The sequence below is a fragment of the Cynocephalus volans genome, chromosome 7, assembly GCF_027409185.1.
Source record: "Cynocephalus volans isolate mCynVol1 chromosome 7, mCynVol1.pri, whole genome shotgun sequence".
NCBI lineage: Eukaryota > Metazoa > Chordata > Mammalia > Dermoptera > Cynocephalidae > Cynocephalus > Cynocephalus volans.
In genome coordinates, this window is record NC_084466.1 from 62,233,966 (window position 1) to 62,522,323 (window position 288,358).

General features: G+C 39.0%; 2 protein-coding genes, 1 long non-coding RNA gene and 1 pseudogene across 6 annotated transcripts; 1 reads left to right on the forward strand and 3 right to left on the reverse strand.

Annotated features, from left to right (window-relative positions):
- The first annotated feature begins 33,983 nt into the window (after nt 1-33,983).
- SERP2 (stress associated endoplasmic reticulum protein family member 2) lies at nt 33,984-56,455 on the forward strand. 2 transcript variants are annotated; one of them, XM_063103477.1, is made up of 4 exons: nt 33,984-34,044; nt 34,281-34,398; nt 39,474-39,546; nt 50,167-50,391. In XM_063103477.1, exons 2-4 carry the CDS (start codon nt 34,315-34,317, stop codon nt 50,271-50,273), a joined length of 264 nt encoding a protein of 87 aa, XP_062959547.1. In that variant the 5' UTR covers nt 33,984-34,044; nt 34,281-34,314; the 3' UTR covers nt 50,274-50,391. The 2 variants fall into 2 exon arrangements, with proteins under 2 accessions (XP_062959547.1, XP_062959548.1); XM_063103478.1 differs by lacking the exons at nt 33,984-34,044; nt 50,167-50,391 and adding an exon at nt 56,123-56,455 and having other exon boundaries at nt 34,256-34,398.
- A 33,515-nt stretch (nt 56,456-89,970) lies between these two features.
- TSC22D1 (TSC22 domain family member 1) lies at nt 89,971-212,474 on the reverse strand. Of its 3 annotated transcripts, none has more exons than XM_063101783.1 (4): nt 211,761-212,474; nt 208,298-211,341; nt 92,520-92,571; nt 89,971-91,329 (listed from the first exon to the last, which is right to left on the reverse strand). In XM_063101783.1, exons 2-4 carry the CDS (start codon nt 211,171-211,173, stop codon nt 91,072-91,074), a joined length of 3,186 nt encoding a protein of 1,061 aa, XP_062957853.1. In that variant the 5' UTR covers nt 211,174-211,341; nt 211,761-212,474; the 3' UTR covers nt 89,971-91,071. The 3 variants fall into 3 exon arrangements, with proteins under 3 accessions (XP_062957853.1, XP_062957854.1, XP_062957855.1); XM_063101784.1 differs by lacking the exon at nt 211,761-212,474 and adding an exon at nt 211,548-211,749; XM_063101785.1 differs by lacking the exons at nt 208,298-211,341; nt 211,761-212,474 and adding an exon at nt 92,980-93,317.
- On the reverse strand, nt 178,258-181,035 carry LOC134382808 (uncharacterized). The gene is made up of 3 exons (XR_010024094.1): nt 180,907-181,035; nt 179,582-179,750; nt 178,258-178,747 (listed from the first exon to the last, which is right to left on the reverse strand). It is a non-coding gene; the product is annotated as an uncharacterized LOC134382808 (long non-coding RNA).
- A 30,823-nt stretch (nt 212,475-243,297) lies between the features above and the next one.
- LOC134381644 (phosphoglycerate mutase 1-like) lies at nt 243,298-244,919 on the reverse strand (annotated as a pseudogene).
- Between the last annotated feature and the right edge of the window lie 43,439 nt (nt 244,920-288,358).

The following is a 288,358-nucleotide window of genomic DNA, read 5'->3' on the forward strand; positions in this document are numbered from 1 at the left end:
ACCTTCTCAACATTGTCACAGTGGGGACCAAGTTTCCAATACCTGGAACTCTGGGGGACACAATTTAACTTTCAATGAGTTTGGTGGGGACATACAAACCACAGATATATAATAATTAGTGTTACGCTTAGAATGATGGTTCTCAACCCTTGATATGCATCAGAATCTCCTGGTGAGCTTTATAAAAGTACAAAGGCCCAGGCTCTGTCCTATTTCAGAGGACCTGAGGTACTATATTCTTTATGACACACCAGTTTTGGAAAAAACTGTTAGAGCCTGCAACCATTTGCTACAGAATAACCAGAGTCCAGTAGTTCTCAGATGTTCACCTGCTATCACCAAGCAAAACTAGAGTTATGCCTGGCCTTTCATGAGTAGTGCAAATTCAATGCTTAATTGCAACCATGGACACAGCCACAAATAGGCTCCCAGAGAGGCCCTGTCAGCTCATTTATCTGTGTGCTGTGTACACAGACGGGCTCTACTGATAATGTTTGGGTTGTTGCTCCTGGGAGACACATTCTAGAAAAGATGAACGTTAAAGAGAGCAATCCAAGCCATACCAAAGAGAAAACAGGTTCTGAAGACTCACTTCTCTGAAGCAGAGATTTCACTTAGCTAACCAACTAACTGCAATCACAGGGCTGCAAGACGCTGAAGTCCATTTCCAAAAACGTTGTTGTGGCATTTCATTCTGCTTTTAGAGTTCAGAAAGCCCCATCTCTGGAGTAAAGAGTGCATCTGGCTATACACATGTGACTTGAAATTCTGTGACCATCAGAGATGATTGCACTGTTTTCTGGAATGGTTTAGAACATTCCTCCTTTCTATTGCACTGGGTCAAATAGGGTCAATATAGTTGAGATTCAACTTCTCTAGACTCACACAAAAAAGAAGCAGAAAATGTGGAGAAAGACAACAGAGGCAGAAAATACCCTGGACCTTGATAGAATTTCTTCTCCCAAGTTAACCTCCCCCCAACAAAAAAAGCAATAGGTTTATTAGACTAGAGTTTTTAATGAAGTATGTAGAAAGCACAACTCACTCTTCCCACAGTTGGAAAGATCCACAGAGCAGACACTTACCACAAAGTTCCCTCTCCCAAGTAGAAGCATCTCTTGGCTCATTCACATCACAAACCACAGGAAGCAGAGTTCTGTAGACTAGACAAGAAATAATGCTGGGGTTCCCAGCAGTTTGGTTCAGAAAAGACCTACTCGAGACTTCATTTCCACACAATCTCAAGTCCCTTGGCCACAAACCCATCCTGAAGTCACAGCAAGAACCTGGACTCTGAAGGTTTCAATTTTGCAAAACAGAAATAAAGCTTTACAACAAAGTCTAAAAGTGGTCATCTGTGTAAGTAACACTTTTCTTAGCATTATTGTTGGCTGTTTCCCTCTAGAAAAGAGAGACACTGACAAATGGAAAGCTGTCCATCAAAATGCAGAAGCAATGGATTTTGCTTCATGCAGAGCTGAGTCTGAGATCTGGTCCCACCATTTGCCAGCCATGTGGCATCAGGAAAAGTTGCTTCACCACCCAAACCTTAGTTTTCTCGTCTGTAAAATGAGGAGAGTGAAAGTATCTCCCTCATCAGGTTGCTGGGGGGATGAAATTCAATGAGATGATTCTTGTAGGACAGCACCGCATGAACAAAGTGTTAGTAAGTGTCTGCTGTCATTTTGGATCTGAAAGGAAACAAGACCACTCCACACCTCAAGCAAATCTCTCAAGTCATTGGAAAGTTGGTATTTGCAAGAAAGAAAATGGAGGCATGGGAGGTGGCAGAGGTATCCTAACAGTTATCTTTTCTTAAAAAAAAAAAAAAAAAATGCATGGGGAACTTGATCAATTACTTATTGAGCATCTGAACTACATGCCCAGGACTGTCCTTGGGAGTACTGAGGTATCAATACGGCCCTAGAAGAAGCTACAATCTAATTGTAGAGACAACTATACAATTGTCTACCTGTATAGAAAAAGAAACATTGAGTATAAAACCAAATGATACCTTCAGTGAAGAAAAGAGTAAGAGGAATGAGCTTAGTGAGAATTTGGGGAAAGCTTTTTGAGGGTGATATGGTGAGGAAGGGCCTTGACTAGTAATTAAGACGCCTTTCATCTCTGCTTACATCAGTCGCCCTGAAAAGCCCAAGCCCTGCGGGCCAATCCTCATTCCCTTTCCAACTCTACACTGGAAAATCCCTATGCTATCTATCCTACAAGACCTTTCCCGGTGCCCTCTGATCTCATGATCTGAAACTGAAATCCCCTAAACCTCTTCTCTGAGAGTCCTTGTCACCTTGTTGCACTAACTATGCCTCACTCTCCTCTAAGGAATCTGATTCTCCTCAGCCCTCTCAGGATTTTTCCCACATCCCCTCGTCACCCACTGGGCCAGGGTCCTGTTGCCTCCTCCAGCCCCTCTCCAAACCTCTAACACCATCAGACAGTGCTAACACCATCAGACCAGATGCCCTGTTGTGGTCACCTGCACAGTTCCTGTACCCATCCCAACTCCTTCAAGATTTTAGCCCTGAGGTGGTTGTTAGTTTCTTTAATAAACACTACTCCTGTGATAGACAGAAAAATGGGCCCCAAAGACATCCACGTCCTAATCCCTGACATCTGACTATATGTTACATGGTGTTATGGGCCGAACAGAAAATCAGATGTTGAGGTCCTAACCCCCAGTTCCTCAGAATGTGACTGTATTTGGAAAGAGGCCTTTAAAGAGGTGATTAAATTAAAATGAAGCTGTTAATCTAATCTGGCTGGAGTCCTTATAAGAAGAAGAAACTCAGACACAGAAAGAGACACCAGGGATGCACACACACACACAGGGAAAAGGTCGAGGACCCAGTGAGAAGGCGGCCTTCTGCAAGCCAAAGAGAGAGGCCTCTGAAGACGCCAAACCAGCCAACACCTTGGTCTTGAACCTCTAGCCTCCAGAACTGTAAGAAAACTGATTTCTCGTGTTTGAGCCACCTGGTCAGTGGTATTTGGCGATGGCAGTCCTAGCAAACTAATACACATGGGGAAGGAGAATTAAGGTTGCTAAAGAACTAACTTTAAAATAGAGAGATTCCAATGGGCCCAATAGAAGAGAGAGGCATAGACATCAGAGTGACATGTGAGAGAAGGACTCGACCAACTGTCACTGGCTTTGAAGAGGGAGGAAGGGACCACCAGCCAAGGAATGCAAGTAGCCTCTAAAAGCTAGAAAGGGCAAGAAAACAGACTCACCCCTGACCTCTTCCCTGAACCCCAAGGCTGGATTCTGTGCATAGTTTGCACTCACCACATTGGATTGTAATTATCCGTATACCCACAGGATGATAAGTTCTCAGAGACAGAAACCAGATGCTTTTCCATGCCCTGTAGTCAGCACGGTGTCCAGCACAGAGTAGGGACTCAGTAAATGCTTATAAATGGATGAAGAAATGAAGAAGGAACCAACAGAGGAAATGAAAGGAAAAAGGCATCTACTAAGCCCAATGACTTGCAAATTTACATGGTGGTTTTAATTTTTAACCTCTGAACCACTTTCCATCAAAAGAATAGAAACCAAGTGGCCAGCTGAACACCCAAATTCATTTAGTACCCTGACTAAATATCCTGAGATGGCCATTGGAAAGCAGATTGGGGATATCTGCTTAATCCAGAATAGATTTCATTTGGAAATGCTCTCAAGCCTGAAATCATGAAATCTTAGGATTGGACGGGGCCTGCAAAGTCATTTAATTTCATGCTCTGAGCTTATCCAGCCCAACCTGAGGACTAACCTTGGATTCAGAGCAATATTGTTCACTATTCTGGTGGATTTGCTATTATATTAATTATTTTAAACCCAAATTCTTTAGAACATCAAAAAGACATTGGAAAAGAAAAAGATTTACCTTAAAAGAAGCCAATAAAAATGTTCACTTTCATACATTTTTTGGATTTGAAAAATTTGGACAGAATTTTTGGATTTGAAAATTTTGGACCGAACTGGAGGGCATGAAGAGATAGATGAAGTGAAGTCAGGAAATCAAATCCTGTTTGGCTCCTGTGTGGACGTGTGCAGCCCACAGACCCTAACTGAGTTTTCACCCAGACACTGGAGGTTATTCTACCTCCATTCCCCACTCCCAGCCCTGACTGCATCAGGAAATGCCTGTAACTACACTGAGCTCCCTGGAGAGTGGGAATGAGCAAAATTATACTGCTATAAATATTCCAACCACAGTGAGGAACTAACAGTCTCCTTTTGCAATTTTTAAAAAATCATAAACCACATGATTTGACCCAGCCAACCTGAGAGAAATATAGCTGATCGTCCTAGCAGTGATGGAAAAACAAATAGAAACTTCAAGATGCTTGGCTGCTTTTTACTAGCAAGAAAGTAAAATGCAGAAATACAGAACACACAGCTTCTCTGAGCCACATCTTTGTGCTTCTGATGGTGAATGTTTATTCATTCAATGAACATTTATTCAGCACCTACCAAGTGCCAGGCTCAGTGCTGTGCTGGGCCAAGATAGATCACAATGATAAGCTGTAGGAGCTGTAGAGACACTCACAGTGTGATACGGATGGGGAGACAGACGTACAAACAAATCACTACAGAAAGTACAGCAAGCACTCCTAAAGAGGTATACTACAGTACCTAAATGCCATCTACCAATATGCCCAGTTCTCCTTCCAGGCAGGGGCAAGTTGCTTTGGTCAATAAAGGTTAGAGAAAAGTATATGGGCAGAAGCATTTAATGGCCAGTATAAGACCTACAGAGTTTTTATCTCACATCTTGATGATTTTGAAAGTATGCGTTACAATTAAGTTACAATGCTGAAGCAAGACATGAGGGTCAACTACTCAGGAGAGTCTCCCAAACCCATAGCAAACTTTGCATGAACAAGAAATACATCTTTGTTATTCTAGAATTGTAAGTTTTAGAGAGTGTTTGTTACCTTCCTGTTCTAATACAGGTATATACTAAGTGCTTTGAGAGTAAAGAGGAAGGAACTTGATGAAATCCAAGAAACGTTCACAGTGGAGCAGCATTTGAGCTGAATGAAAGACTGTGGGGAATAATGAGCAGTGTGGCTGGAGTATACGTGTGTACAACATGAGGAGTTTTAATATTTAAAAACATTGAGGCTGAAGAGCAATGAAGGTCATGCTAAGAAGCTTAGACTGATCCCTATGAACCAGTGTTTCCCAGAGGAACTGTGGGCCAGCATGCATATGCCAGGCAACTTTGGGTAGTTCTCCAACAGAGATAAATAATGTCTGTGGAAAAGTATCATTCTCTTAAAATTTTTCTTTTATAACTTCTAATTCCTTCAAGAATGAAGTTTCCACATGATGCTCTGTGATGGTTAATTTTTATGTCACCTTGACTGGGCTAAGGAATGCCCAGATAGCCAGTAAAACATTATTTCTAGATGTGTCTGTGAGGGTGTTTGGAAGAGATTAGCACTTGAATTGGTGGACTGAGTCAAGAAGATCCCCCTTGCCAGTGTGCGTGGGCATCATCCCATCTGTTAAAAGCCTGATAGAACAGAAAGGAGGAGGAAGGGCAAATTCACTCTCTCTTCATGAGCTGGGACATCCAGCTTCTCCTACCCGCGCACATTGGTGCCTCTGGTTCTTAGTCCTTTAGACTCCAGGATTTATACCAGCAGCACCCCCCATTCCGCCATTCTCAGGCCTTCCAACTGGACTGTTACACCATCATCTCCCCCGGTTCCAAGGCCTTCAGACTAACACTGGCTTTCCTGGTTCTCTGGCTTGCTCCTCTTCTCGCTTGGAATAACAACACGATTCCTTTCAGTGGCCTACAAGGTCCTATAACACCTTGACTTCTGATTACATCTCTGCACTTATTTTATCTCCTTCCCTCATATACTCTACTGAAGCCATATTTGCCTTCTTGCTGGTCCTTGAACCCAACGGGCACACTCCTACCCCAGGACCTTTGAACTTTCCACTTTCTCAGCCTGGAATGTTCTTCCCAGCATACTTGTGGCTCATGCCCCCACTTCCTTCAAGTTTTCATTTATGTGCTATCTTCCCAGGGATGCCCACCTTGACACCAGCTACATAAAATTACAACCCCCTATAAACCTTTCCCCTGACTTATTTTTCTCAATAGCATTTATCACCAACTAATATTGTATACTTTCAAAATATATTTTGTTTAGTACCTGTCTACCCCCATTAGAATGTAAACTCATCAAGGGTAGGTTATTTTACATTTACTGCTGAATAATTGCCAGCTCTTACAATGAACAATGTTTGACACACAGCAGGTGTTCAAAAACTATTTGCTGAATGAATGAACACCTGTCTAAACTGTACTCGTCTTCATTTTTATCAAACAAAGACCTGGCCTCAGGGTTTGAATTGATGGAAAGCATCAATATCTCTCTAGAATCGGAAATTATGATTTTCAAAGGATAATTTTTAAGAGATAAAATTATGCCTTTCAAACAAACATAAAATGCACATGCATCAGAGATTTTATTTGCCTTATTAATTAATGAGTAAACCAGTAAGATGTTACGACCAGTTCAAAAGAGAATTCAAATGACATACACATGAAGAGGCAGATAAGGAACGCTGAGATAAATTTGCAAATAGATGCAAAACTGATCAATATCAAGAGGGTAATAAGCAATTCCATTCCATCAGATAAAATTTATTTGCCCTCCTTTTGACAAGAATTATGAGTATTGCATAACTGTTTTCTACAACTTCTAGTGTTGTAAATAGGTCAAAGGCAACGAGAAGCACAAATAACCCGAGAGGGTGCAGTAGTCAAGACACCCAGTCATCTGTTTTTCCCATTTCAATGTCTTTCATAATTTCTCCTGACATATTGTTTTACTTTTAACTTATTTAATTTTACAGGGAATATTCTATTTATAGAAAATGGCACTGGTTTTCCACTTATATGAGTAATACTGTTGTCTTTAAACATAAATTTATTTGCATTTTTAGAACACCAATTTAAAGAAAAACATTAAGAAAGTGTAGACCAGTGCTCCTCAAATTTTACTATGCATAGAAATCACCTGGGAATCTTGTTTAAATGCAGATTCTGATTCACAAGATCTGGGGTGGAGACTGAGATTCTGCATTTCTGGGAAGCTCCCAGGTGATGTCCATGCTGATGGTCCACAGACCACAACCGTGCTGTAAGTGGCCAGGGTATAGCTGGCACTGGGATAAGGCAAAAAATCATATTTTGACTGAAGTTTGGGGAGGCTTCAATATGCTATTGAGTATGGTTGTCCTGAAAGGTTTAAACAGAGGAGAGACAGTATCAAATTTGCCCATTGGTATTATTATTTTGCCTACAGAAGGAGGGCTGCAAAGGAAGACAATCAAAGGACACTGCTTTCATCCTCTACAGCAGGAACAGAGGGGCCAGAACCTTGACAGAGATACCACCTCAGCAGGTGGGGACATTTTTGTGATTGTGATTTTTGTTGTTGTTATTCAAGAACTTAATAGTTTCTTCGTAATCTACCTGTAGCACGGTCACTCTGCACTCCTGATGACTGAGCTTCCTCCGTAACATTTGGTAGGAAATGTCTTCACGCCCTGAATCACAGGTGCAAAGAGCAGCCTTCTCCACTTGGATCAATAGACCCTATAAGTGAGAAGGCAGTGACTCAACCTTTGGCATATTTGAAATAAATAGCACTCTTTTTGGTTATAAAATGTGAGAATTTAAGAGTTTAGGGCTTCTTTAAGTGATTTTTTTCTCCAGTTATCCAAACGTGATCTCTTAAGAAACCATGTCTTGTAGCACTCTGGAATACCTATATACCTCCCTTTCGTTCAGTCCTGTAGTTCAGAACATCGCTAAGGGCGGGGAGCAGAAACCACTCAGCAAGCAGGCCAACCCACTTGCAAATGCGATTCTACTGGACTATTAATCCAAAATGTTGGAAGCCCCTGGCACGTTAGGTATTGGGGGAAAGCTGTATCAAACAGAATAAGATAATGGGCTAAATACAAAACACTTTATAAAAGCTTTACTGAGGTATAATTTGGATACCATAAAAATTACCCACTTTAAATGTACAGTTTGAATAAGTCTAGTAAACTCAAAAAGCTATATAAATTTATCACCTCAATCTTTAGCACATTTTCAACACCCTAGAAAAATTTCTAACACTGCTTGCAGTTTTTTGTTTGTTTGTTTTTTGCAGCTGGTCAATAAGGGGATCCAAATCATTGACCTTGATGTTACAAGGTGGTGCTGTAATCAACCGAGCCAACTGGCCAGCCCATAACCTCTGTCCGCAGTTAATCCCCACTCTGTCTCAACCTTAGGCTGCAGTTTGCCTCTTCTAGAAATTTCACATAAATTGAATCATACGACACATAATTTTGGTGTCTGGCTTCTTTCTGTTTAATGTTTGTGAGTTTCATCCTGTTGCTGCATGTTTCAGTAATTCATTTCTTTTTATTGCTGAGTAGTATTTCATGGTATGAATATATCACATTTTTTGTCCAGTTGTCAGCTGGTGTAAGTTTGGATTATTTACACTTTTGAGCTATTATAAATAATGCTGGTATGAGCATTCATGTACAAGATTTTGTGTGAATATGTTTTTTCATTTCTCTTGAATACAATAAATACCTAGGAGTAGAATTGCTGGGTTATACAGTTAATTTATGTTTAAGTTTTTTAAAACTGCCAAACTGCTTTCCAAGGAGACTGTACATTTTTACATTTTTACCAGCAAAATATGAGGCTTCTAGTGTCTGAGAGAACTTCATTCTCTCTTAACACTTGGTATTGTGACTCTTTTTGATTATAGACATTCTAGTAGGTATGTATGGTACGTCATTGCAGTTTTATTTGCATTTCCCTAATGATTAATGATGATAAACATCTTTCATGTGTTTTGGGGTTTTTTTTGCCATTCATGTATCTTCTTTGATGAATATGTTAAAATTGTTTAAGTATTTTGCCCATGTATTTATTGGATTGTCTTATTAAGCTATAGGAGTTATTTATATATTCCAGATACAAGTCCTTTATCAAACATAAATGATTTTCAAATCTTTTCTCCTAGTCTGTAGCTTCTCTTCATTATCCTAACAATGTCATTCAAAGAGCAGATATTCTTAATTTTGATAAAGGCTAGCCACAATGTTTTCTTTTATGCATCATGCTTTTCATATTAAATCTAAGAAACTTTTGCCTAACCCAAGTTTACAAAGATTTTTCTCATATGATTTCTTCCAGCAGTTTCATAGTTTTAGTTCTTACCTTTAGATCCTTAACATATATTGAGTTAATTTCTGCGTACAGTGTGAGGGAAGGGTCTAAGCATTTTTGGTTGTTGCTGTTATTTGTTTGTGCATATGGATATCCGATTGTTCCAGCACCATTTCTAGAAAGACTATTCTTTCCCCATTGTTGAAAAGATTGTCCTTTCCTCCTTTGTGCCCTTTTCAAAAATCAATTGACCACAAATGTGGAAGTTTATTTCCAGATTCTAGTCTCTACTGTTGACCTATATGTCTATCCTTTTGCAAATACCACATTTATTTGATTACTGTAGCTTTATGAGTTTTGAAATCAGATAGGGTAAGTCCTCCAACTTTGTTCTTTTTTTCAAAATTATTTTGGTAATTTTAGGTCCTTTGTATTTCCATATAAGTTTTAGGAAGAGCTGGCTTTTTTTTTTTTTTTTTTTTTTTTTGAGCTCAATAGTTTTGTTTTATAGAAACAATTTTGTATTTCTTCCATTTCTTTTTTTTTTTCTGAGAGGTCAGAATCAATCTGACTGGAACAAGAAAGGTTGTCAATAGTTTGAAGTATATAAGGTTGTGCCTGGGATATAATAGGCACTAAAGAAATGTTAGCTTTCCTCTCCCTCCCACACCCCAGCTTTCATTTCCATTAGAAGGTGGAAGTCAGGACAACATAGGGTTATTCTAAATAGCCAGAAAAGAGAATCATAACAAAGAAAAGATAAATGTTCAGGGGGATGGATATGCTATCTGCGCTAAGTAAATCATTGGACAATACGTGCATCTATTGAAGCTATATGCTATACTCCACAAATATGTACAATTAAATTTTAAAATAAAATTTAAAAAAGAACAAATTAAGTTTAAGGAAACCTACATCTGCTTCTTACCAAGTGGAGGATCTTAGGCAAATTACTTAACCTCAGTGAGCTCCATTTCTGTATCTGTAAAATAGAGATAATAATATCTCCCCTGCAGGGTTGCTGTGACTATAAATGTAAAGTGCCAGGTACATGAAAAGGCTTAATAAATACTTTATGGATGAATGGATAAATAAATGAAGAGTTGGTGATCATTCAATGTCTTAGTCTCTTTTGTCTTGCTATAACAGAATGCTTGAGACTGGGTAGTTCATAAAGAAAAGATTTTTATTTGGCTCATGATTCTGGAATCTGGGAAGTCCAAGATCAGGCAGCCCATCTGGTGAGGGTCTCGTGCTGCTTCAACTCATGGGGGAAAGTGGAAGGGAATGGGCATGTGCAACGAGACCAAACACAAGAAGGAACAGCCAGCTCTCAAGTCCCATGATAGAGAGAACTCCCTCCCCTTAGATGGCATTAATCTATCCATCAGAGATCCACCCACATGACCCAAACACCTCCCGCTACGCCCACCTCCCAACACGGCTAGATTGGGAATCAAATTTCTACATGAGTTTTGGCAGGGACAAACTACACCTAAACCATAGCACTCAAGCTGTGTAACAGAATGAACCAATGACTCCATGGCTTCATAATTTAAAAACATGTAAAAGAAAAGAGCTAGTTTCCTGGTTTCCTACAGACATTCCGGGTCAGAAACTAAGTTCCCAGACTCTGCCTACCTCTGGTAAAAGGTAGGAAGGGTATTCAACACCCCTCTCACAGGAGTCCTGGTTAAGATTTTCAGAATTCAAGGGTCTGCTTTTCTATTTTTCATGTTCTATATGATGCCCTAGCGGCTTAGCACTTTCTTTAGTCCTAGGCAAAAGAAAGCCTGCTCTTTACTCCAAAAATTGCCAGACTGAGCAAATAAAAATAGAGGAAGTCCAATTAATTTTGAATTTTAAACCGTGAACAATTTTTAAGTATTAAGTATGTGCCATGCAATATTTGGGATGTATATACTTATACTTAAAAATTTAGCCGTCAATTATCTGAATTCAAATGTAACTGTATGTCCTTTATTTTATTTGTGCCATGCTTTAGAGGGCCTTATGCAATATAAACACACCTAAAACAAACAAATAATATAGTAAAGAAATACATGGGCACTCTGACATTTGTCATGCAGATCTCATGTTCATCAGAGGCACAGCATAACCTGTAACCCTAAACATCCTCTTTCATAACTAAAACATTCTCATAGCTAACACTGATCAGGCCCCAGGGAATAACTTGTCCATCCCTCTTGCTTTTTTGTCCTTGAAATAAAAGAAAACTGCATCCAAATGCTGTGAAGGTTTGTGGGTTGAGCCATTGCCAGGGTCCAAGGCAGATACTGCTTCAAAGTGCCAGGAATTTTTGAGTGACAGAAGCACAAAGGGAAAAGACAAATTGATTAACTTGCCAAGATCTTCCTTTCAGAGAGCATGGATGACATAGACTCTTGCAAATTAAATATTGGTTCACAGTAATGCCAGATGACTTATGTGTGCTCAAGTGCATGGTTCTGGAGGGACTAGTAAATCGGTGGAGCATTCACAACATGGTGACAGAAAAACATTTTGCAATATTAAACAATTCATATGACTCTTAAATTTGTATATTTATAGATATGCACATTCATAAAACTTAATAGTGATTCTTTATGTTGGCAACTAGATAGATGCTCAATGCTAGAAATGCAAATAGATTTATTTCTATAGAATATTTAATAGAATTCAAATATTTGAAAAGTTAAATTAAAAACTCAGCTCTATTTAAATTATTTGGATTTAAAAGTTTGGTATTTTTTAATTATAATCTGTAATTTACCTTTTAATTTTAGAAGATCATTTTGACTATTTTAGGATAAAAATAACTTTGAAAATGGATATATAAATAATTATAAATTTTCATATTTAATTTAATTTAATTTTTAAATTAAAATATATTTATACTTTGTTACCTTCAAATAATTATAACGTATTTTTAATATTTTATATAATTATTATCAAGTGAGCAGAATAATGTGAAAATCTTGATCATAACATAATTCGTGATTGAGCTGAAATAAAGAGAAATAAAATGTATGTAATAATTATATAATAATTAATAATTATTAAGGCCTCTGTTATTTATCCAAACATTGCCAGCTCATCAAAAAATCACTTAGACATGTACAATGACAATTAAATTCAGTCATCTGTGATATTTTTCCAACTATTATTCAAGTAGACACTACAGCTTAACATGTCATTTTAAATTTTGTTTCTGTTTTGCACAGTGGGCAGACATAATGTACTGTATTCACCAGTTCATTCGCTCTCTTGATAAGTTTTCAGAGTTTGGACGTGTGCACTGTGGTTCTCTGTCGGGACTTTTGCTCTGGGCTGACAGCTGTCAGGACTGGCCAGCCTGAGCTGTCCCAATAACTGGGGGAGGAAGGACAGCCACATGAGGCTGTGTCTTCCCTGGAGGGAGAGAATGAAAGAGAGGACCAGCGGTTGCTGCCCTTTGTTGTCGGAGAAGTCTGCTCTTGTCGCCTGATGAGACTAGAGACTTCTCAAGACCCTGCTGAAGAGGCAAAGTCAAGGTGGTGAAGACCCTGCAGGTGGGAGCAGACACTGAACTGCAGGGACAGAGCCGGCTGAGCCCTGGGATGCCCAGGGAGGGACATATGTGCACGACACGTTGCAAATGGGGATGGTGAAGTTCTGTACACCCAGAAATCCTGGCCGGGGTTGAGCCTAAGGCCAGGCGAGGGGATGTGAGTGGAGGAACAGGTGGAAGGCTGGGAGAAGTCACTTAAAGAGAGCAGACTTTGGAATGATGACAGTCCGCAGGAGGTTTGCCTTACGTAACTGACTAAGTAGCTGTTGACTGGCTCCATATTACGTCATGATGGCAAAACTGTCTGTGAGACCTTCAATTACCTGCTTCCACTGCTAACATTTGGCAATATCCCTTCCTTCAGGGGTGGCCCTTCACCTCTGGCAGGAAACCCAAGCACTCACCCCGCCACTGGGGCTCTCCCTGCCCTGCCCTGCACACCAACCTCCCCAGCCTCAGCTGCCTGCCCCCCCCCACCCCCCACCCAGTGCCTACTTAACTCTGCAGTTACTCGGGGGCTCACAGGTGCTCCCCGTGCTAAAAACACCTACTTGCTGCTCCCCTGCATCCCCTTCTTGTCATTCCCTTTCTATTTCTGGTGGGTCCCCATGCACCTTCAAGACCCTGAACAGTGCTACCTCCCACCCACTGCCATCGCAGAGCAGGACGATTGCCTTCCCTGGGCTCTTCTCACACAGAACGCGGACCTCTGCCCCAACAGTCATCCTTTAGTATGGAACAGGTCACACATTAAAGGGTCTGTCCCCAGGAAACTGAGAGTGTTTAGGCTCAAAGACACTTTCATCTTTTGTTGCCAGCATCTGTCATTGTGCCTGGCACATAATCGACACTCAAATGTTTGTTGCCTGAATTGAACATAATCTCACTTGATCCTCACAACATCAAGTAGAAATCGACATATAATTATCTCATTTGTGTAGATGAAAACAAAGCCTCAAAAGAAGTGAGGTTCCCGGACCAAGGATCTCAGTGCTGTCTCCTGGCTTCTAAGGCCACACACAGGACTTTCTACTAAATTGTGAGTGTTAATTTAAGGAGGTCTCCACAGCTGTGAATTCTGTTTAAGAACAAAGGGAACGAGTGGTTCCCACCTTTGGAGCTACGGAGCAATAACTATACACACTGCAATATTCCTTGAGAATTGTTTTTAACATTTCCTTTGCACAAAGTTGAGATGGTATCATTAGTTGGGAAATAATTACATAGTACTGAGCACTCAGCCCACAAGAGTCTTAGTTATTTTATTTTATTTTTTTAATCAACCCTTTACGGGAAGTTGATTTTCATCCAGGTAACTGCTGCAAAATATTTATCCAGGTAAGGGAAACATTCCTCAGCCAATCAGAGGCATTTCTGTGTGTGACTTCACCTACCTCATTACCATTTACTACACGGGGCATGTAATTACCTTCAGGATAAAACACATCCTGTTTCCGCTTGCTCAAACTTTCTGACATTTTCTCTGACTTTCCAGAACTGTGCCAGGAAGTCTCAGTCAGACAAGCAATGAGGAGACCTTGCTCTTTGGGCTCAAAACCTCACCTCACATCACGTTGGGCCACAGCCAAATGCCAAGCCATCCTAGAAGAGTTAGGCACACATGAGGTGGGGATGACCCTCAGTCCTTCAGGGAATAAACACGGGGATGGGCAGGGAGCTGGCCACCAAGGAGGAGGCATGGCAAATTATGCCCTGAGGCACACACAGGGCACCCTTCTCTTCCTGGAGCAGACTTGAAACCAGTAACAACTGCCAAAACGCGAAGGTGGCGCCTTAGCAGTGACACCACCAGAATCCCTGATAAGCTAATTTTCTATCCATTGGCACTACATAATGAGTAGAAAACATGGTAGGAGTTCTAAAGGGCCAGCCTCAAATTCCAGCTCTACCTCTTTGTAGCAGCGTGACCGTGGGCAAGTTACTCAGCTCACCAAGCTTCTTTCGCCATTGGTAGCATGGAGATAATGGTATTTACCTCACAACTCTTGTGAAGATTAAATAATACAGGGCATGCAAAGTATAGAGCACAACTGTCTAGCACAGAGCTGGCCATCATCAAACATTAGTTTTCTTCCCATTCTTCCCCACTGCCCCTGGATGCTAGACAGGGATTATGAGGACCTGCTCAGAGAATGATCACTTAATTGTCATGAAGGAACCACAAGGATGGGTAGTCACAGAAGCAGGAGCGGCACATTCAGATTCCTATGAGGGCTAGGCAGGGGATGTCACTAAACACACCCAGTGTGTGTGCACGAGGCTGTGACAAAAGGAGAGAACATGTCCCATTGAGAGGGGCCTCTTGGGATTATCCTAAATACAAAGGCATCTGGCCTAATGTTACTGGGGCTTCAATTTTTTAAAAGAAGCAATAAATCAAAGTATTTATTTGAGAGTTCCCAATTTTTAAAAGTTGAATCAAATTAAAACTAAAAAAAATAGTAGTTTACAAGTCAAATAAAACACTTTTCCACAAGCTACCAGTTTGCAATCTCTATAGAAGGTAAAAATGCAGATGGAACAACACACCACACAGTGGACTGCACTTGGAAACCAATGCAGATCCTGTGGTACTTGTGCCATTTACTGTGATCTTCCCATACACACATCAATAGTTATTACCACAGATAGATAGCTGACCGCTAATGAGCTCTTACTGAGTGTCCACATAACCTCAACTAATCCTAACAATCCTAAGGATAGGTGTTATGATCGCCATTTTACAGGTGAGAAGAACGTAGGTTAGAGATAACCCAAGATCATCTGCTTGTGAACAGGTGGAGCTGAGACCAGCTATCTGTGTACTCCATACACCAGGTTCCTCAACACTTCACAACGCCCAGTGCTTAGGAGAGCTTGAAGAGTTACAGGAAAGAGGCCCAGGGAGAATCCCCGTCGACAAGCTGCTGCCGCCATGTCTACTTGGCATAGATTCCTAAGAGTGAGATGTGGCTCCTATCCGGAGGCACAACGTTTTCAGCCAAGGGTCTTTTTTGGCCAGAGGCATTTTCTACTCTACACATTCATCCAGAAAAATGGCTTTAAGTGTGCTCAACCAATAAACAGACAAGCGTACACTTAAGAAAATTGGGGTCAATATTTGTTATGGCCTTGCAGTCCTGCAATCTAACAGGACGTGGGCATGGAGGCGGTCATCAGCCACGGAGCACGACGCACACACTGCTGGTCACACCCTGGCCTGCCCACCACCCCTGTCTGCTTCTAACACTCAAGTGAGGGTAGCAGTGAATGGCGGATGCCACTCCTGGGGGCCTGAGACCTGTGTGCTATGGGCACGGCCCACATTCCGATGAGCATCAACAGGTGTCAGAAATAAAGTGTCACTGGCACATTCAAGCAACAGAGCTACCATTTCCCATCCATCCAAAATTTTAAAAGATTGACAATACTAAGTGGTATGAAAGATGTGGGAGAAATTAGAATTCTCATACACAGCTGGTAGGAATATGAGTTGATTCAAACATTGGGAAACATTTGGTATATTGAAAATGCACATAGCTTACAACCCAGCTATACCATTTCTAGGTATATGCCCCTGGAAGAAATGTCCTGTAGGTGCACAAGGAGATGTGTACAAGAGGATTTACTATAACATTAATAGGGATTTTACTATAACATTAATAACAAAAATAAGGGAAGTCATAGATTTTGTGGTATAGTCACACTAGGGAACACTATGCAGGAGCTGAATGAACTAGATGCCTGTAAATCAATATGATTACTTCTTAAGAAATAATGTTAACCAAAAAAAGAAAGTAGCAGGATGATAAGTATAGCATGTCACCATCTCTGTGAATGTTTTAAAAATACACTGTGATGACATATGGGGAAAGCAAATAGACACAGATCGGAGGATGCACACTAAACTCATGACGGCAGGGACCTCTGGGGAAGGGAGGTGCAGAATAGGACTGAGAAAGAAACAAAAGGGACTTGGACTTTCTCTGAAGCAAGTATGGTGAATTGTGCACATCTGTTTCTTCTGGCTAGTGGGCATAGGGTGTTGTTACATGCTCTGCTGTTTCTGTACTGACAAACTTTTTGTCCGAAATAAAAAGAATGGTGTCACACAAAAGTACCCTCCTGGAAAGCAGTCTGCCCCGACCTTGGCTGTGCCACCTCGTCACTCTCCACTCTCCAATGGGAGTAGTACACATCACCTGTCTTCAGGCAGGGACCTCAGCAAGCTGTTCTCCTGGGTCTGCTCCAGTTTGGGGGTCAGTTATCCTGTGAAAGTCAAATGTAACTCACAATTTTAAAAGGACGAAAATCTACCTAGGACACAGAACATTGCCAGCCAAAAGTCTTATAACTTTAAATACAATCAGAGAAAGAGTTAAACTTCTGATGAGTCAGTACACAATAAAACCCAACATGGCTAATAGGCTTTGAAATCAGACAGACCTGGATTTAAATTCCAGGATCATTATTTACTAGTTTTGAATCATTAAGTAGAATAACTTATCTGTATCTCAGGCCTCTTAACCATAAAATGTGGAAAGGAATATCTTCCTCATGGGTCTGTTGTGGAAACAAAATGACACATGCAATAGACACTCGTGAAAATGACCATATTTCATCAATTCTGTCACACTTCCCTCCATTGAAAAAATCTCTGAAATCAGGGCCTACTTTGCAATTAATATCTTAATAATAATAATAATATTATAATTGCTGGTATTTGTTTTTATTTCTTACAGTGAACCACATGAAGATATGTCTTATAATTAATGAAGTTTAGGTTCTATTAAATATGGTAATTCCTGACCTTCCTGTTTCAAATAATAGCTATGGGTGAATAAAGATAAGTTAGTACCGTTATTAGGCTATTACCTAATCTATACTGCCAACCCTAAGAAAAGTGCTTATAAAAACTTTCCTCATTCTAATCAGTCATACCTGCCTCCCTAGGGAGAAATATAAATGGGATTTCCTCCACAGTGGAAGCTTTGGCCCTAGACAGGCTGTATCTCTAAATCAACCATGGACCGTTCACCATGCTTTATGGTTCTCCTGAAGGACTGCTGGGAAGAGAGAGAGGCAGTATTAATCCATTTGTGTTACTTATAACAGAATACACAGAACTAGGTGATTTGTAAAGAAAATGAAATGTATTGCTTATAGTTTCTGAGGCTGGGAAGTCCAAAGTCCATCTGGTGGTGGCAACAGTGACCCAGGGGTCTCACATTGCAAGATGTTGGAAGCAGAGAGAGAGAGAGCAAGACAGACTCTCTTCTTTTAAAGCCCTCAGAACCACGCCCCTGACCACCATTTTTAATCCACTCACTACTGCACGGTCCTACAATCCAATCACCTCTCCAAGGTCCCACCTTACAATTACCATAATAGGATTTCCCACCCTCTTAACAGTCACAGTGGGGGCTAAGTTTCTAATACATAAAACTTGGAGGACACAACTCAAGCTTCAGGGAGTTTGGGGGTGGCATAATTCAATCCACTACAGAAGCATATCCAAAGAAAGTATTAAGTGCATAGTAACAATTATAAATGAGCCCCACACTCATCTTCAGATCTAGTCTCTTAATAAACAATAGAAGTATTTGCTGTGCATTTCTGGGAAAGGAGGAAAAATTTGAACAACTTTTGGAACATAAAAAGTGTAATAGGGAAATAAGGTGTAAATCCTAGAAAATTAATATAATAAGAACACATACTATGCTTTATATTTTCAAAGATTTTTCATCTATTTTATTTAATATGATCATCACGTCTTCATGAATTGAGAATAAATATTATTTTCATTTTGCAAACTATGCAAATGAGGCCTGGAGATAAGCAATTTGTTAAGATCACATGACTAGTAGAAATAAGAGTAGATCTCAGACGGTCAAATTCTCAGTCTAACTTTCTTTTCAGTCTACTCTAAGGGCAACCAGGAAGAAACCACTTACAAAGATTTTATTCTCTGGTCTGTTATGATGGGCTTGTAGGCCAAATATTTTATTAGGCTTCTTGCTTTTCTGATCACCCTTTCAACCTATTTCATAAGCAACAAGCCTAAATTACCTGTCTTTTTCTTTCTTTCCAATTTATGAATCCATAAAATCATTTCTTTAAGAAATTTGACAATCTGTCATGGCAGCAAAAGCCAATGTATTTGCTTTTGTCATATCCCAGCCTGGCAATTTGCCTGTGTCTTCTAGCATGCTCTGATGACATTACTGCTCAACTTACGGTTTATTTCCTTTCAGTCCTGAGTGAATTCCCCTGCCACATTAATCTCTATTTTCATCTATCCAAGATGTCAACTTGATATCTTATTTTCCATTCTGCCTAACTCACTAGTAACACAGTATGTGAAACAACACATCAAAATGGAAATTGCTCCTAGAATGTGTGGTCGTAAACAAATGTCAAGTTTATCATGCAGAAGTTTTTTAATACAGTTTAGATGGGATTAGGAGATACATAATCACAGCTACATCTGTGTTTTTATTTTCAAACCAAGAAATTGAGATTCTCAGAATTGCTTAAAGTAGTGATTTTGATCTTCAACTAGATTGTTGTTCTGGCTCATTGCTGGTCATTTATCCATTATTTTCATGTGCAGGAATGACACTAGAAGATTAATTAGTGCTCTGTGGAACCTCCAGCCAAAACAGTTGGTTAATAGTAATTACTACCTTTCATTGAATGTATACTATCCACCAAGTGTTATACACTACCCAAGAAGATTAAATATTATTAAACTGGCTTGACAAGTGATGAAGTTGAGATTTAGAGAATAACTTGCCTTAAGACACTCAGCTAATAAGTGGAAAATCAGGACTTTAACTCAAAGCCTATGCCCTTAACTACTCTAATATGAGTTTAATTTGACTTGAATTTTTATCTTTAAAAAGGGGGCTGAAGATTTAGAAATCTGAAATTTCTACTGAATGTTGGGTAGATCTTAAAACAGACCTATTAGTATCAGTATATTTTGGTTTTCATGTATCCAGTCAACTGCTACCATCTTCCTTTATTCTGCTTGGTCCTGGAAATAACACAGTGAGTAACAGCAGATGCAGTTTCTGCCCTCATGGAGTTTACAGTCCGGAGTGGACACTCTCACTAATAGGATAATCATGCAAATGCAAACTACTTTAATGTCCTGTAGCACATTTAGTCCTGTGAAGGAGAGAGACGGTACATGCTCAGGAAGATCTGAGTCCTGGAGGCTACGACTATGGTTTCAGAGTAGGAACAGTCCATAAAACACACCTGTGGCTGTTGCTTCCAAAGCTGAGAAAAGGACAATAATTAGTATCTGCAACTGGCCCTGGGGGTCAGTGCTTTTGAATTGAATCCAGTGTGTCCCCTGCTGACTTGGTCCCATAGTAGTTCTCTTAGAGCAAAGGACATTATCTGAACCTAAGTATGTTTGAAACAGCACATCCTGTTGGTGACTTGGACGTGGAGGATGGTGGAGGGAGTGGAGTCCAGGACGACCAGAAGACCCCAAACACGGGCAACTAAGAGTGGGGGACTGTCATTCGCCAGCAGTGGGGAAGCTGAGAGCGGTGACGGTTTGGGGGAAACTTGGACTGCAATAATACATTCCATTTTAGACACAGAGATTTAAGTGATGGCAAAATATCTAAGTGGAAACCCCTTGCAGACTAGGGGGGAAAGATAGATGAGAACAAAATTTAAAATTAGGGATAAGATTGGAATTTATCTGCATTCAGTAATAATAACACTTTTACCTAATCGCCATCATCATTATTTCATGTGGTGTATACTTCGCGTCTACACTCTGTTACCTGTTGAGGTCTTAGAACAAGCCTGTGAGATGGGTGTTGTTAACATCCCCATTGAACAGATCAGGAATCTGACACAGGCAGTGTTTAAGTGACATGACCAAAATAAAACACGGAGCCAGAACTCAGACCCAGGCAAGCTGGTGGTGCCCAAGGTCACATCCCCAGCCACACTAGTGCCTCCCTAAATGTCATTACAGATTACAACCCACTTGGACATCCTATTCCACTCTTAGTCCTCACAGCAGCCCTACGCAGGAAGCACTGTCATGCTCGTTTCTACAGATGGGAACACACAGCCCTTCCCAGTCACAGAGTTCCAGAACCCAAACCCATGCCTCTGGTTCCAAATTCAGTGCTCTTTCAACCCTACCACAGCTGCCCCTAAAAGCACAAGAGCCCCTGCTTTGGGTAGCAGAGAGGGAAAAGATGGAATTCCAACAGGTGTGAGGAGAAAAGAGAGGGAGTTGACGGGAAAGAATGAAAAGTCGGGCGGGGGGGAGCCAAGACCAGACATCTTCCCTTCTAGTAACAATGGCGTCAAATTGTGACTGCCCACCGCTGGGGCAGAACTAAATTTGGTGTCTGGTAAACGTGGGCTGAGGGCCACTGTAAAGTAAACTCCAAGCAGAAGACCTGCTTCTGGTCCTCGGTGAGCTTATAATCCTGTAGGGGAGGAAGTCAGAGCCTAAACACAGATGAGAATTTTCCAAGGCAGTGTGTGGTCTCTGTGGGAGGAGTGACTCAGAAAAGGGTGGCAGGATCTCAGAGGAGACAAAAGCTACAGGCTGAGCTGCCAGAAAAGGCTTCAGGAGGGAAGATGGGGCCTGAGTACTCTACCATGAGGAGCATTCTGTGCTATTGCTTTTCTGCTTTTTTTTTTTTTTTTTTTTTTGTCTTTTTCGTGACCGGCACTCAGCCAGTGAGTGCACCGGCCATTCCTATATAGGATCCGAACCTGCGACGGGAGCGTCGCCGCGCTGCTAGCGCAGCACGCTACCGAGTGCGCTCGCTTATTTTTAAGTATGTCCATACTTTTCTCTTGATCCTTTCTGGTCCAAGATGGGAAAAAACAAATTCAAATCCTTTTCTCCCTTCTACCTCTCACTCTCCAGAAAATGAAAGATAAGGACAAATTCTCTAACCACAGCATCGAGATGGTTCCTCAATGGCTTGCTGCAGCATTTGAAAGTGCTTGGAGTGAGCCCAAAAGCCCACATTCCCACTGTAAACTCAGTCGAACACTCTCAAAGAAGTAATCTCCCGGTAGAAATCAGCACATCTTGGCTATAGTTAAAGAATCATTAGCACAACATTAGCCCATGTGATTCCCGTGTCCTAAGAAAACACTAAGCCATTATAATGGGCAACATTTGTGAAAGCGGTTTCCACACCACTGTGAAGAAATCATCCCTATCTGCAAGGTCAGCCACATCAAAATAGATGCCCGAAATAAAGGCCAGAAGCTTTACAAGTTCCCTTCCTCTCGATGTGGAATCCCGTTTCTGCTGGTGAATGGGGTTTGTATGCTTTGATTCCATTTAAGGGAATTACATGAGGTCCCTAGAACAGGCAAATTTATAGAGACAGAAAATAGAATAGAGGCTACTAGGGACGGGGCAAGGAGATACTGGGAATCACTGCTTAATGGGCACGGAGGTTCAGTTTGAGGCAGTGGAAGAGTTCTGGAGGTGGATGCACGACAGTGTGAATGTGCTTAGTGCCACAGAACAGTACACTTAAAATGGTAAATTTTATGTTGTATGTATTTTACCACAGTTTTTTTAAAAGCAAAGTAAAGGGAATTTGTTTCAAAACCGTTTACTGGAACCATCTCTTAAGGACCATGACCAGGGCAATTAACACCATTTTATGACAGACTAGTTTTTAGTAAGCTTTTTGAAAAATACCATAAATGAATAGAGGGAGAAAAAAGCCTTCTGAAGTGCATAATAAGAAGAAAAGTCAAAATGTTTGCTGGGAGTCGTGGTATAAGTAATTCAGGTGAAACATGTCTGTTTCCCAGATTATTTAAGAAACAACCTGTTCTCCCAAACCATTATTCAGCAATCTGATAGAAGCACACTGAGGCTTCCAGGAATTATTATCAGTTTAAGAAAACCATGCCTTCAAAACTATAGTTCAATACCTAGAGTAGGCAAGTTCACAGAGAGAGAAATAGAATAGAGGTGACCAGGGACTGGGCAGATATGGTTTAATGGGAACAGAGTTTCTGTTTAGGATGATGAGAAAGTTCTAATGCCACTGAATTGTACACTTTAAAATGGTTAATTCTCATGTTATGTATATTTTACCACAACAGAACAAAATAAAACATAGACCATCTCAGCCACTTGCAGTAACAATAAAATGAAGATTCTTTCTGGGGAATTAAAAAAAAAAAAAAGGAATCCTAAAGGAAAAGAGTAATGAAGAATTGACAGACATTGGCGAGGGGAGGACTGTTCAGCCAGGAATTTCCCAAATGGCCCAGTCCCTCTCACTGGCGTCCTGTCCCCTTCCTCTCCTCCTCCTAAGATATTCAGAGCCCTAACCGGTCATTTTCTCCCTTTCATATTAGCAACCACCCACGTTGAATAAACAAAACACACAGGATGAGGGGATGGTGAAGAGGAGGCACATTTCAGAGTTAAGAAAACAAATAGCCAATGAGACAAACACAAGATACCATGATTTGACTCAGACAAGTTCAGCTACAGAAATAAGTGTAAGACAAGTCGATTGTTTCCAGGTCTCAGTGTTCCAGAGATGGAGAGAGCAAACCATGCCATTTGTCAGAGTGAGTCCACACAGCGTGGAGTCGAAATTTCAGGACAGAAACAAGAAGGGGAGTTAAGGTCCCTTTTCATTAAGCTGTCACTGAGAAAGCCCAGTGTGTGATAAAGCTCTGTTGGATACTGATTAGACTCTGTGGCTTTGGGCAGGGGAGGTAAAAGGATAACCCAAGGGACAGGAGAAGAACTGAGAAAGGACAACTTAATACCCATCATGACAGGATGGAGCTAAGCAGAAAGGGTTGGACCAAACCAAACACAGAGGCCCAAAGCCACCCAGCCACTCAATAAGAGGCTCCCAGAGGCTGCCCAGCTATGAGCATCGCAGGAGGGGTGGAGAAGCAGGGGGCATAGGGATCATGGGGAGGGAGAACGGGCTCTGCCTCTTCAGCACTCTTGGCCATCGGGGGATTAAGAAAGACCCAGATGGACCTTGTCTTTGCATGAGCTCTTCACAGAGGCATAAGCACAAAGACAAGCAGGGCCTAACAAAACCTGTCATGGTTTGGCTGTAGATGGACTCAAAGACCTCGTTGTCTCAATCAGATTAACAGAGCTGCAAAATGAGCTAAATCACATATGTAAGTCGAGTCTTCCCCTTTGGACGCTATCAGAATAAACACTAAGCTCTTTCCTCTTGCATGGAGTTGCAATCTTGGATGTGCATTCCAGCAACACCACTCTTAATATAGGACAGCTTTGCCAATCAGAAATCCATGTGCCTTAATGTCTGTGCCTTTGAAATATCTATTGAACACTGTGAAAAGCAGGGACCATGACCAGAGAAAGAAAAGACATATCATTCAACTATGAACCAAGTGAATACACTTACGGAATACCAATTATGAGAAAGGAAAAAAGCCAAAAAGGAGCCCCAAAGTGCTAAAGGAGTCAATCACAGTATCAATCATGGGAGCTTCCCAGAGAACCAGGCTTGAAGTATAATTGTGAGTGTTTGTAATTAAACCAGTAATGCTAACATTAGCCACAATTAATTTGAAAGAAACATATTTTTGCTTCTTCAGAGCAAAGGAACAAAAAGTCCTCAGTCGAACCAGTCATATTTTCTTCCTTCTAGATTTTGTTCCTGTAACTGCCAAACTTGGTTTATAATTTTTACTAGAGGATTATAGTTAGCTGTGCTATAACGAAGACATTTATATTAACTACGTGTCCTTCATATTATCAAAATGATATAGAAAGCAGCAGAGAAAATGAGCCCCACTCTCTCCTCTCTCTCTCTCTCTCTCAAATTCACTGAGTACAGTTTTTGCATATAAAAATCATCACTCTGTTACCAAGCAACCACCATGCTTAGCTTTTCTATCTCCTGACGGTTCCTTTGCATTACCTTTAATTGGAAGTCAGACTGGACAATCTCCAAAGTCCTTTTCAACCCTGAAGCCCCACAAGTCTGTAGAGGGGGAGGGAACACAGATGGTCAAATAGGGAATTCTGACAAAGAGCAAAGGGACCAGATAACCCTCACCCTCACCCAACACCATGTGAGAAGCCCTGACAAGTCAAATCCCAAGGGCAATGGTGGTGCCAAGAATTGATGGGGGAGGGTCCGGGTGTATTTGCAAACACGACTTCAAGACACATTTCTGCTGCTGTCCACCCTGCCCCCTTCTAACCAGATTGTTTTCCCTGAGGTCTTCCACTACAGAAATTCCATAGCAGTCACCATCTGTGAGCTGGTTTCTTGGCTGTAAACCTGGAATAATAATAACACTGACCTATCTCCCATAGTCGTGGTCTGGGGATTGACTAGTTAAGCCCTGTAAAATGCCTTGAAAAATGGACAATAGAAGTTCTGCCTATCTGTCAGACAGAATTCACACTACTTCCTGAGGCCTGACCCAAGGGTGGAGGCTGCAGCCCATGTCACCCTTTGCTGGTATTTTGTCACACTTGGACAAAGGGCTCTGCAGTCAAAGGGCAGCTTAAACCTCACACCCAATATCATGCTTAGAGAAATTCCTGAGAATCAGTCTAGTGCTGATGATTGCCTGCTGCTCTGAATCACTTCTTTCTTCCCACAGATTGGCTCTTTCCTGATTTCTGCTCCCAGATGAACTGAGTTGCACATCTGTTGGGGAAGAGAGAGCATGGTTTAGCCCGGCTTATATTTCCTGGTAACATGGGTGTTCTGATCTTCTTTTTACAGTGAGGAATTCCCCTCGAAGCTTCCTCTTCCTAATTCCTCATGTATATCCTAATCTTGGCTCAAATTTCATTTTGATGTTTAACCTTAGGACAACCCCTGCTGAGCAAGCAGCTCCACCCAGATGAATCTGGGGACAGCAGAGTGGCCCATCACTCCCCGTGTATACAACTGCCCAGGAGTGTTGGGTGATTGAAAAGCTGCTGTGGTCTTGGTGAAAACAGTTCCCTGCAAATGTCTGGGCTTTCTGCAGATGGTTACTAATCCATACATATCAATGCCAGGAAGCTCCTTACAAAATCATTTTAAAATATATTGGATGTGACAGGTTTCCAGAATTTTTAGAAGCTGGGATCCTGGGTTTAATGTGCTGACATTTGGAAAGACCAATAGCACAGCTCCTTTTGAGTAACTTTGTGATGAATTTATTGAAAAGGATTAGACTTTTCTTTAAAGTTTATGTGACAGAGATAAAAGTAACAACTATAATGAGGAATAAGTTAGTTGGGTTTGTAAAACATGTATGTTAATGTATTAAAAATGGTAATTTAACTTTTCACTTAAATCAAAGGAAAACAACTTAGTCTATTAAATGAAGGCTTACATTATCTGTTTTAGATGCCTGGGTCACAACTTGGAGTGTGAACCTGCTTTGTGTATCTAACACAAATTGATATGTCCTCTGAATGAATGAAATACCAACTATATAAACCACTGAATAAATATTTAGTGTAATTAATATCTGAATCCCCCAAATCAGTCTTTACATCATCATGCTAGCCTCTGGGGATACCATTAACATACATGGTCTATATCTTGCAGGAGCTATACCTTGCAGATAGTCCATTGCCTATCTGTTCATTTCCTCCTCAGGTGGCTCACAGACAGTAGAAAGAACTAACTTTCATTAAGGATACAGCAAAGCAAATTGACTACTTAGTGGACAAATTCATGACTTTGGCCTCATGTGCATAGCACACAATTTAGCTAACAAACTTTATTTAAAAAAACAAACAAACAAAAAAGTAATGTTATTCACCCAGGATTGCTTGTCCAATGTCATACAACTAAAAAAGAAAATAGCCTGAACACAGTCAGATACAATATGGAGGGTGTATGAATCAACACAACCTCTCTAGAGGATAATTTGGCAATATCCATTATACTTTTATGTGCATAACTTTTGACCTAGTGAATTACACTTCAAGGAAGTTCTTCAGTAGATATATGCATGCATATTTGCAAAAGCACATATACAAGGCTATTCATTGATTTATAGTAGTAAAAAACTGAAACAACCTAAATATCCCTCTATAGGAGATTGGTTGAATCAATTAGGGTATCTCCATACAGTGCAGTACCATACAGCCATTTTAAAAGAATAAAATAGATCTAGATGTAATGATATGGACCATTCTTCATGATATATTACTAAGTGCAAAGAAAAAAAAAAGGTATAGATTTTATTGAATGAGATGATACTATCTGAGATTTTTAAAGGGGGATTAAAACAAGTTTGTAAAGAGCTTATTTAAATATATTATACATAGGGCCGAGCCCGTGGCACACTCGGGAGAGTGCAGCACTGGGAGTGCGGCGACGCTCCCGCCGCAGGTTCAGATCCTATATAGGAATGGCCGGTGCACTCACTGGCTGAGTACCGGTCACAAAAAAGACAAAAAAAAAAGAAAAGAATAAATAAATAAATAAAGATATTATACATAAATAAGCATGTAATATATGTACAAATATAAAAAATGTATTATGGAGACATACTTGAATGTACATAGACACATGCAGAAGTAGTAACAGCATTTGCTTTAAATTCAAGGTCAGGATGAGGAAGACCTACTTTCTCTATAATATGGTATGGTAATGCTTGAATTTTTTTTTTTTTAATTTTTAAATAATTAACAAGAAAAAAGTGACTTGGAAAGATTGTCCCCATGTCCTGTCTCCTACTTTAATGGCCCCTTGTGCTCATCTGTGCTTATAGCATCCAGTAATGTATGTTTGAATACCTCAAGTGGACGCCAAACCACCTGAGGTCAGGGATTATGGCTCATTTCTTTTGACTTTCCTTGGGCAAGTTACTTAAGCTTTGTAAATCTGTTTCCTCAATGGTAAAATGGAGATAATAATAGTGGTAGCTGATATTTATTAAGTGATTACCACAGGGCTAGGCTCTGTGCTTAGTGCTTTTGACAAGAATTATTTCATCTAATCTAAAAACAGCCCCATCTAATATGCACTATTGCTATCATTCCTATTTTATAAATGCAGAAAGAGACTTATATCACAAAACTAATAAATGGAGAAGCCAGGCTTCATCTGTTTCCAGAATCCATGTACTTATAGGGTTGTGGTAAGAGGTGAGAAAGTGCACGTGAAGAAGGTTTGGCACTGTCCGGTCCTCACTAAGTGCTTAGAAAATGCTAGAAATGATCATTGGTGCTGTTATTTCTTCCCTACCAGGAAACTCGTCCTGCCATTGAAAACAGGCACTTAAAAGAACAGAACAAAGTGGGTTTGTCCTGAAATAACTGATGAGATTTTAGTAGGGGCAGGGCCACATCTTGAGCTCAAATGTGTGGAAGCATCTCTCATCTTTTCACCAAGAGTGAACTGCCATGGGAGGTCATTAGGGAAAGTACAGTAGCAGGGTGTGCTTTTCTCCTTTGGGATACAATGATTTTACTACTATTAATAACAGATGTGGCCAGGCAATTACAGACTAGAGATGGGTAATCACATCTTGCATTTTTAAAGTTTAATCTGATCACCTCTAGGGTCAAGGAATTACACAGCTGTCATGATGACTAAAGTCTGTCTTGTGACACACCATTTGTGAACCAGAGTTCAAGCCTTAGAGGTCTGAAACGTGGTGTATCTTTGTTCTGCAGTGTGTGTGTGTGTGATTTATTTTTTGTGCATGTATAAGCTGCTCCGAAGCTCAGCTTGGGTGAGTGCGGGGACAGGGGGACAGCGTGCCCTGTTATCTGGCTCCCTCTCAAATGTATTTGGTAAATGTTTCCTTTGAGGAAAAGGGGAAGTCAGGAGGTCTGTATTCTGCTTTGAGCTCTGCTACAATTCCCTTTGCAATTCTGAGGCTTTTGCTCATTTGTGAAATTAGGGCAATCTCACAATATTTACTTATTTGTTCCCTCCAAAAAACTGAGCTCTCCCTAAAGGCAGAAACTCTTCTGTCAATAATTGAATTCTCAGTGTCTAAAATAATGTCTGGCATATAGCAAACCCTCAATAAACACTAAGCAAATGAATGAATGACAGTTTCGTTCCAGTTACAGCATAGCATGCTTCCATAAAATCATAATCTAGCGCGTTGAATTGATTCTGGTGCTGTCAGCTTTCTTATTTTTCTCTGCCCACTACTGGAACACCTTCATGAACATTTCCACCAGAATGTAAGTACTGTGTACAAAAGGAGATAATATGCCATTTTCTATATTTTCTTCCTCTCTAGCAGTATTGGAAATGGTCTGGATGAGAAAGAAACTGAAAGCATTAATGTGAGTGGGTGTCAGTCATCTGCTGGTTTTATTTATGCAGGGTGTGCCTGTCAACCACTCCCATCATAACTGAGAACTGGCCACACATAGCATCTGTCACCAAGGTCTCAATACTCTGTCCCCTTGGTGAGATAAGTTGAAGAGAGGTCACTAGCTAACAATGTCTGAAAGCTTCAGGTGAGATGACAATCATTCCAGATCTAGAAGGGGAAATGACTGGGGGAGGACATTCTGAGTTTTTGTTTGTTTTCATGTGCATCCGTCGGGGTTCTTGGTTGTAAACAACACAAACACTGACCAATGGAAGCAGAAGAGGAATTTATTGTAAAGATTGATACCACAAAACAGGAGAATACCACCACTGGTTCTACCACCACGCCTGCTAGATACTGCCTGCCTCTGGAGACTCGACTACCAGGATGAAGTTTAACTTGTCTCTTTGTCTTTGTTCCACCTGATCAAGATTCAAAGTTCCAAACAGGAGAATCTGATTGGCCAAGCCAGGTCACACATCCCAGCCCTAGCTGTCAGGGCTTAAGAGACGGAGGATCTGGCTCGCTTATGCTCCAAGGTGGGAGAGTCCACCAAATAGAAAGGAGGTTTGCATGCTGGTCAGCTGCAGAAAAAATGACGAGTGTCCGCTACATCACAGCTCAATAATGTAGCATCTTTATGCTTTGATAATACATCATTTATAAAGATGGGTAAAACCCAGTCTCTATATTCACAAACCCAGGGCCCTAAGTGGGGCAGACTTATGATTAACACACAAAAGATTGTTAGGAATTCTCGCTCTAAAAGCTGAAAAAATTTAGCCATAATTTAATCAGTTAGCAGCTTCCTGACACTTTACCCATAGCAATTCTAGAAGTTGTGGTTGAACACCATGTGCTACTGTCATGTCACAGGTTTCCTGCTGTCAGCATGAATTAACCCAAGGGGACTTTTGCTTCTTGCGCAGGTTTCCATTCCCTTCCTAAGTCTTCCCACCTCAAAAGAGCAAGATGACTCCAGGCTTTGCTCCTTCTCAGTCCAGTGGTTAGTCCGGAACTTCAGAGACATGGCTTCAGATCTTGGCCCCAGCTCCCCTGCGGAAGCGCCTCTGGGATGAGCCAGCTCAGCCTCCAGCTTAAGGAAGCTGAGTAGAGAAGGGACAGGATCCGTGCTGGAAGGGAAAACTTTTCTTGGTCAATAATAGTGAACCTCAAGGCAGTAAACAGGCCTGAGGCCTGCAGAGGAGCTGGCCTGACTGCAGAGGACAAAAGCAGAGATATGAGTGGGAAAGGAGGATGTCACAGCATGAGGTCTCCTCATCCAAAAAACAGCAGCCATTAACTCCACAGAAGGACATAAAAAGTTTCAGTAACTTCACTTCCAGGAATCTAATTCCATGGTGTTGTGATATAGGAAAAATCAAAGTGTTTTTTCTACTCTCACACAGCCAACGCAACACTCTGACACCAGATGTTGGGGGTGAGGGTTTGCTTCCCTACACACCAAGCAATTCTGCAGTGGACACCAGCTGGGTGTCCTCAATTCACTTCAATTCTTATACTACCTACCTAGAGATAGCATCAAATCTCACTGTTCAGGGCACAGTCCCATAAGACTGTCCCCCAACTTCAGATGCCAATCAAAAGTAGAAGGCTGTCACCTATATCTCTGACCGATCAGCTACAAATTGGGGTTCCCATGATCTCCTCCTCAGCTTCGGTTAACTTGCTAGAGCAGCTCACAGAACTCAGGGAAACACTTATGTTAACAGGTTTATTATAAAGGATATTACAAAGGATACAGATGAAGAGATCCACAGGGCAAGGTATGTGGAAAGGGATGCAGAGTTTTCATGCCTTCTCTGGGGACGCCACCCTCCAGGAACCTCCACATGTTCAGCTATCTGGAAGCTCTATGAACCCAGTCCTTTTGAGTTTTTATGGAAGCTTCATTACGTTGGCATGATTGGCTATACCACTTGCCACTGGTGATCAACTTAACAAGTCCCTCTCCCCTCCCCTGAGTTTGGGGGTAGGGCTGAAAGTCTAATCCTGCCTTGGTCTTACCAGTGACCAGCACCCATCCTGAAGCTATCTAGGGGTCCCCAGCCACCAATCTTCTCATTAGCATACTGCTGTGGATTGGATGTCAACCCAAACTCATTGAAGCTTGATCCCCACTGTGAGACAGTGTAAAGAGGGTGGGAAATCCTATTATGGTAATTAAAAGGCGGGGCCTTGAAGAGGTGATTAGATTGTAGGACTATGCCCTCATGAGCAGATTAATCTATTGATGGTTTAATGGTGGTCACAGGTGTGGCTTTGACGGCTTTAAAAGGAGAGCACATGAGAAGCTCGCTCCCTCCCACTCTGCCATCTTGCAATGTGATACACTGCATTGCTGTAGTCATCACCAAAGAAGCCCCTCACCAGATGTGCTCTCTGAATTTTGGACTTCCCAGCCTCTGAAACTGTAAGCAATAAACAATGTTTCTTTAAAAATTACCCAGTTTCAGATATTTATGTTATAAGCAACAGAAACAGACTAAAACACATAGAAAAGACACATCTCTCTGGAGATTGCAAAGATTGTTGGAGTTTTAATGTCTGGAAACTGGATAAAAACCAAATATAAATTTAACAATATCACACAGATATACTTGCACAAGTACATAAAGATATATGTACAGGGATATTCACTAAAGAATTGTTGGCAACCATAAAAAAACCTGCAAGTAGGGCCGAGCCCGTAGCGCGCGACGCTCCCGCCGCGGGTTCGCATCCTATATAGGAATGGTCGGTGCACTCACTGGCTGAGTGCCGGTCACGAAAAAGACAAAAAAAAAAAAAAAAAACCCTGCAAGTAGCTAGTCACCAATAGTTTGGTATATTACAGTATAGTCATACTATGGGGCATAATGCAACTACAAAAAAGAAAGATGTAGTATTTAAGTGATATGATAATATTGTGGATAAATAAAGTGAGAAAAGTATGTGGCAGAACAGTTCATATAGCATGATTCCATTCATTTTTAAGAAGACAATATACAAATAGGCTTGTATATGTATAGAAAATATTGGAAGGGCTACCTAGAAACCTTGGGAGTTTGGGGGGACAAGGAAAGGGAGATCTTTACTTTTACTTTATGTGCTGTTTCCATTTGACTGAGCATGCAGTCTAAAATTAAACAAACCAATTAAAAATGCCATGAAAATGAAGCATAGGAGGAAAAAAGAGCAAGATTAGTCAAGCAGGAGTCAAGGGTCAAGAAATAATTTTTCCCTAAATAAGGCAGCTCATCCAAGGCTGTGGGAAGGCAAGCTTCTCTCAGTTAAGCACACTTTTCTGCCTGAATGCACAAAGGGAAATCTTTTCCTTAATGTCCCTCAGAGCCAGGCCTCTCCTCAGCTCTGGCGAGGACCTGCCTCTCCCTCTCGCCCAGGTACTTGGAGGTGATCCGAGAGTGGGAGTCAGGGAGAGGTGCCTTCTGGGCCTCATACCACAGCCAGGTTCAGAGGGTGTCATTGAGGTAGAGACATCACCCCCCCACACACACAAGAGCCAGTGGTTATTAAAAGCCTGGGACTAGAATTGGGCAGACTTAGTTTACTGTCCTGTTATAATGGTGGTGATGGTTAAGAAGCCAATGGAAGCTCAGTTCAAACTGAACCAACCTCTAGAGTAGAAAAAAGAATGACCCAATGACACTAATGACCCTGGACAATTCTTCAGTCGGTTACAGAAGGCAGCCCCCAGCTTGTACTGAAGCTTGAATGGCAATAAGTTGGGGGGTGGGGGCAGAGGAGAGGCAGCTTAGAGAAGGGCCCCAAAGGAGAGGAGCTCTCCCTAACTTCCCACTGACACGGGAATTTTACCCCCGCAAAACCCCGTGGAAGCCCTGCCACCGAGGCCTGCAAGAGGACGGGAGGTGCACCAGCCGAGCAGTCCGAGGCCACGGCTCCTCCTCCCACACGGGGCTACTAGTGGTCACCTCGGCTCAGAACCTTGGATCACCACTTCCCACTGCCCCAAATCTTGCAGTCTGTTTCCTCTCTTCTCTGAGCCTCTAAAAGCTAACTCCAACGTGTTCCGCAAGTGGAAAAGTGAGGGACAGAACTCCTTTTCCTCCCCACCCCACCCCCATTAGACAACCTAATTCGAGTTTCTGAGAGGAACGTAAACTCTTCTGTCTTTATCCATCCAGATCAGGGGAAAGCTCAGTTCAGTCCGGGCGTGCACACTCAGACCCCTGCGACATGCTGGCTGGAGGGAGGTCCAAGCTCCCCTGGCGGCTGCACAGCCAAGGCTGGTCAAAGCTTCGGATGCGGGCGGTAACCACCAAATCCGCCCGGGGCTGCCGCCCGGGGCCTCTTCATCCTTCACCCACCTCCCGCTCAGATGTGTCGCTGGCCCATTTTCCCACTTAACGCGCACAACTACCAAGGCGAAAAGGCCTGTCCCAACTCCATCCTCACACCCGCCCCCCATCCCCATCGCTGGGGGATCCCCTTTCCCGTCTCCCCTCCACATGTTACAAAGCAGTCCTCGACAAAGGTCCCGCAGTGGTCCCCTCGGTGGGAGGGGAGGGCCTTCCCCAGACCCCGAAGTGGAGGTTCCTTTGGACTGTCCCCCACCAGCACGGGCCCAGCCCGGGCCTGGTTCTCCTTGTCTTTTGAAGCCCCCGGGCCAGGCCTCGGCTGGGGCGGCGGTGCAGGGGAGCCCGCGCGGCCTGGCCTGAGGTGCAGCCGCCCCATCCCTTCCCGGCCTGAGGTGGGTCCCCGGGCCGACGAGCCCCGGAGCGGCCGCGCCCCCGCCCCCGACGCGCTCACGGACGCCGGGGCCGCCCGCACCCTCGGGCCCGGCGCGTTTGGCCGCAGGACCGCGACACGGCAGGGCCCTACGACTCGGCGCGCTGCGCTCCGCCGCTCGGTGCGGGAGGACGCGCAGCCGCGCCTGGCTCGGTGGCCGCCTGGGTAGGTAGCTGGGACCGGAAGGATAGCGAGGAAGTCAGAGAGGGTTTCCTGAGAGGAGAGATTACTTCCGTCCGGGCTCTGGCCTCTCCTGCAGCCGGCGCGCCGGGGCGCGGGGAGCGGGCTGCGCGGGGCTCGGGGCCGCGCCTTGCCACCTGCAGCGCCCGGGGCGGGCCGCGGGGGCCTCGGCGGGACGCGCTCGGCCCTGTCGCGGGGGCTAACGCGGGGCATCCTTGCAGGTGGCAGTCGAGAGCATTTCAAAGCGCCCACGCCATGGTGGCCAAACAGCGGATCCGGATGGCTAACGAGAAGCACAGCAAAAACATCACCCAGAGGGGGAACGTCGCCAAAACCCTGGTAAGGCGGGGGCGGCGCCGGCCGGGCGAGCAGGACGAGCCGGGCAGCGCCGGGAGGGGCGGGCCGCGGGCGCAGGGCCCGGCCTCCCGCCTCCCAGAGCCCCGGCCCGCCCCTCCTGCCGGCTCCCGCCGAGCGGGGCTCAGAGCCGGCGCAGGGCGGCGCGGACTGCTCGGCGCCCCAGTGGGCGGAGAGGGCCCTGGTTGGTCGTGGCCCGTCTGGGAGTGGCCGCCTGGGCTTCCGTGGAGGCGCGGAGGGGCCTCCCCAGGAGAGAAGGAGGCCTTCCTCCCTGGGAAAGACGGAAAGCCACATCCTTAGGGTCCAGTTACGCCAACTGCATGACAGGGGGCCCGGGTCCTAGTGGACGCTAGAACGTTTGTCGAATGAATGAATGAATGAATGAATGATCGAAAGGGTAGATGGAGGCCACTTATCATCTCCGTCTCCCAGACCGCCCCCCCCTTTGCCCTCCCTCAGCAGACACACACCATGATGAGGTTTTCTTTCCAGCTTCTTTGTAATGGCCTGTAGATGTTGAAAGGGCTCAAACTGGGGAGCAAGATCGGACCCCACTTCCCGGCATCCTCCTTTCTCTTTTACCTCTTTTCTAATGAGGCCTCCCGCCGCAGCTGGGCTAAAGTTTAAGTGCAGCATTACTCTAGTTCACCCTGTGAATTCAGGCTCATCATTACGATTTTAAAGACCAGTTTATTTCCAGGCCTCCAAAACTGTAGGTTAAAGCTTTACAACTGAACTTTTAAGTAAAATCTGCCCCTTATGCACAAGGATTTTTTTTTTAGGAAAGCAGATTATCTTCAACAGAAAATGCCAGGAATTCAGAGGCATGAGTCGGAGGCGTTGCTGGGTAGAGTTGGTCTATGAGCGCGGGTGCCTGAAATCTATAATCCCATACGGTTAAATGGAAGTCCAGCTGAAATTTGGGGTTTGGCTGGAAAAGCTTGCAGACTTGATGAGGCAATTCCTTTTAGCCAAAGAAATTATGCTAGTTTAATTAACTGAGGAAAAAGCTGGATCTGCAGTCATCACACCAGAATTCTTGCAAAACCAAGCAATATTGTGGCAGACAAACTTTAAGATCAAACTCACCTTTGCTCAGAGCTTTCTACACAGCTCCAGGCTTAAGTAATTCTTAAAACTCTCTCATTTGGGAATTAGATCAGTTAGTGTGATTAGGGCAGCAAGATGCCAGTGTGCCATCGAATTGGAACCATTTTTTCATGTAGATCCATATGTTTCCTATTTGTTTTTACTCAGGTGAAAAATGCTTTCCAAACTGACATTGAGAAACAAGTTTTAATTGATGTTATAGCACACAGGATTTTATATCCCTAGGAGATCAATTCTTCATTCTCAAAATATCAGACCCAGTAGCTGATGTAGTGAAAATATCTAGTTGCATGGTTCTTTTTAAAGAACCATGGAACTAGAGTTCAATTGTTAACTGATCACAGTTGACACAAAAGTAACAACAAAAAAGGAACTAATTTTCAGACTGTTTTATCCATTAGGCTCTGTAGACTCAGTGCCACATCTAGCTTTTCAAGACCACTAGAAAATGTTTGGGACCTAAAACAAAAATTATTGGCTCCAAAATAAGAAAAGAAAATAGAAAAATTGGGAAAACACTTTAAATATATAGAAAATGTAACTCTTCACCTGTAATTCAACTCAACTCAACTTTCAGAGCTACATTTAAATTGCATTTAATATGTGGTATGAGTACATTTTAATAGGTTTTGATATACCATTGGGTGGGCCCTCCAAAGTGCCTGGCGCCAGTGAGGGTTTTTAAATGGCCCAACTGGATTTGTAATGAAAGCTTTCCAAACCAAGCCACAATAAATGTTTGCTTTCAATTGGTTGGAGAGGCTTTTAGTTTAACTTTATTGTAAATGGATCAGCATCCAAAAAGAAAAATGAAATTCTTTCAAAAAGAAACTCTCTAAATCCTAAATCTCATTTTCCCAGTTACAAGTCAAACATGATTATACTTTGGTATAAGTAACTTACAAAACACCACTTATTCAGGAAGAATTCAGTAAATGGGAACATATGTAAAGATTCCAGCTGAAAATTCAGGCTAATCATTCAGAAATAAACTCCTCTAATTGTATGTAGATGCTTTGGTGTTTCATTATTAGCTAACAGCTATGGGGTAAATCAATATTATTCTCACAGATAGCAGGTTAATCCAAGAAACAGAGAAAGGGAATGATGATTTTGTGATTATACAGTAGTAAATTCAGAATTAAGGGAGAATTTCAGTTTCAGAGTTCTGAGTTACCTTGCTGGTATGTTATCACAGGGAAAGTCATCCCCTGACAGTTTGGAGCCTCGGGAAGAGGCAAACTCATGTTTGAAATGAACCATGTTATTTGCAGAATTGCTGCTCTTTACTTTTTCCAGCAATAGAATCAGATTTATGTGATTTGTCCCAATGGGATTGTGCTGGGCACCCCTCCCAAAAAAATAGTAACCCAAAGCTCTCAAAAAAGGATATATTGGTATTATGATCAACTAGGTGTTCTTGAGCTCTGAAAGTCCCCAAATACTATTGATTTACTGGAAAATGTCATCAAAAATGTTTTTGTGTTATATGCTTCAAGCTCTGCATGTTGATAATTTGTTTTTCTGCAGATAAAAAATAAAAGACTCCATTTGGTATCTGTACTAGACCAATAATTCATTTACAGGCTCATGAATTCACTTGTTGACTTTGCTGGAAATAGAGGTAAAATGAATTTTTTGTATAGCATTAGTGGGACCACAGCAACAGAATTGGTATCTGGGCAGCTATGACAAATTGTTAGGTAGGTGGTGGAAGAAGGTGGAGAAGGGTAAATGTCACACTCTGTTCAGGTAAATTTATCTCTGTTATTTACTTGATCTGAGCTTGACCTGTTCTTAAGTGCCAAAGAGTGGCACGGTAAAGTTATCTTATGCAATCCTTTAAGACTGATTTGTGTCCTTGTTTGGTCATGAACAATCACCTATTCCCTTGCAGTGTTATTTGCCAGCATGTAAGTGGTGGTAGATGCAAGCTTGTGAAGGACAGAGAAGTGAACGGTTTTAATCCTTAGTCAAAGTCCACCTGCCGTTGACACTTTAATCCATACTTTTCTAGTAAGAGAAATGTAGGATCACCCTACCACCAATTAGGAAGTATTAATAAAAAACCAATATTCTTCCTAGACCCTGTGTTTACTCTCCCTGACCTAAGAAATCATATTTAATGAAACTTGCATGCTTATTCTTCGATGAACATTTGAGTAAGCATTGAGTATGTTTAAGTTCTGCGCCATGCATTTCTGTGCATTGCTACATGAAAGAGACATAGTCCTTGCCATTGTGGGGCCTATAGTCTAGTGGAGAGACAGATATTAAACACATTCTCACAAGAATAAATAGAGGTAAAAAAAACTGGTAAATGCTATCAAGAAAAAGCACATGGCTGTACAAATGACAAGTGAACTCAACTGAGGTCACAGAGGGAAGGCTTTCTAAGAATGTGATAAGTAAGCTGGGAACTAAAGAATTGTTGCCTTATCTATAATGGAATGATTATCTTTTGGGGGAGTGAAAAGTCAGTTTGTATTTACATGAGCCTAGAAGTTAACTCCATTTTATATATAAATACAACACATAATATGTTTTGTACTTTTAAATATACAATGAGTTTTACAGAAAAGCAACTACAGTGAAAATCAAAGGGAGATTGTACTTTTTTATGTGAGAAACTTGTTCAACATTTCACAAATTTACATCCTTGATTACAAAACACCACTTATTTTTTACATACCATCAGTCTAAATGTGTAGCTGTCATGTTCGTATGGATATGAACACACTTTTTTGCCCATATTTTAATGTCAAATATAATTTTAAAATGTCAAGAACCTAATTGAAATCTGAAGTTGGGTTTTGTGATTTCAACCACAAATAAGCATATGTCAATATGTCTACTCTGCCAACATGTTTTTCTCTCTGTGTGTGTGGGTTCTTCAACTTATGTTGAATACAACCTACATTTTGATCAAGCTAATGAGAAAATAATTATTGAGTTTTTTGCTTTCTTTCACTCTCTTTTTTCCTCCCTTTTCATTTGGGAAATTTACTTCTTTTTCTGATGGCTCTCTCAGAAAATATTTGTTGTTCTATTGATTGATTTGGTTTTAAGGACCAAGCCCTACCTGCAAATAGACCTAGAGGTATTGTGCAGGGATGTTCTAATTCTTTCTGTGCTTTTGGTTTGAGAAGAGCAGGGGGTATGGAGGGCCACGTTCATGCAGGAACAACATTTCCCTTCTATTTCCCAGAGAATGCAGAGGTTCTCCAAAGCACAAGCTTCCCTGAGGCTCAGGAGGCTTAGGAAGAATGCTGCTTCCCTCATATCGGTTCATAGTTGCTGTGATGATTCTGTTGTTCCTGGGATTTTCACTGTAATGACTTCCCAATTTTTTTTGGTAAATAGAAGGTTTCGAAAATATGTCCGTGCCCTCTGATCCTGCTTGGAATTCACAGATGCAGGAATTAAAGATGATTCTGTTAGTGGAAAACACCTAGGCTCTATAATGGGCCTAAATTTGAATCCCAGCTCTTACTCAAGTTAACAAACTTTAAGCCTCAGTTTCTCGACTGCAAAATGGAATAACAATACCTGTCTTTCCTGGAGTTGTGCAAATGATGGAAGAAATGGAGCTAGACTGCCTAGTCCTGGAAGTAATGAAGCTAGACTGCCTAGTATAGTGCCCGGCATAGAGCATGCTTTCAACAGATAAAAATAATTGTTAATATCATTTTGGCTCCAAGATCACTGTATTGGCTTAAGTATTCTTGCCCCATTTGCCCCCAAAATATTTCAGACCACCAGTTCATTGAGTTAGTGTTAATAAGGTTATTGATGAATTTGTACAAACCTGTCTTGATCCTTTACAATTGACTTTATTTATCTACATCTGCCCACCAAGGTTCTTTCTACCTAGCACAATGCCTAGTAGTACTCAATAAATGTTTACTGAATCAATGAACCTGATCTTACTTTTTCCTATTCCCTTTTAGAGGCCGCAAGAAGAGAAATATCCTGTAGGACCATGGCTGTTGGCACTGTTTGTTTTTGTTGTCTGTGGCTCAGGTATGGGTTCACTGAACTTATATCCCATGTTCTCCACTGTCCTTCAAAAATCACATGTTTTATTCACAAAGTAAATAGATGGAAAACATATTGGTTTGGGATTCAAGTTAATCACCACCTTAAGCCTTAATTTTAATGGTTTTTGATTTAGTTACTATTCCAGAATTGATACACTATCAAATCATAATCATAAAATGATTACACAGAGCAATTACACTGGCTGTATACACTCTAGAATTCAATTAAGCCTTTCTGTGAAGATATAGCCTAAAAAGGGCATTTAGAACAGAAAGTAAAGCACTTGTCTGCCTGAGATAAATCCACATACCAGAGAAAGGGAGAGGCCTCATGCCTTATGAGAAAGTTCTACAGAGCTCCTAGATAGAACTGAGCCTTTGCCCTGAGCCTTAAGGTATGAGTCACCTTCTAATGGAAGGTGTCAAGTTCAGAGAGCTTTACTTACACACACACAAATGCACACATACACACATTTACCAGGAAGACGAGCAAAAGCATCATGCAGTTATTTCTAGTTAAATGCTGCTGTTGGTAGCCCTGACATGCTTCCTGGTCCCCTGTGTTGGCTCTGAAATACTGGTGAGTAGAGGTCACTTCTGCCTATGGGGCATGCCTTCAGGATTTCCATCCTCCATCATCTCACTTTTGCTGAGGGCAGGGAAGGCTAGAGAAGTCCACGTCTTCTGATCAGGCTTAGGAAGACATCCTTCTGCCCCAATAACAAGGGAAGCCCATGACTAAAGATGGCTCAGTTCCTTTGATCTCCAAAAGATCACTGATCCAAGGAAACAAAAGCTCTTAGGAGGAAGGAGGGACCCAAAGAACTTAGCATTATTGTTGCTTATAGCTCAAATATTTTAAAGATGATTTGGTGTTCCAAGATAGGAATTTTCCACTCAAAGAAATGAGGCTCTACCCCATTCCCAAAGATGTGTCCTTGAAGGAACACTTTTGTCCAATATAGGAATCCCCTCATCACTATTTTTAACAGATGTTATCCAAATCTCTGTTTGAAGACTTCTGAAGATAGGAGACTCACTTCTTCAAAAAGTCTATTCAATTTCTGTATAGCTTTAATTCTATTAGAAACATCTTTTTATTTTGAACTACATTATGCTATCTTCTCAATGGTTCAGATTTGGACTCTAGAATAACACAGAATGGAGCCATTCTCTTCTGAACATCCTGAATCCTTGAATATTTTAAAGATGACTGCCTGGTGGTTCTTTCTGCAAACTAAACTTCCCTAGTTCTCTCAACCTTGCCTCATAAGATGTGGTTACTAGACCTTTCTTCTGGATACACTCAGTGACTCTCTTAAAGAATAGCACTTACAACTGCACAGGTGGTCTGGAAGTGGTGTGACTGCCACACGCAGTAGGGTTGTCACTGCCGTGGATCTCACCACTCTGCCTCATTCACGTGGCCTGGGCTTGCAGATAGTTTTTAACAGTCACAGCACATCCTTGACTCTCATGGAGCTCATGGCCAGCCAGGCCCCACCCTGCTCTTCTTCACATAAACTCCCTGCAAGCCTCAGAGATGCATCTGCACAGCCCCATACCCCAGGATCTCCCCATCCCCATCTCACATTGTCTGTACTGTTGGCCCTCATCAGCATTTGAAATTATTTAGTTTACTTACTTACTTATCCATTTCCCCCCACTAGGATATAACCTCAGGGAGGTAGGGTTTATTTTCCACTAGATTTTTAGACCTGAGCACAGTATTTAGCATGTAGTAAGTGCTTGGTATGGGTGGATGGATGGATGGATGGAAACAGATATTCCCATACTATAGATATCTAGTTGACTTTTTTCAAGACCTAATATAAATTTTTATTTCTATCAGAATTTTATTGTTAGTTATCAGTTGCCTTTCTACAGAGTGTCCATAAAGTTTGGAAACACAGATGAACATACCTAATGAATGGCTTACTGATATTACATATAAAATACAATAAGGCCCCTGACATGACATGATATACTCTGTGTATTGTCCTTCATTAGCGATGTATAGTTCAAAGCTCTGTACAAAATTGGAATGAATACGGTTTAAGTGCATTAAGCACCACTTCCATCTGCATCTACATACTCAACTGTGACACATTGCTTCAGATGATCTGTCACTGGTTTTCACCTCAAAATAAAATAAACAAAAGTATGCCTTTAGCATGCCACAGGAAAACCAAGTAAATAAACCTACATTTAAAAGTTATCTATGTTTTCAGGCTTTATGACCAGTCTGTAGATTGTTAGATTTTGAACCTTGAGCCTTTTATCTGGTTATCTTTCTTGCCCAGCTTCATAGTCTCTGAAAGTATGTTATTCCTCCAAGTGACTTAAAGAAGCCCATGGAACACAGTTAGAAATAACCTCCTTTACATTGACTTTGAACCTCTAAGCAAAACTCATTCAAACAGGCATGGCTGGAGGGTCCGTACTAAACAGTGCTGTGCTGGGCTTTGGAAACACAAACCCCTTTGAGAGCTTGTGGGTGTTGGGGGGCAGCAGGTAGGGAAGTTGTCAGTTGCAGTGCAGGGAAGGGACACTGATAGTGGCAGCAGAGTTCACAGAGTATTTAGTGAGCATGGATAAGGGACTTTGGAGTCATACTGGGCAAAAGAGAAAGTTTCCAAGAGGAGGTGCTGTTTGAGCTGAATTTTGAGAACAAACAGCCAGACAAAGGACGTGAGGAAGGTGACCCCACATGAAGGAACACTACATGGCCAAGGCACAGAGGCTTCAGATGGCACACTCAGCATAAGCATGGAAGGCATTCAGGATGGTGGAGTCCCAATCGCTGGGATCTCAGAGCCCAGTGATCATGTGCTATATTGTCAAGGGTCTAAATAGATAGAGCCGATATTTGTTTCTTCTTTGGCTTTTAGATACATGCTAACAGTAGCCACTCTACCCCCTTAGGTCGCCTATAAGGGAAAAAGCCAATAGAGTCATTTGATCTGGCTTCTCTTTCTCAAATCCATGCTAGTTCTCAAAATCCATCTCTTCTTTTTCAAAAGAAACCCTCTAAATTATATGGCCTAAAATGTTGCCAGGCTGTCGGTCAATACAGCAAGAGCTATATCTTTCAGTGTTGGGTAAATTGGAACATTTGCTGACAGTAGTCATTTGGAATTCTTTCAGTCTCCAGTAGTTTCTCAGTCACTGGCTCTCTTACCCTCTCCGTAGGTTTGTCCAGGCCCTGGTGTGTGAGCCTGCAGGGTGTGGGTATGTGGACTAAAGTGGCTGAGGACACACCACTTACTGTCATACCACATCCTCCTCCTTCAGCATCCAGAGTTCTTTTAACAATGCTGCCTCAAATCTATCTAAGAAGACCATCTTGCTTTTATGGAGAGGCTAGACATAAAACAGGAGTCAAGTCATCTTACTTTCCTATCCTCCGTTAACAAGCTACCATAATCCCTAAGCAATGGAACTCATCCCTTTTTTAATCAGAACTAAAAATAATCCACCACTTCCCTTTTTTTTTTTTTTGCCAACTTTAGCATTTTTTTTTTGCAAGCCTCAGCTGAAGTCAGATACTGTTCTCACAGAAATGTGTCACTCTTCTCGTTTGTCCTTGATACCGTGCCCTGCCTTCTATCTTTGTACACGTCCTTTTCTAAACAGAACGTGTCATGAAAAACACAGTAGCTCCTTTAGATCTGTCCCTGTTGCCACTTCTCTGGGATTAGTCACGATTCGCTTCATCTTGCAGAGCCTACCGTCCCTCTTGAGCTTCTCCCTTTTTAGGCCGTCAGTTCCTACCCATCTTCTCTCTACACTTAAAAGAATGTGATTTCCTCACATCTAGCCCATTTGTCAGATCGTCTGTTTAGGTAACGAGCCTTCTTATAGGTGCTAAGATAATCGAAGCCCTCTCCACTGGTCTGTCTCACCTCTGTTCCAGTTCTGTCATCCTGTCCATCTGCGGGATGCCCAGCAGCACCCTCCTCTGCTCTTCTCTCTTACACACACACCAGATGCACTGGAGTTCCGTGCAGGACGTCCATACCTCCACAGACTCTCCTTCCTGTCACTTTCCGTTAGATCTGTCCCTTGAGCAAGGTCCACCCCTGTGCCAGGCTCAAGTTCCATTTCACCAAGTCCCAGTGGTACCTTGGAGGTCATATTGCCTTCTTGGAGTTCACGTGGTTGTTTACTCTTGTTTTGCATATTTTTACATGGACACTAAGAAAAAAGCTGAAATCTTCTGATATTAAAGAAGATGTTGATCATTGATCCGAATCTCTGGAAAGTCTCACTTGCTTTCATTACCGTACTCTATTAACCCACTTTTCTAACTGATGATTGGTTGGATGAAGTGCTCTTTTTAGAAATAGTGCCAGTGTACCTAGGGTAAATAAATATTCAGGTCAGGCAAGTAGTAAGGAATGCACATTTTATATCTTTTTCTAGCTACATTCTAAGAAAGAACCAGGACTGGTAAAAAGTTGGCATTTCAGTATATGCTCACTTATAGGTCACCCTTACTCCATTTTATGTGGAAAAACAGTTTAACAAATCTGTAAAAAGTCTATAGGATCCCTTGGTTGTGGGAGCCATGTATCGGTGCCATCTCCGGACCCCTGCTTCTCAGCTTCTGGCCTGTGGCTTCCTCATTCTCCTCACATGCCTTTCATGCCCAAGGTGCTGATAAGAGCAAGATAAAGAAAAGGAGGGAAGAGGAACCCAGAGAGCAGTGAGGGGACAGAGTCCAGGCACCCAGAGACCCACAGCACGAACACGCACACAGGGAATGCCACCCCTCACTGAGAAGTCACATGGGAGTGACAGACCTCCCAGGCTCCCCCAAGGTCCCCAAAATCTGAGGCCAGCCCTGCTCTCACTTAGGTACTTGGCTGTAACTTCTAATACATTACCCTGGTGACAAGGAGTTTAGAAAGGTTGTCTAAATACACCCCTCTTCAGCTAAGTCAATTTTCACTTTCTGTGATTGCAAAAGGTCTCTTAGGCAAGGGACTTCTTTGAAAACTAACCAGTTGGCAGTAAGGGGGTCAGAGGCCTCAAAGGGGATGATAGTTTTAGAATCTGCCAGGTGTGGGTTCAAAGCCTGGATTCACTATTTGTCAGCTAAATAACTTTGGGCAAGTTATTTACTCTCTCCTTATGGATTTCCTTATCAAGCAAATGGAGATAAGAAGAAGCCCTTTGTATTAGTCTGTCTCTGTTGCTTATAACAAAAACCCGGAACTGGGTAATTTATAAGTAAATGGTATTTATTGCTTACAGTTTCAGAAGCTGGGAAATCCAAAGTCCAGGGAACACATCTGGTGAGGTCCTTGTCCTGGTGGTTACTACAGTGACTCAGGGTATCTCGTGGTAAATACAGCAGAGTGGAGAGAAAGCTAACTCCTCACCCCTCCTTGTAAAGCCCTCAGAACTGTGCCATTAAACCGCTCACTATGGCAGGGTCCTCACAGTCTAATCACCTCTTCAAGGCCCCACCTTTCAATCACCATAATAGGATTTCCCACCTCTTTACACTGTCACAGTGGGGACAAAGCCTCCAACACGTTAAACTTTAGGTGGACACAGTTCAATCCATTGGATTCCTTCAGAGATTGTCCTGGCACTGAATGGTTCTGGGGATCTAAGTGCTGGCCCATAGCAAGCTCACACATGCAGCTGTGGTCACCACCACCTCACAGACCTCATGGAAAACAGTGGCACTGTGCATCCGCCTTTCATCCTCCCAGGCTACACATCTAATCAGCAGACTCAGCTTTTCATGATGGTCTTGATCTGCCAGAAAGCCGTAGACCCTGCCTCTTCACCCCAAGGAGGAGTGTGAGCAATTTTAAGTGATAACACTTTGAGGGCATGAGACTGTTTTCCCATGTGATAATGTATCAGTATCTTCCCCACACAGGAAGAAGGAAACACCAACATGCAGACCAAAATCAGTGAATAGCGGTTTGTACTTTAGGTTGAGTATCAGAAATAAAATGTGAGTTTCATTTCCTTTAAAGCAACACTAATGCATTGCTCTTTTGCTATAGAGGTTTTCTTTGTGAGACAGAAAAGCTTTGGGAACAGTGTACTCTTTTGCAACATGGTAATATCCAATTAGAACATATCAGGGTCATATCTTGTTTCATTTTTTAAAATTTGGTAGCCAGCTTTATTGTTATTAATATTATATAGATTATGTGAGAAATGTGAAACCTGTTTCTCAAATACCTGTTATGGTTCCCCTCAGATTATTATCCCAAATAGGCCAGAAACTATTCTTGTTCAAGTCTTAGCCTGGGGTTTTGTTTTGCGTGAGCCTCTTTAACTGGCTGGATTTTCCTCTAGTTGATTTCCTAGAACCCAGATCCACACTGAGGTCCGAAGGGTTTAAGTGCCCCCTAACAGACCTTGCCCTTCCTCTCCCCTCTTTGTGAAGGTATTATCTTCCATTTCTGCAGGCAATGGAGCCTCCTCCAGATAAGCAGCTCGTCCTGGCTGTCGCGGTCCTGGGTTTCAAAACCTGCCTCTGTGGAGAACTCTTTGATAGCCTCTGAAGAGTGCTTGTTTTTATCTCGAGACTCAGAGACTAGAGTGACCCAGAATGTCTGTCTGAGACTGTTCCCTGCAAAGATGCTGTCACACACAAGTCAACTGCTATCTTTACAGGATACTTGCAGGCTTGATGTGCTTCCCAGATCATTAATGAACCTAGTCACTGCTGTTTGGGCCCAGAGCCCTCACCCCTGGTTTTTGTTTGTTTGTTTGTTTCCTCTCCCTTCTCTCCTCAGCTCTTTTAAGAGCCTTATTAAGAAGGATTCTCAGGCTTCACCAAGGCTCTGTGGGAAAGTGAACTACAATTGACTAGTGATGTCCGTCATGAACATGGTAGGGGCAGCATGGCCAACGTCCTCATCTTTGCTATCCCTGGCCTAAACTTGTTATCATGTTAGTGTTGTCATGTTCACAGGCCAACTGTCTTCAGCATTTTCAACTGTCCTCTTTGATCAGAATGCCTCCTGGAAGGAGGTCTTTTCTTTCATATGCTAATATGCTTAATATGCTGTTCAGACAATTTTGTTGTTGAGATCAGCATATACATGTTTCTTGTGAGCATTCTTATTTATAGTATTATTTACCTCTTCTGAGCCCTGATTGTGATACTGGGTGTTGATCAAAAGCAGCAATCTCAGACAGCACTCTGCACCACGGCTGTATCTTTTTTGGGCCTTATGTCTCAATTACAGTGTCAGCTGGGTCAATGGAGTGACCATTCAATTCCTTTGATTCTTTTGATTGAATTCATCCTTTGGTTCTCAGAGGAAAATGCTTAAATACCAGCTGTGCCCTAGTTGCCTCCCTCAGCCTGTTTCCCCCCATGGATTCCTAATTTCAATTTTATTTCTCCCTCTCTGGCCACCCCTGATATTCATTTCCTAATTAGAGATTATGAGAATTTCAATGGTTCCTGAAGCCTGGGTATTCTTGAAACTGACACATTTATATCCCCCATCAAAAGGAAACCTCTAGGGTAACAGGATTAACTACTGATTGTTATTTTCTTCATAATTTTCTATGTTTTACAACTTTGTCAATGAGTATATATTACTTTTATAATCAGAAAAAATTGTGTTTTTCAAGAACAAAAAAAAATCTAGATTAGTGGTTTTCAGCCTTTTTTTTTTATTTTTTAAAAATACAAAACTCTGGGCCGAGCCCGTGGCGCACTTGGTAGAGTGCTGCGCTGGGAGCGCGGCAACGCTCCCGCCGCGGGTTCGGATCCTATATAGGACTGACCAGTGCACTCACTGGCTGAGTGCCGGTCACGAAAAAACGACAAAAAAAAAAAAAAAAAAAAAAAAAAAAATACAAAACTCTTCCTTCAAATCTTAGAGGGAAACAATTGTGAAAGAGCAGCTGTTCTGGTTGAAGTGGCGGGTGTGTGTGTTTATGTGTATGTGTGTACGTGTATGTGTTTGTGTATGTGTGTCTTCATATCTGTGTGTCTTCATATCTGTGTGTGTTTGCATATCTGTGTGTATGTGTGTGTTAGTGTATGTGAGTATGTATGCGTTCACATATTTGGGGGGTAGTGTATGTGTGTATGTATGTATGATCGCATGTGTGTGTTTGCATATCTATGTGTATGTGAGTTTGCATATCTGTGTATATGTGTGTGTTAGTGTACATGAGTATGTATACGTTCACATATCTGTGTGTGTTTGCATAGCTGTGTGTGTTAGTGTATGTGTGTGTGTTCGCATATCTGTGTGTGTTAATGTATGTGTGTATGTATGTGAGTTTGCATATCTGGATATGTTTGTGGTAGTGTATGTATGTATGTGTTCGCATATCTGTGTGTGTTTGCATATCTGTGTGTGTTAGTGTGTGTGTGTGTGTGTGTGTGTGTTTGCATATCTGTGTATGTGTGTGTTAGGATATGTGTGTATATGTGTGTTTGCATATCTGTGTGTGCGTGTTTGCATATCTGTGTGTGTATGTTTGCATATCTGTGTGTATTAGCATATGTGTGTTCACATACCTGTGTGTGTGTTTGCATATCTGTGTGTGTTAGCATGTGTGTGTACATGTGTTTGCATATCTGTATGTGTGTGTTAGCGTGTGTGTATGTATGTGTGTTTGCATACCTATGTGTGTGTGTATTTGCTTATCTGTGTGTTTGCATATCTGTGTGCACATAGGGTGTACCCTCTGTGTTGCTGGATATTCTGACTTTCTCATCCCCAGAAGTTAGCACACATCTGGACCCTCTCTGCCCATCAAATAGGAAATTGTGTCTGGCCCAGAGCTGCCCCATGTTATTACAGAGTTAATGCCTTTCAGCAAAGAGTCTGCTGGGTTTATTTGGCACCATCCATGGTGAATGGCTCCACCATTTCTAGGCAGGGACATTTCTTTTGTCTGTCAATGAACAGATTGTACTCTTCTCTTGAATTCTCTAGGGACTCTGCCTGGGATGGGGGTGGGGGGTGGGGGAGAGAGATCATGTCATAGACAGGTCCTTTTTCAGGACAACCTTTTCAGAACAGATGTGAACAAGTGATTGTCTGAGATGTTCCTGACAGGGCCTAAACTCCTCCTGTTCTCCCAGCCTTATGTTTCAGGTGGTCCAACTGGCTCCCTTCATGGATGTGCTGGAGGCCTCTCCACTTCTTGAAGGGCCATACCCACACTGTCCCTAGGACTGGCTGTTTTTCTTAAGGATGGTGTAGAACAGGGAAAGTACTAAGTCACACGTGTGCCAGGGACACATGAGAGGCCAAAGAGCCGCCCCCCTTGTGCCCTCTGTCCCCCGCTCGCTTTGTGGCCCTTGTGTGGTCACCAGTTTTGTGGTGGACTATCTTTGAGCCCAAAGGTTGAGGAGCCAGAATGGCAGCCTTTTGCAACAGCTAAGAAACTTGCCTTTGAGAGATGCTAGCTGCTCTCTGAAATCTTCCAGGGATGCAAGAGTTGAGGAAGATTGGATGTGTAGTTTGAAAGCCACCAAATTAGCATGTCCACATGTGGAAGGGGGAAGTTAGCATGGTCACTAAGAGCTACAACTCCAGGGCCAGATCGCTTGGGTTTGAAACATGGCCCTGCTACCTATTAGCTGTGTGGCCTTGCTGAAGTTACTTATGACCACGCTAAGCCTCAGTTCTCCCATTCTTAAAAGGGAAGAGTACTGGTTCCTCACTCCTGGGATCCTCATGATCCTCATTCCTGAAGATTAACCGAGACAGAACATGTGAAATGTTTAGTAGAGTAATGCGAATGGTTTTAGAAATGTCTGCTGTTATCGTACTCATGTTTGTGGCCCTTACTCATGCTGTCTCCCCACCTGTTGACCTCCCTGGCAAGGTGCTGACCAGGATTCTGAGTGCTTATAAGGAAAGAGAGGTAACATTTTGACCTCTTTGATGGCTTTGCTTTGTGATGGAGAGAAAACATGTACTGGGGGAGCATAGCTCTTAGATATTGAGGACCCTGCATGTGCCAAGACCAGCTGCCCCCAGGACAGGTAGAGGGTAGGGACAAGGGTGTCATCTCTGCAGGGACAGATGGAACCTCTTCTCTACTTCTAGAAAGAACTCTTTATCAACTAGCCCCCGGGGGTGAGTAAGATCTGTTCAAGCAAACATTTGGCTACCATTTCTTGAGGGCTTACTATTGCAGTGCCAGGCCCCACACATCCCTACAGAGAGGCTATTATGCTCATTTTTCCGGAACTCAAAACTGAGGCTCACAGAGGAAATCAGCCAATGTCCCATAACTAAAAAGTGAGACAGCTAGTACCCAAACCTAGTTCTTTGAGACTCCAAAACCCATCTGCTTTATATTATCCTGCATTCCCTCCCTTGTACTATTTCCCTAAAATACCATGGAGCAAAAATTTTCCACCGATGTAAGGCCTTTAGCATATGACTGTGTATTGAAAAGAGCTCCTGTTAAAACATCCTCTATTTTCCCTGCCAGAAAAGGTGTGTTTTCAAGAGGTTCCAGATGTATAGCCATCTTTGGTCAGCTCCCAGATGGATAAAGCCTTGACCCAGCCACAGGTTGCTTCTTGGTTGGGTCACCGGTGTCCCTGCTCACATTACTCTTTTCTGGACACTTGCTCCAGGACAGGCTGAACTCGCCATGTTTGCAGGTCAACCGCATAAACACGGCCTTTCCTGGAGACTGCCAGAACTTTCTCGAAACTGTGACACCAAAGGGAGTCACACCTGAGACCAGCAAGTGGGATGTTTGAGGAACTGGATAGCCCTGGAGGAAAGACTGAGGCTGCTCTTCTGCTCTGGAGTTTCTTCCTCAGGATCTGAGATGGACAGGCTGGAGAAGACGTCTCAGCAGCCCTCGGCTCCCGCAAGGTGACATGCCACCTCCCTTGTAGGCCACCCTCTGCCCTGTGCCCTGGTAGAGCATTTGGGGTTGTGTATGGGATCTTTCTCAAAAGAGTGTTTCTGCTATTTTAATGTGGATAGAAGCCATCACAGTCTTTGCTAGTAATATCTGTTTTTTAATGGCACCTTCCTGCCCTGGCCTGTCTCTGGCATCTCTTTTTTTCCCCTTCTCCATCTCTGGAGAAGCCACCAGGAAACGCTACCAGAACATGATGTCTTGCCTTGGACTTGCTTTGTGCTGATGCTTTTCAAGAGCTTAATGACCCCTCTTTGCAATGTCTGTTCTCCTAACCTTCCTACTTATCTCAGGGGACCGAGACTTTTTTACTAGCTCTTTCATCTTTTTTCATTTTTTCTTTAAATGAAAAATCAAAGTTGTGTGATTTCTCGGGTTGTCTTATCCTCCTAAAGGATATTCCTCTGGCCTGTCTTAATCTCTCTTCTCAGCATCTCCCTTGAGCTCTCTTATCATCAACTATTTATTTTCAGTAAAATTGGCTTTATGCACCTTCTTTTGTCTGGCAGTCTTCCAGCTTTCTGGCAGTTTCCTGTGGGATCCACTTGTCATGCCATTATGGGTCCTTCTGGCACACCCTCTTGGCTGGGGTGGGTCAGTCCCCAGGATAAGAGTGGGTTGGATGACACAGTCTCAGGCCTTTAGAAATTTATGCTGTGTTATGACTTTGCCTCTCCTCTGAGGACTGAGCTTTTGGGATGTTTGATGCTGACTCTTTTGGTTTGTAAAGTAGTCATTTGAGGCTTTTAAAATGTATTTTCCTCTGTGCTCTTTGCAATTATTCACCTTTCATTTATTCAATAAGTATTTACAGAGGATCTACTTAGTGCCATACTTCGCCCCTGCTTTCCTGGAGAGTCCAGTCTAGTGGGAAAGAAACAGGAGTTAATCAAGTAATTGGACTAAAACATTTAAAATTTCAGCTATGAAGGTGTTTGTAGGGGAGGCACAGAAGGCTATGAGGCAAATGACATGAAGGGCTGCTATACTCTTAGGTAAGTGGTTCTCAAAGTATGGGCCCTGGACCAGCAGCCTCAGCATCACCTGTGAGCTTGTTAGAATCACAAATTCTCAGTCCCTATCCTGGACCCACTGGGTTAGAAACTCTGGGGGTGGAGTCTGGCATCTGTGTCCTAACACGTCCCCAGGAGATTGAGATGCATGCTCAGGTTCGAGAACCTGTGCTCCAGGTGGTCAAAGAAGGCTTCTCTGAGGAAGTGCCTTTTGAGTTGTGAAGGAAACTAGGCAATAGGATGGGGTGGAGGAGGTACTTCAGATGGAAAGAATGGCATGTGTAAAAGCCCTGTGGTAAGAGCAGAGAGATTTACAAACATGAGGGTGTACCCCAAGCCAGGGGAAAAGTGATACAAGCCGAGACAGGTGGACAGGGCCAGAGTATGCAGGTCAGGGAGGCCTCATCCAGGATTGGGCAAGAGGAAGCTTTTGATGTGCTTTAAACACGGGAGTGGCACCATATTATTGGCATTTATTTAAGGGTTAATTCTAGCTATGGAATGGAGAAAGGATTGAAAAAGAGCAAGAGCACACCAGGTGGAGGACATCGCAGGGTTTTGGGAGAAGATGATGGTAACTTGGACTAGGATGGTTTCTGGGGGGTGGAAAACAGGATGTATAATCCCAATATTCTTAGGTAGAATCCATAGGTCTTGGTCATCGATTGGAGGTGTCAGGGATGACTCTGGTGTTTGGGTTTACATGCAAGATGGAGGATGGATGATGCCAATTTTGGCAGTGGAAAGAGATCATGAGATGGTCTTGAGTTTGAGGTGCTTTTGAGCCACCCAAGTATAAATATGAATTAGATGGTAGAAGGTATGCATCTAGAGCTTGGAGAAGAAGTTGGGTCTGGAGATACACATTGTGAGTCATCAACAACCAAGTGGGGAACTATGGGCTGGGATGAGTCACCTAAGACTGTAATGATGAGAAGAAAGCCAGTAATGCTCTTTCAGGAACTTCAATGCTTATGTGTAATGGTCGGGTGGAAGAAGATATACCCATAGAACAAGCTTAGAGGAAAGAGGCAAAGAGAAGAAGGAAACTGGAAACACAGAGACTGTGGTGCCATAGAGGCCAAGGAAAGGGGGTGCTGAGTGGTGGTGAGCAGAGGAGCAAGGTAAGAGGAGGCTGCAGAACGCCTTATGCACCAAGCAACACAGAGGTCATTCATGACTTTAGCAAAAGAAGTTTCAATGGAATGAAGGGAGTAGAAGGTGGAATGAGGTGTGTTGAGGAGGGAATCAAAGGTGAGGAACTAGAGAAGGTGAAGACAGTCAACTCTTTAGAAATGCTGTGAAGAGGAAGAGAGGGCACCAGGTGATGGGAGGTGTGGGGTCAGGCAGATTGCTCTGGTTTGATTTTGGAAGTGGAGTGATTCCAGCATGTTAAAGCCTAAGGATTTTGTTGAAAGGGAAGATTGAAGAAAAGAGATGTCATCATCACAGGTTACCGAGGGCCAGGATCCTAAACACAGGTGGTGGGATGTGGAGCTTGTTGATTCTGGTAGTTCCTGCTCTTGCCTGGACCTTCCTGAGTCTCTGTGACCTGCCCACAGTCAGCTCCCCTGGCCTGAAATTGCCTGTCATCCTTCCCTGCTCGGCTGTTTTCTCAGCTTTGTTCACCCACTGTTAAGTTATTAACTTGTCAGGGGCTAGGTTCCCGCTTCCTCTCCCTCTCTGAACTCACTGTTGGCTCCTTTTTGTTGGCCACCTTAGAAAGTCAGCCTCTGGAAGGCCGGGGTTACTTGGCAGGTCAATGCAGGCAGTGACACAGAATTACAATTAATATAATTGTTATAAAATGTGAAGGCTTCTTAAAGACATTGATACAACTGAAAAAGAAATAGCAAACACAACCACTTCTCCATTATCTTAGATGTGGAAGCAAATGGCAGACTTAAAATAGACTTTATTCAAAGTAATTTCTCCAAGAGGGTTCAGTTTTAAAGGGTCACCTGTAAACATGTTAAGGACCATCAGATTTTTACATGTTAATTCATGGATTCAATTAGGATTAGGAATGATCTTTGATTTGTTTTTAAAGCAGACTCAAATAAATCGATAAGTTATTTTAATGTAAGTGTTGTTACTCTGAGACATGCAATTTTGTCTAAGATTCTCTAGAGAGATTTGGAGCAGTTCCTTAAAAAGAATTGAGTGGTTTTATCACTACGTTGAACTTTTGATATCATCACTTAACTTAATGTGGGGCTTGATGGACTAAGACAGACTGTTTCCTATTTGTTGACCTATATCCCACTGATAATCCTTATCTAAGGGCAAGATCAAGGGAGAAGTAACATTTTTGAGCCTCTGTTGTGGGCAGATCTCTTACTTATGTCATCATATTTATTCCTGGCGATCCTTTGAGGTACTTATTAGCTATAGTTTTATAGAGCTCAGAACTGTATAGTAATTTCCCAAAGTTCACACTTTATAGGGTGGCAGATAGTACTGAGTGCTGGACTTCATGCTCATGCATGGAGAGGCAGCCATTGTGCTGGAGTAATAGTAGCAATAGCAACAACTCCCGGACGTCGGATCCTCCACCTGCGAAGAGCCTTCACGTATGTCCTATCACTTAACCCCTATGACAACCCTGCACGTAACTTGGTCTTATTGTAGTCCTCATTTTACAGAAGAGGAAGCCGCCTCACAGAGGTAAAATTATTCACCAAGTCACACAGCTATTTAGTGAGGAGCTGGGAGTCAACCCAGATCCATCTGACTCAAACGTTCTACTCTAAAGTCAACTTGTTTCTTAAGACTAGGGATGGTTTCCCTGATCCCAGAAAAAAGTCTGAGGCATGATAGACGTAAATATTCTTTTCCTAATGTTATTCAGTGTACAGCTGCCTCCTGGCATTTATATTGAGCGAGAATACAGGATGTTTATTTAACTTTTACTCTTTGTGAGCCTTGGTAGGGGAGGATAGAAATGTCAGCTATTTCTTCAAGCTTATAAATTTTGGTAGGGTACTTTTGCATCCATCTAGCAACTTCTCCTGTCAGGACCCACCCAAGAACCCAGAATTAGATACTAAGACCTCTGAGCACAGCCAGAATTAAATATCACAAGTTGTTGAACTAACTCCTTCACCGTGTCTACAGACAAGGCCCTCAGACGCTCACACGGAACTGATTTACTCTAATTTCACACTTAATTCTAACAGTCTTTGTTTTCGGTTTAGTCTGCAGCAGTGACGTAGCAGAAGAGGGGCCACTGCAGATTGGCATAGCAACACCAAAGATGTGACCAGAGATAAGAATGAGACAAAAAAAAAAATGATAAGAAGCAGAAATGAGAGCCCAGAAGTACAGCCAACCAGAGCTATTTTGGTGTCAAACACGGCATGTCCTCTATAATAGTATCACAGCAGAGTCTCATCATTTGTTGTTTTTCATTACGGTGACATTCATGAAAAGTTACCATTAAATCATGTTTGCTGTCTCCAGTTTAGGAAGGTAGTGATGATGTTTTTTTAGAAAAGGAAAAAAACCAAAGAAACGCATTAGCGCTTTGTCTAGCCTTAAAATCTCGCTGTCTGAGAAAGACTCCCCAGGGCCCATTGTGTGGTTTCTCTTTGTTTCCCTGTAGCACAGTACCTGGCACATAGTGTGTGCTCACTAAAGTTAGATGATGAAATGTCAAATGACTCGTTTCCTGAGGTGCTGGACAGCCCTGTTTTACTACGGTCACTTGGAAGCTGCATTCCTGGATGTGTTCCAGGACGACTTTAGGAAGGAGAGAAGGGATAAGGCTCCAGAGAGCTCGGTGTTTATTTTTACCAATGATTAAATGAGATGATACACAGCCTCCCTTCAAACGAGAACTCTTCAATGCATGGAAAGGGCACTTATCACTCTCCTTGCCTTCATTAACACTGACCAACCAACACTGCTGTCTGGGGGAGACGTAAACAAGAAGTTGGTACCTTCCTCTCCTGAGCTACATTCAAAACCCGATAGCTAGAACCAGGCTGACTTGAGCTATCTAACCAGCTCTCACCAGAATAAGCAAGGCGGGTGGGGTGGGAGGGTCCCAGGAGTTCTCTGTGGGTGACAGGCTACCCACCCCCTTGACCAACCCAGAGTAAAGACTCAGTGTTGCTTTCAAGGAGAGACAGTGCCTTTCAGAGAGCTCCAGGAAGACACACGTGCAGCCAGGGTCCCGGGCAGCCAGAGGCCCGGCTTTTTGTGCGCATCTGCCCTGAGCACCCTGCCTGCCTTCCCAGCACAGGGCAGGTCGTTTCACAGGTCACAGCCATTTTGAAAAGACAGACTCGCTGACCGGGTTAATGAGTGCAGTTTCTGCATGAAAGCCCATCTCCCTCTCCCCAGCAGCCTCAGAACATTGCTGGGGAAAGGGGCCAAATCTCCTCTCAGCCCTGAGGGATTTCTGGCCTTAACTCCTGGTGGAATTAGCAGAAGTTATCTATAAATCCCTGAGGCATCCATCAGCAGAGGGAGAGAGGCTGCCTTTCTAAAGAAGTTCGCTGACCTCTTGTTAACTCCTTGTTAGGAAATTTCTAATCAGCTGAGAGCCAACGCACCAAGGGCCATCGGCAGAAGCAGCTCACTGTGGCTTGGCTTTCCAGCTGTGTGCTGTCTGGTCTCTGAGCTGTTTTGTTTTCCTCTCAGCCATCTTTCAGATCATTCAGAGCATCAGGATGGGCATGTGACAGTCCCGGGGATCTGACACGGCCTCCTGGAGGCCGGAGGACCGCGAAGTGTTCAGCCAGTATCTGTGGGAAGCAAAGCCACACAGAACAGGAAAAAGTCTCCCTCAGTTGTTCCCTAATCACTTCATCGTGGATGTCAGACCAAATTGCTTCTCCCAGGACATCTTGGCGCGTCTGTGTTCTGAAGCAGAAAGGACATTTTGCTTTTCTGATGGCCGGATTGTTAGCCATGCGGGTCGTCCAGGGCAGCGTGTCTGTGTGCTTTTTCCCTTGGTTTCATTAATGTATGCATGTGGCCCTCTGAATGGTCGCTGGTTTACTTTCTATGGATATGATCTTCCTCCATTGGGAATCAGTTTTACAAATAAATGTCTTCATTCAACTTCATTTGTGAATTATTATTAGAAAAACTGAAGTGAAGAAGATAGCAGAATAGCTGAGGGGATGGGTGGAGGGACTTGATTATGCAACTGACAAAGGGGCAGGGAATCTGTGGCCAGGCAACCAGAGCTAGATTTACCCAGCAGGTCCCTGGCCAGACCCTCAAGGTCCTTGCCTGATACCTTGGGTGTTCCACACATTTGACTCTTCTTTATATATAGTCTCGTTTTGGTTTTTTTTGTTGTTTTTTTTTTTAAGTCCAGAAAAGCCACCTACAATGTGTGTTAAGGTCCGATTAGCCATTATCTCTTTTGTGGTCTGCCTCAGAGTTTAGCAGAGAACAGATGTCCCAGGCCTGTTGGTGAAAACCATCCACCCCAGAGCCCCGTCGTGGCCCCTCTCCAGAGCCCTGGGCAGAGCAGGGACCTTCAACACTCCAAGGTGGTCAGCTGGCAGGATGGGGTGAGGCCCCAGGCTGGTGGGTGACACCCTCTTCCCCCTGGTCCCCCACAGCCTCTCAAAGCGTAATATCACCAAAGCAATGTATATGGACAGCCACAGAGGTCACCAACAGGATTAAATATGGTCCCCAGGCAACTTTAAGCATGCCTTCATCTTTTTAATTCCATCTTTGCATTGGCCACTTTTTTTTTTTCATTCCTTAACATTGTGAGAGCTTTAAAAAGGGAAGTGGCAGCAGTGGCCAGGGCCTCTCTCAACCACTTATGGGGTTTTGCTGTAAGTGCCTCGCTTAGAATTAGGGAGCTTTTTGTTCACTAGTCTTTTACCCCAGATCCTTTAGTGATGTTCTTTAAGTCTTTCTTTTCTCCCACCCTTTGAGTTCCCCTCCAAAAGCTCCCTGCTCCCCTCCCTCTTTCTCCCTTTCCCACTGAAAAGAGCGTAGCAGGGCTGCTTCAAAATGAGCAGCCACCATCCTTGTGCTCCCCACAACCCCCACCCTCTGGTCCCCAGCCCCTCCCGAGGTGGCAGAAGACATTTGAGGTCTGCACACAAATAGTGCTCTGCAAGCCAGTGACCTCATCCCTTTGGCTCTGACTATCCTTTTCTAGGCCACCAAGTCAGACCAGAGTGCTGTGAAAGGTCAGCCCCCTGCGAGGCCCCAGGAGCCCACACTACCTGCAAACAGCAAGGAAGAAAGGCCCCTTGCCGTAAGGTTAACTGGGCTGTGCTCCCAACACTCACCCTTTGTGATGCCCCCGTTTCCTAGACCTGATCTGAGCATAGGCCTGTCTCTTTCTCCCCTAATGCCAATAAAAGTACACTTACCGACCCACCATGAAAGGCCACTACTGGGCCAGAGCTTTGTGGTTCAGCCTTTATTGGACAAAACTTTTCTTAACCTAATTTGGACTCTTCCACAAGAGCAGTAGTCAAGAGGGTGATTATCCCCAATTCAAGGAAAGGGCAAGAGTCAGCTCCAGATAAACCCGGCTCATTCCACAGATGTGGTGGGCCAAGCCAGCTGCTATCCATAAAACTGTTCATCATCGATTTCTCTCCTCAGGTTATGCAATCACCCACAAACTAGATTTCTATTAGTCTTTAGCTAGGCTCCCTATAGGACTGTGTATAATGGTCTGTCCCCCAGTGACTTCTTCTGCCAGTCCTCTGCAACAGAGATGAGAGCTTCTGGAAGTGAGTGAGGTCACCGCCGATTTACACTGTACAGCAGAGACTACAAACGTGTTCACAGCAACCCAAGGCACAACGTACCCACTAAAACAAGGTTTACAGATCAACATTTGTCCTTACCACTAATGCATACACTCTGATTTTTTTCTTCCTAGTCTATTTAACTTTTTTAATGCTGGTTGCCTCCTCTACAACTGATTTTAAACCCATTAATAGGTTTCAACCCACAGTTTGAAAAACACGGCTCTTCAGGGGGGGAAATCAAGCCCTTAGCGGGGAACAGATAAGCAGAACTCGAGGGAGGAAAGTTGGAATCCCACTCTGCATCCTGGTGGGACCCTGAAGCCACATCTCAGTCACAACCAATCAAGACCTCCACGGGCGTATAATAAGCGACTTATTTTGGGATTTAAGGTACATTGACAGATCCTGCAGAGAAACTGGGGACCAGGTGAGCTTGTGGATCTAGCACCACCATGAATCCTTTGAAACACTGTGAAATAAACATCAGGTTCCACTTCAAGTGAATGTCAGCATTCACTTGCTGGGAATCAAAATCACCTAGGGTGGAGATGAGGAGTTCTCACAACTAGAAATCCACCCCAGGCCCGCTGAAAACCAAACTCTCCAGGAAGAGGTGCATGCATATATATTTTGCATACGTATTATTTAAAAAAATGTTCAAATGATTCTGATACCACCCATCCACCAATGAGCATCTGGAACCAATTCACTAACAGACATTTTATTAAACCAAAGCAGGGACCCAGAGGGCATGGCCCACACCTAACTCTGCATTAACCCTCATCCCCAAGAGCTCCTCCTGTCTTTGACAATCAGAGGCATTTTGGGATGCTTCACAGAGCTCAAAGATGCTGATACACTATGCCTGGTTTTGCTCCAGGTCTTGTGAGTCTTTATTGCCCCAAGTGGGCTCCAGACTGGGACACAAAGTGCTTAATACTTAATACCTAGAGGCTACACTTGATTATAAGACAAGTCTCACCCTGTCCAGACATAAGAACATTCTGACAGCATATCCCTGCCATTCTTTCATCCTTGTCCCCCAGAGCTTTGGAGGCAAAATGTCATCTGGGTTATGTCCTTTATCCTACATGAGTCATCATCAGGCTTCAACTGCAAACTGTGAAAGTATATTAATATACTTTCTCCACAGAAAGTCCCTTTCTTTGAGAAATCATCAAGGCCTGAGGCTTCCATCTGTCAGCCATAGGACATGACTTCCTCTCCGGGGGTTGACAAGCTTTTTCTGTAAAGGGCCAGATAGTAAATATTTTAGGTTTTGCAAGCCATATGGTCTTGAGGCTATTCAACTCTGCAATTGCAGCTTGAAAGTAGCCATCAACAATACATAAATGAATGACCATGGCTGTGTTCCAATAAAACTTTATTTAGAAAACAGGTGAGCCTCACAGAGCCATGCCAACCCCTGCTCTAGAGCAGCAGTTCGCAAATTGTGGTCCTCTCCAGCCCCCAGCCTCATGAGCACCACCTGGGAACTTGTCCCAGTGAGAAATATAAACCTACAGGCCTAACCCAGACCTACTGAATCAGAAACTCTGTGGGTGGAGCCAGTAGTCTGGGTGATAAAAGTCCTCCAGGGGATTCTGGTGCAAGCTCAAGTTTGAGAACCCCTGCTCAAGGTCTGATGCAAACCTGTCTGCTCCAGGGAGTTGTCCTTGGTGAGCCATACCCAATACAGGCCTCTTCCCTTTCATTCCTCCCAAATCTAAGTGTACCCTAAGTACTTCACTGACCATTATGCACCGAGGGTTTTGCGCTCCGCTTGTTTCCTGCCTCTGTGATTAAACTGAAATCCCTTAAAGGTAGAGTCTGTATCTTTGGCTTCTTCTCTACCCCCATCACTGCTCCATGTTAAGTATTTAATAAAGGCAGGGCAGGCCTTCACCTCTGTCAGCCTCTTGGATCTTAGAGAAGATAGTGAAGCACAGAGTTTTTAGCCCATGTTGGGAAAATATAGGAAAATGGCCAGGGCCCCTCAGCTGTTCAGAATCTTGCCAAGCATTTGATGTAAATAGGCACGTGCGCTCAGGTGTTCCTTGGTTATTGTCTAATGTAATTGCACATGTGCACCCAGGTGTCCTGGGTTATGACTTAAGTATAAAGGATGAGTGGCTCTGATCCACGGGGACCCCCCCCAGTCCTGGGGTGCCCCCAGGGGGCCATGGGGAGGCCACTACTGCTTCTGGAGGCTCTTGCTGCTGCCAGTGGCCCCAGGACCCTCCGCGAGGCCACCACCACCACTAGACCTGTAAGCTACTGGACCTGTAAGCTGCTGCTGCTGCTGAGGATGGAGCTTGTGTCATCTGTCAACAGCTCCCGGGATCTTTCCTGATTACCTAGCATGGACCTGTGTGTGAGGGGTCTGGGGACCCAGTCTGTACAATGGGTTTGAAGGGTCTGAGCCTTAGCTCAGACAATATAAATGGAAACTTAGTATAACTAAAATAATGAAACATTTTGGCTTTAGTTATGATTTGCCTTACTCGATGACTGGCGTAGTTGTGTAGCTTTACAATTGGGCTACGTCGGCAGGATTCCGACATTACCCCTAGTTTTACAGCCCACAATTCACTTTTCAAAAATATCAGTTAAGTGCCTGCTATGTGCCAGGCCTGTTTTAGGGCATGAAGACCTTGGCTTCACTGAACTTACATTCTAGTTAATTATAGATACATATGAACTAGATAAATTTTCTTCAGTAAATCCTATGAAAAATAAGGCAAGATAATGCAGTGACAAGACTCTAAACAGCATGGTCAGAGGAAAGCCAAGCAGGAGTCACTGTTTTTACGAGCTAAAAGTGGACACGTGGCCTTTTATGCAGTGCTCTTTCCAGGCCGAGCGTTAACAGCAGGCACTTCAGCACTGGTCAGGACAGAGGCAGCTGTGCGGCAGGAGCCCCAGAGCTCAGTGGCTCACTTCTCTCCCATGCAAGTCTGACTTGGGCTGGTGAGGTTTTCCCTCCAAGCCGTGGCTCAGTGATCCAGGTTCTGCTGCCATCACAAGGTCACAGCAGCTCCTCACCATCTTGCCCAGAAGTGATGCTTTCCTTCCACTTACTGCATCTGCCAAAACTAGTCTCATGACCCAGCCTATCTGCAAGGAAGGCCGGGAAGCATCAGGATGCACATGGCTGTTGGGTGCACTCTGCGTCTGCCACGACCCTCTACATACTGTACTTCCTGCAGGTCGTAGGATTGTGAGATCAAAGCTTAGTTGAAGTCAGTTTTCTAGCCATGAGCTTTTCACAGGGACCTAATCTCACTGGGCTCCTGTGGCATCTAGAGCTGTACCCCTGTGTAAAGCTCCCAGATGGTGGGTGAGAGGTTTGCTGTGGGCCACTGGTAGGTGACCATGTGATTTATCTCCCAAGCTGGGATACTTTGAAGCATGAAAGGGAGTACTATTAATAACCGTACCAGAACACCAAACAAACTGGGACTGTCCTGGGCATATCCAGACATATGGTCAACCTAGCCACAGATAGATTATGCAAACCCTCATCTCGAGAGACACTGGATTAAGTCAGCATTTTGCACTTCCACAAATCCATTGTTCATTGCATAGGGCAGTCTTTCTTAAGAAGAGACTTAGCATTCAGTCTTGCCATAGGTAGGTTAGAGTCACAACCAGCACTGTGGAAGGCTCACTGGGTGCCAGCCACCATTTGGGAGCTTGTGAGTACTGACTTGTTTAATCCTCAGAAGGCGCCCCTTGGGTAGGTACTATAGTGATCTCTGTCTTACAAATGAGGAAATGAACACAGAAAAAAACAACCAAGGTTATGCTGCTGGAGACAAGCAAGCTGGGATTCAAACCCAGGCCCAGCATCTGCCCCTCACATGCCCTGCCCTTGCAGAGGGCACGCTTCCACTGACAGCAAGAGTGCTTTCCTTTTTTGATTCACTGCTCTACTTCCAAGACATAGAACAGTGCCTGGAATTCCAGAAATATTCATGGAATGAATGAATGAGTCAATAGCCCCTCAGTGAGTACGTGGCGTCACCAAGGCTCGAGTTGTAGAAAGCAGAATAGAATCACAGAAACAGCCCAGGACCAGACAGGACACTGGGTTCCTGCCCTGGCTTCTACCATCATCTTGTTCTCTGGCCCTTGATGTGCTCATGAGCACGTCTGAAGATAACCTGCCCTTCCCCACCACAGAGCTGTTGTGGGAAGCAAATGATATGACATATGTGACATTGCTTTGAAAAAACTGTAAAATGCTATACGAATTATCTGTATAATTACTTATATGTATAATTATATATGTAATCTTTGTTGGCAATCAGAATAATGATTGCTACTCAGGACGGTCTCTGTGGGGACTGTGCAGAGAAAAACATTGCTTCACATTCAGGTCCCTACCCCTACCAGGGCCCTGGCTTAGAACAGTTCTCAGCAGCAAGAATGTCCGGAAGGGAGAGTGTGGATGGGTCAACACAGTCCATCCCAGCTAACGGAGAAGGAATCCGAGTGCACATGCTACTGTCAGGGCTCTGTTTATTATTGTTATTTATAGTAATTTCTGAAGGTGGAGTTTAGGCAAGATTCAAAATTAACCTGGGCTGTGGAAGACCACTGGCATCTGTTAAGAGGCTGACCAGCTGCTAGTTTTATTCTAATTACATTTATCTTCAACCCCCCTAATATGTTACTTCTGAAGAGAGTGGGGATGGAATATGCAGCCCATTCACACCGCACTGGAGATTCAAAACGGGTGGGGGAAAGACAGGGCGGAACAGGGGAAAGAGAAAGAGGGAAAAAGAGGGATGGGATCCTAATGCACAGCAAGGTGACCACAGTTAATAACACTGTATTATAAACTTGAAATTTGCTAAGAAAATAGATCACCAGTGTTCTCGCCACACATAAAAAAATGATAACTAAGGGGATGGATGTGTTAACTCACTTGATTTTCTGACATTTTAGTGATTCGCTTTCCAATGATTTCACAAGAAATTGCCAGATCTGCTTTGCCGCAGCGGGTTACAGGGTCCCGCATGTTACCCTCCTGCCTTTCAGGCTCCGCTCTCAGAAGCACAGGTATGTCTTCAGTGCTCAGGAAGGGCAGAAAGCACGTGGGCTGGGGGGCTGCCCACCCTTCCTGGGCTCCAGGCCACAGTGGCACCTCGAGGGGCCAGCAGCACCGTACATTCTCAGCCCCCTCCCTTCCCACTGGTTCTGAGGGCACAAAACTAATTTTCCTCCTGAGAATTCAAGGTGGCTGCCAGAACACGGTGACTTTCAATATGATGACACAAGAGGCATCATATATTAGACTTATGGGCACAAAACTGGTGTTTGCTCTCCTTCTGGAGGGTTAATTGGAAAACTAAAAGGAAGAGAGGAGGTGGGACGCTGTTTGGAGCTCTGCACGTGGGCCTCGGGCTGGTCACACAGCAGGAGAACACTTACTTGTTTCCTGCTATGCAGCGGGAGCTGCTGTCGGCGGGTGCTTTCCATTTTCCAGCAAGTGCTGCAAATAGGTAAAGGATGACAAAGAAACGGGACATTCCCCATGAATCAGGGCCATTCATGGTCAGAGTCACCAAACCTGTATTTCAGGGGACATCTCTCCAGCTCTCAATCTCCCAGATGAGCCTACATCTCTGAAAAGGGACTGGGGCTTGGCTCTTGGAAAGACACAGATCTTCTTTCAGTATGAGTGAAACCTGTAAGATCTCTCCCCATTTTCTGATATCACGGCTGCTACCTGAGATCATCTTTTATTTGTGTTGGAAAAGATTCCTGCTGCTTTCCAACCTGGCCCATCTCCCCTGGCTGAGAAGGGGAAAAGTCACTGATGTCATAACCCAGCTTGGGTCTTGCTGCCAGCTGCAGTGGCCCAGCACTCAGCCTTCCTGAGGCAGCGTGGGTGGCAGGAGGCTGAGGACGGCCAGCCATGCAGAACAGCCTCAAGTCTTTGCAGTGAGGAAGACACCCTGACAACACTTCCGAGGGGTGCCTCGGTCTATCTGCCTATGTGTGTGTGTGTCTCTCTCTCTGTCTCTGTCTGTTTCTCTCTCTCTTACTCAGCCATTGCTAATCTATATCTAACAAGACTACTTATTCTCTGCTTTGAATTCCAAAATATGCCCAGGCTCAGGGTATTTAACACCATCACCTCTTCGGTCTTCATCAACTGGTTCCCTTGGTTTGGCCGCCCACAGTGCCCCTGCTCAGCCTGCTCTGGCCCAGCAGCAGCTCCCGCCTTCTCTCACACAGAAGCCTGTCTCCCTTGTCCTCTCCCTGAATGCTCCTTGCTAACCTCTTCCTGCAGTCAGGGAGGGTCTGGGGCAGATGCACATGGTTATTTGGTTTGGTTATTTGCTGCTGTTGGTGCAAAGTTGGAGGGGAAGCGTGGTTAGTTCAGCTGCCATTGGCATGAGGGACAAAGACAGTTGTGTGGACAGCAGACTCCCTGAGCTTGCAGCCCTGCAGCACAGCAGCCAGCCCCACTGGGGACAAGCCCTCCAGCAGGCCTCTGGTCAGTCTTCATCCAGAAATCATACAGAAAATATTTGCTTAAATGCTAATCAAAAAAGTCCCACAGTGATGCCTGGATTGTAAATCAACATAGACAATGTGGGGCCCCCAAGAGCTTGACCCTTTGGAGCCAGCACAAATAGGAGCCTCCTGCAAGTCGCAGGTGGGGGGATGGAACTCCCCACTAGTGTCAGGAGGAGCCGTGCTCAGGAAGCCCTTTTAGGGCCTGGACTGAGCCAGAACCCATCCCTCTCCAGGGGGCCATAGGCTGTGCGGGATTCACGTTTAATCCTGCACATCTGGGAAGCAGTTCTCCTGCCAAGACGGGACGAAGCCAAGTGATTGCTGGGGCAGGAGAGAGCAGGGCTGGGAGGGCTGTGCACACAGCAGTGTCCTAACTAGCAGGGGGACGCAGCCACACAGACTCCCCGGCCCTGGCCCTGTCGCCAGGCACGTTCTCTAAGCACGGTGCACTGAGGTACGTCACGGGATCCGGAAAACAATTTTCCTTTACACGATGGAGACTATTATTTAAGTTTAAAATGCAGCAGGAAGGAAGGTGAACACAGTCAGCTTTATGAGAAAAGGGTCAGCCAAGGGCTCTTCCCAGATGCCACCTTCTCGTTCAGTGTCTGGCGTTTTGAGAACATGCTTCTTCCTCCCTGCCTCCCACCTCCCACCTTCCCTTCCTCTCCTGTCTCCTCCCACCCATCTCTCTGTCTCGCTGCCTCTATAATGATAAAAATCACCAAGGTAAAATTACTGTGTGCAAGGTGCTGTTCCAAGTGCTTCTCAGATCATTTAACCCCCAAAACTCTATGAAAAAGTTCTGTTTCTCTGCACGTTCTCTTTCTCTCTTGCTGTCTTTGTCTCTCTCACACACACACTCATACACACCCACTCATGCGCACACACACAGGGTCTAGATCACTGCCTCAAAGCCTGAAGAACTCTATGTCCATTAGGCTCCTGCTGAGCTGCCTGGGCTGGCGTTGCCCTGTGGGGCTGGCTACTGAGACAGCCCTGCCCGTGGTTCAAGTTCACGGCAAGAAAGCAAGCCCTACCCCCACTGACTGGGCACGCAGTGCCCCACCCGACTGGCCCCACCCGGCTGGCCCCACCCTCTCTTCTGTCCTTGGTGCTGTTCTGACCTTTGAGGGAAGGGGCAGAGACAGGCAGAGTCAGGGAGGAACAAAAGAAGACCTCTTTCTTTCCTGGTGACAGGGCTCAGTGGCAGCAGCACTGGCCAGAGAACGGGCAGCCTGGATTCTGGTCCTGGCCATGCCCCTCGCTACACCCAGACATCGGGCAGGTCATTTACTCTCTGTGGGTTTCTGTTTCTCCCACAGATGGATGACATTTGTTTTTATTTTAGGAGAAAGTCCTCTTTCAAGTAAGATCGGAGGAGCCCAATGTGTAAAAATACATGAAATTGGGGACAGGTGGGCCCTGTCCAGCTCCCCTTCACCTTCCTCTCAGAGCAGCCCTTTCCAGATTCATTCACCTAACAAACCCTTCTGGGGTGCCAACCGTGCACTTTACATGGCATCAGGTATGCAATGGGTGTGCGAAGCAACCAGGAACTTACAGTCAAGAGGAGAGAGGAACCTGCAAGCAGATCAATGCCACACCTTTAACGGGTGGCATAATCAACAGGGCCACGTGCAAAGCACAGTGGATCAACTTAAGGAAAAGTGATCTAGAACCATTGATCCACTTCTGAGTATACACCCAAAATAATTGAAAGCAGGGACTCACAAGACACTTCCACACCCATGTTCGTAGCAGCATTATACACAATAGCCAAGGGGCAGATGCAGCCCACGTGCCCATCACCCATCCAAGGAACAGTGGAGAGACAAAATGCTGTATGTGCACACAATGGGATATTATTCAGTCTTAAAAAGGAAGGAATTCTGACACATGCAACATCATGGATGACCTGGAGGACACTATGCTGAGTGAAATAAGCCAGTCACAAAAAGACAAATACTGTGTGATTCCACTAACATGAGGTGCCTAGAGTATCAAATTTCTCAAAACCGAAAGTAGAATGGTGGTTGCCAGGGGCTGGGGTAGCGGGAAATGAGGAGTTGTTTAACAGGTGCAGAGTTGCACTTGAGGATGATGAAAACCTTCTGGAAATGGCTGGTGCTGATGGCTACACAGCAGTGCGAAGGTACTAGATATCACTGAACTGCACACTTAACCACGGTTAAGATGACAAATCTGTTATGTGTATTTTACCACAATTACAAATAATAATTTTTTTTAAATCATTGAGTCTATGTGTCAGAAAGGTGGCCAAGGGTAGGCATATGCAGGGGACAGGAGGGACGAAGGAGGCCACCCAGACCACCAAGGCTAAGGCCCCAGGCCAGCCTGTACCTCTGGGCACCAGGAGTCCTCTGCACAGTGTCAGGGCCTTCGCATGTGCTCTTCCTCTCACTAGATGCTTTCCCCCCAGTATTTCCATGGCTCAGAATCTCCCAGCTCTCTCCTCTAGTCTGTCCTCCTCACAAAGCCCTCGCTGACACCACTAACTTCAGTGCTCGCATGTGCACACACACGTGCATGCACACACACTGCACACCACGTGACCTTAGCGGATTTATTTTCTGCACAGCACTTATAACCATTGTCCATGTTGATATATGTGTCTTTGTTTATCTGTTTCTTTTCTGTTTCCCCCACTAGACAATAAGCTTCATGAGGACAGGAACTCTGTTCTGTTCACTTTCCTCTCCCCCATGCTTGAAATTTGTAGGTGCTGATACAAATGTAAAGAATGATCAAGAAACAAGTGAGTGGGGCATGCAGCTGGCCAAGGCTCCCCTTCAGAGTTTGGGGCCAGCACCCCATCTGGTCACGTGCCCACCTCCCTAGGCTTGTCGGTTTTGCATTCATCTTTCTCGAGAACCAGGCAGGGAGACAATGTCTGGTTGAAGACAGGGTTTGTGGATTTGATCCGGAATCATAGCTAAATAATGTCTATGACCATTTATAACCTTCTAACTTGGCCTTACAGTTTAGATACTAGAAGACTGATAGATGGTGAATTAAGAGGGAAGGTTCTATTTTAGAGAACATGCAACTCAGCTTTTAAAATAGAATCATACAATTTTTGAGGTGGATGAGACTTAGGCTGAGTGGGAACAATGAGAGAACATCCAACTGTAGATGGACGTGTGGCCCTGGGGACAAGGACGGGCCTGCGCTGTGATCTTGGTCAAAACCTACACACAACCAAGGCACTAAGAAATGCTTTTGCTGAGGAGAAGCAGCTGCTGGTGGCAGCAAGGACACAGTGGAAGGGACAGGAGCCTTCAGCAGGCATGCAAGACTAGCTGTCCTCTCAGGCTTGCTCTGGAGGCATAGGTGCATAGGACCTATGGTTCCCAGACACTAACTTGTATGAACCTAATGCTTAAAATTACTCACCAGCATGTTTTAAGAGCTCTAATCTCCCCCTTCCCAAATTAGTCTAAACCCAAAAAAAAAAAAAAAAAATCCAACTTTCAGTAAGAATTCTATGAAAAACTAAAAACAGAATGGCAATTTCATTTGATTTTTCAAGGCAGTGAAGCCAACTCCCATTAAACACATCACTGCTGTGACATCATGACATCCTCATTCATCCTGTCTTAGAATCCTGGGAATCACACTCTCAGGAGAGAAGAAATGCTGAAGGCCACTAGGCCAGTGCTTTCTAAGCTGTGGGTTCTGTGGGCCATGAAATCAGTTTAGTGGACCATAACGAGAATTTAATTTGAAAACTGAAATAGAGAAGAATTAAATAGAAAATGTCACAGTGCATTATACACAGTAAAGGTAAGCATGAAACTTCTCGCTCAGCTTTATATAAATATGTGTGGGTATACTGCACTGCAGTATGAAATCTGTTTCTTACAGTGGGTCCTGATCAAAAAATAATAATAATAATCGAGAGCTATTCTCCCGATCCATTTTCCATATAGGGCTGGATACTTCCATATCTAGCTGATGCTTAAACATTTCTTAATTCCTGAATTTATTAAGTGTCTGCAGTATGAAAGGCACTGAGCTGGATTGTGGGGCAACAGAGATAAATAGACACCGTGTTAGGCAGGGTCCTGGCAGGAACCAGGGGGCACACCCTAACTGGGTAATATGAGGAGTTTCATAAAGGAGCTGTTTAGATGGTGTGGGCAGGGTACAGGGAAATCTTAGGAGATAGCGCAGCCCCTGGGGCTGTGAAAAGCAGAACAAAGTTGGAAGGCAAGGGAAGAGAGCTGCTTCCAGAACCCAAAGCTATTTGGCAAGGACTTTCTGACAGAGGAGCTGTGGTCTTCAGTCCAGGGAGGCAGCAGCTCACAGAGGCCCTGCAAGGAGAGGGCCAGGTGGGTGAACAGCTCAGCTGTGCTGGCCAAACCCCGTCAGGCACCAGATCCTTGTGGCATGGTCTTTATGGGGGAGGAGGCAGAAGATGAGAGGTGAATATGAAGGGCAGACAGAAGATGACCACTACACACCAACTCTGACCCCCGGGGAACTTATCATAGACGGATGAGATAATCAAAAGACCACAGCCACGAAACTCATGCTGGCAGACAGGTGCTAATGAGGACTGGAAGCACCCAGGAAGAAGCGCTTGACTCAGGTTAGGGAAGGCTCGCAGGAAAGAAGTCACAGAGGTCTGTCTCCCTGCACCCTTTCCTTCGGGAGCCACATCTCTGCTCCCCTCCCTCCACATGGTCCTGGTAAGAACTGAGAACAGTGCCCTGTCCTTCTTTGTTGCAAAGTAGCAAATGAGATTGTGCCCCTATTTCCTGGCCACAGCCCTTCAGAGTCCTTCCTGGGAATCTTGCACTGGTGACAAAAACCTTTTCTTGTCTGTGAATTCAGGATGCTGAGAGTATGCGACGTTACAGGTATTGGCTAACATCTCCTACCTCCCTGCAATAAGTATAAATATTTAGCTTAGGGAAAAATTGGGGCCTACTGGGGTATGTTTTACACTCAGAATTACCTTATATTTGGACATATCCAGTATTTATGCCAATACTTTCTCTTTTTGTCTAAGTGAGTTTCAGCTGAGTTTCTCTCCTAGCATAGTCTTGAGTTTCTATCCTAGCTCACCATGCAGAGGAAACTGCAGGTGCAGAAGCGTGGAGATGAGAAAGTGCTTGGTGTGGTGAGGGACCTGCTGGGTGTGTGGCCTGGCCGGGGCCAAGGATGCTTGAGACGGCAGGAAATGGGATGGTATAATGGTGGGCTAGGGTCAGATCATGAGGGCTTGAATCAGATGGTGAATGTATGAGTTTTCCTTAAGGATTTCAACAGGGAGGACAGAGAGGGTGTGCATCTCAGAAAGCTCCCCCTGAGAGCTGTATGGAAGATGGTGGGGGGCAAACAGTCCCGGGGGAGGCTCAGTGGCAGACACAGGGGATCCAAGAGGGACTGAGTGAGGCAGAAGAGTCTGGAACTAGTAGTGAGGTCCTGGTTTGAGAAGGCAACGGTGCATCAGTGGACTCTTGCTTCAGTGATTTCTCACATCTCACAACTTTGAGAGTCTTCTCCTTCCTGGCCACCTTTCCTGAAAGCATTCTTAGTTTATCCACCTCCTCACTAATACATGGCGCCCAGAATAGCACTTCATCCAGACGTGGTTACAGTGTTGATTCACATGGAATACAAGATTGTCTAAAACTCCTAATTCTTTTTTCACATAGGCTCCAGATCATTTTTTAATGGGATAGTAAATATTTCTACAAGTGAATAATTCTTTTTAAACTACCTGAAATGCTGACCTCTATCCTCAAGCGTATATAGCACGTCTTCCCTACATCTGAAACATGTGCACCTCCAATCCTTTGTCCTTTTTTTTTTTTTTTTTTTTTTTGTGACCGGTAAGGGGATCGCAACCCTTGGCGTGGTGTCGCCCGCACCGCGCTCAGCCGGTGAGTGCACCGGCCATCCCTATATAGGACCCGAACCCGCAGCAGGAGCGCCGCTGCACTCCCAGCCCCTCACTCTCCTGAGTGCGCCATGGGGTCGGCCCTCCCTCCAATCCTTTGAATCCAATCTAATTCAGCAAGTGCATACGATGTAAAGATTCTGGAACAGATACTGTGGATGGTGCATGAAAAGGACTTGCTGTCACTGTTTTCAAGTAGCTTAGAATCCAATGTGGCAGATGGATGGATATAGAGATATAGAGACAAAGGAAGACAGAGATACATAATGATCTTCGGAGCAGTCTCCAGTTATGAAATACAGTGTGGCATAGTTGCTGTAATTTCTCAAGGTACTGGAAATGTTTACCACAAGGTTCAACATAACATCTTCACAGCTCAGCATGTCAGCAAGCTTTCACCAGGTGAACATCTGATTGCCTGTTACCTGTCTAAACTGTCGATAATTCAGCACTAGTCACTGGCCCTTTGCCTTTGTGACTTCTGCCCTAGAACGTGTCCCCTGGATCTATGGGTTTGTACTGTCCTCTGCTTTCTCTTTTCTGTGGTTGGCCTTTTGTTTATTTCCAAAAATCTCACTCACTTTTACAGACGTGCTTTACAAGGGGTGGTAATAGAAGGCAGGCTTCCTAACACACCCTTTGCAAGTTTTATGAAAGTGTCTTAAACTCACTGTTTCTTCTCTCTCTCCCGCTGCTTTCAGTAAACTCCCGCCTCAGTTATCATCTCAAATTGTTCCCTTCGATGAGTCCTGCCATCACCGTCCTCACCCCCACCCTATCAGCCTCTTTCCTTTCTCTTAGGTCGCTGTTTGTTTTCAATCTGACCATCCAGACCAAGGCCCATGCAGTGTGTCCACCGCACCACATGGCTTCCCCTTGCTGAAGACCCGTGGGGGAGGCTGACACAGACATCTCGGGACAGGGAAAGCCGCGCAACCACAGCAGACCCGTCCATGCTACCAGCGCTTACTGAGCACCTGCTCTGAGTCAAGCGCCCTGGCAGGATGCGGTGGAGGCGGAGGCTGGAGGCCAGCGACTTCAGGAAGGTGTGGGGGCACAGAAGGCAGGGAGTGCAGGGTGCTTGGGGAGCACAGAGCTGTGCTAGGACCGAGTCTCAGGGCCAGGGACGCTCCCAGAGGAAGAGGGAGGTGAGACAAGCACGTGAATGGCCGGCCCAAGAGAGGGAGAAGTTTGGCTTCTCCGTGCTACAAAGCGCGAGGGGCTGGGGAAAGGAGAGCAAAGTGCCAAACAGACGGACGAAGGAGCTTGGGTTTTATCTCAGAGCAACAGGAAGCCATGAAAACTTTAAGCCAGACGTGACATATCAGACTGATCACCTTTCCTTCTTTCTCTGATAGCTTGGAAGCTCAGCACTGAATTTGCAGCCCGCTGCTAGCAACTCCTGGGGGCCATCAGTGCCACCTGGAAAGTCACTTACCTTCTTTCATCACCTTACCCTATGCCCTGTGTCCTCGTTTATTAACTCTTGCTGTGCTCTAAGCACCTCTGCGAGCCCCATCAAAGACAAATAAATAAACCATGTTAGCACATTTACTGTCATAACAGCCCTGGAGTTCAACATTTGTGTCCCCATTTTACAGAGAAAGAAAGCAAAGCTTGGAGAAATTGAGCAACTTGCCCATGGCCTTATAACCATTTCATTCATTGTTGGGACCTGTTCGACATCTCGCTTCCCCACCTGATTGTGAACACTGTGGTCACCTCCACACCATGGCCCATTTGCAGGAGGGCGTGCTGCTGACTGATGCCCGTCCCTCCCCGCTGCCAACTCTCAGAGCCAGCTGGGGTCAGAGGAGACCTGATGCCGCCCACTCCTCTGCACTGTCCCGTTCCCGCCTGCTTTGGTATCTGCCCTGTGGTGGACTGAACCTCTCCCCCTGTCCTCTACGTATCCGAGGGTGATTCAGACAGTTCGTGGAAATATATAATTAAAAGAAAATACAAATCTTTTCATGAACTTTCCAAAGACTCCTTAATACAGGCCTTTAAAGAAGACTGGCAATTAACTTTCAAGTACATCAAGTAACTAAAACCCAGCTAACATTTTGTGGCCTTTAGAACTAGACTTTTAGGACTGGAAGAAACCTGAGCAATGATTCTGATCTAACCAACTCATTTTATGGTGAATTTACTCAGGCTCAGAGAGGGTAGGTGGCTCCCCGAGGTCACACAGCTAGTTACCAGCTAGGTTTGGACTCAACAATGGTTCCCATGTGCCTTAGAAATGTCCTGTATGTCGGTTACAGTGTCGCTCTGTTCACTCAGAAATATAAAGAGTTAACGTTTAATTTGGCTTGCTCATAAAACTAAGTTGTTTGACATACGTAGATTTAGGTCTGGTGAGAATTTATTTTAAAAGAATTTAAACCACATCTTCTAGCCACCATTATAGCCTGGATACTCAGAAGCAGAGAGAGGAAACATTCTTACACGCTCAGGGTCACAGGGCCATCTTATCCATCATAAGGCTTCAACCACCACTTAAAACCCAAAGAGTCCCAAATAGTCGTAACAGTAAGAAACACACATTGATCACCTCTATGTGCACAACACATAGGTTATCTCATTTAATCCTCACCATGACCCTAGTGCAATCCACACTATACAGAGGAGGAAACTGAGGCACAGAGAGGTTAAAACAAATTGCTCAAGGTCATGGCTAGAAGCATGTCCACTCTACCAGGACAGCATAGTCTGTAAAGCTCAGCTCTAGTTCAGGGTTCTGCCTCCTGAGTTCCAAAGTCCCAACAACCAACTGCCTATGAGGATCCCCACCAGGCTGTCCCTTAACCAGCTAAAGTCTGCACCCAGCTTCCTGTCCCCAGACGTGCAGATGGCCTGGCATAGCTCCAGTCATTGCAGGCCCTCCCATCACATTCCACCCATCCATTTTATTCCTAAATATTTCTCAGGTCCACCCCATGCAGGGTCACTGCCACTGCATGTGGCTAGTTTCCCAAGTGGTCTCTGTGCTGCAGCGACAGCCACGCCCCCTGTCCAGCCCCATGCCCCCAACTCACCCTGCCCACAAAAGTCAACACAGGATTTCTAAAGGTGAGTCTGAATACAAGCCCATCTGCCTGCTGCAGCTCCCCCAATGCCCGCCCTGAGGCCTGCTGCCTGCAGTGTTGCCAGCCTCTTCTGCAGTGAGCAGACCTGGCCGTGGCTGCAAGACCCCATTCCCAGACCCCAACATCCTGTCTCACAAGGCTCTGCTTCGACACCTCTCTTCCTTCTGCTTGGAATCCCCTCTCTCCCCTCAACTCCAGCAGAGCTGGCCATTTCCTCCTGGCTCCAACACCGTTCCCTAAACTTAATTACAAATGTTTTCTTTCCTATCTCTCCTCCCAGGCATCAGGAACTATTCAAGGGTACTTCAAAAAGTTCATGGAAGATTATAATTGAAAGAGAATATGAATCTTTCCATGAACTTTTTGAAGTACCCTCCTATTGTGGCATTCAGAGCTATACAGTATACAGAGGAGTTACATAGAGAAGATCTCATTACATATAGGTTGATGGGTGGAGTAAAGGAAGGAAGAAATGGCACGATGATGGTTAATTTTAATGTGTCGACTGGGCTAAGGGATGCCCAGATAGCCGGTAAAACATTATTTCTGGGTGTGTCTATGAGTGTTTCCAGAAGACGGTTGCATTTGAATTGATGAACTGAGTAAAGCAGATGGCTCTCCCCAATGTGGTGGGCCTCATCCAGTCCATCAAAGGCCTGAACAGAACAAAAAGGCAGAGGAAGGAAGAATTTGCTCTTTCTTCTTGAACCAAGACATTCATCTTCTCCTGCCCTTGGACGTTGGAGTTCCTGGTTTTCAGGCCTTCAGACTTGTACTGAATGATGCCCCCAGCTTTTGCAGTCCTCCAGCTTGCAGACAGCAGATCATGGGACTTCTCAGCCTCCACGATCCTGTGAGCCAATTCTCATAATAAATCCTTTCTTACCTATCTATACATATCCTATTGGTTCTGTTTCTCTGGAGAGCCCTGACTAAACAGGCACCAAATCCTGATGATCAGCTCTGCACATAGCAGACAGGCTCACTCTGCAAGGCGCTCTGCCCTGTCCAGCCACCTGCAGGCCCCTGTGTAGCTGTGCCCAGGACAGTCATCCCCAACCAACTCCAGCTTCATCATCACAGCCCCAGCCCCCTCCCACCCCACAGCATCACCCTGGCATGGCCTCCACTGAACTCAGGACATCGGTCCCTTCCCTCATCCTCACCTGAAGGCCCTCCCTGAACCCAATGGGGAAGAACGATTTGAAGCTGCCTGTTGGTGATGAGGCAGGGGGGCCCCAACGGTCCTAGAGGGAGCCACAGATGGTTTGCTCTATCTGATGGAGGCACTCAATGAATACTTGTGAAAGCACATAATGCTATAAATATTTACAATTGAGATGTCAGCAGTCTCCAAGAAAAAGTTTGTAAAGACAAAGCCAAGTGTCAGGAGTTTCAGACACTTGAAGTTATCAGATTCCAGAAGGCTAAGGTTATAGTGAGATGGGTTTGTGTTCCTTGTTGGGAATCACCTGGCCCTTCTGCTGCCACCCCTGCCTCTTCCAGGTGATAAGCAGGAAGAGAGTACTCTGGAGTGTGGAAGGGTCCAATGAGCTCTGTGGTCCCTAAGCCCCAGGACATACTCACCATTCCCATGCCCATGTCCCAGCCTGAATGGCAGCCTGGAACACTGGTTTGTGACATGCGCTAAGTGGTAGAGTAGGGTGTGGACCCTGTTTCACTACCAGGCTTGCTGCTGTGACATAGTGGGAGCAAGTTCCTCGAGGAAGGGTCCCAAGGCCAGCTCCCATCCAGAACTTTCCTTGGAGCACTACTATTTTCCTTTAAAAAAAAAAAAGTTGTCCTCATTGAATTCATACTGAGCGGATAGACAATAGATTTGAATTGAGCTCTAATTTCATGGAGAAATGATTTTTTGAAATAAATGCAGTGCCCCTTCTTTCAGACACAAATTTACCATCCATGTCTCAAAAATAAATGTCTAGCTAAACTACAAAATAAAAGAACTTTAGAAAACCTAGAAGAGCGCAGGGAGAAAATGATACTCCTCAGCAATCCCACAGTGCAAAGACGACCACTATTAATATTTATGTAAGGGCTTCCAGCATTTTCCTGAATATACATTTAGCTTTCCATATTGCTATTGTAATATTCTTTTCAATCCTGGCAACACTTGGTTTTACACTGTTTGCAATATATTGTGAGTGATTTCTTTTGTTTTTGTTTTTTAGGGGGGAAAGCGTTCTATTTTTTTATTTTGTTATTGTTAAAAACACCAATAAACATTTGTATAAATATCTTTATGAAAAATATAATTATTTTCATAAGAAAAGATGTTAGCAGCAGGGTTTCTAGACCAAAGCATATGCACATTTAAGGCTTTGGGTACGTATTGCCAAACTGCCCTGCAGAAAAGTTGAGCCAAATGCAGAAATGCCCTGTTTGCACGCACTCGCACCAACCCCAGGTTTTACTGTTCTTTTTCCTCATTTCCAACATGATACACAGCCTAGAAGACCAATGAACAAACAAACAAAACCCGTCAGCTGACTGCTGGTAACCCAAGGTGTTTACACGGGTCTCGAGTTCTCATCCAGCGAGGTGAAAAGGAGGAAATTCAGAGCTGACTCAACCTGAAGAGCTTCTGAGTCCAGGGATTTTTCTAGAGACTGATCCATATGGCCTCAGGCAAAGCAGTGCATCTTGTCTCCACAACTTCCTTCTGCCTCCAAAGGACCAAATTATTCTAAAGCACCAGCAACGTGGCCTCACCCCCGACCTCCTGCAGTGGGTTCTGTCCCAGGCTCAGGAGGGCCAGGTCTCAGATCTGCCTCTTCCCCAGTGACTGTGGCCTTTGTGATAACAGCAGGTGACAATGCTGAGGGATAGCTGAGCAGAAGTTCATGACCAGGGACAGAGTTCAATGACTGCATAAACTGGGATGGGGAAAAAAAACACATCTTTATTTCAGTAACCTCTAAATGTCACTTAGTGTTTCCTTTGGTAATAAATGCAGGCAACAAGCCACAGAAGTGCTAGAAGTTTCTCTGACTTTGTTACCAGTAGAAATCATGGATATTTTCAGATCTATTATAGTTGTGGCAGATATTTTAAAATGTCATTAATTTCATCACTGCTTTGAAATTGCAGTAATTAATGAGACCTGCTATTAAATCTTGTTATTCGATGTGTTAGTAAATGAGCATATCTATTACTATAACAATAATTTATTTCTTAAAATATTCTTATAACTGCATTTTAATATGAATGTTTTCTTTGTGATCCTGTATATTTTATTTTAACATTTGAAACTATTCTGAGAGGGGTTTTTTAGCCTTCACCAGACACCAAAGGGATCCAAGGCACAAGAAAAAGACTAAGAACCTTGGAGAAGGAAGCTAAGTAGTTTTGGACCCCATGGCTGAGCCAAACGTTCTGTTTCATAATCCCTAAGTTACCAAAGATTTCCCCAACAGTAGGAGGATAGAGACCCTTAGGAATCTTTTTTCATATCCCTTTTCCATTCATTCATTCATTCGTTCATCTAACAAACGTTTATGCAGCATCTACACAGTGCTAAAGAGGAAAATGACGTGTCAAGACAGCCTCGGGAGAGTCGCCGACTCCGGCAGGTTGCAGGAGGAGGCTGGGCCGACCGGGGGGCGTGGCTCAGGGAAAACGCACATTTCAGCGGCTCATTGCTCTGAAATCCACGGACGCTTCCTCCCTAGGGAAGAAATTCCATCAGAATAATTAATGGTTCCCTCCTAGAGCTCTTGTCACTCTGTGACTCCCAATCACTGTCAAATCCCCCGCATCCCTCAAGCGCCACCGCGGACGCCCCTGCGCAGCCACAGTGAACCTCGCCCTGCCCGGACGCTCCGCCCGCCGCTTGCGTCCGCGCTATTGGGAGCCTGACTCGTGCGCGCGGGCCTGGTGGCTGGGCTGGAGTGCGACGCGGGGACCCCGGAGCCCGCGGGCCTGTTCTGTGCTCCTCCTGCACTTCCCAGCTGAGTGACAGGGCGACTGAAACTGCAACCCGCGCTGCAGCAGGGCCTCCCTTGAGTTTCCCCCCGCAGTCTCGCACGTTTCCGAGGAGCAGCGGCCACCCGCGCTCCGCCCGCCCGGGGGCTGCTTCTGCGCACCGTCCCTCTCAAACTGCAGACTGCTGCAGCGCAGGCCCCCAGCCCGCGCAGGGCCGCTGTCCCCAGGCCTCTGCTGAGACGCCCTCTCCCACGCAGCCCCCCTCTTTCCACACTCACTTCCAGCAGCTTCCTTTTGGAGCTTTTCCTGATCCTCCTCGTCCACCTGCAGCTCCCCAGGCAGCAAGGACTGTGTTCCCGTTCATGTCCACTGTACGGTGCACGCTTTATTCCAACAGCTGCCTGTCTCCCCCCACCGCCCCGCCACACCAGGTCATGTTCGTGTTCGTGGCCTCAGCACCTAAAGGCTGCACTGGCTTGTCGAGTGGAGAAACGAGCGGAGGAATGGATGTGTGGGCACAGGAACAGGTGCCCTCTTCCCTTCTTCCCTGGTCCTCTAGCTGACTCTCTTTCTCTTCCAATCGTTTTTGCTTCCAGGGCTGGCTTGGCCACTGACTCTGTGATCATGGATAGCTGACTTCACGCCTCTGCGATTCTGTCCCCTCTCAGTAAGAGGAGGGTGGGGGTAGACCTGGAGGCTGTCTAGGGGCCCCTTTCCTGCTCTAATGTAACATGATTCTGCTGTGTAACTTTGTAGGTGTCAGTATCTGCTGGGATAGTAAAGTCTCCCAAGGCCATACTCTCTGCCCCAGGCACCCTCTAGGACCAATGTCACTTAATCCACTCAATTTTATAGCTTTCATATCTTCAAATTCCTCCACCCCCACCCCACCCCTTCCCTTAAACTGCTGCTGGAACTCAGGCCTCCATTTTCTCCCGTGTGAACTGCCTCAGGACCGACTCAGTGATCTCCTGCCTCCTCCAAGTCCATCCTGTCTGCACAGCTCAGACTGCCAGTCCTGGAGCCTGGTCTCCAGGACACCTGATCTGGGGGCAGAGGCGTCTGCAGAGATCGCAAGGAGACTTTGTGGTCTGGATTTGCTATTGGAATCAAAAGTCCTCGACTTGAAGTCACTTCCTTCCACAAATCTCATGTGTGATTCCATTTTTATTGCTTTTCTCAAACTCCCTTGTAGTCTTTGCCATATGAACTTTCTGGGCAGATCCCCACTTCCTTATTCACAGAGGACAAGTTTGGGTCTGGAGAGAGACGTTCAGCTTCCCAGTGCCTGCAAATCAATCGTGTTTGCGCCCATCTCTGCCTTCTCATCCTTTCTCTGAGAAGACACTGGCTCCTCCTGTGTTGTGCCTCGGATTTGTTCTTGCTTCCTCAGGGACTGTCAGCTTTTATCTCTGACTGCTAGACATGCGCAGATCTCTCTGATTTTTAAATTTCCCCCTAGTTCTTTATTTCCCTTCTCTCTCTTGGTCAAGTTCCTTAGAACGCTGATTTCCACTCACCAACTCCCTTTCACCTCCGATCCATCATTCAGGCCCCTAACATTGGGTTTTCTGCTTACTCCATTTCAGCTGCTCATCGCAGCAGCTGAGTCCATGGACACTCCCTCCCTAAGGAAAAAATTCCATCAGAATAACTAATGGTTCCCCCCTAGAGCTCTCATCACTCTGTGACTCCCAATCCCCTGTCTGTCAAAATCCTCCACATCCCTCAAGATCCCACCGCAGCCGTTCCTTCCCAGCTGTAGTGAATACCCCCTCCCTTGATGCTCTCCCCTATAGATTTTGGCTCTCCTCCAAAGATCCAAGCTCATGGCCATCTCTCCCAGGGTCCCTCTCCTCCTGGGTGACACATTCCCTGAGCGGCACATCCACCCAAGGCTTCACTGCCTCTCAGGTAGAAGTGACCCCCAGTCACTTTTGCCAGCTGTTGGTCAAACCAGGCTGATGCTGCAGCCATCAAGCCCCGACCTCCTGTGGCTTACCCAGTTCAGCTGTGCTCTCACCCGCTTCATGGTTCAGGTGACTCGGGAGGGATCAGGGGAGGAGGTGGCTGCGATCCACACCGTCACTGGAGAGCTGGCCCCTTCAGGCCACAGCCTTGTCCTCTTGCCCAGCCCGTGGTTGCAGAGGTAGCATGTGGGCAGGTTCTCCAGGGCCACACCTGCAAGCCGTGCATACCTGCTGGGAGGCTGGGGATGGAGTCTAGCGCTCTCTGGAAGAAGAAAAAACAAAGACACTAGTGAACTGATCCAGCCCAGACCTCTCTTTGTCCCAGAGCTGCAGGGCCAGCGGGCCAGAAGAAAGCCCCACTGGGACAGCTGACAGCCTCCTTACTCTGCACATTCAAAACTGAACTTGCTTCAACCCCAGACTTACTGTACCTTTATATTCCTGTCCTGGTAGTGGCACTGTCACCCACCCAATTCCTGAGCCGGAAGCCTGGGAGGGACCCCACCCTCCATGACAAGCCTCCCCCTCCTGGTGTGCCTCCTAGACCGCTCCTATCCCTGCCTTCCCGCTGCTTCTAGTTACCCCGCCTCTGACCTATCTCAGTAGCTCGATGACAGATTCCTCTGCATCCAGTCTCATCCTCTTTAATTCTTCCTGAGATAGAATTTGCATTGTGGCCCTTCCCTACAACTCCATCGCATGACGACAGGGCCCTCCAGCCCTGCGCCCTTGCTCTCCACCTCCTACCCGCCAGCCTGCTCTTTCCAGCCCGGTGCCCCTGTTAGAGGAAAGCAGCCGCATTTCCACACTCCTCTCTGTGTGTTCACAGGAAAATGCCCGGACGCTCCTGCTACCCTCCACTTGCAATCTCCCTTTTGTCCTAGAAGGCACAGCTCAGGTATCCCTTTCTCAGGGACCCTTCCAGACTGCACCCCCCCCAGATGGAGTGGCCCACCACCTCCATGGACATTACTGTTGGTCATTTCACAGAATGGTCTCTCTCTTGGGATTTGCAGCTTGAAATAAAACACTTGAAAGTACCACAGCCATGAGCAGAAAGCTTGGTGATCCTGCAGGAACTGTTATGTGGATCCAGAAGACAGAGGCAGCTGAAAGAAAGCCGAGCCAGGACACGTGTCTGTGGGACATCATATGAACCCTACAGCATCTGGGTCTGCACCAGATCTATGCCCTGGACATTGCTTTTTTCTCTAAACTGGTTTAAGTGAGGACAAGGACCAGTTAAATATGTCAGGAAACGTACCTTCCTCTGTGGTATTAGTGCAATTTGTACACAATAATCGATTCAGTTTGAAACTCTAGAAGGTGGCTCTAGTTCTTTCTTCATCTCATAACCAGATGATTAACTTATCCCTCCTATAGAACTTTGGAAATTCAAAGTACGCAACAATAATCACTCCTGTGGAAAAAGTTAACAGAATCTCAATTTAATGACAAGTAAACAGAAAAAGGACCTGTATTGGTTAAGAATTCTCTAGTTTGCAAGTCACAGCAAACCTCACTTAAACCATCAAGCCCTTCATTTTCAAACTACCAATAATCCTGAGAAAGAGAGAGAGAGAGAGACTGGATCGAGATTCTGATTAACATGCCTAAAGTTCATACGACTGGACCAGGTTGGTCACTGTGGCCAGGCGAGTGGCATATGTCAATCAGGGTCATTTCTGTAGCCACATGGGGTTTCCCAAGGGAAGGAGGGAGAAATGAGCACTGGGCAGACAACAGCAGATGGTGTTACAACACCTCTTCCCTAAACAAGTACGTGAGGAGACCAGAACTTTCTCTCTGAAGCTGTGTCTCTTCCCTCCCTCAGTCACCCACCTCCCGGAGAGAATTAATCCGTCTCTCCTCTGTGTTCCCACTCCACTTCAGTCAGTATATAATGACATGGACATAAATAGCCCCTTATATAGCTTTATAATAATTCTTAATATATCTGTCTTGGCCACTGGACTGAGGCTCCTCAAAAGCAGAAGTAAAGTGTTTTCACTTTTGTACCCGCAGCACCTAGGAAGACTCTCTAAGCTTGGCACATTGTGGGTGCTTAATACCTGTGGTGGAGTTTATGAATGAATAAATAAATAGCAGCATGGTCTACAGAAACATTTAACGCCTCCGCACTGGCTCTTCTGGGCCAAGTGGCCATCACATGGAATGGGGACTGTGGCCATCCCCTATGCTGTCGATCCGTCCCGCGTGGCACCATTGCCTTTGTCCTACAGATTCACCTGTGGATATTCTGACACAATCCGCACCAACTCTTCCTTTGTGGCTTCTTGAACAACACAAAATTCCACTGGATCCTGCTAGCCAAGCAACTTGACAGACTGGGAAGAGCTTGGGGCGGGATCCTGTCCCCTGCTGTTTTCCAGAAGGATGGGATTCATGTGCCAGCCCTGAGCTGTGCCTCCACAGGCACCCATGCTCTAAGGGGTTGGTCAAAATGCTAGTGTTCAGACAGCCACAGAGCCCAGACGTGCTCCAGGGGAAGGAAGGAGGTGCCTGTCTTTGGGAAGAAGCCAAAATACTGGCCAAGAGCACAGACCTTGGTGTCAGACAAACTTGGTCGGCATCACACTTATCAGCTCTTTGGACTTGACTTAGCAAGTTACTTATTCTCTCTTCTGTAATATGCGTTAATAATACCTTCTTCACAGAGCTGGTCTGAAGAATAAATAAGACGCTGTCTTTAAAGTGCTCAGCACACAGTTAAGTCCTCAATGCCACGTAATCATAGTAAGTGGATTCCCTTTCCTTCCCCCAGGAGTTTGTGGGTCTTCATGCTGTGGCCAGTTCGACCACTTAACTGCGTAGGAGAGAGCATAACTCCACTCATTTCCCACTGCTTGGATCTATGAAGCAAAATAAAACCCAACAGATACTAGAACAAGACCCAGTTTTCTTCTCTAAGGGTCCAAATGATGTAAATTTTAAAATCTGGGTTAAAATGAATTAAGCCACAAAATTTTAAGAATCAGGTGTTGTAGTCTGGCTTTGGAACACAACCTCGAACACCTTCCTGAGCCAAGCATATAAACAGTTGAGTGGGGATGCCGGCCATTGACGGTGTGAGGCCATTGCAGGTGTGGGGGGCTGCAGCAGCTGAGGGCCAAGCCCCATCTAAAGTGAACCACAGCTATGACGCAGCAGCAGCAGCAGCAGCAGGTTATTGTCACACAGAAATGTAGACTCAGGGTTGCTAGAACTTGGAACAATACCCCAGTTTCAGAAAAGGTGTTACTCGTTCACATTTTTTTCCCGAATATCATGTAAAAACATGTCTGAGAGGCAGCTCTGGTCAGTGGGCCTGCTGTGGCCTAGGACCACCAGATGTGACTTCCGATTGCAGCTGATGCCTTGCCAGTGGTGTTTCTCAAAGTGAATTAACATTCCCAGTTGAGCAGGCCAATTCTTACCACGTGGAAAAATTTTTCTAAACTCTTAGGAAGGTAATTTATTCCTACCACATGGGAAGGCAATTGTTTTCAATGACTATGCCAAAACTTATTCTTCCCATGTGTTATTTTACATCTCCTTCAAAGTCAACCTCACAATTCATCTTTTTGATGTATTCTGCTCATCTGACTCCATTTATTTGCTCCACAGCTCTGATATGCTCGATTTGCTCTATGCTAATCTGCGGTCATATTGCTTTGTGATAGTGTTTCAGGTATTCCACGTTTGTGTACCAGATAAGGTAACATACTCATAAATGTACGTCTAAAGCATGACAGAAATTTGTTTCTTGCTCTCTTATAACAGCCCTGAGTAGTTCCAGATTGGGGACAGGGTGGAGGGTCCAGGCTGATAAGGCTGTGCCACCTTCCAACACATAGTTTTCTAAGTGGTTGTAGTTGTCTCCAACCAGAGGGCTGAAGGGGAAAGAGCACGGAGGATCATCCAATGGAAGTTTTTATGAATCCGGGCTCGAAATAAGAAAACAGTGTATCTGCCCACCTTCCTTTGGCTTGAATTCAATCACATGGGCTCAGTCAGCTGCAAGGGAATCTAGGAAATGTACTCTGTGTGCCCAGGAAGAGGAGATATTTTGGTAAGCACCTACCAGTCTCTGCCAATGGATCCAAATACACATTTCATCTTCTTGCCCTCACAGAGTTCACCCTCCCAGGGGCAATAACCCGAAGTCCCATCCAGCTATTACCTCCGGCTCAAACTCTAGGTGAGGCACATGTCTGGATGTGGCTCTTTAAGGTCTAGTGACCTTCGTACTAAGACAAATTATCTTCCCCTCCACTGACAATGCACAATGGTGGAGCTGGGCACAATAACTGCAATAAAACTCCCACCGGAAGGAAGCACGGGAGACATCAGTAGGCCGCAGTCCTCAGCACCTATGAATCCTGCTGGGCAGCCATTGAGAAGACCCTTTGTGCTGGCAGTGGGGGAAGTTCTCTGATTAGACCCTGATTCTGCTCTCTGGGAAGAAATCCCTGGTTCGTTGTTCTCCTGCCTCTGGGAGGCTTCTCTTGTCCATTCTCTCCCGCGGCCACATATGAAACGCGTGTCGGGGAGAATGCCCTTCTTGGGAGCTGGACGGCCTTTGATGCCGACGTCACCCACTTCCAGCCCCTGCAAGTTCCAGGGCCTGAGGGTTGTTTGAAGGTTTCAACAATGTTTTGTTATTGTTATTTAAGTTGGGGTTGGCTTGCGTTTTCCTTGGCAGTCAGATTTCCTTTCCTCAAAAACTTAGTAGGCTTCTCCCGTTTCTGGTCAATTTAATGTGTCAGTAGCAAGACTGGAAATACTGTCCTGTTCAAGCCTGTTTTATGTTTTATTACTTCCTGTCCCCTACTTAGAAGTCATCTGAAACAAAAGGTGTGTGGGGGGAGTTCATACCCTCGGTCCCATCTCTGCCGAAGGGATGAAGCACCTTGTTTAACTGAAAAGCCTTAATGAGTCTTTATTGATTTTTCAGTTTTATTTCCAGTACTTTGGGGTCGAGAAGCAATAGGCCTCAAATTTCTGCACCTTTTATTCCCTTTCCTTTCTACTCACAAACTGACTACAGACGGTCAGACTGTGGTCAGACTGTGGTCAGACTGTAGTCAGACTGACTACAGACGGTCCCTGACTTACGATGGTTTGACTTAAGATTTTTCAAGTTTCCCACGGTGGACAAGCAATACGCCTTCACTAGAAACTGTCCTTCGAGTACCCATCCAACCATTCTGCTTTTCACTTTCAGTATTCAGTAAATTACAGGAGACATTCAACATTTTAATAAAACAGGCTTTGCATTAAACGATTTTGCCTGACTTTGGGCTACATGTTTAAGGTAGGCCAGGCAAAGCTATGGTGTTTTGTAGGTGAGGTGTGCTAAGTGCACTTTTGACTTCTGATATTTTCAACTTATGATGGGTGTATCAGGATGAAAGCTCATCATAAGTCGAGGAGCATTTATAATTTTTTCTTGAGCTCACCTTTTTCTTGAAAAACATAGGAGGAGTAACACGGAGGAATTTCTTGCCAAACGGTGAGGAGTAACAGATCTCTGACATTCTGGTCCCTCAGACCAACACGCTAACTAGGCACATGGTCACTCTTCTATCATAGGCAAGAGTTTTATGGAGTATTTTGCCACTTCACTGGGCAATGCTGGGTCTCAGTGTCTCTAGCCTCCAATAGTTTCCTCATCACCCAACCACATAGTCAATGGCACATAGTTAAGTTTTCTTACAGCAGCACCCCACTTCAGGGTACTCATTTCCCTGTTAGCTAAGGTTAGCCACTGAAGCAGTAGATTCTAAAAAGTTTAATTGCAGAAATACTCTTGCTCCTGGAACTATGTTGCCTGGTTCCGGGTTAGTGGGGGAGGGGGCTGTATGTACTTCAAGTCATTCAGAGACTCAGGCTGACAAAGGCTCTGTTGCCTCCAAAGTTACCAGGTCTTCCCCATCCCATCAGTGGAAGGAGACAGAGCATGGCAGATCACTGAGAACAGTTTTCTCACGGGCCAAGTCTGGAAGTGTTCAGTGCTCATCTTTTGACTAAGCCTGAGTCCAGTGGTCACACCTAACTTCGAGGGTGGTGGGAGATGTAATTTAGCTGTGTGTCCGAGTAGAAAAGACAATGGAATCTAGGGCAACCAACTTGTCCTGGTTTGCCTAAGACTTTCCTGGTTTTAGCACTTAAAGTCTCACTTCCCAGGACACTCTCAGTCCCAGGCAAACCAGTACAGTTACCCTAAAAGCCTCCGTCACATTCTTGCTCCTTAAGGAGAGACACTAAGTCTTCTGTTTTCTTGGGTCTTCTAGTCTACACTGACTACAAACCACATATCAGGTCATAAACTGAATGTACTTATGAGACAGTAGTGCAGAATATTTTAATTGAAATATATGTCGTCCCTGGAAATTTGGGGCATGTGTGATATAACTTTGCAACATACACATCTGCAAACATGGTCTTTGTCCCTAAATGAGTCAGCTATAAAATGTAGTGGCAGGGGTTGTACTACCATGAGGAAATGCTACCCATTTAAGAAGAGGTCTTAAATTTAAAAACTCCCAGAAACATTTTGCCAAAGGATTCATCTGACAGGGAACAGTGAAGGAATGATTCAGATATCATATCTCATAGGTCAAATTTTGCCAGAAAACCAACACTTCATTTATCTTAAAGGCAGCTACATGAGCTGTCCTCGAGGACAGGAACTGTGGCTCTTTTACTATTTCTGGCATGTAGAAGGTACTCAATAAATGTTCTCTAAATAAATTAACACATGGCTTACCAGATAGCCTGTGCCCATTTTAATTAAAAAAAAAAAAAAAGCTTTTTCTAATTTGTTTTGTTTGGGCAAGAGTCCAGTTGTTGAGATAATCAGAAGATAGAAAGCAGAGTTCTGAAAACCTGTGGCCTGGGGTCAAATCAGCTTAGTATATATGCTTTTGTTTCGTCTGCACAGGGTCCAAAAGTCAGGAGTTTTGTCAAGAGAACCCTGATTTCTGGATCTTGAAAAATTGGAAGATCTGGTAACAAGGTGCTTGAATTCCCGTACGGCAACAACTGGATGTAGCCGAGCAGTAGCTGTCCCTGATACTTGGAGCCCACACAACTGCTATGTTCACTACCACCTCCTATTCTCTTACTCTCACTCAAGGAACTTCTCTGTCACATCTGATAGACACTGGTGTCCCAAACACCTGGTTTAAAGCACAGATCTACCTAGTAATATTGTAGTAATTTTTCACATTTTACAATGTCCCCTGAACCTTCTACTAGCTATTGACAGAGCCTGATTACTAATCCATGACTTGATCAGGCCTGCCTGTCCCACAGCACTGTTTTACATAGAGCTTTTTTCCATAATAAAATTAATTTCAAGATATACTCCACCTATAATTGCTTATTTACTTCCACCAATATTACTTTCATACATGAACAATTCCCAACTAATCCCTTCTCTGACTCACATAAATGAAACAGCTGCCTTTTCAAGAAATGGTGCATTTCTGTCCATTCTTTTCTGTGTTTTCATAGTACAGTTTTAAACAACCACTTCTATTATCAAATGCTAAATCAAAAGCTATTAGAAAATAAAGCTGTCACGGCTTTATTCCTATGAAAAATACATAAACAAAAATAAACAAGAGGATAAATAACTTAAAAATAATAGTAATGGCTAACATGTCCTCATTTTAAGCATGAGGAAACAGAGATCAACAAGTAACCTGCCCGAGGTCACTTAGCTCGTAAATGGTAGAGGAGCTAGGATTAAAACTAAATTAATTTTGGGCCAAGCCCGTGGCGCACTCGGGAGAGTGAGGCGCTGGGAGCGCAGCGACGCTCCCGCCGCGGGTTCGGATCCTATATAGGAATGGCCGGTGCACTCACTGGCTGAGTGCCGGTCACGAAAAAGACAAAAAAAAAAAAACAAAACTAAATTAATCTTAGTCAAAGAAGTCAGACGAAAAAATAAAAACAGTGCACACCCCCTTACCCAAAGTTAGAATAAAGTAATCGTGAAAACCAGAGGACTGTAACATGTATGGCGGGATAGAATCTTCATGATTTGACCCAATCCTTATTTTACATATGAGAAAGCAGGTCTGAGGGGTTCCATCCCTCGAGCAAAGGTCAAACAGCTAGTTACTGCAGGGCCAGGCCTGACAGCAAAAGCCTGACTCACAGATTGGGTCCTTCTCCCACACTCCGGCTCAGGAACCTTACTGCACAATCTCCCTGAAGTTCTACTGTGGGCACACATCTCCGTTTTCAGGCAATTTTATCTAAGAGGGAGAGGAAACTTTATTTTCCTTGCCTCTGTTTTTAATCTTAATGCCATTATTGTTGTCTGAATGGATTTGAAGCTGACGTCTAAAAGCAATCATGTTATCAGGCCCTAGAAACTTCAACTACTTATTTTACACGAAGCAAGGGCCAAGCAGTGTCTGTACTGAAATTAATTTTCCTTTCTAATTTCCGTTATAATTAACTTTTATACATTTCTTGTGTAAATTTAAAACTGAGTCTGGCATTGCATATTCATCACATAACAAAAATAAATTTTTGCTTTTAAAGTATGCAAAAAAAAGCACAGAATTACTGAATTATGAACATTGTTAATTTGAAACAGAAAGCATTCACTGAAATCATGTAAAATTCCTTCTGTTCTTACTTCACCAAACAGCAGTCTCTCCTGCTGCAGCTGATGATGTCATGAACACCCAGTGCTGGTATAACATTCCATTCCCCTTAGATATAATCAATTATATAGTACCCCACAGGCCAACAAGGCCTAATCAGGTCTGTAAGCAAGTAGCAAAATGCCTTTTTAAATCACCTTAAATATGCTAAAATACAGTAATTACTAAAATGAGAAACATGTATGGAAAAATGTCTTTTGATTTTAATTCATTCTTATTTCATATACAATATTCAGCTACCAAAATTTCATGGGAATTTCACATTTTTAATAAAAGGACCTAAAGTTCCATTAAATGATGGAGAAGAAAGTCTCCATTTTCTTAAAAATACAGTTACATGAGATTTTTCAAATTTTCCACAATTACCACCTAAGGTATTAAAGATCTTCATTAAAAACCATATGAGATAAAATGGCTAGGAATTTCCACTCACTATAGTGTTCTTTTTAATGGAAATGTAATTACTACAGAAGTTCTCTTTTATTTAAGTCTAAGTTATATAACCCTCAAACTAATATGACAAAGATTGCAAGTCTTCTCCAAGTTCCCCAAAACATCTTTATGGCAACTGCAATCAATCAGCTTATGGCCGTCAGTTGTTCATTGCTTCAACAGAAGGCCCATGTCCCCCCTTCATAACACATGCGTACCACCCAATAATTCTTTTCCAAGAGCTCTGATGTCCCATTCACCTATCAATCTCTCACTCTGTACTAGAGAAAAGGATTCAGAAAGTTAAGTCCTTGTCCTGCAAGGATTTAGATAAGCCTTACAGTCTGGGAATGCCCCAATTCCCAACAGGCCGAGGGCCGTTGCTGAGGTCCTGGTGCAGACGATAGAGCTGTTAAGTCCACCCTGTCCACTTGCTGGTTGACACTGCTCCCAGAGTGGGACACCTCAGGATCAATCTACAGGTACCACTTTGCTTTAGAATTTCATCATATTTTTAATTTTGACCTATTTCACAGTCTTACGGACTCAACTGGGAGGTACTCTCTTGCTCATCCAATCCCACCTCAAATCAAATACAGAAAACTCCTGGAATCATCTTTTGCTTGGACAAAACAGATGATTGTCCCAGGAGCTAAATACTCACTTCACACTAGGAGAGACATCCCAACCAAGGGTGACAAGAATTCTTAAAATGGAAATCAGTTTCTCTCACTTCCATCTTGGATCCTAGAGTTGCTTATTGGGATTATACATAGAATAAGGCTCATTGCCACCCCCAACCCCCCAGTTCAGTAATCATTGGAAGATTAAGATTTTCATGGACCCTTAGAATTTTAAATCCACAGGAGAATTTAAGAGATTATATTTCAATCCTCCACATCAGCCCAGAAGGATGAAGTGACTTATCCCAGTCACACAATAGTTAGAATTGAGCTGTCACCTTCACTGTCTTCCCTTACCAGCTGAACAATGCTACATAAATTTCCTTTTACTTTTTGACATCAAACCACTGGTGCCCCTACTTTGTCCAACCCTCCCACTCCCCTTCAGGACTTTACTAGTCAAACTGTTTTAACTTTACCTGGAGATAGTTGTGGAAATGACTGCAATTATGTTAACGCTGTAATAGGAAACACTTGTATATCAACATTTTATATGCTTTATTGAAAGTTGACAAGTGCAACAGTTAAATACAGTGACACCTTACAATTGTGTAGAGAACATGCACAGAAACATATGCATATAACTACTATACAGGTAATATGCAGAAACCCCTACTGGGAAATCCATTTCATTAGCTAAAACTGATCATTTTTCAAAATATTCAACCAGCTCAATTGAAAGACTTCAGTGAACAGAGATTTACTTCAAGATATTCAGCAGCTAGAAGATTTCAGATTACACAAAGTGACTAACTGTGCCAAATTCTTAAAATTTCTTTTGGTGTGGGTTTTGTCATGTAGCAGTTTACATGTAGATCTATTTATAAAAGACAACCCACACCTCTTCAGACAGCCAATGAAACATCTAAATTTCAATCTGTACAACCTAAATAGTAGTTACAGTCCTCTATTGTACAAAATAGTTACACTACATACACAAATATACAATAAGCAAAACAACCTTCATGGTAAGATAGCCTAGGTCCCAGCTACCTGTCACCATTCTGTCACTCTAATAGTTTTGTGTCATCCACTGTTTCAGAAAGAGGCACAGTACTATTGTTTTTTGTGGATTTTGGTGACAGTCGTCAATTGTACAAGGAAATATTTCCCTCTCATTTTAGTCTTTACTTTTACCTCCCTTTCAAGTTTCTCACGATGAGAGGAGAGAGGAAAAGTCCAGTGAGGAGCTCCACCACTTGGTAACTCCACGTAGCACACTAAGTGCAAGCAGGAGAACTCTCGGAAGTGGGGGATGTGGAGCTGGAAAGGGATGGAAAGGCACAAAGCCCCTCAGCATGAATTAAACTTTTTCTCAGATATCTGTCAGGCTGCATGAGGTCCCAGTATATCCATGCTAATTCTCTGATTAATCTTTAATTCACCCAACTAAGAACTTTCTTCAAGCCAAAAGCATATGGGTGTTTAATACTGGAAAAAAGATAATGGCATATGTCACTCTCACGTCTCTTTTGCAGCAAGTAATGAAATGGGTGACTGTGGAGGCGGATTCTCCCTAGTACATCTTCTGTTCAGTTCAGACAGCAGCAGCCAGTTCTGCGTGGGCATGGGAAGCTATGCGGTCGGTCCTGAGCCTTGGGACGCTGGCTGGGCGGGGGGCTGTGTGGAGCCCTGTGGCTGCGTGGTGGCAGGTGGGGAGCCAGTCTGCAGCTGGGCCTGAAACTGGGCAAGCTGCTCAGGACTGGCCAGTGTCTTCAGCAGATTGTTTTCCTGCTCCAGCTGGGAATTCTTCTCTATTAGTTCTTTGATTTGCTCTTTGAGGACCTCTACTTCCTCTCTAACAGCATACATCAAATGGCTTTTAACCAGATCCTGAAAAGAAGAAAAAAAAAGGTTTATTATTTACTATTTGCTGGACTCAGAATTTCTAAAGCATTATTCTGCATTATTCTTCCTAACCATTACATATCCTGCTTTTAAAGTTCATTAAAGACACTTGGGGAAATCTGAATACAACCACAACTGTACAATAATTTATAAGTGATCAAGCTCTCGACAAGTCTTTGCTTTCTCTGCATATATTAGCCAGGAATCCATACAATCGGGTTTCCTATTCGAAATGGCGAAATGCACTGGGGCTTCTCCGCCTGAGCCCTGGGTTCCCAGACCCAAGCCTGGCCGCCAGGATGTCCAGGCCTGCAGCTCCAGTGGCCGCTTCTCCGCCCCCAAGTCCCTCCCTCCGCCCACCGGAGCCGCCTCCCTCAGCACCGGCTGCAGCCAGTTCCTACAGAGCATGTTGCCGCATTTTCTTCCCTCCACCCCAACCCCCAACCCCCCTTCCCCCCCCCCCCGCCCCCCGGCTTTTCGTGATTAAGCTGACATCACAGAAACCTGGGCAGACGTTGCAGCCAATGGGAGCCCGAGTTATTTATAGCTCCGAATTAAAGGTTCGGAGTTTGCCTAGCAACAGTGGGCAGAGAATCCCGTGAGAAGAGCCACAGGCGCTGCTCCAATAACAAAGAACAGCCAAGGCGGAAATAAAAAATAGGAGAAATCCAGGCGCAGGCTGAGAAAACAAAACTTTTTTCCGATTCTTCTCCATTGTGCAGTAGCCTGCATCACTGGGGACCCGTTTGTGTAACATCTAGAAGGCCCTTCCCCCGAAATCCCCATTTATGGTTCCCCCCGCTCCCGGCTCCCTAGTAAAATCTTAGGGTTCCTAGTAAAGCCACATCGCTAAAGATGTGCCCAAAGGAAACGCTGGGCCAGTGCTATCTTAGCAAAACCTTAGCAAAACAGGACACCCTGAAAAAATAGAGACGTTACGTGAAATCGGCCCAGGAAAAGAGAACACTTAATACCCCCAGGGCCCCTTTCTCCCTCCACGGTAGCCGTGGTATGTGGCTTCTTGCTAGCAGAATGGAGACAGCGCCGGCATTTCTAAATGTATGAAGAGCCACCAACATCATCTGAACTTAGCAATGCACTGGTTCCACCCTGAGACACGTCGTTTTTTGTGCTGTGCCCACATTTAGTACAAATGGTTTTTAATCAGTACATACCATAGCTTGCTCGATTTTGTTGTCAATAGCTACCACACTTGCACCAGAGGAGCTGAAAAAGAGAAAGAAAAAAAAGTCAATTGATAAATGGAATTTATATTAATCATCTAAAGTAAAAAAGGATCTCCCAATTCTGTGATGTTACCAGCATCATATTTTGAATATTAACACTGTAATGTATCACCTTCCAGAAAACACCAGCCACTCTCTTACTAACGAATATCCAGGCATTTCCCTATTTTTGTGAGCCACAAAAAGTTAAATTACATAATGTGGGAATAGCCTGTTCTCCAGCCAGATCTACGAAAACAAGCTATTCCGAACATTTCAAAAAGCAACACCCATGTCACAGTAATCTCTCAGCATGGACAAAGGAATTTGCCTGGCTATCTTTCACCTGAATTATTATTATAAGCATCTCACGAGCAAATTTAAAGGAACTATCTCAGCCGACATTTACCTATTGTCAAGTCTCACAGAAGCGTTTTCAGTCCCCAGCAAGGATGATAAGAAAGAAATTGAAAAATGTCTCAGTTGGTAAACTCCTAGATCCATCGCCACTGGTCTACACCATTGGGATTTCATGCAATTGCAGCTAAAAACACCCTCGCAGAAAAAAAGAGGGAACACCAGCAGTCTTGTTTGAGCTAGATAAAATCTTTCGGCTTTCTGAAGCTCAGAGAGAAATAGAAGACAGCAGCACTAAAAGAAACCCGGCTGTGAGGCTTGGCAATTCCGGGAAGATGCGGATCCCAGTGCCGTGCAGAGAAGCCTCCCAAAACTGCAGCCCGGCTCCACTCAGCTCTAGACCAGATCTCCCGGTCTCAGTGCACAATATATGCAGGGAACAGCAGCGCCGATTGGCCAGCACGCCACTGGAACCGCCCCTTCCCCGCCTCCCCCCCCCCATCTCCAGATCCCGCTCTTGGGGTGGGCTGGCCCAGGCCACACTCAGAGGGACTGGGGTGCAGGTCCGCAGGCTTCCACGGCCTCTGAATGCCAGACACTGCTACAGCAGAATACGTCAAGGCTCCTTAAAAAATACGATCGGGATCTCGCACGTGCTTACGTTTCAGGGAGTCAGACCCCGTCTCCGGAGCTGCCTGTCCCCGCGGCAGCTCAATGGCGAAAGCGTCCTATTTGCAACCAGAACCGTCTGCGCTACTGGGCATGCCCAGTCCCATCGCTAACAACTTGCAGGAGCTCGAGTGTCTCGATTTTAATTACCTAGTTCTTACAGGCAGTAATAATGGCAAGATTTTATAGTCTGTTTTATTCATAAGGATAATAACCGTACTGCAATAACACTTTTTTAAAATGCCAGTGAATTTTAGAAAATCACATTTGGTTTTTGAGAGATCCTACCTTTCCATGAATTTATCCATTACTTGTAGATGCAAAACAAAAAAATATCGCATATTATTTACCAGGCATGTAAAAATTGAGTCAAAAAGGAGTCCACTGGATGAAATCCAGCCACTTCACTACAGCCATAAACCTTAGAATTGCATCTCCTTACCAGTACCTTCTCACCAGTAGTTAAATATGCCTTTTTCCATATTTAGCTAGAAAAGTCAATCCACAGGATAAATCCTACATAGATGTATTTTCAGGAAATTCCTAAGGGAGGTTTTTGGCAGTTAAGTGGCAATTCCTCTAAGATGCAATCCTATGAGCATTCTTACTTCAGAGGGACTGAAATATTGTAAAATATGTATTCAAAGCACACAATTCCTTGAAGTTAGTCTCTTTGCTCATTCACACTGTCCAGAATCACTAAAAATGGGGATTTGATGGTGATTCAAAATAGTTAAGTAATCAGTAGATGCTGCAGGCTCACCTCTACTTCATTCTTAAGGCCACGCTGACTAAATAATTCCCTTCCTCAAACCAAAATCAAGAGACCTGGATGTAAAATAGTTTTAACCCCTTACAAAATTTCCTCTATTAATTTAAAATATTTGTAAAGATGCATCAATTAAGATTACAATTTAATATATTATAAATCTAAGGCCTTAAGTCTTCATGATTATACAACACAATTTGCAATACATTTGAGAGAATTTAACCTTTACAATACTGCCCTCTAATGGCATTATACTATAAAAACAGAAACAAAAGATCTGCCAAGTATCATCACAAATAATTCTAGTATAAAATTTGACCAGAGAACATATATATCTATATATTCTACTTATACATTCTTCTCTCCAAAACATGCATTTTCCCTTCAGCAGCATGTTTTCCTAAAACTGCCATCAGAGCCTTTTAGACAGTCTTTTAAGTTCACCTAATGCTGATGGGGGGATTTTGGTTCTAAAAACAGTCCAAAGAGTGGCTGGCCAGTTAGTTCAGTTGGTTAGAGCACCGTGTTATAACATCAAGGTCCAAGTGTTCAGATCCTCATACAGGCCAGCCACCAAAAAACAAAAAAAAAGACTGTACAAAGTGATAAGGAACCAAATCTGGTGAACGCAGTAAGTAGATGACAATGAAGAGGGTAATTCTCTTTTGGGTTAAAAACCAAAGTGTGACTAACTATAAAGCAGTAAAATTGCTTTTTTATTGTAAGGTTCATATTATTCTCCAAATTTTAAGGCTTTTTAGTTCTAAAAATTATATTATCTCATATGATACACATTTTTTTGAAGGCAGCACCCACTTTCAGTAAAAAAACAGTAAGTAGAAGCTTAAAACTCATAGTAAGTAGGAAAGCAGGCATGTGGTCGCTATGTCTATGAATGCTAAACAGAATTATTATTTACAACATGATAGTTTCTATATCTTGAAAGTTAAAGTTATGACTAAAACTACCTGTGTGATTAAGTCCATTTACATATTTTAACTGAATACCAACTTCACATGAAAAGGTATTAAAGAAAGCACCATCTTAAGCTATAAAAAGGCTTAATAAAACAAAACTCTAAGGTCATATAAAGAAATTTAAAATTCCCAGCTGGAGTTTTAAAAAATTACTAAGTTAACTGAATTTTATTTATTCATGCCATTCTTGAACATAAATAGAAAAGAAGTTGCTTATGTTTTTATTTCAATCATTTCAAACTGATCATCCATTGTATTAAGCGACAAAAGCAAATATAAGCAACCATATTCTATTGAACCCATTTTCCTACTGAGGGACATTATGGTTATCTCTAATACTTTGCTATTTTCAATAAAATTGCAAGAAACATCTTTGTACATACATCCTTGAACATGTGTGTGTGTGTCTGGAGAATTTGGTGGGCTAAAGGATATACAACCAGAAAAATAATTAGGATCTAGTATTTTCATATCTTTCACAAAATGTTAGATTTCCTTATAACTAGATTTTTGTATGAAAACTAAAAAGACAATTTGAAAAAGAAGGCAAAGAAAATGGAGAAAAGCTCCACGGAGGAAAAACTGTTGGATCAGAAATGTCTGCGTCACTAGTTTGAATTACATTCAAAGATTCTTCTATTTGCAAGACAAAATATCTGTGAGTCTTGTGCCTAATCAGCACAAGACTTGCTGATAGGACAGTGAAAACGCTACAATGCCTCCAGAAGAAACCCCTTAAAGGCATGTACCATACAAGTCTGCTTCAGGCACTAGACAGAGATCAGGAGGTGTCACTCCCAAGGGGAATCTGGGGCATGGGAAAGTGCGGACATTTGAAATTGGGGTATTTTGTTGTTGTTATCCACCTGAGAAACTTTTTTCATGGATTCCAATTCAACCACCTCTGCGTACTGGTAGTAAGCATGATAGGATAGAAGAGCAGAGGCAGGGCCTGTGCATTGCTAATTCAGTAACAGCTGCTTTTCTTCTAAAGTTGATCTGACTTGGCCAATATAGGTACAGCTGGGGATCCACAACTCAAATGGGATAACCCCCTGTCCAAGCTCCTTGCAAATCTAAAGTGACTATCAGGGAACAAGTTAAGGCACATCACCCTGAACCTGACCAAAGCACTAATGTCTAGGAACTCCTAGTTCACCTCTACATTTCTAGTTTACACTCGCTAGGCTCTGGGAGTAGGGCTACCAGGCTTAGCAAATAATACTAGAATACTCCCAGTTAAATCTGAATTGCAGATAAACAAGAAATAATGTTTTAGTGTTGGGACCAACACAATGCCAGAGCAAGAAGCAATGCCAAAGAAATCAAAAGAAGGAAAAGTTGTTAAATTCATGTTAAATTTCCTTGATTTCCACAGAAAGATTGGAAGATAAAGTTAAGAAAATCTTCCAAAAAGTAAAACAAAAGAAAAAGAGATGGATAAATCTAGGAGATCTGGTATCAAAATAGGATGAATTCTAAAAACAGAGAACAGAGAGAAGGGAATTATCAAAGAAATAATTAAAGAATTTTTCCAGAACTGAAGGGCATTAGTCTCCAGATAAAATGAGATGACCAAATGCCCACAATAAATGAGTAAAGCCCTACACCAAAGCACATCATCTTGAAACTTCGGAACACTAGGGATGGAGAGAAAATGCTAAAAGCTTCCAAATGGAAAAAACAAGTTACAAACAGGAACTAGCATCAGAATGGTTTTGTTGGCTGCTAGAGAACAATGAAGAAAATGTCTTTAAATTCTGAGAGAAAAAGATTCGTTATCTAGAATTCTTCACTTGGCCAAATCATCATTTGAGTGTAAAGGTAGAATAAAAACATGTTCAGATATTTCAGATACCAAAATGGAGGAACAAATCAAGAAAAAGGCAGGCATGGGAAATAGGAACCAGGGACTCGGACAATGGCCAGAAGGAAGGGAATCAAAAGGGTGGATGGTAAAGGGATATCTCAGGGTGATGACTGCAGAGCAAGCCTAAGCAGCAGCTGGTCTATAACTGACATGCAGTGGTGGAGGAAGACAAAGACTCCAGAAGAGAGAGCTTTACTGCATATCAAAATTTATTTCAATAAATTTAACAACTTAAAGAAAATGGGCAAATTCTGGAAAGATACAAACTACCAAAACTCACACAAGAAGAAATAATGTGAACAGTCCCTTATCTATTTACAAAATTGAATTTGTAGTTTACAATCTTCCTATAAAGAAAACCACAGGCTCAGATGGTTTCACTGGTGAATTCTACTAAATATCTAAAGAAGAAATAACACCAATTCTACACAAACTCTTCCACTGACTAGGTGACAACACTTCACAACTCATTCTATGAGGCCCCTAATACTAAAACCAATTAAAGATAATAGAAAAGAAAAAGAAAACTACAAACCAATAGCCCTGATGAACATAGATGCAAAATTCTTAACAAAATTTTAGCAAATCAAAACGAACTATATATATGAAGGGTAATACATCATGACCAAGTGGCATTTATCTTGGGAATGCAAGGTAAACACATATGAAAATCAATGTAATTCATCCTATCGAAAGATGAAAGAAGAGAAATTATAGGATCATCTCAATCGATGCAGAAAAAACATTTGAAAAAACTCACCATCCATTCATGCATGATAAACAACTTTCAGCAAAATATGAATCAAAGGGAACTTCCTCAACCTGATAAATGGATCTACAAAAAACAGTCAGCAGATATACTTAATGGCAAAAGAATAAACGCTTTGCTCCAAGATTGGAAACAAGGTAAGAATGTCTGCTCTCAGCATTCCTATTCAACATTACACTGAAGGTAATAGCTAGGCAATAAGGCAAGAAAAAGAAATGAAAGGCATCCATATTAGAAAGAAAAAAATAAAATGATCTCTATTCACAGACATGATTTTCTATATAGAAAATCCCCAAAACTCCACAAATAAACTACTTAAACTAACAAGAAGCAACTTTCTTAAGGTCACAAGATGTAAGTTCAATGTACAAAATTCAACTGTATTTCTACACATATAGCAATCAGCAATTAAAAATTGAAATTTTAAAAAGATCAATTTACAACAGCATAAAAATACATGAGACAGGTATAAATCTAACGAAATATGTACAAGATCTGTATGCTGAAAACTATAAAACACTGATGAAATAAATCAGAGAAACTAATATATGATGAGGTATACTGCTTTGTGGATTGAAAGACTCAATATTGTTAAACTGTCAATTCCCTACCCCACCCCCAACTACTGTATAGATTCCTGTAATCCCAACCAAAATTCCAACAAGATTTTTTGTAGAAAATGGACAAAGTGATGTGAAAAAGAACAAAGCTGAAGGACTCCCACTACCTCATCTCAAGACTTTCTGTAAAGCTACTCTCATCAAGATAGTATGGTATTGGTAAAAGGACAGAATACAGTGTAAGGGAACAGAATAAAGAGGTCAGAAATAAACTCACACATATGTGGCAATTTGATTTGCAATAAAGACGTAAAGGCAATTCAATACAGAAAAGACAGTCTTTACAACAAATGGTGCTGGAACAGCTGGATAACCATATGCAAAAAATAAATAAAACCCAACTTAAACCTTTCCTCACATCATATGAAATATTTACTTAAAATAGATCATATTTCAACCCAAAGTTATACAACTTTTAAAAGAAAACATAGCAGAAATCTCTTGGACCTTGGCTCTGTAATTATTTCTTAGATATAACACCAAAAGCACAACCCATGAAAGAAAAAAAATCGATAAACTGAACTTTTACCAAAATGAAGAAATTCTATTCTTTGAAAGAGGATGTTACAAGAATGAGAAAACAAACTACAGACTGGATTTAAATATTGCAAGTCACATACCTGATAAAGGACTTCTAACTAGAATATATAAAGAACTCAAAACCCAATAGCAAGAAAACAATCCAATAAAAGAAATGGGCAAAAGACTTGAACAGACATTTTATCAAAGAGATATGGATGGTAAATAAGCACTGGTAAAAATGATAAATATCATTAATCATTACAGAAATACAAACCAAAGCTATGAAGAGATACCACTACATACCTATTAGAATTGCTTGGATAACATTTTAAGAAGATTTTAAACCTAAAAATACCTATTGACAAAAAGGCAGAGCATCTAGAACACTCATATACTGAGATTGTTGGTATTAACCTGCAAAAGAACTAACTCAGATATATTGATTATACAGGTTCCCTAAATCCCATATTAATGTTAAAAGACTTGTAAAAAATAACTGCTTTATGTGTGAGAATTCATGCAAACAAAACACTAATAAATTTAAATATAATCTTTTATTTATTTATATACTTATATGCAGTACATAAGGCTCTCATAAGGCTTTTCATTTTTGTTTAAACATTTGTGATAACTTTTATTGTTACAATTCTAGAAACAATTTACAGAATTGTAACAATATTCTCCCACAGCTGTCTGCACATGCATCTATTTTCTTTGCCTTATTTAACATAACTACTAATTCCAAAAGAATACCCACAGGAAAAGACTCAATCCTTTTTTTTTTTTTTTTTTTTTTTTTTAAGGTGATGAGAAAGAGGAACTACTGTGATGAGTTTTGCAGTAGGGGAGAGAGATGGGGCTCAACTCTCCTCGACGCCCTTAAGCAATAGGATTCAAATGGTTAACAATCTTTTTTTTACTTTTTATCTTCATGATAATAAGCTTGAATTTCAAAGCTAAATTTCTTCACAAATTACCACTTCTGCTTAATAATGGTAGATTATGAAAAATCAGGAGCCACAGACAAAAAAAAGCATCACAGATTTAGAAGCCAAATGATATTCTAAATAAAACATATGAAGAAGTGAAAAGTTGTCCTGATTATGATTTTCTATTTCAAGAACCTCATGCAAGTCTCCTATTAAAAAATAAATGCTATTTCTATTTTACTTTTTCATAGTTATAGAAAATAGATGCTTTGAGCTCCTTTTACTTTTCTAAAACAACTAGCTACCTTAAGCTAATTTTTCATATTAAATTTCAGAAGATAACAATGATAAGCAGTACAGAGAGAAAAGCCAGTACAAACTAGACTATCCATTTTTCTATGCATACGGAACCACTTAGAGCCATTAGAGTCAGTCCCTTGGTGACCCTAAAACAATCATATGAAGCTTAATTAAACCGTTTCACAATCATAGACACCATAAAGTCGTTTCAGTCAATGACATACTTGCACATATGAGGGTGATCCTATAAGATTGTAATGGCTATACCATATAGCCTAGGTGTGTAGCAGGCTATACCATCTAGGTTTGTGTAAGTACCCTCTATGATGTTTGCAAGATAAAATCCCCTAAGGATGCATTTCTCAGAATGTATCTCTGTCATTAAGTAACACATGACTGACTGTATTTACAGAGGTGGAGATAAATTCCAGAGTACAGTAGTCGCCCCTTATCTGTGGTTTCACTTTCTGCAGTTCCAGTTACCCATGGCCAATCATGATCCGAAAATATTAAATGGAAAATTCCAGAAATAAACAATTCATAAGTTTTAAATTATGCTCCTTTCTGAATAGCATGATGAAATCTCTCGCCATCCTGCTCAATCCCGCCCAGGTCATGAATCATCCCTTTGTCCAGCGTGTCCATGCTGCAGACACTCCCTGCCTGTCAGTCACTTAATAGCAGACTCAGCTACCAGATCAACTGTCATGGTATCGCAGTGCTTGTGTTCAAGTAACCCTTATTTTACTTCATAATGGCCCCAAGGTGCAAAAGTAGCGATGCTGGCAATTCAGATATGCCAAAGAGAAGACATAAAGTACGTCCTTTAAGTGAAAAGGTGAGAGTTCTAGACTTAATAAAGAAAGAAAAAATATCATACGCTGAGTTTGATAAGACCTATGGTAAGACTGAATCTTCTATCCATGAAATTGTGAAGAAGGAAAAAGAAATTTGTGCTAGTTTTGCTATCAAACCTCAAACTGCAAAAGTTATGCCCACAGTTTACAAGTGCCTGGTTAAGATGGAAAAGGCATTCAATTTGTAGGTGGAAGACATGAACAGAAATGTGTTCTGACTGACAGTAACGTGTTGTGCCAGAAAGCACTGAGCCTATATATAAAAACTTCAGCAAGTGATCCCCTTGAAATGAGTGACACCAAGCCATTTACTGAAAGTAAGGGATAGTTACACAGACTTAGGACTAGTTTTGGACTGAAAAATATAAAACTTACTGGAGGGACTGTGTTTACCAATGAAGAAGATGTCTAATTTATAAATTAAACTTTATCATAGGTATGTACACATAGAACAAAACATAGTATATATAGAGTTTGGAACTACCTGTGGTTTCAGGCATCCATCAGGGTTCTTGGAACGTATCTCCCGTGGATAAGGGGGGACTACTGTATCACACAGCTACTGAATTGCTAACGTAGTACAGCCTTAGGAAAGCATTAACACATTGGAAAAAATGACTCATTGTGTGCTGGAGACACAATGAATGTTTAATAAATACCTCTGCTTTGATCAAGGAACACATTTCTGTATTACATCCTCTCTGGACACCAAATCTGTGACTTAAAAGAGGTCTGAGGTTTCCTTAACCTTCTGATCTACTCAGAATTTTAGAGCTGAAATGGGCCTTAGAGATCAGTTACTTCTAATTTCCTTATTCTGTAGGTTTAGAATAAGGAAGGTCAAGGACATTAGGTGTTTTGTCCAGGGTTTACCTAATTAATTGTAGGATGGGACACACAACCAATTTCTGATTCAATATACTGTGCTCTAGAAGTTCAGCCAGGAATTCCAGATGAAGATCTAAGCCAAAGAATATGAGAGCTGGAAGAGTAAAGAGATGGGAAAAAAATAGAGTTCCATCCCACCAATCTCAATGCAACCACAGCAATCATCTAAAGTCATCCACTTCACAGATGAAGAAACCAGCTGGGGGACTGTGGAGACTAAAACCAGACACTGATGTGGCTTATAAGCCAGGCAGCCAAGCTGGAGGGTTTCTAGTCTAGAGTGGAAAAATGCCCTCCATAGCTTCCTATTCTTGTGCTGGACAGGCTGACAGGGGCACTCAGATCAGTCCCAGCATCAGTGAGTTCTACAGGCTGAGAAGGTGCTCTCCAAGCACTGGGAGAAGGTCCTGGCAGTGAGGGAGACTCACCACAGATGCAGAGACAGCCTGCTGACTTATGTGAATGTGCCTAGGAAGGATTTTCAAAGCATGCTTGCATAAACCCTGCCCTGGTAGTTCCTTGGAAAACTCACAAGAGCTGTGAGAAGAGTCAGAGGGGGAAGGATGCTCACTTACAATAAAGACAGACAACAGGCTGTGTTCTTAAGGCTTGTGGCCAGGAATAAAAGGAGAAAACGGCTTTAGCAGCACATCACTTTGAGAATCTCTGTGGTATCCCAATAGTCCCTGTGGACCTTTACTCTTAGTGGTTATCATCTTGGATTTCCTTCCACATCATCATCTTAATGTGCTGCTGACATTGCTACGTTCTCCTTTATTCACAAAGACAATATAATGAAAATAATAAAGTATTGAGTGGGGCTACTAAGGCCAATGGAGTGGGAAATATAAATTTACAATGATCATTATGGTTACTTTTTAGCATTTAAACTTGCTGCCAACTACTGTAAAAGAAATGGTTGATATAATACATCTTAGCTAAAATAAAACATTTTTCCACATTAGCTCTTCAGCATTCCTTCATTCATTTATTCATATTTATTTAACAATAAGCACGCATGAAAGGCCAGGAACTTTCACCCATGAAAGTCTTGACACTAAAATGATGGAGATGAGTAAGACACAGTCCCTGCTTTCAGGCACTCCAGAAAAGTTGGGGGTCGGGGGGACATGTAATATCTGGTATAATTTGGGTGTATATATAAAGAATGATGTTTAGCAGAAAGAAGCCAGGGGATGTTTCTGACAGCAAAAGACTTTCCCTCTGGGCCTTGAAAAACAAGTACGAGTTATCCAGTTGGACTACAAGATACAAAGAGAATGAGAACAGTCCATGAAAATGGGATGGCCAGGCAGAAGCCTGGGTCATGAAGCAGTACACTGAGTTTAAACACCTTTCAGTAGCTGAGCATGGCTAGAGAGTAGAAAGTTGGGGGTTAGTGGTGGCAGGTACAAAGAGAAGCAGTAAATGGAAAAAAAAGGTTAAGACAGGCTGGGGCCTCACAGGCCATGTGATGGAGACTGGACTTTATAGTCTGAGGGCAATGGGGGGGTCTATACAAAGGGGTTTTTGGCAGGCAATGGCATTTGTGCTTTTAGCAAGGTCACTTTGACCACAGTGTATGCGACAACAGAAGGTGAAAGGAAGGAAATAATGAGGGCGAAAACCGAGGGAGGGAAGACAGAGAGAAAAGGGGGACAGATTCAAAAGATATTTAGCAGATAGAACTGACAGGACTGGCTTCTGGGACAGGATGACTCCCAGGTTTCTGGATTGTGTGGACAGTGATGCTATTAACTGGAAAGATGCTGCAGCTAGGCAGAGGAGCTGGTTCTGGGGAATGACATCATTAGGATACACTAGACAGTGGGAATTATGGTTTTGGAACTTGAGAGAGATCAGGCAAAGAAACATATTTGGAAGTTGTTAGGTAGCAGTAAATACCCTTGGGAGTGAATAAGATTATGTCAGGAACTTACACGGGAAAGAGATGGTGGAGTTGAGAGGTCACATGCCACTGGGGCAGCCATTTGGCCCAGCAAAGACAAAAACAAAAAAAACAAAAACAAGCAAAAAGTCTTCTGTGGGTCCAGTAAACACCACAGAAGACGCTTAGGGTGTGCCATTCTGCGAAAGCCTTGTCCTAGAGTAGCCTACTGGATGAGGAGAACAAGACGATGAAGGCAATTTCCCTATGGAGGGAGTGGGGAATAAAAAGATCAGGTCAGATCCCCAATGCCAAGTGCCCTAAAAGGTTCTCCAAAGAACCACCAAATGTGTCCTATGAGAGAGCTCACATGGGGTGGCTGCCTCACAGAAAGAACCAACGGTCAGTCAGTCAGACAGAGGTAGACAGAAAAGCAGCTGCAACCAACGTGGAGAAGCAGGACACAGCAACAGCTGACACAGAGACTTGCCTCTCTGTTATTCCTACCCACCCCAATGCCAGTGCATGACTCACTGAGAAGAGGGGTGAAGCAAGTGAGAGTCAAACAAGGCCTGTACTCCAAACTGCCAGGATATAGACTGGTTTCTGTTTGGTTTTTTTCCCTCCTTTTTAGGGGAAAAGTGAGCAGAGAAGAGAGCTTTGATTCTGACATGAGAGTCAAGTTTGAAAATGAAAAAAACTGAGTTTTTTAAAAACTCTAAGAGACTATTTAAATGACCAAAATTTACTGGAAAGTTACGGAAATGAGTTGACTTGCTGGTATGCCTACTGGGGTGAAAGGGAGATTCAACAGAGCACAATTAGCGGCAATTATTAGAAGAAGTAACATTAAACCAGGATATGTTAAATCTCCCCAATGAATTGAGACACTAAGTAAGTAGTTCCAGAGGGAAATCCAGAAGAATGCAGCATAAAGCCACCAATTGAGGGTCAACTGGAAGATGAGGCCATGTCTTAGAGGAGGCTGACAAGACTTCACAAGCTACACAGAGCCCAGCCCCTTATCTGTGGGGCCTGTTGGGGCCACCACATGTCCACATTGAGCCCACAGATCACAAATCTAACTGACCAAGGAGAGGAATGCCTGGAAAGAACATCTCTGTCTTTTCCCTCTTCTGAGATCCGAGCCCCACACCAAGGGAGCTCATTCAGGAAAGGGGGCAGGCGGCAGATAGATAAAAGTTCTCCCATCTCTATTCCAAACTACTAGAGACACAAGCTTAGCCTGAGTTGGCAGGAGAGCTTTGAAGCAAATATGATGTGAAGTTATATGAACTTATTAAATACTAGAACTAAGTATTAAGAACCAAAATGAGGCTATTTAAAGCAACTCAAAATAACTGAGAAGTTGTGGAGCTAAAGTGAGATATTATAAAGCAGCCCCACTGCAAAGCAAAAAGGAGGGTTTTTCAAAGGTCAAAGTTGGAAGCAATTACTAAAAAAATAAAACTGCTGCATATTCATGCCCACAAAAAGGTGAGACTTCTCAATAAATTGGTTATACATAAATTATCTCATTTAATCCCTACAATGACTCTTGTGTAGTAAGTAGGTGACATTATTTTGTTCATTTTAAAGTTAAAGAAAACTGAGGCTTAGAGTGGTCAAATAACTTACCCCAGGAGACATAATGCTTAACAAATGGCAGAGCCAAGATCCAAACTTAAGTCAGTTGGCTTTGGTATAGATCATGACTCAACTACCAAGCAGAAACCAAAGACAGGCTGTTCCTAGACACCACAGAAATGCATAATTCAGTTAATTTAGCAAAAAATCAATACCTGTCCTTAAAATGGTAAATGTAACTTCATAGTCATCATGGTTAGACATGTTCAGACAATTTATATATTAAATATACAGATTTATCAGACAATTAGACTTGTGTTTCTAATAAAAAGAAATACTCCTAAATGAATATTCTTTATTTTACTTGATAATTTTATAACTGGTTTGAAGGCGAAGTTAAAACACAATGATGTCATTGACATCATCTGTTCCTGACATCTAACCATCCACCTCAGGACATCACGGCTCGATGATCCAGGATCACCCAAAGCACATGATCCCCTCCTGACATGTCATCAGAAGGTCAATAACAGCCTAATCTTTCTCACATTGCCTACGTCATTCACCTCATATTATAGCATCAGGCGGGCACTGTATCATCACAAGGTAAAGAAGAGTAAGTACAGTACAATAAGGTATTTTGAGAGAGAGAAACCACATTTACGTAACTTTTATTACAGTATATTGTTATAATTGTTCTATTTTGTTATTATTGTTAATCGCTTACTGTGCCTAATTTATAAATTAAACTTTATCATAGATATGTATGTAGGAAAAAACATAGAATATATTGGATTTGGTACTATCCCTGGTTTTAGGCATCCACTGGGGGTCTTGGAACGCACCCCCCAAGGACAAGGGAGGACTACTGTAGTATTTTCAGACTGCAGTTGACGGCGGGTCACTGAAACTGCAAAAAGCGAAACTGCGGATAAGGGGAGACTACTGTACTTCAGTTACTTATTATGAGTAAAAACACAAAGTTAATTATAAAAATTTTTGACTGCTTTTAATAAATTAGATTGGGGTAGGGGAGAAGACCAGTTAGGTTATATTAAGAGATTTTTAAAAACCAAGTTTCTTACCTAATCTGGATAACTAGATTAAATGAGTGATTAACCTGTTTTAAAACTGAAGTATGCTTAGAAAATACTTTTTTTAATGAAGTATTTAAAGCATACAAAATATATGTAATAGATATGTAAGTTAGGAAGCATAATGGCAGAACAAATACCTACAAACACCACCAAACTAAGATTGTGATCAATACCACTGAAACCCTGTATGCTCCTCCCTACCCACCACCCTCACACCAGGGCAATTCTCTAAGCCTGAAATCATTGAAAGTCATTCCTTTTTACTTAGTTTCTATGTCTGCCTCCCTCCGCCAGAATGTGATAGACAAGGGCAGAAGTTTTACTGTTTTATTTACCAATATGTCTCAAACAGTAAGTGCTCAACAGTAAATGATAATATAATGATAACAGAAAACACTTAATTACACATATTACTTGCCAGTCCCTATTCGAACCCTGTTACATATATTAACTCATTTAATCCTCTCAACAACCCTCTCATCTAGATACCATTACGCCCATTTATACAGATGAGGAAACCAAGGCACAAAGGACTTATATGACTTTATCAAGGACATACTCATTACCATTATAAAAAGCAAAAAATATTTCTGCAGTGTTAACATAACAGATGCTGTCACATTTTAGTAATCCTTAGTCCCTTGAAAGACTGGTTATCACTTGTATACTTGAAATAGTTGAAAAAGTGGTGAAAATCCAACAAATATATATTGAGCACCCATTTTGTGCCAGGCACTGTTCTAGACACTGGGGATTTAATAGTGAACAAAATGTGCAAAAATCTCTCCCCTCATGGAACTTATATTCAAATGAGATTGAAAAAGTAAACAAGATAAATAAATACATACAGGGTATATGAGACAGTGACAAGTACTAAGGAGGCAAATTAAAGAATGAAAGCAGGAATATGCAACATCAGAGGAGACGAAATTTTAAAGTCTTCAAAAAAGGCCTTCCAGAGAAAGTAAGTTTTGTGTAAAGACCTGAAAGAAATGATGGGATTAGTCATGGAAGAGCTGTTCAGAGAGAACAGCAAGAGGGAATGCTCCTCTGATACTCGAGAGTCCCAAAGAAAGTCAAGCCAGCATGAAGCATCACGGGAATGTGCAGTAGCCAAGATATGATGCAAGAGATCTAGCTTTGCTGTCTTGGTTTTCTGAAAGACTACTCTTTTCTCTGGGTAGAGAAGCGTATTTACTGAGACCATCATTGTGGTACACAGCACATTTAAGAAATGCAGTTTACTTAATAGCAATAGGTATTTTATACCACCTTATATTCTAAACTAGTTTCCTCAAGGGTTATTTTGAGGTACTTTTCAACTTCCAATAAAAACTCAAAATCTTTTCCTGTCTAGAAGTACAAATAAATAATGTCCTTCTGTAGAATCATTTGCCTACAAAGTTTAAACACTAGATATGCAATGATAGCTCTTTTCTGAGTCTTGGTTTGGATAATTTCATGAAGCCATGAGAATTAATCTCATAAGGAATTTACTTTATTACAGAGCTGTTTAAAGCTACTTCTGACTAAATATGGTGGATTAAACACACTGATTTATCTCTGTTTCTACCCACACACCAGTAAAGAAATAAGAGAATCCAGTTTTAAACACACAAGGATAGAGTAAATATAAGAGCGATGTCAATTTCAACAGTTTTCAAAGCTGGAATAAAGATGGTAATTCATCAAGTTAAAACCTAAGCAAGCAGTAAAGAAAGACCAGAAGATAGTTTATATGCATTGAAGAACCTAATACTTATAATCCACATACATCTAAAAGTGTGAGGTGCAGACAAGATGAGAGTCTATAAAACAATAGACCCTGACCTTACACAACTGAATAACTGAGCAATGACTAACGATCCTTTAGTATAACCAATGTGGTTAAAAGAAACCTGGTGGAAACAGACACAATATAGGGAATTGGAGAAATATTAAATATACTAAAACATGTCATGGATAAAATAGGAGGAGAGGGTAGAGAAGGATAACATTCACAACAACAAAAAATTCTTAGAAATAGAAAAATTTCAAAAATTGGTATTGTGAGTGCACAATATTCTCTAGAATGAATAGTAAGTAAGGTTGAAGAAACATCTCAGAAAGTAGAATACCAAAAAGTAAAAATAGGAAAGAAAAGAAAAAATAGCTGTTTCGAAGGGCTAACATTTTAACAATAGAAGTTTCAAAAACAAACAGAGAATAAATCATAAAATAATTCAAGAAAATTTCCTAGAACTACAGATCAGGCTTTTCAAAATTAACAGAGCCTATCAAGTACAATTTTTCTGTTATAAAGTTTGTTTGGAAAACACAAATTTGTTCCAATTCAATTTGTATGTTAGAGAACAATGTGAGCATAAAGGACATTTCAAATTTACTCACATGTGATTTCATCTGCACGAAATCAGGAGGTGAACGCAGGAAACTGCACTGAGCTGAACCACAGAAAAGCCTCATAAAAAATGCAAACAGGCACACATCTCAAACATAAACCAGCTTCCTCAGTTGACCATGTTTGTTATCCTACAGGATTATGTTTGTTATTCTTTTGCAAATGTTAATTTTTCTATATAAAAAAAGCACTTATTCAATATCCCAAACATGTCTAATTGCCCTGTTCAAAAACATCAAACAGTACATGCAAAAGAAAAGCTTTTAAATACTGAGAAGTAGGAAATAAGACATTTTGAAAGAAACAAGAGAACACAGGATGACAACATGTGACATCTCCCAAGCAACGTGCATAAAGAATCCATGTTGCAGACCACCAAAACACCAAAAACAATATATGAAAATAAAAGAAATGTCTATTGCTTAAGCAATCTCAAGTGCTGCAAAGGCAATAAGAACAATTCCTAAAGAGAAGAAAGAGAAACATTGCTGAATATATGTATTGAAGAGCAAACAACAGGAAAAAAAAAAGTCTGGGAAACTTTCTCACAATCAAAGAGAAAGCACTATCTGTATAAAAAGAACTAAAATGGAAATCACCATATCCTGCAGAAGTTGCTTCTTTTAATGCTAGTAGTGCCTGGTTTACTAGTTTCAAACATCTCTATAATTTCCAAAGCCTTGAGTTGTAGAGCAAAGCACAAAGCAGAGATAAAACTGCAAAAGAATTTCCAGCAGTGATGTAGAGAAGACAGCAATATATTGGGTCACCTTTCAATTTTGATGAAATAGACATCTACTATAAATGCATGCATCTGATCCAAGATCTAAGTCTACTGACACTGTTTTATATTACTGAATGGACTTAGAACATTGAGTTTCAAAGATTTCAAGGTCTACTTATATCAAAATAGAAAAAATTCTAAAGTCTACTTTCACTTTTTAAACAGATCAGTGAAGCCTTTGATTACTTCTGAGTTACTATATTATATCAAATTTGATCTTCCTAATTTCTTACTATGATTCTGACATCAGCAAAGTTCTCCATATTCTCTTAAAGCATGATTCTATATGGTCTGAGAGAGGTAAGCTAAAAATTATACTATTTCTTTTTAATTCCAATTAAAGTGTCCCTTCCAAACAACCTTTAAAAGCATCTATGATGTTATTTTAGTCATTTATGTCCAGATATGCAATTGTAAAACTTCCTGGTCAGTATTTACTTTTTTAATTCAGCTTTAAGAGTTAGATTTTGAGTCTGGAGTTAGACTCTAATTCAAATTTCCAAAAAATCATTTCTTCATATGTAAAATGGGGATGATAACACCTAATTCATAATATTATTACAACAATTAAAAAAGAAAACACAAGGAAAGAACCTGGCATTTCCCACAGCAATTAAGGTGAGCAATTAAGATTATGCCCTCTAGTTCTGAACTACTTGGTTTCCGTCATAACGGGGGTTAATTTTGGGAGAGGCTAAAATGACCATTTTCCTCACCATTTCTCCACTTACTTTTCAAAGCAGAAAGTTTCTTGAAAATAGCCTAATATAAAAAGTATCATTATAGATTACTTCTAAAAGACATTTTTTTCAACTATGAATATCATCTTTATGCAACTTGTTGCCCTTTTGCCTAACAATAGCCATCTGGAAAACCAATTCATAAGTGACTTCACTATTTCGTGAATGGGCAACTCAAGTTTTGCTTTAATCTCTGTGAGAGAGCAATTCCTAATATTTTTGTTTTATGTTTATGTTTTTAAAGAGAACTTCCTCTTTTTTTCCTCCCCATTTATTTGGTGCCCTAAACTGTGTTACAGTCCTTGCAGCCTCCATCATACAGGCCACTGTCTCTGTCATTTTAGCCTCTCCTCAAGGAAAAGCTACAGAGGGAGATTCCCTGTCAGCTTCTAGTCTTCTCTTCCTGTGATTTTGGTATGTTTGTTGCTCTGGCAGGGAATCAAGTGACCTCCCCAGAACAAGGACGGGGAGACAGGCTTTCTCTTCCACCATAGCTCCCTTCCACAAAGACAAGAGTACTTCAAAAAGTTTGTGGAAAAAGAGAATTGAAAGATAATATGAATCCTTCCATGAATGTTTTGAAGACCCCACATATTTACTGAACAAACATTTATTATAAATATTTATTTCACAAACATTTTACGTCTTGCAGTGAGCTAGTCACTGGGCTTCTTTTGAAAAGTGAAGCAGCCCTTCCTTTAAAAAGCTTTCAAACCAGAAAGTGCTTGTATAAATTTGTAAATAATTGCTTTTCTTAGCAGCAGGAGCGCTATCACTTATCTAGTTTTATCACAGAGCACTAGAAGAGAGACGATTTCAGGTAGAAACTGTTTTCTTGTTACAAACTTAAGCTCAAAGGAGAAAAAGTAGCAAAACAAAACTTTTAAACCAAATTTAGGGCAACAGAACATTTATTGAATAGCTATATACTAGGCAACGTAATAAGCATGCTAGATAATTACCTTGTTTAATACTCAACTCACCCCCATTATCACTGTATACACAGATTTAGTAAACTGAGACTACACAAAACTAGTTTGTTCACTCTCATAAACTCAGGTTTGTCTGACTCAGATTTTTAACTTCTTTCCATAATACTTAAATATTTCTTTAGTGCCTACCTGTGGTAAGCACAATGACAGGTCTACACTCCAGAGGGGACAGTAGATTTGTAAGTAATAATTATAGGGCAAAGTAATTAAGTGTGACATTTCAGTATGGCAGATACCAAGACAGCACAGAAGGAGGTAAGCAAGTAGAGGGGAGGACCAGGGGGTTGGGAATAGGTGGGGGGGATCAGGAATGGTTCCAAAAGGAATTTTCTGCTAAATTAATTATTGAAGAATAATCTTAAAAATATTATTTAGACCAGAGAATGAACATAACAAGGAAAATAAAGAGCATGTCCAAAACCAAGGCAGTAAATCAAAGCATCTTTGAGGAATGTGCTTAAAAAGTAGGGCCATTTGAAATAATTATAGAACAGTGGGTAATAAAGGCAGAGAAGTATTCATTCAGAGATCTTCCAATCCTTAAAAATCCTGAAAACACTGCTAAGGAATCTGACATTCACCCTACAGCACATGAGACCCAGACAATCAGAACAGATACTGGTTATAAATAGCCAGTTCAACCTAACTGGAGAGAAAAAGCTAAATATCAACCCTGCCTCTAGGAAACAGAGCAGCTAGTGATGGGTTTACTGCAGAGGAGTAAGCTGACCAGTTCTATATTTTAGAAAGGCAATTCTGGACAAACTATGGAGGCTGAATGAAAGGAGGACAAAAGCAGAGACCAGGAATAAATTCTGCTAAAGGGTCTCTACTGGAAAGGGGGGTGGGGGGAAGACAGGGAGAGAAGTGATTTTAAAAGAAGCCAAGTAATCAAAATATAATCATCATTTAAAATGAGTCTATCACTATAACAAATAAGAATATATATACTATACAGAAACCATCATACAATAAGAATAATTCAGACTGGTGACTCCTGGGTTACCACCACACATATACAAGGGTACCTCAAAAAGTTCATGGAAAACAATTAAAAGATAATATGAATCTTTCTGTGAATAGCAAAATAACAAGAACAAATACTAAGACAATTAACTACTAAGAACAATTAATTACTAAGACAATTAATTAAAACTAAGAACAATTAACTAAAGACCTTGCTTTGTTCAAGTTACCTAACATCAAACATGTATTTTTACATACAAACATTTTTAGAAAGGTACGGGGCAATACAAAATACGGCTCTGTAAACTCTACATCACAATGACCTCATTTAATCTCTTTTATGGAAAAAGAAGAGCAGACTGTCCAACAAAAGAAAGTAGTAGTGATGTATTTCCAACAAGCCTTCTAAGGCTTTGTGATCAATTTATGGCAAATTTTCAACATGTATTCTGGCCCACATTACTCATCTACTCCAATAAATCATTTATAAGCCTGCAAATGGCAATGAGCATAAGCACAGCACAAAAGGATAAATACAAATCTTATACAATATCAAGATACATAAATAGAATTTAAAAGTCCATTATTATGAGATATAAGATTATTGAAGGTTACTCTACTTATGGTATTTATCTGGGTGCTTAAAGTACATGATATAGAGGCTCTAGGTTCCACATCAAAAAGAGCACATAAAAATTTAGAGAGAACCCCAAAAGGACAAAAAATAACTTAAAAAGTTATAAAACTAGAGTAGAAGAGAATCAGGAATAGGAAGAGAAATGAACACAATATGCCAGATCCATTAAGATGATGTGTCTGAAAATTTTTTAAAACTCCATTTACTTATTTGTGAAAAATAGAGTTGCAAACTAATATATTATTATAAACAACATCTTAGATACATGTTATACTTATTAAGAGGTTGAGAAAATTGAAAAACAATTTAAATTATACCACTCTTTTCAATGAAAGAGATCACTTAATTTTTTAGCACTTCCCTCCCATTAATCCTAATTCTGAAATAAAACTAAGTTGATCATATAAGAAAATATTGCCTAATTAGTTTCTCATGTGTTCAAAGGGGTTAATTTGACTTGACAAAGTAACAAAAACGGATATCATCTGTGTATAAGCATAAGCAAGAACAGTAATAAATGGATATGAAAACTACACAGGATTTCCTAAAACTATTAATTTTCAGTAAAAAGTCAATAGAAATTTCTTTGTGTGGTAATGACCTAACACCTATAATTAAATTTGACTTGACATATTCACAAACTTTTCACACACCTATATTACTCCTCAACCTATTCAGAATTATAGAAGCAGGAGCGCTAGCTAAACTGCAGTTCAGTGACTGGCTGCACTCTTGACTCTAAATTAGAAGTTAAGGTGGCTAAACAACCCATGTGTAAAACAGTATGCACTTGGACTCAGAGATGGGTCAATGCAAATAAGATCAGATTAACTGCTGAATGTCACTAGGAAGTTTGTATAAAGAGAATAGTTCTCTCTTTCAAGATGGGCTTTTAAACAAATGTCTAAATCCTGAAATGTGTGGCATCTGATTAGAGAATTTCATGAAAAAAATTATATTTGCAAATTAATATTTGCTCTTAAGACATAATAAAGGAGAGAAAGTTTTAAAAAATCTTTACCTGAAATCCAATCATAGTAGTTGTCAAAGAACACCAGAATACATCAAAGTATGAAAGACAAAGGAGAAGAAAAATCAGTCATTTCCTATACTGTTTACTCTACCCATTGTTACTTTACATGTACATACCTAGATAACATTTTAATATTCAGGAATATATTGGTAAATTTAAAATGCTTAGCTATGAACATAGAGGGTACTCAAAACTTGCTGAATTGAATTTTAGAGAAAACTAAGTGTAACTGTTATATTTTATAATCTCATGTTTAGAAACAAGTTAGGGAGTATAGTCACCAAAAGACAAGAGAAACTAAGCAACATGGAAAATACTTATATTGTGAAGTGAACAAAAAGATATAGAACTGTATATATATATATATATATATCCTATGACAATCATAATGGTGAAAGCATAGATGTGGTAGCCAGCCTTCAAGATGGCCCCAACAATCCTCCCCTCTTACTGTTCACACCTTTGTATAGTCCTGTTGCCCAGTGAATTGTGCTGACCTGAGAAAAACACTGCAAATGATGGTGTATGACTTCTGAAGCTAAGTTATAAGGCTTCTCTCTAGCCTTCTCTTTGAACACTCTCTCTGAGAGAAGTCAGCTGTCATGTCATGAAGCCCTGTGGAGAGTTCCACACGACAAGAAACTGAGGGGCTTCTTGCCAAAAGCCAGCATCAACTTGCCAGTCATGTGAGTGAGCCACTTGGAAGTGGATCCACCCGCCCCAGGGTCAAGCCTTCGATAACAGTACTCCTAGCTGACATTTTGACTGTAACCCCGTGAGATACCCTAGGCCAGAACCATCTAGCTAAGCCACTCCCAAATTCCTAACTCTTAGAAACTGAGGTAATAAATGTTTATTTCTGTGTTAGGCCACTAAATTTTAGGGTAATTTGTTATACAGCCACAGAGAACTAATATAACATACTATTTCAAAACGACATACAATAATAATAATATTATCAGAGTGTGACTGTAATAGAAGATCGGGAATGATTTCTTCCACTACTGTATAAACGTTCTGTAAGGTTATATTCCTTTCATTGTTCCATTTTTTAAAAGCATACTGAATGCTCATATCCCTCCCACCATTTTCTTTAGAGAATTACCTAAGTCATGATGGTAAGTCAAACAGTCACCATCTCTGACCTTATAGAGCTTATAGTCTAGTAGGAAAGAGAGACCTTAATCAAGTAACATCAGAAATTCGTCTAGGATTACAAATTGTGACATATGTAGTCTTTTCTGTTATAACACATATTTCTGGAAGGCAAATTAATTCCTTCCAGAAGACAAATTAAGTAATTAGTAAATAGTAAAATAATGTCAGAATAACACAAAAGTTGTACTGATTCATAGGAGGTTTTCCTTCACAAACGTAGCCAGTAAAGCCAGCGAACTACAGGCTTTAGCAAGAAAGAAAAAAGCTCTCAGCTCTGCTGCTATAGCAGCAGCAGTCTTTTTATTTCTACTGAACAAAACTTAAAAGCAAGCACTTCCACCAGGAGTCCCAGTTTTGTGCTGCTTACAGCTTATGACAGGTTACACTATCTCTTGTACCCACCTTCACTGTAGCCCCACTGGCTTACAGCTCCACTTCCTTCTGAGTTATCTCAGTACCTGCCACCTCTGCTCTAATTAAAATGTTGCTGGCATTTCACTCTACTCTTCTGTGCATTTTTAATATCTACCATTAAAGCTTGCAGCAATACTGAGCTGGTACCAATTTTTTGTTTTCTCAGTGCTCTGGTTATGAAGCTGCATGAGTTTTTAGTGATTAGCCCCCATCCTGTTTTCTCCACAAGCTGTCTTATTGTTAGCATGCAATATTGCAGAATGAAAAGATTTCTAGAAATATATACATCATGGTACAGAAAAAATGCTTGCACTGTTAAGGAAATGTTCACAGGCTTTTATATAACAGAGGACCTTAACCTAATAGTACGTGTGAAGGTTTAAAGCACAGAGACAGGAGTACAAGGAGAGTCTCCGAAGAAAAAAATGCAGGCCTAAGTAAGCTTTCTTTTTATTCACCCCAAAGACTCTGCCAGACTAGGTAAGCTATATTCACTTCATATGGCTGAAGCATTCTCTTGTCTAATAGGACTTTGGCAACAAGGCAACAATGGTTTCAAACTTGGTGATCAGAGTCACAGGAGGGAATATTTTTAAAATACAGATTCCTGAGCCCTATGTCAAACCTATGAATTAGAACCTCCAGAGGTAGAAAATAATAAATTAATAACAACAGTAGCTGCTACTACTTATTCAGCATTTTCCATGTGCCAGGTAATCTTCCAAGTACTTTGTTACATATCATCTTATTTCATTCCTGTAACAACCCTAATAGTTAACTGGGACATGGAGAAGTTGAGTTACTCGCCCATGGTAAATGGATCCAAGTTTCAAACATGTTGACCTACACAGTTTATGCTCTTAACCATGACATTCTGCATTATTTAAGACACCCCCAGTCCCAACAAACCAAGTGATTCTGAGGCAGCTAGTATTCATTATTTGGGAATCACTATACTATGTGGTCCTTCAAAGTCACTTTAGCCATATCATTCTATGAAATCAGGCTCAAAATTAACAGTGCCTTCCATTATTGGGCTTTAAATCAAGCAGCATTATCTCCTTTATTATGAAGAATTTACAATATGCTAAATGTACAGAAATGGTTTTCCTACAGAAAATGGGCTTCTAAGATTTCTGCTTCTGACAAAAATAAAAATTTTACATAACACACTTCTTTCTTAACCTCACTTAGCAAGCTCCTATATCTTGTCAATTCTGCCCTAATAATATCTCTGCCTTTTACTTCTTTTTCTATTTCTACTGCCACCACTCTAATCCAGACTCGTATCATGAAATTTCCAGATTACTGACTGCCATAACATCCCAACTGGTCAGTCTGGCTCCAATCTCTATCCAAGCAAATCCATCCTGTATACTGTTTCCAGGCTAATTTTCTTAAAGCATTTCTTGCCTGTCACCCATTAAATTACAAGTCCTTTAAGGACTAAGGCTACCTACAGAATAAAACCCCAGTCTTTAGCCTAGCATCCAAAATCTATAACTAACTGCCTCCAGACCATCACCAACTTTTTTTAAAAACTGAACTACAATACATTTTTTAATCCAAAACTCCTTCACAAAACAAGAATTAAATATATCTTAAAGTTACATTTAAAATTAGAATATACTTAAATTGTGAGCTAATTCTTTAAATCCTTTTAATAAGATTCTAGCTATGTTGGAGTTAAATGTTCAAATTTTGTACTACTTCAAATGAGCTGCTTCTGTTATAGTTCTTAAACTTCTGGCAGAACACATAGGAAGATGTTCTTAATACAAACTAAGCTCTTGCAGTTAAGAGTTAGTTTAGTTTCAGAGTATATAATTACACAAAAATTCTGCCAAAGGCAACAGGGAGAGTTTAGGCTGTGTCTTAAAGCATGAATCTTTTATATAATCCACTAAGCCAGTCCGTCAATCTTCAATAGGATTATTTCTACTTAAAAACATATAGTACTTTGCCAGAAAGAAAATGTATTCATCCTAGAAGTATAAACTAGGAAAATTTATCTGCATATTTTAGTCATGAAAGTTCCACTTATCTACTATGAAATTAATAAAATTCTACTACCAAGGAGAACTGAGAAGAAAGGATCAAGTGTCTATGCACTAACATCCATTTCAGGTAGAGCTAATTTATCAGTTAATTCCTGTCGCTTCTCTGGAGCTCTTACAGAAGTTCTCCATTACCCGGAGAGAGCTGAATGAAAGATAACGAGAAAAAAAAAACCTCTGTAAGTGGAAGATTTATGTATCAATCATGCAAAATCCACACGAGCAAGAAAGTGGCAGACAGGTAGATAAATATTTTAGTCATGGTTCTATTTATTTATTTAGGATGCTGGCGGGAACAGGGATTGAACCCTAGTCCTTGGTGTTACCAGCACCATGCCCTAATCAACTGAGCTAACCAACCAGCCCAGATGGATGAACATTTTAAAGAGCCAAAGAAACAAAGTTTTGCTGTTGGAAACCATGTCTTCCTCCTCTCCTTAGTCAGTAGAGCTCAACTATTGTTCTTAGTGCTTATATAAGGTTAAATTGATTCATTTTAAAATCTGGTCCAATGAGTTCTATATATCATATCTTTTAAAAGATTAGAAAAATATACAAATAATAAATGAAGGCAACAAATGCAGAAGAAAACTATAGTCCAATCTTTCATTACAGAGTCACAGAACAACTCTAGACCTGAAGCATATGACAGGGGAAAGAAAGACTCTGGCAAAAAGCAGCATCCACAGAACAAACCAAGAAGTCAAAGAGACTAAAGATTTTACCCAACACATGTAACACCAATAAAGGGGCAAACTGCCTTGGAACAGCTCTCTAATTACCGGAACAAGTAAACAGATTCGATATGGAAACAAATTCATGTCTGGCCACACCCTTTAAAATCAATATTATCTAATTCACACAAACTACATACAACTCAGAGTCTAAAATATTATTACAGAAAAAATTTCTTAAAGTTGCTCCTCAAGCAATTAGATTAGTTTCTAATATTCCTCGTAACTACAGAATCCTATTCCTCATGGTCTGGTGCCACCTTTAAGACTAGCCTTTGATGAAGAAATTTTAAGGTCTCATAGTTTATTTTCTTTCCCCAAATACCATGTGTCACAAAACCCCTTGGAGAAGGCAACAGAAAGCAGCCATGTTCTACCATACAAGAGCATGGCACATTACATGACTCATTTACCTTTACTAGGAAAGAATGCAGACAGGGAAAAAGCAAGCTGACATCAGACACAGCTTTTAAGAGCAAAGGTCCAGAGTTTCTGCTGAGAACAGTCCTCGTTCCCTCCACTCCACCATTATCTACCACTTCATCATAATCACATCCAATAACTGGTATTCAAATTGCTCAATGATAACAGCTAAGTTATATTCTACTGCTTAAGAAATCAGGAAAACATGAATGTATTTTAGAAAGTTTTCCATCAGAAAAGTTAAAATTTAAAAGTTCTGGCAGATAAAATGCTTAGTTAACCAAATGGAAAACTTAGATTTTAAATAACCAAAGGTTTGTGGTGCATCAGAGCAAAAAAAATCTACAAAAATACAATCCTGCCACCTTGTGGTACTTATTCAAAATTACTTCACATCATACTTAGTGATATTTTCTGATTATAGGAAATGTACTTATTTGGAAGAATATTAATCAAGATAAAATAATTATTCTAAAATACTAAATATTGATATTTACTAAAATTCACTGAAATTTATTAAAATATCAATGTTTACGTTAATGAAATTATTTCTGAGGTCAAAATTAAATGCTCTCTTATATGATGTACAAATGCAATTGTGTAGTACTTAGAACTTTCAATGAACTCTTGACATCATGCTTTCCTTTCTGATACTCAAATATCCATGATGTTAAATAAATAGGATGGCAAAAATTTTACTGCCCTCTGGACAGTATTGCTTGATTAATTTTAAACGATGAAGTAGAAATAAACTAAGTATAGTAAATATCCACAGTATCTTTACTAAATATATTATTTATAATTCTTAGATTGTTCAGACTCTTCAATGAACCTAAAGAATTAAGTTTCTTAACATCATATTGACATAAAAGAAATTTGTTCTAAAATAGTTGATAAAAACATAAAACCACTGACATTTTCAGAGCACCATCTACAATTAATCCCTTTTAGAAAACTATTAAATGATGACTAAGTCTCCTTTGACATATAAAGCATTGGAAGTTTATCTTGTGAAAATATGACCTACCTATACAGAAAAATATAATGAGGATAACATTAGGTTGAACCACATAAAACTGCTATTTATGAAGGTCAAAAATGGTTGAATATAGCTCAACAAAATAACAAACATTTATCGGGAGCTTCATATAAATCTGTGCTATGTACTTTACCTGTTCTATCTCATTTAATAATCCTCATGTCAACTTTGTGGAGGAGGTGCCATAATTATCCCCATCTTACCAACAAGGTCATTCAGGCTTAGAGGCCAAATAATCTGCTCTAAGTGACCGAGCCTGTCTACTCTCAGTTTCTATGATCTTAACTACCAGATCCAATAAGATAAATATCTATATAAATAAAAATGGAATATCTGCTTAAAATGTTTCTGAAAAGATAATTAATTTGATCTTCTGGCTAAAATTTTTTGTTTCTGTTAATGATGGCTCTCAAGAGTTTCCTTCCTTATGTTTCCTTCTTTACTACAAAACTTTTCAGGGAGAGGGAGAAGAGAGACTGTTGCATTTTTCTGTTCTTCAGCATCATTTGAATTAATTTCCTCGATTTATCAAATACTCGTCATTTCTTTTATCTCACAACCCCAAAACTGTTCTTTCTCTTTTTTCATATCAGGCAGCATTTTTTACCTTGCACACTGGTATCAATCCCTAAGATACTCATGTCTGATTTCTTTCTCCCCTCTCACCCATTCATGCACTCAATAAACATTTGAGCACCAGCTACATGTACGAGGTCCTGAGAAAAGAAACATGAAAAGGCATAGTCCTTAACCAAAAAACTTTTAATTTAGTAGGGGAAACACAAAAACACAGTATAATGCTAAGTAGGTCAAGACAAGTATGCACAGAGTATAATGGGATCTTAAAGGAAAGGCAGCTAATTTTGTTTTGAGGTGTCTATTTTTGTCCATTCCTTCTATCCCCAAAACGTTCTCCAAATAAGCTCCACAACTAATTGTTTAACTTTGCTAAGTGTTTATTTTTAAGGCATAAAGTCTTGTACTACAAAGAAGCAAGATTAGCATTAATAGAAAAAAAGTATATAACAAAAAAGTCTTATAGATGTAATGACCATGCAAATAATCTTTTCAATCTTTCATCTTTTCTGTCCATAAATTAAAATGTCAAATCCCCTACATGGCTACAGTAGAAATAAGGATATCATTATTACCTATAAATTCCATAAGTAAACTCAGAAAAATATAAGATTAAAGAAAATTCAAGAAACAAAGATTTGCAAGTTGATTTGCTTTAAACTCCATTGTTTTAACTAACATGTTTTAAAGCTCCATCACAGTACTTTCTAAAGTTACTCCATTCCCCCTTTCAACTTTCTTGATAAAATAAACAGCTTTTCTTAGGTTTCTCCCTATGAGACTGACGCGCTACCTACTGCGCTAACGAGGCACCTAGGTTTCTCCCTAAATGTCTCTGCAATTAGACATAAATTCCTCTAGAAAAGCTTTTTTCTTGGACAGGGGTCTACTGTCAGATTTAAAATATCAAATAAAGTATGATTTCAGTTAAATATGCACACATATATATACATATCTATATACACACATTATATACTATAATTTTTTTTTTTTTTTTAATTTTTATTGAATCAAAATTGATTATACATATTTTGGGGGTTCAACATTGAGATATGTTGATCAAATCAGTATTACTAGCATATATATTGTTACAAATCATAATTATTCCTTATGACCCTTGTCCAATCTCTCCCCAATATAATGATATATTTTAAATGTGCATGTAGATATAAAACTACATTTATATACACGAGGGGTCTTCAAAACATTCCTGGAAAGATTCTTTTAATTCCATTTTTCCATGAATTTTTTGAAGTACTCTCATATTAAAATTACATACATCTGATATATATAATTTTTTTATCCTTCATCCAAAGCCTTTTGGTAGACATATCTGTGGTAGACTTTCCCCTTCTAATTTCTTGTATTTTCCAAATTTCTCATTAAAGAAATTTCTAATTAAATCTTTAATAAGCACATGTTGCTTTTATGATGAAAAAATTATTTATGCTAATTTACTCAAATATTAATTGAACATACTTTATATGTATTATATACATATACAAAGTACAAAAGCAGGAGTTAAGATTGGGACCTAGTCTGACCAACCAGCTGTGTTTCCATAAGTAACAATCTCTTGACTTCAATTTCTACACTTGTAAGAGGATAAAAATATTTGCCTTACCTCTCTCACAAATTATTCCAAGGATCTAAATGAGACAATATATGCAAAAGCACTTACAAAGTATTAAATTATTTCCAAAACCAATAATCAGAGGCAAGTCATATTACAAAATAGGTGGGCAAATACCTTGATTTAATGCTATAACTGAGATAAAATTTTTCCTATATATCTAAAATATTTTCAATTAACCATTAACTTAAGTGAGATATTTATTTGTGAATTATAGTTCTACTAGGTTTAACAAAAATATGTCTTTGTAAAAATCATCACAGCTGGTTCTAAAAAAATTACTCTTAACTCCCAATTGTCTATTAAGATCGACAACTAAAATCTAAGTTATTTCAATGGTCTTTAAAAAACCCAATCTTTCCATCTGCATCTATATTGTTATTAAAACAAACATTATTTGACCATTAGTAATCAAATATTAAATTATCTTAGCTCCCTGCCTGCTCTAAAATTATGTAATTATTTTATTCAAAAGTTTACAAACACTTCAGAAACCCATAAATCAAAAAGACATTAGATTTTAAAATAACAGACTCATTAGTTTTTCAGTAAAAATAATTTGAAAATTGTGCCATCATGTGCAAGAGTTAAGTTAGGCAAAAAGCTTCTCTCTCCTTTAAGATGCAAGAATTTTCATCTATACTAAGCAGAAATTTCTCATATTTAATCAGACATAATTATGGTATATCTTTTATTCAAACTGACTCTTAATTTGAATAATTAATACCAACTACTCTGAAATATTTCAAATTTATTTAGAACTATACAACTGGATTAGTACTTTTGCTGGCATTCAAATAGGTTTAAGTCACAGAAGCAGTACATAGAAACAGCATACATAGAGTATATATATGTATGTTTACATCATTAAGCTAGAATCAGCCAGCCCTAAGAAGTATTCACAAAAATTTTGAACATTTCAAAAGAACCATGAAACTGATGCTTTAGATATAAATTTAAAAACCTCTATTTCTAAGATATACTAAAGTACAGCTAACATTGTTTTGTAAGTATGGATAATTTAAGCTAATATTTTCTCACTAACAATTCTAAGTCAATTCATAATGGCTTCAACTGGGGGACCAAACAAATTAAAAAGCTAACAGTGTTGTACAATAAATTTTTAAAGATCTTAAACTAAAAAAGGATTTTATACAATTCATCTCAGTTAACAACTGAAGGAAAAAATTCCTCCCATCATGATCTCCAAATAATCCTCCAGGCGATTTTAAAAGCAGCTTTTAAAATTTTCCAGCTAGGAAAAAAAAAACAAAGTGGAAAAACAAAAATGGCAGACCTGAACCTAGTTTCACCCTCCAAGATGGGTATTTAGAAGCTAACTGCCTTTCAAGGAAATAAACAGTGCTTAGGACAACCAGTCCTTCTACAGTTATTTAAATTACATTTAAGTACTCACAGCAGGTTTACCACTAGATTACACAAAAGATTTCATGTTACAGATAGGCTGGTGGCCTTCCTGGGCCTTTCTTCCCACCCAAGCCCAACTGACACTCCTGGTGGCCCAACAAGTACTTCCGGAAGTAGTCCCAAAGTTCCATCAGTCACTCAAGGCAGTTTCTATTTAAAGGGGCAGTGATCCAATTTATTTATGATTGCTTCAAAGACAATATAAATCCTATGAATACAATGATTTGTTATGTTTCAGGGATTTAAAAGAGCTAGCAGATTTTCATCACGTTTTCTTAAGAGTTTAATAAATGAATAACATATGGCCTCTGTTGATCATTTCTCCTTGATTCAAAAATCAGGAAGACCCAGTGGGGTTTTTCCCAACTTTTGAAACATGTTTGTAAGTGGTGGGAGAAAAAAAACAAGGAATGGAAAGAAGATTTGAGGAAAAGAAAGGATGAAGAAAGGGATGGAGATAGGAAGGGGGGAGGAGAAAATGAGGGAGAGGGAAAGAAGAGAGGAAGGTGGGGAGGAGGGAGAGAGAAGGGAAGAAAAATTAAGCAGACCAGAAAAGCAGAGAAAAACTGAAGCAAGCAGAAATCATGAAGTCTCGGAGAAAAATGGAGAAACTAGATGTTTGACAGCTTTTCTGCTCCCACGAGGTCTCACAGTACTTCCTGCAATTTGTGTACAAGATATTCTGCTCTGGCCCTATAAATATACCATTTTACTGGAACAGAGATGGGAATGGGGGTGGGAAAAAAAAGAGAACATACAATTTTTCATTTGTTTTTCTCTCAAGCAGTCTGCAGTGCTACTCCAGAAGGAAGAAAGAGACTGATAAAATCAACCAAAGGAAAATGAGAGAAATTAACATAAATAAAAGCAGGATGGTATAAATTGAAATGAAAATGTATATAATTTGTAAGTAAACATACAAGTTAGATATTTAAAAAAATAGATTAAACTTTAGAAAATTAAGGAAGGAAAGTGAGAGAAATTAACATAAATAAAAGCAGGTTGGTATAAATTGAAATGAAAATATATATAATTTGTAAGTAAACATACAAGTTAGATATTTTAAAAAATAGATTAAACTTTAGAAAATTAAGGAAAATTCGTAATAGCAAAATACAATGCAAAGGGGCCTACATCACAGAAACATGAGATTTTTAAAAAATTACAAGAATAAAATAAACAATAATAAATACAGTGTACCAAAACTTGTACAATGCAATTGGAGTAGTACTTAGGGTAAATGTATGGCCTTGAACATCAGAATAAAGGCTAAAGATTAGTGGGATAGATAAGACTTATCAAGAAACTGGGAGGAAAAACAAGCAAAATAAAGTTTTGGTTAATCAAGAAAAAAGAAAAGGCTGAGATAAGCAATGTTAGGAATGAAAAAGGAATATAACCATAATTAAGAAGATATAGATTAAATGGACAAATTACAACAAAAATATAATTTACTGTAACAGACTGACAAAGAGATATAAAATCCGAATAGTCTTACATTCCCATGATATAAAATTAAATGAACAGTGAAAAATCATTCTACAAATAAAACTCCCAGACTAGACAGCTCCACCACCAAGTCCTACAAAACACTCAGTGACGAGCCAAGCCAGACAAGAGAAGGACCAGCAACAAAATCCAACAGAAGTGGCAGTACCCAGTGAACATGACAAAACCTTAGTGGGTAACCAGAAAAGAAGAGAACTACAACTTACATCATGTGTTGACACCCAGACATCCACATAAACCCAGGTGAGATACTCCTTCAGGAACTCTTAAAATACTTGGAAGAGGACTGTATCCTACATCAGCTGATAGGGGCTACTACCACTGAAACATGGATTATAAAATCATTAAAAACTAATATTCTAACTATAAATATTTACGTCATAAGGGATATAGAGTTTTCAAAAATTAGCCAAAATGTGACTGTTGACATAATATGTAAATTAGGTATTAGTCAAAGTCTATTCAACTTTTTACACTATCAGTTATATAAGCTATATAAAACTGAAGAAAAACTTGTGTAATTTATTTCCAGTAATATAAATACAAAAATAAATTTATTAAAAAGCAGAATCATTCATTCTATGTCAACAACAATATAAATTATTTATAATTTGAAATAAACAGACTGAGTGATTTTCTTCCTTTGTCGATTATCGTCTAGTAAAAGGTATCAATATACAAAAACAGGGATAGTGTACTCTATTTTGAAAAAGAAAGTGATCAAGAGTATTCATAAACCGCATGACCTGACTGCTGAATTATCAAGAATAAATGTCTTACACTTGAAGTCAACCTTTAATTTTAAAATCATAGTTAACTATGAATCAACAAAAAATTTTATAATTCTTTTCTGTACTTAGTAATTATTGTACAATTTTTATTAAAAATTAAGTTTCTTTTCTTTTTTTTTTTTAGTAGCTGGACAGTATGGGGATCTGAACCCTCGACTTTGGTTATCAACACCACGCCCTAATCAACTGAGCTAACCAGCCAGCCCTATATTTTCTTAAACACAAAGATTTTAAGAAAATATCAGACTGTCTCAGTCAATGATTAATTAAAAAATTTTAAAACTGTTATATGGATCTTCCCAGATAGAATATATTTAATAGGAAAATACCATTACTGCAAAAAATGACTCCATTATTTTTTCTTGAAATAATACACATTCTTCATTTATAATTATGGCTCACTTCCATCTCCCAGCTTTTAAACATCTAACTGCCTGAAATGCATACCCTGACATGTCCACTCCTTTTCAAGTTAGTAACTCTAATTTTTCTTTGGATCTCAACTGAAGTTCCTTCTTGAAGTGAGCTTTTCATGAACACTTATATCAGGTGAGGTCTTCCTGTCTAATGTTCTCGTAGATCTAAATATCACTCCTTAGTAAACTTAATCGCCTGCATGATTAAAGTTATGACAGTCTGACTTCCCCACTATGTATAGTAGACAAAGGGGATGTGTATTTTGTTCACTATTGTATCCCCAGGGCCTAATAGTGCCTGGAAGTCAGATGTGTTTGAAGGAGAGAAAAGAGGAGACCATGGAAAATACAGAAGTACTATTCCTATTTTAAAATAAGGACCTTATGTGAAAAGTAAAATAATTTAACCAGATTCTTTGGTAGCACTAGGACAGAACTTAAAATTTGAACTACTTTTTAAAAATGCTTAAACAGTTAAATCACAACATTCTCTTGAAGATGCAAGAAGATTCTGGAAGTCATAAGTTTGAAAAAATATTAAAATTTACTTACACTTCAATCTTTTCCACACAAAAAGTAATAAATACATGTGGAATAAAAAATATTACCACTATTGGACTCCACACACTATTCTAAGTACTTTATGCCCATATTATCTTACAATAACTCTATTTTGTCATTTTAAAGGCAGGAAAACTGAGGTACAGAAAGACTAAGTAACAAACTTGAATAATTTTTGAGTCAGACTTGGCACCTGGTAGCATGATGCCAAAGTGCACGTGCTTTGTTGCCTCTACAAAGAACAAAATAAATATGAAGCTCAACATTTGAAAAAAAGTAAAACAGGGCATTAAAATTACTCACATTTTTCATGCATAGCAACCCCTTATACAATTAAACTAAGCCAGTGATAGTAAATTTGCAACACCTTCCAAAACATAGGCCAACATCAAACTATTTATGGAAAACCCATGCTTTGTTTCCCACCTTCTATGACAGTATCTGGTCTTCCCTACTATGCACACCACTCAGCAAGTAAGCCCAGCATGCACACACGGACATCAGTACTCCTTACAGCGCTAGGCGGGGGTTCCGGTGGTGAACTACCAGGAACAAGATTAATGACTACACGCTATGTGTGCAATAAACAAACGCGCGCGCGTGCGTGCGTGCGTGCGTGCGTGCGTGCGTGTGTGTGTGTGTAAAACTAGACGAACCACAAATGAATGTTATCTAAAATCAGCAACCCCAACCTTCGATACAGTCTAAAATTCAAAAGATCGAAAACTAACCTCCTCACGAATTCTTAAAACTCGATTATCTGGCCTTCTGAGCCTCGGGAGAAGACTGAGGGCTCCCACTCGCTACAGCCCCGACTTCGAGCCCGACTTCCGAGGGCCCCGCCTTACGGCCTCTCCACTTTACGATGGTGCGAAAGCCACACGCATCCCGTGCGCTCCCACTTACGGTGGGTTACATCCGGATAACACGTACTTAAGGTACTGTCAGCGCTCTATGGGGTTATCCGCATGTTAACCCCGTAGTACACGGAGGAGCGCCTGTCACAGCAAGCAAATTAAAGCCGTGAGCAAGGTGTTTCCCGCCACACACAGTAACAGTCTCAAGAAGAGATAGCTTTCAACCAAGACAAAAAGCAAGTAGCAGCCACCACATGAGACAACTCAGCACCCCATGCTGCGCCTGAGTCGTCATCAACTCAGCAATCTCAGGAGGTTAAAACAAGATTAGATATTTGAAAGTTTAAACTTCGATTCTGAATATTTCTCTTAAGTCAAATATTAAAACCACTGGAAAATCAGATAGCTAAATAATAGGTTGTTACCATTCAGAATCTAGAATACACCGTTCTGTTGTTCAGGACTGAAATGGAAAAAGTCTATCACTCTTGGCTGGCCCTGTTAAGGACAACTGTATGAAATGAAAAATTCATTTCAAAAATGACAACAAGTGGGAGACAGTTTTGTATTTAGCAAACATGAAACTATCAAATCACTATTTGAGAGCATCCATTGAACAAATATAATACTGAGAAATATTAAATAAAAATGGATAAAAACAAACCGATAAGATAGTTTGGACTTTTTTTTTTTTTTTAATTTAAGGGATTAGAAGTGTACAAGTTCCAAAAATGTATAAATAAGTAGAACATTAAAAAACCTTTCCTTTAAACTAAGTAACTGTAAAAGAAAAAGATCATAAAATATTTCATCTATGGATGAACTTGGGTTCCATAAATAAATCTCAAATGGAGGCACCCAATCATCAGCATATGGGTAGGGTCCCCAAAGTGCAAAGACAAAAGATAGAACCTAGGGAACCACCAACATTTAAGAGGGCTGGGGAGAAAAACAAAGAAATATTAAATGAGACTGAAGAGGAGAAGGCCAAAGGATACAAGAACCAGAGATTAGTGCACTGGAGCCAAGGGAGAACTTCAGAAAGTAACAGGCAGCAATGTCAGAGACACAGAGAGATCAAATAAGATTAAAGATGGAAAAGTGCTCCTTGGACTTGAGACTTAGCAGTTAGGAGGTCACCTGTGATAGCTGCAGAACACTTTCAAAAGTTTGAGTGGTGAGGAAGGAACAGCCACGTCACACTAGTATAGATAAATGAGGAAGACAGGACTGAGGAGAGGTTGGGGAACTGCTGTATCACATGTTACCAATAAAGTGGAAAAGATTAGAGATGATGCATCCTGATGAAGCAAAGTCCCAGAGGACACAGGAGAGAATTAGCTATTTATAATTCTACACAGAAATTTAAATTAGTGTGTGATAAGAACACTAGTTTCAGTCAATATAATAACTGCGATGCAGACACTTTCATTCATTCAAGTGTTTATGAGCATCTATTATGCTCAGGAACAATATACTCAGTGCTGATCACTTACCACCCCACCCCCACCCCACTCCACCCACCTTAAAGGCCAGATGCATCCACAGCCTTGATCTATGATGCTGATAGGTAACATAAAATCAATAAATATTTCTAATACTTCATGAGTGGATTTTATCTTCTTTATATCCTCCTAGAATGCTCAAGGGGCCACACTACCAAAAAAATTATAACACTAATAAAGTCAGTGGGGGGCATGGAGGCTGGATCCAGTGTAAGAAGCATTCCTCCTCTGAACTCCCAAAAAAGGTTTATGTGTAATTTATTTAGCAATCACATACATACAAAGATTACTGCCTGAACCATTATTCAAATTAAAAGAAACCTTTCCCATGTTTATATCCCATCTCCTCAATTATACTCCTTGTGGATGTCACAATTTCTTTTCACCTTTCTCAAACCCCAGCAGTCTTTCAAATAAAAGGGTGCCTAAAATATTTTTATTTTAGTATAATATAAAGCAAAATTATAGAAATATGTACGTTAGCAAATTTGTAGTATGTTGTTATTTAAAGAGAGAACATTTATGCTGTTAGTCTACTAAGTGCCAAGAATAATGGCTTTATACATACATTACATAATTTAATCCTCAAAACAACTCATTTTCAGGTGAAGAAACAGCTTTAGAGAGGTTAAATAATTGACTGCAAATTACACTGCTAGTAACTAACAGAGCTCAGACTGGAGACCCAACAATGCTCTTTCTACTCTACCATATAACCCTCTACTCTAAATTATAGGCAGTAACAACAGTAAACTTTTTTAACACTTATATTTGTAAATTTCATATTTTATGTCATACAATGTAGGTCTCAACTGCCAAAAGACAGGTATTACTAAGATTCTTATAGATTTATTGAAACATTATATTCACTTTCAGTATATAAACATTGATAAAATGTTAATACTGAAATGACAATAAGGATAGCAACTAACATTTATTGAGTGCTTATTAATGTGCCAGATGCTATAAATCCTTTAGGAGAATTATATATGCTTCATAATAATCCCAAGAGGTGGTACTACTATTATTCTCATTTGCAGATGAGAAAGCTGAGTTAAGGTCAATGGTCTCAAGGTGACAAACAGAATAAGTGGTAAAGACAGTGTTTAAACTCAGGGAGTCTAAAGTTCATGCTCTGGACCAGTGCATTACATTAAACTATTTTTACAACATCCTTTCCATTAAAAATTAAACTCCAAGAAAGTGACTATATTATTCAGACATGGGTTTTCGCCTACATTTGCACCAATACTGTGCTATACAGATTTAGATATTCAATTAATTAAACAACAAGCAATATATTGAGACATAGTTTTCTAAGGATAGTCTTTCTGCTACAAATGGGATGTTCAATTTAAATCCAATTTCAGTTCTCCAGTCTTTAGAACAATGGTCAATCAATGACCAAGTTTTAAAACAAGGATGCTATGTTGAAAGCTTACATAGTCAACTCGCTTTAGTTTAAAAATATTGTAGGGAATTTACCATTGCTACAAGAATTATGTAGCAAGAAAATCTACAAAATCTAGCCAACCCTGAACATATATTGGATATCATTTAAATACTGCAAAACACCCGGATTCTACAGATTGGTCAACTAAGTAAGAATACCTGCGGTAATACTCATACAGGATTTAGAATATGGCATCTGGGAAAATCCAAATGTGCTCCTAGAAGTGCTTATTCTGACATAACAGTAGATGGCGCTAACACATCATATCCCATTAAAAAATGGTCCATATCCTTCTAGGAGAACATTTTTACATATGTAACCCAGGCTATCATAATAAAATTTTACTTATATACTATTCCATATAATTTCATTTCTAACCTGATTTGTTAAGCTAAACATATAGGAACTTTATATACAAATCTGGGCCATGTGAAAAAAGGTACTACTTAAATACATTTGTTGTATTTAAATACAACAAAAATTTACAAAATGTGTTAACAAAGACCACAGACACACTGTCACAAAGCTGCAAAAATCGAAAAAAGGATAGGAACGTGTAAAAGAGACTCAAAACAAATACTATCTGAATGTTTTGAGGTGTGAATAGCTTGAGAACTGGAAATTATTTCTATAGTCAACTATGGTGATGTTCAAAAATTCCTTTTAAACCTCTAATATCTACAATAATAGGGTTTCTACTTCTCACTGTGAAGCTCTTTAAGGCTCTGCAGAATATACTAATTTCCTATTGACAAGGAAGGGACCACAGTCCTACTCTCCCCCTTCTCATAGTATAGCCCATCTTCTATACATCATGAGACAAATAATGTCTCTGAATGTGAGGCACAGAAGTATGTGATGTTATTTGAATTAGTCTGGAAGATGAAAATGCATAGCTATTTATCATCATTTATGTTAGTTTAGGATGGGAGTTGGGGTAGGGAAAGGCTAGAAATGCTAAAAATTGTGAAAAGTACAATTAATACTCATGATGAACATATTTAATAATTTGAGGTATAAGATAACTATCCCAAATCCTAGAAATAAATCTAATTATAGGCCTTTGCAACACCAAAGAATAATAGTACAGCGATATTATTAGTTGAGAAGCTCTTTCTCATATCTAACATCAAGCCACACAGTTGGTTATCCCATCTGCCTGTTGGTCTCCATAAAGAAGTCTGATTACCATATGATATCTTAACATAAATGACACTAGAATTGTGGAAAATACATAAGCATCTATGTTTTGACCCCTAGTCCCAACACTTATATACTGTACTATGATACCTAGGGAAGTCACGTAACTTTCAAATTCAATTGCCTTATTTATAAAATGGAAGTAAAGTGGGACTGTAGTGAGAGCCAAAAAAGAAAAGATATGTAGATTATATAGCATAAATAATATATAAAGATTTAGTGAATGCTGGATTCCATCTTCTTCCTTTTACCATACTATAGAAGCAATAAGAAGCGAGCAGAAATAGTAGTATAAATCCACTTAAGCTGACTTCAATCAAGGCAATAGTTAGAAAATAAGATTTTAAAAGAATGGAATGCAGATTGCCCTTTATAACCAAGAACTAATAAAGTACAAGTTTTCTGAAAAATGAGTGCTTAGTATAAGCAAATAAAAACTCAAAGCCATAAACAATAGTAGGCATTACAATGACTCTAGCTACAACCTAAGGGCAGTCACCACAATGTGTATGGAGTTCTATTAGTCATATTTCAGTCTTTAAATGTATAGCAATTCTGCCAGTAACCTAATAAAAACTTTGTATAAGGTTATTAAAAACCTTCTTAGTAAGAGGTTTTTATTAAGCCTATACATAATAAACATTAGACTTCCGATTTTTCATTAGAAAGACATTTCAAAAATGTCCTGTTATTATTTCATAAAGAACAGATGACTAGAATAACCTAGAACTGATACCCAGACCTTTCAAGAATTAGAGTAAAATAAAGACGTTTTCAGATAAACATAAAATAAAAGTTTACTACCATTTGACATGCACTAAAGGAATTCCCAATAAATATTCTTTAGGAAAAGAAAAATATGCCACTAGAAAGGTCTGAGTTAGAAAGAGTAAGCAAAGAAACAGGTAAACCTGTCAACAGTATACAAAATAATAATGAAAATAATAATTCAAATTTGTAGAATTATTAAAAAGTGAATTTAAAAATGTGGACAAGAATATCATGTAAATTTTGGAGCGTGGGGAAGGTGGTAATTAGTTTTAAAATGTTGTAAGGTTTTTGTATTTTTAAGAAGGATGGATTTTAAGATATCAATTTTAGATTATGTTGATTATACAAAGGTTATAAATTAAAAGAACATTAATAGAATATACAGCTCCAAAACCAGATAAAGGGGGGGGAAACAGAAAAGGTAAACAAGCCAAAGAACTTAATCCAAAAAAGTAAGGCAAGAATAGTAGCGGGGCAAAGCATGGAAAAAGCAGGACAAACAGGAAGCACAAAGACAGAAGAAAAAAATTCAGATCTGTAACCTCAATGAATACAAATGGACCAAAGCACAATGAATACAAATGGATCAAAAATTAAAAATGCCACCCTACCCAAAAACAATCCACTATATAGAATTTGCAAGAGACACACTAAAATACAAGGGCATGTAGATGCTAAAAGATGGGAAATGGAAAAAATATATCATTGGCAATACCAACCAAAAAAAGCTGGGATAGCCTTGTTAAGATAAGACAAAATAGGCCTAGGCAAAAGCCATAATTAAGGTTAAAGAGAGTCATGACATAATAGCTTCAATGCACCAGGAAGATATAAAAATTCTAAACTTGCATGCACTGAATATATGTAAATATATAGGGCAAAATTTATTAAACTATAAGGAAGAAAGGATCAAATCACCTCTATTATTGTCAGGTCTAGCAGACAAAATTAGTTAAGATATTTATGATCTAGTCAAAGCAATTAAAAAGCTTGACTTAATAGACACATTGAGAACCTTAACCTAAAAATAAAAGTATACACATCCTTTACAAGCAAACATGGAACATCTATATAAACTGCTCATGTGCTAAACCATGAAGCAAGACTACACAAATTTCAAAGAATCAGTTCATACAACCATGTTTGCAGACCACTATACAATTAATGTATAATTCACTAACAAAGTGATAAATACATAAAAACGCCTACATTTGATAATACCAAAACACTGCTAATAAATTTGTGGGTCAAAAAATAAATAGTGGAAATTTAAAATACATAAAAAAGGAAATGCAGGTTTGTAAGATACACTGTGAAAGTAATAACTAAGAGGGAATTTTATAGCCTTAAATACTTACATCATTGTAAATGCCTACAATATAATAGAGTATTATGGACTTTACGGCAAGTAAAATAACTTAAAAACAAGACCTAAAACGTTTTACATACAAAGTTCTACCAAACTGCCAAGTAACAGAAATGACATTCTTTTATAAAAACTTTTCCAGAGATTTTACATATATATATGAAATTCTTTAATCTCCAGTTTATTTTAATAGGCTAATAAAACCTTGAAACCAAAATCATAAAAGCATAGTTTGAAAAAAAAATTACAGGCCATTCTCTTTTATGAGCAGTGCAAAAGTCCTTAAAAACAAACAAAAATTGAACAAATCTAGTAGTGAATAAAAAGATGTCATGACCAAATTGGGTTTGTCCTAGCAATACAAGAGTAGCTTACCATTAGAAATATCTATAAATTTTTTGCCGCCTTAACAAATTGAAGAAAAAAAAGATCACCTCAAGAGATTAAAAAAAAAAAATGATAAAACTCAGCATGAATGTCTTAAGAATAAAACTTTGAAACTAAAAATATAAGGAAATTTCTTTAACCACATAAAAGGTATCTACCAAAACCTACAGAACACATCCTTCTTAATAATCAAATGTCAGAAGTATTTGTTTAAAAATTAGGAAAAAGACAAGTGTGAACCATATCAGCACTCGACTGGAAATTCTAGTCCTGCACTGTCTCATCTAGTAGCCACATGTGGCTATGAGCAGTTAAAATATAGCTAGTCCAAACTGAGATGTGCTATAGGTACAAAGTACATACCAGATTTTGAAGATTCAGAACTCCCCAAAATATTTCATTAATAATTTTTATATTGATTACATGTTGAAATGACAATATTAGAGTAAGTAAAATAAAGCAAATTATTAAAATTAATTCCACCTGTTTCTCTTTATTTTTTAACGTGACTAATAGAAAATTTTAAATTACACATATAGCTCGCTTTCTACTTCCATTCGACAGTACTATTCTAGTCAGTTCAGTAAAATAAGAAAAAACTGAAGGAACAAGTATTGGAAAAGAAAGTTGTCATTCTTAGATGCTATAATTGTCTATACAGAAAAGCATAATATACAGAGAATTTACTAGAATCAATAAGAAAGTTTAACAAGATGGCTAATTGCATTCTGTACATAATTAGAAAATGTAATTTTCAAAAAGATACCATTTATGAAAGCAATAAATACATAAAACACCTAGAACTTAACAAAAGATACATAGAACTTTATTAAGATATATTGAAGAAAGTGAAATAATTGAAAGACTCAATATTATAAGTCCCCAAATTCATCCATAGGTTCAGTAGTATTCCTAAATTCAGTGGTATTCATCAAAATGCCAAAATTTTAGGAGGAAACTATAAAATTTATACAAAAAGGCAAAGGCTGCATAATAGCCAAGACATATTAAAAGAAGAAGGTGGAAAGAGTTTACCCTCCCAGATATCAAAACTTTTAACAAAGCAATATTATATTGAAAAGAATAGAATGAAGAAATGAACCATATTTATTTATTTATGACAAAGGCAGCACTGCAAAAAGAAAGAAAGGATAGTCTTTTCAAATACTGATGCTGAGCCAATTAGCTGTCCATATGGGGGGAAAAATTCCTTCTGATCCCTATCACACACAATACAGAAAATCAAATCAGATGAATTATAGCTCTGAATGCGAAAGGTAAAACTGTTTCTAGAAGATAAATAGGAGAATATCTTAGGAATAGGCAAAAGATTTCTTAAACAGGATACAAAAGCATTAACTATAAAGGAAAAGCTGAACAAAGTGAACTACACCCAAAATTGGGAACTTGTGTTTGGTAAAAGATATTAACGAGAGAATAAAAATGTAAGTCACACTGAGAGAGGAAATATTTGTAACACATCAAAGAGCTGTTTCATGAATACTTAAAGAACTCCTAAAACCAGTAAGAAAAAAACTACCCAACAGAAAAAATAGGCAAGAGACTTTAACAGGGATTTTACAAAATAATATATCCAAACAGACTGTTTATCTATGCTCAATCTCATTAGCAGTACGGGAAATGCAATTTAAAACCACAATGGGGTACCACTACACACCCATCAGTATGGCTAAAATTTGAAAGACTGGCTGACTAGTGGGTTTAAACCTAAGAGATGAATAGGATAAAGAGCAAAGGGAGCACTCATATACACAGCTGGCAGGTATGAAAATAGGTGCAACTACTTTGGAAACCCAGCAATATCTACTAAAGATGAACATACACCAACCAGTAGTTCTATTCCTCGGGATATACCCAACAGAAATGCAAATTCCTCCAAAAGATAGAGTGTATAAGAGTGTTCACAGCTGCATAATTCATAATAGCCTCCAAATGGAAATAACCCAAATGTCTATCAACAGAATGGAAAAATAAAATACGGTGTACTCATACAATAAAATATTATACAGCTACGAAAATAAACAAACTTCTATTAAACTCAGCAACATAGATGAATCTCACAAATATGATACTGAGCAAATCAGAAACAAATGAATATATAGTATATAATTTCATTTACATAAAGTTCAAAATGGACAAAACTAACTGATAGTGTTAGAGGTCTGTAAAGTTGGTATCTTTGAGGAGAAGATTGAGGACAGTACTTAGGAGGTGGTTTGAGAGGAGATCCTAGAATGCTAATGCTATATATATTTTTTCTGGTTGGAGATTACAAACCCATTATTTTGTGATAACTTATCAAGTGATATAATTTGTGCATTTTTCTCTTTGCATGCTATACTTTAATTTTTAAAAATAATGGTTAAAGAGGTAAAAGTGCAGTACAAAACTTTAAAATTTTAGAAGAAATTACAGAAACTGTCTTGATGACCTTGAGGTAATAAAAGATTTCTTAAACCTAAACTTCATTAACTGTAAAGAACACATTCATACATTTGACTACATTAAAATGAAGAACTTTGCTATCTACCCTAAGTGAATCATTGTATGATATATGTATTTATTGAAAGAACACACTATACTCCACAAATATGTACAAGTAAATGTTAAAATTAAAAAAAAAAAAAACTGCAGAGAGCAGAATTGTGGTTAGTAGAGGCTGGGAATGGGAGGGGAAGAGGTAGACTAATGGGCACAAAGCTACAGGTAAATAGGAAGAATAAGTTCCAGTGTTACAGGCTGACTAGAACTAATACTATTATATTGCGTATTTCTAAATAGCTAGGAAAAAGGATTTTTACTGTAATCTCCACAAAGATAAATGTTCAACAGAGGGATATGTTATCTACCCTAAGTGAATATAGGCATGTGTTGAAACACACTGTACCCCATAAATATGAATGATTAAATTTTAAAATGAAAATAAGTCTAAAGAAAAAACACTGTTTAAAGGACATCATAAAGTGAAAAAGCACACCACAAACTATAATAATATTGACAACACATGTAACCAAAGCATTAGTATTGACAACACATGTAACCAAGATTAGTATCCCGAATACATAAGAAGCTTCTACAAATAAGTACAATCCAAAAGAAAAATGAGAAAAGGAATTTTACATGGAAAAGAGGAAACATGAATGGTTAATAAACAGATAAATGTGCTTAACTTCAAATTAAAACCACAATGAATTAATATTTACATGCAAAATTGAAGTCTGACGATACTAAATGTTGACAACATAGCAATCAGTGGAATTTTCTATGTGTCACTGGTGGGAGGGCAAACTTAACAATCATTGTGGAAAACAATGTGACATCATCTTGTGAAGCTGAACATGTGCATTTTCCATAATTCAATCATTCCACTTCAATGGAAACACTATACGCATCTTATGCACATGCACAAAAATGTTCACAGTAGCACTGTTCTTCCTAGTAAAACAGAAACAAAACAACTGGAAACAACCCTAAATGCCCATCAAGAGGGGAATGTATAAATTATGGTACATTTACACATCTAAGTTTTATACATTCATGAAAACATACAACATACAGCTATACACAACACAGATACTCTTAAATCAATATTGAATGAAAATTTAAAACATACAAGACTCCCTACAGGATTTCATTTTTATAAAGCACAAAATTAAACAAAACTAAGCAACATGTTGTTTAGGGATATGTACATATCAAGTAAAGCTGTTTAGGGATGTGTTTTGTTTTAAAACACAGGAATATAAGCCTGCCTACCATAAAAATCACTACCTCTGAGGGGAAGGCAGAGAAGGAGGCTGGGAGGAATACAATATAGTTTCAAAGATACTATAATGTTTCAGTTTTCTCAAGTTGGGTAGCAGATTCACAGGTTGTTTTTTATAACTTACTTAAAAGTTACATATTTTTTATACTTAAATTTCATAACAAGTGATTTTTAAAATTCCTAAAATATATAAATAAGGTTTCTAATATTTCCCTTGAAAACTGCTCAAGAGATATACTCTCTTACAGCTATATCTGATAACTCAACTCTTTCTCTAGCTTAGCACTCTTCACCTCTCCCATAGAATTTATTCTTCAGAAAAACACCTGTGGGAGTGACATCAACAAAAATGGCAAAGTAGGTAGTGCTACGGCCCTTCCACCCAGAGAAACACCCCCAAAATTAGCAAAAGCTCTCAGAATCAACTTTGTCAGAAGTCTGGAAAATAGTGAAAGGTTTACATCAACCAAGCAAATGCTGAATCAAAAAAAGGCAACTTGAAAACTTTGCAGCATTTTTACTTGCCCTTGAATCCCCCTCCCCTAGCAGTAATCATAACAGTGGTGATCTTAATAATGGCAGCCAACATTCCCAGTGTAGAACCTTGGTCCCCAGTTCTGTAGGGAGCAGAGCAGACCTTGTTTTAAAAGGATTGTGTTTGTCTGTTTTGACCTGTCTGGGGCCAACCTTAAGGACTGACAAAAGATACTTGCCTTTGTTGCACCTAACTCAGGCTCTCTCAAGGCAAAAAAGTGGCTATGCAGAGGGCATTATTTGAAAACAATGAAAGACGAACGATCCACTGTAACCTATGGCAAAAGATTACAGTTAAGGCACACAAAGGTATGCTGAAAGGCTGGAGGGAGAGATTCTTTGGAGATTTAATGTCTTAAGTATGCTCAAAGAGCTAAAGGAAACCAGGAAAATGATGTCTCAACAAATACAGAATATTGTTAAAGAGACAGCAATTATAAAAAGGAACCAAAGAGAAATTCTGGAATTGAAATAACTGAAATGAAAATTTTACTACAGAGGTTTAAAAGCAGATTTGAGCAGGCAGAAGAAATAAACAGTGAGGTTAGAAATAGGTAAATTGAAATTATCAAGTCTGACGAGCAGAAAGAAAAGAATAAAGACAAATGAACAGAGCCTAAGAGACCTATGAGACACCATCAAGCATACCAACATACACATAATAGGAGCTTGAGAAGAAGAAAAACAGAAAGGGACAGAAAGAAACATTTAAAGAACTAATGGCTAAAAGCTTCCCAAATCTGATAAGGCATGAACTTAAACATCCAAAAAGCGTAATGAACTCCAAGAAGGATAAACACAAAGAGATCTTTACCAAGACATATTATATCATCAAAGCCAAAGACAAAGAGAGAATATCGAAAGCAAGAGAAGCAGCTTGTCATGTACAAGGGATCTTCAATGAGATTAAGAGTCAATTCTTAGCAGAAACCATGTAAGCCAGAAGGCAGTGAGGTGACATATTTAAAGTGCTAAAAGAAAAAAAAAAAAACTCAAATAAAAATTTTATATCCAGCAAAACCATCCTTCAAAAAAGACATTTTCAGGTAAACAAAAGCTGAAGGAGTTTATTGCTAGCAGACCTGCCCTACTCATAATGTTACAGAAATCCTTCAGGCAGAAATGAAAGGACACTGGATGATAACACAATGCCATACAAAGAAATAAAGAATACTGGTAAAAGTAACTGCACGGATAAATACAAAATACTGACAAAAGTCAGTATTATTGTACCTTTTGTTTGCAACTCCTTTTTGTTTTCTATATGAACTAAAAAACATCTGCATAAAAAAAATCATAAATCAGTAAATGGGCACACAATGTAAAAGATATAGTTTGCGCCAACAACATAAAAAATAGGACAGCAGAATAAAATTGAGAATCCAGAAATAAACCCATACATCTATGACAAATTGATTTTAGAAAAGGGTGCCAAGACCATCCAATATGGAAAGAATAGTCTCTCAACAAATGGTGCTGGCACAACTGGAAATCCACATACAAAAGAATAAAGTTAGACCCTCATTTCACATCATATACAAACTCAAAAAAGATAATGATCCAGACATAAGAGCTAAAACTATAAAATTCTTAGAGCAAAACATAGGGTACATTTTCAGATACTTGGATTTGACAGTGGAGTCTTATATATAATACCAAAAGCACATGCAATAAAAGAATAAATTGAACTTCATCAAAATTAAAACTTCTGGGTATCAAAGGACATTATCAAGAAAATAAAATAACCTACAGAACGAGAGAAAGTATTTGTGAATTATATATCTAATAAAGGAATTGTATGTAGAATATATAAAGAACTCTTAAAACACAACAACAAAAATACAACCCAATTTAAAAAGAGATGAAGGATTTGAATGGACCTTTCGGGAATATACCTAGGAATGGAATTAAATAGAGATATAAATGGCTAACAAGCACATGAAAGATGCTTATCACTAGCCATTAGGGAAATGCAGATCAAAACCACAAGATACCACTTCAGACCCACTAGGATGGCTATAATTAAAAATATAGAAAATAAGTGTTGGTGAGGATGTGGAGAAACTGGAACCCTCAAACAACGGTGGGAACATAAAGTGGAAAAGTTTGGCAGTTCCTCGCAAAGTTAAACATGGAATTATCATATGATCCAGCATTCGAATCTTAAGTATATTATCAAAAGATCTGAAAACAGATAGTCAAACAAATACTCATACACAAATGTTCACAGCAGCACTCACTATTCACAATAGCCAAAAAGTGGAAATAATACAAATGTCCATCAACGGATGAATAAACAAAATGTGATATATACACACATGGGATATTATTTAGCCATATAAATAAATGAAGCACTGATTCATGCCATAACGTGGATGACCCTCAAAATCATGCTAAGTGAAAGAAGTCAGACACAGGAGGTCACATATTGTATGATTTCATTCACATAAAATATTCTGAATAGGTAAAACCATAGAGACAGAAAGCAGATTGGTGGGTGCCAAGGGCTAGGGGCAGGGGCAAATGGCTGTGAGCCTTTCCTTTGGGGTGTTGAAAATGTTTTGGAACTTGATAAAGGTGATGATTATACAACACTGTGAATGTGCTAAATGCCACTGAATTATACAGTTTTAAATGGTTAATTTTATGTTGTTTATATTAAATTGAATTTCACCTCAATTTTAAAAGAAAACAAAAAAACATGTGGCCCTCTGAAAAAAGCCACAAATTATCTTCAATTTCTTTTTTCTATCATCCCTCTCATTCCATCTGGCCCTGAGCCAAGGCGATTCTACTTGTTTCAGGTGATTCTCTCCCCCTTCATTTCCTTGCAACTTTCCCTGCCTTAATTCAGTACCATCACTTCTCACCTACTAATTACAAGTTTCCCAGATATTCTAGTTGTTGACAGTATTGCTCCCCACTTTTAATCCCTTCAAGGTGCCGCCAGATCCACCTTTCTAAAATGCAAATCTAATCATGTTTTCTACTCAAAATCCTTCCATGTTTCCCTATAGCTTTCAGGATAATGTGAAGCTCCTTACCCTAGCACAAAAAGGCTTTCCTATTCTAGCCCCTTCCTAGTCCTCTTGCCTCATTTCCTGTCATTGCTTTTTTCTTCCCTAAAAATTCAACTCTCATTCCCTAAAAGGAGGGCTGGCCCGTGGCTCACTTGGGAGAGTGTGGTGCTCATTCCCTAAAAGGGGTTCCTCCCCAGCTCCTAATTTTCTATTTTCACAGCACACCAACCATTTATCAGAGTACTTATCACACTGTAGTGTGATAACTGGCTTATTTTCCAATAGACTAGATAATCTAGTAGACTCTCAGAGCAGGGGCCATGACTTTATCATAGCCGTATCACAAGTTCCTAGCTCAGCAAATGTTCAGCCATTCACTCAGTCAGTAAGGCATAAAATAATTCAGAGATCTGCTCATCCTTTGCTACTTGATCATCAGGTCTTCATGGCTAACCAATATCTGAGAGAATAATTAGAAACTTATTTGTGCAAAGTTTCTGCATAGTAGTCCATCCTCAAACTAAGTAAACAAGAGCATTTGACTTGATTAACACATTTAATACATCAAAGAATATTTTCTAATCCTTATTTAAAAACTGAAAACTAGTCTAAGTTAATCTGAGGAAATGCAAAAAATTTTTACTAAGTAAGGGTATGGTCAGGGTAAAATCATTTAATTTTGAGATGAAAAACCTAAATGTAAACACTTAACTGTTCTTTCCTTCACTGGAAATGCAATTCAATTTCAGTCTTTAGAGTTAAACATAGTTACACTCACTCCTGTACCCATTATCTACCATTCCTCTGAGGCACACTGCCCTGTGTTCTTGGGCTATAACAGACAAGAAACTGGATTATTTCAGAATATTTTTTCAAAGAAAGTATTCTCTACTCTTTTTGTTTGTGTTCCACACACTTGATGTCTGAACATGTTTTTTTTTTTTTTTTTTTTGTCTTTTTGTGACCGGGGTAAGGGGATAGCAACGCTTGGTGTGGTGTCGCCCGCACCGCGCTCAGCCAGTGGGCACACCGGCCATTCCTATATAGGATCCGAACCCGTGGCAGGAGCGCCGCTGCGCTCCCAAGCGCTGCACTCTCCCGAGTGCGCCACGGGGCCGGCCCCTGAACATGTTTTGACAATCTGAATTTGAATGTACCCAGGCAAGCCCAAGTTGAGCCAGAATGTATCTCTAGACTTCCATCATGACTAGAGAAAAACTGATATTTTGAAATATCCAAACTTCATAAATACTTCCTATAAAATTATACTTCTATGACAATCTACAGTTATGTGTTTTCATTGTTAATGGGGCTAGTCTTACTCTAACTGTTCAATTACAATCTAATTCTGCTTACTTTATAACATCTATAGATTTCAAACACCTGAAATAATGAACCACAGATATAGCTTACTTTCTTATAGTCCTGGAACTATTTCTGCTGGATTTAAAAAATTTTCCCCATTTTCTTTATTTTATAAATTCTTAGAAAAGACCTCAGCCAAATATTTTCCCAATGCCAACAATTCCTGTGCTTTGCCTAAGTAACTCATTCTTTATCTTACAGACTTGGAATCAGTTAATTTTTATTTCCATCTTTGCATGGGCTACTAGAAAGCTCACAGCTAATTTATGGCCCATTTCTACACTTCCTCATCTTGAGTCTGGGTATTACTCTCATTCTAAGCTCCAACTTATTCTTTTTAAAATTTTTTCCTCCTTTGCCACAATGTGTACTTAATCTTGTGATGCTAGATATATTTTTGTAAGCTACCTCTAATCCCTTCTGGAAAATAATCTTTTTAAAAATCTCACATACCCACTTGGCTAATTACTAGCCAGTCTGTTTCTGGGCTTCCAAATGTTACAGAAGTCAGACATAATCAAACCTATTCCACAGATACTCAAAAATCCCTATGCTCACTTTTGGTTGACTATATACCCATTCCCCATATAAACCATTATAGACTTTTGCCATTCTCTTTGAGCCATCACATTTTATCTCACTGTCAACAAGTAATGTCTCTACCTAAATTTCAGAGATGACAGAGCCGATTAAACTCCCCCTCACTCTCCTCTCCACACATCCCATGTTAAAATTCCTAAATTATAATCTCAACCAAAAGAAAGAAAAGGTCTCCACCTGCTAAAACTTTCTCAGTTTTTTTCTATGGCCTCACTGTATTTCCTATATTTAATGGCAATCATTCTGCTGGCTCCTTCCTTTGCAAGAGAAGTTTTATACAGACTGTACTCTCTGCCACTGTCATTTTCCAGGCGGTGCCAGAGGTTCCTGCAGTGGGACAGGAAGGGATAAGAATCTGCAACCAGAAATTTCTAGGTGGTGAAACAACAGTAGGCAGTAAGGGAAAATGAAGTAGCTAGAAGGCAGGCAAAACCCCAATAGAAAACAGTTAATAATCAGGCAAGCGGTTGGTTATAAGGGAGTTCCAGTATGAATTAACAGATGTTCCAACAGATGGTACAATGCAAATGTCACATATCAGAATGAGTCCATTCCAAAGGCTTAGAGTTATCAAACCAAGGACTCTGCTAAGAGAATTGAAAGTAGCCGAGGTACCTGATTTGAAGTGCAAGGTGGGGAACTGATCGCTGGAATAAAGCAGCAAAGTTTCAAGCTAGCAACAACTATCCTTACTGCTGAATCGCCTGGGTTGGAACTCGAACTCAAAATCCTCCCTAAGGTTAGACTTGGACACAGAGGTTGGGATGGGGAGGGGTGAGCATACCAGTGGGGGTCAGGTGGAACAGATGAAAGAAAATGACCACAACAGTGACATACAAGATGACATCAGGGAAGAGGGACCATGAATATAGGATGACAAACTAAGAGACTGCTATAGCAAAAAAAAAAAAAAAAAATTAAAAAATAAGCTTCTTAATAAGCATATTATTTATATCAAAACCACATAAATTTACAAATATCATATTAAAACTGTGTGTGTGACACTTACTGCCATCTGATCTTTGACAAAGGCACCAAGCCTCTTCACTGGCGAAGGGACTGCCTCTTCAGCAAATGGTGCTGGGATAACTGGATATCCATATGCAGGAGAATGAAACTAGATCCATACCTCTCACCGTATACTAAAATCAACTCAAAATGGATTAAGGATTTAAATATACACCCTGAAACAATAAAACTTCTTAAAGAAAACATAGGAGAAACACTTCAGGAAATAGGACTGGACACAGACTTCATGAACATGACCCCAAAAGCACAGGCAACAAAAGGAAAAATAAACAAATGGGATTATATCAAACTAAAAAGCTTCTGCACAGCAAAAGAAACAATTAACAGAGTTAAAAGACAACCAACAGAGTGGGAGAAAATATTTGCAAAATATACATCTGACAAAGAATTAATATCCAGAATATACAAGGAACTCAAACAACTTTACAAGAAGAAAACAAGCAACCCAATTAAAAAATGGGCAAAAGAGCTAAGCAGGCATTTCTCTAAGGAAGATATACAAATGGCCAACAGACATATGAAAAAATGCTCAACATCACTCAGCATCCGGGAAATGCAAATCAAAACCACACTGAGATACCATCTCACCCCAGTTAGGATGGCTAAAATCCAAAAGACTCTTAACGATAAATGCTGGCGAGGTTGCGGAGAAAAAGGAACTCTCATACATTGTTGGTGGGACTGCAAAATGGTGCAGCCTCTATGGAAAATGGTATGGAGGTTCCTCAAACAACTGCAGATAGATCTACCATACGACCCAGCTATCCCACTGTTGGGAATATACCCAGAGGAATGGAAATCATCAAGTCAAAGGTATACCTGTCCCCCAATGTTCATCGCAGCACTCTTTACAATAGCCAAGAGTTGGAACCAGCCCAAATGTCCATCATCAGATGAGTGGACACGGAAAATGTGGTACATCTACACAATGGAATACTACTCAGCTATAAAAACGAATGAAATACTGCCATTTGCAACAACATGGATGGACCTTGAGAGAATTATATTAAGTGAAACAAGTCAGGCACAGAAAGAGAAATACCACATGTTCTTAATTATTGGTGGGAGCTAAAAATTAATATATAAATTCACACACACACACACACACACACACAAAACCGGGGGGGTGGGGAAGAAGATATAACAACCACAATTACTTGAAGTTGATACAACAAGCAAACAGAAAGGACATTGTTGGGGGGGGGAGGGAGAAGGGAGGGAGGTTTTGATGATGGGGAGCAATAATCAGCCACAATGTATATCGACAAAATAAAATTTTTAAAAAAAATAAAAAATAAAAAATAAAATCTTAATAGCTTGTTAAAAAAAAAAGAAAAAAAAAAACTGTGTGTGTGAGAGAGGAAAAGAAAACATGAGTGCTAATACACATGCTGTGGGCTGCCACTTCACTGAAATGGCTCTCTCCCAACGTCGCCAATGATCATTATGCTCAAAAGCCAATTTTTAGTACTTAATCTAACTAAACTTTTACTCACATGGCACTGTATTTCAAATGAAATAACTGTGTCTCCCCAACTTGCCTTTATATGCAACAAGAAAAGGTGTATCAATTTACACACCTTATGCTACGTGGTTAATTTCCATTTGCCATCTCTTGCTCACTAGAAATTTTTATGGCACGAGCTCTCTCTTTTATAGTTTCAATATGATATTTGTAAATTTAGATGACTCTGATACAGGTAATATGCTTATTAAGAAGTTTTTTCTATGTGGAATACTTCTTTCAAATGTTGGATGCCTCTCTGATGGATGAGTAAGTTGTTGATTTTCCTCGGTTCATTTGGTCCCAGAGACACATAGTAACTGAATACTTGCTTAAGATGGAAAGCAATTTCAGATAACCTTTGACTTCTCTTGGCCTGAAAACTCCTTTACCTCTGATTAAGTCTTTTTCATTGTTTAGAATTCAACAACAATACTAGTTTATACTTTCAGGCCTTGTTCTATGTTATTCATTTTACATTAACCCATTTAATCCTCAACTAGGGTTCCTCATCAGAACCACTGTACATGGAAAATGATGATCTGATTGGCTGTTTTCTCACATCTCCCAAGGGTGGTCCATGACTAATGTCATTCCAGAACCATAGTAGAAAAGTCAATTCATTCATACAATAAATGCCTTAGGTCATTAGGGCTTAATTTTCTCAAGAAATCCCCATTTGACAGATGAGGAAACTGAGGCAGAGGTTAGGTTACTTGACCAAGCTCACATAGCTAGTAAGTAGTGGAACCTGGACTCAAATCCAGCCCAGCTCCAAAGTCCTTACTTTTCAGTAAGTCCAACCCTGTTACTCTGAATCCATTTAGCTTTTCCTCCAGGTACTGGCTACACCTTATGAACTAATTTGTCAGGATCTATACTTTTAAAATTTTTATAATTATTTCACATGCATAAATTTGTTTTCACAAAAAAACTGCAAACTATTGAAAATAAGGACCACTATAAACTTCCCTTGTATTTCCACAGTGCTAGGCTCACAAAAGGTATTCAAAGTTTGTTTAACTGATCATTGCAACTAATAATGGCCATAAGAAATCAAGAAACAAAAAGTCAATTCAAAGAGGCACGACTAGCTTACTTGATATAAGTCTCACATGAGCCAAACTATAGTTAATCATTAGAGACATGCTAATATGTGCATATTAAACATTTTGAAATTTCAAGATAAAAATATGGACATAAATTTACATAACGAATACATCTACAATCAATAGTTTTCAAGTTATTATAAAATACTAATATGAAGGTTGCTATTTCAGTAGTTTTACTTCCTAGTTCCTTCTGATAGTTTCTAAATGTTCCCACACAGATATCCTAAAGTACACAGAAGAAAACAGAGGACAGAGAGGTGACATAGTTAAAGATGAAAGTTTCTAGAAATCTTCTGGGTCTCTACTTTGGAATCTACAAATCTAGACTAAAGTTACATGGCAGAAGAGAAAGGAAAACAAATTATTTCCTCCAAACTACAGGATGCCATATATAAATACCTTGAATTTTCATACTGTGGCCATGGCTAATATGTTTGTAAATCATCCAGTTGCCCCAAGAATTTTCTTCAATTTTGGCGGGGCACGGGGTTGGGGAGAAGATATAATCTAGAATATAAAAGTCCTTCAGTATTTCCAACTCTAAAGCAGATAAAACAGAGAAGTTTAAAATATACACTTCTCAGTATTTCAACGTGAAGTTTGTAAAGACGAATGAAACAGAAACAGAAGAAACACTTGGCAAGTTGATCAGTAAGTCATTCTAGAGTTGATGAATATTTCATCACAACTACTTGATACTTTTCCTCCTTTTACTGAAATACCGATCCATTACAAAACCTTGTTTTATAGATGCTTGAATATATCTACATTCTTATTTCAACTAGAAAAACTTAGAGTATTTTAACATTAAAAAAAATATTTGAAATTAACTCATGACAAAATTAGGAGACATTAAATAAATCTTGAAGCACATTAACATAAAAAGATAGAAATTTCGTTTTTAACTCTACATGAAATATACAAGATAATATACCTGGACTTTACTATAAACTTTACCATGAGTAATGATTACTTAATGGGATTTTGAGCTATGGGTTAACTGGCATAACAGAAACCTCAGAACACTGCAGATAACCCCTGTTAAAACCTACAGGGGGAAAAAAACTTCTTTACTTGATGTATTTACAAATGGAATAAAATATCTTAGGGCATTTACTCAGGTTTTTGTTTACTGATGAAAATTTAATTTTTCTCCTTTTGGAGCCAGAAAAATTAAGCCTGTAGTCAATGGATATTTCTTCTCTTTCTTCCATGGAAACCAAACATCGTACGTCACCTGTAGTACGTAGTTTTAGAGACTTTTTAAGTCTCTATTAAAACTCTCAAACAAATTAATACAAGTAGTTTAAATGAAATGTCTACCCAATTTACCACTTCCTTAAAATTATATAAAATAAAATTAATAACCAAAATGATATCAAATATTTAAAATTGAAATATTATCATAATGTGCTATGTATTAAAGCTTAACATAACAAGACCAACAGCAAATTTTAATCCTGGACAACTCTTATTCAATTCTAAGAGTTAGTCAAAAACTCTACTAAATATGTTAGAAAAGCAAATGCTCACGAAAGTTAAAAATCCCAGAATGGATCTTAAAACTAGAACTCCTGAGAGAAAATTACAGGTCATAATTCGACAGTTCTTCTCTGAAATGCTTTTACTTAGAAGGTTATCTCCACTGCATGCAAATTGTTGCCCAATGTGATTCTTGGTGTTTCAGTTTTTTTTTAAAACACCAAAGCTTGCGTCTTATGTGTTCAGAGGTTTGCTATTTCATCATCTTTGTATGATTTTGTTTAAAATATATTTTCCTTAAAGCTACACACTCGTTTTTTACCCAAACCATATAACTGAACAAGGAAACAGTATACTCTGCTATTAAATAATCCCATAAAAACTCTGTGACCTCACTTTATGAATGCTGAAACTACTTTGTACAATCTTAAACAACCTTTTTCAAAACCAAAGGTAGCTGTTACTGGACAATCGGACTTTTCAATAAATTTCAGTTTCATTAAGTCAATATTTATTGAGTGCCTACTATATGATATAAAGCAACCATGCTAGCTTCTATAAGGGAATCCAAAGAATAAGATATTCCTAAGGAGCTTATGGAACAGGAGAAAAAAAAAAAATTTTTTTTTTTACATGTAATAGCAAACACCACTATAGTACTGGGCAGTATTTTCAGTATTTTCAAAATACATTAACTCACATATTCCTCAACAGCCCTGCAAGATAGGTAGGTATCACGACTCCCAATTTATAGATGAGGAAAATGAAGCTCAGAGAGGTTAAGTAACCAGCTCAAAGTCCAGAATAGCAAGAAGTGGAACTGCAGTATGAATGCAAGCAGTGTGGTTCCACACTTCTAACCACTCTGCCCTGCAGACTCATAAGTAATCATAAAGAAAGGTACGATGAGTGGCAGTTTTTTAAAACTACAAAAAAATTACATGTTGAGTTCCCAAAAGAAGATTACATTCCATCAGGTAGAACCTGAAATATAGTCCCAGAAGGGTAGGTGAGTTTCCGGGGAAAGTGCAGTGGGAATTCTGGGTAAAGGGGATGCATACGAAAACCAAGGAACTGTGCTGTCAGTATATAAAAGCATATGTAAGAAGTCAGCTGTAAGAGATCAACAGGGAACCACTAAAGATGTCTGAGCTGGGTATTGAGAGGGCATGTTTTAATAAGATTAACTGTATAGCTGGGAAGGAGGGAGATGGGCTTGGACACTGGGTGATCAGTAAGGTCTCTCCACAACTAATCTAAAGAAGTCATAATGGCCTAGACTGCGGTGGTGATAATGCAGATAGAGGGGAGAAGAACAAAAAGGCAAGACGCATTATAGACTTTGAGGGTATGGAACTAGATGACTGTGTACACAGTGCCTGCCTGTATCAGGGTCTGGGAACTCAGGAACAAGCATGTCGGAGGGATGAGAAATTGGAGTTGAAGGTGACTAGGCTTTTGAGCCTGGATGACTGGAAAATCATCAGTAGAAGCTACAGCTCAGGAGAATGAGCTCATACAAAATACGAAGGAATTACTCAGCAACTTAGCACAGGGCAATGGGAAAGAAACCCAGGTTGAAGATAACACTTTGGAATCATCTGCAGAGTTTAGAGTTTAAGGATTGAGGCAAATGCTTCAGGAGTAAATTGACAGAAAAGAATAAAATTAAGGAGATAACCTTTCATACCTACATGAAGCTCATGGGAGGGAGAGTAAATAGTCAAGAAAGGAGACAAAAATAGTAGAAGTTAAAAAGGAAACTACAGTAGTACAGTGTCAAAATAAGGGAGGCTCAAAAAGGAGCAAAAGACCAAGCTTAGCAAGGCCTACAGCAGCAAGGAGTCAGAGTAACGTTATAATGAAGAACTAAGAAGCTGAATTCTTCTTGAAATTTTACCCTCAAACTAAATATATTAAATTATTTTTTTAAACTTACAAAGTCTAATCAGGTAGGTACTATGCTACCCCCTAAAGTCAACACAGGAAACTAATTTAAAGTACACAAAATACTATAGAACTGTAACTCCTCACACCGGAGAATAGTATGCTGAAAACAGATGAGGCCATAATATAAACAAAACCTATAGCTCTCTATAATGTCAATTTTACTCAATACGAGGTTAAGTGTTTCATATTAAAACAAAACTGCATTATGAGGTAAAATAGATCTGCAAGGCTTCAAAGAAATTTCACTCTTGTCTCAAGTCCACAAATTTGCTTCCCCAATTCCCCTTGTGTTTACATTCATTCTCCTCAACCTTTATCTCTGTCCTTGAAGTGCCATATGCTTAGTGTAGGGGAAGAGATAAGGTGCTACGGCAGCCAAAAGAGGGACCCTTCCTCTTTTAAGTCCTGAGGAATAAGAGGCAGCTTTTCAGAGAAATTATACAACCTTTAACTTGGGACACCAGGACACCAGTTAAATATATGAATACTTTAACTGGTGTCCCAAATAATGTATGCCAAAAATCACATCTATACACTGAAGTAATAACAAATTTGGAAGGAATTAAACTAAAAGCATGATGTTGATAAAATGGTGCTTGCAGTTAGGAGAAACTGACAAATGTTTTGTTTTTTATTTTTCTACTGTACTATCAATGACCAGACTTCCTATGCTTCATATATGAAATAGGAATATGACTATTTTTTTGAAATTACTAAATCATTTATAATTAAAGTTCAGTTAACCTCACAGGGATGTTCAAAGATAGTTGACAGCTAACTTTCAACATTCACATGCAAATTGCATTTAACCTGGGGTTAGCTAGCGTGGTTAGTTAAATATGTACGATATTAATAAGCCCGTGGTTCTGATGTTTATATGTTCTGGTAAGCTTCACATTTCTGTGGAGTAAAGCTAGCCAATTATCTTCAGTTGTGCTGCAGATCGTCACTATATGGATTTAGTAAAACAAACAAACAAAAAAAAAAAATAGAGGAAATGAAACTATATAGCACTGACACCTGGATAACAGAAATGCCTTCTAACACATCTCCCAGCTTCTCTATTTCTCCATCCAGCAGCCAGAATGAACTTTTACAAAACACATTAGATTATGTTGTCCCCCTCCAAGCTCCAATTAAAATCCTTGGACAGAATTCTATTCACAGTGCAATAGGATCCTAACTCTTATAGAGCCCCACAGCATCTGCTCTGGCTTACCTCTGCAATTCTGGCTCAAACCACTGTCCCTTTGCTCCCCATGCCACACAACCACCCAGGCCTCCCTACCATTCCTTGAGCAAGTCAAGCTTCTTCCCAAAGCAGAGCCTTTTTATTTCCTCTGCCAGTACAGAGACAGACATACAGCCCCCATCCTCATGGATAAGAACTTCTGAGAAGTGAAGTATGTAGTCAAAAACAACAACAAACCATATAAAAAGCTTATGAGGCTACATGTGATAAGCATGAAGTGGCAAATGGGCATCAATATTGTCAGGACAAAATAATAAGTTTAGGGAAAATTAAAATTAATGCTAATAAGCCATATTCATTGAATGATGGACTCTAAATCATTAGTAACAACCCAGGATGCAATATAAAATGGAAATCTTAGCTTTCGCACCCAGACAAGCCAAAAAAATTATTAGAAACAAAACAGTAATCAAAAGGATGGTTCACTAACAATGCTACACACAATACCAATAAATTCTGGAGTCAACATTATTATGTTGTAATGGAGGAGTTGTATTATTATATTAAGTACTGGAGGAGTACTTAAAATAATCAAGAGGGTAGGATGCTGGTAATAGTTGTGCAACAACGTGAATTTACTTAACACCACTCCACTGTACCCTTAAAAATGGTTAAGATAGTAAATCTTCTATTATATGTATTTTACAATTTGTTTGTTTGTTTAAAGAGGATAGGAAAGTTTTAAGTCATCTTTAAGACCAAATACCTGGACTTCCTCACCGTGAAAAACAAAAGCTTAGAAGAATATGATCTAAATCTATTAAACTACAAAAGATGCAGAAAAATATGCAATTGCTCACTATAGTAGTTACTAGAATTAAAGGACAAGAAAAAGGAGACAAACAAAAGAAGAAATACACTTTTAACATGTTTATCTTCATTAATAAAGAAACACATTATTAAAACAAGGTACTATTTCCATCTGTCAAACTAGAGGACTGGCAAAAAAAAAAAAAAAAAGATAACCTGGGCAAGGAAAATGAGTACTCTCATACATTGCTAATGAAAATATAGTCAAGGCCCTTTTGAAAAGGAATTTGTCAGTATATATTAGAAAGTCTTAAACATGTTCATGTTCTTTTGCCCAGTAAAAGAATCACTTCTGTGAATTGACTCTAAGGAAGCAATCCTGAGTGCATAAAAAGATTAATGCACAAATACGAATGTTCATTAAAGCACTATTTATAATGAAATAGTGGGAAAATGTGTGGCAATAAGAAAATAAAACTCTGGAACATCCATGTTTTTATTACAGCAAGTAAAAATGTTTCTTAAGAACTTGTGATGACAGGGGAAAAAAATTAAAAATTATGAAAAGTTGTATATACCACATAAAATTTCAAATATTTCAAAACAACGTGAACAAAAATCTTTGCCTAGAATTTTTCTGCTTTTCTACAACTGAACTCATGTCACTGTAATAGTGGGGATGGGGCGAATAAGGTTAATTCAACAATAAATTAATTCTAATTTATATTTAGGAAGAGAGAATAACAGAAGCTATAAACTTCAGAAAACATCTACCCAAGCTGTCTATTTTCTCCATTAAGCTATTGGTTCTCTAAGATCAGGAGCTATATCTTATTTCTTTATATCTTACATCTAGCATATAACTGGCTGACATATAGTAGTTGTTCAATATAACAATCTAAAAACACCTGCCCATCTAAATATCAGCATTTTAAGCAAAAAAAGTTTACACACATTTTTGGGTTTTTTTTTTTTTTTTTTTTTTTTTTTAAATAAACAATCAGAAACCAGCCAACTGAGCCGAAAATCTGGGAATCTATGATGTAGCATTTGATTTGTTTAAAAATAAATGCTGCCACCAATAAAAGCCTTTTTAAAAAGGCTTTTGAAAAAGTAGTAGAAATGGTTTCATGATAAAATTAGGTTTTAATTTAAACACTGAAGAATTGATTAAATTTAGTTAGGTAAAGAGCTTGGATAGCAATTCAGGGAGAGGAACTGCCCAAGCAAAGACCATAATTTGAATCCTCTATCCGTTAAATGCTGATGTTCCCAAAAGTTCTACTTCTAGCCTTCTGCTCTTTTCATTCTACACACTTTCTGGGCAATCACATCTACTCTCATAGCTTAAATCAAATCAGTATCTTCATTTCAGAATCTTATCCCAATCTTCAGACACAAATTTGAATATCTGATGGCCATTTCTACTTGGATATTTGTTTCAAACTCAACGTGCTTAAAATTGATTTAGTGTTCTCCCTGTAAACCTGTTCTTCCAATACTATTTCTGTGAAACATAACCACATCCCACCTAAAAAACCAGATCATCCGTAATTTATCCCTTTCCCTACACCTATACCCATCAATTAACAAGACACAGGAATTCCTAAGTATTTCTTAAACCAATCTCTTCATTCCTAGCCTCCATCCTAATTCAGGTCCATGTTAGCTCTTTCCTAAATCCTGAAACTGCCTCCTCGTTGATTTTCTTGCCTTCAGTCCTAATTCTCATCAATCCTCTTCAGAGATCGACTTAAATCATTATCTACTCAGGCAGATCTTTCCTGTTCTCCAAACCAGGTTTAGATTTAACTGTGATTGATCACACAGCACTGTTCTAGCCCGTTCCCTCGTCCTAACACTTATGAAATGTTCTTATGATGGTTGTCTACCCTTTTCAGTCAGCTCTTCCACGAGGAAAGGGACCATCTCTCTCATATCATTTTGCTTTACTTCATCTAGGGCTCAGTTAAAATGACTAACATGATTGATAGTAATGATAGCCTCGACCCTGTATATCTCAAACATGAACCTACTTACTTTTTCAAATGTATATAGATACTTTTTGTGATCAATACTATAAAAATTAATTTAAATCTTACTGCTAGAAATGATATCATGTATTTTCTTAGTCACCGTATACAAAACACACAAAGATCTGTGACTTTAATACTAGAAATATGTCAGTCAACACACCTGAAAATCTGGAGATAACTAGATTTGGAAAAAACTGGCCTAACAAAATAAGAGTAAAATATTTAATAACAGAAAGCACTCCAGAAATAATGTGAATTGACTAGAACAGACATCAGCTTATAAACCTTAGCTATGTTTTTTCATTTTGATTCAGAATTTGTGTAAACCACTGGAAACCTTAACACCTAATAGGAGATATATCCAACTACAGTCACATGGGCAGTATTAGCTAGTGCTATGCTGAACCACAGTAGAGAATCTTATCTCTTCTACTCTCTCCGTCTAACTTTGCTCTTGAGTTAGTTAATTAAGGCCTTTGGGAGAAGAGAATTCAGATGACAAGTTACCCTCAGTAGGCATAAGCAACTGCAGACACCAATTAAAATTAGTTTTTCTATTACTTTTAATAGAAAAAACTTGAAGATAACCTACGCTAAACTCTATTAACACAGCAGAAAAGTTTGGGAAAAGTTCCTTTCAACTTGTTGGTAGCTATAGATAACTAAAGTTTTGTTAACTCAACAAGGGAGGAAACTAAGAATAGAAAATGTTACCTTTTCAATTGCTCATTTATTTTTTATCACCCTTATATTGAAAATATTTGAAGGACATTCTAATTAAAACTCATTCTAAATATGAGCTGATCATCTGGAGAAAATATAAATTATTCACTAAATGTGGTTTCAGCAACTAGGAACCAACTGCAAAAAAATAAATCCACTTAGTGCCCCAAAATAAACTTCAAAGGAGTCAAAGACTTATGTAGAAATAAGTAAAAACAACGGTTTTAAATGTAAAATGATTTCTTCATAGCCTTGGAGTGAAGAAGGTCTTCCTGACTCAAAATTCTAGTCAGGAAAGGAAACTTTGTTGAATTTGACTACATAAAAGTCAAAAACCTCTGCGTGGCCAAAAGATTTAAAAAAAAAAAAAGGTCATTATGAACAAACTTGAAAGATAAATATCAAACTGGGAAAAATACTTACTACTCTTCATATCATTGACAAAGGGCTAATCAAAAAAACAAACAATGATATGAACTGGCAGTACACACACAAAATATATGACAATGTCGCTTACAGAAAACATGCAAATTAAAACTACTCTGAGATACAATTTTCGCCTAACAGATGAACGAAAATCCAGACATTCAATATCATACTCTAAAGGGAAGGCAAGCAGGAAAAGAGGCACTCTCAACTATTGCTAGTGGGAGGTGAACTGGTAAAACCACCATGGAGAGCAACTTGACAGTATTCATCAAAATTACAAAACCATACCATCTGACCCAAAAATTCTCCTCCTGAGAATTTAACTTACAAATATATGTATACTGATAAGAAATGACACATGCAAAGTTACTCATTACAGTATTGTTTATAGTAGCAAAAGATTTAAGAAGCGACCGAAAATATGGATTAATTAGAGACTGGTTAATTAAAATATGTTATACCTATATAATGCAGTACTATACAACTGTAAAGAGAAAAAAAGAATGAGGAAGGTATATATTTACTATACGGAACGACTGCCAAGAAATATTAAGTGAAAAAAAGCAAGGGGTAGAACAGTGTGTATAGTGTGCTTTTTGTGTAAAATTTTGAAAAGTGAAAAAATAATATAAATTCTCAACTGTGTAAATATGTATATAGAATATCTAAAGAACACATAAAAAAAACTTAATTGTAGCTGCCTAGGGCCAGGATTAGGGAGGGGAGTAGTATTTGGGGAATTTGGAAGAGAAGAGCATAACTTTGCAATATATGCCATTTAAAACCTATTGAAATTTTTTAAAAACAAAACCACCTCACTTCAAATAAGCAGTAACTTCACAGAGGAAAAAGTAGGAATATTAATATGAACAAAACCTACGCTTCTAAGATATTATCTGAAAGTAAAGACTTTTCATGGTGCCCCTCTGTAATACTTTTTGAGATGAATGGTTGAAATCGAAAATTCTAATAAAAGACATATCCCATTTCCAAAAACCAGTTTCTAAATGCTTTACCTAGTATGTAGTATCTCTGTAGCAATGTGTTACTTGATCTGCAGAACATGAGCATCTGTGCTACTTAAAGAAAAAGCTTCCTTGTTGAGCATCATTAGTGTACTTGGGAATCTTTAGGGGCACTAGAAATTGACACTGAATTTGAATGATGAGAAGGCACCCCTGCTTCCCATCTCCACTCTATCACAGATAACCATCCTCTTAATTCTGATGACCCTACTTTAAAAAAAAAAAAAAGTCTCTTAATAATCTTAAATAGTCCCTTAATATATAAAAGTTCCTGAAGACTTGTATTCAGGCTTCCAAAGGGTATCTGGGTAATGGAAACTAGCCACATGGTAGCCAGCTGAGAAAAGAAACCCAGCACATCCCAACACATCAAACACATCCCAACCATCTCCAAAGTACACACACTGAGCACATTATATCAGTAAAGAAATATTCTTATCATGGGGGAAAAAAGCAAACTAATATTACAAGTGAAATACTATTTGATTTACATTTGTTAAAAGTAGCAAAATGTACAAACAGACACTTTAGAAAACACTTCATCAAAAATCCATTAAGCAGAAAAGATGAGGCCAAGGCACTTAAAGTTTCTCCCTTCGAAGACAGGATTTTTAAAAGTCAAGTTTTCCCCTCATAATTCCCTTTATTTCCCTTATTTTTGGAAACAGAAACACTACTAACTAGTAGTAACTTTTCAAATTACTAGTAGTAACACTAGTAACTTTTCAAAGTAGAAAATAAAACATTTTAGCAAAAGCAGATCAATTGACTAGCTGTAAGATGAAGGAAGAAATGTATAGCAGTCTCTTCCCCAGCCCTACCCAGCTGTTAGTCACCCCCTCTTCTTGCCTCTTCTTGATCTCTTAGCTCTATACCATGCTAATAATTCTAAAAAAAGGCAAACTAGAATTACAGCTGTCTGATCCACCATGCTCCCCTTCTGGTCTGGGACCTACGAAGGGTTTGTATACAGATATACACATGTGTGTGTGTGTTTGTGTGCATACACATATACATGTACACATATAACCTATAAAAATATTTAATCCAGATTGTATGTGTGTATATGCATAAAATATATACACATATGCCTTTTAGTCACAGATAACTGAAATGAACCTATTTTTCAAAACTTTATTCATCTTATGTCATAGCCTATTTCACAAACCAAGATTTATTTTTGTACACAGTGTGCATTTATCTATGACCATGACATCTACAATATAAGAGCAATAGTAACCATTGTTAGTGTTATAAAACGCCCCCTCAAAAAATATCACTGCCTCCTCACTAAAGTATTAGTAAAAATTAAAGAAAATGAACATGAGCATAAATTAGAAAATTTCCCAAAAGAAATCATTATCACCTACCATTTGGAACACATATTAATAACAACAGAAGATAATTCATTAATATTCATACTAAAAACGTGCAGGAATACTAATCCTTGATCTATCAAAACCTGAGCATGTTAAAGTATTTTTCAGCTTAGTCCTTTTTTCTTTAAATGTCTACAAATTAAACAAATCTCAAGTATATGTCACCATGTTCAAATAGTTTTGATGAAAAACAAAGTTAAAAACCCAGTAGAAAGTAAGATGCTGCTTCAAAGTGGAGGTAAACAATTTTTATGTTAATTCACAATGGGGTATTTCTAATTAGACAAATTGTGTCATCCCCCAGAAAGAGCTAAGTTAAAAACAATTTGCTTATTCTCAGACAGTCCTACTTATAGTATCTAGCCACCAAAGTATCATGAATATAGAATTATTACTTTCACCAAACTTTGCTTTTTTATTTATGTAAGACTGTATGATTTTTGAATTCAGAAAGAGTGCAACGAACTGGGCTATGAAAAAATTTGTGGAAATTAAAGTGTTCAAAAAATTTTTGAACTGTTAAGTAAGATGGAATTTATCTTAGTTGACATGAAAATTATTTTAATTTTGAGGGACTATGAAAGAGAATATCACAATTTTAAAGAACCATACCCTAAACTATAATCTCTAACATAGGATGTGAAAGACAATCTATTTTGTACAAGAAGAAAATACTAGAATTTCCTTTTTTTTTAATCTTAAAAAGTTAAGAAATCCCCATACCAGCCAGCTACCCCCCCCCCCAAAAAAAAGACATTTAACTCTGCTATTTAATATGCAAATTGACACTGGCATACTTTGGTCCATTCTTTTGTCAGATGGTCTCCCAATAACTATAGTGTTATGTTCAAGTTGAGGTTTCCTCAGTAGTAGTACTCAAAGGTGTAAGAACTTTCAGTAGCACCCATACTTAGTTACTTTCAATGTGTTAAATTTTACTGCAATTTATGGGCATCTGATTGAGTTATATTGTTTTAACTAAAATGACATATGCCAAATGGAAAAATGGCCTTGAAACATTCCTGCAAAGGAAATAGGATTAGGAAAATATAATAATGCGAACGTAAGCAAATAAAAGGAAAATGGCAGAACTGAACATTTCCTAGCACGAACACCCCATCAATGACATTAGTTGATAAAAGCAACATGATAATTAGATCTACCAAAAAAAGAACCTACAAAACCATCAAGAATTCTATCTGAAATGTAGATTTATGTCTGCTAACAAAACTGATACTCATAGTACTAAATATATATTGTGCTATGACAAAAATACGAAGCCATCACTATTAGCAAGGCATGTAAAAACTAAATATCCAGAAATAAAATCATTATCCCCTACCATTTGGAACACATATTAATAACAACAGAAGATAATTCATTAACATTCATACTAAAAACGTGCAGGAATACTAATCCTTGATCTATCAAAACCTGAGCATGTTAAAGTATTTTTCAGCTTAGTCCTGTTTTCTTTAAATGTCTACAAATTAAACAAATCTCAAGTATGTCAGCATGTTCAAAATAAACGTATATTTTAAAAATAAACCTATATTTTCTTATAATGAAAAAATGAAAGCTATGCTACACTCAATCCAGTTCATTCAACATATTACAACACTCAAATATTACTAACAAATAAAAAATAGTGATATTACATTGGGAAAAAACTGGCTCTTCCTTCTTTGGTAAAAATAGGTTAAACTATAAAAATGGTATAGTGAAACTAAAAAGCAATCTTTTATCAGTAAATATTGTTGGAATTATTATAGAAAATATTGCTTAATGTTTTAAGGAGAAATATGAGAGCAAATAACATAAAAGACTGGATATAACATAGAGAGAGACACATTTCTTATGTGTCTCAGCCTGTGGCATTTGCTAAATTCAGCTTCCAAAATAAAACGTGTGTGTGTCTGTGTGTGTCTGTGTGTATGTATGTGTGTGTGTGTGTAAAAGGAAAGTTTTACTGCAGAAGATGGAATCCCAACAGCAAATTTCTTCTTTAATAAATTGTTTATGTGTAACTTCTAATGGAGCAGCTGGTTTAACTAAAAAAGGGATTCTCAGATAAATTTACAGAGATGGCAACTCATGAAAATTACTTAATGAATCATTCATTCAGTCACAGGCAAGTCATTGTAGCAAAGATGTTGAAATAAAAAGTGAGCACTAAATGTTCCAGGATATCAATGTGGTTAATTTTACACACAGACACACACACACAACCTTTAAAATACTCATAAAAGAATCATTAGGATATTTTTAATGACAGAGTGTGATTAAAAATGTTTCCCCTATACAGTTCACAAGTATCTATTATAAATAACTTGAAAGAGTTGTTGAATTTAAAAGATGAACTATGGATTTTTTTTTTTTTACATAAACAATACCAATCAAAATTTGCTTCTCTGTGATGACAAGAGGTTAAGCTTAAAAGCAGAATCTTCTAAAAAATAAACACATTAGACCTCTACCTTCGATATAAAAGGGATATTTTAACAGATCATGAGAGGGTAACTGCTTCTCTATAGTAACTTCTTAAGGGAAAGAAATTTCAAAGATGGAGTTTTAAAAACATCCCCGTCAATTTGTGATTTGTACTAAAAATCTAGAGGGAGTGATTTTTAAAAAGCCCTCATTTGCACACTCAAAAACTTGAAAACAGAATTTTAAACCTGTTTCAAAATCTCCCAAAAGAAATGTACCAGTAGGTTTTTAATATATTTCTTAAAATGAAAGAAATTAAAAATTTTCCAGTTAGGCACAAGGACAGACCAACATTGAGAGAAATTCACTCAACATATGAAAGTACTTCAAAAACTTCACGGAAAAATATAATTGAAAGATAATACAAATTTTTCCACGAACTTTTTGAAGTACCCCTGTATATCACCAAAAACCTCTGCATAACTGCTACATGGTATTAAAATCTCAGTATCATGATTTAGGAAGCATTGCTGTTTGAGTCTATGCAGCTTTGTGAACTATCTCTGACAGTTTTGACAGCCATAAAAAACGTCCAATTTAACTGACCTTGGAATCAAGATTCATACTGCCATCATAAAGTATTTAACCAAGATTTTAAAAAATAATAAAGCATATTACAGATGGAAAGAGAAACATCCCATCATTTTGTGTTTGGTACTTAAACGTTTGAGAGTGATCTAAAAACCCTTTTACATCATCACTCAAAATATGTACCTACATTAGGGGTAAGCTAAAACAACTTCTGACTTACAGAGATGAGCAATATAAAACAAATTTATAAAATGAATTTGGTTCTAGTTTTTTCATCAAGAAGCCAAACTTAATAAGATGATGCCCAAAGTATAGCCAAAAAATCTAATACTTCCAATTTTTCAAAAGTATCCTGTTTTTCACTGAAAAAATTAGTTATAATTTGTATACAAATCTCTTCTTTCCTAGTGGAGCTCTTGTGTCACAATAACTGAATATATAAGAGGAGATAAATCTTTTAGGATAACTATTCATTATGGGTAACTTGACATTTTTAACAGACTGAGTGAAAAAGGCAATCTAAACTTGCCAATACTGATTTGCTGTACACCTATAGGTCTGTACTATATAGACTGTACTATAGGAAGATGAAGGTAATATATTTAAAGATTTTGGAATTTAGATGACTTAATTTTAAAATGTGCATAAAATGTGTCTTCATTTAGATAGTTCTATATCCCCCACCAACCTAAAGAGTTCAAATAAAAAGAAGATAATTGCTAGGAGGTAATTATCAGTTTTTGTTTTTAATGCACAGAATCCTGCAGCTAAGATACCAAGGCTCCGGTTTAATGGTTCATGTGAAAAGTGGAAGCAGAGCTGCTGATTATTTTTAAAAATCTGATAACCATCACAAGATTGTTTTTAATGCCTTTTTAAAGACAATATTAAAAACACAAGAGTTAATTACTAAGTCACATACTAAGTCACATTTTCCATGAAGAGTTGGGATATGTACACGTTTATAGTAGAATGCAACCAACCTAAAATTTGGGAGACTACCTACTTAAAATGTTTGCATAAAATTACATATGAAAAAATTGCTAAGTCCTTATAATTAAATCTTTAAGAAATTTTACGAAACTAATGTTATTTTATAGAGAAATATTCATCAGTGTGATAATAGTTAACAATAAAGAAATGCAGTTTCAACTTTAACAAAGAAACATGTTTAAAAGTTTTCAAAAATGATTGACGTTATTAGTTCACTATTAATTCAAGCATACACATTTTCTCAAAATTAACTATCAGTATCTTGGCAAGAAAAGAAAAAGTTCTATACTTCAACGTACCTTTAGCTCTACAAAATGGCATCTTACTACCAATTTGATCACTTAGAATACTTTCTTGTGCAGCAATGTATTTTGGCACTACTACCGTAAGCTCACAATTGCCACAAAACTGTTCTGAAGAATGTTCAGGAATTCAGCTAGGAAAACAAAAAAAGCTATAATGTACATTATTTCAAAACAATGACTCACAGTTAATGAGTATTTTAAGTGATTGCAAAAGGCTGAAGTGATTAGTTTATTCCAAGTATCAAATGCCAGACTACCAAGAGTGTTTATTGTTCAGACCCTTGCAAAACAGGCCCTAAAATTACAAAAGGTTTTTTTAAAATACATTCTTGAAGTTTCCTTTCAGAAACTGTACAATGATAAATAACAAGCTGACTTTTCAATTCTAAATTTCTTTTCTACAAGACATAAATTGAGTCAAGACAAAAACGAATCAGTTATGAAAACAGCCACTCCATCCCCTGTGGGAGTGGTGCAGAGAACCTCCCAGGAATGAAAACAGAAATGTTGACAATGGGTAATCTTCCTATAAGCAACAAAAGTATGAGGGAAAAAAAAGTAAATTAACAAAATGAAGAGTGAGACAAGGAAACCAGTAACGATTCACTACACATCACCTTAAATTTTAAAAACCTTGTAATATTCTTAAATTCAAGCTATCACTAAATCCCTTCCCAGAGATGACCTCAAGTCAAAATCACTTGAGAGTCTAGAAACTGTTCAAACTAACTACACTTAAAACCAAATGAATTAAAACTAGCTTGAATATTTTCAAAGTTAGAAACAAATCTTAATTTTTCAGCTTTGGTATCATTAAGTTCCAATTACTTACTTAAGGTATCAGAGTCTAGAAACAGAAAATGGCTCCCAATTTTTTTTTTTTTTAAATAACATTTTCTTTATGATCATAGATATGCAGGGGGCCAGGAGAGAATGTTACAGTTCAAGTTAATTCAGCTTTTATAGGTAATTCTTCAAACAATATTATTGTGATCCTATTTTTCATTGATTCTAAGCAGCACATTTTATCTCTCTCACATTATATATCTTCTTTCACTATTTTTGTTGCCTTTTTTTCTTAGTAAAAGAAAAATAAGGGTGACACCTTAAAATTCTATGAAATGAAGGGTATAAGCTAATATACCCTTCAGTTATAGTGCTAATTAGCACTGGCAAATGGTAAGCAAAAGCAAACAAGATCCTTGGTCTCTTAGGGGTTTTTGGCTGGAGGGAGAAATGGCACACAAAACTATAAAACCAAGATGAAAAAATGATACAGTATGTACACAGCAAAATGAGAGCAACAGAATGATAACCTTACCTATTCAAGAATATCATGGGAAGTGTCCCTGAGGTAAAAAATGAGAAAGAGAGCAAGACTGGAGAGCTAAATAGGGACTGTGTCTCTCACAGTTTCACAAACTTATATGCTAAGAATTTTTGTCTCTATCCTACCCATGAATCTTAAAAGCAATGGGAAACCAACTGAATGTTTTAATTAAATGGATAACATCATTAAACTTGTATCTTGAGAAACATCACTCTGGCCACCCTGTGAGAATGAATTTGATTAGCACAAGGGTATATACAAGAAGATCAATTAAAACTGTTACAGTTCAAGTTAAGGAACAATGGCTTGAGCCAGGGTAACAACAATGGAGAAATGGACAGATCGATGAGATATTTCAGAAAGGAAGAGAAAAAAACAAAAACAAGACTGGATGATGGATTGGAATTTAAGGAATGGATATATTTGGAATAGCACCCAGGTTTTCAGCATGCATAACTGGGTACATGAGGGTGACATTCATTAAGATGAAGGCTAAAGAAAACCCAGATTTGAGGAGGGAGATCATAAATTCATAAAACATGTTCTAAGGGCTCTTGGGACTCCCGGAAAGAGCAGTCAAACAGGCAGTTAGATCTATAAAGTTGGACCAGTGTAGTAAACTTGTCACCTGTATTAAAGTATATAATCTGCAATTTTGGTAGGAACACCCAAAGAACTGATAGTGTCCAAGGACCCAGCCTGATAAACTCCTCTACATAAAGCTTGGGTAGAGAATGATTCTGTAAATCAGACTAAAAACTAGCCAAAACAATAGAAGGAAATCAGAGGAATAAAGAACCCAAAGTGTCAAAAGAGGAGAATGTAATCAACTGTGTTGAAGGCTGCTGAGAGTATACACGATTAGATACGAAAACTATCCATTTGATTTGGTGATAGTCACTAATAACCTCAATAGTATTAATGCAGTGAAATAGAGGTGGTAGCAAGATTGAAGTGGGTTGAGTGAGTGGGGGAGGGAAAAATGGAGATCACAGTTTTTAAGTTTGCTTACATAGAGAAAGGGTGGGGCAGTAGCTCCAGTTAGATATAAATCAACTAAATTTTTTTTTCTTTTAAATTGGAGAGACTTTACCATGTAACTATGCTTATGAGGATATAATGCATATGATAAAGGAAAATGTTAAATATGAGAAAGAAAGGAATAAAAAATCTTAAGACATCTAAGACAGCAGAGGTGAGGAGATCTAGATCAAAGGTGGAGTAAAAAGGGATGTGTGGTGAAGTCAGATTTGTTTGGGATCAGAATGAAGTCCCATATGATGGCTTCTACTTCCTCTGTAAAGTCAGAAATGAGGTATGTGTTGAGAAAGCAGCATGTTATTCGACGTAAGCATACAATAATCTTATAAAATTTTAGTTAAATGAGATGGCCTTTATATAGTAACATAGTAAATACTTAACATAATTAGCCCATTTATTCCTCAAAAAAATCCAGGGAGTTAGATATGTTTTTAGCCCCTTCACAGATGAGGACATTGAAGCACACAGTTTAAATGACTTGCCCAAGGTAAGTGGCAGTGTTGGATATTCAAATACAAACACTAAGTGTGCTTACAGGACCTCTTAGTGTGCTTGAGACTGCCCCTACAGTACCCATATTGTCATTACAGATTGGTGGTTTCTTGGGATTTTATACCCTAAGTCTGAGACTGCCAAGATAAGAGTTATGTTAACTCAGCACTACCAGACAGTAAAAAAGACAAACTTATTTACAGCTAAGAAGCCTACTCAGTAAGACTTCATAAATTGACACCTATAGTCACTAGTTCACCCTACTGAGAAAGAATCCAAATTTTTCTTAATCTTTTGTTGCTTGTTTTCCAGGACAACTTACCAATAGCACTAAAGTGGCACTACAATTTACCTATTTTTTGAATGGATCTCCCTCACCACATTTAGGCATCTCAAACAGGTATCTTAAAGGCTACCTATTTTCTTCTTCATTAAAATATTTGTTCAGGGCCTACTGTGCAGAAGCCATTGTGCCAGATGCTAAAAAACAAGAGTAAACAGGACAGGTACGATCCCTGGTCTCAGAAGTTGGGCAATAAATAGACCAACAATATATGCTTTTAAATTGAGAAAAATACTAGGAAGAAATCAGTGTAATGCTAGAGAATAAAAGTCAAGGAGTAGAAGTGAATGTTTAGATATAGTGACTAGAGAAGATAGATATATGAGGGTACTTTAAAAAGTTCATGGAAAGATTTGTATTATCTTTCAATTCTTTTTTTCCATGAACTCTTTGAAATACCCTCATTTACAATGATAAATGAGCTATCAAGTCACAAAAAAAGACATGGAAAACCTTAACTACGTATTGCTAAGTGAAAGAAGCTAGTCTGAAAAGGCTACATACTGTACGATTCCAATGCTATGACATTCTGGGGAGGGCAAAACTAGACACGGTAAAATGATCAGTGGTTGCCAGAGGTTGGGATGGGGAGGGATGAATATGTGAAACACAGGGTATTTTTTAAGGTTCTGTAAGATACCATAATGATGGATATATGACATTATGCATTTAGCAAAACCCATAGAACTGTACAATACAAAAAATGAACCCTAATGTAAACTATGAATTTTAGTTAATGTATCAAAATTGGTTACCAATTGCAACAAATGTACCACATTAATACAAGATGTTAATACGGGAAACTTGGGGGAGGTGGTTAATGGCTATGCTTACATAAGGAAGACTAAGACAAAACCATTCAGGGTTAGACATCTTCATTGTCTTACTCATCCAAGTGGATATCAAGACTGCAGCTTTGAGGAGGTGGCTGGATGGGAGATAAAAATTGGGGGACTGTAAACAAAATAAAAAATATTAAGTCATGGGAACAGATAAGACCATCTAAGCATAATGGGGGAAGTTCAGAGAAAAAACTCAAGGACTCAGCTTTGAAGTACATTCGTGACTGAATGAAAGTAAGAAAGAGCAACAGCACCTAAAAAGTAAAGGCTGGGAAGAAAACCAGAAGTGCATGGTCTTATGGAAGCCAAGAAACGGGCATTTTCACATATTTCACATAACAGGGTAGTAGTGTACATTAAATTCTGTTAAAAGGTCAAGTAAGAAGAGGCCAGTAAGTGTCCCTGGATTTGGCAAAGGGAGGACCTTGATGACTTTGACAAGAGTAGTCACAGTGGTATCAGAAGCAACAGCCAGTATGGAATAGATTGAAAAATAAATAAAATTTGATAAATTGTAACATATAAGTAGACAATTCTTGGTGATGAAAGTGAACAGAGATTGCAGTAGAAGTTAGAGACAGGGGAAGGGTCAAGGTGGTTTCCTTTTCTTACAATGATATACAAAAGCATAATTAGATACTCACAGGAATGATCCAGTAGAGGGGAAGATTTGCTAAGGAAGTAGAAAGAAAATACAAAGGCCACAAAGTCTTTAATAAGATGCAAGAGATAGATCCAGGTTCTAAAGAATTTTTTTTTTTAAAAAGCTTCTGAAAAGAGGAGTATGGGGGTAGAAGGAGCTTAATACTTCCAATGCTTGGAAAGATGCCTGAAATTTAGTAGGATTTAACTGTTGGGACTCACACTAAATTTAAGGCAACTTCATACATTTAAAAATGCATAATGATTTTTCCAGTTTCCAGTTCAACAAGTAAAGTTGTCACTCCTGTCCACACAACATGAAAAAAAGCTGAACTGGAAATCAACAACACCTCTTAGATCCATCAGAGAATTGAAGTCACAGGACAAACTACTGCCCCCAAAACGGAAGAAACAGGAAAATATAGAAAAATCACAGCTTACCAGAAGCAGAAACCATTGCTGGAGCCAATAATTGGTAGAAAAACTTAAAGAGTAATGAATCAATTGCTAGAGACGGAGTGTGGACTAGTTTGAGAGAGAAAAAAAAACTGGCAAACCAGCCTTACCAGGCCTCCAACAACTTCATGATTTTTAACTCCAGAAGCCCCATCAGGTTCTCAGGGTAAAAACCAGAGAAAAATCCCCCAGGCCTCTGGAGGAAGAAGGGGAAAGTAACCATATTCAAATATTCCCAAAGCATTCTCTTCTACTTAACAAAGGACTGCCCTTAAGAAAAACTATTTTACTAAAGGCTAACAAACATGGGTTCTTCCAAAGCCTAACCAAATGAAGAAAGGGAAATATGCACTCCAAAGTTCTCTAGCTTTCCTGTCCCACCACAGGGGGAAAAAAAGGTTGAGAAGCATTTGTGAAGGTGAAAGGCCAGGGGCACTGTCTCACTAAAAACCTGAGACCTAATCATAGGACTACAGAATACTCCTCTCCCCCAACACACATCTTACCACAGAGAACTGCAACTAAAAGACTGGCAAGCTCAGACTCTATTTAAAAAGAAGTCTCAAGAGAAACCAAAAGACAACAAAGTGGACAAAAAAAAAGGACACTACGGGAAATTTTAGCCTCAGACACCTACAGCAAACAGTAAACACAGACTAACCCCTAGCCAGACCAACATAAAACTTCACTAAAGGCCTATGGTCTTAGTTCTTTTTACCCTACACAACATATCCAGCTTTTAACAAAAAACTGTAAACATGACAAAAGGTTAAAAAAAAAAAAGTCTGAAGATACAAAGCAATAAGCAAGGTCAGATTCAGATACAGCAGGTATTTTGCAATTAGGACATGGCATAAGAAAGAATCAGTAGAAAATTCTTACACTGAAAAGCAAAAAAAAAAAAAGAACATCCCCAAAATGGTGAACAATTTAAAAAGGTATAACTTATGCATGAGTGGAATCCAAGAAGTAGAATAAAGAGAGAAAGAAACAATATTTGAAGAAATAAGGGCTGAAAATTTTCCAACATTTATGACAGACACCAAACCACAAATGCAGTAAGTTCAGAGAACATAAAGTAGGATAAATACCAAACATCTACACCACGTACTCAAACTGTATAATGGCAAAGAAAAAAATCTTGAAAGAAGCCACAAGTGGAAGTGGAGGGGAACCTTACCTATTGAAAAACAAGGATAAGAATTATATCAGACATTTCTTCAAAAACCAAGACAGTAAGGAGACTGGAGTCAAATATTTAAAGATTAAAAAAAAAAAAAAAAAAAAAACCTGCCAACCTACAATTCAGTATGCAGCAAAATTAACCTTAAAGAGTAAAAGAGAAGAAAGACTTTCTCAAACAAAAACAGAGAGAATCTGTTACTGCTAGACCTGCCTTGAAAAATATATATATATCTAAAGTTCTTCTGAGAAAAGACAAATGATACAGGTCATAGACCTACAGAAGAAAAGAAAACCAGTAGAGAGGAATAAAAGAAGGAAAAACAAAACTTTTTTAAAAAATTCTTAATTGATCCAGCACATGTTTTTCAAAACAACAGCAGCAATATATTAGATGATTCTTACTTATGGAAAAGTGAAATGAAGAACAGCAATGTTGTAAGGGATGGGAGGGAGAAACTGGCAATACTCTAATTGCACTACCTATAAAGTGTTATACAGGTTGAGCATCCCTAATCCAAAAATCCAAAACTTTTTGAGCACCAACATGATGCCACAAGTGGAAAATTCCGCACCTGCACATTATTTTTTCACTGTATTAATAGTTTGTCATATTTTTTTACTGTTAAGTACTTACATATATGGATAAGTATAAGAAAATAATTGCTTCTTGGCAGTGTATAAATTCAGAATCAGGAATGATGGTGATGCCAAACCACCACAGATTGTCTACTTGGGTGGCTGAGACAGTGACACTGTGGCTTTCTGATGGTTCGATGTACACAAACTTTGTTTCATGCACAAAATTATTCAAAATATTGTACAAAATTCCCTTTAGGTTATGTGTATGAAGTATATATAAACATAAATGAATTTCCTGTTTAGACTTGGGTCCCATCCCCAAGATATCTCATTATGCATATGCAAATATTCCAAAATTCAAAACACCTCTGGTTCCAAGCATTTCAGATAATGTATACTCAACCTGTAGTGTTATTTGAAGGTGAGTTAGTTGAAACTGTATATTGCAAACTCCATGGCAACAACTAAAATTTTAAAAGAAGTATAATTGATATGCTAAGAGAAGAAAGAAAATGGAATTATATAAAATGTTCAATACCAGAGAAGACAGAAATAAAGTGGAAGACAAAATAAAACAAAGAAAAAGAGCAATAAATAGGAAAATTACAAAAAAGATAAACAAGACAGATATTAAACCAACTATATCAATAGTCACTTTAAATGTGAACAGTTTAAATATATCAATGGAAAGACAATCAAAGTGGATTAAAAAATAAGACCCAACTATATGCTGTCTATAAACAACACACTTAAAATACAAATACACATACAAATTAAAAGTACAGGGATAGAGACAGACATACCAGGTGTACACTAATCAAAAGAAAGTGGTAGTAGCTGTATTAATTTCAGACAAAGCAGACTTCAGAAAAAGGAAAATTATCAAAGATAAAGAGGGGTATTAGAAAACGATGAAAGGGTCAATACTCCGAGGACATAACCAACCTTATGTACATGCCTAACAACAAGGCATTAAAATAGGTGAAGCAAAAACTGATAGACATGTAGCGAGAAACAGAAATCCACTACTATAGTTAAAGACTTACCACCCCTCTATCAGTTATTGACAGGTCCAGCAGGCAGAAAATCATTAAAGACATAAATGAACTGAATAGCACCATCACTCAATTGGACCCAACTGACATTCATAGACTACTTCATCCAACATCAAAACATACTTTCTTCTTCAGCTCACATGGAACATTCACCGAGACAGACCACATACTGGGCAGTAAAACACATAATAACAAATGTAAAAGAATATGATTCATGCTTTCAGACCACAACAGAATTAAACTAAAAATCAATAACACATCCCAAACATTCACAGATAGCTGGAAAATCCCAAAATACTTGAAAATTAAAAACACACTTCTAAAAATACCATGGGTCAAAGAAGAAGTCTCAAGAAAATTTTAAAATATTTCAAACTAAATGAAAATGTGATTTATCAAAAATTTTGGGATACAGCAAAAATAGTGTTTAGAAAGAAGTTTATACCACTGAATGCATATATTAGGGGGAAAAGGACCTAAAAACAATAATCTAAACTTACATCTTAGGGAAACTAGAGACAGAAGAGCAATATAAATGTAAAGCAAACAGAAGAAAAAAATGATAAAAATTAGATCAAAAGTGAATGAAACTGAGAACAGGAAAATACAGAAAAATCAACGAAACCTAGTTTTTTGATCAATGAAATATATAAACATTGGCTAGGCTAGCCCATCAAAGGAAAGAAGATATAAAAAACTAATATCACAAATGAAAGAGGAGCCATCACTACTAATCCCATGGACATTAAAAAAATAAGAAGTATTATGAGCAACTCTATTCCCACAAATTTGATAACAGATAAAGTAAACCAATTCCTTTAATGATACAATCTATCAAAACTCACACAGGAAGAAACAGATAAATCGAATAGGCCAATATCTATTAAAGAAATTGGACCAATAATTAATAACCTTCCCAAACAGAAAGCACTAGGCCCAGATGGTTTCACTGGTGAATCCTACCAAATATTTAATGAAAAGATCCAAATTCTCTACAATCACTTCAGAAAGTAGAAAGAGAGGGAACAATTCCTAACTCACTCTTTTAGGCCAGCATTACCCTAACACCAAAATCAGGCAAAGATAATACTTAAAACTCAACAATAAGAATTAACTGATTTTAGAAAATGGGCAAAAGATCTGAGCAGACACCTCACCAAAAAAGATGAACAGAGATGGAAAAAATGCATATGAAAAATGCTCAACACCATATATCAGGAAATTGCAAATTAAAATTAAAACAATGAGATACCACTGCACACCTATTAGACTGGGTACAATCAAACGCTGATACCACCCAAGGCTGGTAAGAACATGGAGCAACAGAACTCAAATTCACTGCTGGTGAAAATGCAAAATGGTACAGCCATTCTGGCCTTTGTTCCTTTTTGTTTTTGGCATTTGTTTGGTGCAGGGATCCAAACCCTTGACCTTGTTATTCTAACACCATGCTCTAACCAACTGAACTAACCGGCCAAACCCACTTTGGAAGACAATCTGGCAGTCTCTGTGTTATAGAGATAAGTATAGACTTATGATCCAGCAATCGCACAAATAGGGAGAGCACAGAGCACTTCTGGGGCAGTTAAACTATTCTATATGATACTGTAATGGTGAATACATGACGTTATGTACTTGGGAAAACCCATAAAACCATGTGACAGACTGAACTCTAATGTAAACTATGGATTTTAAAGTATCAATATTGGCACATCAATTATAAAAAATGTACCCCACTAATGCAAGATGGTAAGAAAACTACAGGAGGGGGTAAAGTGGTATATGGAAACTCTGCACTTTTTGGTTAACTTTTTTATAAACCTAAAACTGCTCTTTTAAAGAAGTCTATTAAAATGCATATTACATAAAATAACCCTTTAATCTACTTGAGACACTGGGGTTTTATACGATTATATGGAATTTTCCTGAATATATTCTTTTTAGCAATCAATGTTGTAACAGAATTCCTTAGATTTAGATTAGCAGATCTACTTTCAAATATCGTCTTTATTGCTTACTGATTATATACTCTTGGGCAAGTTTTATAACCTCTGAGCTTCAGTATATTTATGTGTAAAATGGAAAATTTATCACCTTTCTCAAGTTAGCTGAATTAACATAAATAAATATAAAGCACATAGCAAAGTTACACAGAGTAGCTATGTACTTAAAAATGCTTGCTCTTTTCCTCTTTATTTTCCCCCAAATTCTTCCTAACTCAGGTAAGGCATAATATAGCCTATCTCAACTAGTGTTTCTCAAACGGGGCTATTTGTGCCCTTAGATGTATATGAAACAATTAAGTAAATACTTCATGTCTTCCCAGAGCCCATTTTAAGATTGGCAGGGGAGGGGGTATCTTAAACATTTTAACCGGTAATTAAAAACAAAATTTACTGAAATAATGTTTCTTAGCAGTGTTTGCACTATATTTCAAGATGCAACACAAGACTATGCTTGCATTAGATATTTAGGGCACATTCTCAGACTTCCAGGGCTACTTCTTCACCATCTTCTGCTGTTTGGTATATTTCCCAAATTTTCCACTGAAGCACGGCCTTTCATTTTTAATTTTAATTATGTTATGAAACACAAGTTCATTTTCTTCTTAATGCCAGTCATGTGACAATAGTTTGGCTCCAAAGGGCCTGGTTACCTTTAAATTATCAAGGACAACCTGAAAAACATTTTATACTATAAAAGTCATTTAATGTAGAATTTCTAGTTATTTAAGTCAGAATTAAGCAAACCAAAAATAACGTAGAGATTGTATTTTTGTATCTGATTTCCCAAGATCTTAGCTATTACCTTGAGTTAATTTTTTTCTTTTACTAAAACTGCACATCATACAGTCTTTTGCTAGAGCCTGATTTTTAAAAACAGTATATTTTGCATACCACTATATAATTTCTTTGCCTAGGAGAATCTCAACATGCATAAAATTAAGCATCTTACTGGATAAATATGTAAGGACAAAGTGGTATGAGTATTCCAGGGCCAAACACAACATAATGTCATGTGTAATAACAGTCCAGGCAGAGCACATCTGCACTGTGTTGGTTCAGTGTCACACACTAAGAGAAATAATGAGAAACTGAAGTATTCTCAGAGAAGATCTACAAAACCTTTAAAGATCTCAAAACCATGCTACATGAATAAGGGGTAAGAACATGGGGGATGCTTTATCTGTAGAAAAGAAAACTTGGGCTTAGAATTGCTGGGAAATTAACAGATGTTTTGAAGTCTGTCATAGCTGAAAGGGATCAGACTTCCTCTGCTGCCAGAACCAGGATCAACAAGAGGAGCTAGTAAAGTGTACACAGTCTTTAAGCTGGTAGTCAAGAAACCTGAGTCCTACAGACAACTTACTGTTTATCAGTAGTGTGATATTAGAAATGTATATTTCTGATATCAATTATCTTGTATGTAAAATGAGGGTGCTAAGCTAGTTAATTCCTAAGACAATTTTCAAATAAAAAATGGCATGGGAATAAATTCTGGATCAACTTCTTACAAATAGAGCATCCTGAACGTGGAACCAGCTACCTCAGGAATTGGTGAGTACTATCACTAATTCACATCAACATCATCATTTGTTCTCAATAAAGGGGAAAATGGAATAAATGGCAAATTATTTTAAGTAAAAGCGAAATGTCCACAATATGGAGTTCTTATAAAAAGAATTCAAACACATGATGGAAGATTATTGTGTTTTTTATGTTACCATCTATTGAGTAAATTATATTCTATAATTATATTTAGCATTTTAATTCTAGAAAAAAATCCTCATCCATATTCAATATTGCATTTTCCATTGTTTTTAGATATACTAAGTATTACACTAACACTCAACTCTTTGAAACTACTTAATATTTCTTAGAGAAGTATAACACTCTCCTTTCAATGATTTTATATACTGAATATTATTTCTTAATCCTTAATAAAAGATTTCCGAGTTACAGTATAAGTGAATGTTTATAAAACTCCTTGAATTAATTTCTTAGACCAAAATTAAAATTACTCAGTCAAGAGATTATTTTCTAAGTTCTAGGTATCATTTAATAAAAATAGACATGCATAGCCAAAATGAAGCCAGGCGGTAATCTCATGGAATATGTACTCAATTTTTCATGCAAAGTACAATAACTTTATAGTGTTCAGGGCCTAAGAAATATTAAATATAGATCATAAACATTAAGAAAGCAAGGGTAGGAGATGCCTTGAATTATCAGAGGCTACCTACACAAAGGATACAGTGTCTACGGACTTATTTCTAAATGCACTAGAAAGTCACACAAAAACAAATTTGTGGTTTATCCATCTCTTTGGGAGAGTTTTAAGGAAAATTATTTTCCTAATTCTACATGTGTCTGAAAATATAAAGATATCTGTTGCAGTTTATCAGACATTACATTGAACATATTTTGAACATTTTTCTACCTATGACATTCCTTACCTCTTGAGCAGAGATCCCTTTGATCATAATTCCTGAAAACTCCGATGCATATTTCAAAGTTCCCTAACATTTTTACTGCAGTAATCTGATTACCTTAGATGTACATATTAGTGGAAAAAAAATCCAGAACACCAACGTGCTAATTTTTGAAAACCAAATCTTTTCACATTTTAGAACTAAATTAATATGAAATCTTTCTAATGGGAAACAAAACTACCAGAACAAAACTAAATAAGAAATTGCTTAGGACATCTAAGCATTGACTTTTCACTCAACTGTTTCAATAAAGAAAAGGAAAATAAGATCTTTGTATGTATTTACAATAAGCTATAAAGTCAGTTTGCAGTCACACTGCTTGTGATATTTACTTTTTGAAAAGCAGCTACCCTAAAAAAGACTTGTTCCCTCATTTAAACTCTAAAACAGATTTTTACACTATAGTTAATTTAATAGATGATTTTGAAACCACAAGCCTATATTCTTATACCTTGAAGATACAATGGTAAAGCCAAGTTTGACATTCCATAAAACTTTTATTTTGAAGGCTATTGATGATGTACAGAAGAGTGCATGTAAGAAAAATCACTTATTTAAAACCCTCATTTCATCATCATCTTTGCAATATTTTTGAAGTTTCCAGTATGGATATTTTTTAACACCAAATCCCCTACCCTTTTATACACATACAGGAAATTTTTTTGTATTCAAGTAAAATACAGCCTTCTATTGAAATATACTATGTCTGTAAACCTTTTAATAGCTTTAATTCTTAAAACAAAATTTTGCACACAGAAGTTTTACTCATCTTTTCCAAACTTACCAAATTCACCCCCAATATAGTGGCTATTCTAAATTGTAATTTCCTTTTATAATTCTCATTTTCTCAGAGTATAATTTCTTTGGGGAGCCAAATTATTTCATTTTAATCCACATGTTGTCATTAATTGAATTTTTATTTCTTGCCAAGGATGCCATCTTAATGTCTACTTTTAATTTTTGGAGTCCATTTCTTATATAACTTTTCTTCAAATCTAAAAGGAAATCCTCTTGCTTCTAGCAGATCCTGCATAGAAAAGGAAAACTGTTCCAGTGGCTTCAATAAAGTAAGCTTATATAGCTACAGAGACAAAAATCATTAAAACCAGATTTTACCCTTCTCCATGCTGTCTTGATAAGGTTAAAAGCAAGAGACTGTGAGGTCAAGATTTCTCCTTCTATAATTATTTGTTCAAAAAGAACAATAAAATACAAAACATTTTTGTTCTCTTGTTAACAGAATTTATCAATTAGGTAGTTCTCCAATCAGCCATTATTTTCTTTTTTTTTTTCTGGGTAGAGGTACTGTTTTTGTATGCTATTTTGTAAACACGTTATATACTTTGATCAATCTATCTTTAAAAGATTTGACCAAATTACTCCTGATATTTACAATGTTAACCCAAGAGAGTTTTAATAGTTTGCAAAACTGACATATAAAAATGGCATAAAAAAAATTCAACTCTAGAACCAATGCTAAGATAATGTTAATCAGGAAAATAAAAAATCAAACTACCATCTATTTCATACATTCACATGATGACCTTACAAAGAATCATTTTAACAGTTTAAAAAAAGTTTTTTCCTCAAAAAATTACAATATACAGAGAACAGAATATATATATTCAGAAATACTTAAGGAAGACACATGAAATTAAAATACACTTAAAAATACTGTTGCAGTATTCACTTTCTACTCCTGAAACAGAAATAAGCCATTTATCAGTAAGTGCATTTTTTTCACGGAGAAAATATTTATTAGTTTTCAAATGATCACATAATACAAACATTAACACAATTACTCATTCTAGAAAAAAATTAGCTTATATTAATAGTCATAAAATAACACTGAAAAATATAGGATGCATATTGTAACACGAAATATAAAAAATTGATAGAAAAATGTATTAAAATAAAAGTTTAAATAAACAAATCAGTTCACATTAACATACAAAAAGTTTCACTTTTAGATAGCGTTCAGTGGCATGAGGTAAACAGAAATGCACTTACATTTCTTTTGCACACTAAGAAACAGAGCTAAAATTTAATCAAAGCATGAGATTACCAGATTAAACCAATTTTCATCTACAAAGCTGAAACTAAAAAGCTAATGATCTCACAGGCCATAAAATGATTTATACTGTGGTTCAAATAATTCAACTAACTTAATTTCCAAGCAAATTTCACTTTCAGTTCCCTGAGTTCTTTCTAAAATGTGGGGTGGTTGTTTTTTAATTTTTATGTGTTTGTAAACCAACTGTCATTAACATTTAACAAAAACCAGTCAGGAAAAAAGAGCTGTAATGTGAGGATTCAGAGCTCTCTGGGGAAATTTTAGTTCAAATTGATCTTCTAAACTTACTTTTAAGCACTATACTTACAAAAGTTTGTTTATAATTAATCAGGACAAAACAGTCCTCACAGACAGCAAAGAAAGAATAAACACTGGATTATATTTTAGGAAATGTGGCTTCTAAAACCTTTGAGATTCTAAACTTTTTAGTTGCCTCTATATTAATAAATCTAGAACTTCTATTCTTAAAATTTATATCAAAATGAAACTAACTGGCAGCATCGGATGACTTTAAAAAATTTCTTTAATAGCTTTTAACTGACCAGTTAATAGATACCAAACAGAAAGTGAAACATTTTGATAACTACTTTTATCAATTAATTGATAGTTTGGATAACTATTCTGCAACACTTAGTCACACCTATAGGCTTACACTAATACTACTAATTGCCTTTGCTCTTTAAAAAACTGCTTTGTGACAGTATTATTCAAACTTTAGTATGCCTTCAGTGCAGAAAAATACATCAAGTTTTAACAGGTATTTATTACTTTAGAAGACAGACCAAGCTACTCTGATCTCAAAAGATATCTCGTCTACTTCTATATTAAAATCTTTGTTGATTTGACAAATACAGTAAGAATAAGGCTGAAGATCAGCAAAAGATGAGCTAAAAACATTAAAAGTAATTTTTGAATAATTAAGAAGTTCACCCTTTATTTACTAGTTCCTTTCAATGTTAGGCAACAAAAAACCATTTCATTACGTTTTTTGGACTTCCTCTACTACTTAAAAAAATAAAAAAATAAATCTTGTCTACTTCAGTAAGGTGATTTTCAATCCCACAAATCTTTTAAGTGAAACAGATAGAGAGAGGAGTCTCTCAAGCTTCCTCTATTTCAATCTTCTGAATAGAAAGGGATATTTTCATGGCCATGTAAATTCCAATCTGAAAAGATTATTTCATTATTTGAGCCTTTCCATTTTCAGACCAAGAGTAAACCAAAGTAAATCTCAAAGTTTATAAATGACAAGATCAGGTGGCTCGCTCATCCTTGTTATCTTCTAGACATATTGCATGGATCCATTCACCACTGCCTTCCAAACTGCAGGTGCTGGCATGTGTGACAGATATCATCCATGAGGGCTCTGCTAGAAGAATTCCTTTTGCTGAAGAAGTATGATGTTTTAGCAGTTGAAAGAAATCTGGGCAATTAGAGAACAAATAAACCAGTCTCCCATTATCAAGATACCTGGAGTCACAGAAGGAATCCACCAAGGAAAAATGAAAACTTGCCAAAGGCACCAAGTTCACATTCTACCCACTGGAGATGATAAGAACTTCCTAGAATCAAATCCTACCCTTGGCATCAAAGAAACTATGAGAAAATCATCTTAATGCCAAGGGAAAAATCTAGGAAAAGGGTCTTTTGCCACAAATAACATTCCTAGGGACTAGAAAACTACTTTTGAGTATATTAAACAAAACTTTCAGGGATATTATATCCTGAAACTTACAGTGAAACCATAATGGTACTATCATTGCATCTTCTAAAAGACATAATATGATGTCCTAATGTTTGTGGTAGGAAAAAGACCAAAAAGTTCTCACTAATAGGGTAGGATAACACCTGGGCATCTGACTGTACAGATTAGGAGATTTCAGATGTCCAGTTTGCCCAAAGATAAAATACAGAAACTTTTAACTTACTGGAATATAAAAAGAGCACTCAGAAGTCCACTAATACCATAAAGGCCAAAACAGGTAAATATTCCCTTTTTAAAATTCCTGTGGACTACACAGGCATTCACCAAATCATGTACCCCAGATCATCCACTGCTTTAGTTATCTGAAGAGAAAATTAAATAAATTTTAGGTCTCTTTTTTGAATGGGCACTGGTTAGCATTCTTGGAAAAACAGACTGAAGCCCCTCCTGCTTCTTATATTAACCCAAGGAGTTTACCGATAGAATTAAATGGGCAATGGAAGGACACTCCAATTTATAAATAAACCCAAGTAAATAATGGAAAGCACCCACTTGTTATTATCCTTTCCCACTCTCTCCAGAAGCTGGATATTCTGCCTCCAAGGGTTCAGTGGAGAAAGTGGACCCCTGACGTCAAAAGCTCTCCGTGGTCTTGGCTGTATCTGTGGTTCTAGGATCACTCCTTGCACCTCTGGTAGGAGAGAAGCACTGAAATAGAGAGCTGAATATAGATTTAAGAAAAAATTCTTATTAAGAAATTACATTGTCTTGTCATTTGAGTTTGCAATGGTTTATCCTCAGGATAAAAAGGAGCTAACTTTGGCCATACTTTCTTTAGTGTCTTCTCAATGTGAATTTTAGAAGTCTATCACCACAAATGATTAATTCCTCACTAACTGTTAAGAAGTGACCTGTATTGGTCTAAGCCATAACATACTCTGACAAACCACTCACTTTTGAGTGGAAGACCGAATTTAAAAAATGATAAATTATGACTGGAAATAATAGTTATCTTAAGGGTACAGGGAAAAGGCACTCAACCTCAGATATATTAAAGGAGGAGTCCCACTTAATTCTTCTGTCAAAGAGAAGAAGATGGATCGAAAAGCAGAAACAGAATAATAAGGCATATTAACAGGAATACTACTAAACTTTGGGAATATCTAAGAAGCTGAATTTGTTCTCAGTTTTCAAGTCTTCAGTAATTTAAAGAATTAATCATACTACAGGCCCATATTATAGCAATACAAAAGCTAAACCTGCATTTTATTAAATGTATGACTACTATACCTGAAAAAGGTTTATTCTTTAAGCACTCATCTTTAGAAGTGGGAGGTCAGAATAGTAAACATAGGTAATACAGGCTCAAAATCTTTTTAAAATGCATGATAATTTTTTGGGTCAAGAACGACCAGGAATAATCATTAATGACTATAATGTACAAATTAAAGCAGTAAGATATACCCAAATAGTAGATGATGGTAAAGATGCTGGAATACAGTTAGCTTTACTATAGGAATAAGGTAAATAAGAGAAGGAAGTTCAAAGCAAACAGCATCTGATCAAGGAAAAGCTGAAAGGAGAGTAAGATAGGCAAATATGTATTTAAAGTTATAGGGACTGCAGGATAAATTTTAACAGTGCTGCCTTTGGAAAACAGATCAATTATACTTTGTGAAACAGAGTGATACATCCCTATTAAATTTCAGATCTTATTCTAAATATAAAAGTGCTGCATATCCCTGCTCTACAGAATACATAGTCAGTCACAGTGTCCTGTTTCTGGGACATAAAAATTTGGGGATAAATTAAGAAAAAAAAAATGCTATCAAATAATCTCCCTCTCACGCCAACTGGTTATCACAAGGGTTCCTTACCTGTTAGTGGAACGAGGATTTTGCTTTCTTGTTCTCTATCAACCAACAAAGGTTACAGTCTCAGCACTAAGAAGATAGCAACAAACCAAAGGTAGTGTTTTAATGCCTTCACTTCCTCCTGGCTCTGCCAGTTTGGAAATATACCAAATGCTGCAAAGGAATAGTTATTCCATCACCTAACAACATTTACACTAAATTTTTTAAAAGCCTAAAGATGAAAAGAACGAACTAACTCTTCTGCTTTGGAACATATTCAATTCTGTACAAATGAGAAACGAAAATAGCCTGGCCTAAGAAAAGAAAACCTATGAATTTAAACCATCATATCTGTAATTCCTAAAAATTAAAAGACGTGAAAAAACCCTGAAAGAAGATAAGAAGGTGAAATTGCCATCTAGCATGAGGTATCAAATAAATAACTACAAAAGTACTTTGTGAGCCTAAGTGGCAACTATTTTTTCATTTAAGCCCTAAAGTCTCTCAGTTTTGAAGAGACTATATTTTTAGATTAGTGCATTAAGAAGAATATTTTACGGTATAATCACATTGAGGAGATATATAAGGGATGATGAGAAGAAAAGAGAACTGATTTGAAAAAAGATTTGATTACTGAATATCTCAAGAAATAAAATCTAATTAGACATTTTAAAGAGTAAAAAAAACCCCAAATAGATTAACAAAGTATCCCACAGCTGAAGTTCTTAAGAAGTGGCTCTTTAACAGATGAGAAAGGCTTAAAATTAGTACATTAGAGCTTACACACATTTTCATTGTACCTATATAGTGTAAATAGGTGCTACAAAAGTGCTTTAAAAATTATTTATTAGGGAAAAAAAGGAATTGGTAAAGGGACACGAAAATTAACTACTTTGTATATTGATAAAAAAAAATTTAACTTAAGAAATTAAATAAAAATTATTTATTAAACAATCATCCCCTAGTCTTCCCTAGTCAACTTCCCTGACAAATCATTCTTTTTCATATATAGCAATATTTCAATACTAACCATGAGAATTATCTAAGATTTCTAATAAAACCTACATAAAACCTAACACTTTGATTAAGATAGTTAAAACCTATTCAGAAATTATAAACAAGATACGATTTTCTAAATTTCCCAATTTTCCTTCAATTTCTGAATACTAATCAGTAATAACTTATTACTGATTATAACATACTGATTATATAACATATACTGAAAATTCAGTCAAAAAAGAAGAGGTCCATTTTGAAACAATAAATACACCTGGTAATTTGTTTTTAAGCTTCTAGACCTGCTTCACTTTGAAGATGAAAAACAACTCCCAGGAAATCATATCTTGCTCAGATTAATATTGGGCTAAGATTACAATTTCTCATTCAGTAGGAGATTTAAGTTAAACACCTCTAAACCTTTGATTTATTTATCATATCCCACAGAATATACATTAAAAAATACAACAAACTTAAATTTGAAAAAACACAAATATCCTTAGGTTAGGTTACAGGGCAAGTTAAACATGACAGTTGGCTGGAGAAACAGATCCATTTATAAGCTGCTCCCATGTCAGATCATTTTCAGAATATAACTTCTTTACTTTGCCTGAGGTACCAACATTTCCTGATTCAACATACTCATATTCAGAAACAAATAAACAGATTTCTCTACATAGAAATTATTTTAGAATCACTGAGGAGAGCTGGTATCTCTCTTGCTTCAAGAGCTAATAATGTATGAAGACTATGTATTCTATAATGTATCATTTATATGGAAAAATGTAAAGGCACTTTCAAAATGAGGTCATTTTTCAAACAAGAAAATATTCACTGCTGGACTTATCATTAGAGAATAACTTTCAAACCAAAGCTAACGAAATCAGCAATGTTAAGATGCCACTTCACATGGGTGTTATAGGTCTATTAATCTACCAATAAACCAATAAATTTATTTTAATAATTTCCAGAAAGACTTAAATTTTTAAAGATTCTTACTGAAAGTCCAGCCGTATTCAAACCAGAAATAATAAATCTAAGTATTTTATGTATAAATACTACTGAGAAATTCTTCTGAGATTTACATCTAATTAGGCTATTTGCAATATTTCTTCTCAATACTAAATTATTAAATAAGCATATATGGCTTATTAGTTTTAAGCATTTCTAGTATCAAAGAAAAGGGAAGGCTGCACCTAACTATTTTTAAGCAATAAAATAGAAGGTAAAATGTTTTTACAAAGACTATGACGTCTATTCACTTGTGTCGTTACTGACTGATCTAAAGTTGAACTTGCTAGTTTATAAATTATGAATTATTCATAAAATAAGACATTCCACATGAGTTGGAGGCATGATGCAAAATCTTTATCTTACTTATCTTTTTATCACTTATTCACTGGTTTCTAAGGCACTTCTCTAAAGAAAAATAACTCACAAATTCCTGTCAGTGTCCAAAACAGTCCCAGCTGGCAGTAAGAAGAAAAGGAAAGAACATCCTTGACAGAAGCAGTGAGTCTTTGTATCTCTAGCCCCTAGAAAAGTCCTTGGCACATTAAGTAAATAATTCAGTAAATGTTTTACAAATGAATGAAGTCTACTGATCAAGAAACAGAGTGAGAAAAAAAGTGTTGTGAAAAGCCTGATATCTAAAGTAGGCACTAAAAAGTTCAACTTTCTAATCCTAAGGGAAGCAAAAGCTTTATCAAAAGTATTACGTTCATGAATCCATCCCTTTGGGGGATCATTAGCATCTATGATTTTGAGCACGGTAATCAGAAACTTCAAAAGGATTATTCTGATATGATACAAATTTTAGCCAAATCATAAAACACATCATAGACTTTCTAATGTTCCTTTTCAGAGATCTAAACGTAGTAACAAACCGGATATTGCCAGAACATCCAATTTCAGATTTTCAATTTCAAAAAGTAAGAGATCTTGCTCCAAAACAAATAAACAAAACCCAGCATCCTTAGAATTAGTTAGCTAAGGTATTTTATTGACTCTAGAGGAAAAGAAGATCATTTCTAATACACAAATCTTATATGTATCGTCAAATGGAAAACACCTTTAAAAAAAAAAAAAAAAAGGAGGAAAGCCAGGAACTTAAGAGACTGCATAGCATTACGAGGACACACACTTAATCATGGAAAGCAATTTCCTAAAAGAGAAGAGAAATTTAATGAAAATGAAAAAACCTAATAGAATGTTTTAAGAGCATAACATCTAACCAAATTCCATTATCAATATATTTTCTCTTAATCCTTTTGTTAAAGATACCATCAAAAAATGTTACTGGAATTCAAGTTACTCCACTAGATTCAAATGTCAAATGTTTGTTAAAAGACAATAGATAGCTAAGCCAAATGTGTGTTCATGCTCCACTGACTAAGATATAGGATAAAGAAGTAAAACGGACGAAAAAGGAACAATCCACAATACATTTTTCAGTGCACTTAATCCACTATAAATTAAAAAATAAAAAGCAATTATAAAAATATATCTGTACAAATTATACTGACTATAAAAAAGCCTACCTAGAGTCGAGAGGACCAAATACAAAAATACTCAAATTTGTTATTGACTCTTTTAAGTAAAGAAAAGGCTTGTATATTTGACAAAAAAAGAAACCTCAGTGAAAGTAATTTTAAGAAAATCTCTAAATTACTCTAATACTTTTTTTCACAATTAACCTATCCATTACTTTTACCTCTCTAGCCTCTTCTTCACCTGTTTATTTTCCTACGGGTTGTGCTACATTCATAATGTGTACACTGAGAAAAAGATAAGTATGAAAAAATATATAGCAAGAAATACATTTATGTTATGAATTCCACTGCTTTTACATTAATTCCTTTGGGATTCTTATCCATTTACGACAAGAAGAGTGGTGTAATAGTCAACAATGAAACAAAAAGATGTTAAATAATTAAATTTTAAAAGTTCTGATCAAGAATTATCAATGGATGCTAAAATTAACAGGCAGAAGTACAAGGGTACTTCAAAAAGTTCATTGAAAGATTCGTATTACCTCTTTTAATTCTATTTTTCTATGAACGTTTTGAAGTACCCTTGTATGATGAGAAACAAAATATTTATATATTCTCAGAATATCTTCCCACAAGACACTTGTGAATTACAAAAGCTTAATTACAAAAGGTTCAGAAACCTGGCAGATACCTCCTTAACCAAATGATCAAGATGACATCACCAGTAACGGGACAAGTCTATATCACGTACCTCCTGATACAATGCACTGAGATAAGCAGATAAACACTTCTGTGGTATCCTTGCCAAAAATGCATAATCTCAATCTGATCATAAGAAAACAGACACAAATTGAGGGCCAATCTAACTAGCTAGTACTAGTACTTGATTCAAAAGTATCAAGGTTATGAAAGGCAAAAAAAAAAGTACTTGGCCTAGCCTAGACTGAAGGAGACTACAGAGACACAACAGTTGGGTATAATATGAGATCCTAGATTGAATCCTGGACCAGAAAGGGATCATTTAAGTAGACCATGTCAAAAGTCAAAAAAGTTTACAGGTTATTAACTTCCTGATTTCTACATTTGTATTATGGTTATATTAGATATGAACATTAGGGAAAACAGGGTGAGGAGTATATAGGAACTCTGTGTGCTATTTTTGCAACTTCTCAGTAAACCTAAAATTATTTCAAAATAAAAAGTTAAAAACAAAAAAATAGAAAAGATCCTGAATAGGGTTACTACTGACACACCTATGGAATATCCACTGAGAAGTTAAGAAACATAAATCTACATTTTTCTTTTAGGTGAAAATTTTAGACATTTTTCTTTAAAAACTAATCCTAATGGAAATGACAGCATTATGTCATGTTCTGTACTAATATAAGAAAAGTAATGGTAATAAGGTTTGTTTTTTCTTCCTTTGGTAAATAGTTCTCTATACAAAGAAACTTGATTCAGAAGAAATTATGTGAGAGACCAAAAGAGAAAACCTATCCTACAAAGAGAAAAACTCAATTATGGTATATCAAATAACGAATGTGGTGGGCCGAGCCCGTGGCACACTCGGTAGAGTGCTGCGCTGGGAGCGCGGCGACGCTCCCGCCGCGGGTTCGGATCCTATATAGGAATGACCGGTGCACTCACTGGCTGAGTGCCGGTCACGAAAAAGACAAAAAAAATAAATAAATAACGAATGTGGAAATTAACTCTGGACTACAACAAACATATGATAGAACAGGTGAATAAAAAAGCAAAACATCTTTATAAATTATATTATCATACACAAATTTTTATTCCTGCACTATTAAAATGAAAGACTTTCAGCTCACTTTTCTCTTAATTTCCATAGGAAATTAGTGTTTTGTGCCATAAAGATCCCTCTTACATTTCTTTTACTAAAACTCCCAAATAATTTACCTTCACTTCTACAGTTGGTTTTAATATTCTTAACTTTTTGTTTTATTTTTTAACATTTATTGAGAGCTTAGAATATGGCGAGTAATGTATTATGCATTTCATATACACTGCCTCTTTCAATCCTCACAGTAACCCTATAACAAATGCAATATTATCATCATCATCATAACTTTACCAATAAAGAAACTAAGGCACAAAGTAGTGATGTAATTCACCTAAGATCACACACCTACTAAGCTGAAGAGCCAGAAATTCAAAGTCAGTTTGACTCCAGGATCCTGAGGTGTAACTAATATATACTTTTCCAAATCATATAATTTTGATGAACAATTAAGTACTTTTTAAATACTCACTATATGATAAAATGCTAGAACAAACATTGTTTTAAGTGGAACTCTGAAACTTTCCTTTGATTTCATTAACACAGAGATCAGTTTACAGTTATTTGCTTTGTCGTTTCTATCAACCTATGAAAGTCTGACTAGGCAATAAAACTTGGTAATAAAATGCAGCAAATTTAACAACTCAATATCAGCAACATTTATGATCTAGAAACAGATGTTTCTATTGAAACTGAAAAGCCTATATCTAAAACTATGTTGAAATGGTAATCAGAAATCTCTCTCACCTTTTAAGTATCTGTAAAAGGCAAGATACAGAAAGGTATTTTTCTAAATAGAATTTCTAGTTTAAATACATATCCACTGACTTGCCTAACAAACAAATATATAGGACAGTCTTTTAAATGTATGAGAATTTCATAAAGAGTTTGATGAATTTTATTATCTTAATATAACATAAACATTAGAGCTACAGTTTAAGTCATCATTTTGGTTGTTTATAAGCATGATTAAAATAGCAAACTGGCAATAACAAATTGGATTCAGAGCTTAATTCTGCTCCCCAAAGAACAGTCTTTAGTTTGTTACAAAACAGACAATAGTCTGTATGAATGTTATAGTTGACCTAAATCTTAATATATTTTAAGTATTTTTTTTTTTACAAAAAAAATAATTTAAAAATTAGTTACAGATAGCTTAAAATACATCTACTTGAGTTCTTCCATATGTAAAGGTAAGATCAAAAGAAGGTAATTCCCTTCATCTCAATCTGAGTCTAATGAAAATATATAAATATTATATTAGACATCTGCAGAAGCACTCAACATTTTAGATAAGAACAGGGTGCTTTCCAATTCTTTATCAATAAAGTAGAGTAGGTTTTTTAAAAGACAGAATATATCTACTTTCAAATAAATCCTTTATCTACTCTATTGTATTACAACTTGTCTAGCAATTGAGCCTGAAGTGACAGGGAAAAAAGTCATAATGTCAGTAGCATCCATCAGTCTCCGAGAAAAGGGCACCCTGAATCTTAGGGTTCATGTATCAGCAAACTACCAGAAATTAAGAAAGCCTGTGTTTGTCAACTACTCATCAGGTAGTTGATTTCTACACAGTAAAAAGACTACAAACCAAAAAAATTAAAAATGTCCAACCTTATATCCTAAATTTAAATCCTGCAAAAAACTTTAATCTTTCAGCTTTCATAGCTGTTTCTACTTTCCCAACATTTGGGGAATAAAATTATCTTTGATAGTCGTCTCAATACATGTCTGAAAAAGAAAATATCACCAAGAAGAAAATAGTGAAAAGATATAAAGGGAAAAGAACATCACCACCAAATTAATAATTTAAGAAATATGATTTGCTATAAGAGATGTGGAGTGTAGTTAACATTGTATTGGCTATCAGTAAAATTTTGAAAAAGCCACAACGGATCTTGGTTTAAGTCCTTAAAGCTTGAGTACTACTACAGTATTAGAACTCAAGTTCTTTATTTAGCAAGATAGAGATCTTCACATGTGGATATATATCTCCACTAAGAAAAAAAGCTAATGTATTCTTCACACAATTTAGTAAGTCACTCTTTTAAATATTATTCAGAAGTAATACTAGATATACTAGATTAAAGTACTTTTAAGTAGGAGAAAAAAATCTTTCCATTATTCCTTCAAAATCTGACTCAGCTAATACTTTAAAGACAATGACCTTCTTAAGAAAGTGACCCATCACTGTGACCCAAAGGCATTCCCAAAAGAGCCAAAAACCCTTTTGCTAATTTACCAGTACATCTTCAAATATGTCTCCAACAACCATCTTTTATGGGCTCTTTAATTATCTATTATTTACTTTTAATAAATCTTTTAATCCCAAAAAGACTTCAATATTCCTCCTCAGAATATGTTATCCCTTTTCGTACTTCTTTCATGTTTCATTTCTCAAATAAGCATAACACAGGAAATGGATAAATAGTATACAAGAACGTTCACTTGGCTCCCTTACTTAAACACCATCAAGGTTTAACTCTCCAACATAAGGAACACAGAGCGTAAAGTTAATAAAACATTCTACAGGAGTATTGATGGTAAGTGGAGCACAGAACAAAGTCTGATTAGTTTCCCTATCTTTGAATGTTTGTGAAGTTTACTAGTTCTTTCTAACCTATTTCCATATTTCCTTCAGGAATACTACCACATATTAAGTCTATCCTTAAGATCCGTAAACCATTTACAAAGACAGGGCCAATTACATGAACCTGCAAATATGCCTGTACTGCACTTCTCAAAGTATATTCTTAAACATCTACCAGATGTCCACTTGCTACATTCTCATATGACAATATTTTTATATTTACAGAAAATAGGGTGGTAAACAGAAAGGGAGCTGTTATGGCGGAATAATAAATGTAGAGACGGCTCCAGCTGAGGCAAACCATCACTTGACTAATACAACCCAGGACATCTTTCATATATAAAATGAAGCAAATTAACATTTCTCAGTGAATATTTCAAGGCACACTGGCTCTATAAGTCAGTAATAGGTATTACATGATAAAAAGAGTTGGATTCAATAAAATAAAATTATCTCTCTTTTGCAGAATTTCTCAGCCTTTAATAAACTAAAATACAATGTAAACCTCTGAGATGTATTTAACAAAAAGCATTCTCCAAAATTTCCAGGCTCCAGAACTGTCTTGTTTTTTCTTTCACTTGAAGAACTAGGGTTATAAACACACTAGCTTTGAAACTTTATACTAGATTACAAAATCCAGTTCAATGAATCTTTGAAACTTAAATACCAGATATTGACTCATTATCTTATTAAAAACAAACTGATTAATTCCATTCATTCTAAGGAGATAGTTTCCAGTCCCATATGAGACTGAACATGGAACAGATGGTCTTCAGGGTATCATGCCCATCTAAAACAATCTTTAGAATGGAAAAGCTTGAGAATCACTTCATTAGAGTAATAATTCTATTTTACATTATTAACAAACTGCTACATGACACTATATTTCTTCTGAGTATTCCCAACTACCATTAAGAAAAAGGGGAAGCATGCTTTGTAACAACTTTTGTTTTTGTGAATTTAAAAATTTCAAAGCATTTCTCAAATAGATATAGTATAATCCTAGCAACCTGGGATTCAGCAATAGAATTAATCCTGATGCTTCCTTATAAATTCAGTTTTCTCTTATGCATCTAGAATGGAGGTACTACATATGTACCATTCTTAGAACTGAGAAAATAGCCTTTTCCTGTAGGGATTAACTCTCTTATGGAACCCCAGGTGAGAAAGGATGCACCAAAAATGTCACAAAGGCACAGAATCACTGGTTTAGAAGGCTACTATAGTATGTAGAAAATTTCTGAACATGTATGCAAGCTTTCCACTTTAATTTATAGTCCTTAAGAAAGGAACCAGTCTAACTTGTCACGGTAAGAAGAGCAGCCACAGTTTACAGAACTATCAAGAACCAAGCCAGGTGCATTAGACACATTATCTCCTTTAGTCCTCCCAACAACAGTGCAAAAGTAGCTATTACCCCCACATAATAGGTAAGGAAATTGGGCATAGAAAGGTTAAATCATTCCAAAGGTCATACAATAAAGAGGTAGCAGAAAGATAGATTAGATAGGTAGCAGAAAGATTAGATACCAGGTCTGATGCCAAAGCAAATGCTCATTAAACTCTACCTCATTATGCTCTATGCTCATTAATGTACAGCCTTGATTAATCAACTAATTTGAAAAGAAAAGGTGTCATACACACCATACACAGAATAACAACTGAGCATAATATAACTTAATTTAGATAATTCAGAAGATTCATCAAGATTTTATGTTGCTTTTTCTGGGTACCATACAAAATTCTTAAAGACCAAAACCAAGTCTTTTCTTCTTTTTATCCTTAGTACCTTTGCTCAGTGCTAGGTACATAACAAGCATTCAATAAATATTTCTTAAATAAATCATCACAATACCAGGAAAAAAACAAGTACTATTAAAAGCCTTCTAGGATAACAGAGAGTTGATTAACTAGCTTAGGTAAGTTTTCTAAAATACTTTGCATAGCTAGATTTACAGATGTAGGCAATGATGGCATAGTCCTGATTGTGCACTACACCAATTATATGTTATCAACTATCAACAGATCTTCTTCTTTTCCTTCCACCATTAAGAGTTTAATGGTCTTCTACTTCCTTTCTATGTCTCGTTTCTCCTCTACGCTTGTGCTGAACCTCTAAATCAGACCATTGGTACTAGTAGCATTTAGGTCACATATTCATAAGCTCAAATTTAGCACACCTTGGTTTTTTTAGGCCAATGTATCTAATTGTTAATAGCTTTTGTTTTTATATATGGATCAATTTCTTAATAAGCTACTTGTGGTTCTTCACGGGCTAAGAATCTGAGTACAACTGGAAAGATAACTAAACCTGTAAATAAAGAAAAAAATTCCAAGTGGATCTTAGCCTTTTTTTTTTTTTTTTTCCCTCTGCTGACCCGTACAGGGATCGTAAGCCTGTCTATTTTACAAAAGGTTTTAAAACATTCTTTCTCCCTATGATCACCTAGGTAGACTGGAGAGAATGACAATTTTAGGCTGTCAAAAGTACAACAAATAAGTAAAATGTCTAGAAAAGCAATCAACTTGTACAAGATGGGAAATTTACTGGCTTTCAACAGCTTTTGGCTATTTCATATTAGTGGAAAGTGAAAATTATGGAAGATGCAAATGAGATTTATACTATATTACCATTATATGATAAATGAAACATATATCTTTTAAGACAGATCTTTAGTTAACTGCAATTCTTGCTTCTTTAGATAGCTTATAAATGAAATTAGAAAACATAATGAAAATGAAGGAAAGTAGCTATCGTGTAAAAACTCTGAAGTAACAGAATACCTAATACAACTGTCTTAGATAAAAAAAATAAATTCTACCTTCCAGATAATGAGCAAAAAGCCAAAGTAAATACTATTTTTCAACTAAAAGTTAAAATGCTCATATAAATAAGCACTTTCTTGCTCTAATAATAAACATGTGATGTGAATATAAGCTGTAACCATTCAAAATTAAAGATCTGAGTCATAAAATGTGCTATTCTGATTCAACTGATTAAAGATTTCTATTTTAATTAATACTTTGTAATTTAGTAAACTGATCACACATCAAGCTTAAACACCCTAAGTATCAACAGCTTATGATAAAATCTCACTAAATGAGACCTATATAAGGTTATCAATCTAATTTATTTAAATATTCATGTCATAAGAGTGTCTTCATATTTACTTATTTTTCTGAAATTGGATTCTACTTAAGCAAATTTTCCAAATTTAAAGTTTACTCTTTAGTAATAAATTTGAAAAATTAAACCATTTTAGGTAGAAAATGTTTTTTAAATGTACCAAGAGAAAATAACAATTATAATTAAGATTGAAGGAATCATCATTAGGAACATCAATCATTGTACAACTCTATAAAACAGTGGTACCTGAAGGAACCACTGAAGTCTATATAGCCAAATGCCTCCACGCTCATAGGCTAGGGACTGCTTTTTATAGTTGTCAGCTGTCACCTCTTGCTGATTATCAGTAGACATGGGAAATTTCCAGAATGTTGTTAAGAGGGTAAACCTTGGAATCAAATTGCCTAATGGAATACCAACTAACTCTATCACTTAATAGTTGTGTTATCAGGTTACTTAACCTCACAATATTTTGCCCTACAATAATACATCAGTCAATAATACAGTAAGGGAAATTTTAGAATAATCTCCCTCTCACACAATCCACAGGTCCCCTATGAATTTATTATCAATCTTATACAAATTTACAAAAAAGGGAAGCTAAAGAGGTTGCCAATTCAAATACTACATAACTTCAATAAACATTAAATATATTTGTTCCTAAAAGGATTAGGGGATAGTATCATGGTTTATATGGGATTCAGGGATGCAGGTAGGAACTAGTGAGGTATCTAGTTTGAAAATTCGCATTCCTATCTCTTCATTCTCAATCCACTCGTCCTGCCTAGAACCTCAAAATAGGTAAATTTCCTAATAATAAAATATAACCAGTTGTACAAATGTATATATCCTGCTATCTGTCACTTCAAAGACTAATTAATGGATGTTTCTTGGCTCCCCAAAGAGGAAAATAACACAGTGAGGATAAAGAACAGTTTAGAAATCAGCCAAAACCCTTATTCCAAGATTGTACAGTGAAATGGAGCATCATCCAGAGATAAGACAGGGATCCATGCTTGACTCTAAAAGAGAAGTATAGGTGAACTATAGCAATAAAGCTTTTAAAAGAAAAAGGAAAGACTGAGACATTTGATGACCTAGCACCTGAGCAGTAGACAACCCAATAGCCCAAACCAGGGATTTTCTCTATTCACATACCTCATATCACCTTGCACCCAAAGAAATACACTTGAGAAAACAAAAATTGAGCAAAAAAGTTAACTTATAAAGCAGCGTTTTTTCCTAAAATAAATTTACTACAAGTTTCAGTGAATACCATCTATAAAAAATAGTTTTTAAAACATGGGAATATTTCCGCCAATAGAAAGAGAGTACTTGTCATTGTCAAAAATATAACAGCAAAATTGTCTAGAGGACACAATCAAGAAAACAAAATTAATATTAAGGCATCAGCAAACATTTCCTTAAAAAGAAAGTTGGTTGTATTGTTCATTTCTAAAAAAGGGCTTAAAAACTTATGAAATGAGAGGAGTCAGTTTCCCTAATATTTGATTCACTGTGTTGAGAAAGGTAATTAAAAATAATTCAAAGAAAAAAATTGTGGGCATATATTATTATACCAAAATCAGTGAATCAGTAAGTACCTACAAAATACCTTATGCAGAGTAGGTATCTTCTATGACATTTATTTATAAGTAATTTAATTAAAAATAAAAATCATTAATAGTTATTTACATTTTAGCATCTATTAGGGACTTCTGATTTTACTATTGAATATTACAGCAAATATTCTTTGTAATTTCTTATATGTAGAGATCTAGCTTTTATTTAGAACAAATGTTATAAGGACCAGCCCATGGCTCACTTGGGAGAGTGTGGTGTTGATAACACCAAGGCCAAGGGTTCAGATCCCTATATAAGAATGGCCAGTTAGCTCACTTGGGAGAGCGTGGTGTGCTGACACCACCAAGTCAAGGATTAAGATCCCCTTACTGGTCATCTTTAAAAAAAAAAAAAAAGAACATTTGTTATGAATTTCTTACAGAATAAGTTTGCTACTGTAAAAGCTAGGAAAATACGAAGCATCTGTATTATTTTAGAATGGGAAAAATGCAATATGGAGCAGCAATTTATCTACGGTTAAATGATATGGTGCAGGCAGATACAACTAAATTACAGTTTCTTCATCCTTGTCCATAGCTCAGTAATTAACACCATTGGAATTTATTCTTTATGCCCATGTTTCCTTCAAATAATATAAAAAACATAATATTTCAACTGGTGAAAATATTCAATACCATGTCATAGTTCTTTTGGGCTTTCTTAAAATTTATAATGTCCTACCTTAATGTCAGGCTATAACCTCAACTTCCCTGATGTCACCTTACATGCCTCAGAATCCCATTCCTTTTCCCTCCCACTCTCCTCTGTTTTATAATGATAAATCTAGCAAACATAAGAAAACTTTTTTAAAAAAAGTCCCAAAAAGGACCAGAAATGCAATCCAAAAATAGCCAACGGGTGGGAGGGGACAGAGACGTGGCTTTATTTTGTGATAGTAATTTCAACCAGTTTTTGAGACCCTTACATTCCAGAGCTGTGTTCCAAAGGATTAGGTTACCAGTGTTTAGCCTCAGGATAAGTGGAGTGTTACCATGTGTGGACTCTACCTTTCCAATGAGGCCAAGTTCACTGATTCAAACCACTATAATAGATTGCAAAAACAAAGAATAGGCCTCCATTTCCACCACTGAGAAAGAAGAATTATTGAGATTCTCATACCCCATTAAGGAAGGAAGCAACTAGGCATCCCAAGTAAAGCCAGCATTTTCCTAAAACACAGTACTGATCAGGCCACTATGAGGCATAAAAACTAAAAGGGGCCCTCTCTTCCATATCCAATTAAGTCAAGACTTCTCAATCCTGTATTTAGGGCTTTTCAAAGTTTGCCTTATCCTGAACACAAACTCCATCTCCTATCTACCTAATATTTTATATTCTTTTCTATAAACACTCCTGGTACTTTGAACCTTTTTGGTTTACGTTTTCTCTACTAAAATGACTCACTAATCCCCATAGTTATCAAACTCCTCAAGTGTCACCTCAAGTATGTGATCTTTACCTTCCCTGACTCCCAATGTTTCATTTGCATCTCTCCTAGCACATCATAGCCTACCTTGTCACACTTTTCCCATTTACTGGATTTTTATCCCAAGCCGTTCCTTAAAATATTTAAAGCAGCTTAGAAAGACAGATAGAAATATCTTGAGAAAAATTAAATTTAAAGTAGGTGGACAAAAAAAAAACCTGAAACAAAGGACCAAAAACTGTAGGACAGCAATAGGAGAAAACCATCATCTTTTTCTTTTATACACATACATACACATGCACACATGCACACACACAGAATTCAAGTGTAGGCTCTCCTCAAGGACAGAGATAGTGTTGTGCATATACTTATTAAATAAATTACATTCTTTCAGATATCTAAGAGACGCTGTAATCTAAGGACAATTTCAAAATGTCCTTTAAAAATTTTATATTCCTTTATATGTATACCCATAGATGTGTGTACATATCCTTACACTTTTAAAATGACAAAATGAAGACACCAAAGAAAGAAAAGTTAGTTTTGTGGCACTTTAAATATCAATAACCAAATTACTCACATTTAGTATTAATGCTGGCATTAATGCTTCTTACATTTTAAATAATTTAAGATCCATACCACTTCCTTTTTGGTAGAGACTTAGGCATCCCCCAGTGGATAGGAAGAAATAATTCCTCATCTTTCTACTGCCTCGAAAAGACTAGCAATGGGAATCTGTTTAGTATGAAAAAGAAGCAAGGCAACAGTCTCTATAACCACTAATGTAAAGAACCAATCCTGAAATATTATCCAAACATTCACCTGGATTTCTTTCCACTACTAAATATATTTGGGACTCATCTGCTTTGGACTGCAGATATGGATAAACCCTACGAAAACATTAAATTGCCAAAAATCCTACCTTAAGGTTATATCCACTTATCCTTCAGATGTTTAAAACTGTAGCTGTGATAATAGATTTTTGGGGGGAATCAGGTTTTGGAGTCCATTTTGCTTTTCAAAATAAGAAGAGAAACATATTGCTTTGAGGGAGGAGAAGGTAGAAAGTTGAATAATCTTTTTATAAATTGAGGAATCTGCTAACCAAAAGAATCCTGTACTGAATTATTTTACAATGGAAATCACTATCCCCCTCATTTCCTTCATTCATTAACAAATAACAGAAAAACATAATTTCCTGATTGATCTTTCCTGCTTCCCCTCCAATCCAAATTACAGATTCCTTTTATATTAATCTTTCTTGAACATCATTTAGTCAACAAGTGTTTAGGGCCAATGGCTCCCTCATGACGATGAACAACAGAATAACCTTCAGCCATTTCCTATCACTTCCTAGATAGTGATAACAAACTTACTCTAGCAAATCCAACTGTTGCCTTACTGCTGCCCAATGTTTTTATTTCTCATTTTTATTAATATTCTCCTTCCTGAAACATTCTCCTTCACCCCAACATTTCTGAAAAGTCAGTTCAAACAACACTGCTTTCCTGACCTACCACAGTCAATTCTAAACCATGTGTGAACTTTACGTATGTCATTTTGAAGACCAGAGTTCCAGTTACAGTAAAAGAAAAATATCGGAGAATTCACTTAACTTCTCTGAATTTGTTCCTTCACATATAAATTAAGGGTTAAACAAGATCTCAAGGTTTCCACCTCTAAATTTCTGGCTCTTTCATTTCATATTTCATGTTGTTTAAAACTGTTACTCAGCACTTACATTACTACGTAATTTCCCCGTGCATATGTCTTATATACTCCTTGAGGACAAGAACCATGCTTGATTACATCTTTGCCTGCAACCATTACTACATATAATGATTTACACCCAGTACCTACTCAAAAAACATACCCATTTGATAGGCAGGTGAGGGAGAGACCGAGAGAATTTACTATAACAGGTACAGTAACATACCTAGGAAGAACTGAACCTTTGTCCTGTCTACCAAAACAACTGTGCACCTGAAGGCAACAAGATGGCAAAGTTGCTGGCAGCCATTAATCCCTATCCTGGATATTTACGTGTTTTTTCTGCTACATGTCTGAATTCACTTATTCAAAAAACATTTCAGAATTTACTATGACCTATGCACTATTGCACGCACTGGGAATATAGTGGTAAACTAAATAGGCAAAGTGCTTGCTCTCATTGAGCTTATATTCTGGAGTACATAGGAATAGCATCCCCACCTAAACTCCAAAATCAAAACGAGTATTCTGGGGCCATAATACTCATAACACGTATTTTGAATTAAGAAACATCTGCAGTTCCCAGTGCCCTCCAATGCATCTAAACCAATTTGAAGAACAACAATCAGAACATCTTGGTTCTGATATCTTTTTTTTATCCTTATACAATGTAACCTTTTTTTATGGCCCTTTACCAATTTCTCTCTAACCCCCCTGCCCCCCAGTTCTGATATCCTATAGAAGCAATAGAGCAAAGACATTCTGAGTGCAAACTTTGGAACCAGATTGCCCGGATTTAAATCAAAGCTTAATCTTGTTATATCTCAGTTTCTTTATCTGTAAAATGGGGATAACAATGGTAATTACAACTCCTAAGAATGCTCTGAGAATTAAATAATATATGTAAAGTGCTTAGAACAATCTGGAGCATAATAAAAAAAAGTACTATAATTTTCAACAGCACTTAATTATTACTACTATTTTTATTACTAAATTGCTGCAAAGTCTATGAACAAGCTAAAAACAGTACATAACACATAGCAGGAACTCAATATTTAATTATAGACTGAATAAATGAACCTCAGACTCGGTGTCTTCCTCTGCAAAACATGAACAAAGACATCCTATCAACTTTAAGACTATTGGGACTCAAAAGGACATAATCTATTTTGAGTGTTTTATTAAAAACAATCCAGAGCTGGCCGGTGGCTCAGATGATTAGAGCACAACTTTGTAACAACAAAATCAAGGGTTCAGATTCCCATACCATCCAGCCACCAAAAAAAAAAAAAAATTAACATTAACATTAAAATAAATTTTAAAATAAAAATAAAAACACACCAGGGATTGGTCAGTTAGCTCAGCTGGTCAGAATGCAGTCTTAAAACACCAAGGTCAAGGTCAAGCCTTAAAACACCAGATACCCATACCAGCTGTCAAAAAAAAAATTCATACAAGAGTAAGGTTTTATTACTGCCAGTGTTAGAAATATATCATAGCCATATGATAAGTAAAATGTAATGCTACGTACTACTTTGTATGTTTACACTCCAAAACACTAACAAGTCAAAATGCTACTTGTTACCATGTGAATACACACTAAGAAAACCTAATAACCAAAGAAACTAGATAACAGATGAGCTGGGAGAGAAGTCTTATCAACAATGAGCAATTTTATAAATCAATCCATCTACAATTCACTCAAAAAAATACTCAGGTATGTGCATAGGGTATCAGGAGTTCCTGAACCCAAGTAGTCAGCTGTTATTACAAAAATAATCTGAGAGGCCTAGAAAAATAAGATGTTATTTCATCTGTTTTACCCACACGAAGCTCAGAGTAACTCTCTACTCTATGGCTCCATGGATGAGGAAGGGCAATACCACTTACCATGATCTAAAATGAATCCTTAGTAAAATCAAGCCACACTAAATCCACTCCCCAACCAACACAACTATGGTTTTAAGCCAGGCAACCAGGTTTAACACTGATATGTCCAAAAAGAGGATGTGAAAACCTTAGAGACTCTCAGAACTAGCCTTTGATAATCATCCCATGATGACATCGGATTCTATATTTCCCTTCTGTTTTTAATTACTCCAACCTTAAAAGTAAAGGCCTTTCCAGGGTTCGATCCCTGTAACGGCTTTCTGCCAAAAAAAAAAAAAAAAAAAAAAAAAGGAAGGCTTCATCTCTTAATACTTTTTTACTCCCATTTAATACCCACAAATCATCAATAAAGTTTACTGCTAATTCTGATCACTGCCAAACCTTTTTCACGGTTTCTCTCCCTTTTTATAATCTGTAAATCTTTTAAAAACACGTAACTAGAATAACCATAAGTAAAACAGATCATAGGAATTCTAAAAACATAATTAACTCAATGATTACTAAAATGTTTAATAAAGAAAACTTTCTTAACATAAACAAGTGGTGTTTTACAAGTTAAATATTTATATTTAACAGCCGAAATTGTACCAAAGGAATTCCAAGGTAATAACTTAGATATTTAAAAATCACTATATGCTAAATAGCTGAACCAGTCAAATGCAGATAAAGCAGAAAGAAAATACTGATAATTACAATTTTGAAATACAGAATTTTTGTTTTATCAAGTTAAGAGAATTTTTATTGGCACAAGCATAAGTAAATACTAAATAAACATAAAACAAAATGCTTGTTAAAAGCATCAACTTAGATTGCTTATCTTGCTCACAAACAGCCAAAAGATGATTTAATTCTCAATCAGCTCTATTAAGGAAGAAAGCAGTGTTAGCACACAATCATCTATAAAGAACTTACCTTTCAAATATATATCATAATAGCATTTTTTAAAGGATGAGTTCTCCTTTACCGTTTTTTATGCCAATAGTAACAATACATTTTCTTCATTAAGCAGATTTTTACTGAGTAAAAATCTACTATATTAGGCACCAAAATAGGCTTTGGATATATAGTGGCAAACCACACATCCCTATTCATGAGCTTAAATCATCAGATAATCACAAAAAAACAGAAGCTAACTACAAACTGTAATGAGCATTATATGAGGATACTTCAAAAAGTTCATAAGAAAACAGAATTGAAAGATAATATGAATCTTGCCATGACTTTCTGAAGCACTCTCATAAAAGAACAGGATTCAATTAAACAGTATTAACAAAGAACATACATTTAGATTGTCAGTGAAGGCCTCTCAAAAAGCGACAGTTAAGTTTTAAGGAGAAATGGAGGGGAGGTGGCAGAGAGGATGTTCAGGCTAAAAGAACGGCATGTGCAAAGCCCTAAAGGGAGAGAGAATGGATAGCAAGGTGAGAAACTTTCTGAAAGAAGGTCAAGTGCAATCGGAACACAGAAAGTGGGAGGAAAGGTAGCATAATATGAGGCCAGGAGCAAGCAAGGACCGAAAGTAATTACCTTAAAATAAACAGGAAGGCTTTAAGGGGTTTTAGGGCAAGTGAGTTACCTCAACAGATTTCCATTTTAAGAATGCCATTCTGACAGCAAGATACAATATTAGTGAAAGGCAAGACGTGCAGGAGGCTCACTGAAGAAGCTACTGCATGCAGTACTTTAAATGAGAGCTGATGTTATCTTTGACTAGAGTTGTGGCAGCAGAAATAAAAAAAGAAAAAATGAATTCAAGATAATATACTGAAGTAATGGTCAGGATGTAGAGGATGAGGAAAAGGAGCTATCCACAATGATTCTTAGATTTGTAAACTGAAGGATATATGAGTGAAGCAGTCAAGGCTTAAGTTTATGACCTGCTGAGATTGAAAAGCCTATGAGCATGCAAACAAGAGATGTTATGAAGGCAGATGACTAAGGCTAAGCAGAGAAGTCGGGACTAGTGATGTGCATTCAGGAGTTGATAGCATTCAGACTGTCTTTAAAGCCATGGGAACACACGCTACTTAGGAAAAAGGTAGTAAGTGGAAAGAGGACTCGGAAATCCATAATCTGACAGGAGAGGAATTTGAAAAAAAAGAGACTGAAAAGGAGCGGCCAGAAAGGTGGGAAGAAAACAAGAACGGTATCATAGAAAGCAAGACGGTGTGAGGGTTTCAAGAAGGGCAAACAAAGGTTAACTAGGCCTAATGACACTAAAAGGTCAAGTAAGATTTCCTGGTCAAATTGACTGATGAGGAAGAAAAGGGGGTGGGGGGCACGAGGAGGGAGGCAGTAAGAGGATTTGAATATATGTAAGACTAACAAACAAGTCAACCAAGAATCTAAAACTCATTATAATTTTTTTTTAAATAGTGTAAAAATGTTTTCAATTTTTTCTCTCACATAGCTTTCTTTAAATGAATCATTAAAGCATATTCTTACCATGACATACTCAACCTTAACAACAATGACATGGTAAAAACCAATCACCAAGGTTCTAATTAATATTGCAAAACCAGAATAGGTCATGCTTTGCACAGTTTCATATTTTTTAACTTTTTTTTTTTTTGCTGGCCAGTACAGGAATCTGAACCTGTGACCTTGATGTAACCAGCAGCGCACTGTCTCAAATGAACTAACCAGCCAGCCCCTAAACTTTCTAAACAAGAAATAAAATCCACTTGTTTTGCAATTCTGAAGCCAATGTTACAAAGACTGAACTTAAATTAGAAAATTAAAAAGGTTTTCCTGAAAAGAAAATTTCCACATACATTTCAAAAGAAAAAAACATGTCCAAATTAACTCATGTAACATTTGAATGTCTACTGCATTCCAGGCACACCACTGTGATGACTTTACCCACTTTTTTCGCATCAAGGGCTTACAGAGAAATGTTGATGTGTTCTATAGCAATTCTATCATTTATACTAATCCACAAAGCAATGAAGCTTGTCTTTTATTTTTTTTTTTTTTAAGGTTTTCAGCCACTCAAATTTATTTATAGATATCAGCTTACCTCTTGCTGGCTTTATAAGTAGCAGAAACAGCTCTAGATTTTGAATTGGAAAAATGGCTTTGAATCCTAGCTGTGTTGCTATGTGTGTAACTTCGGACAACTCACTTAGTCTAATAAACTCATTAAGTTTCAGTTTATTAACCAGCAAAATAGAAAAAACTTAATTCACAGGGTTATTGAGTAGTTAAATGTGATGATAATAAATACTAACTGAATCCTTAATGTTTCCAATCACTTCTATGAATTGAAATACTGAGTAATATACTATTCTTATTTCTGATGAATATAAACCAAGCAATTCCACTCTTAAAATGTATGTACTCATTATAGATATCTTGGAGCAATGACTTTATTCAAATTAGCATCACTCTTTACATTAACAGTATTCGACCACTGAGATAGCTGTGTCATGACAGTTAAACATACACCTGTTTTTTTCACTCCTTCCCTAAAAACCCTACGAAAATGACAGAAAAGGAATTTATGATATAAAGACAAATCCACAAAATTGAGAGATGGGTGAAAAGACAATAAAAACAAGAATTTGGAACGTGGAAAGCAGATATTTGAGTGACAAATGACTTAGCAAACACTGGAATACCAAATCTTTAGCAAACAGTGGAGAAAGCCAAGATTTAAACTGCAAAATCCCCCAAAGACTCAGGAATTGGCAGTAGCACATCCATATGAAGTGGGATGCAGGGATGGGGAGTATAGCTAAAATAAGGAAGGTTATTTAAAGTCTGTTTAAGAAGCAACAGATCCTAACTGCCCCTCCTCAACCCCAGAAAAACTGAGAGGATATTGTCTGGAGAAGGTAAAACACAAGATCCCAGGACTAAGGAAATCAGGCACAGCAGAAGGCAAGAGAACATACTGAAAACAGGGTTGAGTGAAGAAACACATTTGGGGATGTTAAGACTCCCCAAGACCTTTTACTCCACTATCTCATCCCCCACCCCAACACCAGAATGCTTGTAAACGGGCCTTTATTTCCAGGCAAGAAATCAAAAAAGCCTTCTTATAGGGATGGAAATACATGAAGATACTGACATCAGAAGTCCCCCAACCAAACAGCACAGCCAGGTGACCATACAGTGAAGCCAACAATTGACAAGCCTTGATGAAAATTTCTAAGCAGCATTTTAATTCCCTACTCTTACACACGATTACCAACCATCTGAGCTACAGCTATAACATGAAAGATAAAGACCAAAGCAAACAAAAACAAAATGATACCTAGAGAAAACAAACCACACAGAAATAAGAAAACTTAAAAAAAAATCTAACATTTCTGTATTCAGACAAGAGAAAGTACTACCATTATTAAATCAGAGCAGTATACTATTTAAAACGTGCAAAGAACAAAAAATAGCTCTTGGAAATTAAATTTATAATAAAAGAAATGAAAACTCAATAGAGAGTGAGCAAAAAGAAAAAGAGAAAATAGTTAAGAAAACACAAAATTAGAAGACCAGTTAGGAAGGTTCATTACCCAAATAAGAGGAGTTTGAGAAAGAGAAAATGGAAAGAAATAATCATCAACTTCATTCAAGAAAAATCCCAGAATTAGAAGATGTTTCCAGACTGAAAGGGCACACCAAGTAACTAGCACTGTTGATGAAAAAAGACCCATCGTTGTAAAATCTCAGAACACTGGAAACAGAAAAAATCTTTAAAGCTTTCACAGATTTTAAAAATGAGGGGAGGGGCCGGCCCCGTGGCTCACTCAGGAGAGTGCGGCGCTGGTGGCGCTGAGGCCGCAGGTTCAGATCCTATATAGGGATGGCCGGTGCGCTCACTGGCTGAACATGGTGCAGACCACACTGTGCTGAGGGTTGCAATCCCCTTACCAGTCAAATATAAAATAAAATAAAATAAAATAAAATAAAAATGAGGGGAGGGAAAGGAAGGAGAGAGAAAAGGAAGGGAAGAAGAAACAAAACACATACAGGTCACATACATGAAAAATCAGAATGGCTTCAGATTTCTCAAAAGCAATATGCTAGAAAGCAATAGTGCAAAATGAGAACTTAATTTCCCCACCTGGTATTCTTTACCTAACCAAGAATCAAACAAGTGTCAGGGTAACCTAAATAAAGGCATTTTAAAACACCAAGTAAACCAAGAATGAAGACAACACTGGTCACTGGAAAATGCAGATCCAACAAAAGAGAAAGCAAAGGGACCCCTAGGATAATAGTCATAGTTATGTATCAAGCCTAGAAGGCAACCAGTCCAGAACAGAGGTCAGAGGAATATGAGAGAGACTTCCTCAGGAAGATAAAACTGATGATAATACCAGATGTTGGAACATCTTGAGAAACACCTGATGAAAAACAGAATTAGTGATAAATATAGAGAAAACTAAGCAGAGAGGAGGGGTGGGGAAACCTATGATCTCCAGCCAGATCATCCTATGGTAAAGCTAACAGTCAAAAAGCCACACTGAAAATTTCTATCTTTACACTTAAGTGCAGACAACCAAGGAATTATCAAATATCTAAGGAAAGGCTCTGTCAAGAAAGGTAGAGCCCCAAACATACAAAAATGGGGGGGAAGGGCTGTGCAATTTGGAGAAAACAGGCTAGCAGATGAAAACTTGAGAGGAAAGGAGAATCCACTAACATTTCTATATACTAGACAGCTGAGGATGGGATGGGAGCAGGGAGGCGGCCACAGGACATTGTAATGCACAGAAAAATGAATCTTATAAGAATATAGAATAATCCACAGTGATACAACTATAACTACTGGGAGGAAAGGGTAGTGGGAAGAAGCGGGACCAGCTGGGTAGGTGGTGAAAACAGAGGTAAATCTTCATTTTCTATCCAGGAAGTTAATAAAGCCAAAAACAAAAAGAGCATTTTATTTAACAAATACTTATATAGAGCACATGAGTAACACAAAGTTCTAAGGGTTTTCCGAATTCGTTTAATTCTTACATCTCTATAAGGTGGATACTATTATTCCCATCTTTTAAAAAGAGGGAATTGAGGCATAGAGAAGTTAAGTAGCCCCAAATTACATAAAACTAGTAAATGACACAGGAAGAATCAAGCCTAAACAGTTTAATTCAGAGTCCATGTCCTAACCATCAAGCTATGCTGTGTATCTAGCAGCAATACTAGCATGTTATTTATAGACAAGGAGGTAAATACCACAATCATCTAAAAGAGGTGAAAGCGATTGCCTCTAGGAAAGGAAAACTGAGAAGAAAAAGGGTAGGAACCTCTTATTTCTTTTTGGATAACCATGTAAACTATGACTCTTTAAACTGCCCATGTACGCCTTAAACAAAAAATAAAAATTTACAAAGTTATAATTTGGTATTTTACAGCTAACAAAGTTATTTTTAACTGATGGTACCGTTCTCAGAAGTAGGCAAAGTGAGTATTACTCCTATTTTATAGGTAAGAAAACATTCATTCCTCTTTAATAAATATTTGTGGTATTACTATGAAACAGGCACTGTACTTAGAATACAGACATCAATTCACCTCAAGGAACGACAAGGACAGGCACAAAAAGCAAGTCTTTTTATTCATTTTTCAATTTGTTGCATAAATTATATGATCCTCTCCAACATCTCTAACAAGTTGTGCTTAAAATGAAGATAATACAAACTTTAAATCATAATAGAAAAAGCAGAGAAAGGTCTGCTCATTAATTCGTTCAAAAAGTATTTAGTCCCAGACCTTGAGGACTCCTAGTCTTATGGGAAAAATCAGTAAACATAATTATAATTGAATGCATGCAGTGCTTAAATAGAAGAACATTAAAAAGTGCTAAGGAAACAATATTCCCTGGGCAAAGAGAATGCTTCAGAGGGAACATCTAAGCTGAGACTTGAAGGATAAATAGAAGTTTGACCAATTTCATGTAAGAGGCTATACAAACAATCACGAAACAAAAAAGACTATTTCAGTGCTCAATACCTACCTATATCTTACCATTTTTGTAAAAGTAAGTCCATGTTAAAAGATAAGACATTAAGACCTTTCTAATAAGAATGATTTCTGAAAAGCAAGATACATAATCTAATGCCTGATCCACGTTTCTAATCTTTATGGACTCTCTCAGTGGCCAACTGAAAGCATTTTCCACGTGTCTAATAAACATTTTAAACCTAAAGTCTTAGAAAATTATTTCAAAAGATGATCAAATAACCACCCTTCTCTTTTTGCTCACTCTTCAAAAAAAAAGAGAATACCACCCTTGTTTGTGCTACCACCAAAAAGTTATATTGTTAACATATTTCCTGAGTCATAATATTGAAATCATAATGTACTCCTCACTTCCATGAGACTAATGGTGACCAAGCCCAGTAGACGCAAGTGACACAGAAGTTAACATGGTAAGAAAGAAAGAAAGAATTTTTTGTTAATAATCATACCACATTTTTCTCTTGTAGTTATTCTCAAATTCTCTTCCAAGGGCAAATTTAAATACAACATTTATATTACACACACACACACACACACACACACACACACACACACACACACACACACACACACTCACACACACACACACACACACACACACACACACACACACACACACACGGTATTTTAGGGGTGAAACATTTTGATTTTATAGAATTTGAAGGATACCTTTGAAACAAAAATTTTCCAGTTTTGATGACTTAATGTTGATGTTAACTAACAAAGGCTCAAATATGTAGTAAATTCAGAACAGGTACAGTCTGAAGACAACCTAAGTTACATTAGACCAATATTTCATCATAGTTCTCAGTATCTCTTCTTGTCTCTTTCTAGAATTCCAAACCTTTCTACATAATTTGCCTCTAATTAATCTTTATCTTGGTTATTATCTGGAAAAATTAATCCTATACTAATATCTTAAACCTGGATTCTATCCCTACAGCTAAAAACCTAGTTGTAAGTAGCTCAACTGACTTTAACTGTCTGAACAGCAAGTTGTAGAAAGCCCCATTATGCCCTACCAACAGAAGAAAAGAAAGGAGAAAGTCGTGCCGGGAGACCACAAATGGTAATAAAATCATGCCAGGTTTGAATTCAAAATTGTGGTTTTCATTTGAGTATTTCACCGCAGGTCTTTTATTTCTCTAAATCTGGCATCCATAAGATATACCTGTTTTTATCAGGGCTTCACGCAGATCACAACCTTTTGATTTAGAAAATATTAATATTTGGGGTGAATAATTCTTTAAGCTAAAGTTACAGATGAGTATTAGCATGATAATGATAAAATTAAAGGCTTAACAATGATTATAATGAGACTATTAAGGAAATTATATACAAGAAGAAGTCTATCTTAAAGTATAGTTTTGTATGTACATGATACAGAATACATTTTGGTAGGTAACAAAATTTTAATTATATTACTATTAGGAAAGTAATAAAAATCTTGAAAGACAATTAACCATGCCTTTACCTTTTAATTAAAAAAGTCATGAAAACCTCACTAAAATGTTTGGCCTTTGTTTTCTTTTTCTAAAATCACAATTCCTTTGCAATACGCTTAGCTTTCCCAAATTACACCCACAAATATACATATAAAAATGCTTCAATTAATATGATGAAAGTTCAATCACAAAAATCTCCAACTAATACTAAAATAATTAAATATCTTGGACGCTTACTCAAAATTTCCCATTTAAAATGGATAATCTTTTCATAATTCCTGTGATATTATTTTGATCAAGGTTAGTTACAGACTGGCAAATTGGTGGAAAGAACATTCCTTTAAAAATCAACTAGGTTTTAAAACAATGTAGAAACATGAAAGATTTTGCAACTTTTCTAGCCAGTCAGCTTAGAAGACAATTTGATTTAATAAGCACGATTACCACATTATTTCCAATCTAATTGAGAAAACTCCGGTTTAATAACGTATTTTAGGCTTTACATATTTTTTTGGTAAGGAAAGGAAAGAACAGGTGGAGTAGATTAGCAGGAAAACGAGGTCTTATGTTCATGCCTCTATAAATTCAACCCTCTAAGACCTTCTTTACTCTTTAAAATGGCTACCACCTTGATCTACTATGCAAAAGAAAAAAGTGTACAGCCTGCTAGTATCAAAGATAAATCTGGTTTTTTATGACACTGCATGTCCTCCTCCCCCACAGACACTTTTTAAGATTCCCATTCCCTGACTGTTCAGATAAAATGACCATTAAATAAGTACAGAAAAGTTGGTCAATTACAGTATGATGAGGGCAACCAACATAACCCAGATTAAGTCATCTTTCCTACAGTGTCTGGCTAGGAAAAGCAGGTAACAGTGTCTTTAACAGACTAAGATCAAACACAGTAGAACTGAAAGAGGACTGTCTAGTAAAGGAGAACAAATGTAGGAACTACAACCTCCCCCCACCCCAACCCAAGAGATGATCGTAAGGATTTAGGACACTCAGAAGAATAGATTATCACGTAGTTAGCAAAAATTAATCTTCTTTTCATAATTAATCTTTCTAAAAAGTACTTCATAGTAAAAAGCACTCGATTCTCCCAAACCTATGTTTAATGTGAACATATGCTCAAAAGCTGTTCTGACAAGTATTGTTGACATATTACTTATACTACTTCTTATCCCCTCCAACACTCGTTTTAGAAAACTTACCATGAAAATGCATTTTCACATAAAAAATGAATACATAACACTTTAGACTAATTCTGTGCACATATATACCTACTAAAGAGATTAACTTCGAATCTGTTGAATGTCTGCAGAAACATGGCATGACCTTACCTCTCATCCTCGCCATCCACCAGGGGTGTCGTCAGCGGTAGCACCTTCAACGGGAAAAGAGAAGCAGAGGCTGCTAGGCTGCTGCTACTCCCATCTGAAACTGCTGACGTTCCCCCACTGTCAACACCAATAGTCTGAGGTAAGCCAACTAAGGAGGGTTCCGCTGGGCGCCTGGCATCTTCAATTTGGCTTCCAATTGCCTGAGCTAATGATTGTGCAGAAAACTGGGTAGAACTTAGTGGTATCTGTTGTGCCAAAGGCAAATTTATATTAGTTGCTATCAGGGGAGGTTGACTAACACTTTGAACCAAATTCCCGTTTTGGGTAGCAGGGGTTTGTGCTATATTCTGTGGTGGAACCAAGTTTGTTGGGGCAGAAGGCGTTCCAGAAGGACCAGCTGAACTAACCTGATTTGTAACAGAAATACTACCAGCAGAAGGCAAAGGACTAACTGTGGGCAACTGCTGCTGCGAAACAACGCCTTGAGCTACTGGTTCTACTCCTTGTGGCTGAGGAGGCACTGTTAACAAGGTACTTTGGGGTGCAATAACCAATTGTTGAGGAAGGTTTGAAGCGCTAGTTTGAACTCCCTGATGAATAATCCCAGTTTGAGCAGGTGGAACTACTTGTGAAGATGGAGGAGCACCTTGCTGAATAACTGAAGGTGTAACTTGAGTAGAGGGCTGCTGCACTGCAGTAGGTATGTTTGCTTGTTGACCAATATTTGCAATTTGACTGCCAGTAGGTACAGCAGATACTGCTGTATGAGCCTGGCCAACCGGCTGGCCAGTTGGCCCTGCAGGTTGTGCTTGGACTGCTGTGGGTTGCACTGGCAGCTGGATACGCTGTGGCTGAGCCACGGAAATCACCGTTGTTCCCGCTCCCACTCCAGCAGAACTGGGCTGTCCGGAGGACACTGCTGTTTGAAGAATCGGCTGCTGTTGTACATACTCTGAAGTAAGATTCTGAGTCACTGGTTTACCATGGCCTGGTGCCATCTGTGTAGAAACCATTGGTTGCTGCTGTCCATACTGTAACTGTTGGGGTGGTGCCCCTGGAACAGGAGTTTGCACTGGAGGAGCCTTCTGAGAATATGGCAGTTGGGGTTGGGCCAAACTGGAAGTGGAAGGCTGCTGACCTAAAGCTGAAGTCACACCAACCACATTTACAGGTGATGGCTGGATACCAGTTGCAGCATTGATAGTGGCTTGTAGAGGTACTGGTTGAAGACCTGGCTTTTGCTGATAGTTCAGTTCTTGAGATTGTAATTGTACTTGTGCGATCTGTGACTGAGAAATACTCTGTGGTATACTAACTGCTGCAATATTCTGTGAACCAGTGCTACTGAAATCCATCTGTTGGAGGGCCACACCTTGAAGAGCTGGTTGCTGCTGCTGCTGCTGCACCACCACAGTAGAGGCTCCCATCTCTCCACTTCCCACACTCTCTGTGTAGTGACTCAGTGTGCTGACACTACTGCTCACCGAACTCCCACTAGTGCTCTCTCTCTCAGAAGTCGCTTCTATGGGGTTTTGTTTTACAGTCTCCACCACTTTATTTATTACCACGCCTTCTGTAGCAGGTACAGCATTTTCTTTTTCATAGAACTCAGTGCAAGTCCATCTACCTTTCTTAAAGGGTTCAGAACTAGAATCTAACTTAACAACTCTGAACCTTGATGTGTTAACTGTTGGTTGTTGCTGCTGACTTGAACCCACAGTCATCCCTGCAGTTGCATTAGGGACAGCAGAGGAAGAAACAGTACCATTGCCCATGCCACTCAAGATGTTCACATTAACACCACTGGTAACTGCAGGCCCAACATTCACACTAGCAGCACTAGGAATACTGCTGGTACTTATATTAGCATTACCAACCATGCTGCTTGTCACATTAGGATCAAAACTACGCACAGCAGTAATGTTAACATTATTCATTGCATTAGTGCCAGTAACAGAATTTATACCTATACTGCCTGTAGTACTCGGAGCACGGATATTAGCTACTACAGATGCAGGTGAGCCACTCGATGATACAGCAGAAGTTGGTGCAACTGGTATAACACTGTCAGAGCTTCCAGTTGTAGACAGTTTTCTGGATACAGGGCTTGAGGGTGGCCCTCCAGGACTGGATGCACTGGCCACAGCAGTGTGGGATGGATGGTGGTGCCCATGGTGGAGGTGGTGCCCGTGATGAATGTGATGGTGGTGATGGAGGTGGTGTGGATGAGCATTCCCATTGATCACAACATTCTGTTGTGGAAGGTGAGGCAAATGAGGCTGAGGAAGATGGGGCTGGTTGGGCGAGACTGCCCCAGGTGTCTCGGCTTCCTGGAAGTTATTTAGAGTCTCTTCTGAGGAGCTGCGTTCAGGCTCCCCTAAGTCAGTAGCCCTGGAAAGTGACACATCAAGGATCTCGGAAGAAGAGAGATCTTCCGTGTGAGACTCATCCAGATCGTCATAGCTCTCAGTGTCCTCTGCTATGCTGTTGTTAGAGCTGATACTGGCGGAGATCTGAGCCGGAGTAACGCTAGTTATCTGGAAGCCACTTTTCTTTTTCATTTGAGTTCCGCCTGGCGCAAGAGGTTGTGCCTGCAGCTGAGCCTGCGAAAGGAGGTTCAGGCTTTGTGGAGGCGGAGGCTGTGGTCCGGACGTAGAAGATGCTGCAGGAGGCGGCGGCTGGAGCAGCGACGGAGGCGGAAAATCCTCGGAAGATGTGGCATTACTACCAACGCCGGTACCTGCTGCACTGAGAGCAGAGGCGCTGCCACTACCGCTGCCCCTTCGAGGGAACATTGCCGGGTGCGCCATCTTCCTAGCACTAATGTCTGCAGCGGCGGCAGCCGCGGCGGTGGTGGACTCGGGCGGCTGGTGCATTGTGTTGGGTACCGGGGGGCGGAGGAGGCGAGTGCAATTTCCTCCTGCACCGTAATCTTTGTATTCGAGACGCCGGAGAGGAAAACGGGACCTGACGCTCCGCCCGGCGCGATTCCTCCTCCTCCTCCTCAGCCGAAAGCGCTGGCCGCTCCTGCCTCCGAGGGCGAGCTTCGGGAAGGGAGGATGAACGAGGGTGAACAGAGCGGCCGGAGACCCGAAGGGGGGACCCCTTCAGTCCTTCGCCATTCACTTTTCCCTCTAGTCTCACACCCCCTTTATATTGCGCTTCACGTGGGGTGCGGGGCAGGAGGGAGGGGGAAGAGCCGGGGAGGGGAGGGAGCAGGGGAGGGGGAGGAAAAGCGAGAAATGCCCACCTTCTCCGGCCAACTCCGAAGCCACCTCAGCCCCCTCCTCCTGCCGCGGCGGCGGCCGCTGCAAAGCCCTCCCGGTCGCTCTGCACGAGTGTCGCCCTTCCCCTCGCCACCCCCGGCGCCGCCACTGCCGGCGAGCCCCGAGCTCAGTGTCGCTCAAACCTCCCCTCCCGGCCCCGCTGGCCCTGCTCGGCCCTCCCCCCACGCCCCGCGGACCCTTTCAAACCCCCTGGGCTCGCGGCGGCTGCTCCGTGAGGAAACGCTGGCCGCGGCTGGGGCCGGGGCGGCGCGGCTGCGAGCGGGGCGGCGGTGGGACGCCCGGTACGGTGAGCCCAGCAACGAGGCGCGGGCGGGCGCGCAGAGACGCCGGGTCCTCGCGGAGCACGGCCGGGGCGCGGCGGCGGTGGCAGCGGGAGCCCAGGGACCGCTCCATCACTGGCAGCCATGGAGCCCGAGCATTTTCCTCCCTCAGGGCAGGCGCTTCGGCTCGGCACACGTCCTCGGGGAGGAAGGGGCCGGCGCCCGAGCCTCCCCGGAGGGCGGCGGGACGTGCGCTGGAGCGGAGGGTGCGAGCCTCTCTCGTCGTCCTCTTCCTCTGCAGCCGGCTCGTCCTCACCCCGCTGCTCCCGCGGCCGGGCGGGAGGGGGCCGCAGGCGGCGGCGGCGGCTCCTTTCTCGGCGGCGTTGGTGGCCAGACGGGCTGGTGCAGCGACTGCAGCCGACGCCGTTCAAAGGAACGAGAGGTGGGGTTGGTCGGTGTCGGCAAACGGGGCGGGGGAGTGGGTGGGTGCCGAGGGAGGGTGGCAGGAGAGGAGGGGGCTGTGGTGGTTGTTACTACTGCTCTCCTCCGGCTCCCCCGGCCCCACCGTATCCCTCAGTCTTTCGCGGCATCGGGAGAGGAGGGACCAGCGCCCGAGCGCAGGAGGAGGGGCGACCGCCAGCGAGAGGAGGCGGTGGCGCTGGCGGGGGGAGGGGACAGGCGGAGGGGAAAGAGAGAAGATGGCGTCTGCGCATGCGCCCCGGAGCCGCAGACATAAAGCCGGGTCTGGCGGAGAAGGAGGCGGCTGATCTTTGGTTCGCCGAGCGCTGAGTTTCTCGACGGAAATTGCCGAAGGCCAGCGGAGGCGCCGACGCTGGGGATGGTGGGGGTGGGGAATTTCGGCCGAAGGAGCGAATCCGGGTCGGACTGGTTGATCTGCCTGGTGGGGGTGGGGCGGGGTGCGGGGCCGCGCGCGCGCGCGCGCTCTCAGGTTAGGTGTGTCCGCCGTTCCCTCACACGCGGCCGGCGTGCGCGCGGGCAGGAGAGGGGGCGCGGCGCGGGGCCCTCGGGGGCTGCTGGAGGGCCGGGGCTGGGTGTGCGCACCCAGAGTAGTGCCCCCCGTCTGCGGAATGGGTAATGAGGCTTTTCTCCGCAGCAGCAGCATCACGAGTTTCAGTTCCCAGGAGCCCGCCGCCGCCACGACATGAGTCAGGCTTTCTGCCTGGGCGCGTGGCGGAGCCCTCCTTCCTCTCCCCGCACCTGGGTTCGCCCCCGGCCCGCGCCGCCCTCGCCCCCTGGGGGAATGACCAGCCTCGGGAGCCGCGTGGCCCATGGAAAGCTGGTGGCGCCCCGCGATGGGTATTGCCCCTTATGCAGTGCAGTTGTGGCTGCCATGCGGTTCCCTCGCCCTTCGACGGGCAGGGGTGAGGCAGCCGGGCAGCTGCTTCAGCTGTTCGCAATTTACTGCCTGCGCACCTCTTTAAAGAGGGGGTGATTGCAATCCGTCCTTACCTGGAGGGAGGAAACAGGCCAGCCCAGGAAACCAGCTGACCTCAACAGGTGGAGCTTGTTCTCTGCAGCGATGCCTTTCTCGTGCAGTTGTCCAGGCGGTAGCCCCCATAGGTTTGACCTAAAGAGGCAAGGGGCACCGTCACGATAACCTAAAGGAAGAATACCTTTTAAGACTAGAAAAGAAAAAGCCATCTGAAATTCCAGTATGAAAAGCAGACAAGCAAAAACACATTTCATAGGTCTGAGCATACTTCTACAGAAGCAATGTTAGGTTTAATTGGAGGCAATTTACCAGAAGTTGCTTCTTTGGCGTTACATGTCAAAACCTTCTAGCTCTAAGTATTTCTTATTAATCGAGCATGTACTTCTCGCCCAGAAATTATAAAACAACAAAGTAAGCTGCAAAAGTATGGAGAAAATTTTTTAATTTTTTAAATTTAGGTTGTTGGGGTTCAAAAGCTTATGGTTAAATCTGATTCAGAAAAGCTCACAGATCTACAGATCTACAATCCTATTTCAGGAATTAGAACTAAGTCGTTCGCAGAATTTTGAGAAATCTCTAGTTGTCAATTCAACATGTTACCTTTAGTTTTCTCTGAACTTTTTCCCTCATCCCATCCCTCGAAAAGTAAAGAATGTCACCATTCGCTTGTAGTCCTATTATTGAATAGAAATACGTCCTCAACGTCAGTGTCTGTCCTGTATGAAAGGTGTGACACATTGTTACTTTATCTGTGGTCTCCCCCCACTAACCGAAAAAGCAGGACTATGTCTTTTTAAATCGTTAATGTGGAGCTCTGTGCTAGGTACAAAGATGTAGGCGCTCACAAATATTGAAAGCGATATGTTAAGAATCAAATACATTTGAAAAGGCCGTACTTCACTTCTTTTATGATCTTAATTCAGTAATTAATAGTGAACGGTTGTATTTTTAGACAACTATGGCCATTTTTGTGTTTTACAAACATAATCATTTCTTTTTTAATCCCCAACAGCCTTTGTTGCAAGTGGTTAATGGCTGCCATCCGTTGTTGAAACGCAAATCTGACAGGATTTTTCACCAGTTTTTGAATGGAAAATAGAAACTAAACTGAAACTACAATGGAATGTAGATGGACGGAATGCTGTTTCTTTGGACTACCGGTGTGAAAGAAAATGCTCTTGATCTCTCAAAATGTTGCCTTAGGTCGAAGTTTTAAGTTACCCCAAACAGCTGCTCTACACCCTTAGGGCCACCTAAATACCCACTATGATTGTGCTGATATGGCTTGACGCTGAAGAAACACATAAAAGTATTAAAGCCTTACCCAAAGTTGACAGAATGAAAGAGTTGTTGCAATAACTCTACATATACTTGTTCTAATAACCAGTAGCAAAGGATATTGTCACTTTTGACTGTTTTGATTTCTTTTAAAAGAAGGGGTAGAAAAAAATTTTCCAGATAACCTAAGACATAAGAAAATAGGGTCTTTTCAAATGTGTTTAATTTTGTCTGCCATATCACTTTCAAACTCCTGTTTAGACTGCAAGTCCCACTAAGATAATAAAGAGCAACTCTGCAATTAGGGAAATCTGAGTTTCAGAAATTTCTCTCTGTCCCTTTCTCCCTCTCTACCTCCAAAATTTCTATGACCAGCAATACATAAGCATAAATTCATTAAAACAAGAAGAAGCACCTGAACGGCCAGGTTTTGTTATCACCTTTTAATTAAAAAGGTATGGATTTTTTTTACATAGATATTAAATGCCTACTGCTATGTGTAATAAAGTAATTAAATCCTTTGAACCCATTAATTAGAGCTGTCCTTTGCCTCTTGAAAGACTGGATTTCAATTGTTTTCATTCTGAAGGTGTTCCTCTAAGTTACTTTTCTGTTAACTAAAAGATTAGTTGGTACTGCAAGTGTTCACTTAAATCTAGTTGTGACATTGCAAACCAGGCAGTATATGTGGCCATCTTTGTTTATTCTGTTAAGTAGAAAATTTGTTGAACATTTTAACATAGTTTACATATTTGTGAGAACTGCAAAATGGGTCAATATTTAAAACCAAGTAATTCTCCAAAAGTAATGCCCTCAAAGAGCAGGTAGAAAATACCTACATTCAGAATGACTGTGAAAGGCAAAATACTAAAAGGAAATGTGTGCAGAAAATTTGCCACTCTTCCACTCTGTTAATTATTCTGGCTAACCAGTGCTTCACTCATTCAGTATTATCTGTAACGTTTAAATGTCATCTGAACAAAAAAGTTAGTGAAATGTCTAAATATGAGTTACAAATGTGAGAAAAAATGTTTTTACATATGAAGAAACTTTTTCAAGGAGATATTGCACCCTTGCCAGTCACACACACACACACACACACACACACACACACACACAAAAACAACGAGATATTGCAGCCAGTCTATTAATCAATATGCTCTCTAGAAAAATTTTTAAAGAGACCAGGAAGTGTGCTATTTAACTGTTGTAAATATCACAAAATGTTTGTTTTGAAAATTTCAGTCAGATTCTGATTACAGTTTAGCTTATAACTGATTAATTTTTGCAGAATTTGTTAAATTTTCAATATTAGTATGTTTCTGTTCAGCTGAACAATTTTATATCTTCAAAGGAGATAATGCTTATAAGACAAAATGCAGAAACTTCAATTTATGGTTGAGAAGGCACACTGATAGACATTAGCTCATTCAATTCTACGTTTTGAGGGAGGAGGCATTATTCTCATTTTAGAAGTAAAAAATCACTAAGATTCTATGCCTCTGTGTTGGAGGATTTTTCTGAAAAAGTCTGAACTCTAGGGACAAGTATATTTCAAAAATCCCTTGAAATTAATGTGTTCTTTTAATGCATTTGAATGCGGAGGAAGATATGCCGTACTGATATGTTAATTGCAAACAGCATTTCTTCTGTATGGAGAGGATAAAAGACTTTTTCCCTGTTTGAACCAGTGTAAATGTTATAGATTCTTCTGCAGTCTTTTCTGACTCATGAATGTGTTAATCTGGAGAATTTTCTTACAACTTAAAAAAAACATCATTTCTAACTTCAGTTACAGAGCTGTATGTGAAGTGACACTGAAAAAAGAAAAAACTTGTTAATTTACATTTTTTAAGGTTATAATCAAATAGCCTGCCAAACCTCCCAAGTGATAGCTAATATTTATTTCATGCCTGCTATATATATACTGCACATTGTTCTAAATGCTTTGAGTGTTTTACCTCAATCCTTATAACTGTAGAAAGCAGGAGCTATAATTGTCCCATTTTACAAATGAGGAAAGTAAGGTGCAGAGAGGTTTCAGTCTTACAGCTTGCCTAGTGGTGGGGCTAAGATGAAAATCCTGGCAGTCTAACCACCCCTTCACAGCTGCCTCCAAGATATTGTTATTCAGGCTTCTGCCAACACAAGCTCGAAAGTCAAATTTATACAGAATACGTTCAGTTTTAGTTTTTTTAATTAGATATCTCCAAAGGATCTATGAGCACCATTTTCTCCTGATGCAGACAGATTCTAAGAATGTTCGTTTTAGAGACTCTGCTGTGGCCACATAGGAATTGGACATAAATGAATAGAACAGTGATTTGTTTAAGTTAGATGATCCTTCACTGACCAAAATAAATGTCAAATGCTTGAAAAAGAGCATTAATCGCACATAAGTGAGAAATGCTATCTATATAGAACAACGAAAATGTTTTCTTATTTTAACAATTAGTATTTACTGAACATGAGAGCCTGTAAAATAGAGTAATAACCTAGTCTTTCTAAAGTGTTCTAAGGACTTACTTGTATTTGTGCATCTTTTTGAATACTTAAAGTTATAGAAATAAACATCATATTTGTTTGTGTCGTGATTCTAATAAGACCTCTCATCATCCACTGTGACCAAAAACCAGGTCAAGCAATACAAACAAATCAAAGCAACCACGATTCCTTTGTATTTAAAGATTAAGTTCACAAACAGGTATAACTCAAGTCTCAAAGCTCTAGGAAAAGAGAATGGCTGTTTAGGTCATTCCTTAGTATGGAATTTTCCTTTGGTCATTCATTTTCTCCCTCTGCTCTAGCTTACCTTTTAGGAAAAGAAAATTGATGAAGTCATTTTTAGTAACTTATATTTAAGTTGACATTAATTTTGAGGTACAAGAAAAACAACATAAGTAGTCTAAAAGGCCAGAATCTTTTCTGATTTTAATACTTTTTTAAAAGAGAAAAGAATATCTTAAATGTATGCAAGTTAATTGGAGTCAGAAGCACAAAATAAAATCCTGTTAATATTATGACCACAGAATGTAAAGGCAACAGTACTATTTACATATTGAAGGTGTTTACAAAACCTATCTACATAAATGGTAAAATTAGAATTATTAAAGAAGAAATGTTGGAATTTCAGATTTAAGAGAAAGGGCCCCCAAAATTGCTTTATTTTATTATGTGAAACATATACACATTTGTCAAACTCAAGAAAATTAAGTATGTGACTAACTCAGCCTTTTCACTGATTTAAATATAAAGTTAATTGTAAAGATGTCAACAATGCTTTCCATCAAAACCTGGAGGAAAATGTCCAGGTGCTTTCTTGGCTCCAGTTATTTATAGACAGGTATGAGACCACATGATAATTCTTACTCAGGGTTTAACTTTGATGTTTCGAAAGAAATTTTTATTCAAGTCACAACTGATATACAAAAATGGTTGTTAAATTACAACTCTGTCAGTGAATATTTTGAGCAAAATGGAAGTAATACTCTGTTATCCCAATGTTGATCCCTAATTATTTTATAAATAAAAACAAGAGTTTTGAATGAACTACTTCCAATGAAAAGCATCTTGAGAAAGGGGCTACGATTTTCCTTATTCTGGAAAGCATATGACAAAAACTTAAGTTCTTATAAAGAATTTCTTAAATCCTGCATTATGTAGTAATATCAACAATTTATTCACATGAACTTTACAACTAGACTTCACAAGGTATTTTTGAAGAACATTAAGTTCAGAAATTACGGCATTTTTAGAAAACAAGTTCATTATTTAAATTTTGATCGAGGGCATCCAATGCTATTGAATTTCCTCTGTTCTTTACTTGATCTCTATAAAATTCTCCTTGTCCAACCTAAGCCTAGAACAACTTGCTGACTACTCTTTTTTGTGGAACATCATGGCCAAAGCTTCTTTTTTTCTTTATAAAAAGCAAAGTTCAGTGAAAACGGTAAGAAGATATGGGTTGAATCTATATCTCCTTTTCTGGTAGCTTTGCATTTGTCTAGGAATAGTGCATTATGTCACATACTGATTAGAACTGGAATCTTTAGCTTTTGTGGGTTCTGGAAATGCATTTGTTATATCCCAGCCTATTGATATAGGGAATTAGTGTGCATCTTTCAGTCAAATGAGCTCCAGAACTATTTTCTAAGAAATGTACTTGGTGATCTTTGGCATGACTAGTTACAGAGCTCATACAAAGCCTACAAAGAAGAGAGTAATTTCAGATACAGTGATTCATTTTTAAGTTTGACTTAGTTAATATGTCTAAAACATTTACTCAAAACTTCTATTTTGAAGCATTAATATCAAATGAAGTTTCTGCTATTATTTTGCATTTTTCCCCAAATGAACCATTATTTTTTCATTTATGTTTGCCAATAAATAAAAACCACCTTCTATTATATAAAACTAAAGTTAGAATAAAGAACCTACCTTGCTGATTCGCTGATTATGATGGATATGTTTTTAAAATTAAATACATAATATTTAGTACAGTATACAAGTGTTCTATAAATTCTTTTTTAATGATAATGATTCTGTAGTGGAAATATATTCCCAATGAATACATATTAATTGACTGAAAGTAGGACTTCTTTATGCCACCCCTTTCTTTGGAAGAACAGGGAGATTTTGGCCTCAGAGCTCCTCAGATCTGTAGGATTTTCCAGTGAGGCAAATCACCATCTCCACCCACCTCTACATTATTAAAATGTCCAAAAAGAATAGCCTTTGGCACCGTTTTCAATGATTCTGTTCTAATAAGACATTAATTCAACATTCATCTTATTACTAGTTGTACCAAATAAGTCACTCATTTAAGACTCAGGCCTTACTTAGCATATTTTCAAATGGCTGTGATCTATAAGTCAAGTCTTTTGAATGCCAAATATATTTTATAATGGACACCAGTCCCCATCCCTCTTTTTCCTCCCATAGCAATCACTGCTTCACTCTACTCTTCTTTTCCACTCCCATGTCCCTCACTATACCTCAGAAATTGAAATCACAACCGTCTTTACTTTGATGAAACCCCAAAATAGTATTTCATTTTCTTCCTTGTGATAACTGTGCAGCAGCAGTCAACTAATAACACCATTTGGTATTCTGTTCATCCTAAGTACATGATGAGTTGTATTTCACGAATAGTACTGCTACAAAAACATAAGAGATAAACACAAATAAAAGGGCATCTATTTTTAAAAAGCATTTGACATTTCACAAATGTATATTAACAACAATGGCTGATTTCATTTGAGTCATATTACAGATATTTTTTAACCTCATTAGGTTAAAATATGTTTTTCCTTGAAAAGTAAGTGGGATTAACCAAAAGCATACAATAATTTGTGGGCTGCTATATTGATAAGGATTAGAAGATGGGAAATGTGGGATTTCATTCTCCCTAGAAAAACTAGGAACAGGAAAGATAAGATTGATCCAACTTTGGTGCTATTAATTGAATATCTACTGCCTGTTCTTTAGTAGACGAGTTGCCTGTGCAATGGTTTTTTTTATGCAGTATGTATATCAATAAGGGTATAAAAGGAGACAACCTTCCTGGACCCTCACCCCCAGCTCAACAGTGTATTTACATAACCTTTTGTAAACAAAGGACAAATGGAAAGCAATTTGGTTCATGGTTCACCAAAAACATTTTTCCTCCAGGTTAAACGTAATCAGAGACTTCTAAATCATTGCAAACACCTCTTAATCCACCAATTACTTATAAGCACAATATGGATCTTTGGAAATTAGATAAGAATAGTTTTAATGTGAAATAATGGCAGCAATATAGTTTAGAGACCATGATGGTAAGGCCTCATTGATGCATACAACTGCTGGGAAAAGAGCATATGGTTAGTACCTGGTACAGATGTAAAAACTGCAATTATGGCTTCTTAGTAAGATAATTGATTCAGAGTAACTGTATGAGTTTTGTTGGTTGTCTTCATTGTTTTGTTGTTGTTGAGCTTTTGCTGTTTGTTTGTTTTTTGATGGCAGATATTTGGGAGGTGAAAAGCCTGCTGTAGGCTTTTAGTCCATTTCTGTTGCTCATAACAGAATACCTGAAACTGCATAATTTATAAAGAAATAAAATTTATTTCTTACAATTTCAGAGGCTGGGAAGTCCAAAGTCCAGGGAATGCATCTGATGAGGGCCTTCTTGTGGGTGGTGACTCTACAGCTACAAAGGGTATCACAAGGCAAGAATGTGTTGAGCAAGACAGAGTTAACCTGCTCACTCACTCACCTTATAAAGCCATCAGAACCATGCCCATGATCACCCATTAAACAATCAATGGATTGATCCATTCACAAGAGTATAGTCCTTACAATCTAATCACCTCTCAAAGGCCCCACCTTTCAATTGCCATAATAGGAATTCCCACTCTCTTAACATTATTTGAATGGGAATTAAGTTTCTAGCACATGAACTGTGGGGGGACACATTTAACCCATAATACCTATCAAAAGGAAGATTGTGTTCCTTGTAACTAAATATAACAATATTACTAAGGCGACCAGAAAAATACACAAAACTTATAAGAAAGCGGGGACAATAACAATACACTAAAGGACTACTTGAGGCTGTCTGTTCCCTGATAAATTACATCATAGCAAACAGCCACGCTTAGAATAAAATTGTTCCCCTATCTCATATAGTTAGCATTCACCAATTTTACTCCATGGCAGGCCATTATCTATATAGTGAGAGTGAGAATATTCCATAAGAAGAAAGACTAGAAAGTTGGGTTTATGTTTAAAAATAAGTAACCATAACAAATTACTGGCTCTACCTTTAAAGCACTAAACCAAAGTTTTTTAAACATAAACTTAACCTCCATTCTCAACAAGGAATTTAGGGACATTTTAAAAGCTTGAACTTGCTTATCCTGTCCAAGAAAGGCCCCGTTGTATTGACTTGGCTATGGCAGCCCCAGAGCCAGAAGAGCAGAGCCTGAAGTCTACTGCACAGATGAAATTGCATGTGGGTCAATATTTCAGATACAACCACCACCTTATTATCTGCATGTGAATTTTCTATGAGTGGTTTGCATTCCCAGACCACCTTGATGCTCTCACTCAACAACAACCGGGTCCCCCATTCCCACACCACAGTGTGTGCACAGAGATGTGAAACTATATAAAGTTTAGTCTAGACCAAAAGGAAAGAGTTTAGGCAGTCAAATCCATTGAGTGGGAAGAAATCCATTAATTTAATTCACTGTCTTTTATAGTTTATCCACTATTTTGGAAGGATTCCATCATTGCTTTCTTCTAATAGCAGAGTTAATGAAGAATTGATTGCTGTTGTTTCAATGAGGTCTCTGCCCACAACATTTGCTAAGGACGTGCTTAAATTGTAGCTCATTTTTAATGTGGAATGGAAGATTCAGCTTGTGCCTACATACCTCAGGACAGATCATTCTGGAATGATTATAACCATACATTTCAATAGACTGTATTACACTTATACAGCCAGCAGAAGTCTGGAATAATTGGGTCATCAAAGAATAAACACTAAAGGCAGTACAATAAAGCCAGTCGTGGAGCAAGTACCTAATTCAGGAAACAGAAATAATGTCCAGAAATCTTCAAAGACTGTATCACAAATAGTATTTAAAATGAACACAGAACTCTCAGGTGTGTGCAGTTGGCTAGAGAGCACTGAGAGAGGTCTCTGGACGTCTAAATGGGCCTACCCACTTGCAGACCTCTTTGTATTTAAAGTACCCATCTTTGTCTCTGACTTGGCTCCCTAATTTCTATTTATTTTTGGAAGACAAGCAAGCCTTCTTCACACAAAAAGAAAGCCCAGTCAAACAGAACCTAGACTCCTGAGCAACATCTTATATCACTATTGTCTTCTACTGAGGACTAAGTTGATTTCCCGATTACAGTGACCCTGATATACTGTTGAGTGATTTGAATGACTCAACAGTATAGTCAGAGCTAGACTATAAAGAGTTTGCCATCAAATGTACATTAAGGGCTTATTTCCTGTAAAATTCCTGGTAATTTAGTGATGCAGTTAAAGTGAAAAATGCAGACCTATTGGTGCAACATTGTCAATTATTCAATAAGAATTTACTAACAAGCACTATGTATTGAAAATGTCAAATAACCTATATGTCTTAGCCTGAGTTCCTCCAAAATAAGAGACAAGCTGACATGCAGTCAGTTTATTTGAAAAACTGGGGCCAGGGGGCAGAAGTATCAGCAGGAGTGAAACGGAAAGAGAGAAGACACTAAGATGAGTTACTGAGTTAGCATCTTGATTTTGTGTTGCTATAACAGAATGCCACAGACTGGGTAATTTATAAAGAAAAGAAGTTTATTTCTCACAGTTCTGGAGGCTGGGAAGTCCAAGATCGTGGGGCCTTTATGCTATGTCATCCTGTGGTGGAGGGTGAGTGGGCAAGAGAGCAACAAGTGTGTATGTGTATGTGTGTGGTACGGGGTGGGGGGAGCAGAAGGCATGCAAACTCACGATAACTACATTAATCCATTCTTGAGGGTGGAGATCTTATGACCTAATCACATTTTAAAGGTTTCCCCATCTTTTTGAGATCTAGGTGGAGGGCACCATGGCCCCACAACTCATGTATTCTGCACGTCTGCAGAGTCAGCACCACACAGACACCACCAAGGCTTACTGCTTACACCCTCTGGAACTGTGACACAAACCATACCCGGGCCCATCTGAGCCATGGCTGGGATGGCCAAGGGATACTGCACTGGAATGCAGGGAGCAGAGTCCCAAGGTGGCTCTGGGCAGCAAATGCTGAGGTCCTATGGACACCTCGTTGGAAACCTTGCCTTCAGAGTCTTAGCTTGCCTTGAAGATCTCTGAAATGACTTTGGGATCATCCTCCCATTTAATGATGAGTAAAACCTGGCTTTTTTCTACCATATTAATCTCTTTAGCAAACCATCACTTGGCCACACCCTTAGTATTCTCTCCCAAATAAGCTTGTTTATTCTTTACATGGCCAGGCTGAAAATTTTCCAAATCTCTCTTTTCTGCTTCCCTTTTAATTAATATTCTGTCCTTAAATAATTTCTTCTCTCATTTACTGTAAACAGTCAAAAGTAGCCATGTAGCATCTTGAAATCTTTGCTGCTTAGGTATTTCTTCCACCATATAACCTAGTTTATTGCTCTTAGGTTCCGCCTTCCATAAAGCCCTAGGGCATGGACATAATTCAGCCAAGTTCTTTTGTCACTTTATAACAAGGACAGCCTTACTCCAGTTTCCAATGAGATATTTCTCTTTTACATCTGAGACCTCATTAGAATGGCCTTTACTGTTCATATTTCTATCTATACTCTGATTATAACCACTTAAATAATCTCTGGGAAGTTTCAGACTTTCCTTATAGCTCTCTTCTTCTGATCCCTAACCAGAATTGCCCTTAATTCTCCATTTATGGCAGTCTAGGATTTTGCCAGCCTGCTCCTCCAAATTCTTCCAGCCTGTGCCCATTACCCAGTTTCAAAACCACTTCTACATTTTCAGGTATTTATTATAGCAACACCCCACTCTCAGTCCCTATTTTCTGTCTTAGTCCATTTTGTGTGGCTGTAACAGAATACCACAGATTGGGTAATTTACAAAGAAAAGAAATTTATTTCTTGTGTTTCTGGAGGCTGGGAAGTCCAAGATCAAGCAGCCCACATCTCGTGAGGGTCTTTGTGCTGTGTCAACCCATGGCAGAATGTGGAAGGGCAAGAGAGACCAAGCAACAGAGACGGGGCTGAATTCACTTTTATAACAAACCCATTCTCTCAATAATGAACTCACTTCCACAGTGACTTCATTAATCTCTTCATGAGGCTCTGCCTTCTTAAAGGTCCCACTACTCAACACTGTTGCATTGAGGATTAAGTTTCTACACATGAACTGTGGGGGACACATTCAAATCATAGCAGTTGGCTATCACAAAGGAGCCTTTCAAAATGCTTTCCAGGAGACAAAAAGGGTTAACATCTGTCAACTGCTTCTATTCCCCATTGATCAAAGGTGGTCCTATCAGCATTAAGTTCACTTACCACTCCCCAAATGTTTATACATGCCTGAATGCAGAGCCTATTGTGGTGGTATTCCACACCAGTGAGTCAGAAGGAGAGGTGGGCCCAGGGCAGGTGCTGTCCTATCACAGTATGCGAAGCCGGTCGAGGCCCGTGTGGAATCAGTACCACTGGTGGACTAAAAGGCAGGTCCCAGAAGATTTAGTAGAGGTGTCCAGTTATCACTATGCTTTAGAATTAATTGCTACAGTTTGAATTTGAATATTATGATTTTAATTCTGATAGAAAATCTTTTGATTAATATATAGTCATTTAGATTTGCCAAACACAACTTCATTAACACATGTGAGAACACAGTAAGATCTCACTCATTCAGACTGCATTAACCATCATGATTCGTGGACTGAGGTAAATTTATTACCTATTTTTTTAAAAATGATCTGTTTAGAAATTAAGCAAATAAGACCTGGCTCCACAGAGCATTTTAAAATATTTACTTCTACCGTCACCTATATACAGAAAATTATATGTTGGCAGTTATCTCTAAAACTGCCATAGGAAACATTCAATAATCATTTCTTGAAAGAATGAAAATTTAAAAGTTGTAGAACAACTTAATCCACTAGTTAAGAAATGGGTCCTCTACTGGCTTGATTCTAGTTATTATGTGTACTTTAAAGTTATAAACATATGTTTTAGAGAATCAGTCTATAAATCAGATGTTCCTCTACATCTACATGCCTCCAGGAAGTCTGGACTTAATGATGCTTCTCTTGATAAAAATGGAAGCATCTAAGGATATAACATTAAGTTTCTATTGGATATTTCACAAGTAGTTACAATAGACTTCTCATACCTTTCGTAAGTCTCTTCAAATTGAGATTGTATGTTTTGTCTGGCTAAAGTCTTAATCTATATCTTTTCTAACATCTAAAGTATCACTTATGTACCATAAAATTTCCCATTTTAAGAATACAATTCAATGAATTTTAGTGTATTTAGTTACACCATCACCACAATCTAATTTTAGAATATTTCCTTCACCCTAAAGAGAAACCTTATGCTCATTTACAGTCACCCCCACTGCCAACCCTAGGCAACACTACTCTGCTTTCTGTCTGTATACATTTGCCTTTCTGTATACATTTTATATAATGAACATAATGCTTTTGAGGATCATCCATGTTGTTAATGTATATCTTTTAAAACCAACATATACAAGTATGGTTGTTCTGTATATTATCTCCTAATCATTTTATTTTACTTTCAAGATAAAACTTCTGCCATGTACAGTGTTGGGAAAGTAGAATAACTTAATCAGGCTCCCCTCACCTCAGGGCCAGTTGGGGGTGGTTCAGCACATTCTCTGTAAACAAACTGGGGTGGAGTTAGTGCACATGCATGGTGCCGCCGCTTTGGCGACTGCCTTGGGCCGATGCAGCTCCACGCAGCCATGCTTTCCAACCTATGGCTTCCAGGGACCTGTTTGCCAGTTACCTAGCTCATAGACCTGTGTGTGAGGGGTCTGGTGACCCAGCCTGGCGTGTGAAGGGTTTGTGACCCAGTCTGGAACGGGCTTGAGGGGTCTGTGAGCTCCACACCTAGTCCTAGCTCAACAACTGGTGTAGTCGTGTAGCGTTACAATTGACGTCAGGAACAGGATTATGGGCAGGTAAAAGCGCTTGACATACGGTGTTAAATAAAGCAATGTTTAAAGAACTATAGAATCATGTACAAAAAACTGAAATGGACATTTCTAACAAAGAAGAATCTTTTTATATAACTTTTATTATTTTCCAATTTATAAAAATAACAGGCTCTATATGTTAGAATACTAAAAATACAGAACTACAGAAAAGTATAAAATTTTATCTTAATTTTACAATAAAATAAAGCCACATTTAATACTTCTCTAATGTTGCGTTTACTTTTAAAATATTATCTTCTCAACTTTCAAACCATTTGAAAAGTTGGAAAAATAGCAGGATGAATACCTTACTCTTCACCTAGATTTATCAATTGTTTTTTTTTTTTTTTTTGTCTTTTTGTGACCGGTAAGGGGATCGCAACCCTTGGCCTGGTGTCGCCCACACCGCGCTCAGCCAGTGCCATCCCTATATAGGATCCGAACCAGCGGCGGTGTGCTCCCAAGCGCCGCACTCTCCCGAGTGCGCCACGGGGCTGGCCCTAGATTTATCAATTGTTAATATTTTACCACATTAAGTTTTTCTCTGTGTAGTGCGCTCTCTCTCTCTCTCTCTCTCTCTCTCTCTCTCTCTCTCACACACACACACACTTGAGAGTTGCATGACACTTCAACCCTAGAGACTTCAATATGTATCTCCTAAGAACAGTAGCTTTCTTCCTTGAAATCACAATACTTTGATCATACTTAGAAAATTTAACATTGATGTAATGCTGTTATCTAATATAAAATCCATTTTCAAATTTCCCCAATTATTGTTCTAATCATATCCTTTATAATTTAACAAAAAATCCAACAGTCAAGCAAAGGAAAATCCATTGCATTTAGTTAGCATATCCCTTTACCCTCCTTTAATCTGGAATAATCCCTAGTCTTTTTCTTTCTTTCTTGATACTGATGTTTTTGAAGTTCTGCAATATGTTCCACAAGTTAGATTTGTTTGATTCATAATTAGATTCAGGTAAAATTTGAGAGGGGAGGGAGACAGGAATAATAGATGTGTGTTGTTTTACCTTCTTGATGCTTAACATAGGGTACACCCAATATTTTTAAACTTAATTACATATCCATTTTAATTTTTACATGATTGGCATATTATATATAAATGTTTATGCCCTGTCTTTAAAAATAAGCAGTATATTATTTTCCCATGACATAAAGATTTTCAAAAATCACCACTTTTGATGGATGCATAATAGTTCATCAAATGGTATTACCATTTATTCAATAAATAAATCCTCTATTACTACATATTTATTTCCATATTTTATTATAAAATGCTTTATTAAACATGTTGAGGCATAATATTTGTTCACATATATAATTGTTTTCTTAGGATTGCTAGAAATCTAATTACCTCATTCTAATGGATTACGGGGTATAATTTTTTAAATATTGACAAATTGCTTTAGAGAAATGTGTTGACCAGCCTCCAATATGACCCCTGATGATCCCTGCCTTCTGGTATTCAGATCTTTATGTAGCGCCCATCCACATTTTACCAGGATTGGTCTCTGTGACCAAGAGAATACAGCAAAGTGATGGCATGTCACTTGGAGGTTAGGTTATAAAAGACTCTATGGCTTCTGTCTTCCTCTCTCTTTTTCTGGGATCACTCGCCCTGAGCCAGCTGCCATATTGTGGGGGACAATCACATCACAGCCTATGGAGAAGTTCACATGATGAGGAACTGAAGCCTTTGGCCAACAGTCACATAAGTGAACTTAAAAGTAGGTTCTCCTGCTCTACCTACGACTGAGACAAACATCAACTTCCTGACAAACAGCTGAGCAATTCCTGGATCCTTGACCCACAGAAACCATGAAACAATAAATGTTAGTAGCTTTGAGCTGCTAAGTTTTGTGTAATTTCTTACACAACAATACATTATTTATTTAAGAAAGTGTGAATCAGTTTGTATTTTTATCAGCAGGATATGAAGGGCCTGTCCCACCACACAGAGTCGAATACTTTTAAAATCATTCTAATTTCAAAGGTTTAAAAAAAAAACATCTGTGTTTTAATTTGCATTTCTTCATTACTAGTGAAGCTGAATTTTTTTCCAAAAATTTAATAGACATTAATTTGTAGTCTGTGAATGGATTAACTTGTTCACATCCTTTGTCCACTTTTTCCACAAGACAGAGGTTTTCTTATTATTATACATGAACTCATTTTCCTTTTCCAGTTATATTGATGGTCAATATTTTCCCAATTTTTAAATTTGCCTTTTAATTTTGTGTATTATGCTTTTTGGCATCTGGAAATATTTGTAAATAGTCAAATTTATCTCTGTTTATCTTTGTGATTACTTCCACTATCTTTATACCTAGGAAGTATTCCTATGAAGAAATATAAAGCAGAATAAGGGGGTTGGAGAGTGATGGGTAGGCTAGGGTATTAGTTTATAGAGAGCAGTCCAGAAGGGAGACATTTGAGAAGATAACTAAAGGAAGAGAAAGAAGAGGTTGAGAGAGGAACAATTAAAGTGTTGAATTTTAGCAAAATTTTTCAGCATCTATTGATCCTTCTATCTGTGAATATGGTGGATTAGACTGACAGTTAATTGAGATAAATCTTATCTGATTATAATTTTTAATACATTATCGAATGTGATTTGTTTGTACTTAATTTAGAAATTTTGCATCTAAATTCATATGTGAATTAGCCCATAATTTCTTTTCATAAATTGCCTTGTGTGGATGATTTCCAAAAACCAGCTTTTTTTGTTGGTTAGATACATTTTTATAATTTTTTTCATTTCTTTCTTTCATTTTCATTTTTAATTATTTTCTTTTTCTACTGTGCTTTTTATTAGCTTTTTGAATTGCCCGTGTAGCTCAATTAATTTCAATCTGTCTTATATTTTAAATAAATTAATTTATATTTATGCATTTCATTATGATTATCAGTATTTTTATATTTTTATATGCTTATAATTTCCATTGTGATTTCCTCTTGAACTCATGAGTTCTTTAGGAGAGTGTGTTTTTAGTTTGTGACCCCTGAATTCTGTTTTACAGATAAACTAAAGACAAGAAAAATTAAATGTGTTGCTCAAAATTGTATATCTAATTCATGGCCTAAAAATAAAGTCTTCTAATTACCATCGCGCTCTGACTTTCTAATTCCTTAATTCATATTCTTTCATTATCAGAATCCTTCTTGAAGTTAAACATTGTCTTTAACTCATGTTACACCTAGAATTCCATTTTATTATTAGCCTCATCTGTTACACATTTTAAAAAATATTTGCCTAAGCCTTTTCCTAAGTATATTTAGACAATTTTGTCTTTGTCTTTCTTATCAAGCCAGGCTTTATTAATTTCTAGACATATCATTTGGCATAGTGTTAGCACATATTAGACTCTCAATAAAAAAATTATTGAGGGAATTTTTGTTTAATGAATGTTTAAGGAGTTTTATCAGTACCACCTAATAACTTTATTAAATGTCAGATGACAAGTCCAGGGATGGAAGGAATCTGTCTGGCGTATCACAGCACAAGTCCAGTAGATTAATAATAAAGATGAAATGAATAAGAGCAAGAAATCAGAACCACTGTTGACACGAGCTGCAATTCCATGGTCAAAAGGGACTGGGGGGGGCAAGTAGAAATATATGAAATAATAAAAATGAATCATAAATGATAATAAACAACTTTCATAAAACATCTACTATGTAGGTTTATCGTCCCCACTGTATAAACACGGAAAGGGAAACCCAGACAGTTTGGGTCACTTGCCCAGGTGACACAGAAATAACGACCCTTGGATTGGAATGCAGCTTCTGTGTGACTCCACAGCCCATCTTCTTTGCCATAAGCCACCACCTTCTCTCAGCATTCTTATTTTAGCTCTTTTATCCCAGCTCTACACCAGGTCTAGCCCTCCCCCATGACTGTAACTGGGAAATGGGAGATAGCCGTGAAGCAAAGGGGAGTGCTGGCGGTATGAGAATCAGTCTCCTATCAACACAAAATACTTTGCTAGAGGTCGAATACTATCTCATTTTTTTTTTCTTGTCCTTGAAAATAATCTTTGTTTCGGGGGTTAAAGAATAATTGCATAAGCGATGGATAGTTCTGCCATATTCATACTGCTCACCTTTTTTCTAAGTCCTGACAAAAGCTGTTAACAAAGGGAATCTAATGCCAGAAACTTCAAGGTCATGTTAAGAACATTGCATTTGCAGTATGAGTATGAGCTCCTTTGCGCATATTTTCTCTAGGCACCTTTTAAAAATGTAGGTATTTTCCTTTTATTTATTTAATAAAACTTCCTTAATCTTGCTAATATTATTTGGTACCACACAATAGCAATTGTTTTCTTGGTATTTAAATATTACATATTATACCTTTGGTAACAACTTTTTAAAAATTATTTTACAGATTTATCAAAGTAGCTTCACTGGTCTTATACTAGTTTTAATTTTTTCATTGAGCATTCTCCCCCATAACTTTTAGGATTTGCAAATTCCTAATTGTTAATTGGGGTGATCATTATTCCACCTACAATTTTTAGATTGTTCATTTTCCCCCTTTGATTTTGTGTTTTCTCCTTGATCTTCATAATTATTATTTTTTGTAGAACAGATGTGTGTGGATTACAAAGAATATTTTTATAACATGAAGAAATGCTTATGATATAAAGTTAAATTTAAAAAGTAAAGCAGGATTTAAAATTGCACATACAGTATGAACCCAACTAAATGAACATTTTCATGTTTTATTTAGATAAAAACATTTTTTTACTATACAAAAAATATTGACAGTCACCACTCTGGATGGTGAGATTATGAGTGATTAAAAAAGAATTCATGTATTTTTCATATTTTCTACAACAAGTATTTATTATCTTTTCCAGACCTGGGTCAGACCAAAAGTCAGATAAGAGGCCAAAGGGACAAATTTTCTGAAAAGCTCCTGCTGCTGCCAAGTGCTGTCTTTCCATAGGAAGACTTCCCTTGACAACCCTGTCTTGAGGCAGTTGATTGTTGCAGGCAGCTGGTAGGGATGTGTGGAAGGGCCGGACCATGGGAGTGTGTGGCAGGGAGGAGAAATACAAAGGAGAGGTCTGACAGTCTGATTTCTCTGGGCAGAAACCAGAGCTTTCTCTAAGTGTGTGGTTAAAAGCGGTGCTATCCCTGTATGGGTAGGCTGGAAATAACATCTGCATCCAGATGAAAGCTGAATATCAAGTATCTATGTTGTCCATTTCACTCTCTACCTTGAGGTTCAGTTCTGTTAACTAGGATATTTGAACAACTTCTTTTAATTTAGATCATTAGTATAATATTCAATATATTTTTCAGCACCTTTGCCTCAATTTTCCCAATCATTAAGGACCTAATAATAATATTCTCCCACTATCTCATCAAAGTGTCATGAGGTTTTAGGAATAAATATCTCCTGTTCATTTTGCCACTTAGAATGTGGCTCTTTGACACTATATTATGTTGTCTTTCTAGTTTAGAAAGACTTGTGTACATGCCTGTGTGTGTGTGTGTGTGTGTGTGTGTGTGTGCACGCACACACGTGTGCATTCACCCTTTCCTTTTCCTTTTAACTCTGAAGACTTTATCCATTATTTTTCTTTCTGGAAAATGAGACAGAAGAACTGAACTCCTGTCATCTTGAAAAGTTTACTTAATGACCATCCCATCTGAATATATGCAGTCTTAGCTGGAAAGCATGACTGATGTGACTATATAGGTTCATAAGATATTCATCAAATATTAAAGAGTCATTTAGTAGAGTGACTTTTCCAGTCACTTTTCAACAGAATTGAAGCCCAAGCAATTATAAGAAGAGCAAGGGACCCCTAAGGTTTTTTACTGAAGGGCCATCTAACCGTTTGGGAAACCTGACACAATAACTTAAGAAATTTTCCCCCAAGCTAAATGTTCTCACACAGAACAAAATTTGATGTAATTTCCCGTGGCCAATAAACATAAAGAAAAGACATTTTCAAGAGGTTATTTTATAAGAGATAATGCTTCAAGCTCAGTTCTTGTCCATTGAATTATATTCCCCCAAATCCAGTCTCAGGCTCCTCATGAGTTTTTGGATTAACAGATTGAACAGCCAACTTAAATTGAGATGATACAGTTCTGAGAAAACATGACTCTTATATGATCCCCCTTGTCATCCTGTCCAAACTGGCAGTCAATTTAGTTTCACACAACTTATGAGTCCACAAACCAGTTGTCAGTGTATAAAATTATTGTAGAATATTTCATATGTCAGGGTGGAGAGATTAAGGACTGATAAAACAACAAGATACTAGTTAAGAGCTATAATATATACTGTGAGTACTTTTTATTTGTACTTACCACATCTGATGTTTGCACATTACTAACAACATGGTGCCTTTTATGTGTGTGACTTGAGAGAGAATCAGATCTGTATAACTGTAGGGCTATGAGGTCATCTTCTGACCACGAAGATATAAACCAATAAAACCAGCACCCCATGCAGTGTTAGGACTGAATTCTAATTCAGCATTCTACCTTGAATCCCTCACCTTCTGACATAGAACTGGGGTAAAAGGGCTGTTCTGAAGGTCTAGCTGCTCAGACTAGCTATACATGTGGAAGGGTCATTTTATCCAAAGATTTCTCTCTTGCTTTTAATAAGGAGAGCTTAGAGTACTTCACTCTGCAGCCTATGTAAGCACAAAGAGCCATTCCATTCCTTCATTATAATTTGGTTACATCACAGGTGCTTTGTCTGTGATTTAAACATTTAGACATTTGATTAAGTCATGTTTATTATTCTAGTATGTAATGAGTCTGGTATGTGAGGATGAGCTTTAGATACAAGATCATTTAAGATTCTTGGACACACCAGATATTAGCAGCAAGCCATGTTCCATGGAGATGCTTGTTTGGTATTTAAAACATGCGAAACTTAGCATCTTTGGCAAAGAAAAAAAATTACAGTTTCTTGTTCAACATAAATGATGATTCTTTGTATAACAAAAAAGTCAATAAAAAACTCAGTTTGAAACCAGACTTTTTTCCCAATATGAATAAGAGTTCAATTATTTTCTTATGTAAACTTTGAGATTGCTTCTCTTTTAGGGGACAGTTTTGTATCTCATTTCCAGTACAGATGTCTATTGCCTTCAAGGCTCTCACAGAGAATTTAATCCTTGGCAGTGAAAAGAATCCCATGGGGGTAAGTCACTGGAGGAGAGGGAGGGACTAGCCAAGTTGAAGGAGTTTAATTGGAATTGAAAATCCTTTAGTCATGCCAAAGATGTGAAATTATCAAAGAAACAAAGATTTTACATTGTAAAAACATAGGCAGATCTCTGCTTTGCAAGAAATTCATTCTCTTTTCAGTACTCACAATTGGAATGTCAATCCTACTGTAGGTGATCCTTGAAAAAGTATATTACTATTATCTTTTGGAAGCCCTTTGCTGCTTATGGCATGGTTACATTTGCTCCCAGAGATGTTCTGAAATGATTGAACACTAACTTGCACTTTGATTCAGGTTTAAACTAGAATTGCTTGTCCCCAATAGCTACTGTTTTAGGTACTGAAAATATATTCTCAGTGGATATCATTCCAGGCCTTTGATTTCAGCATTTATTGCCACTTATTTTCTTCCTTCATGGCTGTGTCAAGAGTATTTGGTTGCAAGCAACAATAGTTACCACTGGTAAACTTAAGCAAGAAGGAGATTTATTGGGCAAATTGGGGATAGCTCAAATGATTGACAAGAGAAGCCTGGAGAATCAGTGTTGGAAAGGACTGACCAAGGAGCTCCCATGGGTCTCCGCAGCATGAATGGCTCAACAGCCCTATGTAGAATGAATGATTCAAATTCCAGGAAGAGAGCATTTGATTGGCTTAGCTAGGGTCAACTTTTTCCTTGACTGGGGAAGGCAGGGTATCTAAACAACAGTCCCACCAGATGGTATCAAAATGAGGGTATGTAATTTCTAAAAAGTAAATGTTGATGGGGAAACTAAAATGAATAAACAAAAAATCCAGTCATCCCTTGGTATCCACAAGGGATTGGTTCCAGGATGCCCCACACATACCAAAATATATGTATGCTCAAGTCCCTTATATAAAATGGTGTAGTATTTGCATATAATCTGGGCACATCCTCCTGTATTCTTTAAATTATGTCTAGATTACTTAGAATACCTAATACAATGTAAATGCTATGTGAATAGTCGTGTTGCTGAATTGTTTTTTATTCATATTATTTTTTTATTGTTGTAGTGCTATTTTTTATTATTTGTTTGTTTTCAAATATTTTCAATCCATGGTTGGTTGAGGATGTGGAACCCGCAGATATGGAGGGCCAACGGTAATAACAAAAAAAACTAAAAGGTATTATCCCCAACCCCTTTCTATTTCACTGTTTCTTCTCCTTTTGTATATACTTTACTCTCTTCTTTTCTCCCTTTCTATCTTTCTTTCTTGCCTCTTCCTTTTTCTTGCCATTTAAAATTTACCTGTTTTCTTGGCTGGAATTTTTATCTTTGTTCCTGCTTCTCTACTAAAAACCCCTAACATCAAAATCGTGTCACCTAAACAACTGATACTTGTGGGCAAATTGTGTTTGCTGAGTAGGAAAATGTCTACATTTTTAAAGATTTTTAAAGAGATATTCCTATGTACTAGTCTGTTTTGTGTTGCTTATAACAGAATACTTGAAACTGGGTGATGTATAAAGAAATAAAATTTCTTCCTTTCAGTTTTGTAGACTGAGAAGTCCACAGCCCAGGGGACACACCTGGTGAGGGCCTTCTTCTTGCTGGGGACTCTCTTCAGAGTCCCGTGACGACACAGGGTATCACATGGTGAAAATGGCATGAGTTCTTGAATGTGCTTACTTGCTCCCCTTATAAAGCCACTCCCATGACAACTACTAAACCATTAACCCATTAATCCATGAATGGATTAATCCATTCACAAGGGCATAGTCATCACGACCCAGTTATCTCTCTAGGACACCCCCCCACACACACACTGTTTAACACCGCCATAGTCTGGTTTCCCACCCTCTTAACACTGTTACAATGAAGATCAAACCTCCGTGAGTTTGGGGAGGACATCCAATCCACAGCATCCTGAATTTATCCCTTCCAAACTACGAATTCACTCAACTTCCTGACATTGTGCTTAGAATTTAATCACTATAAATTAATTCTTTTGATTAAAGCAATGAGGCTTCAAGAATTTACCATGGAAAGATATTAATCCATTATTTATTATTTCCATCTTTTAAAAAAAAAAGCAAAACAAATTTGTTCAATTGAAGTTTTACATGTCACTGGAGCCTTCAGAATGAAGACCCAAAGATACAGGGAAAACTATGCATTTTATTATTTCCATCTTATCATGAAATCAGTCGACCTATGTTATCAGTGGAAGACAGCCTACATAAATGTGGCAGAGTAAAATTAGCATTTACCATAGAGGCAGAGGCTATAGGTCTGACCTCAGGTCCACTTCTTTCTAGCTGTATGACCTTGGTGAAATTATTTATCTTCCTCAAGCTCCATTTACCTCAGCTGTGAAGTAGGGATATAATTCTTATAACATTTGGTTGTGAAAAATCAATAAAATTATATTTGCAATCCACTTACCATACTGCCTGGCACATAACAGATGTTTGGTAAATGTTGGCATTCCTCCTTCTTTTAACAAATGTTTAATGAACACTGCAATTTCCTTCACACTAAGCTAGATGGTAGGAAAACACTGGGAGCAAACAGACATGCTTCCTACCTTCTTGAGGGTTACGTTCTAGTGGGAAAGACACACATTAATCAAAATCTAATATAGAAAGTATTGGTATCAATAGACATACTAAGTAGAGGTTCACAGACAATGGCACACTACATAAATTAAATGTGAATATGAATTAATTAAGGAAATTATTCACATTCTGTAGAAGCCAGGGTGAACTCACTGGAGTTATGTGGTTGATAACTCTGGATGTTCAGGGGAAACTGTCCCATTTCTCAATTAGCCTAACAAAAGAAGATTTTATTTAAAAGATAATATTTATATATTTGTGTAAAAAAAGAGAAAGATTGGTTTACTTGGCGAACAAGTGTCAAAGGGCTGGCAGGTTAGCTCACTTGGTTAGAGCATAGTGCTAATAATACCAAGGTCAATGTTCGGATCCCCTTATTGGCCAGCCACCAAAAAGAAAAGCAGTTTCAATTGTAGCGTTTTGCAAGGAGAATCTTTGGGAGATTGAGCTAGTACATTTGAATGATATAGGCACTGAATGAATTAGTCTATGAATGGTAGTTAAGAAGATCAAGATCAAGAAAAAAGACAATCCAAGAAACTCCAATTTCAAAAAAATGTGCTTATGTTTGTAGAACAGATTATCAGTATCTGATTTCCCCCTTTTTTGTTCTTCCAAATTTTATTTTATTTTGTCAATATACAATGTGGTTGATTATTGTGGCCAATTACCAAAACCTCCCTCCCTTCTCCCTCTCCCCTCCCCAACAATGTCCTTTTTGTTTGCTTGTCATATCAACTTCAAGGAATTGTAATTGTTGTGTCTTCTTCCCTCCCCCCCCCCGTTTTTTTTTTGTGTGTGTGTGTGTGTGTGTGTGTGTGTGTGTATTTATTTATTTATTTTTAGCTCCCACAAACAAGTGAGAACATGGGATATTTCTCTTTTTGTGCCTGACTTGTTTCACTTAATATAATTTTCTCTGGGTCCATCCATGTCATTGCAAATGGCAGTGTTTCATTCTCTTTTATAGCAGAGTAGAATTCCATTGTGTAGATATACCACATTTTCCGTATCCACTCATCTGATGATGGACATTTGGGCTGGTTCCAACTCTTGGCTATTGTAAAGAGTGCTGCAGTGAACACTGGGGAACAGGTATACCTTTGACTCGAAGATTCCCATTCCTCTGGGTATATTCCCATGCTGTTTTGGTTATTACAGCTTTGTAGTATAGTTTAAAGACAGGTAGTGTTATGCCTCCAGCTTTATGTTTTTTTGCTCAGAATTGCTTTGGCTATGTGTGGTCTTTTGTTATTCCATATAAATGTCTGGATAGTTCTTTCCATTTCTGAGAAAAATGTCATTGGGATTTTGATGGGGATTGCATTGATTTTTGTATATCACTTTGGGTAGTATGGACATTTTCACTATGTTGATTCTTCCAATCCAAGAGCATGGGATATCTTTCCATCTTCTCGGATCCTCTCTAATTTCTATCAGCAGTGGTTTGTAGTTCTCATTATAGAGATTTTTCACATCCTTGGTTAACTCAATTCCTAAGTATTTTATTTTTTTGGTGGCTATTGTAAATGGGCAAGCTTTCTTGATTTCTCTTTCTGCATGTTCACTATTGGAAAACAGAAATGCTACTGATTTTCGTGTGTTGATTTTATATCCTGCTACTTTGCTGAAATCATTTATCAACTCCAAGAGTTTTTTTGTAGAGGCTTTAGGCTGTTTGATATATAGGATCATGTCATCTGCAAACAGGGACAGTTTGTCTTCATCTTTTCCAATCTGGATGCCCTTTATTTCCTTCTCTTCTCTGATTGCTCTGTCTAGTACTTCCAACACTATGTTGAATAGGACTGGTGAGAGTGGGCATCCTTGTCTAGTTCCTGTTCTAAAAGGAAAAGCTTTCAAAGAGGAATTGACACCAATCCTTTACAAACTATTTCAAAAGATTGAAACAGAGGCAAATCTCCTAAACTCATTCTATGAAGCAAACATCATCCTGATACCAAAACCAGGTAAAGATACAACTAAAAAAGAAAACTACAGGCTCATATCCTTGATGAATATCGATGCAAAAATCCTCAATAAAATACTAGCTAACAGAATACAGCAACACATACGTAAAATTATTCACCACGATCAAGTGGGATTCATCCCAGGGATGCAAGGTTGGTTCAACATATGCAAATCAATAAATGTGATACACCATATTAATAAAATCAAACACAAGGACCATATGGTCATCTCTATAGATGCTGAAAAAGCATTTGATAAAATTCAACATTCATTCATGACAAAGACCCTCTATAAGTTAGGTATAGATGGAAATTATCTCAACATAATTAAAGCCATATATGATAAACCCACTGCCAATATCATCCTGAATGGGGAAAAGCTGATTTCCCCTTTAATAAAAGTACTCCTATTTTTTAGCTTGGCATATTGTCTCTTAGCTAAAAGACTACATTTCCCAGCTGCCCTTGCAGCTAGATATACCATGTGACTAAGTTCTGGGTAATGAGAAGAAAGCACAGGTGTTATGCAATACTTCTGAAAAGTCTCCTAAAATGGAGAGGCACCCTTTTACTTCCTACTTTCTCCTTACTACTACTTAGCAGGAGCTTTAGCAGCCATCTTAGACCATAGATTGCCCAGGGAATGAATGGAAGCCATGTACAGTAAAGCAATAAGATAGAAAGAGCCTCGGTTCTTGATACTTGCTGCTTTTACCAGCCTTGAACTGCCAATCTTCAGACTTCTTCCATGAAGCAAGAAATTAATTGTCTAGTTGAAAACACTATTTCAGGGGTCTTTATTTTTTAACAGGTAATCAAATTTAATGATTATTGATATATTGCTTTGATAATCTAAATGCTTTGGAGGTTATAGAATAAACATATTTCATGGTCTCTTTACTCTAGAAGTTTACACTGTGTTGATCTTTAGATTTATGGAAAGTCACTCTAGGCTCCAAAGGGCAGAGACTATATCATATTCATCATTACATCCCTGCCCCCAAGTACACAGTAGGTAACCAACAATATTTATTGATGAGTGAAGTAATGTCTTATGTTCTTCAATGGAGGAGATTAACAGCAGATTAGATAAAGTTAAAAACAGAATTAGTGAACTGGAAGATGGTGCACAAGAAAATATCCAAGATGGAAATTACAGAACAGAGTGTAAGAGACAGAGCATACAGTGAAAACATCCAAGATATATGTAATTGGATTCCCAACAGGAAGGAGAGAAAGAATGAGACAGAAGCCTCATTTGAAGAGACAATGGCTAAGAATTTTTCAGAACTTATGAAAGACACCAAGCCACAGATTCAAAGATTCCTATGAACCAAAGCAGGATAAATAAAAGAATACCACACCTAGATTCATCACAATAGAACCAAAGTCAAAGAGAAAAGAGATTACCTTCAAAACAATAAAATCAAGTTAAAGCTAACTTCTTTATAGAATTATGGAAGCCAGAGAAAAATGGAATGATAAATTCAAAATGCTGAAAGAAAATGACTGTCAACCTAGAATTACATACCCAATGAAAACATCCTTCAAGAACAAAGCTGAAATAAATACTCAGAGAAGTTAAAATTGGTAAAATGTTTTATTAGAAGATTCACAGTAAATACTAAGGGCATCTGAAGGCAAAAAGAAAATGACCCTAGATGGAAGCCTAGAAATACTGGCAAGAATAAAGGCAATGAGAAGGATAAATACATGGATAGATATAAATAAACATTGGCTGTATAAAATAATAATAATGTCTTGTGGAGTTTTCAATAAACATAAAATTAAAACACAACAATGGCATACAAGTGAGGAGGCAAATAAATGGAGTTTAAAGCTTTGAAGCCTCTTGCATTGTATGGTAAGAAAGTAAAAATACCAATTAATATTAGACTTTTATAAGCTAATTTTAATTACTGCAGTAAAAGAATAATAAAAGAATTTATAACTTCTAAGCTAATAGAGGAAACTGGAATATTAAATAATAACAAAATAAATCCAAAAGATGGCAGGAAATGAGAGAAAATAGAACATATAACAGGAGGAACAAATAGAAAGCCAATATTGTTATGTTAAATTTAAACCAAAATATATCAATAGTTATATTAAATGTAAGTGGACCAAATGTCCTAATTAAAATATAAAAATTGTCAAACTGGATAAGAAAACAAAACCCAATTACATGTTGTTTATGAGAAGAATATCCTAAATAGAAGGATACAGAAAGGTTGAGATTGAGACGATGGAGAATGATATACCATGCAAATATTTTGAAAGAACCATTCTAGCTGTCTTAAGGATAATAAATCAGAACTACAGGCAAGAAAGACAACTTGGACAGAAGAAGCATGAGATTTGTTTCAAGTGGGAAGTAACAGAGGCCAAGAGGTTGTGATAGCTTAGATGCATTTTAAGGTGCACTTAGACATACTAAAGCACTACTGAAAGATGATAAAATATGAAAGGAAGGAATGTATTCCTAAGAATGCTAGTGTAAGAATGTCTCCCCCACCATATTTCCCCCTTTGTTATTTTATATCTGTGTGCTATTAGTAGGGTCAAATTAGGAACAAGCCTCCTGGTGAAAAGACAGAGAATTCCTATGACTCATACAAAGGGGTCCCATAGGATGTAAGACACCCCAGGTTAGAGGCCATCCCACTTCACTTTATCATCCAAACCTGACACAGACCATATTCACTGTAGTGGTGCTCTTACCATGCTACTCTAAAATGTCAAATTTTAACCCAGTGCAATTCTTTCTGAAAGACCTGCAAATTTTTAGTTTCAGAATATTGGTTTACAGATCCCTGCAATAATAGGACCTCTCTTTAGTATTTATTCTTATTACTCTCAGCAACACAAACATAGATATCCATAGTGGGTGCTTAGCTCTCAGTTGCCAGTGTAGGATGGAGAACACATTAAGTTATGGATAAGATAGTCAGCAGTGGAAAGGTGGAAAGGTGAGGAGAAGAATAAAGAAATTCTGTATAAATTCTACTTATTATTCTGACCACATTATTAGAAATATCCAATTTGCTGGTTTATGACATCTTTATTAGCTCATTCGTCATATAATCTAGAAGGGATAACATGTGACACATTCATAGATGTTTTAAACATTATTATGTAATGCTTATCTTCCAGTTCTGAACACCAGAATCTTGGTTGCAAAGATGTTTAAAGTCAATAAATCAGGTACCTTTCTACTAAACAACATAAAAGGGATTCTTGAGTCAGGACTTAAAAAAGAGAACTCAGGGTTGAGAAGAGAACCCGAGTTGTGGAATGAACTAGGCTCAGTTAACTTAAGTATAAATATATATTAAAATATGTCCATGGAAGAGTTTTGGAGAAATCCCCTATTTTCCTCACTAATTATATCAATTAGAATATTCTTGGTTAATAAGTTAATAGAAAACCCTGATTTCAACTGGCTTAAACATAGGGAAACATTATTTTGCATAAATGGAAGTCCAGTGGTTGGGCAGGATTCAAGATTAGTTGATTTAGTAATTCAGCAATTTCATGAAATACTGAAGTCTTTCCATTTATCCACTCTGTGAACTTCTGAATATAGGTTTAGTTGAATATACACACAATAAAGAAAGTCCATCTCTTCCTCTGTCTCTTTCATGGTAGTGAGGAAACTTTTCCCCCAAACACCCCAGAAACTTTTCCTCATCGGGTCACATGTCCATTTCTAAACCAATCACTGGCGAAAAATAAAATAAAATAAAATTACCACAACTAGCCTGGACTAATCATCTGGTGGGGAGAATGACAGGAGTCAGCCATCAGGAACACTGTAGAAGGGAATTGCAGTAGAGGAAACTGTTTCTCACTGGTCTTGCCCATATCCTCTGCCTCCTCTGCCCCTTGATTCTACATCATTCATGCTCTTCACCCATTCCAAACTGGCCATGCTGAAATGTTTTCTTTCTGACGTGGTATCGGTAGAGCGTTCTCATTCTTTTCACTTTTCTGCCTGCAATTATTAAAAATACATATTTTAGATGAGAGCGTCTTTATCAGCTTCATTTCTGGACCTAGTTGCTGCTGTTCCTATCAGCTGTTAGAAAGATTTGTTCAGCACCAGACCTCAAGGCAGGGGAACTCTATTTTCATGCCTTCTTTGCAAAAGCAGGCCTATAGTATGTGCCTTTAAAGACAAAATTCTCTTTGCCCTGCTGTGGAATTTGGAAGAAAGAATCAGTGCTACCTCAAGGATCCACTTCATTATCCCCTCCAAAATATTTACTATGGTTATTTTGTGTGTACCACTAGCAAATGTACTCTTTGACCTCTGTAAATGTGTTTGAAACTATCCAGTGGCTGCCTCATTGAGGTTTTTGTTCTTTAGCTCTTTCATGTCAACTATGTGTGGATTCAAAAGACAAAGTAGTTATATTTTGAATTGTCTTAATAAATTATAACTCTATGAACTTACCAAATTATGTGCTTTGAAGGCCAATTGGTCAAATTACAATTATTTTATCTAATAATGAATTTTGTCTAAAAATGAGAAATAATTTATCATTTAAGAACAATTAAAAATAATTCTTTCTCTCTCTCTCTCTCTCTCTATATATATATATATATATATAAATATATATATATATATCCTTTTTTTTTTTTTTGTAAAAGTAAATGCAACACATAAGCTTAATTCAGGATTGATCCCAAACTTCTGGAGCCATCTCTTCTGGGGTCAGGGAGGAAATAGTTGTTTTCTTTAAGTCACCATGCAGGTTACATTCATCTTCCTTTGGAATGACTAGTGCCCCCCAAGACTGACCAGACTACAGAGGGTATAGGACTAGCTCCTGAGAACACAAATGGGCTCTATTGCTTCTCTTCATTGATCATGACTTAGCGTGGTTCCTCCCTATGCCCTACCCAAGCAAGTCCTTAGTAAACAAAGCACTAGCAGAAACCCAAGTTACTACCTCAACTCTCTTGGATAAGAGGAGCCTCCCCTTGGCTTAGACTGAGAACTCATGCCCCAGAAGTGCTGTTCTCACTTGATTTTATGAAGGGGGTAGGTGCAGGAGACAAAATGGCTAAGACGAAAATGGGAGCCACTGGTCCCCATCTGCAGCTACAACTTAAGGGGCCTACAGCTGTGGTCACTGGGATACATGCAGGGGAGAGGTGCAGAGGGATGGGGTGGGCAGGGAGGGTGTTCTGTGGGATAGCAGTCTGCCTGCTCACCTTCACTTCTTGGCCTTGCCCTGGATATTCACAGATTCCAAGGCTTTACATAGGGTCTCTTCATCCCTCAAAAACTTCATGGGCTTGCTGGGCTTCAGGTTCTTGTCCAATTCACAGACGATAGAGAAACCAGTTGGTAGGTTCAGCTCGACGATAGCCTCTTCAGAGAGACCCTCCAGATGCTTCACAATGCCCCAAAGGCTGTTGCTGTGGGCTGCAATCGGTATCTGTTTCTCCTCTTTGATCTGGGCAACTATTTCTTCATTCCAGAAGGGCAGAGCTCTGGCAATAGTGTCCTTCAGACTCTCACAGGAGGGTAGGTAATCTTCAGAGAGGTCTGCATACCTGCAGTCCTTACTGACGTCACTGTAGAAGGGATGGTCAGGCTCCCCTGGAGGGGATGGGACATCATAGGAGTGCCTCCAGATCTTTACCTGGGCCTCACCATGCTTGGTAGCAATTTCTGCTTTACTGAGGCCAGTCAGAGCCCCAAAATGCTGCTCATTGAGGCGCCGGTTCCTCACTACTGACAGCCACATCTGGTCAATGGCACCCAGCACTGTCCAGAGGGTCTGGATTGCTGTCTTATGCACTGAGGTGAAGCAGAGGTCAAACTCATAGCCAGCATGTCACAGCGCTGCCTGCTGGGCTCAGGTCGGCGTCATACCAGCCACTGAAGCGGTTCTCCAGGTCCCAGGCACTCTTGCCTGCAGGATCAGCACCAGCTAGGGAGCTGTATTAAAATACAGCCCAACTCTGTATTTTAATTTACATAGAATGTTACTTCTATAAAGAATTAGTTAACGAGAATTTTTTTTGTCGTATTTTGAAATAGAACACAATGCCTCTTAACCCCTCAAGGAAACATTTTCCCAAAAGGCTTTTAATAGTGTGAATTTAGGTCTTACAAAAGGCAGAAAAGCTTCTAAATTCAGAGTAAGTCAGGAGAGTTTCTTTTTTATTGTCCCTTTCCACGTTTACTATTTCTTTCTACATTTACTGTCTGTATTTATTATTCCTTTTTCATTGTCCCTTTCTCGAAAGCAGAAAAAACAGTGCTTCATTGCAGGCCCTCAGGGAGACTGGGTTTAATTAAAGTCTAAAAAGTACATTTGAAAATGAGGATTGTTAGGCCAGAAATAGTTTGTGAAGTGTTTTACCCCAATCTTTGTATCACCAAAAGTTGAAAGAGAAGAAAAAAGAAAAGTAAAGAAATAAGGGACATATTAAAATCCAATGGTCAGTTATCAACCACAATCAGGAACAGGGTTCCCTGGGCACCACTTGGTGGGAAGGAATGTGAGGCCCTGTTGACCATTAGACTGTCATTCTGGAATGTCCAAATGGAACATTCCTATAGACACTGCTTTGGAAAAAAATACATGGTCATCACATGTAATTGAGCGAGTCCTGCATAGACAGCAGTAAAATCATTATGAACAAAAAGCTTTTGCCCTCACATCATGTGCACGATTCAGTACAAGGCAGCATTCCATGCCACCAGCCACTTGAGGTGCACTGATGAGTCGTTGTCTTGTGTCATGTACCATGTTTCCAGGAATGTCTGTTTCTCCTCATCTCCTTCTGTATGAGACGCTACAGCCCATTCTTTTGAAACATGCATGTTGTGCTCCTGTCTTTTTTTGTTTTCTTTTTGATTTTCTAATTGTTTTTCACTCTGCATAGAATTTAAGCCTCATAATTACTTTATCAAACATCATATCCATTAGTGGGATTACCACTTGACAACTGCCCAAGTTTTCAATATATTCATCACATTCATCAAACCATCGGTTAAAGGAAGAGTTGGCAGCCATTATACTTGAACTCACTGTAGTATCGAACCCATGGGATATGTCGTTATTGAATGAAATTTCTGAACTGTAGAGGTTGATATTTGTATTACTTTCATGTTTAATCATTGGTATCCAGAGCATACTAGAGGGTCCTGGGAACTTAGTTTATAGGTCCTTTTTTGGATTTGACCTTCTTATTTTAAGACTAGTCCTGACCTGTAGTTGGCAACTTCTCATTGGCAGCATGTCCTCTGACATGACTTTGGTACCATGAGGTTTAAGCAAGCCCCATATGTTTAAATTAACAAAGATATCAATAAGCAAAAAAGTAATTAGAAATAAGGGCAGTCATGGGTTAATACTCAGCTTACAAGAAATGATCGAAAATAGAGATTGAGCTGTGCTTTGATTGTTCCTGAAATATCCTGAGCAATAGTATTTGGCTCGGTAGAGAGAACACAGGAACGGGACTGAGAAATTGAAATTAAGCATAAATTTTAGAGGCCCTTTGCTCTCCTAAATATCTTCTTCTTTATCCTTCCTTAAAGCCAGGGGAATAAGGATTTTCAAAACCTAACCTGACAGTTTCCAAATTTTCTATTTTGCATTAAAATGTTCTCATCTCTCACTTTATTGTTGATATGAAAAAAAACAAAAAACAAAAAAACAAATACAGCTCACAGGGAACAACTCTTCACAAATTATTCATCCTATGAGGAAAGAGAAAATTCCTAATACATACAATGTACATCTTAAAGCAGCTGATTTATTATCACATGCCTTAGGGACACTCCTAAAGAGTGAACAAATATCAACAAAATATTGATGGCAAGGATAGTAAATGATGAAATGCTGGTGAATTTGTGTAAGTTTCTGGATAGTCTATCTGAATTCAACTTGGAATGATAGAAGATAGATAATATTCTTCCTGTAAATCTGCAAAATAAAATCTTATAAAATTTAAAAAATTATGAAATTCATAAAATTTTGAAATCTTGTGATCATTTTAAGCAATCAAAAGCAATTTACACGATTCCCATATTACTATTTACTTCCTGTAGTGGATTGAATTATGTCCCCCCAAAACTCCCTGAAGCTTGAATTGTGTCCCCCAAGTTTTATGTATTAGGAACTTAGCCCTCTCTGTGACTAAGAGGGTGAGAAATCCTATTATGGTAATTGAAAGGTGGAGCCTTGAAGAGGTGATTGGATGGTAGGACCGTGCAGTAGTGAATGGATTAAAAATGGTGGTCAGGGGCGTGATTCTGAGAGCTTTAAAAGAAGAGAAGAGTCTGTCTTTCTCTCTCTCTGCTCTGTCTGCTTCCACCATCTTGCAATGTGAGACCCCTGGGTCACTGTCACCACCACCAGATAGACTTTGGACTTCCCAGCCTCACAAACGTTTTCTTTATAAATCACCCAGTTCCATGTATTTTGTTATAAGCAACACAAAATGGACTAATACACTTCCTTTATACACTAGAAACCAAAAGTCTCTAAGAGGCTGGACAAGAAGCAGGCAAGTACCATGGGACATACATGTTATCAGAGATAGGTTAGCAAGTCTCATAAAAACACAATTGTCATTTCTGTTCAAAGAACTCTTCTATTTATGATCATGAAATTAAAAATGATTGTGAAGTTCACAGAAGGGTAGGAATAATCAAAGTTAATTAGCTTAATTTTCACTGATTTCATCTTTATTTTTTAAGCTAGAACTTGCTCATCTTTATATTCTAATGAAGTCTCTTCCTCTCATAAAATAATTGACTCTAGCAATTTACTTATAAATTCAAAGCCTTTATCTTTATTTTTTTAAAAACTATGAGGAAATGGTTACTGGGTTTTTTCCCCTTAAATTGTGCTCAGGAGAAAAAGGGGAAAGTGTATCTCTCTGGTTTACAAAATAAATTGCTCCCCGATCACCAGGAAAAAACAAAGATAGAAATATGCGGTGTCAGGGAAAGCAGGGATAAGTTTATAACTGAGACACTAAAATCCTGACATATTCTAGTTCCAGCACTGACCTATGTCACAAGAATCCTACCCTCCTTGTCTCTCTGTCTCAATCAAAAGGGGTTATTTCCAGCTTAAGTCCTGGAAACACCAAGAAAATATTTCAAACAGGGACCATGGCAACCTTGAGCAATGACAAGATTAACACGTCTTGAACAGAAATGGAACTCCTCCTTTCAGCTTTCAGCAACTAGAGGAAATATTTACAGCTTGGATTTCGATCCTATGAATGCAAATATTGTCCAGTTATTTACAGGGTCTAACACATTTCATTTTCAGTGTTATTTCAACTAAAATATGTTGAATATGAAAACAAACAATTGCACAAGCAATAGTGGGGAGGCAGTTTGAAAAGCATGATCCGCTTCAGAAAGGAGAAGGACTACGTAGCCCAAGCCTAGAGTTTGTCCAGGAGAGTAATAAGACATGTGGTTGGAGATGCAGATCAGGGCCAAGCCCGTGGCGCACTAGGGAGAGTGCGGCGCTGGGAGCGCGGCGACGCTCCCGCTGCGGGTTCGGATCCTATATAGGAATGGCCGGTGTGAGCGCCGGTCACGAAAAAGACAAAAAAAAAAAAAAAAAAAAGAGAGATGCAGATCAGAGAGAGATAACAACGAGCCTTCAGTGTCAGCCTGATAATGGTAAAAGCATTAGCAAAGGTTTAGACAGCACTAAGCATGTGTCAGGCATAATACTTCACATAGGTTATTTTATTCATTCTTCACAACCAGGACTGCTAAGTAGTCAATATCTACCATTACCATGAGAACTGTTACTTAGATAACTTGCCCAAGGTTACATAGCTGGTAAGTGGCAAAGCTAGTGTTAGAACCCAAGTCATTCTGACTCCATAGCTGAGCTCTTATGCTGCCAGGAGTTTGGACTTTATCCTACAGGTTTGGAAAGTTTTAGTTTCCTAAGTTTTTATTTTTATCAAAATTATGTATACAAGAAGAGTCAAACAGTTCTACAAAGCTTATTATGAAAAACATTTGTCCTCTTTTCTTCCTGTCTCCACCATTTCTTTTCCTCCCAGAGATAAACCCATTTAACTCTTTAATAGTTTATTATTATTATTATTATTATTATTATTATTATTATTACTTACCTCTAAATCTTTACATAACATTCCTGGACCTATGTGTCTTGATTTTGCAATATTACATACTATCTATTTCCATTATTAATGATAAGGACTTAGCTCTCTTTTTTCACTTTCCTGTCTGCACCACAAACATATCCTTCATACAAATATCTAATTTTGTTAAGCAATATTCACTATTTACATTGTTCTGACTAGGTAAATATTATTCATAATTGAGCCAAGTAGTACTAATCAACATTATTACTTTTTCATTCTTGAATAACCCTTTGCTTTTCTTGTATTTAATAATTATCTTGTTACAAGGAAAAGTCGACAATCTACAGCCCTGTAGAGGGCCCTCACCAGAACATGACCATGCTGGCACCTTGCTCTTGCACATCCAGCCTCCAAACTGTGAGAAATAAATATTCGTTGATTGTAAGTCAGAATATAAAAAATAAATTAAAACTCTTTTTTCTTTTTGCTTAGTTTACTAACCCCAAACTGTCCCCAAGAGGTGTGCATCCTCTCTTATTATGTTCAAATAAGCCAGGTGCCCCATGAATTTCATATTCTTAGAGGTGTCTCTCCCAGAATCCTCTGAGTGCAACCAGTTTGGACCAACAGCTCTCTGTGTATAGAACAGCTGTATCCTGGGGTTCACCATCTGACGTATTCCCTAACTCCTTTCTTTCATTAGATTCCTTGGTTCTTGAATCTCATGTCCTCCCACTTCTTTGTTTACTCCTTTTTTTTTTTTTTTTTTTTTTTGAGGAACACCTCCACTATTACTTGCTGAGAAAAAGTGCTCAGGAAGTAAATTTTTAGAGAACTTTAATTTCTAAAAAGATCACTCTTTTACCCTTAAATTCGCTAGGTTTGTCTGGGAATAGAATTCTGGGTTAATGACTGGGAGTATAAAGGTAAGTGGGGAAAAAATATATATATATATATATATAATAAAATAATTTGGGGCTAAAATATCATTTTTCCTCAGAGTTTTGAAGCCATTTTTGTTTTCTTAAATTTCTTAAATTATGAACTGGCTTGATGCAGATCTATATTTATCCACTGGGCTGGGAACTTGGTAAACTTTTCAGTCTGGAAACTTATGATCTTTAATGCTTAAAAATTTTTTTGAATTATTTCTTTGATAATTTTTCTTCCCCGTTTTCTCTTTTCTCCGTTTCTGAAAACTTATTCAGATATGAATCCTCCTAAACCAGTTTTTTTTCCCGTCTATTTTCCATCTCTAATTATTTTGTTCTACTTTCTTGAAGATTTCATTTTTATCTTACAATCCTTTTATGGAGTTTTTCTTTTATGTCATCATATTTGTAATTTTCAAGAGGTCTTTTTTGTTCTCTGAAATCTCGTTTTTTGGGGTTTTTTTTTTTCTTCCCCAGTACGTTCTTTCTTGTTTCTTGATTGAATTTTCTTCTCTTCCTGAGAGTATTTATGATATTTTGTTGTTGTTGTTTCCTTCTCCGTGAATTGCTTTTGTTTCCTCCAAGTGACTTTCTTCAGGTGTCTACTGATTCTTGGTTATCTGTTTTTCCTTTAGTATGGGGCATTTAAAAGGCTGACTGGGAAGCCTGTGCCATGAGTGGGCCTTGTTGATTCGTGGCGGGCTTTGGCATTGGGAGGATCTGGCTGGGCAGTTTTGTTGCGGAGTATGAAAGCTGAATTTTATATGTCGATTTGACAGGGCTGTAAAGCCCAGTAGTTTGGTCAAACACTAGGCTAGATATTGCTATAAAGATATTTTGTAGATGTGATTAACATCTACAATTAGCTGACTTTAAGTAAAGGAGATTACCCTCAATAATGTGGGTGGGCCTCATCCAATCAATGGAAATCCATAAGAGAAAATAATAATAATAATAATAATGAAGCTTCCCAGAGAAAAGGAATTCTGCCTCAAGACTGTAACAAAGAAACAAAAAAATCCTGTCTCAGTTTCCAGCCTATTGGCCTACAGATTTCAGACCCAAGGTTGCAACATCAACTCTTGCCTGAATTTCTAGCTTGTTGGCCTGTCCTACAGATTTTGGACTTTCCAGCCCCGACAATGGCATGAGCCAATTCCTTAAAATAAATCTCTTAATATAAATGTACGTATATCCTATTGCCTGTGGAGAACCTGACTGACACAGGAAGCCTCTGCTGTCCATATATTTGGCCTTTCCTCTTGCACTGGCCAGATTCCTTTAAAAAGGCTCTTCTGGTCTCTTAACTAAAAAGGCAGCCTGACTACAAGTGGGATAAGAAGCCTTGAGGGTTTTTCTCAATCCCCTGATTTTATTATGGTAGCCTCTGATTTGTTCTCTTCAGAGAATAAAAAGGCTTTTCCTGAAAAATTGTGACCTTCATATGGAAGAAGAGAGGAAATGACCACCTGAATCATTAATTTTCAATTTTACACTTAAAAGTTCTTGAATATATAGTCCAAATATCTTTAAAGCTTGATTTCCTTGTAAATTAATAAAAAGGTTTGATGAGTTTTGGCAAAATTTCTGTAATATTTTGGATGCTCTGAGAAAATAGCGCATTCTCAACACTCATTCTCAACACTGTCCATTATACCAGCAGAACTCATCAACTGTTCCCAAATCCTCTTCTCTGCTTCTCCATTACTTCGCATAAATTTCCTAGAATTCTCTCAGTCATTCTGTCCCGAGCCCAACTGCACTGTGGACTCTTCTTTCTTTCCTTTAGTCAATCGGTCCACAAATTTCTCCTTTTCTTTCTTTTTAAAGGCCTTCTTTCTTTTCATCCCTTTGCCACAAATCATATTTTGGACCTTTCATTATCTCCCATTTGGATTTTTGCATGCCTTTCTGACTCCCTGGCTTAAGTTTCTGCCCCTTTAATTTATCCTGTGTTTTGCAGATGGCCTCAGCTTCCTAAAATAAGGCTTTTATTGTGTTACGATCCTTTGCAAATACTTTTTTTCTTTTTTCGGTGGCTGGCCAGTTCAGGGATCCGAACCTGTCACTTTGGTGTTATAAGGCTGCGTTCTAATCAATTGTGCTAACTGGTCAGCCTGCAAATACTTTCCTATGAGCTCTGGTTTAAGATGATGGATTGAGCACATGTTGATTTCAAATTCCTTTCCCAAACCCCTTGAAAATGAGAGTAAAATGTTTAAAATAAACAAATTTAAAAGACAGGCATAAACCCATAAAGATAAATACCATCAACATTTTGAAAACTGTAAAGCAGATGGATGAGGGATAACTGACTGGGTAGGCTTGTGAAAACTGAATCCCAAACAGGCAGGAAGGGAAGTCTGGAAGTACCCTGTTTTATATCATGAAATCTCTGAAATGCTTAGGAATTGGAATCACAGGAATCTTGGGCAATGGCAATGAACATGCAGCTGAAAACTAGCAGGCTGCTTGAAAGTAAAGTCTGCATAAGGAGTCATTAGATCCTCAGGTGCCCTCCATTGCCGCACACAGACCACAACCATCCCTCCTCCACCCCAGCAGACTTTGGAGTCTTACTTGGGACACTAAAGGACCCCCTCCCTCTCTTTTCTGCATGGCAGCATCAAAACATAGGATAGTTCCCCACCTTAGAACATGGCTTGTGGTAACAGATCTATTATCTTCTGTAAGAAACCTGGAAAGAGTCTTGGAAACATCAAGAAGAATGCTTTGAGAGAACCATTCATCAGGGCAGAACTGAGCTTAGGGCAGCTACAGTCTGGAAGAAAAATTCCATAGACAAGCCATAGTATAAAGAATGGTACAAGCATAGCCTTAATGCAGGCAAGAGCTGGTCCCAAGTCTTACAATCAACTAAGTGGAGGGAGTGGAGCAACTGGTCAAAGATCCACATAGGGTCAATTCTCAACAGCCCAACCTCCAGCCTGTCTTAGGTCACACCACATCTTTAAGTTGGTTGCAGCAAAGCCCAGTTGGAGCCACAGTCATTACAAGGTCCTTCTTTTGCTTCCAATGCAATTTCACTTTGGCCTTTTGACCCTCGCATCTGGACTTGGCCTTGCTCCAGGAAAATGCCATCCTGGCCTGATATACTTCACCTTCCCCACTTCTGTCTTCTATGTTTGTCAACTGTTCAATCCAAACTAGCCCTGACTTGCCTCCCTTGTCTTTGCTCCCCCCAGTTTTGTTTTTGTTTATGTTTATGTTTTGTTGATACGGTTCATGATGGAAGTCCACCAAGGTGACGGGAAGTCAAGGAAGGACTCACTGTTTTCAACAAAGTGAATACTGCTTGAGGAGAAGGTGTCAACTAACCGAATATGGTAGGAAGGAAATGAGACAGATTTTTAAATATTGCTAAGCAGCATGAGTATTCAGGCAAAGTCTGACAACTAAATTCGTAGTGGGCTCTAATTAGATGATTCTTCATTTATTTCTAGGGAAAGGATTGGAGAAAGCAGACAGTGAGAATGATGCGGAAAATTACATGTGTATAGAAACACATGAAAAAGGTCACCAAAATGTTCATGACAGTTATATCAGGGATGGGATTTCAGGTGATTTTTTACTTTCTTCTTTACACTGTTATGTATTGTTTAGTTTTTTTTTTAAACAGGCAAATATTATATAGGAGAGCACTTCATAAAGTTCATAGAAAGATTTGTATTATCTCTTAATTCTACTTTTTCCACAAAGTTTTTGAAGTGCCCTTATAAAATTAGGAAAATAAGCTAATTCCATTGAGAGAGAGAGAAAAAGATTTTATTAATAGAGAAAAAGAAAAAATGTAATCCAGGACTGGGGATAGGCACAATGAACACTTTAAGGCTTCAAGAATGCAAGAAAATGAAAATGGAGATAAAGGTAGATTGGATTACACATAAACATACATACCGATTCTTCATTGACAGTGCTAAGTTCCTCATGAATAATGCTTACGCTTCACCTTACTCCTTTGGCACTTAACCACTTACTAGCCTGTAAAAGTAGCTGTTTGCATCCCCACATAAATATATGGATACCTTAGCTCCCTAATTTTAGATCTTAAGCTTCCTGAGGGCAAGATACAATTCAGGTTTGGTGGAAAGAACCCTGGACTTGGAGTCAGATTACGGACACTTGGATGATCCTTTTGAGCCTCAGATTTCTTATGGGTAAGATGGGAATAATAATACTGATTTCACTGGGTTCTTACGGGCATCCAATGATATACTGTATGTGAAGTTCTTGCTGAATGCTAAGGTACTAAGTCACTGATAGATGCTCTATTTCTTGGTGTCCTTTACAGCAAGGCCATAGTAAGAGCTAACTGAATATTCATTGAATGAGCAAATGGATGGATGTAGAAGACTAGTTTTCAGTGGTTTTTAAACCAGCAACTGAACTGAGATGGCTGGAAGAACTTATGTTCCTACTCCTGTGATGCCCTTACCAACTTCAGGGCTCTAGTCCCTGACTGGCTGGCCTCAAGCTTGGGGAGATCCTGTTAAGGGTATGTCTGTTACAATGCCTTTGCCTATGAGCAACAGAAGACCTACCAACCTTGAAGCAATTTCAGCAGTAACAGGCTCATTATCTCACATAACTAGAACTCCAGGGAGAGGGCAGCTCTAGGTTTGCTTACTACAGTGGCACCGTGATGCCATCAAGGACTCAGGTGCTTTCCTGCTTTCTGATTCAGCAGCTCAGTATCCTCAGTGTGCTGCCAGTGTCTCTTCTCATGGCCTCCAGAAGTTGCAGCAGCTCCAGATGTTACCCGCGGTCATGAAGATGTCCAGCAAAGGAGAGAAGCATGTTCTCCTGTGCATCTTTTTGTTTTTAATTAGAGAGAAAAGCTTTCCCACAAGTAGCTCCAGCAGACTTCCCCTTATAAGGTCTGGGCCAAGACGCCAATGCCTAGGCCAGTCACTGGCAAAGAGAAGGAGCCTTGGTGATCGCCTTTGATGGTGATTGCCTTCCCTGAGCATATGGATGCAGCATAAACACAAGAAGGGGTGTTTGAGACTGGCTATTGGGTATGCAATGAACAGTGCCTACTACAAAGAGCAAGACCTGTTTTCTTTTCTAGCTTGCTGAACTTGGACCTTGAACAAATGGGGCTGAAGAAGGGCTCCAGACATGGGAGAGTGGCTTTTACCTTTATCCAGGTCTCCAAGTGTGTTTGGAAAATAGAATAGTTTAATCAGTCCACCTCACCTCAGGTCCGGCTGGGTGTGGTGCAGCACATTCTTTGTAAACAAATGGTGTGTGGGGGTGGAGTTAGTGCACGTGTGTGCCAATGTATCTTTTTAGTTTTGTTGCTAGCATGTGTTCTCAAGAGTTGTGTGGAGCAGCAGCCCTGAACTGCTGGCCGGCAGAGAGCTCACATCTAAAAAGAGAGCATGTTAATTTTGCTGGTAGCTGCTCAGTTTTTCTATGGAATTTGCCAGTAGCAGTTGAGTTTCTGAGTTTCTCTTTGGACTGCCTAGCTCCTAGATGTGTGTGCAGAAATAAAGACTACTCTTTCCTCAACCAAGGCTCCAAGGACTTTTCTTCCAGTTACCTAGCGCATAGAACTGCATGTGAAGGGTTTGGGACCCAGTCTGGACAATGGGCTTGAGGGGTCTGTAAGCTACAGACACAGCCCTAGCTCTACAATTGGCATAGTTGGCAGGATTCTGAGCAGGTATAGGAGCTGAAAGCCCTTGGAAGAAGGAGGAAATGTGGCTACTTTTGAATATGCTCTGCCCTATGGCTACCTTCCTGTTGACTGGGATCTGGTTGCTGCTCATGGTATTGCAAAGCAGCATAGACCAGTCACTACAGCGGAAAACCCCTTGGGAGGGGGAGGAAATGTGGCTGTCCTTAAACATGTGGCACCCAGTGGCCATTTTTCTGCTGACTGGAGCCTGGCTGCTGCTCACTATGCTGCAAACTGATCATGATTTGAAGAAGAAAGCAGAGTTGCTGGAAGTGCGGATAAATGTCCTGGAGGATGACGTGCAGCAACTGGTCACTCTTGCCTCTCACACCAGGGAAGACAATAAACCCAGTGGTGAGTTGGGGGAGACCGTGCGTCTCCAGGCATCAGAAAGTGAGACATGAGCAGCCTATGGGACCAGGCGGACAACCAGTGGACAATCCACAGGTGACCCAATTTACCACTTATGTCCTGTATACCCACGTTGAATTAGTTGACTTGGGGAGACAGTTTCAGCAGAAACAGGGGAACCCCTAGCTGCTTGGCTGCTGCGGTTATGGGACCTAGGGGTGGACAGTGTGATGTGCTCTGGTGAGGAGATGGAGAAGTTGGCCTCCATCACCATGTACCCGTCCCTGAGGCAGTGGCTGCAGAATAGCCGCAGGTATGCACCAGGACCAGGTAGTCACTCCTTAATGGACTGGGTGAGTGCAGCTGCCCAAACTATGTGGGCAAATGCTGGAGAACTGCCCAAGATTGTGAGTAAATGGCAAACATATGCTGAGTTGGTTCAAATCATTCAGGAGCTGGGGATGTGGCAGTCCATGTTTAATGCGAACACCCATGGCCCAGACGATGAAAATTTTACAGGCAGCATGAGAGACGTAGTGCTGCAAAATGCCCTGTCAACGTCCTTTGGGTAACTGATGGCCATACTGGCCCCATACATTGGTCGTCCTATACATGAGGTAACGACCATAATAGCCAGCTTGGGTGAAGTAGAGTATAGAAGACAAGCAAAAGGGGTCCAAAAGGTCACTAAGACCAAACCCCCAAGAAATGCTCTGCATTTTATCCTGAAGGGACCAAGCAAGACTAGCCATAAGCATATGTGGCTTGACTTGCTTGCAGCAGGGGTTGATAGCAAAAAAATTGACTGGCAGCCAAATGCAGTCCTGTTTGCTTTGTGGCAGCAATTGCGCCCTGAACAGCATTTTCCCAAATGTCTGGAAACAGGTAGCAAGGTACACTCAGTGGATTTAAAAGATTTTTTGGTTGCTCCCAAGGAGGTGGATGAACTGTTCTATTTTGACTAGGAAGCAGACCAAGGTGCTCATCTTTTGGGGGCAGGTGAGGACTGGAGGCCTCGTGTTGAATTGGCAACACATTGGTCCAGGAAAAATGTGCAGTGTGTTTTGGCATTGGTGGATATGTTGGTGGATACAGGATGTGTTACTAACCCCTGATTCTCTTGCAGATTTAACCCAGGCAGCTCCAACGCTGCTAAGTCATTTGGAACAATGTGGGTGGGCTGTGAACACTGCCAAAGTGCAAGGACCTGGGCTGTCAGTCAAATTCCTAGGAATGGTCTGGTCGGGTAGACGAGAGTCATCCCAGAAGCAATTCAGATAATCTATTGGTACCAATAACACTTCTGTCTTTTCGCCCATAGTGTTCTGGTTGCAGGCACTGCACCAGAGTCAACTGGATACACACATACATTGGTGTGATCACCTACTGAATGTGCATTGAACTGCCCATCAGTATGACTACAGGATGCCCATGGAAAATCACACCAATGACAGCTACCAACTATGACTGGACATATGCAGCTAATAGTGAAAAGGACAGAACTACAAGCCTTAAGGCATATTGAGCGGACAATAGGTTACGTGAATGTAAGGGCCATTTATCCTCACTAACGGAACATCACGGAAGACTCTGAACATGTAGATTGTATGGTGAGGGACCCTGAAGGGGTGGATTGTTTGGAAAATAGAATAGTTTAATCGGGGCCCCTTGCCTCAGATCCGGTTGAGTGTGGTGTGGTGGCCCTGAACTGGCTGGGGGAGAGCTCGCATCTAAAAGGAGAGCATGTTTACTTTGCTGGCAGCTGCTCAGTTTTTCTTTGGAAACTTTGCCAGTAGCGGTTGAGTTTCTGAATATTTTTTTGGACTGTCTAGCTCCTAGATGTGTGTGTGTGTGTGCGCGCGTGCACGTGTGCAGAAATAAAGACTATTTTTTCTTCAACCAAGGCTCCAAGGACCTTTCTTCTGGTTATCTAGCTCATAGACCTGCGTGTGAAGGGTTTGTGACGCAGTCTGGACAACAGGCTTAAGGGGTCTGTGAGTTCCAGACCCAGCCCTAGCTCTACAAAGTGTGACACGCCGAAATGAGTTGGTATGTGTTACTTGATACCTTTCACAGGGCTTCCTGTGAGGAAGAAGTCTTTGGCTTTAAGTAGCCACTTTTCAACATTTTTGGGTCTAAGCTAAGAAGAGGTTATAAAGAGGAAATTAGAAACTACTTGAGAGCAAAGGTACATTATCATCACCATCACCACCACCTTCATTGTCATCACAATTGTCATCACCATCATCAGCCAGCCTTTATGAGACAGTGTGACACTTTATGACACTGTGTTCCATGCTCGGCAGAATCATCTGGATCAATACAACCTGCAGCCATATGGGCCCAAAGTTTGTTCTTCAGGGACACACCTGATGGATGACATTTGCATGTGGGATCTGCTCCCATGGGCATCAGAGATGCTTTATGAGCCAAGGCACACCAGTAGGGGAGACTGTGAGTTATGCTCAGTCACACCTACATCCCACCCCACAAACTAGGACACCTTTCCTTTCTCTTACACAGACAAGGACACACCAATGGCTCCTGACACCAGAGATGAAGCTACTGCTTTAAGGATTTACAATACAAAAGAATTAATTATGCAGATAAAAAGGCTGGCAACGTGCAGAGAACAAGATTTTTTTTAAGTGAATAGACCAATTAAGAAGTTCTATTATTTACTTGTCACAAGCATGTGCCCATAGGGAAGAAAGATTGGATAACTGTAGGGTACCTCTTGGAATAAGAAAAATGTCGCCTCTCCTCAAATAATCCCAGAAGTGCATTTTTGTTAATATGTACTCCGCGTCCTTAGCGTGAACAGCTCTACAACTCAACTGATTGATAGTCTTTGGCAACGGTAACCATGTCACTCCAAAAAACATTAGATGATGTGTTTATATTAAGGCAAACAATGTTAGGTGATGAGTTTGCATTAAAGAAAAAAAATATGCAAACAAACTTCACTTCCCAGTCACCACCAATGTACCTCTCTCCCATTTCTTCTTATTTAATTACCCAGGAAAAGGGCGGGGGATAGGGGGAGGTAGGATCCACTTTCCTGAAGAAAATATTTGTTAAATTATCATCTTTGTCCTATTAAAATATCACGTTTATCCATTTTTTAAAATTGTTTGCATAAGTATAGAATAACATAGATTTGGAGCAATGCTCCTTGCATTGCATGTGGTTAATAAACTCTTAATAACATTATAAATAATAAAGTTAAAGCAAATTTCTCATTGGGAGTCGGTCCGTTTGGGTACAATAACTCTAATAGAAATAAGTACATATTACAATAATTTTTTCTAATTTTATTTATTTATTTTTTAAAGATGACCAGTAAGGGGACTGTAAGCCTTGACTTGGTGTTGTCAGCACCACGCTCTCCCAAGTGAGCCACTGGCCGGCCCTTACAATAATTTTTTCTAATGTGCCGTCATCCCCAGCTACACACTCTGTACCACAAATAGAATGGGGAATGTGATTTCCTAAAAAATGGAATTAAAACATGAAAAATATATGCAGTACGGATCATTCTGCCATTGTTTTTTCTAAAGACCAAAATAGAAATTGATCTCTTATTTTAAAGATTTTTCTAAGTGTTTAAAATACCTTGAACCCAGACAACACCTTTATATAAAGCTATTCCCCTTGAAAGAGTCTCTTTGTGTTCCAGAATTTAAAAATACAAAACTCGGGTATGAATTTTCACCTAGTCCTTATTAGGTGATTGTAATTCTTGTCTCCACTCTAGAATCCTCTGCACATGCCATGTCTAATTCTGAGTATCTCTGCAGACACCTAGAGTAAAAACTTCATAAATAAAATGATTTTTATTCAGCTTGATTTTTCGGTGCCATGGGTCAAAGAAGAGGCTGTTTGTTACAGGTAGGGACAGAAATCTTCATTTGTATTTACAGTAAAAGAGTGGAATTTCTTCTCTTGGGACAAGCAGAGCACTTCTCCTCCTGGCTGCCTTTGCTGCTATAACATTTACAGCCCTAAGGACGATGGTACTAGTTTTTGGGTAATGTCTCTGAGCTATAAAAGGTTTACCCATCCTGTAACAACAGCAACTAACACTTAGATAGCACTCTGTGTTTTATAATGAAGAGATCTAAAAAGCACCTCAGAAGTACAAAAATTATTTTAAGCTGAAAACATCTAAGGAAGCAGCAGCCACAAAACAAATAAACAAGACACCTTATCTAAACTTCTTTTGATGACAAAAGCAGGACCTTCCAAAAAGTATAGCTGCCATAAGTCCCCTCTCCAGGAGATTTAGAGCCAGAGAGGAGACTCACTATTAGCACTGGGATGAGTAATTGCTTAAACAAACTCTGAAATTGTCATACTTCCAATTTGTTCTTCCACAGAAACACTTTCTCCCATCTCTGTCCTATGTAACTGGTATATACACCCCTGTCTCTAGCTGCTTAGGAACCATTTCATCTAAAGGCTCCCATGCACATAAATAAATTTTCTCTTCTCTCCTGTTAATCTGCCAATGGTCAGTTAAATTCACAGGCCCCAACCACTGAAAAGCTTTTCCTCCCAACGATGTCATCTCACGTAACCTTCATGACAACCCTGTTGTACTCCCATTCAGAACCTTGGAGAAGTTAAGAAACTTTCCCCGGGTACATGGTAGTTAAATGGGAGAGTCAGGGTTTAAGTGTTTATTAGCTGAAAAAGGGAAAACACAGCTGATTACCCTGACATGCTAAGTACATGATGCCGGTGTCCTGGAACAGCCAGGTAATCAATTGGTTCTATTTCCTTTTTCCTTGTATGTTTAGAGCCATGAGGGCAGAATCACAGCCCGAGTTGGAGGCAGCAGCCTGGTTCAAGACAAGTCGGTAAAAGGAGGTTTCAGAGGGAGCTCATCTGAAGGTAAGCTCCAATTCGACCTTGTGTTGTGCTATTCCCTGCGGTCAAACACCAAGGGGAGAAGGAAGAGGGAAGAAAAGATGCTCATGCACCAGTGCAGGGGGCCAAAGATCCCCCCTGAGAGATTGTTCTTAGACCAGAGGTTCTCAACCTTATTCTCATCACGACACCAATGCAGGTGAGGATCTTAGGCACAAACCTCTCCTCGGTCTCTTTCCTGGGAAACTCAAAAGAATGGACCTGAGAGAGATGTTAATTTAAAGAGAACCATCAATTTGCTCACATTTATTTAATAATAATGATGATTGCTACTAACAAAAACTCTACAACTTTATTATTAGTAATGTGTGTGTAACATCTACCTAGACTATGGTAAACCAGTCATTTGGTCCACCAGGAGTATGCCTGTTTGCATGTGGTCCATCTGATTTCAAAGAGAACAAACCGCCACAGAGGGTGGCAATCTCTGCCTCCCCTCCCAGATCCCAGGCCTGACCTTGCAGGGCATTCTTCTCATAGCTCTTTCTCCTTCCTGCCTTGACATGCAAAGACACACACCAGTGTGGAGAGACACAACTATGTATTGAGCTAGCACCTACTTTGCTGGTCCTGAACATAGAGGAAAAATTGCAGTCACCAAAATAAAGTTATCAAGCTACTGATGTGTGCCTAAGAAGCATAGATCATATTTCAATAATAAAGAGGGAAAGGGAAAGTCTTAAATTGAGCAATGGTTTTCATGGCCCTTGGCGCTGCCTCTGCAGAAGCAGTTAATCATCTGCCGGAGCAATCAAATCGATATCCATGACCTTTTCCTTCAGTTGCCTTCTTCCTGCTGTCTCTCCTCTTCTCCTACAGTCAAACGGAAGATAATGGGATCTTTTCCTGTAGAAAAGAAACAAGAGCATAAAACAAGTTTATAAATTATGTGTTATTAAAATGAAACTCTCTAAGGAAACTATGGTTAGAGACTATAATTATAGGGCTTATCTTCGGTATTATTTATAGTTTATAACATCTTCACATGTATCAGTTTATCTGATCTGTTACCATTTTCATCCATCATCTCAGAGAGAGTGTGGAATAAGTTACTTCTGAAAGAAGGAAAGTGTCCCTTGCTGTATCCTGGATAGGTTGAGATGGGGGAGGGTAAGTGAGCTGATTTAACTTTCACAAGGCAGTTCACTAAGCAAAATATCTAGTATCTTTCAGAACACATTATAGTCATATCTCTGTTGACATGTCCTGAAATTAAACCCAAAATACTCAGAACTTGGGTGATTTTCTAAAGATCTTTGATATCCTTGAAAACCGAAATAGACTGAAAGCCAAAATAGACTCCATTGGGCAGTTGTTTCTCAGAGCCATCAAGAATTCATTGTACCTGCAGGACAGGCCACACTGTTGGCCTTCTCAGGTTTCTCTTCGAAGAGACAATAAACAATCCCTCCCTGAAGAGTGTCCGGAATGAGTTCGCCTCTCAAGTTAAAAGGAGGAGGGAAGTGTGAGGTGAGGTCAGGGAGCACTGTGGCAAAGTCAGTGACTGAACTTGAAACCCCTCCAACAGAAATGTGTCAATGCTGACTGAGCTTAAAAGAGAAATGTTAGACCTAAAAGTCCTCAAATTTCAGGAAAACTGAAGCACTTTCCTATTTGCCTTTAGCGAATCCTCTGTTTTAATAGCAGCATGAAGTTTTCTCATGACTAAACCTTTCTTGGCTGTGAAAAACCATGGCTGAGTGAATAATTATCTGTCCAAACAGGGGCCGGTCATCTACTTTGTGATTTTTCCAGGTGCTTTGCTCTGGGAAGGCTTCCTTGCACTTCTGTCAGGGACTGAGTGTCCACTCTCTGAATTTCTGTGGCACTCAGATCTCACCTCAAAGCCATCACTGTATCATATTGGGATCTCAGGTCATGGGAGGTGGGATATGGGGAAGATCACTCTGTTGGCTGTACAATGGGAAGAAAGTAGAGACAGGGGACCAGAAATCAAGCTCTTATAACAGAGTGAAATGCTGAGGGCCCACTACCACCAAAGGCAGTGGTAGTGTGTACGAGGGTACTTCAAAAGGTTCACGGAAAAATAGAATTAAAAGATGATACGAATCTTTCCACGAACTTTTTGAAGACCTGCTATGGAGAGGAGATTACCAACCAATTCAACAGAAATTTCAGAACTTGGTTATAGATCGTATGTGCAGGCCTGAGGAATAGGGAGGGGTGAGTTTCAGTGATGGGTGGATGGTAGTGCCCCCTCCAGAGGCAGGCAATACAGAGAATATGGAACTCTAAGCAGGGAGGCAAGGAGGAGACACTGAGTTCATTGTCGCACATGCTGAGTCTGAGGTGCTGCGGGACTCGGGGAGATAAGGGAAGCAGCCAGCTGGGTGTAAGACTGGAGCTAAAGAGAGGTTAAGACTGAAAATGTAGATTTGGGCTTTGTGGTGATTGTGGAGATGTGTTGCTCAGACTCCTGGCAGGAAAGCCTGCTTCAGGGAGTGTAGCTGGCAGACAGGTTTCTACTCCTTCACCCTCCATCCGCTGCAGTGTTCGCATGGGCCATTCTCCCACCCAGTGCCTGAGCGTGGACCACGCCCTGTGGGATTTCTCTGGCACAGACTTTCTCAGGGCTATACTGCAATCTGGGGCTCTTCCTCCCTACCCAATCCTCCTTTCTTCCCATCCTCCTTTTGCAAATGTCTGATTGGCATAATGGTCTGAAGGCTCCACCTACTCCTGCTTCCTCTCTCCTTTGTTCCTTACAGGCCTTTCTCCCCGTAAATCTCTTGCACATCTCATTCCATTTCAGTGTCTGCTTCTTGGGGAACCTGAACTGACACAGGAGGCAGGGGTGTACAGGTAGGTACTAGTTAAAATAATGAGAGCAAATTGGATATCCCTGGGAGAACAGACAGAACGAGAATAAAAAAAGATTTGAAATGTTAAAATTAATTTTTAAAAAAAGGGTTGAGGAGAAAAACTAATATGTAGGTACTGATAAGAGGGCCTTCTGCGGCAGGCTGCCAGGGCTTGAACCAGGTCCCTGTGGGCAGACTGCTTTGCCTTTCTAAGCCTCACTTTCCCTGTGTGTAAAAGGGGAGAATAATAACACTCATTAAAGGTTTGTCGTATAGATTAAAATAAGAGAATATATGAAAATTGCTTAGAAAACTACCTGCACACATTAAGATCTCAGTAAAAGTTGGTCATCATCACCAGGTGTGATGGATGAAGAGCCCCTAGAGCAGCCAGTAGGGGCCAGGGAAGGAGTAGGAGGACTCAAACAGCAGTGCCGCAAGCCAAGGAAGCAGAAGCTTCAAAAAAGAAAACAGTCTCAAACGTCATAAAGAACCAAGGAGAATAAGGCAAAGTAATACCTAGTGGGCTTGGAAATAAATGATGACTCTGCTAAGAGCTGCCTGGGTGACATGAGAAAGATGGAAGCCAGAGGACAGTGGCTTAAGGAGTGACTGGTGGGTGAGGAAAAGGAGGTGGGGGGCAAGCTCCATTCCTTCCAGAAGCCTGGCTTTGAGGTCAAAGAGAGAGAGAGGCCTGTGGTCAGATGGGGGCTCAAGAGCCCAGGAGGAAAGTCAGGCTTCTTTACATGTAGAAATAAAGCACCCGAAGACAGGAAGGGAAGGAAGTTTTAGATGGCAAGAAATTCTTAGGAATCAGGAAGAAATGAGCTCCAGAGAACAGAAGGAGGAGTTCATCTGGCCCGCAGGAGGGATGGCTGATGTTCTGAGAAACATGGTTAAGGGCAGGGACAGACTGAAAGCTCAGAAGACAGGAACGTGAAGGTGCTCCCAGGGGATGGCTTCTATTCTTCTCTCTAAAGAGAGTCTCCGAGGTTGCATCTCTTAAAGGTGAAGAGGGCAGAGGTGGGGAAGGCAACCTGAAGAAAGTGGGAAAAAACGCATCCCATTGATATATGTGCCCCTTCTCCACCAGCAGTGTTTACCAGGTACCTCCCCTGGGTGGGCCCTGGGCTGGGAATTTTCACATAGCTGCTGTCCTTGATATCCACCACCACCCTCAGAGGTAGGTATCATTATTCTCATTTCACAAATGAGGAAAGCTGAGGCTCAAAGAGATTGAGTCACTGGTCTAAGACGTGCAAGGTCTATCAGAGTACTCAATCAATATTTGTTGAATGAATGCACTGCATAGACTATCTCTCCAGTCTGTTGTATACATGTGTGATGTTTTTTCCCGGCCATCTTTTTGCTATTGAGAGTATTCATATGTAGTTTAGTCTTGGATCAGTCTTTACCTCCAAAAATGTCACAGTAATAAAAAACACAAAAAGGGGCTGGACAAGGAAATGCCTGTGCTACTTTATTTACCCCAAACAGAAAAGCTACTTAAAAGATTATGACTGATTGGGAAATGAGATTTGGTTGGACAAAAGCACTTTTAGCTCCAGTCTCTAACATTAATTTCCAACAAGGACCTCCCTGAGCGTCAGGGTTGATGTGTGGATCGTTTTAGTTTTGTGGTTAATAATATCTGGATGAAAACGCCTGCCAAAACATTTCACGGAAGGACTTAGAATATGCTTTCCAAGTCTACGACTGCAGGGCAGCAGCAGATGTCAGCGTGAGTGTGTTGGCACTCGCCAGTTCATCTGGCTGAACGAGAACCAATTGTGTCTATGAGAACACTGTCTTCTCATTACTTTTAAGTCAAAGTCTAATTTGTGTTCTTGTAATTGTAACAGCCAAAAAGGAATGGTGCAAATATTAAAATTTAAGGTACTGAATGAGCAGGGCACTAGACTCCAAGTTCCTTGTGGGCAGGGATTGGCTCTTATTTAAACTTCCAATGTTCATTTTAGAGGATTCACACAATGTTTGGCGCACAATGCATGTTAAATAAATTTTTGTTGAATTAAGTTGAGCTGCATCAACACTGCAGACAGCAGAGTGGTCAGAGATTGGTAAGCCACTTAAACCTGCCTCATTTTTCTTCTGGAGCAGAGCACAGAACTGTCACACAAGGATGCTGTATGCATGAACACTCTAATTCATTATTGAGGTTCAAAGTGAATTATTAATCTTGGAGAATAATCCATAGCCGGGGTTGTCTGTCACTGCTGCAGGAGGAGAAAGAGTCACTAATCTTCTTAAATTGTATCTTTTCTTCCCTCTTCATGTCTCTTTTTTTGCAGCTCTTTGGACCTGTGGTTCTAATTCTCAACCTATCCCTGACTTGCAGTTTGACCTCAAAATGAGTCACTAAATCTCAGTTAATAGCTTAAGTTCCCCCTTCAGTGAGAGCCAAAAGGGCCTGGCTGTATAGCAAACATCAAGCCTCAGAAGTTGGATGTGTTATTCAGTGCCATCCATCATCTCTGTAAGAATGACGGAAATGAATGACAAATACTATGCCCCACGTGAACCCCTCAGCTCCTCTCAAGTTAGCCTTTAGGGATTGCTCAGTCACCGTGTAGTGCAGTTAGAGGAAAAAGATAAGGAAACTGGGAATTGTTGCCCCAAACCCAAAGGGGAGATATTCTGGCAATGGAGGACAGCAGGAGGAAGCTCAGCTCTCTGGTCACAGTGACTGTGATTTCATCACCAATTTGCCCCCTTGGGAAAGAGAAAACCAGCCTCTGCTTTTAAAAAATAAATGAAAAAGACAGCTGTGCACGCCAGCACTCAATATTTAAAGTTAAGTGAAATAAGATACAAACTTATAGAATAAATCCATTATGGAGTAATTATTCACATTTTCCTAGGATTTGACACTTGCTTTCTTTATATAGAAAGCATCTCCAGAGCCTTTAAATAAGATAAACTTTAAAGATTAGATTTACATACTGTACTTCAGCAGCAATCTGAAAATAAAAGGAATGCATGGCTTGTCTCAGAGAGTGTTGAGTCAATGCAGGATGAAGTGCAGAAGTAGAGCCTGGGATTTCCTTAGCCAGGCCCTAGACACCCTCAAACCTACATTTCCCAGGGAGGAAACAGATCCACAGAGGTAAAAACCCAAGTCCCTGTGGTAGAGATCTAGAAGGGCCTTGGGTAGATGACTCACCTCTGCTACAGCAGAGCTTAAAGGATGTCACCTAAAGGGTGTAATCAATTGCACTGGCTGTGGTCAAAGTTCTCCAAGGGGCATAGGCCAATTGGAAACCTCGTAGACACTGCATTGCCTAACTTGTGACTAGAACAGGGCCCATACTGATGGAGGGTGTTGGAGCTCAGATTTGGCTGCATTGGCTCCTACTCTGTTGCAAGCCCACATGCTGGACTTGCAGGAGAGTGTCTTTGAGTCCCCACCCATCTTGCTGTTCAGCCCATAGAACCATCTGTGCACTTACTGGTAACAGTAATAATGGACGGACACTTCAATCACATATGAAAACCTCTAAAGCTCCACTTCCAAGGGCTGTAAATCTTATATATAACATTCCAAAGTGACTGATGAGATAGTTTCTCAACACAGCAGAATGCTCCAGGATCTTTGTGATAAGAGTAGTTTATAAATTTGTTTTCTTGTGACAGTATTCACAAGCTCCACAGTTCATGGTAGAATTCAATAAATATTCAATATGATAAAACACTAAAATTGGAAATAATGATTTGCAAATAGGTAGAATAGAAATGGCTATTTCTCAATGTTTAGAAGGAAAAATGGAACCATTGAAGAGTCTATTTGAAAACAACAATGTGCTATTTAAAAAACAATCCAGTCCAATCAGAACAAAATATTCCAGTTGAACTGTATCCAGAATTGGGACCACTGAGGAAGTCCTCGGTGATCCCCTGCCAATAGTACAGATCCCATAAGTAGCAATCAGATTGAGATTTTTATTCCAATCATTTGTCAAGGTCTATTGCAAAGGAGGTACAGATACAGTGAACAGCTCCTCCAAATTACCATTTGAGAAAATTAAGGTCAGATCCAAAATAGTTATTTCCTTTTCATTTTGCTTTTTATATTGCAGTTGTTTAAGGGAAGTAATGGGAGAGTGGCAGTTGTCTTCTGTCACACCAAAGTCATGGGATAAATGACTAGGGTTTGTGAAATGATTTATAATAATTTATAATTATTACTGTATAATTGATTAAATAAAATTTAAAATAATTCATCATTATTACATCATGATAAATTGTGTTCCAGTCTTCTAAGAATAGACATTTACATTGCTTCCTAATTTTTCTATTACAAAATTGCCACAATGAAAAATCTTGTCCATATGTTGTTTCATAGTACTTAGGGGTCTATTTTCCGGGTAAATTCCAAGTATGGCAGTGCTGAGTCAAGGGGTAAATGTAGGAGGGTACTTCAAAAAATTCATGGAAAGGTTTGTATTATCTTTTATTTTTCCATGAATTTTTCGAAGTACCCTCATAAATGTAGTTTTGTTAGATGTTGCCAAGTTCCCTTCTATAGGTGGTTAGTGATATGTTTTGACACACAATATTCTACCTTGTCTTTTTGAAATTTTATTCTTATTTTATATTCCATGCAAGTTTTTGAATATCTATAAGATGCAATCTATTTTTTACTTATCCCTTTTTGTTTCATAGCATCTAACATGGTACATCATTCATAGAAGGTGCTCGGTAGGTGCTGAATGAATGAGTAAATAAATGAATCAATGAATGAATGGGTTATTCCTTTCCACAATATCAGCATAGCTCACCCACTTGACTGCAAACTGGGACCCAACTAAGGTAAGGACATTTTTCATGTCCACTCTACAATTCAGCAGACGACATAAAGGATTGATAAATATGCAGGCAAGTAAGAAAAGTGGGATGCTGCAGTTTGGAGTGGGGGAATGGGGACACAGTGGACAGATTCCATTGCAGTCGTGAGACTTGATTCAGATGAAGCAGGATTCAAATTAGAAGAGGGCCTGAGGAACAAATTCGGGAATTTTTGTGTTATGCAAATACGTAATACATAAATATAGTATATTCAAGGAAAAGTAAGTTGATCGAGCTGGCTGAAGCAGGGAGGTCATATAGGACAGCAGCAGGTATTGGAACTTATAGTTTAAGGGCAGATTTGGGAGAAACCATGAACGCTCTGCAAATAAATGGTAGATCTTGGTCACTATAGTTTTAGTTTGTACTAAAGTTTGCATGTTTTTTCATGACCCTCTTTTCTGTTTCTTTGGCGTAGTCCTTCCCCACCTCATATGGTCCTGGTATTCCTGTGAAAATCATCCTCCCCACTTCCAAAGGGTTGAGCATAACTCATAACAGTTATCGTGCAGAGATGAACACTTTACTCAGACAGGAGCATGCCGAATCGTCACAGGATATGTATTTATGTGGACATGGGCGAAAGAAGTCCCTTCCTCCCTGGGATGGCTAAACTGGGAAGATGGGGGTGGGGGGGAGGCAGTCAGGAGTGACATTCCCCTCCCGGTGGTGAAAGCCAGCTTGCAGAATGAAGCTTAGCTGAGACAGGCAGAGTGGAATGCTGGAGGGGCAGACAGGATTCTGATCATTCCCGGAGCTCCTGGTTCCACCTGAGTCTGAATCAATGGTCCCCTCCTGGACTTGCCAGTTATGTGTAAACTAACAAATTATGTTTTTGTTTAAACTGGTTTGAGATTGGTTTCTGACACTACCGTTTGATAGATGTGAGAGGCTTGGATTTCATTCCACAGATCAAAGTTTCCCAAAGTGGTTTCCTTTTATTACTCATCCTAGAAATCCTTCAAAAAAGGAGTTTTATGGTAAAACTAGTTCAGGAATACTGCCTTTGATAGTCTCCTTTGTGGGTGTATTAGTACATGAGCATATTAAATACTCTAAGGAGTCCTCCTGGGAAGGAACGTTGTGCTGAAACCTTCCATTTGTCCCTCCACATCCTCTGTGCCCCATCCCCACCTTCCCTGTGCTCTGGCAGGCTGACTTGATGCTCTGTGTCAACAGACACTCTTGCCTTTGGCCTCAGTTGGGTTTAGCTATCAAGTGGCAATAGTAGGTGAGGAGAGGGAAGAGAGTGAGGTGGCGTATTTAATCCCCTGGCCCTCCCCTGCCCTGCCCGATCACCAAGGCTGGCTGCATCCTTTCACTACAGAACACAGGTCCTGTTGGGTGTCCCTCTCCAGGTACAATAACCTTTCTGTCCCTCACTCTTCAGGCCTCAGGGTGCGAATAGCTCCTGGCTGGTACCAGCCCTGGGCTACTGTATTCTCCTCTGTAGTTTCCTTAACTCCTGCCCAGTCATTTACTAAGCTGTCCTGAATTTACACAATTTCAGGGTGCCATTTGCTTCCCACCAGGACCTGACCAAAATCGTATCGTTCATTAATCTATTATATCTTAAACTAATTAACCCTTAACTTTTTAAAAATTGACACCTAACTTTTTTTTTTAATTGAGGAACACCTATCAATGTCCCACAAAACACAAGTTTTGACCACATACTTTGATAAATGTCTTCCTAGGAAGTGGCTTTGGCACAGACTGGAAAGCTGAAGGCAGCCAGGACGGCTTTTCCCTTCTCGCCCTGGGGCATCTTGGGGCATCCTGGGGCATCCTGCATCCTTGCAGCACCTTTCTCCCTGGGAACCCCTCTTCCTGCTCTTCTACCCAAAGCTCACGCTTCAACAAAAGCCCTGTCACATCACCATTCACCCTCAAACATTCCCCAGAGTGCTGGAGCTCCCCTGGGCCTCTGTCACTCACGTGGCATCTGCAGTTCAGCCTATAGAACAGTCACTCACATCCGTGTGGGGGAAGTTCATGTTTTAAACTTTTGCCTTGATAGTTAGCTTGTCTCAAGTTTGAGTCCTGTCTCTTGAGCTAGATTGTAAGTTCTCTGATGACAGGGACAATATCAACACTTCTTTATACATCTCACAACTAATAACAAATGCATGCTGTTCTACACACAGAGAATGCCCCTCCCTCGTCTCTCTACTAATGCATGGACTAGGCTGTTCTTTCATACGTGGTTCGAATCCTATCACAGTATAAGACATTCCATGATCACCCAGGCAAAAGTCATTATCTCAGGCTTCTGAAGGGCCAGCACTGATTGCCCACTGAAGCAAACTCTCATGCACTCTGACATATAGTGTCATCTAGAACTATCACTTATGCTTTAGTGTTAGTGAACTCTTTGTGCACTTCTATCTTGGAGCCTTAACAAGTTTATAAGCCCTGTTATGGGTTGAATTGTGTCTGGCCTTCCAAAAAGCACCTTATATGTTGAAATCCTAGTCCTCAGTACCTAAGAATGTAGCCTTATTTGGAAATAGGGTCATTGCAGATGAAATTAGTTAAGATGAGGTCATACTGGAGAGGATGGGCCCCTAATCCAATATAACTAGTATCATTAAAGGGGGAATTTGGACTCAGACATGCACACAGAAAGAATGCCATGTGAAGATTGGAGTCATGCTGCCACAAGCCGAAGAACGCCAAAGATTGCCAGCAAACCACAAGAAGCAAGGGGAGAGGCATGGAACAGGTTCTCCCTCACACCTTCAGAAGAAACCAGCCCTGCTGACACCTTGATCTCTGCTTCCAGAACTGTAAGACAATCAGTTGCTATTGTTTAAGCTGCCGAGTTTGTGATACTTTGTTATGGCAGTCCTAAAAAACTAATATAAGCATCTTAAAGATAAGGACTATATCTTAGAGCCCCATGGAGAAGGATTCCAGTAGCAGACCTGTCACTTGTTTATGTCACTTTTGGCAACTTAATTCATTTCTCTGAGCCTCAACTTTCTCTTCTGTAATATGGAGATAATATCTACTTTGGAAAGTTGTTTTAAGGATTAAAGATAATGCATTAAAATGCCAAGCATAGTACTTGACACACATAAAATGTTCAATGAGTGCTAAGTCTTGTGAATCTAATCCTCTTATTTTACAAATGATGAACTGGGACCTATACATGCAAAGTGCCTTTCTAAGCCCACATCATTAAGAAGCAAAAAGCTTGCCCCCCCCCAAAAAAAACCCCAAAACCAACAAAAAAAAAGCCTTCCAAATAGATTTGCTTTGACTTTTATATATACTGTCTTAGCTTTCATTGCTAAAGGGAACAATTAGTGTGGTGGCATTAATTTGATGGCATTTTGTGGGTGATTTTTGCTTACTGCTATGCTACAGCTGGGGCTTTGAATTTGAGGAGAGCGACCTTTGTGTTTTTCCATCTACAGGCAACTGAGATAAGTCATATCTTAAAGAAAACTATTCTTCCTTTTTTTGTACAAAACTAAATTTCCTTGCTTAAGAAGGGCATGAATCATAATTTATTTGTATAAGTGATTACAAATAAGCACTCATTAATGAGCAAAATTTGTACGAATAGGCTTATAGAACATCAAGAATTCGCATGCACAGACACTCTCTGCACGACTGTTATCAAATGATGCTTAGATCAATTTTAAATCCACATTCCTCCTAAATGCAAGATCTTTACCTATGTACGTCTCCTAATAATCTGTCATTCTGGTTGCAACTTGCTTCCCTCTCCTTTTGAACTGACTGCATGTGAAGCCTGCTGCAGAATGATTGGTTACTTCATACATACCATTCCTGCCCCATAATTATACTTATTCCTGTGATATGAGTCAAAATTAATGATGTCTATTAAACTGTGATTTTCTTATATAATTAGCAACCCATGACTATTATTTTTATGCATCAACATGCTGCTTATCAAACTTTCTGTCTCTCGACATGTTAAGAGATCAATCATGAGCAGAACAGGGAGGGCCCAAGAAAGGTTACCTTCCACCCTATGAAGAGTTCGAGGATCCTGTATCAAATTCTGGATGAGTTCCAGTGAGCCTATCACTTTAAGATGGCAGATTACCCAGCGAAAGCAGTGGAAAAAAAGAGTGTGAAAGGTGATTGAAATCTGCAATCTCACCAGATTTTACTGTTCTCTTCCATTATGCCATGAAACTTGCATCAGAGAAATCTCTTTTTTCAAAATTGCAAAGGATATTGAGATTTCTCCTTTTGAAACAGAAACTTGGAAGCCCTTATGTCTGGGATAAAGCTGTCAGAAAATTAAACAAGAATCAACATTTGACAGGTTAACGGTTTTGTTTTTGTTTTTGTTTTTGTTTTTTGAGGACCTAATCCTCTCTCTTTCAGCAACCTTTCCTGTGTATCAGATTCACATACTATTTTGAAGCTGAAAGGATGGGGAAAGGAAAGGAAAGGAAAGGAGAGGAGAGGAGAGGAGAGGAGAGGAGAAGAAAGGAAAGGAAAGGAAAGGAAAGGAAAGGAAGAGAGAGAGAGAAAGAGAGAAAGAAAGAAAGAAAGAAAGAGAGAGAGAGAGAAAGAGAGAAAGAGAGAAAGAAAGAAAGAAAGAAAGAAAGAAAGAAAGAAAGAAAGAAAGAAAGAAAGAAAGAAAGAAAGAAAGAAAGAAAGAAAGAAAGAAAGAAAGAAAAGAAAGAAAGAAAGTCCCCTCAAGCTCAGAGTCAGCCCTTGCTATCAACCTCTCCTCCAAGGATAGTTAAAAACTGCCAGGGGCTGGCGGGGTGGGGTAGAGGGTGATTCTGTGTGCTCTCTCTCATCAGCTGGCAATTTCAAAAGCACCTGCCTATTCTTCCAGGCTTCAAGAATGGTCAAATCAGCCAGTCCTTTCTCATTTTTCATAATCCCATGATAAAGACCATCGCTGACAAGAGCACAAAATGTTCTGTGCCCTGCCTCCTGAGTGTTTTCTGTTTTCCATCTCAAAATGGTTATTGATGGACTGGTCCTCTGCATTTCTAAATACTAGAAGTCAGGGGTGGGAGCAGGGGTACAAGATGAGAAAGAGGGGAGGGTCATTTAGCTGCAGAAACCTTTATTCTTTTCCAGCAGAAGTCTCAGGGATGACTTCCATCAACTTTAGGGGTCCGCACAGTGTTTAGGAAAGTCTAGAGCCCCTTAAAATCATATACAAAACTGCATATGTGCATAGGTGTGTTTGTAAGGAAGTGGTATCATGGCTCTCAAAGGGTCTGCTGTTTTAGAAAAAATGAAGAATCACTGCTTCATAAGAGGGCTTTTTTAAGCTTAAAAAACAATACAAACTTAACCCTAAAGTAATAGTTAATGTGAAAGATTGAATGGAATAGATTTTATAAGAACATTTTAGTCAGGTGTAACTAATAACCAAGTATCTGATTATTGAAGAATAAATACAGAAAGAAAGATATTGTTTTAAATGTTCAAGATATCGAATCCTTATGACTGAACATATGAGCACTGATGATTCACATCAGCAAATATTTATTGAGTGTTAGCTACATTGAACATAAAAAATGTGGTAGGACACTGTCCCTGACTTCAAGGAACTCAAAGTTCCTGATGGAATAGAATATACAGATAACTAAGGTGCAATCAAGAGGACTAATCCAGCTACAGTCTGTAATATGAATTGAAATTGGGAGAGATTGGGGAGACCATTTGGTTGGCTTCAGAAATAATAAAAAGAAGAAGAAATAATAATGAACTTGTATGATGGCAAAGAAAATGGAGAGAATGGATATGAAGGATGTGGATAAATTACGTGAATTAAAAATAGATCTGTTTCATTGCTGCATTCATTTGTTCACTTTTTATTTAGTTCATATTTTTTTGTATGAGACAATTGTTTGAAGCAGCACTCAACAAAAAAGTGAATAAGGCATAATTTCTGCCCTGAGTAGCTCCTTTAATTTAGAAACTCAAAAATCAGTCCCCACACCCTTTAAATTCTGCTTCCCACCCCATTTCCACACCTCCCAGTTTCTGATCATGTCTGCTTTTCCTGAGTGTGTTCTGCCTCACTCCCTTGACAGTACTCCAGCTCTCATCTCTGGCTTCACTTCTAGATTCACTTCCTACTTCCTGTTTTGGGTCAGGCTGATTTCTGGTGCTTTTGGTAAATCCTCGCCTAATCTGGCAAAGTTCCGTGGTGTTGGCAACTAGGCACAAGCCTCCACGGCTGCCTCCCTTCCCCCAAAACAGCACAGACCCAGACATTCAGAGTGCAGCCGTAAGACAGACAGGTATAAACTAATGGAGATGAGATGTCATCGTGCTATTCTTGTGGGCTGAGTAATATGCTTTTGGGAGCACAAGGTGGGAGCGGAGCCTGATGCATTCAGCAGAGCTCCACATTAAGAGAACTACCCTCCTAAAGAAGCATCCATTGATTCAAGCCAATAAGAACTCATCCAGGTGATTAAATGACATCTCTCAGAATCTTAAAGGATTAAAGCAGGAAGGGGCTTCAGAGACAATAAAATCCACTTTTGTCATTTTTCACTGGGAAGGAAACTGAGGCACATCAGTTTAAGACTCACAGGGAGTTTTTGACACATTCCTACCTGCCCAGTGCATTTTTCCAGACAGCACACTGCCACACAACAGTTCAATTATAAATGGAAAGAAGAGATGTGTGTCATTTTGTTTCAAAAATTGTCAGGAGGGACTATATCTTGAGCATATTCCTTATGTGATCTGTCAAATTTTAGATGCTGATGTGCTTCCTTAGGGATTCCAGAGGGAGTAGCAAGGCCAAAGAGAACAAGGTAAAGCAGACAAGATATATCTGGGGTGTGCGAATTGTATCAGTCACAAGCAAGTAAGAAGGTGACAAGTCTGCATAGGGATCCTGGAAAAATGAAATTCAAATTCACATTAGGAGAGTATCTAATAGTCCAAATCCTTCCCACTCAAGTTGTGGTCCAGGACCAGCAGCATCAGAGCACCTGAAACCTCACTAGAAATGCTGATCCCCAGGTCCCCTTGGACCCACTGAATCAGAATCTGCACTCTAACACAATCCCCCAGTGATTTTTATGCACACTCGAGCTTGAGAGGCGAACAAAGAATTGCTTACTTTGGCTTTTTTCCCTGTCTAGTTTAAATTACATTCAATGTTAGACAACAGAAATTGAAAACTAGGACAAATGAAATTTGCACGGGTGATTGGGTGAGGGTGTATAAGAAAGACCACTAGAGAGAATCAAAGCAAGATCACAGTAGGGGTTATACTTCTTGTGACTAGTATGTACCTTAAACTACTATTTTCCTGTGAGCTTTAATTAATGGTTTTACATTAGTACACTGCTTAGCAAAGGGCCTGTGTTTGCAATTAGATGGCTCTGACAGATGTGGCACGGTGATTAGGTTCTTCTGCCCAAAGGGGCAGGATAGTTACCTGTACCCAAGAGTATATTTCTCACATGTGAGATGTGAACTTCGTTTTAAAGAACACATAGTATATTTTGTTTCTTGATGAAACTCCTGGCCAACAGTTGAAATCTTTATTTTTTTAAATTATTTTAAGGAATAAATATAAAAATGGGGTATTGAACAAATTATCAGAAGTGGAATGTTAGCTGCCATTATTCAGGTTGTATTGTACATGAGTAATTCGCACATTTCCAGATTCTGGGGAGGGAGTGGAGACAGGAGTTCCTGGATGTACATGGATGTCCATTCGTAAATCTGTGCAGTTTAAAGCTTCTAAATCCCAATTAGGCTGCTCGAACCAACTGAGATGCCACAAATGCAACCTAGTGGCTTTTCCCATGGGAAGTCAGAGAAGTGGAAAATATTTCAAGCAATTTGGGCATGCTTGCATAACCCTTTTGTGGAAATTCCTGCACTAACAATTTGCAATTAAAGTGAAAGTGAGTAAAAATTGAATGACCTCTCATTTACAACAAGGACTGCATTTTGTAGACTCTGGTGTATGAATGTGCCTTACATCTGACCCATACATAATGACAAAGAAACCAAAAATCATCACTTTTGCATACACCAGAGAGCAGGTTGCTGTTGTGGCATTAATGATGTTCTTTACTTAAGATAAAAGACAAGTCTGCATAAAACACAAGCAAATCAACAGCCAACTGAGGACAGAAAAAAAAAATACTCTCTGTCCATACTATAGCTGTAAATTCATGTAACAACTGTGGTCTCTCAGCCAGCCCAATGCCTGAAATGTGCAGACTTTTGGGTCACTCCCCAAGTTACCATTAACTGATTGATAGCTGGAATTAGAAATTAATTTTTACAAACCTAATGAAAGCTTCATTAGAAAAGTCACTCTGCAAGATGGAAAAATCACATAAAAATATGTGTATTTCTGGACTAAATGCTGTGAGTTATCTGTGCTATTTTCTTTCCTTAACTTGGATAAATAAGGATCCAATGTTAACTTGAAAAAGTTTTGAGAATTGCTCTGCTAATGTCATTATGCCATGATTCTTTCTAACATTTCTGAGATGCCATCCGATAGTTATAGGTTTCCTGCAAAATTTATAAACTCTGTGATTAATGTGTAGAGTGTTTATGTTATTTGATGATTAAAAATATCCACCAGAAGAAAATTTCTGGGATTGAATCACCTACATATGTTGAACAATTCAAGCAGCACTGGGTTATTTGGCAGAGGAGGGAGCCTGTGAGTGAAAAAGATCAATTGATGAACTAAGATTGCAAACTAAACAGAGGCCACATGCCACTCAGCCTGGGTCCAAGGGACTTTCAGCCAGGGGTGAGCATAAAAGGACAAGTTGGAGCCCAATTATGAAGGGCATGGAATGCCCCACTGATGATTTTGGCAAGGGGCACTTGTCAAAGACATTTAGACAAGGTGACAATATGAGTTCTCCATTAAAAAAAAAAATATTTCTGGCCCCCGTGTGAGGTAGACAAAAGGGAGACCAGTTTGGCTGGATAAAGCATTGTGAGAGTTTGAGCTAAGCAGAGTGAAAAGGTGGAAAAGAAGTAAAATCAATGACGTACAGTGACAGATGGACTGGAGCGTTAGGTGGGGGAGGAGGTCGGCAGTAACTGAATTTTCTACTTTATGTGTAGGTGGGTGGATGGTGGCTCCATTCACTGAGAACATGAGAAGGAGGAAGGAACGGGACACCGTTGGCCATATCCAGGGTGAAAGCCCTCTGGATACACGTGGTAGACAGCTAGAAATGTGCATGTGGAGTTACGGAGGGCCTAGACCAGCCTTACAGCCATGTGGGAGTTATCAGCACATAGATAGTGGCTAAAGTTGGTTGAAGTGCGTGAGATTACTCAAGCAAGAAAGTAGTATAAAAAGACAGAGGATCGAGCTGTCAGGGGAGCAAGCTTGGGGAGAGGCAGAGCAAGAAACGAGTTTGAGGAAAGTCAGTCATGCCAATAGGAGAAACATTTTAATAGTCAATCTGCCGAATGAGGTGCTGCAGAGAGATATGAAACAGGCTGAGCTCCTTGAAGAATGGACTTTGACCTTTGAGTGAGCAAGTTAGGTTCGAAAGAGTCAACAAGTCATAATCTACAGCCAAGGTTTGAGACATTATGTGTCATGGAGCTGAGGGTGGGGTGGTCCTCTTACTCAGACGAAGCAGAAACTGTGGACACAGACCCGTCTGGTTGAGCCAAGTTGTGTGGGGATGGAGAGTGCAGGGTGGAGAGGTAGCTGGCTCCTTAAACACGTCTGCACAGGTGGCCAAGTTGTCTAGGAGACAACAGTGCAGGCTCAGTTCTGGAAACAGTTGACCAGTGGAGAGATGGCATGGACCTCAGGCTGGTGGAGGCGCTGGAGTCAGTTTTCCGCAGTCAGGAGAAGTTAGCTCTAACAAGAGCTACTATTTCTTAACTGCTTTTTATCTCACTTCACATCCACATGTGAAGCTTGTTTGAGCTTCGGAACAACTCTGCGAGTCACAGTTTAAGAATAAGGAAAGCGAGGCTCAGAGAGCCCTGGGATGCCCAAATCCAGCAGGGACCAAGCAGAATTTGAACCCACGTGGAACCTCAAAGCCCTGTTTCCTCCATGATATTCTCCTCGTGTCAGAGACATCTGTCCTCAGGCAGCAGGGCCTCACTGCTGGGCTGAGACCGGAGCAGGCTCTGGGTCTAGGGAAAAAGTCAAGCCTGAGATGAGCAAGACCACAGGGCCCCCAGCCAGCAGCCCCAGAGCAGGGAAGAGTCGGCATTCTAGGGGTGACTGTGGCATGAGGAAGGGGGACTAGTTAGCACCAAGGAGCAAAAGCCCAGCCCTGAGGACTGCAACAAACTGAGAGGAGGTGAGGCCAGGGCAGCTAGCTGCCTCCCAGGAACATGGGGTCCCAGTCTGATCAACAGCAATGACAGGCAAAGAGCAAGCTGGGAGTGGGCATTAAAAGATGGCACATTTTATTTAGGGATGGTGGAAATTAAGAAAAATGCCAGTGAAGAGAAAGAGAGGGAGAGAGAGGAGATAAGGAATGATGAGGATCCAGACCACAGGCAGACCGATTAGCTCTGGGAAGAATGAAGGATGGCTCTTCCTCTTGGACAGAAAGGAGGAAAAGAGGGTAATGAGGTCATCAGTTTGGATGAGGGGAAGGAAGCTGAAAAACTTTAGACCAAACAGCTTCCGTGTTCTTATAGAAGAAGGAGGGTATATTATTTCTACAGGGCAGGGGGTCGAATGAAGTAGATTGAAGGAAAATGATAAAAATGCAAAGTAGAGCATTGGGGAATGAAAAACCGAGTTGAGTGAGCAAGAGAAAACCGCATCGAGAACTCATCGAGGTGGGAAAGCAGCCACTGGGAAGGGGGTAGCTTAATTCCAGTATCTCCCTGCTTCCCACCATGGCTTAGGAGGAACACAGGGAGGTGGGCTGTGCATTAATGGAGATAACATGTGGGCAAATATGTCATAAAGTGTGATGCATATCAACAGCACCTGAATCACTCTATTGATTTTACAGATGATGAAATAGATTCAGAGCAGTTAAGGGTGTTTTCCAAGGTCATTGGGACAGCACCTGGACTTGAACCCGGGTCCTCCAGTCCTATCCCCCTGCTCCTGCCACACACCTCTCTGCACAGTGTAGCATTAACGAAATGAGATTGGAAATCCAAGTGGCAAGGTGGGAAAAAGCAAACCTCCCTTTTAATTCTTATTCTGAGACATGGCAAAACAAAATCTTCTGTGTTTTCTACCCTCATGTGGCAACACTTGAACTGCTTTCTTTCTGGTGTGGTGCCCAACAGTCCAGAGAACAAATGCTCCATTACAACAGGGTGAAATTAAAAGGGTCACAGAAGACAGTGGGAAAGGGGAGCAGAATTGCATTTAGAGGCAGTAATATCACAGGCCTTTCAAATAAATATTAAAATTTAACAATTTCAGGAAAACACTAACCCAGAAATACTCCATGGACCAGAGAAGTTAAGTTTGAGAAGTGATAGCTCAGAGAAGGTGTCAGCATTGTCTCCAGCTTTTGAGGGGCTGTCACATGGAAGAGGGACTGGATTTGTCTGCATGACAATAAAGTTAGGAGCAAGTTAGGTAAGTAATAGGAACTTGAGTTCAGGATAGAGAATGATGATTAAATAGTCTAACAGTGATTCAACGACAGAGTGAGATACCTTTTTGAGTACTGAGTTCCCTGTCTCTGAAGGATTTCAAATACAGGCTGGACAACAACTTGGTAGGATTGTCATAGCGTATCAAAAGGGTAATTTGCTGAAGCAGATTTTCCCAATCTGTGAATAAAAGACCTCCAGGGATGGAGAAGAAGTAGAGATATTATAAGGAGTCTGTGAATTCATGTGCACAAGTGGTGTCGCTTTAGGTGGAATGAAAAATGCCTGGCAAGTATATATATTATTCCTTTTCAAATTATGTAGATGCTATTATGATTAATAAAGTACAAATCTATTATGAATGTCACAGAATTTATAAGCCTTTTGTCATTTTGCATTTTCTCAAAGTACAGATATTAAAAAATACAAGTACTATCTATCATGTGAAGGTTCTTGAAGCCTTTTTTCTTTTAAGGTTGAAAGGGATTCTCATAAACAAAAAGGTTAGGAACCACTTCATTAAAGAACTTAAGTCCTTTCCAATGCAAGGATTATAATTTAATGACTCCTAGTAGTTCCGAGGGCCACAATTGTTTTGGGGGGAAAAAAAATCCAACCAAGCCCCAGCAGTTGGCGTACATACAGCTCTGACACTTTAGCAGAAGCACACATGAAAACACTGAAATGCCACACACAGAGCAGAGTGATCAGCTGTAGCTCATCAGAGCCATGTGTATAGAGACCCAGCATTTCCTTGTTCCGTAAACTGACACGTCTTTGTTGTTCCAAACAGCAAGGGTATATTTCTGCCACTGTATGCATTTAAGAGTCATCCAATTTTTGTCATTTCCAAACATCTTGACACTACCCTTTCTAAGTTTCGTTTGATCTTTAAATACATGGGTCATATTCTTTGCAATGCATTTGCTAATGAAATACTTTTTGTTTAGAAAGAAGTGCTCATATTTTCACCACCATCACCATCGTAATTATTTGTTAAATGGGGCATTTTGTTTGCCCAAGTAAATCAGAAAGGTTGACTGCCCCTTCTCCAATCTGTTCTTTTTTTATATACTATGTGAAGAGAGTTGAGATAAAAACTCATTTTTAATTTATCGTTTTTCTTCCTTTTCACAGAAATGATACTCTTCACTCTCCAACAGTATTTCATGAAAGAAACTATAGGGCTACCTCCAAGGACAACTGAGAAGGTTCAATTTCTCTGCAGAGCGTCTCACCTCCTCTTTCAATGCCTTTTCACTGCAATTCCATCACCCCTACCCCAGACACTCGCTGCTCCTCAAGCTGTTCTGGGGCAGGTTCCTCATGGTATCATCTTTTTGATCACACTGTGTGGGCGGGGCCAAGGCTTATGAAGACAAGTGAAATAGGCAGACTTGACCTGATTTACACAGCATGACTTAAGAGGCCCAGATGAGACTCCCTGCTCAGAACTCTCTTCCATCCAGTTGCCCCAAGATCTGAACTCCTTCCTTTCAGAGTATATCCCTAAATTCTTTCCCCTATCTTCTTTAAAACTAGATACTTCTGCAAGAATAACATTAAAATAGGTCTCAAAAAGATGCTATTATACATTAAAATATGTATTAATAGACTTTCTCCTTCTATTGAAATGACAAGTCTGTGTGATTATGGTCCAGTACTACTTCTTCAGTGACATAGGCCCTAGACACAATGAAAACAAGGCTTGCAATATGGTTAAATATTTTCTATCCTGTTTGAGGCCAGAATCTGGGGGTGGCAGGGACCAGGCCAGGAATTGTGACCTATGGCACTGCCTAAAATACAAGTACACTAAGAAACATGTTAACAGATTAGCCTAACATCATAACAGCACCTTCTGATTTCTGCAAGAATATAAGAAATGCAGAACTCCTGGTAAATCTGGAAAACAGAATACTCTTCACACCAACAAATGCTTTGGAACCAAACGAATCCTTCCTTAGAAATAGTCACTAAGAACCTTGGTGTTTATAAAAAGAATTGAAATTAAGGATAGTTAAAGCCAAGAATCCATGGCAAGTTCAAAATAAATATGTCAAGTATGCTAAGTTTAATGCTAAGAACTGGTGTAGCATATTAAGGCATCAAAATAAAAAAGAGGTCAAGGAATCAAAGACTGAACATGTGCTGGAGTCTTTGCAACCTTCTTCCTGAGATTTTTAATGAGATGGTCTTTCCTGGAGCATGCAGGAAGGGGAAATTCTGCTGTACTGAGGTCTCCACAGTATGTGGGCCCACTGGGAACAGCGTTCTGCTGTGATGAGACCAGGGAAGGGAGGGGATGTGGGAGAGGGGAGCTCTGTTGTATTGCATTACACTGTATTTCTAGAAGCTGTCTTTGTAAGGGCTCTGAATCTGCTCTGAATAAGGAAAGGAGAATCTTCCCTGCTGAATTCTGCAGTCTTGGTGGAGGATTTAGGGGGATGAAGCCATAAGAATGCCTCCAGTACCTTCGTTGATGACCATATGACCTTCTACCTTAGGACGACTTTTAATAAAGTGTTCTTAGAAGGTGCCTCAGACAAAGAATTATTTTATGTTCCACTTGTCATAGCTCGACATCTCTAGAGCCCCTGAGGTTCCTTTAAGGAATTTCATATATCTCTCACACTTTTTAAAACTACCACAATTTCTGCCAATAGAAAGGTAGCATACAAAAGAGATAAACAACATTCTGCTTTTCAGTTAAACAGAAATTTGAGACAAAAATAATTGAATGGCTAATCCACTATCTATTCTCAGACATTTTCTCCCTTGCCCTCATTACTGAGGTTTGAGGGAGTGGTCATGTGACATAGTTTCGGCCAATGACATGCCAGCAGGAGTCTGCTGGGGGCTTCTGGGAAACGTTTGGCTTTCCTGGTTAAACTAATGGATAAGACTGATACTGTTCTTATCGTTGCCTTAAAAGCAAACTTGACACCTAAAATAGAGGCAGCCATCTTGTGGTGACGAGGAAAAGACCAGTAGAATCACCAAGATAGTGACCATGACATCACCAAGCGGCTGATACCAGGCCACCTACCTCCAGACTTCTTGCTACATGGAAAAAATAACCCACCATCTGCTAAAACCACAGAGTTGGATTCTGTGCCACTCATAGCCACTACATTTATAATGATCCAAGATTTTCATAGGCTTCACATGAAGGAGATAGCTTTGTCATGAGTTTCTTCCAAAATCAAAATATTTCCTAGCTATGACTATCAGTCTGGGAACAGGCTGATAAAACAGCACCTTAAAATGTCTGGCACTCATTAAAGTCCAACCACAAAAGGAAAATAAAATCACTCAATTCACTTCTAAATTATCTGATTTATTGATTTACCACCAAGTATATGTATAATTCATTCAGGGTTTCTAGAGTTTGATATATTGATTCTTTGGCTCTTAATCTTATTGAAACTTTATGCAATTAGTGGTATGAAAATATCTTTGGGTCCAGCGAAACTTTGTTTTCCCTCAGATTGAAATAGAAATCTAGTCATCTGTTTAATATACTTAATAAATCCCTGCTCCATTTCATAGAAGCCAAAATGCCTTAGTCCCAAGTAAAACATAAGGTTAAGGCAATTTTCTAATAGCTTAGGACAAAAGATAGAAAATTGGCATCCTCTAGGGCTCATTCTAGAAGGGAGCCCAGCAGGCCTTAGACTCATGCTTTTTGAAATGTGGGCCATGAGCCAGCGGCATTGGATCGATCACCTGGGAGTTTGCTAGAAATGCAGAATATCAGGTCCCACTCCAGACCTACTGAGTCAGAATCTGCATTCCAGCCTGAGCTACAGGGGTTTGCGGGTGTGTAAAGTGAGAGAAGCATTACCCTAGGGTTCCACAGCCTTCTCTTCATTGTCACCATCTGGTAAAGGTGGACAATGACCCCTCTGCATCCAGGACAGGAACTGATCAGCAATGTCATCCATCCACAGCTGAGGGTAGGGGGTGACAAGTGATGAGGAAGAAAAGAATGCAAAGAACCCTGCACTTGAGCTTAGAGATGGCCTCTATCCCAACCCTGTACTGCTGCTGTTCTATTTCACATACAGAAGCATTCTAAAAGCAATATTTCTCAAGCTGTGGGATGCACATGTTTTCCCAGGGGTCTGGGGTCTCTCTTTCTTTTTTGGGAGGACGGGCAATATTATATTTTAATTTCAATGATAATCTTTAAAAAGAATTAATATTACCAGACTCATGTGGAACTCTGAGTACATCTATACAATACTTGTACTTCCAATGAGGATGCTATATGGACAAAAATTTTGCAGGAGTTTGAAAAGAGGAAAGTGCTGAGAGAGTTGATTCACTAATCCCATAGTGAAAGTTTTACATTCAAAAGAATCTGCTCCACTGCAGTTGGTCTGTATTCCTCTTGTAAGCAGATCCCATCATTATGTGTACCAACTTGCAAAAATTCATTAGCAGCAAGCATAATAGTAAATATACCGAGAAGCATTTTTCTGTTCCTTATTCAAGCAGTAATTGGATTTGTTATTCATTTAATGCATATTCCAATTACATTGTGATATTCATTTTATCTTCAAGAATACAAGACACTTAATGAACTCCTTTTGAAATTTGACATTCATGGATTTCTCACCGACAGTTTTACTTATGTATGAGGTGAAATTTTATTGAACTAAAAAACAAAGTCTTGGAAATGTTAATATTATCTTGAAAAAAGTATAAGTAGGTGTAAATAGGTATTAGTATTATTGAAGTCACATTAGTACTATTGAAATCACAAAAAAGAAACCAAAAAGTATATAAAATTGGATGTGAGGCTGTATTTGAAGTTTAATTTCATCAAAACAGCCTCTCCATCACATTAAAAGTGTTGATTTGAATATTTTAGTTTTGTAGCTTTACTTGTATTTAATTTGCAAATTTCTTTTGGCTTTATAGTTCTGTAATAACTTTGAGTATGAGGAGCTTATATCTCATTTCATGATTTTACGTATTTACGTAACTGAATAATAAAAATAAGTCAATAATGAAGGCTTATGATAATTATTTTATTTTAAAAGGGAGATGTTCATTATTTAAATTTGAGAAACATCCCTGCAAGAGGGCTGCTTCTCTGATTTTTTGCACTCTGGAAATTAGAATCTAGACTGAAGAGTCATGTAAGTTTTACCCAGTTCGCCTGTATACCTATTTCATGCCTTGAAAGGGTTTTTTAATGGGGTGTTTTATTAAGATAACAAAATGCATTGGCTAAAATAGCTGAACTCACACTGTAAAATATGAATTATTAGTTCATTTATTTTCTGCCTTCTTCCAAAAAGCATTTCGGTAGTTTTCAAATAAAAAGAAAACATTGCAAGATAAAAGAAATGTAAAATAGATGAGAGGAGTAGGGCAAAGGAAAATAAGGATGTGAGAGTCAGGAGGAGTGAAATTAGCACACAAATGCATGTCCTGAGGTCCTTACATCACATGTACAAAGGCTCGTTCCAGTATGACTTTCTTGATGGAATATATGTAAACCTTGCCTGTCTTGTTCATCCACATATCCCTGCCATCCTTCACAGAGCCTGACACATTGTAGGTATTTAATAAATGAATGAATAAATAAATGAATGAAAGGGGTGGGTCACAACTGGGAGAGGGGAAACAGTAACTTACAAAACAAAACAGAAATAAATCAATTGTTTAGCAGATGCATAACTATATCTGAAATTGAGAGAAAAAATTTTCCCAGCAGTGACTATAGGTATATATTTTCCTATGCAGTTGACTTAGGCACAAACTTATTTTAGATATCAAATACAAATATGGAAATAAAACCATAAATGTATATATCACTTTTAAGTAGAGATCAATAACTAAACTTAAATGACTCTCCAAATATACTGATATATATAGCCAGTGAAATAAGAACAAATAATTATACTACATCCCAACTTGTCTACATGCTAAGATCTGGGAAGCCTTATCATTAAATAAAGAAGATTCCAAATGATTTTGTGTAATTTGGGCAGGGCATCCATTGATGTCAAGTGTATTCCTATTGGTATGAACTTAGCAATCGATAGGTCGTAGGTTATATAATTGAAACCCACTTTCCATATGATAAAGATAGGCTCTTCCCTGCCTACTCTATCACCTACCCCTTATCCCATAAACTTTAGCCCCATACACCTCTCCCCCAAATGTGAATTCTGCATAGTATGGGAATTTACATGGTGCCAATCCATTTACAAGACGGCTTAGTATGTCCCAGGTGGTCAAATGCTCAGTGGATAATCAGGTGGAACAGTTATAAAATACTTGCAACTGTTCCTTCACTATCCCATAAGGTTCTTCCAGGACTGACAACTACAGTATTGGGCACTTCTGGGCTCAGGAATAGTCATGGGATAAAGGCAGGGCCACTCAGGGTCCTTCTTTGGGGGGGTAGTATATGGATACTGGGAGAAAGAAGCTGTTCTCTCTTCTCGAGTTGCTAATTTGGAATGCTCAGGCCTGGGATTTTTGGAAACCATCTGTGATGGTTAATTTTATGTGCTAACTTGGCTGGACCGTGGTGCCCAGATATGTGGGCAAACATCATTCTGGATGTTTCTGTGAGGATGTTTTTAGATGAGATTAACACTTAAATAGGTAGACGGGTAAAGCAGATTGCCGTCCATAATATGTGTGGGACTCATCCAATCAGTTGACAGCCTAAGTAGAAAAAGGACTGATGTCCCCCAAGCAAGAGGGAATTCTCCAGCCTGATGGCCTTTGGCTCTTCCCTGGGTCACCAGCCTACCAGCCCATCCTGCAGATTTTGGATTTAACAGCCTCCATAATCACGTGAGCCAGTTCCTTCAAATAAATCTCTCTTTATCTCTCATATAGATAGGGAAGGGGATTATATAAAGATATATACAGAAAAAGATTACATAAACATATATATTATGCGAGTATAAAGATATATATATGCATGTATGCAGGTGCATCCTATTGGTTCTGTTTCCTGACTAATATACCATCTTTCCCTCTCTTGAAGAAAGAGCATCGGTAGTGGAAAAGACGAAGCTAACTCAGAGAGACAGAGACGCGATGATACTTGAGTCCCTGGGTCTAGCTCTCCATCTGGACTTTCAGTTTGACATGAGCCAATAAGTCTCCTTTTCGCTCAAGCTAGTTAGAATTGGGTTTCTGCTATCCGAAAACAGAGTTCTGACTAATACAATTTTTAATTTCTCTCTCCTCTCTTTCTCCTTCTTCAAATTCAATGGCAAAAAATATGTGTACTGATCATATTCATTTAGAATAACTAACACTGCCATTTCCATCTAAAAATGAGTCCCAAGCCCCTGCCATATGTTCTGCCTATATCTGACATATAACAATACTTTTTTACATTGGCACTGCAATTTAAACATTCAAAATGATTTTCACATGTGTTTTTTTATTTGACCTTGGCATTTATTTTTAATGGGCTTTGTTGGGCCTGTATGAAGTGATGCTACTCAAACCTGCCACTAGCTAAAGACGATGAGTAATCATAACCTCAGTTGCATCTACCTAGTAAAGTCCAATATGTTTGTGCATTCAATATTCTCAGCTTAGAATGTCAATTTTCCAAAAGGTTTGGAAAAGTTACAATGAAAGCAAACTTCAGGTTCCAGTTTACATTTTGGGTTGGACTACATAGTTCTTTTCCTTTAATATTTTAGTTCCTTGTTTTGTGCTGGAATGAAGTCTCAGCTCTTTTCTGCCATTGTTGTTGGTTTGTTATTAGGAATGGACTTATTGACATCATTGCTGTGTTCCTCATCCTGCTCTTAAGAGGAGCAGATTTCCCTGTATAGTATGTCAAGCCACTTGTGTTCACTAACGATGAGGATAGTCTTGACATTAGTAAGTTTTGAGGTAAAGCATGCTTCAGAGAGGCTATTGTCTTCCCATAGGAATAAAAAAAGAAAAATTTTCAAATTACTTATGACTATTTATTAGAAGCAAACCCTCGAAGACAGCAAAACAGAGCGACCAAAATTACTCCTCTTTTGTATAGAGAAGAAAAAAAGATGACTACATCATATGGTTGTATTAAAAAAGAGGAGAGTCAAACTTTGAAAAACTTTTTTCTTTCCAATTTAAAAGTTTCTGCTTTCAACAGTTAATTTATCAGATGGAGAGAACAAATCTATGGTTATTAGAGGGGTGAGATGGGAGGGAGAGGAGGAAGGGGAGAGATTGGATAAGGGGCATAAAGAATAGGTATGATTTGTAACACTGAATATGCTAATAAAAAATAAATTTAAAAATATACATAAATTAAACATATTTGGATTATGCAAAAAAGTTCCTATTTTTATAGACACATTATAATGCAATTACTTCTTCCTTATTTAACATTTGCTGTAAAATAAATTAAACTTACCAAAGCACAACATACACAACATATGAATTGTAATAGTAAAGCAAAAAAAAAAAAATTTGTCAGCCTTCCTGTATTGCACATTGTTAAAAGAATTCCAGTAGTCAGTTTTAGGAGTTTGTTTTGCCACATTTTAAAATAACATTCTATACCAAAATTTGTTGGGAAGGTTATATTCCTATTTTTAATACCACTCCATCAAGGCTGATCTTGGGGTTTAAAAATCTGAATTACTTAGGCGTATTCTGTTTCCAATCAAAAATCTATGCTGTTCTGACTCACTTTTTCCAAGAGTTTAAATGGAGGTATTTGGATTCTGTTTATCTATACAGAGATTTCAGCAGGAACATGATTTCTTTGGTGTATGTTTCTACAGAGCAGAGAATGGCCACACAGTTTCAAATCATTACAGCCAGTGTTATAGAAGGTAATTACGTCATGCATATGCACCCATCTTTCCTATTCTCCCATCTGCCTCATTCTTTCCTTCTTTGTCAATCAGTTTGCTCTTTCATGTCTTCACTGTGTAGAGAGAGACCTCTCTCAGTTAAAACATAAGTAGTTTGTGAAAAGCATGTGCACATAATCATCATCATCTCTATC

Coding starts and splice junctions, on each gene's coding strand:
- SERP2 (XM_063103477.1), top strand. CDS start 34,315: ATGGTGGCCAAACAGCGGATCCGGATGGCTAACGAGAAGCACAGCAAA. Junction 34,399..39,473: donor GGAACGTCGCCAAAACCCTG/GTAAGGCGGGGG, acceptor ATTCCCTTTTAG/AGGCCGCAAGAAGAGAAATA. Junction 39,547..50,166: donor TTTTGTTGTCTGTGGCTCAG/GTATGGGTTCAC, acceptor CACTTGCTCCAG/GACAGGCTGAACTCGCCATG.
- TSC22D1 (XM_063101783.1), bottom strand. CDS start 211,173: ATGCACCAGCCGCCCGAGTCCACCACCGCCGCGGCTGCCGCCGCTGCA. Junction 92,572..208,297: donor GTGGATGGCGAGGATGAGAG/GTAAGGTCATGC, acceptor TCTCTTTTTCAG/CTCCTCTGGTGCAAGTGTGG. Junction 91,330..92,519: donor ACAAAATCGAGCAAGCTATG/GTATGTACTGAT, acceptor TCTTCTTTTCAG/GATCTGGTTAAAAGCCATTT.